Source organism: Gouania willdenowi, chromosome 21 (assembly GCF_900634775.1).
Source record: "Gouania willdenowi chromosome 21, fGouWil2.1, whole genome shotgun sequence".
Taxonomy (NCBI): domain Eukaryota; kingdom Metazoa; phylum Chordata; class Actinopteri; order Blenniiformes; family Gobiesocidae; genus Gouania; species Gouania willdenowi.
Window position 1 is genome coordinate 9,891,903 of NC_041064.1, and position 288,358 is coordinate 10,180,260.

General features: G+C 37.0%; 10 protein-coding genes and 1 pseudogene across 13 annotated transcripts; 5 read left to right on the forward strand and 6 right to left on the reverse strand.

Moving 5' to 3' along the window:
• Positions 1–3,643: 3,643 nt before the first annotated feature.
• ccdc138 (coiled-coil domain containing 138) lies at positions 3,644–21,879 on the reverse strand. Its single transcript, XM_028436117.1, is given in 15 exon segments — positions 3,644–4,128; positions 7,208–7,346; positions 12,417–12,590; positions 14,363–14,573; positions 15,324–15,440; positions 15,518–15,665; positions 16,041–16,160; positions 16,418–16,512; positions 16,780–16,899; positions 17,042–17,179; positions 18,176–18,339; positions 18,578–18,642; positions 18,719–18,827; positions 20,825–20,861; positions 21,714–21,879. Coding segments are annotated over 15 exon segments (1,848 nt in total). The 5' UTR covers positions 21,798–21,879; the 3' UTR covers positions 3,644–4,001.
• Positions 21,880–28,668: 6,789 nt separating this feature from the next.
• LOC114454880 (desmin-like) lies at positions 28,669–34,805 on the forward strand. Its single transcript, XM_028435732.1, has 10 exons — positions 28,669–29,372; positions 30,175–30,235; positions 30,430–30,525; positions 31,179–31,340; positions 31,410–31,535; positions 31,634–31,744; positions 31,850–31,959; positions 32,066–32,118; positions 33,216–33,307; positions 34,200–34,805. Exons 1-10 carry the CDS (start codon positions 28,792–28,794, stop codon positions 34,239–34,241), a joined length of 1,434 nt encoding a protein of 477 aa, XP_028291533.1. The 5' UTR covers positions 28,669–28,791; the 3' UTR covers positions 34,242–34,805.
• A 2,379-nt stretch (positions 34,806–37,184) lies between these two features.
• tmem198aa (transmembrane protein 198aa) lies at positions 37,185–76,136 on the reverse strand. The gene is made up of 7 exons (XM_028435276.1): positions 75,700–76,136; positions 57,060–57,284; positions 52,410–52,648; positions 51,208–51,420; positions 47,625–47,748; positions 40,721–41,031; positions 37,185–39,276 (listed from the first exon to the last, which is right to left on the reverse strand). Exons 2-7 carry the CDS (start codon positions 57,196–57,198, stop codon positions 39,124–39,126), a joined length of 1,179 nt encoding a protein of 392 aa, XP_028291077.1. The 5' UTR covers positions 57,199–57,284; positions 75,700–76,136; the 3' UTR covers positions 37,185–39,123.
• Positions 76,137–79,897: 3,761 nt separating this feature from the next.
• On the forward strand, positions 79,898–102,527 carry bin1a (bridging integrator 1a). 3 transcript variants are annotated; one of them, XM_028435265.1, is made up of 19 exons: positions 79,898–80,217; positions 83,525–83,605; positions 83,689–83,743; positions 83,862–83,956; positions 85,149–85,244; positions 85,340–85,450; positions 85,547–85,639; positions 87,414–87,499; positions 87,584–87,659; positions 87,983–88,038; positions 88,615–88,659; positions 89,911–89,983; positions 90,845–90,970; positions 93,638–93,658; positions 97,129–97,518; positions 97,832–97,918; positions 100,202–100,276; positions 100,447–100,548; positions 101,618–102,527. In XM_028435265.1, exons 1-19 carry the CDS (start codon positions 80,131–80,133, stop codon positions 101,717–101,719), a joined length of 1,857 nt encoding a protein of 618 aa, XP_028291066.1. In that variant the 5' UTR covers positions 79,898–80,130; the 3' UTR covers positions 101,720–102,527. The 3 variants fall into 3 exon arrangements, with proteins under 3 accessions (XP_028291066.1, XP_028291068.1, XP_028291067.1); XM_028435267.1 differs by lacking the exon at positions 97,129–97,518; XM_028435266.1 differs by lacking the exon at positions 88,615–88,659.
• LOC114455750 (uncharacterized) lies at positions 81,232–81,349 on the reverse strand (annotated as a pseudogene).
• A 4,761-nt stretch (positions 102,528–107,288) lies between the features above and the next one.
• On the reverse strand, positions 107,289–115,558 carry LOC114454656 (indian hedgehog B protein-like). The gene is made up of 4 exons (XM_028435273.1): positions 114,709–115,558; positions 112,983–113,140; positions 111,952–112,055; positions 107,289–108,736 (listed from the first exon to the last, which is right to left on the reverse strand). Exons 1-4 carry the CDS (start codon positions 115,009–115,011, stop codon positions 108,033–108,035), a joined length of 1,269 nt encoding a protein of 422 aa, XP_028291074.1. The 5' UTR covers positions 115,012–115,558; the 3' UTR covers positions 107,289–108,032.
• Positions 115,559–144,600: 29,042 nt separating this feature from the next.
• Positions 144,601–156,078, forward strand: LOC114454655 (sorting nexin-4-like). Its single transcript, XM_028435272.1, has 14 exons — positions 144,601–144,734; positions 145,596–145,720; positions 147,649–147,790; positions 148,948–149,097; positions 149,481–149,528; positions 149,665–149,720; positions 150,367–150,439; positions 150,722–150,783; positions 151,941–152,006; positions 152,108–152,197; positions 153,062–153,161; positions 154,022–154,167; positions 154,957–155,071; positions 155,179–156,078. Exons 1-14 carry the CDS (start codon positions 144,648–144,650, stop codon positions 155,224–155,226), a joined length of 1,308 nt encoding a protein of 435 aa, XP_028291073.1. The 5' UTR covers positions 144,601–144,647; the 3' UTR covers positions 155,227–156,078.
• A 2,232-nt stretch (positions 156,079–158,310) lies between these two features.
• LOC114454654 (mucin-1-like) lies at positions 158,311–186,103 on the forward strand. Its single transcript, XM_028435271.1, has 12 exons — positions 158,311–158,576; positions 170,595–170,659; positions 170,757–171,408; positions 172,819–172,892; positions 173,038–173,197; positions 174,317–174,352; positions 177,803–177,898; positions 179,683–179,709; positions 180,879–180,896; positions 182,874–182,990; positions 185,642–185,701; positions 185,821–186,103. Exons 1-12 carry the CDS (start codon positions 158,507–158,509, stop codon positions 185,847–185,849), a joined length of 1,404 nt encoding a protein of 467 aa, XP_028291072.1. The 5' UTR covers positions 158,311–158,506; the 3' UTR covers positions 185,850–186,103.
• Positions 186,104–192,283: 6,180 nt separating this feature from the next.
• arsh (arylsulfatase H) lies at positions 192,284–210,238 on the forward strand. 2 transcript variants are annotated; one of them, XM_028435269.1, is made up of 11 exons: positions 192,284–192,373; positions 195,943–196,095; positions 198,310–198,431; positions 198,622–198,744; positions 202,239–202,432; positions 203,782–204,002; positions 204,706–204,842; positions 207,145–207,282; positions 207,378–207,537; positions 207,649–207,770; positions 209,618–210,233. In XM_028435269.1, exons 1-11 carry the CDS (start codon positions 192,369–192,371, stop codon positions 210,016–210,018), a joined length of 1,776 nt encoding a protein of 591 aa, XP_028291070.1. In that variant the 5' UTR covers positions 192,284–192,368; the 3' UTR covers positions 210,019–210,233. The 2 variants fall into 2 exon arrangements, with proteins under 2 accessions (XP_028291070.1, XP_028291071.1); XM_028435270.1 differs by lacking the exon at positions 192,284–192,373 and having other exon boundaries at positions 195,942–196,079; positions 209,618–210,238.
• Positions 210,239–227,578: 17,340 nt separating this feature from the next.
• On the reverse strand, positions 227,579–233,656 carry LOC114455105 (putative leucine-rich repeat-containing protein DDB_G0290503). Its single transcript, XM_028436125.1, has 3 exons — positions 232,172–233,656; positions 230,925–231,468; positions 227,579–229,791 (listed from the first exon to the last, which is right to left on the reverse strand). The coding sequence occupies exons 1-3, from the start codon at positions 233,654–233,656 to the stop codon at positions 227,579–227,581; spliced, it is 4,242 nt and encodes a 1,413-aa protein (XP_028291926.1).
• A 27,811-nt stretch (positions 233,657–261,467) lies between these two features.
• LOC114454647 (matrix-remodeling-associated protein 5-like) lies at positions 261,468–281,697 on the reverse strand. The gene is made up of 12 exons (XM_028435258.1): positions 281,594–281,697; positions 280,416–280,644; positions 279,847–279,976; positions 273,672–273,910; positions 273,316–273,467; positions 268,208–271,527; positions 267,287–267,428; positions 266,649–266,784; positions 265,375–266,544; positions 265,068–265,272; positions 264,519–264,740; positions 261,468–264,416 (listed from the first exon to the last, which is right to left on the reverse strand). Exons 2-12 carry the CDS (start codon positions 280,604–280,606, stop codon positions 262,278–262,280), a joined length of 8,046 nt encoding a protein of 2,681 aa, XP_028291059.1. The 5' UTR covers positions 280,607–280,644; positions 281,594–281,697; the 3' UTR covers positions 261,468–262,277.
• Between the last annotated feature and the right edge of the window lie 6,661 nt (positions 281,698–288,358).

A 288,358-nucleotide genomic window follows, 5' to 3' on the forward strand; every position in this document is an offset into this window, starting at 1 on the left:
TTTTTTCTTTTCTTCATAGAAACACATTTTTTGGGATTGAATAAAGGCAAAACGATCCTGCCCATAATATGGACAAAATACAAAAAAAGATTTCTTTAACTAAAAAAATTATTTTCAAGCAAATAATAACTTACTTTTTTTTTTATTGAAGTTTTTCCTGATTGAAAATATTATTTTGGGTTAAAGCAACTTTTTTGGATTCAACGCTTTTGACACAATTCTACCTTTAGAAAGAGAAACATTAAATATAAATTATATGTGCAGTCCGCGACTCTCAGATCCCTCTCTCCCCCTCCCTCCCCGCTGCTCTCTTGCCCCGCCTCCAAACTTTCCAAAGTCCCTCCCTCAGAGGAGCTAACAAGCTAACGTTAGTCCGACAACAACATCATAATATTATAACATGCTCTGTTAAAAGCATATTACTGCAGCGCTTCTCTCTCTCAATGTGCACACATCTCAGCAGCAACAACACAGTGTCACTTAGAGCAGCACAAACAGAGGCTGCTGCACGCACGCAAACAGCACATGCACCACAGAGTTCTAGTGTAACAATTGCAAATCAAATAAAATGTAAATCAAGCAGCAGTAATTACCTTGCAAGCCCAAAAGTCGCTAATGCCATCTTCTACTTCTCCAGACCATACACACACTAGTTTGATGTAAAGCTGTCCTTACATAGTGACAGCTTTAGCAAATATGACAAAAGTCACTTTTATAAAAGTTGCAGACTGCACCTTTAAGGTTTCATTTATTCAGGAAATTTTTTTCAGGAAATTTACTTTTCTACTGATCAGTAGATGCCTCTGAGGAAGACATACAGTTGGCCGCCAAAACGTATGAGGAGCTCAATATAAATTTCAAAGTAAATTTCCTGAAAAGTAGTCTGAATAAATGAAACCATAAAATATATATTTTTTTAAAAAGAAACCAAAATTAACTTGCTGGAATTAATTAGAAATTATTTGACATTTGTGTTTCTTTAATCCACCAAGAATTAACTAAAGCTTTTAACTCTTTTTTTGAAATACTTCCTTTGGGACGCTTCCTGTGGTAAAAGGCTGATGATGAGGAAGCAGTAGATGTAACATTACGATCATCACAGAAGGACTTTATTAACGTCGCATCAGCCTTGATGTTTGTAATATATTACGCATCATTTGGATTTGAGACCGTTGTTATAAAACACTTTAGTTTTCAACTGTGAGGAATTTATGGTAAGAAACAACATCCGACAAAAAAGGGGAAGAACTTAAGGAATGAATGTTTCTTAAGGCATCTTTTCTTTAATCGAGATCCAGGATTTGAGGTTTTTTTTTTTTTCATTTCTGTGTCTGTAACAGTCGGTCCAAAAGAAACAAAATGTGTTTATTTATATCTTTCAGATGCAAATTCACATGTGTCTAAGCATTCAGACGAGCCTCTGGAAAAGAAGCCAGTAAACTAACCCGCCTGTTTACGCTGTAACTGCCACTAAAGTGCAGAGAACCCAAACCAAAACCGTTTTCCAGTCATTTTTGTACATTAACAGATCTATTACCTTCACTCTTGGATGTGTTGCGGTGCCTACGTACAACCGCAGAAGTGCCTATAAACCAAAGTGAACTGGTGTAATGCAGCCCTTGTTAAAAGGGCTCAACAGCAGCACATCGATGACTTTTACAAGCTATTTGGAAAAACTGCACAGAAAATAAACAATTTTATTTCATAAAAATATCAAATTTTTAAATTAAATATTCAGGTTTCCAAGGTTAATGAACATGTATTTATTAAAACATTTCTGGGGGGACCTAACTATTGTTTGCAGATGTGAGTCTATAAGTATACACAGTGACTCAAAAATTACTCTCGCTCAGATATTAAAAGCAGGTTGTTGTTTTTTATTTCTGGCATAATGTTTTATTTCAAACATATTTTATTCTTAAAAGCTTTCTTTTAAAGTGTGGTTTGAGCTGCCGTTTCCTATTAAAGATTAATCAATAAAAAAAACGTTTTAATCTCTTTTCATCCAACATGAGGCATTGATTTGTGGCATGAAAGCAGCTTCAAAAGGTCAGCGGTATAACATGCACAAATAAACAGTGCCACTTGTTGAGGAACTTTTCTTACTTTTATATCCTCTCCTTGTGGAATATTTCCTTTTAAGATTAACCCGTTCTTTGCTTTGAGGGAGCAAATCTCAAGTTATTTGTGTGATGGAGTACTCGGGCTTTAAATGTATCTGTGCACAGCTGGAGGAAATTCAATGCAGAAGTTGTTGGAAACCAGAGGGAATCTCAACCTGCAGATGGATAACATGCAAACTACACAAAAAAAAAACCAAAAAAAAAAACAGTCAAATATAAAATAAAAATGATCTCATTGCTAATATTTCCACTAGATTTAATGTCTTCGAGCTGCATTTAAGCTTGCAAATAAATACCATAATAACGAGATTGATATTGTGCATTCAAAAGCACAAGGGTAATATTGTTTATTATTATTTAGTTATTGTCGGAGATAATTTTATTTCAATATGTTTTTCTTATTTTAAAACATCTTCGTATAAGCCAATTTTCTTGTTCTGTTGGCAAATGATTTTGCTTATTTTAAATAAAATATATTATTTAAAAATTAAAAGATCTTGAAGTAAGTAAAATACTTTTACACAAAAACCAACTGGCAAGAAGCAAAAAAAAAAGCATTTATTGCCTTCATTTAAGATATTTCATCTTGTTAAGATTTTACTTTTTCCAAGAAAAAGTGTTCGAAAAAAATAAATAAAAATAATTTGAACACTTAAAATGTGTTTTAGTTATTGATTTTTTTTTTGTCTAGAAATAATTTTTTTTCAATTAAATAATAACTTCCTTTAATAAAAAACAAAACATTGTCAATAGTCATTTAATGCAAAATTTTAAGTGTCAAATATTTGTTTGCAGCGCCTTTTTTATTGAAAAGGTTTTTTTTTTTTTTTTTTTTAATAATAATAATAATAATGCATCAATTTTATGTAGCGCTTTTATAGGAACTCAAAGTCACTTTAAATTAAAAACATTTCTGATTGAAAATAATATTTTGGGTTAAAGCAACTTTTTGGATTGAATATTATGAACATAAATCTAGGTTCAGAAAGAGAAAATTAAATAGAAAATCAATGTGTACTTCATGTTATAAGATAAGTTGACATTTGTGTTTATTTAATCTATCAAGACTTACTGTAACTAAAAATAAACATATTTTTAAACTCTTATTTTGATTAGTTGAATATATATCCCTGATTTTGAAGTAAGTAAAATACTATTACACAAAGACCAACTGGTATGAAGCAAAAACTTATCAAGCAAAAAAAAAAAATGATAAAAAATTTATTCCAACAGTGTTACAGAGTACAGATTAAGTGCATTTAAAACTAAGGCTTGAATTAAAGGTACCATCAGCAGGTTTGTAACTAACCCAAAATTGTTTGTTAAAATTGTTAAAAAAATTGGATTAATCATTTCCAGTCCGCGCTGCCAAGTCAAATCCAAATAGATTTAAGTAATCGCTTCCATCGACTGAAACCAAATATCTCTAACTGAGCTCATTACTTTCATCAGCTCCCTCTCGCTTTGGGACAAATACAAAATTTAATATAAAACATATAGATTTCTGTTTTAATGCACCAACCGAATTCAATGTGTTTTTCCTCTTGTTGTTTATTGCTGTTTCACAGTCTCTGCTTCATTTGGCAGGAAGTATCAAGGAGGTTTTTTTATGTGCACGTAATACATCAGATTAAGTGTGGGGAAGCAAACAATGGAGGTCGCTCATTACAAACAAAACAATAAGAAGCAGTTGTGACGGAGAGAAAAAATTGTCAAAATTAATCACAAGTCGGACGCAGAGAGACTGTGAATGAGCAGATGGTATTTGAGACTGAATGAGATGGGCCTGTGTGCCTTATGTTTAGCTAACATTAAAACTACAGGCAAACGCTTGAAGTAATGAGGTAGAAGTCAGAGGTGTGTGTGTGTGTGTGTGCGTTATGTGAGGTTGTGAAGGATAGACCTCAGGTTGAGGAGCAGAAATGTGTGTTTGGGCTCAGTTTTGTTATGCAGCTCTTGTACCTGCAGACGGACGGACGACTCCTCAAAAAGATGACGGTTCCTCCTGAATGAAAGATAAATAAATACACATCAAACACAGGACAAGATGCCACTTATAGATGTATATGTTATACTGATGTTCAGAGATGTAAACGCTTCTGCATTCTAATCAGTACAATCACAGTATTAAAGGCCTACAATTAGTGAAAAACAAACATAGGGTGATGATACAGTATGTTTTGTTGAGTGACAGAATACTCAGACTTAGAGTTAAAGTGAAAGATCCAAAGCTGTTCCAAATAATGAAGAAGAAAAATGAGTGAAGGAAGCAACAGAGAAGAAAACCAGTTAGGTTCTGTTTTATCCATATTTGAACACACAGCATATGAAAGCAGCAGTATATAATATATACACCTTTACTTAAAATCTAATTAAGCCTTAAAACCACTTTTTTCTGCTGAAAATAAGTTTGGGTATTAAGCAGTGTTGTTGATTGACCAACTCTGGACATTTTCGTTAAAGTATTTAAATTTGGTGTATTTTCTTGTTAAAATGTAAGAGTGACTGCCCTCTATGGGTTGAAATCCGACTATTACAATCAAATTATGCTATTGGATGCAGTTTCTGCCCCTATTCAGACAATAGGTTTATCATCATGACTAATCAAAATCCAAATCTAAACTTGCTCATGTCTTTATGGACCATTTATGCCAGTGGTTCCCAACCTTTTTTTGGATCGTGACCCCATTTTTAGATCAGAAATTTCTGGTGACCCCAAATATTTTCTTCAAGAATTAGTTTTTGATCATGTTTGTTATACTGTGTAACAATAAAAAGTAGCTAGGGTTAGTTCAGAAAGTGACAAGACGCACCAGCTCAGAGGGGTATTCCAGAAAGCAGGTTATGTTTGGGCTCAAATGAGGGAAACTCTGAGTATCCCATTCCTGAAGGCGAGGTAAGTTCTTCTCTGAGTATGTCACCATGGTAACATTCTCCGTGAACTGAACCTGCTCACTGGCAGGTTTTGTCTAAGAAACCCTGGGCTTCTACTTGACTCCGCCCACATAAACACTGCTTCTCAGGGAACACTTTAATTTACCTTGACTCTTCTCTGACACACATTAGTAAAATGGTAAATGGACGTGATTTATATAGCGCTTTATAACCACACTGAAGCAGTCCGGTACTGGGATCGAACCCCCAACCTCTCGATCAGAAGACGACCCTTTACCACCTGAGCCACGGTCACCCTTCATCATTTTTTTTGCAAATGGTAGTTTTCTTTATAACAATGTGGATGCAGAACATTTAGTTGATCTGCACTAGAACGTCTACTGACGTCTTTCGTAAAGTTCCCTGGATACAAACCTGTGGCAAACATAAAGGGAAAAATGGCAATTAATTGGTAATTAATGGTAATTAAATTAATACACTTTTAAGGCCCGACATTGACTTTACATTGTTTTGATGTGTAGTCACCAGCCACCACATATTGAAAGTTACGGTCGCATAGCGTAGGGCCGCGGGATTGAATCCAAGCTCAGTCAAATTTTTTATGATCCAGGCGACTCCAGCGACTACATTACATTAAAGATCAATATAAATGATGCGACATCAAGCAGCCGTCGCCGTCTTTATAGCTACTGTAGCGAAAGGGCTGTACACTTTCCCAACTTACTGGGGCCAAATGAAAGTGGAATACTCCTTGAATACACCTTTTAAATTATAATTACATTTTGAGTGAACTCATCCTTTAGAAACTCCGTAAGTTGAGCATTTAAACCGTAAGTTCAAGTGGAGTGATCAGCCCTCTCAGTGCAGCAGCCCTCCCAGCGATGCAGCCCCGGCTCCACAGACACATTTTTTTCATATAATTCACACTATTTCCCGGTCGTCATGTCACTGGCACAATGAAGTGATGAAGTGACCAAAAAGCGCAACTAATCACAGGCGATTTAAGCGACTCGTAGCTGAAGTGGCGCTCTGTGTGAATGAACCTTTAGAACAGACTCATATTCCATTTCATATTATTTCATCCATCGGGTGGTTGCCATGGTAGTTCATGTGATCTTTGCTCAATTGATGATGGCTTTTTATCGTGCTCGTGCACGTAAGTAACCCAAGGTTTACATACCCAGGATTGACCCACTTCATACCAGCTGTAATGGAATCTGATACCCAGATAAACTCAGAGTTTGTTGAACCTCCTTTCTGGAATACACCTCAGATATTTTATACTGTTTTTATTTTCTTTTTTTTAGTTTTTATCTTTCTCCTTTTCTTTATACTGTATTTCATTTGATTGTGTGTTTTAATTTGAAAATTCATAATTTAAAATATATTTGTTATTTTCAACACATTCAATGCGTCCCCACATGGGGTCATGACCCCAAGGTTGAAAAACACTGCTTTATGAACTGCAGAGACCATTGACAAACTGTTCCCACAAAATTGGGAGCATAAAATGCTCCAAAATGTCCTCTTATGTTTTTACAAATGTGACCTAAATCTTTTAAATGTCCTTATTAGAAGATCTATAACTAACAAAACGCATTGTTTAGCACCATCTTTGTTTTATTAACTTTTAAAAATGGGACTAGTTTACAATTTAAGAACTTGTGTTCCACCATCTTAAAATAACGTGTGTTTTGTTAGGCATATACAGCATCTCCTAAAAAGTACATTTCAAAGGTTTTAGGCCATATTTGTAAAAACAGTGGAGGATCCCTTTAAGAGATAAGCCCCGCCCTGGAAAAACTCCTCCTTAACCATTAAAAATCAAACTTGGCACAAAGATAATCACCATCTAATAAAAACACAATCCATGCAGCTTTACATGTTCCCACCTTATTGAAACTTCTCCTCACCCAATTACTCAATGGTGGTGTACAGTGTACTGGTGTTTATGCCAGTTTCTTTTTCCAGTAAAAAATAGGATGCACCTAAAAAAAAGTCTTCAGTCCACTAACTCACACTGGTCACGCAAACATAATAGGAAGCAAATTCCCATTAATTGTTGAGTAAAATGTCCAGAAATCCAACACAATTAAAACCAGCAATGAATATATCACACTGTAGCTGTTATTGACCAAACCATAACAATGACTCCTATCCAATCAATGTGACTGCATTGTTGTGTTCACCTGATGGTGGAGAGCTTTTGCAGCAGGATGGAGATTTTTTCTAACGGCGACATCTCAAGACGAGGGTCTTTAAGGAGTTTAGAAGCCGTTTGGAAAAACTCCTCGTTGCTGTACGCCTCCAGGAAGAGATTCAAGTATCCTAGAAACACAAACACACGGAGAAGCAAAGAGAAAATTATACGGAGGTTTTTTAAACATGTGTTTTAATGAAAGAAATGAAAAAGCCCTTTTTTGATTAGTAAATAAGTAAGTAATTTAGTTATAAAGTGCTTTTTGCAAATAAAATCACAAAGTGCTGTACAGAGCAGTGGATAAATTGATCGCATATACATCATAGGAGCAGCATCATGGAAGGATAATAAACATTTAAAATCCAGTTAACTGGATTTTAAATGTTTAAAGGTTTAAATGTTTAAATGTTTAAAGGTTTTCTGAAAAGCAAAGTCTTCAACAGTTTTTTAAAAGTCTCCACACAGTTGAGCGCCCTGAGAGACTGGTGCAGGTTATTCCAGAGTCTGGGGGCCACAGCCTGGAACGCCAGGTCTCCTTGACCAACAGCTGCGCCCTGAAATGTAGGTGCACAACAAGTCTGAAATATATTGAGGGGCCTGGCCATGTAATGCTCGGAAAGCACGAACTAAGATTTTGTACTCTATTCGAAACTTAACTGGAAGCCAGTGCAGAGTAGAAAGAATGGGGGTAATGCAGCATGTTCTGGGAGCACCATTTAAAATTCTGGCACCAACATTCTGTATGATCTGGAGTCTGTTTAGGGTCGACTTATTAAAACATGTGAAAACAGAATTATAATAGTCAATGCGTGATGATATAAATACGTGTATGAGCAGTTCGAGATCTGATTTTGATAACAAATGCCTCACTTTAGAGATATTTCTCAGGCCTGTTTGGAAAATTACCTGCAGTACATTCAAGTAGATACAGATGTTGCTCAGAGTAGCTTTGTAGTGACTGTATTTAGGTGAAAGTCCATCGTCACTTTAACTTTAAATCCTCAAAACTAACACCAACCCACACAGATGGAAGCTGTAGAGTTTTTTTTTAACTAATTGCAGCATAAGTTGACCAACTAAAATCCTAAAAGAAACTCAGTCTAAAGTAAACAAACATTTGTTTTTGCTAAAATCCCATTTCAGCTTTTTCAAGCCCTGACTTATTGCCTTAAAGACTGCAGTGGGAAAACAATGCGTGCAGCAGACAGACGGCCCTTTTTTGTTGGCAGGTGCAGCAGATTTAAGACTTAAATCACAGCAGGAGATTGGACAGGTTTAGAAAAGGATCATGTTCAGATAAGAAAGATTGAAATAAAGTGAATCTGACATTAGCTTTGGCGAGTCTACGTCCAGCAATAACATCAACTCTAAACTGACATGACTGGAAATGAGGCTGAAGAACATTTGCATTGCATATTTTTCCTGAACGTTTTTCAAACTGCGGAGCTTTGAAACCCAAACAATGTGACTTTTCCTCTGATGTTTGCTAAGATAAACTGCACAACGCATCTATTAAACACGTGACGCTTCAGTATTTTGACAGTTCAACAGAAGTATACGCTGCTATAAAAGGCTGAAGCTTTTTAACTCGCTGCATCAGACACATTTCTACTGTTTATGGACACTCAGTTTACAAAGTTTGTTTAATTTTTCAAGAGAAAAATATTCAAGATTTTATTTAATTTAATTCAATTTATTCTATCATGGTAAAGTTCACAGATTTTCCACAACAAACTTCATTACATTCACTGACCAGAAAAGAGGGCTAACAGTAAATAAAATATATATATATGACAATTTTAAGGACTGTCACGCCTTACTCTCAACATCACAATAGGAAAACAAAACAACACTATTCACCATGTTCATAATGACTTATACAAACACAAGATATGTCTAAGGCTGTTTTTTTCAACCTTGGAATCATGAGCCCATTTGGGGTCGCCTGGAATTTATTAATGATTATAAATGTATTTGAACTATTTATTTATTCTTCTTTATTATTCTTACAACTGTATTCTGTACTTTCACTTTCTCAAATATAAATCGAGTCAAATATATGATCAAAACGTAATTATTGAATATATAATATATTATAGATATTTGTGATATCAAAATGGGGTCACGATCCAAAAAAGGCTAAATAATACTTAATATTAATTAAAAAAATGTTTATTACTTTACTGCAGTGGTCAGTAAGATGGCCCTAGAGGTGGAAGGTAGAACATTTATACCCTGTGGCCATGTAAACGCTAAATGGGATCGTCCAAAATGTGTGGTCATTGATTCGGGGAGAACATCACTGGTTAGAAAAAAATATTTTTCAATTTTTCAAATATTATTATTATTATTATTATTATGAATTAAAACACAATCTTAAAAAACTGTATTCTATACTTTCACTTTCTCAAATATTGATCTAGTTAAAATAAAATGCAGTTTAAAATATCTAAGACAGCACATCTTGTTACTAATCCTGGCTAATCTGAATTTATAACACAGCAAAACAAACTAAATGTCTTTGGGATCACTACAACTCTGTAACATTAAAATGGGGTCACAACACAAAAAAGGTTGGGAACCACTGGATACTAAGTACCTGTGACTAAAAAGTCACAGGTACTTAAAATAATAATAATAATAATAATAATAATAATAATAATAATAATAATAATAATAATAATAATAATAAAAAAACTGACCAAAAATACAATAATGATTACTAACAACATCATTAAGAACTACAGTCAGAATTTATAAAATTAAAAAATATAAATGTTAGGGATGTCCCAATCCGATATTGATATCGGTCTGATATCAGCCAGACTGCATCTAAAATCTCTGATATATACAGTATTACATTATATTTATTCAATTGTAGAATAATGTAGAAATTATGTTGAAGGTTAAAATGTATGTAACCAATTGATTAATAATAAATGGGTCAGTTTTTCTCATACCTACTGTTGCTGACTATTGTTCTCTGTATGAGTAACATCACCTGATCAAGCCAAAATAAGTGATAAAAGTATGTATGATTTGTGCTGATATCGTATCGGATCAATATCGGCATCGGCTAATAATCAAGGCTGCAATATCGGCATCGTATCGGAAGTGAAAAGTTGTAACGGGACATCCCCAATAAATATAGATTATATGGGTAAAAACAAAGTAAAAAACACACGAGCATTCATTTTCGAGACTCCACATCCCACAATGCAATGTGCAAAACTTTTCGGACAATGCCAAAAAAACAAACTTTTGAGTGGCAATTTCAATGTTTTACATCTGTTTTTTGGGCAAATGACCATTGATTTATTGATCTTTGAGGTATCCACTGTGTCTTTATCTGATAACAATGTTTTTTACCAGCAACTTTAAGTGATGATGATGTGAAAGCATTGGTAAAATCAAAATCCAGGTTTAGAGTTGATTGAATGAAGTTTATAAAAACAGTCCAGTCATGGTATTCCTTTAATCAGAAACATTTCTGAACATTTATATTAACCTCGTTCCCCTCTCCCTCACCACATTCCAACCTCCTCTCATTACGGCTTGTAAAATGCAGTCATTAGTACGTCTCACAGTCCACTTTAAGCGCGCGCACACACACACACGGTCAGCTCAGGCCTTGTTTGCCACTGGCACATGGTGTCTGCTGCATATTAGCACATAGCTATTTAAAATGATATGGCTCATAATCCTGTCAAACTCACCCTGCCGTGGAAACTCAACGCAGCTGCCATCTTCACCATCCACCTCTTTTAAATCTAGTGGCTATGAATAGAGGTGGATGGGAGTTCAAAGGCAATGAAAAACCTGTGAATGTTGGATGTGAGCTCAGACTAGCTACTACCTTTCACATGTGGGTTTTAGATGGAGATGACAGTGAGAGTTACAGCTGGACGAGTCGATATAAATCCAATTAAAGAGGTATAATCTAATCCGGACAGCTTGTAAATCTTGAACAAAGGGGAACGATTGAACTGTGCCACCTCAACAGCACCATTTCACACACATTCATGTTTAATATTCTTCTTAGTTGTTAAAACAAAACTAAAAAGGTCATGAACTAAAATAAATATTCTAAAAGGGAAACGTTCCAAGACTTAAAAAAATATAATTAAAAAACATTTTTTTTCGATAACGTGACTAATTCCTTTAATAAGTATCTAACAAAGTGCTGATATCAAACACTCATCCTTCTCAAAGTTTTGCTGAGATCAAAAAAAGGGAAATCATCCAGTTGGTGAGGTTCAATAAGTCAAAAAGCTTTTTGTTTTTTGTTTTTTAAAAAGCTTTAAAAACCATCTGTGGTTTGCTAAATAGAACTTTTTGAAACCCTTTTTTTGTATGTATTTATTTACCCCTTAGACATGGAAAAAACAGCACACATTTTAGTGTAATCAAATGTATTTCATATTATATATATATATATATATATGGCAAGCCATTTAGGAAATTAAATATATATTTATTTACTGGGAATATATGGAATGAATGAAAATTTTGGATATATGAAAATTTTGAATATATATATATATATATATATATATATATATATATATATATATAAAAGTCTGAATATGTATATGGGAGTTTGAATATATATAAGAAATGTCTGAATATATATATATGGAAGTTTGAATATGTATATAATAAATGTCTGAAAAAAATATAGAAATATAGGAAAAGTTTAAATATATATATATGAAAGTCTGAATATAGTGTATATGAAAAAAGTTTGAATATATATATATATATTCATTTTGATTTTTTTTATTAAAAACTACATATAACTTATATCTAAACATCAAAATAAAATCAAATTTAAAATTGCCTATGAAAAATGAATTAAGTAACATTTATTTTTCAATGTAATCTTTAGTGTCTGAACTGGAGCTGAATTCTTTGAAGCAATAGGAAACACAAAGTGTAAGCCATACAGATAGACATTATAATTAGTCGTGTTATCCCTCAACAGAAACAGCTCTAATCAGCCTGCACAGTAGTGGGGCCATCCTTTGTTAGCAGATAAGTAGAAAATAAGTGCAGGAGAAACGACTCCCAGGCTCACATTGTAAACACCGACTGTAAATCTTAACAATGCTGCTGCGCACGCTGGAACGTCAACCATCCACTGTGGGAAAACCATAATAATAAGCATTAAAAAAAGAAAATAGGACAGGCCTACTTACGGGACTGTTGGGTGAGCTGCATCAGGATGTCCAGAGGTGTTTGTTGGCCTGCACGTGCACGACCAAGTAAAGACAGCAGCACGTGCACATCTCCATACTGGAGGAACAGGCCTCGACTGTCCTCACTCCCCAGCTCAGATCAGAGGCTGATCAGAACTTGAGCCACAACGTCAGCTGTTGAAAAAAAAAAGAAATTTTAATTTAAAAATCAGGAATCTGTTTTGGTTGTTTTTTGTATTGCTTCAGAGCTGGCTTTCATATTAACTGCTGTTGCTTGGACAATAATACATTCAAAAGTTATCAGGAAGTTTTTTTTTCCCCAACCTACTAATTTCTCACTGAATTTAAACAATGTCTAGGTTCCTAAAATACTTTCAAAAGAATGAAATTAATTAAAAGAAGAGATTATACATTTATTTTTTCAGAAACTGGACATTAACCTGTTAAGTTAAAAGTGAATTAACACTAATATCTAGTTGAATGCATATTAAAACCCTAGAGACAGCCCTGGTGCACCTGTGGTTACTCCATACACTGTAATATCTTCTATATGTGAAGCCTTAATTTTTTGACTGGCTGGTTAGCTAACAGTTAGCAATTATGTATGAAGACAAAGCAGATAAGGAGGGTAAAAAAAAACATCTGCCCATTATAACCAATTTGATTTCATGTCACTCCAGAGAAATGAGAAAGAGAAGCTGGGGAGCAGACTGACAGAAAAAGGCTCCGTACACATCCATGAAAGCCGCCCTCGGGCATTAAAAGCAGATGGAAAGTTATTTCAGGGGAGAGTTTTATAAAATATGTCAGGATTTGTCAGCTAAAGCCTTTGAGCACTCTCAGATTTATGGAGTGGATACCAAAGAGTTTTGAGCCCTTTGAGAAAATGTTTTTTTTTACTTTCTCCAATGGGAACCTTAAACTGTCAGTCTTAATGTAAAAAACACTAATTTGTGGATTCATAGCTTCCAGTGTTTAGTGTCGCTGTCGCACACAAACACCTGATAAAACATAGAGGAACCTTTGAAGAGAATTGATTCTGAGGACATTTGAATTGATTAAAACCATACAACAATGACTCAACCTCACTGTAACACAGAATTAGTTTTACTCTATTTTAAGTAACAATTAGAAAACAATTCACGAAACAAAAGAAACAACTAATGAGACCACTACTTATAATAATATTTAAAAAAATACTAAAATAAGAATGCCTAAAAGGCAAGATGGAAAAATTATAACTAAAATTGATTGACAGTTTTTTGTAAAAAAGAAAAAAATCTATCTTCTCATCTGCTGCGTGAAAATCTCTAAATTAACTAAACTGAAATCAGATTAAAACTACAAAGAATTTGCAATACTACAAAAATCAGTAGAATATCAAACTACTAGATTCTTATCAGACGAATACATTTATTGTTGATAAAATAGCAAAAAAAATAGCAAGAGCTGAACAACAATGATCCTTTTTATTTATTTTTTAAATCAACAATGGTGGGCCATTTCAGGATATAAACATAATTCCTATTAATAATAACAGTAATAATTATTATTATTCTTACTATTATGTTGATATATCCTGCCTGGTCCAACCATTGCTAAATAACTGAGTTACGTAGATGGTAAATAAAGGACTGTATTTCTGTTTAATGGTTTATAGATCCAGTGTCTCTATGGTTAATGCATTACTGGTGCCCATGTGTTTTGCACATTGCTTACATCCTGACTGACCTTACCTGATAAAATTAATGAAAAAATGTTGTTTGAGAGCTCCTCTGTGGCAGGCTGATAATTAAAGAACCATATTTTTTGTCCATTCTTGTTAATGTAAAATACAGTAATTTACCTCATTACTGCACAACAACTGGTAGTAACTCTACATTATACATTATGTTGTTTGATTTGATTAAAAAACAAATAAAAATCCTTGCATTTTCTTTTATTACCTTTTGTGATCGTGCACAGAATGATGAGGGATGATAGAATGCGTGTCTCAGGACAAAGGCTCTGATTAAAGGCAGAACTGCTAAAGGCTCTGGGAGCTTCAATGGAGGCCATTGTCACATCAGGACCTTTAAACTGCAGTGACGACGACTGACCAGCAGACTTCAGCATTTCATCTCCTATTCGCCTCAGAGTGGCTGACATCACCACCTGCTGTGGAAACACACAGAAGTGAAGGACGCACTCAAATGAACTGAGCAGCTTTTATCACAGTGGGGGCCAAAAAAATGTGATTATTCCATCCAACGGCCACATTATCAAAATTCACGCCAGCATTCGTAATAACGACTGATCGAATCATTTATACAGGAAAGATATGTGTATTTCTGTTGTCACTTTGTGAGTTTTTTTAAATCTTTTGCATATCTTTGCTGTTTGTGTGTTTTTTGGAGACATTCCTTGTTGTGTTATTTGATTTTGTTGAGTCATTTTGTGTATTTTTGTCATCATTTTGTTTATTTTGGTTGTCCCCTTTGACACCTTGTGCATTTCTGTTGTAACTTTGTGTCGTTTTGGGAGTCATCTTGTATGTTTTTATTGTTGTTTTTTATGTTTTCCTTCTCACATTGTGTGTTTTTTGTTGTTATTTTGTGTGTTTTTTGGAGTAGATTTAGTCTATTTTTGTTGTTTTTTTGCATTTTCGGGGCCATTTTGAGCATGTGTTTTTGTTGTCATTGTGTTTTTGGAGTCATTTTGTGTACATGTGATATCATTTTGTGTGTGTTTTGAGTGATTTCTGTTGTTTTGTGTGTTTGTATGGTGTCATTTTGTGTATTTGTTTTGAGGACCACACAAAGTTAAACCAAGGGCCTCATCTGGTCCCATGCACCACCAGTTGCTACATGAAAAAATGTCACATCAATATCAGGTGATGCTCTTTTGCATTGCATGAAGTGGACTTACGTGTGTGCTGTTCTCCAAGTGTCTCACAGCCCAGTAGGTGAGACGTAGGAGCTTAAGAAGGAGTCACTGGTTTGATGAAGGGGTGTGATGAAGCTGATCTGCCAATAACGGCAACATCTAAAGATGAAAGTCAACATTTTATCCTGATTTATGACAATATTCAAAGATCTGAATAAAATCAACTAACAGGACACCTTAATGAATCTTTCAGTGAGTGAAGCTTCTGAATGCAAACACTAACCAGGAGCTTTCGCTTCATTTTCTGCCACTGATGACAAAATCTGTCCATCGAGCACCCAGTCCAGGAGGAGGCCTAGGAGTCTTTGTGATAGAGGACCTAAACTGGGCTGAAGGAAATATAAAAAACAAACTAAGTCTCTAAATAAATGAGGACAAAATATATTAAATCTACAGAATATACTTAAATAAATAAAAAAATATATCATTTAACTACTCAAGTTATTATTTTCTTTTCTTCTTCCTTTCTTGTATGCTGCTGATCCCGAAAAACAAATTTAATATTTATGGTAACATGGAAATTACAATAAAAAACCTCTAAATTACTCTTTAAGAATCATACACTAAGAGCCAGGAGTGCGAGGGTTTCAGAAGAATATCTTTGAGTTTGTCAAGTGATGATAAAAATGCCTTCTATAAAACATTTAACAATAAATAAATATATTTCACAGACAAGGCGTAAATTCAAAGTGAAAGTACCTTCTCATTGGCTTTTCCAGGAACAGCCCCTTTCTGCTTTTTGCTGGACTGAATAGTCTCTGAACTCTGAACATGGTCCTTCTGACATCCTGGTGATGCTTTGTTGAGCTCTTATTTCCTCTAAAAAGATTAAATACATATTATCATCAATTATAGTAATATTATAATTTTTTTTTTTTTAAATCAATGTCAACAAACTGTCATTTATTTAATACTAAACACATTCTTCAGTAATAATAATAATAGTTGTGTTGTTTGTTATTTTCAATTCAGCGATTACTATTATTATTACTACTGTTATTATTAATATTATCATTGTCGATGAAAAAACACACACACACACACACACACACACACACACACACACACACACAAACTTCTCGGTTAATATTCCCTGGAGGTTCTGGAGTCGTGCCTGCACCCTCTGGAACTGACCCTCCAGCTTCTTCTTCTGCTCACTCATGTCAGTCAACTGTTGATTTACCAAAAAAAATGATAAATGTCCAACTTGTGAAGTCAAAATCAAGTCTGTTATTTTTGCGTTTCACTTCCCTGTAGCTCATGTTTGTACAGCTACAAGCAGAGATTTTCAAAAAAGCCTAAACCAACAAAACAGGTGTCAACCCAGGACTTTACTGTTACCAGAAACTTAAGACAGGAAGGTTAGCTAGCAGCGCCCACTGGTGGACACATTAGCTTACTGCTATGTATGTATAATCAGTGTAACCATTACAATAACCTGTTTCTTCGTGCTGTCGTTCAGCTCTTTGATGCTGTCGAAGCTGGATTTGAGTCTCTTATTCTCTTTGCTTTTCTCCCGCAGTGCAATGCGCAGCTGGATTAGCTGTTGTCGGCGTCTCTGTTGGAAAGAGCTTTACTTAGTAAACACACAAAATCAATCTGACGTTACAATTAATGCAACTTATCTTTGAAGTCACAAGTGCAGACTATACCCTATTTTGTATGACAGAATTGTGACAGTCCATTAAACAGTTTCTGACCTCTTCCTGTGCTGTGAGGTAAGTCTGAACTTCCTCCTCCAGCCCAGCTAACCTTCTCAAAGCCTGCTCCTGTTGCTTTAACCTCTTCTCTTTCTCATACAACTCCTTCTCCCACTGCTGCTGACTCTGTCGTTCCTCCTGTTAGCACGCAACAGACATGTTGAGCTGGCAAACAAGGTTATGAAAGCTCTCTCTTTAAAAAAAAAAGTCATCAGGAACCGGTTTTTCAAAAGTAATGGTTTTTGATTCTGGATAACGGATTGGATCAAACCTTAGAAATGGGTTTTTTCAAAAGAAAAGACAGATTACGTAATTAAATTCGATCACATAATCCAATCTTGGTTTTGATCCAGATTAAACCTTTAGTTTGGGTTTTTCAGAACTTTTTAGAAGGATTTAATATCACTTTCATCCAAAAAAATCTGGATTAAACTAATCCCATCAGACATCAGAAGGGCGGATTCAGCATGGATTTCAGGCCCAAATTGTAATGAGAGTTGTAAAAGTGTATCAAATAATTCTATATTTGGATCATGCAGTATAGCCTACAAGATATACTTATTAAAAAGGCTACTGTGATTACGTAGGCTATAACATATTCAGCATATCAGTATAGACCTACAGCAAAGTAGAAAGAATTTGGCCTCATAAAATAATTCCCCAAATAATTCTGTCACTAATAGATGAACCGCTATATTCATCACACAATTTTTTAGTGATGCATGCAATGATAAAATAAGATAATAAAGCAATGTCATCACTGGTTTTTGAAATCCAAAACAAATCCAAATTAGAAATGCTGTCTACAGTAACTATTGCTTTCCTTGATGCGCGTCCTGTTTGCTGGTTCTGGCAGAATGCAGAAGGTTGGTAAGGGTCTTCAAATGCTTAAGGTGCCCTTCAACAAACAAAGAAAAGCACTGGTTATCCAGATTTGGTGATCCTGAAAAGTTTCTATCCACATAAGATTGATCCAATTCGATGTTGCTTTGAAAAACCGGCTTAAAAGTAAAATGGATTACGTGAACATGGATAGCAAAAAAAAGAGGATTACAAAGTCAGGATACATTTTATCCAGATTAAACCTTTTGAAAAATCAGGCCCAGAGGATACACATTCAATCCATACTCTCACCTGCAGCTGCTCATAAATCATCATCATCTCTTGATAAATATTCGCAAGATTGAAAGAATCTGAGTGACGTGAGCCAAGAGAAGAACGAAGCATTGGTGACTCTCTGCATGTCTCTGTTTCAGGTGAACCAGCACTGCCATACACACAGGACGGCAACGTCACATCTATGGAAAATTAAGTTGTATATATTAATAAATAGAACCAAAGTAACACATTTAAGCCACAATAAGAAGTTTAGTGAATATCACTGAATATCTGGAAATATTATTACAATTTCAAACGACAAACATCAAACAGAGGTTGAAAATCGTAAATGTTTCCAATTTTTTTGCTCAGATATGGTGATAGATGCTCTACTTCAAAGAATACTGTTATGAAAAGCTGCCAGTAATCTTCACACACCTGATTCTGTAAACAGCAGCTGAGAGTCAGCATCCAGGTTCTGCAGAGCTTGATCACAGCCAGATCTTTAAAAAAACAACCTGTTCAGTCAAAATGTTGACAAAATTACAAGCGAGCAGAGCTTTACTGTGGTTTACTCACTGGTCAGAATGGGTGGCTACAGCTTTGAAGAGCTACTTTAAAGAGTCACTGTAACATTTGAACTCTTCACGTGTCGGTTTGGATCGCTGTGGTGTAAAGTGACTTTGACCTGCTGTTAAAAAAAAGCCAAAAGAATATAACTTTACTTAATATCTTGGGTCAATCTCAGGTCACCAGCATGTGAAGCCAAAGTGAAACACTTACACACTTAAGGAAACGCTTACTATTAAGTTTGTATGTTCATGTCGAGGTCACCTAAACTATCCTGGGGTGTTCCGCAGGGCTCAGTCCTAGGGCCAATTTTGTTTTTATTGTACCTTCTCCCTCTTGGACAGATAATTCAGCAGTTCAGTGATGTGTCTTATCACCTGTTCGCAGATGACATGCAACTGCACTGCTCGTTTAAGATCTCCAAAGTCCACAAACTGCCTGTCCCATGTCAAACAGTGGCTGAGTGAGAACAGTCTCCAATTAAACTCAGAGAAAACTGAGACACTCATTGTTGCCCCCGACAGTGTCATCCCTGGTATTAAGCAACACCTGGGAGACCTGAGCGTGTCTTTTTCATTTCCGATATGATACCAATATTGCAGTCTTGATCCAATATCAGCATGACTCATACATCCGTTCTATTTTTAATTTTATTTGTTTTTTTAAATGTTCTCTCTTTTCTTTAATAAAAAATAATAACTTATTTTGTAGTGTGGAATGTTAGAAAAGGCTTGATCAAATGATGCCACTCAAACAAAGAACAATAGTCAACAACAGTAGGTATGAGAAAAACTGACCCATTTATTATTAACCAATTGGTTACATAATCTTTGACCTTCAACCGCATATCTACAATATTCTACAATTGAATGAAAAAATGATAATTTTTTAAAAATTAAATAAAAATTTTAAAAAATCGCAAAATCCGGAAATTTGAATCCGATTGATATCCAATATTGATATCGGATCGGGACACCCCTTGTCAAAACTAGTTTGCGAAACCTCAGAGTTATCTTTGATAAAGACATGTCTCTAGTGCAAACTAAACAACTGTTTCTTTCTACTGCGTAATATCGCCAAGCTGAGACAGATGGTCTCGCAAAAAGAGCTGGAGACTATTGTTCATGCTTTTGTGTCATTTGCGGTTGGACTATTGCAACAGCCTGTTCACCTGCCTAAATAAGAAGAAGCTGACCCGCCAACACTATGTACAAAACTCTGCAGCAAGGCTTCTGACCTGCACCAACAGGAAAGACCATATTACTCCTGTTCTGTAGTCTCTCCATTGGCTTCCTGTTGCCTTCAGTGTGAATTTGAAAATTCTGTTCGTGACTTTCAGGGCGCTTCACGGACAGGCTCCAGATTACGTCACTGATCTGATCCAGCCCTACACTTCAGCTCGGAGTCTGAGGTCCTCAGTCACAAAACCCGAGGAGACAGGACTTTTAAAGCTATTGCGCCCCGTCTCTGGAATTAACTTTCTCTGTCCTTGCGTTCCCTTGACAATGTGGAGACTTTTAAAAAAGCAGCTAAAGACTACCTTTTTTAAACAGGCTTGTGTTTTTTTATTGTTTTAAATTTAATTGTGTTCACTGTAAACCACTTTGTGACATCTGGCTGTGAAAAGCACTATATAAATAAAGTTTACTTACTTACTTATGTATATATAGTATAACGTAAAAAATAATGTAATTTATACAAATAATGAAAAAAATATAGGCAATGTATGCAAGGATATATTATGAGATATTTTGTCCACAAAGCTGATAAGTTAGAAGTAGAACAATGTAAAAATGACAAAAGACCAAGTGTTCAGTTTTTTGTTACCTTAATTATTTGAATCTAATTAATGAGTGGTCGTAATCCAGAGCTGCCCTAAAACAAGCCACGCCGCATGCAGTCATTTACTGTCCCTGATGAGAGAAATAGCTGCACAACATATTGATTATGTGCAGCTATTTTTTTATTTTTAATCATTATTAAAAGTGCCTGTTTGAAATGATTTTTGCTCCATATCACCCAACCCCATATCTGATACCATAGGACCATAGTCTGGTAATCCCTGATTACAATGATGAAAATAAAAGAAGCGTGTGAGGTCTGAGGGACATTCACCTTGGTTGCCATTTGGAGTGTCATCTGATTGTGGAAACTGCAAAAATAAATAAATAGTTAGTGAAGAAGCATAAATGTCAAAAACTAAATATGACAACCTAAATAGATACATATTGATGATTATTGAGACAGTTAAGGCCAGGGGTGTCCCAATTCGATATTGATATCGGTCCGATATCAGCCAGAAAACGAATATCGGATTTTATCGGACTGCATCTAAAATCTCCGATATAGTATATATTGGTTTTTGGATTTACTTTTTAAACATCTTCTATTTAATTTTTAAATTTCATTTATTAAATTATAAAATACTATTATTCTAAAAGGTTAGTTATATGTAATCCATTGGTTTATAATAAATTGGTCTGTTTTTTTTTTTTTTTTTTTTTAAAATAATCAAGCCTTCTCTAAGATTTCACACTACAGAATAAGTAATAAAAGCATGTATGATTCGTGCTGATATCGTATCGGATCAATATCGGTATATCAGCCAATACGCAAGGCTGCAATATAAGTATCGTGGAAAAAGTTGTATTGGGACATCCCTAGGTAAGGCTCTGTGCACCAATACAGTAGATTTAAAATAAATAAATAAATAAAAAAATTAAGATTTGCTTTAAATATATAGACTTTAAAGGCCCATCAGATCATCAAAGAAATAGGCATTTAGGATGAAAATGATGAAATTATTTTTAAGGGACCTAACTGTAAATTTAAAAGTAGACAAACTGTCGCCTACACTTCCATTCCCACACAGGTGTTTTACACGTGTTAAATGATAAGGCTAATTATAATGTTACCATACAGGTAATAAGAAGGAAAGCCTGTACTGTTTGAAGTGGTTGTATTTTTTTTTTTAACTAAAAGCTTAAAGTTGTCAAACTCAAACCTGTCTCTTTTTGTCCAAATACTTCTTTTGTAGTCTTTCTACCGTATCGTTAACGTCGGTGTCTTCTAACTGCTTGTTGTTCATTGTCCAAACAGTGTAAATAAACAGCAGTAAGTCAAAAAAATGAACAAACTTGGGTTGTTTTGGATTTACCGCAGTAGTGACCCGACACTGGCTCGTATATTTACTTCCGCTTAGAGTATTCAAAATAAAAGTTATACCACTGTTTTGAGGAAACCAGTGGTTTGCTTTTTCATTCAAGTGTAACTACCAAGGTTAGTATATTTTAATTCAGTAATTTGTGAAGAGATACGACGAGTGACTTTTACCACAAAGTTGAGCTCAAGGAAATATGTTTTTGTGTTCAAAACATATTTTGAAATCACATTCAGGAAGTGGTTTTTTTGTTTTTGCTTTTTTTCATCTGTCAGTCTTCTTCATTACCTTCTTTGACCACCAGAGGGATGAGCAACTTTTGTTTAGTGTTGATTTCTCTTCTGTTCATCAAAACTATCAGCTATAAAACGTTTTAGAATCTGATTCAATTTATTATGAATCCTACTATATACATCCTACTCCTATAACACCTTTGTCATTTTATACATTTTAAAGATTGGTTCAAATCTGAAATTTCCAAGTAAATTTGGTGGTGATTGAATATTTATGGTTTGCAAGTCAAATTTTTAGAACTTGTTTTTGGGTGAGTGTATCACAACTTAGAACTTGCTCAGGGATAAGAATGCAGGGCCATCTGTCTTTGATTTTATAAATTATAAAATAAAAAAATAAATACAAAATTTGACACTGGTTGAGTGGCATATTTGTAGATGTTTATGCGTGGGTTTTTTAATTCCACTTTTAATTATTTTTTTTATTCAGCCAAATAAAGGAAAAAAACACTGATTTATTAGTGAATACATTTTGATGTATTTATTTTTGTGCATGTTGCATTTTTATGCTTGTTTTGAGTTGTATTGATTTCATTTAAATACAATAAATAAAAAGATTGCACTTTGGAAATCCTAATTTACAGCAAAAATTGCAGTGAAATTTCAGTTCACGATTTCAAGAAAAAGAAGATGTCCCTAAGACAACCAAGACTTTCCATGAATGTTGTTTATCTCAGGGCACACAGGGCAGCTCATTTCTGGTCCTTTGACTTAGATAAGATAACTTTAAAAAAGTATATATGTTGAATTAACAGGTTAGTTTATTTCTTTATTGATCAGATAAAATAGTTACAATGTAAAAGCTGTGTGTGTAAAATGTTTTTGGTTTCTTTCTATGAAGTTTCCCAGTGTTGAATATGAGAAAAAAGCCTATACCAAGTTTTATGGACTTGCTCTGCTATTTTGAGAAATGTAAAAAAAAAAAAAAAAAAAAAAAATAGACACAGAATGATGTTTGACATTAAACTGTCCCAAATTTATAGAAAGAAATCAGGAAAATACAGAGTGAGATATATAGCAGTATGACTTTATACTGGTACACTAATATTAGGTCCTCTGCTGCTCTATTCCAGGCACATTGTGCTGCTGCCGGCTTTTGATAGCCTATCATATCTTCTACAGATAGACCCAGACCTAAAATTAAATTTGGAACATGTCTCATTGAAAACTAGTCTATTAAGATTGTGGTTGCATGTGATTAAAACGATTTGAACACGCACACATAGAGCTGACTCACTGCTGTCCTTTTGCTTTTGTCCTATCCCTTCCTCCTCCTCCTCCTCTTCCTCCTGTTGCTAGTCTTGCACTTTAGCTCCTCTTGTTGGCATGTGTTTATCGCATGTTTGGTTGGTCACCTAGCAACATGCATTCTCTATTTTTGAATGATGAAACCAGCTGAGCCCACCTCCCAATTGGGCATTCTGTAAGTGACATTAAAATCACATTTAAATGGAAAAATGTGCTCAACATTAACTGCATTGAACAAAGTTTGGCCTTAGATCACCTGGACTTGACAAGTGTTGTCTGTGATTGAGTGGATTGAAACCTTCAGAGTGGATTCTGTCCCCTCATGCAATCCCAGATTGATGGTATAATGTTGAAATAAGGCCATGGTCAGTTACGGGGGAGGATTATAAAATATTTTGAGAATAAAAATGAAGAATGAAGTCAAAATGTCGAGAATAAAGTCAAAATATTGAAATTGAAGTTGAAATTTAATGTCAAGGTTAAAGTCAAAAAGAAAAGACAAGTTGAAAGTCGAAATTTTGAGAATAAACGCAAAATACAATATTGTGATAAAAGTCGAAGGTTTCCTAAGTCAAATCTACAGAAGCAGACGAGGGCCATTTCACCATATATGCACATGTGTCAAACTCAACGCCCGTGGGCCAAATCCGGCCCTTTAGAGCTTCCATTTCTGCCCGCAGCAGAAAGCAAAAAAGCCTGAAAAACCCTGAATCACATTGTGTAAATTACCAAATAATCCAATTGTAGATATCTCCAAAATAATACACAAATTCAAAGAAAGTCTGCAATATTAGCAGAGCTCTCATTAGTTACAATAAACTCTCAATTCTTCCAAAGTCCTGCAATTATTATTGGTATTATTATTATTATTTCACAAAATCTCCCCAAATTACATAAAAATTAGCCACAAAATCAAAAATAAATTGAAAGTGAAGATCCTTCAGGGACTGATATTTGCCAATTATTGATTTGATATTATCGGTGCCTTACATATTTTATCATTTATTTAATCCTGGAAGATCAAACCACTCATTTCCTTGCCTAAAATCTGTGGTCCACTTAAGATAAACTGCTGCATATTTGGCCCCTGAACTTTAAATGAGTTTGACACCCCTGATATACAACAACAGTCTCCATTAAAATTGGCCCTAATCTGTTCAATAGCCACAGACGGGACTGAATGATCCACCTCTTCCAAACTTGACATGTATTTCCTTCTGAACAGACTACGTTTTTGGTAATATCTCTTCAAAGTCCTTAAAAAGATTATAACGGTGTGTTCATGAGCTAAAAAAGAAAGAATCACTTTATTAATAAAGCCAGCTTTGAAGTATAGTTTAACACATTCATTGATACACAGCATTTTGTAGAGGGCCACGGTCGGCTGTTTGTTGTCATATGGTGAATTAGCCCTCGTCAGCTTCCATAGATTTGACTTCATTAGCAAACCTTTGACTTTTATCACAATATTGTATTTTGAGTTCATTTTCAAAATCTGGACTTTAATCTCGACATTATATTTCAACTTCATTCCCGAAGTTTCTGCTTTAATCTCGACATTTCGATTTTATTCTTTGCCCAAAATTACTTTCTTCATCAAAATTGGCCCTAATCCACTTCCGTAGTACGTAAATACAGTGTACGATTACTTTTAAAAAGGCAGTTGCTCGCCATACGGTTGCCGTATCAATATACCGACATTCTATCAGTACGCAGCGCCCCTCATTGGCCAGTTTAGGTTGCATGACTAAGACTAAACCTTACCCTAACCCTAAAAATTGTTGCGACATTGGGTCATAACCTAAACCTAACCCTGAACCGAACCCTAAACCTAACCCTAAACTTAAACCTTATCCTAACCCTAACCCTATGACGCTACGTACATGTACTTCGGTAAACTTACCAATAGCACCTGGGGTTGTCGGTACGTCAACCGTACACATAGACACTGTCTTTTAAAAACGGGATTCGATCAGATGTTTTTCCAAGTAACCTAATGTATGATTCACAAGAATCCATAAATCTATTATGAACACCTGGTGTCAGTTACCCTTATCAGATTTCGTTGAGTCTATTTTAGATAATCCACATCTTTAAGGCAAAACAAGGCAGATTTATTTGTCGAGCACATTTTACAACTCGAAGTTCTTCACATGATTAGAAAGACAACAACATTAACTACATATATACAACATTACGGAAATGAGATCAATTACAGTAGATTCCATTCCCGTCACCAAAAATAAAATCATGACTTGGCTGAGCGCGGTTACAGGGCTATGTCCTGATGATATTCTGAGACTTAGTGCACACATGTGTGTGTGTGTGTGATAACTAACTCCCCATCCGTCCTGGGATCGGGGTGCTAATTTGAGTGGGTCTTTTCTAGGCTGTGGGTCAGAGTCTGTTGAGTCTGTGGTTGTTAGGCAACATGTCGGTATGGCTCAGTCTGTGCCCCCGTGTGCCGGTGATGTGGCCTCAGACTGGAAAACACCCGAATCATCATCAGCCTGTCATTTCAGTAGCTAACACAAGTCGCATCGTGCACACATGGGATTGTTTTACACCATGCTATGTGTGGAGAAAGCCCCGGCTTTATTCCTGATGCATGAGTGCAGTTGGAGGGTAAATCCCAAGAATTCATCTTGTTTTAGCAACAATAACCAGCACTGGACAAACAACTATAGATGGTTATGCAGAATTAAACATTTTAATTTTTTTTTTGCTCATACAACTATTCATTAATTAAAAAAATAAATAAATAACTGTATATTAAAATCTTAAACACATCACAATTTCTAAAATACTCAGGCGGCAGGCCCGACTGTTTGTGCCAACAGTACTAACACTGAATACAGCTATTTCTTAAATAATCACACAATCAAATAAATTATCAATGGTAAAAATGAACAAATAAATACTCAAATAAAAATGAAAAACAAATATATTTTTTTCCTTCTTTTCTTTTTCATGCACAGTTTAGTTTAATAGTTTAGTTTACATGAAATTGAAATAGATAAATATACAAAAATGTGTCAGGAGAAGTCAAGAAGCCATCAGGCTTATACAAAATTTCAAGAAATATCTAACAATATTGTCCATTTTTTTGTCACTTTGAAAAAAGCAATCTCATCTTATCATATGTTAAATATAGTCACTTTAGATATTCTATTTCTTCTCTGTGTGACATCTTCACTTCCCTGCTCCCAAGCATCATCAGTAACTCCACAAGTTGAGACAGAGGTGGGTGAAGTAAGAAGAAACAAGAACTAAGCTTGTTTTTTTATTATAGTAGACTATAAAAAATATTTCATATTATTGAGATGAAACTAAAATGTAAAAATGTATGGCTTAAAACTGTGACATAAGCACCCTAATAAGGATTTCCAAGGAGTTTCTCTCAGTAAAACATCAATGACAGCAGACAATCCAGGATCTGTCTGTAAAGACTCGTGCTCAGAATCAGCATCACACTGATCTCGTTTTATATTTTGGCTGCGGCCGAACAGCAATATTCACCGCAATTGCCAAGTTCGTTTTTCATGTACTGAAAGTGAGGACCTCCTTCCTCTGTCCACTGACTCTTTGGGAGAGTGGCTATAAACTAAGAAACTGAAAATCTATTAATAGGGCTGACAGCAGTAGCAGCTGACCCTCTACACACAAACGGATACAAACACACACACACACACAGAAATATGTGTATGACCACACACAGTGACCACCTATAACTATTATACATACACATGCATCATTTTTACTACTTAATACCTAATAAAACAATAATGTATAAACATGATTATCCTAATTTAGCACGAACCTAAGTTGTAACAAAGTTTAATCATCACTAAGACAAACTAGTGTCATTGCTAAGAAACAAAACACCTCAAAATAGTGACGTTAAAGCAGACAATGACCAACGTAGGACAAAACAAGAACGCTTGTATAAACATATGTGCACTACATTAAGAACATGTAAACTCCTCAATCATACAGTGATTCCAGGTCCTTCTGTCACCGCGCACCTCTATTAGCCAACAACAATTTACTTTCTCTTATTTCTAACAACACATGTTAACGACCAAACAGAGCTCTACATTCTTTCACTGTGTAACTGCATATAAACACAGAATCATATTAGAAACTTACACTGAACAGCTACACAAGCTGATTTATTCTTAAGGAAGTACTGTATATGCCATAAATCACGTTGCAGTAAATTCCACCAAAACAGCAAATATCTCACAAACTGCATTGGCATTCAATATTCCCATAATGCATTTTTACAGCCCTCCACTGTGTATGTGTGTGTGTGTGTGTGTGTATGTGTGTGTGTGTGTGTGTGTCCAATGGGGATATCGGATGACAAAATGGAGTGTGTGACCTTCCTTTCAATGGCGCTATCAGTCAAACCCCTGCAGTTTTATATAACCGAGGATAAAAGCATAACTCCACTCTTACTTATTTGGCACCAGTGCAGTAGGACAGTATGTATAGTGTTTAAAAATTCCAATTCCTCAAATATCTTTATCGATATAGCAAAGATTTATGAGCTTGTTTTACATCTCAATTAAGGTGAATACTTTTACAAAACTGATACAATATCATATTAATCTCAATTAGATAGATTCCATTTAAAAATATTTATTGAAATTGAGCTAAAAAAAATTAAAAAAGACACTAAATCAAGCAGTTATTACCAACTTGGTACATCAAGTAATATAAAAGACATTTATGTTTTCAACATCAGTTTCCTAGATCACAGGTCATGCACACAAATGCACAAAATGACTCACTTTCTAATTCAAAGTATGAAAGACACTTGAGGCCGTTTTCCGGCAGCTGAAACCAGAAACCCCAGCAGCTGAGGCTGAGCCGAGCAGTGGCAACAGGCGTGACGTGCCGGTGTGGTAGAAAGAGAATCAAAGGGTTCAAGAAAAGATGAGTGACTGAATGGGGTGAGGGGATGTGTTGGAAAGGCCATTGCTTTGGTCTATGCCCAATGAGAACAAATGTATCAGAAGAGTAGCATAGGGATACCCTCTAAATAAATTAAAAACAAAATATGAATAAAAAAAGGTTCAAATAAGGACAAACAAACAGCGGAAATTTGCTTGTATGAAATGAAAAGAATCTGACTGAAAAAACTGGAGTGAAGGGGAGGTGTGGGGGAGAAGAGATGAGGTGACCTGTGATGAGAGGACAGCAGGGAGGGCTTGGGGGCCAGAGTGGGTGTGGTGACTCTACAAATAGTTGTGCTCTGGCTCTGGCATTTCTTCACTCAGATCTCCTCCCAGTTGTCAAGTGGGACAGTTGGGTCTCAGCAGCTCCATCAACTCCACAAAACCAACCAACCAAGCAACCAACCAACTCCAGCAGCCATGAGCAAATCCTACTCTACTTCGGCCCAGTCTGCCTCCTCTTATCGCCGCACCTTTGGTTCTGGTGTGGGCTCAACCCCTATGTCCTCCATGTTCTCCTCAATGGGAGGAGGTCGTAGCTCCGCTTCCAGTCATTCAGCCACCAGAATCTATGAGGTGAAAAGCTCCGGCCATCCCTCCTATTCCGGCTACAGGGTGTCCTCTGGAGCTGGAGGGGCTGGGTTCGGCTCTTCCTCGGCCGTACGCACCTATTCCGGTGAAAAACTTGACTTTAACTTAGCAGATGCCATGAACCAAGACTTCCTGAACACAAGGACCAACGAGAAAGCCGAGCTTCAGCACCTGAATGATCGCTTCGCCAGCTACATCGAGAAGGTACGCTTCCTGGAGCAGCAGAATGCCGCCTTGACGGTGGAGATCGAGACCCTCAGAGGCCGCGAGGGACCCGGCCGTGTGGCTGAGATGTATGAAGAGGAAATGAGAGAGCTGAGGAAGCAGATCGAAGGGAACACCAACCAGCGTGCCAGAGTGGAGATAGAGAGGGACAACCTGGCTGATGATCTGAACAAACTGAAGCTCAGGTAAGATTGGACAGAAAGGACAGGGCCATTGTGTGCATTTAGTCCTTAGAACGCCAACAAACTGATCAGCATGTTCACTAAAGCCTTCCCCCCATAAAGGAACTTAAAAAGGACCTGATTCTGATCTAGTTGCTCAAAAATAGTGATCAAGTGGCTTGACATACATGAAACCTCAATGGGCGAGTATATCTATTTGCGGCTACATAATATGGGCTTTAAACCCCAAGAGTCACAACTTCCAACGCTCACGCACAAACTCACTCTTCACCACGTGTTCGTCAGTCTTTTCAACTGAACTGTATCCCCAGGCTCTGTGTGAACCTTGCCAATGCACCTGCTGCTTCAACTTGGATGAGAATAGATTCACAATCACCGTCACAAAGCACACACACACACACACACACACACGCTAATTTATCAATTTCCTCAACTACTCAATCATGACTGAAACATCTTCAGTGTCTCAAGCTTCTGCGGAAGATAATTAAAAAAAATCCAGCAGTTTAATTTATAATTATGGTGTCAGCTTCTCCCAAACAACACTTTCTTCAAATTGTCAGCTGCAAACAAACATTTGTTCATGGGTGCAAATTCAGGAAAAGAAAAATCTAAATCTCTTTACTTAGAACGGCTCACTTCATTCATATAAGTTTCCATGTTGGGAGACAGTGAGTGAGGCTAAGTGGTCCCTGATGATAAAGCAATGCTTAGGGTTTTGTAATCAGCTCTATTTAGGCTTATCTCAAGTGTTTTTCTTTGTTTTATTCTCTCCTCTCTCTGTATGTCGGCGCCACACTTCTAGACTGCAAGAAGAAATTCAACAGAAAGAAGAGGCTGAGAACAACCTGTCTGCTTTCAGAGCGGTAAGTTCACACATCCAATCAAATGACTTTTTTTTTTTACCTTTTCACACGCAAATCTCACATTTTAAACTAAAGAAATGACTCTATAAATATTCCTATTCTGACATTAGCACTCTTTGTATTGTCTCTGTTCATAACTTCCTCTTTGTTCCACTGTTTGCACATGTTTTCTGAATTTCGTGCTGTGCTTCCAGGATGTTGACAATGCTACTCTGGCCAGGCTGGACCTGGAGAGACGTATTGAGAGTCTTCAAGAAGAGATTGTCTTCCTCAAGAAGATCCACGAGGAGGTTGGTCATTTGATGGAGTTTTTAGGGCCCCCTTCACTTGCAGTAATACCGCCTGTGCATTCTGTGCATTCAGAATGTGAGCTACTCGGTTTGTGTGTATAGAGTAACAGTATATGCCACACATTAGGGACATTGAACAGCTGTAGGCAAAGCCTTGACACACAGTTGTGCCATAATCCCAACTCGACTGGTGTGTCACACAATACACTAGTAGTAATGTACTAAAAAAAGGTAAGAAAGTAACAAGTAATATAAAAAGGATAAAGTTTCATCCTAAAGCCGTCTCAGATTTTTAAGAAAATTCAAATCTTATTTAGTACAAGCCAACAAAAATAAAAGTGACTCACGTAACCACGGCAAAGTCATTCTTGACATTTCGTCTTCTTCGCCTTAACTTTGACCTATTAAAAATGTAGCCCTGCCGATTGGTTGAAAAGGGCGTGACAGCTGTTGGAAGACTGAAAAAAAAGTGTGTCTATGTGAGTGTGTGTGTGTGAGAACAAATGCAAAGCTATTTTTATCTTTGAGTTAGACAGCTGAGTGCAACCAAAGCTGATGTTAAAGCTTCTTAGTTTTGGGAAGATAAAATGGAACTGGTGACATTTCACTTCTTCAATTCTCAATAGAACACATTTTATTCTGCTTCCTTTCAGGAGATCCGTGAGCTTCAGAGTCAGATGAAGGACACTCAGGTGCAGATCCAGATGGACATGTCCAAGCCTGACCTGACCGCTGCTTTGAGGGACATCCGCGTGCAATACGAAGGCATTGCTGCCAAGAACATCGCAGAGGCTGAGGACTGGTACAAGTCTAAGGTAGGGTGGGAGGTGACCAATAAACACGTACAGATATGATGACTCAAGTCTTATTCCCTCTGTCCTCAGGTGTCTGACCTGAACCAGGCTGTGAACAAGAACAATGATGCTTTGCGTTCAGCCAAGCAGGAGAGCATGGAATACAGACACCAGATCCAGTCCTACACCTGTGAGATCGACTCACTCAAGGGCACTGTGAGTTGATTTATCACTGTTTTCACATTTTTCCTCCATTTTTAAAACATCAAGATGCTTCTTTGGGAATTCCAATCATAATCTCTAAATGTTTGTAGAACGAGTCTCTGCTGCGTCAAATGAGGGACATGGAGGACCGCATGGGCCGCGAGGCCTCTGGTTACCAGGAAAGCATTAGCCGATTGGAGGAGGACATTGCTAAGATGAAGGTGAGCCCTTAATAGTTGTAAAAACCCATTAAATAACATGATCTAGTTATCATTGATAACTTTAATTCGAGTTTGTGCTTTCTCTTCCCAAACATTTGTCCAAAGGATGACATGGCTCGTCATCTGAGGGAATACCAGGACCTACTCAATGTGAAGATGGCCCTTGACATTGAAATTGCCACCTACCGTAAGCTGCTGGAGGGAGAGGAGAGCAGGTCAGTGGACATTGTTCACATGATTTGACAACAAAATCACAGACATGAAGTATCATGTTAAAAACGCTTTGTTGGGGATTCATTGGTGTGTTTCCTTTATTTACAGGATCACCACTGGCGCGCCTGTGCAGTCTGCCTACTCTTCAATTGGATTCAGAGGTAAGGAAGTGTTTACATGGGGGATATGTAACAATGGAAGAATAATATTGTTTGTATACTTGGTTCCTACAGCTTCAGCCAAATAAAATTCAAGACTTTTTATTGCCATTTTAAATTAAATTTAAGACCAACTTCACAGTAAACACATTTGGGGGGAAAAACGCCACATCAATTACATAGGGTTAGGGTAAATTTTTCCAGTGTCTAGCACAGGTGTGCAACTGGCAGCCCCCAAAGTAAACACACAAAAATACACAAAATGACAGTAAAATACACACAAAAAAAACAAAACAAAACAGACTAAAATAATCAAAATCACTCCAAAAACACACAAGATGAAATCTATATTAAAACTACAAATATACGAAAAATTAAAACCATTAAGAAAAATCTTCGTTGGACAGGCAATTTTCGTTGAATTTAATTTTCCCTGTGTTGTTGAAAGTTGCTACAAGCAAGACGCGCATCTGCACAGAGTCCCGCTGCAACCATGTCACTGTTTTGTAGTTGGTTCCACTGTCATGATTGTGTGATGTTACGGAAAATTATGGATTACAATTTATTTGAAATGTGAGACTAATTACAATCATAAAACCCTACTTATTATGTGTTAAAAAGTAAGACTTGAAACATTGATTTCAGACATTTTAATGACAATCAAGGACTTGTTTTTAAATGAATTAATTTAATGCCTTTTAAGACATTTTATGGGTCCGTGGGAACCCTGGTATATGAAGCACCTGCAGTGAGCATTTCTGTCCACCACGTGGAGATATATGACAACTCTGCTTCCTTTAATGACTCTTCAGCCTGACCCAAGTCATATATCAATTCACCCAACAATTCCAATCAATATTGGTTCACCTCTTCAACCATGACATTGATTCTGGCTAATGAACCCCAGTGTTTTACTATGTAGCGATGAAATGAGAACAAAGCCGTATTCTGAGTGCTTGCTTTAATCATTCAAAGCCGATTAACCTTTCAAGCACGCCTAAATAAATGCCAGTGTTGTCAAGACTGAATTATTACAGTAGAGAGGATGAATGTGCATTTGTAAAGAAGTTGGAAACCAACAAGACAGTTTGTTACCACAGAAACCAGTCCTGAGTCCCAGCATCCGCGATCCTCAGAGGTTCACTCCAAGAAGACTGTTCTGATCAAGACCATTGAGACCCGTGATGGAGAGGTTTGACCCTACACACACGTACACACGACACACACATGCACACTCACACGATGTAAATGTGTTATTCTTTACCAACACATTGATTTATCACATTCTTACACAGATGAAGTATTCCTTAAGCCAGAATGCCCAAAGTGTAAGTCCATCAACCTGGAACTTTATCAACCTTTAATCAATCACCTAGGCAACACCATCTCAGGGGGAAACGTGACACTGTCAGGAAAATTAATGTTTCTAATTTCGCGTCAACACGATATTCCATATTTTTTTGTGGCGCCAGACACGACTTTCAAATTCAAATATTTTGATTGGAAGTTTGTTCATGCAATTACAACTTATTAGAACATTTTATTCAGGGTTAGGGTGACGGTATGGGTTGTGGTTAAGGTAAAAACCGCCAATTTGCTCCAAGTAGCTCAACATAAGCACAAAAAATATGAGGAAATCGTGTTGCCACACATTAAAAGTTATATTAAGCAATTTTGGTGACCAGCTCGAGTTTCTCACACACTTCTTAATTATCTATAACTTTTGTATTAATAATGTCCCACAAAAGAAGAATTTTATCTGTAGTCGATCTCAACATGTTGTTAATGTTTTACCCTCACATGTTCAATTTGAACCACCCTGCACGTTTCCTTATAAACAGGTAGCGGTACTGCTCGCGGTAGCGCTGCACATCACACCAATGATACCTTCACTGAAAGTAAAATCCACTAGCATGTGTTTCGGTGTGTTCACTGATGGAGAAGATGATCGATGATCTCACATCACCTTGAAACTCTAAAACCAATATCACATTTGGTTCACGATTTATTTATCTTAAAAAAACAACAACAAAAAAAAAAGACTCTTACTAATTTCTGCCATCTTGTGCTTTTTTTTCCCTCAGGTTGTCAGTGAGTCCACGCAGCACCAGCAAGACATCATGTAAACAAGAAAGACAGCATAACACCACCATATTTTTACAACCTCCACTCTTACAATCGATAAATAAGCTGAGCCTACTGTAAACACTGAATGCTGATCATTCAATCAGCTTTAAACCCACGTGTACATCCACACAAAATGTAACTAAAGCAAGAGAGCATAAACGTGTTGGGAGGGAAAGTACTTTTAGCCTGGTTTTAAATGAAGGGCATTCCAGGAAGTCGACCGGTCTATTTGTGTTTTAATCTGGAGGAGAAAAGCTTCAAGTTTAAAGAGGTGAACGCACATCTGAGAAGTCACGATAAACTAACAAATTGAGTTGCTAATAGTTTAACATTTGTGTAACAATGTGCGACTTGTGTAACCGATTTACTGAAAGAAGAGTGTTGGGTTTGAACTGGAATGATAGCACAAGGGCAAAGATCTACAAAAGAAAGGACCTCAGTGCTGTTGAGCTTTAAGGCATATGCTGGGTGTTTAAATGTCTGTGAATGAGAGTCTTTGGTCTGCTGCTGCTTCTCTGCAACAAAAACAAAAATATCCAATAAAAACATCCATTATCACAACATGTCACTGTGGTGGGACTTTGAAATCGAAAGAATAGGCGTGAAGTTCTGGCTGGGTAATGAGCTTTCCCCTGCACACGCAATGGTTCACAAAACAAGAAATGCAGTTATTTGTGTCTGAAGTCACTGGACTGAAAAAAACATGTTGGTTTAAGGAAAGCCACAAAAGAGATAAATGAGCTGCAAGAGAGAAGGATGAACAAAGATGAGATTGGAATGTAAAAGAAGAAGAAAAGAGTTAAGAGACACACAAAAGGACCAAAAATAGGCAGAGAATTAATTATTCAAACCCACACAGTAAAGCAGCTGCTTTTCTTCTACTTAGTGAAGCCAAACTAACCAAAACCTTTTGTTCTCACCATTTATGTTGAAGGTAAGTCAGTCATTCCAGGTCATGGTGAGATCGGGTGCATGTACCCGTTTAATATTATCAGGGAAAATACACACAATCACAAGCATGCAGTTAAATTCTATTTACCAATGAGTTTTTTTCACTTGACACTCTCACCTGTGGAGGATGCAGGGGATGAGACACTCGCACTTTCATAAAAAACAAAAAGGAATCGCCATCACTTTTTACAGAGGGATTCATTTTTGAAAACGTATTGGTCCAGTTAGATTGATTTGAATGGTGATCAAGCCAAGCACGGCCAGCCATTTGACAAAAGCCGCCATTCTGAAAAGGTAAACAAAGAGTTAACAGCGATGAGTAAAGTGTAAGTAAAGTGACAAAAAATGAGTAAAAGGTGGCAAAAAATGGTTCAAAAAGGGCAGAAACGTGGTAAGAAAAGAGTGAAAAGTGACTTAAATGTACCAAAAGCAGTCAATATTGGTAAAAAAAATTACAAAAAAGAGGAAATTGGTGGCATTTAATGGCAAAATGTAGCTTAAATGAGAAAACTGTGGCAAACAATAGTGAAAAATGGTATGTGGAAGGAAAATAGGCAAAATGTAGGGTAAAAGGAAACAAGTGCTATTTATTGGGGAAAAAGGGAGCTTATTTGGATGAAAATTTTGAAAAAAGTGTCAAAAAGAAGTTGCAGAAATTTACCGAAATTATGAAAAAGGGACATCTATTGGTAAAAAGATGCTAAAATTTGAAAAAAAAACCTAAAAGTACATTTTATGGGAAAAGGGACAAAAATGGGACAAAGGAAGTAGCAAAATGGCCAAAAGTAAAAGGTAAAAAAGGAGTTAAAAAGTTCCCCTTTTGAAGGTTTTCTGGGGGAAAACCTTAAAAGGGGGATTAGACCATCGTGAGACAGGTTAGTTTTACCCTACTGATGATGTGTTGTTGCAATAGTAATCCTGCTCTGGCCAGGCCAGGCCTGGTTGTAATTCAAAGACATAAAGAGACACATGTTGAGTGTCACTGACTTAATAACAGCTTCGTCATGGTTTTAGTAAATTCAGATAAATTAAGTCAAAGATTACCCTATACACCTTTACTTTTAAAATAGCTGCTCCACCCCTGGCTATAGCTACTATGGTATATACTGTACCATGGCTCTTATAACCTGGTGTTATCTGCAGTTGAAGTAGAAAAGAGCAGAAGCTGCTATTTATTAATCAAGGTCAAACCACAACAAAATGGATGTAAATGGCTGAATTAAAGTGTTTCATTCTGTTTCCCATTTGTTCGTATCCAAAAATCCCGGATTTGCTAATTATAAAAAATGTATGACTACTATACTGTATATCATGTTTGGCTTAATAAATTGTGAGTAGAGCTGGGCGTTAAGGACCAAAATTCATGTCTCGATTTTTTTTTTTTTTTTTTTTTTAAATATACGATATAAAGCTCAAAATGATTAACTCAATAAAGTCTTACCAGAGAATCTGAATACAAAATAAGCTATAAAAATAAAAAATCAATATAGACAATATTGTAATTTTCTATATCGCCAAAATAGAAAACGATAGATCTTGAATCGTGATATATTGGCCAGGCCTGGTTGTAATTCAAATCAAGGAAAACGTTGTCATACTTAACTACTTTCAGACTGGTGTAGCTTAGTCTTTTTTTTTTTTTTTTAAGAAAAAAGTGCAATATTAAACAGTAAAAACATTACGACCGATTGAAAATATTCCCATGACCCTCAAGGTGAGAACCTCTGGTCTTGAAGATGACACAACCACTTAACACCATATACTTTAATTTTTGAAACCAACTTTTCAGAATCAAAATGTTAATATTTTTCTGGTCTGATCAGTAGTTAAAGGTAGTAAAAAGCGTCCCAAAATTACACTACACGAGCAGCGCGTTTATAAAATCTACCTCAAAGTGTTCGTTTATTATTTTCCTCATTCTGAAACTGATATGACAAAACAAAACAAGACATTTAGGCTGTTGAACACTTTTTTCTATTTTTTTAATCATACATTAGGTCCATATAAATCCATGCTCAATAATTAATATTAACAACAAAGATCATAACAATGGTAATGATCATAAAGTGACTTGCACAAACTTCGACTGGGTGGTGGGAAAAACTGAAAAATTAAGCCCTCGAGCTTAGACAAGTTCATCTGATGGTTTTCAACATCGCATGTTGAAAACACCAGGACAAGAAATACTGCAAATTCAATCCAGGATCCAGCAAAGTTAAACCAACTGGACATACAGTAGCATCACATTATAACAAGTTTGGTCCATTAGAAAAGAATCAGATGCAACATTTACAATAATGCTCGTGGTGCAAACAGGAAAACTGAGCTGATCATTTGTACAGTTAGAACTATGTACAAGTCAGTATCTACAATTCAAAGTACATTTACGTAGAAAGAGGGCAAACAAAGTAGGAATACAAATAAGCTAAGTGAAAATTTGAAATAGTAAATGGCCAGTTTTAAAAATGCATTAATTTTTTTTTCAAGACCGGTATTAAAAACTCACCAATAGGGAATAATTGAAAATAATAATAACAATAATAACATATACCCAAAACCTAAATATGAATTAAATTAACAGAAACATCCTCAACATGGACAAATTCTGTTGAATTCAAGCACCAAGTTGCCATTTTTTTTTAGCTTTAAAACTTTTAAAGGAGGGATTTCAAACACATTTTTTAAACCCCAAAATAAAGAAATAAATCTAAATACAGAAAAACTACCTTTGTAAACATCTTCTGTTTTGCCATGTTTCGGATAAACGTTGTAAAAAGAAGAAAACACCAAAAGATTTTACACTTAAAACACAGTGTTCCGTACCCGGAAGTAAACATGAGGGGGCGCTGTTTACTGTATCATCTTTTACAGGAGATGATATTTACTTTAATCCTTCATATTCATCCTTAGCTAACACTCCAGTTATTTTACAAAGAGTATCATTCTTCACCAGTTTGACCAGCGTATGTTACAGTAACAGGAGAGACAGACACAAAAAATACAGCATGTTTAACACCAGTCAAATACGACTCCCCCCCCCCCCCCTCCCTGACCAACATTTGGTATGACCCAACACTTACTGGAGGGCACATGCCCACTCACCACGCACGCGCGCACACTTACAAAGACATAATTAGAATCACGTTTTAAAAAATAAAATACAAATCCTTCACTTTTACCCCTTTAATTCAGTCAAAAATGTAGTTTTTAACATTTAATCGATGTCACACATTTGTTTAATGTCCAAATGCAGTATGAAATTGACCGACAATGTCTGGGAAGATTAAAAAAAACAAAACAAATGCATACAAACATCAACGAGACATCATAGCACGTAGACACATTGACAAATAGAAGCACAGCATTACAGACAGGGTTTAGCTGTAAGTAAGAGGAGAGTGGGTTTGTTTCATTTAAAAAAAAAAAATCAGCCCAGCTGTGTAGCAATGAGCTAATATCTGGATTTTTATTCCATCAAATTCAAGAGTTGATCACTTTTGTCTAAAATCAATTGAAAATTCCCTCTGAAACTAATTCCGAGCGCAGTTTCCTTCATAAAAATCACATTTAAAAGGACTAAAATCAGTGTTGCGTGACCACATGAACCAAAACAGCTCATTTTAGATGTCATATCACTAAGGTACAGGTTACAGGTTATATAACAGAGGAGCAGAATGAAGCATCTCTGGCTCCTAAATGTCTGTTCTCGTCTTCACATTCAAAACAGGACCGAAGAGATCACAAATGACAGCTTTTAACAGCCCGAGGAATAGAAAACCAGTGTCACACCACCTTTGGGACATACAGCGTTCCTTCCTGTTGAAGTAAATATGCAGTTGATTAGGTTGGCACTGAAAAGGTTTGGCTTCGTATCCCTATAGCGTTCAAGTTTGAAGTAAACCGTGATTGCGAGGTTTTGTGCTCCCTGCCTCAGATGTGAACCGGGGGTCCAGCTGGAGCCGTGAGTGGCACTTGGGAGCCGCAATCGTAGTCGAGCTCAGCCATTCGAGAGCGACTCATCATTCGACTGTGGGAGTAAGCTCGTCTGTCGGTTTGTCTGTCTCTGAAGCTGCGAATGTAGCTCTGTAAACAAATGGAGAGTGAAAAAAGTTCACGTAAATAAGTGAAACCGACCGTACATCCCAGTTCACAAATCACACATAAAAACTAACAGTTTATTATGAGACAATCTTCAGCATTTGAGTGCAACGTACTGAAGCGAGGTAACATTTAACACATGCTGGGCAGTAGCTTTCAGTAACGAGGACCAGAGCAGCAAACAGTAGGAGCTGCATTTGTTGTGTAAGAAAATTATGCAAAAAAATAATCATTTGGGTCTGACTCGAAGATATCAGTGAGATTCTTTGTTGAATAATTGAAGACTTTGTATGGAAATGTAACCCTGAGTTCAGCTGTACAGCCTCCAATTTTTCATGGTCACGGAAAATGGACAAAAAAAATACTGAATTTACTTCTTAAAATGGAAACGTAAATATTGTTGTTTTTCTTTTTGTAATTTTTTCAAACAAAATATGATGTAAAGTGACTCAATATGACGAAGTTCCCATCCTGAAAAGGAAAAAGCTCTATAACAGAGAATAAACCCTCACCGACAGATTTTAGGACAATGTCACGCATTTAGACGCTATTTTAATTTGTAAAGTGAAGCAAATGGACAAATATCAGGAATCGCACAAAATCCCAAGTGATTTCAGCGCGGGAATTCCGTGTACTTCTAAATCAGAGAAATATGAAATGAATAACAACAGTTATTTTACTTAACTGTATTAAGCATGTATGGCACGATTTCAGGAAATTTGACAACCTGTAAATGACATCTTATTAGGGCATTGTTATTCAACCTTGGGGTCGTGACCCCATGTGGGATTGTCTAGAATTTAAATGGGGTTGCCAGACAAAAAAAAGTTTGTTATTTTTTTAACTATTCTTTTGAAATTGAAAACACAACAGTACTCTATATTTCCACTTTATCAAATATAAATGTAAAATATATTATAAATATATACATATTTAATATAAAACAATGACTAAAATAATGTAAAAAATAAATAATATTAATATAGTAAAGAACATAACATATATATATATATATTTATTTTTTTTTTTTTTAATAGCTAATCCTGGCTACTCTGTTTGTAACACAGTATAACAAACAGGATCAGAAACTCATTCTCGAAGAAAAAAAAAAAAAAACTATAATATATATATATATATATATATATATATATATTATAGTATATATATATATATATACACACTATATTGTAGATATTTGTGATATCAAAATGGGTTCACGCTCAAAAAGAGAAAATATTTCTTAATATGAAATTACTGATATTAAAAATGGACAAAAGGGTAAATTAACACTAAAATGATGCGTACATGGTAAAAAACATAATTGAGGAATTTCTAAAGGGAAAATTGAAACATATAAATCTGTCGTGTAATGTTAAAGTTTATAGGAGGGTAAATATTTAATGTTTGAGAAGAAGCGTTTGTTTCTCACCGGTGACAGCACGTCTCCATCAAAGCGTTTCTTGGGGTTGACCTTGCGGTGGTAGCCGGGTTCAGTCTGAGCCGGAGGAGGAGGAGGGACTTTGGGTGGCTGGGAGCTCTGGGTTTGGTGGTGAGGGTGGGAGGCAGCAGGGTGGTGGTACTGCTGGTGGTGGAGGTGGTGGGTGGAGGCCTTCTGCTTATGGCCGGGCTTCTGGGCCGGTCGCTTCTTCTTCTTCTTGCTCTCCTTCTCTTTTTTCAGCCTCTCTTCCTTCTGCCGGATCCGCATGAGCTGGACTCTGCGCTGCTGTCGGCTCAGGACCACTGGAGAGAAGAGATTAGCGTTGATGTGTGGAAAGAAGACTGGACTGGGAACAATGGAATGGTCAAGCAGGGGGAGCTGAGTATAACAACAAACCAAACAAAACATCGCTGGTTTATGCAAGAATACAAAGTCACTCATGGGGTTTCTTTCAACACAGAAATACAAGCTTGAGGATTTTTTTAATCATATTTGGAAAAAAAGAAAAATCAATGACATTCTCTTGCTCATTTTCTCTATTCTAGTGGTTCCCAAACAAGGGTACAGGAGCACACTGCAGCAGGTTTTTGTGTTGACAAATTCACCACAATCTAACAGTACTATTGATTAATAAAGGACCATATTTTCTTGTAATTTATTGAAACAGGATTAATTTATGCTGTAGAAACCATTTTATCACATTTCTGACAATAGGAGACAATAATTAGCTACATTTGACAAAATACATCGTATTTACTTACTAGTGAAGAACTGATAATCACAACAACTTTTATATGTTGATATATTCCCACATATTTATTTAATTATTTTATCTTGCGTTACGTGCACAGGACAATAAACAATTTTCGTTTTTCAAAGGACCACAACAACATACCTTCTGTAAGTCTTATTTGAGAAAAGCATTTTGTTAGATTGGAAATTAAAGTTGCAATAGACATTTGTGTTTTCACAATTAAAAAAAAAAAAGGTTTGTCAGTGTCTTCTGTATGTTAATGACTGCTTTGTTTAATAAAGTCTGCCAAAATATGTTACTTTGGTCAAGCATTGTCATTGCATATTAAGAAACATTTATAACACAAACATGTAATTCCTATAAAAAAGATATTTACATATTAATTAATTTAATTAAGGACAATATAAAAATGTTCTGAATTTAAAGATTAGTATTATTTAATTAGATAGAATTTGTATATTTAATTTAAATATTTACATCAGTATATTTGACTAATTTAGACAGTTCTCTTATTGATATTTACTCAATATTTTTGTTTCAAACTAGTTAATTTATGTTTGTGCTTGGTTTAAATCTACTCATTTTAAATGGGTAATTCTTAAGGGTCTAATTTGAGTAATATTGACTCAACTTTTAACGTAGTTGAATTTAATTAATAATATTCTGTGCAATCTGTTGCCTCAATGTTTTTGAGTAAATATGGGGTATCTTTTTTTTTTTTTTACAGTGTGGTATTTAAAAAATATATATATATTGTTTTGAAATAGTAGATTAAGCCGTAGTGATTTCTTTCTTCTTTGCTGGTGGAATGGTGTCCGTTGCAGCGTGTTCTTGCTAAGCTTCCTCACATATAGTGAGTGGGTGAGTGTGTTCCTGTTATATTCACATCCTCCCTCAATAAGAGGGGAACAAATGTTAGTCTCACCGTCAAATTATTACCCACATGATTATGGCCCAGTATCTGTTTCATGATCAATATATGAGCTATCAGGAAGTGTGGGTTGCCTGGTGAGATGGAGATCAGGTTCATTGTTGAGTCTTTGTGCTGCTGGACAATGAGGGACCATCTGCTAGAGAAACTGATTAATAATACACACCCCCCCACCCTCTTTATTTTCTTCCACAGCTCAGCTCACATCAGGCCCCTTTGACCACGCACACACACACACGCACACACGCACGCGCACACACAGAGGTTTTTTCTATATTAAATACTGGATCCTGTCAATGTATTGATTAAAAAAGGCCAATGGGACCATCATGTAGTGTCTGTTTGCTCTTTATTTAGCTGATTTTACTCCCTGCTCTACTTGGGTGCCCTGCTTAACCAGTGTGCCCCAGTTTACAACCCTAAACCGGCCCTTCCCCCAGTACACCTGCTCCCTTTTACTGCTCTCCTTCACACTGATCTGCATCCTCTTCTAAAGCCTATAGTTCATGCTTCTGCGTCGACGCTATAGGGATGAAATGGTACCAATTTTTGGCACTTTTGTGTGGTAATAAATGGTAAATAATAAAATATTAAAGGGATCCTCCACTGTTTTTACAAATGTGGCCTAAAACCTTTGAAATGTCCTTACTAGAAGATCTATGTCTAACAAAATGCACCATATTTGTTTTATTAACTTAAAAATGGGACTAGTTTACCGTTTGAGAGCCTGTGTGCCGCCATGTTGAAATGACGTCATTGATGACGGGAATCGCCCCTTTCAGCCCATTGAGTTCTATAAGAGGTGAAGCATTCAGGATCATTTAGCAGCTTTTTCAGTCAAAATGACAACTTGTGCTGCTTTGAGTTCCTCTAAAAATCAGTAGAAGTGAAAAAAAGTCGATGTAAACCTCTTGTTTATCGAAATTTGAGAAACAAAAACCGTGCGCCGAAAAAAATCTGTGACCACAGGGGGCGACAGTCACAGATGTGATGCAAAATAATGCGTTTTGTTAGGCATAGATCTTCTAATAAGGACATTTCAAAGATTTTAGGCCACATTTGTAAAAACAGTGGAGAACCCTTTTGAAAATGTTCCAATGTAGCAAAAATCATGAAACCCCTGAACTACAACTACACAGTGTTGTTCTATTCTCTTTATCTCTATGCCAGAGATCAGGGACCCCCACTGTACCTGAAGGTGGTTAAACACAGACATGAACATTGAAGAACAGTCATGTGGAGACAGGACCATCTATAAGGGGAATAATGAGGCAAAATGATGGTCCATTGTTCTATGAAAAAGAATGAAAAAAAAATGATGAAAACAGGTTTAAATATGGCAAGTTTGGTGTAGTTCCAAAACAAAAGGTAAAAATAAGCAAATATTGGCTCAAACTGTTCTGGCGACCCCGTCCCAGTGTCTCGCGACCCCAAATGGGTTCTCAACCCCAAGGTTGAGAACCACTGGTCTATGACAGGGCTTTATATTGTGAGTATTTGTAAGTTATTTTTTCCACTCTCTAGTCGACGCACAGTTACAAACCAACAAAAAAAAAAAACTCTTCTCTGAATTAAATTCTGTGTCTTCAAAGTGACGCGACAAGAAATAACTGCATAACTACAGTGACATTTAACCCTATCTGCCTTTTATGGTAATCATACGTTCACAGAAGCATTTTCTCCACAATTGTGGCCAATCAATCCTTTCATGTTTGTTTGAAATAATAAACTCTTGTCATTAGAAACCTTTGTGAATCAGGATAAATCATTTTGTGAAGTAAGACCAGGCCACAATATAAGACTGCATCTCAACATACATACTATATTGATTTGCTTTGTTCTTTTCATCAGCGTTGGTTTATGCATTTACTCGGTCCTGTGTTTGGAAAAAGGAAGCACCAATATATTACTGCATATATATATATTTATATCTTTATATAAAATCATTGACTTTTTACTTTGGCTGCAGGATTTCACAGATCTGCTTTTCTACATCAGTCACTTTGCCCTCAGCCTGTGGCAGGAAGTCATGGCAGCCTTCAGTGTAATCCAATTATTTTAAGATATGTGCTGTAGTATGTGTGCATATGTGTGCAAGTGTCTGTGTGTGTGTGTGGGCGGGTGCGACCCACACAAAGATCAAATGTTAGTGCGTTTTTGTGCCAACAAATGACAGCTGTGCATGTTTCAATTTATTGCAATTTTGTGGTGATATAGACATCTTTTCCGCACTTATTGTTCATCCATGTGTGCATGCCCACGCGCTTGTTGTTTCCATCAGAGCAAATAGCTGTTTCCCCCGTTAATATCACGTTAAACATAATATTTGAATTTCCGTGAACATGTGCACTACCTCTTGACAATAAACTGAAACAGCTGCAGTTTTATCATGAATTAATGTCTCATGCAAAATGTCTATTCTGACTAAAGCTCTATGAGCAAAATGTAGATTTACGTATATTTCTGTAATTAAGTATATCATGTACTTCAGCACGTTTTCTCAGATTCATGGGCTTTCATTTGACTTTAATTAGATTCATTCCCTTTGGAGAATATCAAAAAAATCCTGCTTGCTTTTAATTTTTTTTCCACTGACACACACACACACACGCGCACACACACAAAAGCTCTCTGTAACTTTTTGCCTCAGGCACTTCTCTTCACCTTTTGCCTCACAGTTTTAATGAACCTTTCCCAATCTGCCATTGTTCACTAATGAGCTCAAACAAGCATTAGAACGACTGACAAACCCTTCCCCCAAAAGTCCAGCTCGCCAACCACTCAATATTTTACTGCTGGAGCCTCATTTAGCAGGGATTTCAGTAACATCGCTGTAGCACAACAAAAACCATTTACTGTAAAACCGCAAAAAACTGAGAGTGTGTAGTTTAAATTGTACCTAAAGCCTCACATAAAAACACACTGAAAGTTTGACATCATAAAAATGAATGAAACATCTGAGTCGAGTGGCAGCTAACATTAAATTGATACTCTGTTGTATTTTTCAGGGTATTTTTAGCTATATTTAGCCAGAAAATGTAGATTGCGAATCACTTTGAAATGGGAATTATTTGGTTTGAAGGTAAGAACCTGGTTAAAACATAATGTTTTAATGTTTAACAGATTTCTGAAAATAATACAGTAACTAGTAGGGGTGTGCATTGCCTGGCATCTGGCGATATGACATAGGTCACGATACGATACAATATATTGAAGTACTGTATAAGGCAATTATTACGATTTTGTTTTTAATATGTGACTTAAGAAACAACTAATCTGTAAATTTGTACACCTTCATGAGAACATTATATATGAAATATTATATTGGCATATTTTACACTCAAAACATTGCCTGTGGCTTTTAAATTAACTAAGTCAGAGATATATGCCTAGAACAACAAATAAATGCAGAAAGTGAGTACTTTCTTTCTCTCTCGCACTTCTTTGTGCAGTTACAGTGTCTCCTGCAGTGGAAAATACTTTCCTGGTTAAATAAAGGTAAAAATAAATAATAAAAATGAAAAATAATCGATATGAATGTGTTTTGAATTGATCCGAGAATCGCGCAACGTAATATCGCGATGTATCACCGAATCGATTTTTTTTAACACCCCTAGTAACTAGCATGAAGTGTCTACACCAGGGGTCTGCAACCTGCGGCTCTGGAGCCTCATGTGCTTCTTTGACTCTTTTGCAATGGCTCTCTGACGATTTAAAAAAAATAAGAAAATGAATTATTTCCTCCAGAGGGTACTGGTGATTAATGACATTAACTTCAAATAAAATGATGATGAAACAATTGGTTAACCTAAAATAAATAACAAAAAAGACTATTCTGGGAAAAAATACAGACTTTATTTGTGTGGGGAAAGATTTATTTAACTGCTAACATACCGACTTAATATGCATGCTTGATATGTTGTAAGAAATTAGCATGAGTTGGAGTTGATAATGTGTTATCAAATTCAAGTTATTTTTTTTCAAATCCATTAACTCGTAAAATTATTCAATACTATTTTAATTGTATAGAATTTTATACGCTGTATTGTTTTCATGAGAAGGTTTTTTTTTCGGCTACGGAAGGACTTTAATCCAGTCGAGATTAGGCAAAATGGCTCCTTAAAGAGTAAAGGTTGCAGACCCCTGGTCTACACCATAACACACCACACCATAGTTTGTTCATGTCTGATTGCGCTATTGGGGCTGAAGGAAAAAGCGGAATATGGTTTCTACCAACAGCTAGCGTAGTAGGTTAACAGCAACAAAATTAAAGTGAACAAAAATACCATTAAAATCTTTAAATGGACTTATATGCTGACAAGTATTGGGGATGTGCAGGCATTTATATATGCTCGTAAAAACTCAAAAAACTTTCAGATTATGCAATTTATAACATCTAATAATTCATATCAGAATGTTTCCAGGAAAATACAAATGTTTTGTTTTTGTATTGACATAATGGTCCAGGAAATACAGTCCTTAATTTCACTCATAAATGCCAACTATTGTATCCATTTAATCTTTTCCTTTTTTTTTAATGAAATGACCATAATTCACATGGTTGGATTAGCCAAATACATGTATTCTGGCTTTTTTAAATGTTTTATTTTATTCTTACCTATAAACGCTTTTTAATATTGGCAGAAGACAAGGACATGGAACAAAAAGTGTATAATTTAATAAATTCATGAATATCTTGAAGCTTTTCAAGGGACATTATTTCAATGACAGCGTTACACCCTTTTTGGTAAGTAACATAAAAACAAACACTGGCCCCCCAACACCAAAACAATAATTATATTTAAAAAATAATGTAAATGTAAAAATGTCTTCTCGTCCATAATAAACAGTGTTGTGTTGCTTTAATACAGTAAATGCTACCCAAACAGAGCTACTATTGTTGGTTTTGTGTACCTGAATCTGCTTGTTTAAACATCATTGAGTCCATTCTTTTGGTTTCCTTATTTATGGCTGAAATCACATTCCAATGTTAACTTGTTTGTGACACCAAAGTCTATAATAATAATAATAATAATAATAATGCATTGGATTTTATGTAGCGCTTTATCATAGACACTCAAAGCGCTTTACATAATTAAGGTATTATTCTATGTAACCTGCTGTGTCTGCATGCTTTGTGAATTCAGCTTCAGCTTTAGTGTTGATGGAAAAAACTGTGACAGAGGAAACTTTGGACCGACGGTGGTCACCTTCAGTGTGAGAAAATCCTTCAGCGGTGACTTTCCACTGGATCAGGACTCCGAGAAGTGCCAGCACAGGCCAAACCCCCAAGATGACCCACGTGAACCAGCACACCGGCTTCTTTGGCCCCACCTGCATGGATCACAGGTTCATTTTCAGACAAATTATTTTCTATTTATAGAAAATAAGTCTATTTATCAAAAACATGTTAATGAAACAAAGACAGTAGGGTCATTTCAAAAATGGCTCACGTAGTTTGGTCTAAAAAAGGTTCTGAGATTTTTACCAATTGTTCCGTGATTATTCAATAGGCAAACTGTACATTTTTAGTTTGATCTGATGAAAACTTTTTTAGATATGGACAATTAAGTAAGGGGTGTTGATTTTCGTGCATCCTAATTTTTGTTCTATTTTCAGCTTCCAATATCTCAGGTTTAGTAATACAGCTCCACCTCCTCTCTCAGAATACACAAACATATCTGCTATACATCCTGTCTGGTGGACATATCAGTCCCTCAAATTTGGAAAAAAGTCTGTTTTGGTTTGGGGCTGGAACATGTTTGGGTCTTCAGTAAGCAACTTTATATATGTCTCAGCTCCCTGTAATTTAATCAGCTTTGAGCTATGTACATAGACTGTTCATAACACTAATGATTAGTCACATATATACATTGGTTATTGGGTGACAGTCTCTTGAAGTTGGAGAAAAACTTTTTTTAACTAAATTTATTGGCCCATAACTGCATGTGGGAATGTCAGGAAAAAATCAGATCTCTGTTTTAATTTATAGTATAAAAATTACTCTTTCTTGAGATATAAAATCATTTTTCTTTATGCAACGACTTCATTTTTATTTTGGACTTCAACTTTGAGTTGTTTCACCACTCGCTGATATTGAAAATCCTTTACATGAGGTCATTGTAGCTCTGTGTCTTACAATCATTTGTCTATCATGTGGACTTATTGAATAATAATGAAACAATTGGTAAAAATTTCAGATTTTTTAAGACAGAAGTGCGTGAGACGTCCTGAAAATGACTCAGAAATGACATGGAATGACCCAGTACCTATTGAACACAGTAACCTGATCAGGAAATCATTGATAAGTTATCTCTGTTATGATCTCAGTGTTTTATTCTTAATTATATCGCTTTATTCAGTCCTTACCAGTGCTCTTTAGTTCTCTGTGTTTCGTGCTAATCTCCCAGCTCTTGCCTCCGCCTCCTGCTTTATTTTAAACTTTTAGTCTCGTCACATTTTAGTAACCTCGCCTTCGATCTCCCTGCCTTGTTTCATGCGTCACACCAGTGTATCATTATCTTCCCCGTTCATTTCACAGCCCCTCAGCTGCATCCTGGTTCCCCACACTTCACATTTAACGTAAGCGTCTTCACAATGTCAATACTTACTTTTCTGTGACTCACTGTTCTTGTTGTTATCTTTGATAACAACTCAGTTTAGAATAATGTATGAGATTACATTTCTTTATCAGTACACAAACGGACTTCTGTTGTATTGTGTTTAAATGTGTAATTTTAATAATTTAGGTGCAGCACTTGAAGCTTATCTTAAGAATTGTATTGAATTAGTTATTGGTGACATTTCCCTTTTAGCACACAGGGGTGTCAAACTCATTTTAGTTCAGGGGACAAATAGGGTACAGTTTATCTTGAGTGGGCCACTGATTTTAGAGGAAAAATGACAACTGTAATCATTATTGTGCTCTAGTTTGCACTTCCACGTATAAATAAGTAATAAAAATATGTAAGGCATCGATAATATCAAAGGAATAAGGGATACATCAGTCTCTTCACTTCACTTTTACTTATTTTATTTTATGGCCAATTTTTATGTAATTTGGGGAAATTTTGCAGAATAATTTAAAGAAAGGATTTTGGGGAAAAAAAATACTAATTTGAGATGAAAAATGAGTGCCAGCATGGCGAGTCCTGCTAAAATTGCGTAGTTTCATTATATTTGTGTATTATTTTCCGGACATCTAGCTTAGATATTTACAACTGAATTATTTTAATTTGCATAAAACAATCATGTTTCTATGACTTTTTTGCTTTCTGCTGCGGGCCGAATTGGATGCTCTAAAAAGGCCGGATTTGGCCCCTGGGCCTTGAGTTTGACACGTATGAAATTTATGAACCAGTCTATATACTCATTTATTTATTATTTACTAGCAATAAAGGTAATTTTTTAGAGTTGAAACATCTTTGCATTCCTCACCATTAGTAAATACAATAAACAGGGACATAATTGGGTTTACCTTTCATCCTTTTACTGAAAAAACCCTGAGTTTAGAGCTCACAGCAAGTGCTTCAATTAATTTTCAGTTTCTCCACTCTCTATTGCTTCTTTTCTTTTTCTTTTCTATTTCTTTCTGCTGAATCCAGCTCTCCAGGGACCAGTTTTATTTCGTCTCATCCATCTGAGGCTTCCTTTGGTTGATCCTGTCTGTGTCCCTCAGGACAATCACTCACTCAGTCACTGCCATGTGACCTTGTATTTCTCCATCACTGTGTTTTCCCTGCTTTCCTACACATTGGAGCTTTTTGTTTTCCACATGTCAACATTGTTAGTCCTTTTCCTAGTTTAGATATTATTTCTATTCAAAGAGCAGAGATGGGCAACTTTTATCACAGTAAGGGTCCGAAAAATAATTATCTGCTCCATAGGCGACCTTATCAAAATGTATGTCTGCATTAATAATAATGACCAATCTAAAAATTAATACTGGAAAGAATAGTTAATGTTTTGGAGTCCTTGTATGTATTTGTGTAGAGAGTTTTTATTTTTTTCAGAATCATTCTCTATATTTTCCTTGTCATATTGTGTATTTTTGTTGATGTATTGTGTATTTGTTTTTATATTGTGTGTTTTTATAAAAAAATATTTTTGGTAATTTTCTGTCTCTTGTGTATTTTTATAGACTTTTATAGATGATTTTTTTTCCCCATCATTTTGTGCGTTTAGAGAGTGATATTGTGTATTTTTCTTTCAATTTGGGTATTTCTATTGTCATTTTGTTTGTTTGTTTTCATTTTGTGTGTTTTTTTTGGTTATTTTTGTTTGCATTTTGTGTAATTTGCTGTCTTTTTGTGTATTTTTAGGTACTTTAGATGTCCTACATCATTTTCTGTGTTTTTTGGATTCATATTGTGTATTTTTCTGTCATTTTTTTTGTATTTTTGTTTTCATTTAGTGTATTTTTCTGCCATTTTGGGTATTTTTTAGTATATTTCACAAGTACAAGTCATTTTATGTGTGTTTTTGACACTGTTGTTTGGAGTCATTTAGATTATTTCTGTTGCTATTTTGTCTATTTATTTTTTTTTATCATTTTGTGTATTTTTCTCTCATGTGTTTTTGTTCTCTTTTTTACTTAATTCTGTTGTCATTTTGTGCATTTTTCTGTCAAATTCTTTGTGTATTTGTTTTGAGGCTGCATAAAATTCTAGTTTTTGTTTTGGCGGGATCCTTGAAATGTTTCTAAATTTTCTTTGCAGAAACAAAATGAAAGTGGCTGATTTCATACACACGTACAGCACAGTACATAAGGCACTTGTTGTGACTATAGCTTACCTTGAGTCTCTCGTAGATGTAGTGAACCAAAGCGAACAGCTCGATGAAATAATCCACTGTAACTGTAATAATGGCAGAGCCGAACGTAGCCGTGGATAAAGTGACGAAGCAGCGCTGCCACTGAAGAGTGAGAACAGCAAACAGCGTTCCTGATCCGAGGAGGATTCCCAGAGGAACCCACACAGTTTTTGGATGGTAAAACTCCTCCATGACCTGAAATGAGAATTATTCTTGGCTCATTTTTAAATTTCAGCGAAACCAAACCACTCAGAGCTATTTAAATTAAAAATGGAGGACGGCTTTGAAAAAATGATTTGCTGTCATTGGTGATTTTAACCACTCAAAATGTGTTTGTCCCCATCCTCCCTCCCTCCTGTCACCACAAGGCATTTGCTGCACTTCTGTTAGCCCACATTTTATCTTAAGTATCGACTCAAGTGAGCATTTTAGCCCATTCATGATGTCTTCGTGCTCAGACTTTGTATTTATTTGCACTACCAGTCAGTGATGCTGTGTGATACGGTCACGATATAGGTAGATTTACATCCTGATAACAATATATATCCCAATATTTCATCCTTAAAATGACATGAAATGCATGGAAAATTGCCATTCATTATATATTTTATTATATAAAAAAATAATGGTACCTCTTTAAGAATCTTCTCAATGAAGGAAAATTCATGACTTTTGCTACATATACTGATTCGTAAATGTCATCGGGGGGAACAAAAACCAACAATAACGGCCACCGCTATCGTTTTATACCGTACCTGTAGTGAATTTTACTAGCAAATTCCATCAAAGATCATATATGAGAGTAGAGGTTTAAGATAAATTAACATTTCTATTTGTGAGACACGTTTGCAGCTATTTTGACTGGTAGAGTCACATTGGCTCTAGTGACACAGTTTTTAACCAGACTAATTGGTGATACCGGCCACTCCGGGTGACCCAATTTGGCCAAAAAAAGCAACGCTTCACCTGTGATTAGATAAACCTGGTTGATGATGTTTTAGCAACAGAGTGCGATATAAACAAGTCTTATATCGTACGGTAGACGTTTTCATATCGCACTATGGTTAATATTATATCGCACAGCATCACCAGTCTGGGCTATATCAGTCAAAATGTTTAGTCATCATTTTCTTTCATTATTGTCTCATTTAATTCAAAAAAGACAAATAAAGTGGATGAATTACCACCAGTGATGCCACTCCGACCAGTAGACCCAGAAGCAGGCCCACCATAAACAGTCCCACACTGCGAACCAACATGGTCACCAGCCCACACAAGGTCCCAATGCCAAGGCCGATGCCCACAGACGCCTCCACGCTGAGCTGGGTGTCCATCACCCTCTCCTTGTAGCACAACATGAAGATGACCACAGAGCCAAACAGCAGGCCTGTAAGGAATAGCACGGCCTTGAAGCATCGGTAGCCTGGAGAGGAGAGAAGTGACAGAGGAAGCTGTGAGAACATGAAAACAAGAGCCATGTAGCACACATCAGAACCACAACTTTCAATATATAGATGAGCTTGAAGTGGATTATCCATTCGTATTAAAACTAGGGATGTTGTGATAGAACCTTTTCACTTTGGATATGATACCGATAATGTCATCAATCCAATACTTTATAAGCACAAATCATACATACTTTCTTACTTAATTCGTAGAGTGGAATGTTAGAAAAGGCTTGATCGAGTCAGTGAACAACAGTCAGCAACAGTAGGCATGAAAACTGGTCCATTATTTATTAACCAATGGGTTGCATACATTTTAACTTTAAACAAAAGATACAATACATCCAATAAAAAAAGGTTTGTTAAATATGCAATAGTTTAACCTAAAAATAAACATATTCAACAATTCTATAGAATAAATAAAACAAAATTAATCTAAATGAACCCAATAAAATTCTGCACAGCAGTGCTTCCATAAAAGATGCAGGTCGATATAATTTGATAGTGTTTTTTGTTATTTTTGTTGCTGATATAGGACTGATATCTATGATACTCTTGATTATAACCCTTTGCTAGTGCCATGAGTTGTAGACTCGCAGTAGTTTAATCCAGTGGCATCATCTCTTTCCTTTCAAGCAATGTCTGTTTAATTATGTGTAGCAAGCCAAAACAATCTTTTTTTTTCGAATTGCCATTTTTAAGAAAATGGCAATTGCAGCAACAAGGAACCGCTTCTTCCAACTAAGGAAAATATCTACACTCAGGGAAATGGTGCTTCAGAATATTTTGATGCTCATCATTCAAGCTTTTGTGTCTCCATGTTTAGACTATTGAAATAGTTTGTTTTCTTATCTGAACATGAAGGAGCTGCCTCGACTGCAATTAGTGCAAAATTCTGCAGCGGGAATTCTGACCCGTACAAATAGGAGGACTCACATATCCCCTATTCTAAAAGAACGCCATTGGCTGCCAGTGACTTATAGGATACATTTTAAAAATCTGGTTCTAGCGCTCAGAGCCTTGCAGGGTCAGGCTCCTCCTTACATCAGTGATCTGATCCAGCCTTACGCCCCTGCTCAGGCTCTGAGGTCTGTGGATCAGAATCTGCTGATGGTTCCTTGCACTGGTTTTCAGACCAGAGGAGACAGATCCTTCCAGGCTGTTGCTCCCAGGCTCTGGAACGATCTTCTGCTCTCTCTGCTTTCTATTGACTCTGTTGACACCTTCAAAAGCCAACTAAAGATCTTTTTATTTGTTCAAGCATTTAGCTACTCTTGGACTGCTATGATTCTATGTTGTCATGGCCTTTTATACTGTCTGTACTGTTTTTTGCTTTTAAACTGTGTGGTGAAGCACTTTGTGGCTTTTTGTCTGTGAAAGGTGCTATAGAAATCAATGTTTGTTACGGTACTTATATATATATATATATATATAATTTCAAAGAAAATAATTCAGAAAAAACCCCAGCATCCTTTATTGTAGCGTGCACATTTGAACATGTCGCTTATGTCACTTTTTTTATTCAATCGATAAATATCATTATATTGTCATAAGTATTTAAGCCGGCTGAAATGGCCATCCTGTTTCCTTTGTTTCCTTTTGTGCTCTCCTTTCACAACAAACTGCAAAAAATTAGAAGCATAAGCAGGTGAAACCTTCTCAGCCCTTGATTCTGTGCTTCCTGGTAACGTTTAACTTCACAGTCCTCTGTATATTTAGTTTGTGCCTTATGATTTCTGACTGGACTTTGCCTCAAAGGGATCCAGCGTCAGATTGTTATCTTTGCATAATCAGGCGATGCACAGCTCAGGCAAACAATCCTTTTCCATCTCACACCAGGCCCCGTCGTTTAATCCTTCTGCGGTTTCCCAGATAACTCAACGTAAACAATGCACAGAAAGTCCGGGTTTTCTTCACAGCTGCGTGCTCTGCGTATGCCAAAAGGAGTAGAAGTCTGTCACGGAGTAAGTGGAGCATTACCGTTGTATCCGCCGCATGAATATTTGTTTGGTGAGAATGTTGTAAAAAATAAATCAACTTTGCTCTTTCACTGATGGCTACGATCAGTCATGTGTTAATATCACATATTCTTCTCTGATTCTCCCCAATGATTGTCCTATTACTCTCTTCTTGTCAATGCATTTCTAACCATTCCAGTTATATCGTCTCTTCTATGTCTGTAAAGGTTCCCAGTCTTCCAGGTCGTGTCTATTCTCGTAGCTGGACTTAAAAGTTTTGCTTGAAGGCGTCTCACCTCTCATCCAAGAGGCTTCTTCAGTCCTTCTCTTTGAGTTTTGAGCCCAAATGCGTACTGCCCACGCCTGCCCAGCCAATTTCTGGTCCACACACTACGCTGCCTTTTCTTCTTGGCAGTGGCTATCCGTACCATACCAATATACCGACATTCTATCCGTACGCAGTGCCCCTCATTGGCCAGTTTAGGTCACGTGACTAAGACTAAACCCAACCAGAAACCTAAACCTAACCGTGAAAATTGTTGCGATATAGGGTTAGAACTAGGGCTGCTCAATTAATCTAAATTCATTTACGATTTTGATTATTACACCCAACAATAACAAAAATAACAAAACATACTTGATTTTAGTATTTGATGGATGGATTTTATTTATGTTTGAAGAATATATTTTATGTTTTTTGTACAAAAAATGTATAACTTTTTGGTTGACTAATAATCGTTTGAATAATCGTGATTTCAATTATGACTGAAATAATTGTGATTAGAATTTTCTCTATAGTCGAGCAGCCCTGGTTATAACCTAACCTTACCCTAAACCTTGGTAAACGTACCAATAGCACCGGGGACTGTCCGTACGGCAAAATGTATTTTGTGTAATATTTACAATATTTAAGTTTTCAGCCACAGTTTCAAAAAAAAGAATCAATGGAATTAATAAAATTTGCATCAAAGCATTTCTGGTTCTGGATCCAATTCTTTGCAAGAAGGCAAATTTGGCAACAAATGGATACAAGCAATGGTCCACTGATTCGCTGTATTTTTTGTGTTTTGGTGTTCATTGTGTAATGGATGATTGGAAGAGCTCATACACTTGTATTGTTTGAAGGCAACATTTGCTATTGTTGCATATTTTAAATGTTTTGGCACGACTAGAGCGTTTTTGCAAACAAAATGTGTCGTTTCGACCATGAGTGCCACTGTTTAAGCCTGTGTGTTAACTGTTTGGAAAATGTGAAGTTTGAGTTGACGGCTGCATCAAAGCAATCGAGAAAAACTATGATCTGGATCAAAAGAATGAAAAATAACTGAACAGAAACCTTCAGCAAGGAAACAATCTGTCTGATGAGAACCAGATTGAATGTGACACGTTTCTTATCAACGCTTTTGCAGAACAGTGAACACGGCATATGTTGTGAAAACGTGATCAAAGCTAGTCTAAGTAAACACACATAGCTATATATTTCTAATCAAAAGGATTATATGAATATGAAATATGAATATGAAAAGTTTGAAAAAAGCAATGTTCAGCTACAGATTTAGCACCTTTATTAGCTTTGTAAACAGCTTTACCAAGTGCTCTAGTTTGAAGCACGGTCATGTTATAATTATCAAAGGTTAATTATTAAACTGATTAAATTTCCTGAGGAACAGTTGTCTGAATAAATGAAATCTTAACATATTATTCAAAAAGAAGACATAAATAACCTTGCTGGAATTATTACGCGAAAGTCAAGGAAACATCAAAGCGATCAGCAGACGCCTCTAACAAAGACTGGCAGTTGACGGTTGAAAAATGTCAGGAGATCAAAGCAAATTGTCTGAGAACAGTTGTCTGAATAAATGAAGCTTTAATACATGATTTAATGAATAGAGACGGTACAGCAGAACAAGATGATGATGAAAACAAACAAATGTGCTGAAATACTGCAACTATTCTCATTTGAAACAGCTGAATTAATGAATAAAACATGGCACATTATATATGTATATATATATAAGGTGAACATCTGTTTCAGTTACTCTGTGGTTGAAATTATAGACAAAATCCCTCAGTATTGACTCACACAGGCCTAAGAAAACAAAGTGCTGCTGTTGAGTTGTTAGTTACACACCGTAGCAGGCTACTATATAAATAATTTATCCCTTTCTGTGTGTTTTTTTTAACTGAGATTTATACCATCTAAATACTTCAGTGATTTTCTGTCAACAACATGCTTGAAATAAGACATTTTCACACTTGTGAGACAACTTGTTAATTAGCGAGCCCCCGAGGTTGACTCACTAATCTGGTTTCCCTGCTTTTGCTCTGGTTTCTCTCTATAATTGGATACTGAGAATAATTTACATCAGCCGTGAGTTATTTCTCCTTATCTCATCCTTGATGGTTCTCCAGCGTGTAAACTCACACTTACCAAAGAAGCAGTAGATGATTCCGAAGAGGCAACACATGGAGCAGACCACCGAGGGCACGATTTCGTACCTCCTCTCGATCTCCTGGTCGCACCTCAGCCCCACCTCGGCCAGGCCGAACAGTTGGCTGGTGGAAGTCATGATGGCGGTGGGTAGAATGCGAGGGCTGTAGTCGGCGTTGGTGGGTCAGTGAGCCTTACCCATTGGTACGCATCAAGCAGCAGCAGCTGATAGGAGACATTTAAGAAAGATGGAAAAAGGAAGTGAGAGAATAGTTAGGAGCGGCAATAAATGAGGGGAAAAAAGTGGAGGGTAACTATTGATTGTTCACTTTAAGTGCTCAGCTGAGGGTGCTGACAGTGCAGCAGGCAGGCTTTATAAATTTGAAAAAGGAAACATCTCAGCACCCCCCCACTATCACCACTTTCTCTTGGAAGTCCAGTAAAGTGCGAGCATCAACATGTAGCAGACGGGACTTGTGAGTGTTTGGGCGACAGCAAAAGATCTGCTGCACTCACTGAATGGTTTCCAGATAAAAAGCAACAGAGTTCATTTGCATACATTCGCACGTTGAGAAAAATCTGTCGATAGAGCGGAACGAGGCTTCGCCTTTTCTACTGCAAATAACTTGGAAAAAATACAAAAGAAATGTTCTCCTCATAACATCAGCTACACTTTTTAACCGGATTCTTCCCGTCTATACCAAATCATTTTTTTTTAAAGTTGAAAAAGAGCCAACTAGGTTTTTTTTTTTTAATACCACACGTGTCAAACTCAAGGTCTGGGGGCCATATCAAGCCTTTGAGATCATCCAATTCGGCCTGAAGCAGAAAGCAAAAACGTCAGAGAAACCAAACTAATCCAGTTGTAGATAATCTCCTAAATAATACACAAACTCAATTAAACATTTTCAGTGCAGTCATTTTTCATCTCAAATTGTTATAAGTACTCTCAATTTTCCCAAATCCTGTAATTGTCTTCAAATTATTGCACAAAATTGGCCACAAAATCTAAAAAATTTAAAGTCAACATCCTGCAGGGATTGATATCCGTCACTCATTGCTTTGATATTATCCGTGCCATGCATATTCTATCATTTATTTATACTAAAATCTGCAGTCCGCTTATGATAAACACAAAAAAAAGAAAAATAAAGATATACTGCTTTATATTTTGCCCCTGAACTAAAATAAGTTTGACACCCCTTTCAATTATTTTTTTGATTCCTATAACATTACATAAACTAATATAAGTTCACAATATAAGGTTGAACGTGCGTTACTGTAACATTATATAATTCATCAATAAATAAAACTAAATTCATTCACAACACAGTAAAGCACATTTTTAATTTGTCATCTTTTGCAGCTGTCAACACAGATCCACAATTAACTGAACATAAAAGCAGATGGACTTGCTTTGAGAATTCTATTCACATTTCCCCAAACGTGTAGCAGTATGTTTGTGACAGTTAGCCAGATGTACATGTACAGCACAACTACAAATCATGCAAATTTCCCCTCAAAGATTAAATTTAAAGCCTGTCAGTTTAAAATCCCACATTGAATGTCAAGCTTTGCTCATTTGTATCCAATAACATTCAAATTTTACTTTGAGAATTTGGTTTTGATAAGGATTTCTAGCACAAACTGTCATTTATAGCCTCCGCAGAAGAATGGAAAAGTTCACACGTTTAAGTGTGAGGTGACACGGGAACGACGGTGTTTGCTGTTCAGTCGTGACAACATAGAGCCCTGTAGTACACACGCACACGGAAACAAAAAGGACAGTGAGTGATTTTTATTTTTATTTTTTTTGTAACAACACCTCTGGATCCCTGTGCAGTCAAACAAAGCTGTTAAACTGTGACGTACAGTTTGTGATAAACGTATTTACACAGCAGGGGATAGCAAGATTATCGGTATTTTATGTTGTAATTAAAAAAGGCAACCTTTAAGTGGTTTTATTTATTATTATCAGTGTTGAGAACGTTACTTTAAAAAAGGTATTAGTTATAGTTACTCAGTACTTGTTCCAAAAATTAACTGAGTTAGAAATTGAATTACACTATAATAAAAGTAACTCATTACCAAGGAAAGTAACTGTTTGCGTTACTGTTAAAAAAAAAGTTGCTATATGTCAGAGAATTCAGATTTTTTAGATGCGTGTGTCGTTGTGAGGTGCTTCGTTAAATTGGAGTTGGTTACAATGGATGTCGACAAAGTCTTTACTCCTGGATATAATGAACACTTCACACAACTCATTTAAAGTAGTGTTTATATCGCCACTTTAAAAATGCCAACTTTTCATCGGACCGCTCCACGCTCGCCATTTCTGCTGCTTCATCATATCTGCAGTGTGTGTGTGTGTGTGTGTGGCGCGTGTGCTGGCACGTGTGTAAAAACACTGGCTCTGATTGGCAACCATGAAACATGACGCCGCCTTAGCCAATCATAATCACTCACCTTGTTTTTAACCCACCTCCTAACTACAGCTGCGTGCGAAGCCAGGGGTGCTTTCGGATAACAGTTTAATCAATCACCGCATTTAACGTTCAGTAACTTTAATGGCATTGTAACGGCGTTGTAACGGCGTAAAAAGTAATTAGTTAGATTACCACGTTACTGAAAAACAAACGCCGTTACCTAACGTCGTTATTTTAAACGCCGTTATTCCAAACACTGATTATTATAAACTTAAAGGGCAAAAAAATAGTATAAAGAACTACCTTTAAGAGAAGGACTTTAACTGTCCTGCTCTGATCAGTCAGAATCAATAGATGTCAGCAATGGGAGAAGATTTTAATTGGATGTCTTGGCCTGCAAATGTCAGCTGAGTGGAATTCATTATAAGTCGGCTCCTTCAAGGTAGCCTGGTGACATGTGACAAATGGCAGCAAGGTGCCATTTAGTCAGGATTCAGACTGAATCAAACTTTCTGGAAAAAGTTAATTAAAAGTGGTTTCATCCACACAAGAGACTACAAAAGTTTTTACTATCCACTGGAAACCTGAAACGGAATTTTACTAATTGAATTAAAGCTGCTGCCCCCACTAACATTTTAAATAGATAATATCATTGTGTATAATACACCGACTATCATTTACTCCAAAAAGAAAGGGAAAAAAGTTGAAATTACTGCTGAAAGTTTGTTTTTATCTCCACTGTAAACACTCCAGTTGTATTGCATTGTGGGATGTGGAGTCCTGTGAACAGATGCATAGAATCATTTTTACTTCATTCTCACTGTGATTTCTTGATTTTCTTTGCCAGAAAATATCGAGATCCAAGATATAAAGAGATTTCAACTTTGGCGAAATAGAAAATTACAACAATAGGTTTTTATTTCATAGCTTATTTTCTATCAGAACAGCATGAAAATCCCAGTTAGCAGGATTACCGAGTGCGTCCTGGCCCAGACCTTCACCTAAACAAGGCGTGCTACAGAACTCACTCACACGTGCTGTCCCTTATAGGAGAAAAAGCCAAAAGTGGCCCATATCATGCAGTGAATGAATTAATGAATGTGTAGTGAAAAAAAAATCCCAGAATTGTCTTTCTGGTAAGACTTTGAGTTAAAAATATCAAGATTTATATCGTATATCTGCATTTTGGGTAAAACATTGAGATATGAGTTTTGGTCTATTTTGCCCAGCCCAATTCCATACACCGTTCTCCATGACTCCACATCCCACAATGCAATGGGTGGAAAATTTCAACAAGTGTGTTTACAGTGGAGATAAAAACTAATTTTCAAATTGCAACTTTAACTTTAAAAATACAAAACAATAATTATACATAAATATCTAACTTGGCAAACCAAGCCCAACCTTCTATAGTAAATATCTCATCAGAACCTTTAATAAAGCCAATAGAAATTGTTAAACTGGTGGTAAAACTTTCTGTCTTTGATTGTGCGTTTGCTCATCGCATCGGGAGTAAAACAAAGCGTGTTCACAGCAGATTCAGACATTCTTTGACAGAGTGCTGGGTTGCTTAGTTACACAGTGCTTTGCAGCAAACACGCCAAATACTAAACTTAGGACTGCTGACAGCATGACCACCGGGTCACAAAACAGTGATTGTGTCGCACACTAATTGGAAATTCAGTGAATTTGCTGAAAATGAACCAAACAAGGAGAAAAAATTACATTAAAAAAGCAAAACCACCTACAATGCATTTAACCCCATAAGAACATATTTAACATGAATAAGTTCTGTGATATTCTGACATTTTAAACCCTGGGAAGTCACGCTTTTATCTGTTGTGACCTGTGGCCTACGCTGCCATTCCTTACAAACAGTGAAAGATCACATGATGATTAAAGAAGAAACACCTATTAACTATAAACAGTATAAACAGCATACTATATAATAGTGTCACGTTTTGTCTGTTGCTACAACGACTAGCAGCGATACAAGGTCCCAGCTAAAAGAAAAAAAAGTGGGGGCTGGTCTCCATGGGAATGTGCCTGCAAAGAGCCAATCAGTGATGGTTTCTTTGAGGATCCGGGGCAGCAAAGAGCTCTGACCTTTGACCTCATTCAGCTTCAGCTTCTTTATAATTCACAAACGTGAGAGTATCTTGGGAACCAAAAGCTAGATGTACAATAAAACACGAGGACGATGACCTAAAACGACCCGTTCACGTTGAAAGAGCTTTTTCTTTATTTTGCCCAAGGCAGGATCCGATTATTTTGAGTAAAAGCTGGTCTAATGGTGTAAAACAAACGAATTACACCAACATAGAAAGCTGTAGGGACACCAGTGGTCCCATAATAATAAAGTTTTCGATACTTTACTTACCCCTTAACTTCTGTGCAGGGCACCACTAGGAAATCATTGTAAATTTATTAACACTGTTGCTATGTTTTCTGCAAAGGTGGAAGAAGGAGTTTTTCGAGTGGTCAGGATATTATACAACGGAAAATTATGTATAATATATTGGTGATATGCCAACTTACAAATGTTGTATGCCTTAAGCATTTATATTAATGGAATAATATTGAATATCTCTAATAAAGCAAGGAAGTTCTGCATGTGTGTGTGTGTTTGTGGAGCAAATTTCTCCCCGACGTGTTGTCTGTTCAACCTGAAACTTTTTTGACTGCTTGCACATAGGTTGAGTGTGTGCATGCATTATTATGGAATTATTTGGTGACTCCAAAAAAACATACATTATAGAAAAATACACCAAACAAATATGAAAATGAGTAAAAAAAAAACAAAAAAACAAACACATTTATCATGTGCATGTCCCATAGAATTAAAGCAGGGAAATTGCACACGCTATTTTACTTTGCACCTGCAAATAAACCCCTTTATAACACTACAAAGTATGTACACATCTTTGTACATCTGACCTTCAAACACATACTCATTAGGCCATAATTGCTAACTCTACATAAGCACCCACATGGATACATGCTTCCGACGGGCACTGCACTAGTTTAGGTAAATTAAATAAGATTTTAAACACCTTTGATAGGGGAGTAGTTAAATCTTGAAATACATTTGTGTAATACAACGATAATATCGAATAACACACGTCAACATGTTTGTCTCATGCACATGCAGTAAGTAGCACAACGTTGTATAGCCACTGTGAGGCCTAATTCATATCTGTGAAGTTGATGTGTTGACTAAATCAGCAGTTTGAGAAATATTTACAGTTTTTAGCTGAAACAATAGATACTTTTATGCCGGAAAGTACCTACAAACAAGAAAAAAATCAAAATAGAATTAAAAAAAAAAAAAAAAAAAGAAAAGAAAAAAGGAAGAAAAAAAGAGGGAAAAAAAAATTAAAAAAAAAGTGGGGGGAAAAGAAGAAAAAAAACCTACAAATACTTAAAAGATAAATTCTGTAAACCGATGAGATTCAATATAAATGCAACCAATCACATAAATCAATCTATGAATCGATCGCTCTAAGGCTGAATGACAACACTTTGTTAGTTATTTAGGTAAGAAATGTCTTTGGAGTCATTTATATCAGTTTTTAGCCTTCAACTACAAATACTGTATGCCCTCATATGTGGGCTTCGCCATTTTGGAAATTTCAGCCAATCAGCGTTCACATACCGTGTTGTCGTCACGTCAGGTCTACTCTTTGTATTTTTACTCCCATAGAAACTCTACAGTTAGTTACTTAATTCCCTAGATATAATAATGGATGGGAACACCAACACAGTTACCTCTATCTGTAGGGCCCTATAAAATCTGTTTTATTTTTTTCCAAATTCCGTTTTATTTTTTCCCAAATTCCGTTTTTTCCACTTTAATTTTTTAGATTACATTTTTTTAGAAATATATATCATTTTTTAAAGTAAATATTAATTTTTAACTCCACTGCGCTACACGAAAAACGGACAGAGCTTTTACAGGCACAGCAAAGTTAAACGGGCACTGATGGCTCTGTATTTAGGAGTCAGTGATGATTTGCATTATTTTAGAGGGTGTTTGTGGTGGTTTAAGATGAGTTTAATGCAGCCCAGACAAGAGGAGGGTGAGTGGTGCACCTCATAAGCGGTCCCCTGAAACATTTCCCCATAAAAAGAAAACGTTCTTTGCCCCACGGTGAATCACTCGATTCTGTCCGCGATTCCATTAACGCAGATTTTATAGGGCCCTATATCTGTAACGTGCCCCATACCTTCATTTATTACAGTACATTGAAAAGATATGTCATCAACAACATGTTTCTGAATGCAACCAAAAAATAACGCTCTGCTAAGAATGCTGATAGTTTTTCATATCAAAGGAGAGGATTAATATCAGATTATTCAAAAGGTACCAAAAGTCAGAGTAAATGTGAACTTCTTAAACACATTTAAAATACTCAATCTTGCACAAAAAAAAAAAAAAAAATCCCAAAACATTTTATATAAACTGAACTGAACAGGAAAGCTCCACATATCATCCATCAAACTCAACCTTCACAGACTGGCCTTTTCCTCTCCGCTAACACACTGAGAGCCCTGAGGCACACACGGCAACACCCCTGACACAAATCACACTTCACTTGATTTGTTCCGTCATATCCGAGCACGCGTACCCCCGTCAGCATGGCAATAACAGGGACTATGAAGTTAAGTCACATATCAAAAGCGCTGGCACCTTAATAACCCGCCAGTGGTTTGATGTGTTTCCAGTTGGAGATGTTGGGCATCCCTCCCTCTATCACACAGACAGTCTGGGTTCACAGATCAAATGTAAACAATAGAGTTTCTAATATTTGTTTCAACTAGATCTCAAAGCGTTTATCTGACCTCACCTCTGTATTCTCACACAGGAGTATTCAGTATTACAGATTTACAGTTTCTGAATGATCGGTACATGCTTGTCAGATTTTAGAAAAATTGTATTGTCTAAAAACTCCACTTGGCAATAAAACTGATAGTGATTCTGACATTGGTTAAATTTTCTGTTAAGTTGCCAAGAATGTGCAAGATATCACACTGCTGTTCTGTGACCACAGAATGTCCCAAAGTATCTGTATCTTTGTTATATGTAGGATGAAAATAATAAATAAATAGAATTTGGGCATGAAATAAAAAAAAGTGTGGAGATTTTTTTACTAAGTGAAAGACTACGTTTATTAAACTTTTTTTTTTTTTTTGAGGGGTGGAGGTGTGATATTTTAATTACTTTATGCGATATTCGAGGTCCTGTGAGGTGTTACTCAAATGGAAGATCAATAATCAGCAATAATTGAAAATTGAATCAATAAATGTTAGTAATTAAAAAATTGTGTGTAATGGAATCAAAACTTCAATAATTGGAATTGAACCAACCCTAAAATAATCGGGCATAAAAAAGAGAATAACACACCAACTACAGGATGGGATGAATATGTCTTTTGATATCTGAAGAACTTTTTTATGTTAAAAAGTAGGGCTGAACGATTTTGGAAAATAATCTAATTGCAATTTTTTTTCCCTCAACATCACGGTTGCGATTTAATACGCGATTATCTTTTCAAGTGCCTCTTGTCATGCATTTTTGAATGAACACAAGCAATTAATCAATCTGTTTCATAATAAACAATTTCAGATTTATTCAAACTTTAAATAAATATAAAATGAATTCTAAAGCACAGATTACAACAATAAAGCAAACAAAATCTTCACATTTCATGAAACATGTAAAAATGTGGACTGCACTTCTTAAACACTCTCTGAAGTTAACAGGACAGTCTATAAATAAATAAAATAAACAGATATATATATATATATATATATATATACTGACATATATCCAGTCAGTAACATCACACATACTAAAAGTAAGGAAAACTAATATCTGCTTTAACCATTTGAACATTTTTTAGGTAAATCAAACTCACAACAAACTTAAAATAATTTTTTACAAAAAAAAAAATAAAATAAAAAAATGCAGCCTTTGCAATGAGAAAATTGCATTTTATGACATGGCGATAATACCGCAAATGCAATTAATCGTTCAGCCTTACAAACCTTCCATGTTGTTGTAGATAAGGTAAATTAAAATAATGCACCAAACGCTGAAACACAACAAATTATTTCTTCTTAATGACTTGTATAGTCTCAGTCAAGCTTTAACTTAAGGTCGCTTTCTTTACCCAAGAAAAAAATAATACATACAATCGTATAAACAGAATATACAACACAATCTACTAAATCCTGAAAGTAATGTTTCTTTAATAGGGCTGTCCTTCAATTCTGAGACAACCAACTGTAATTGTGCTGCATAAACAAGTAACGCTGTGTCCAGTATTTCAAACTAGTGATAAATAAGAATGTTTGGTTTTATTGGATGAAATGTTTGGTTTTTTTAAACCTTCCTAATACCACTAAACGTATTAGCAACAGATCAAGCAGGCTACCGTGGTGACGAGGTTAACAGGATACTACAGAAAATCACCAGCAAGTGGGAGGAGCAACGCTAAAGAAAGGTCAATAATGGTTAGTAACCATTCCATCACAGGGTAAACCAATATAGGGACACATCAGTCCTACAATTATTCTGAAAACTCTGGAGAAACACTGATGGACACTTATAAGATGGTGTGTTAACTTGGATAAAAGACTTCCACCCTCTGACAGAGACATAGTTAGTAGGAAAACAGAAAAACGTGCAATTATACTTTTATATTTGAATGAGTAAACGAGCACAGCTTCACACCACACAACTGATGAACCATCTAAAAAAAATCCAACATACGTGTTTTAATTATTCCATGTAACATGTTAACTCTAGGTCAACCTCTAGCTTAGAAAGCAGCAGCTCTTCATCTTTACTTCACATTCTTTAAATATTAATGCTTGAACATGTTTTCTATCTTTGTCTGTGCTTTCCTCTTCCTCCTTTTCTTTCTTAGTGTCCTGGTGTTAGAGCTGACAGGCCCTGATCTCTGTGACGACGAGTGACACGAGATTACGTTGTTGGATTTGACGCTGTATTAATAAAGTTGAATTGAACTGATTTGAGGTAGTGTCAGTAATAGGATGACCATACGTCAAGATTTACCCGGACATGTCCACTTTTCACATCCTGTCTGGGGATATTTTACAAATTAATTTCATTGTCCGAGTTCCGCATCTTGGGCGGCGAACACGTTACTTTAAAAGACTGTAACTCCGCTAATATATGTTCTATCTGATGAATTCCACCAGTTTCTGAAAGCTAAAGAGTGGCTCTTTAAAGCCATTATGGTTCATTACGATAATTTTAATGATAGAATCATTAAAGATGCCGCTTTGTTTTGACGAAATCGTCACACACAAGGAAAATAGAAAGAGAGAGAGAGATTAAAAGAGAGCAAATAGCGGTGGATTTAATTAAAAAGGTTATTTATTGAAGTCTATATTTAGTGTTCACTGTTCTACAAGCCTTGAGTTTTGGGTTATAGTTTTAATTTCTAGGAGGTCATGTTTCTCATATTTTTTCAATGATTGAGAGATTTGAAGAAGCTATATATGAGATTTTTCAAGGACAGATGTTAAACTGCATAATAAAGGTGATTGAGTTGAGCCATCAGTTTAAGATTTTTTTTTTAAAGTCTTTGTTTGCTCATGAACAGGAGTATGTCGAGGTCGGCCCAAGTGTGCTCTTCTATGGAAATGAAAATATGGTCACCCTAGTCCCTAGCTGTGTTTCCATTACCCTTGGAAATGCAGAAAATCCAAATAGCGCAAAAAAAAAAAAAAAAAAAAAAAAAAAACTGATAATGGAAACACCTGAATTTAAAAAAAAAAAAAAAAAAAAAAAAAAACACTCAAATATCGCTTTTATGAGGAGGATTTTCAGACATTACAATATTGAAATGTGTCCAAAAGCACTAAGGAAACACTTTTTCCACAAATACACGTCACAGGATGTGACGTACATGGTCACATGACCAATTCTTACTGAGAAAACGGCGCGCGTTATGTGTAGACAGAAGAGGAGACCGGGACATTTCTCAGCATTATACTTATTACTGCCACATTAGATGTGAAACAACAATGGAAAACAGAGTTTTATAAGGAAGTTTGGAGCATCTCTCGTCTTGCAGCGAAGTCTCGAGGGGTGAAATTTTACGGGAGTTACGAGGCACCTGCCCATAACAACCTTAAATGGTTCAAAGTGCAATTATACTTTGACGACATATAGAAATATCGCTTTTATTTTGTAAAACTTTGTAATGGAAACCCAGCTTGTAATCACCAAGCTGCAGAATAACTTCACGTGGGGTCATACTGTACATTCAGCAGGATGCACCTCCGAGTTGTCTAATTTTTATGTAATTTTTAATACTTCACATTTAGTACTTTTAGCTGAAACAAGGGGGGCTCAGGCTCTTCATGCAAGTGCACAAACCAATATATGCATTTGTGAGTTAAGGTAATGTATTGGGTCAAGTTTCTGAAAACCTAATTTTCTAGACATTAGACTTGCAACATTATCCTTCTATCAATGTAAACACATTGGGTTTATTGCGTTGTGTGTACCGGTATATATTAGTGCTAGTGGATGTTTGTCTGCACTTTGCTTTTCCTTCATTTCTCTGAACAAATACAAGCTCATCACTTACTCTTTGGTGCCTAAGCGCTTACACTCACATCCCAGGAGGGAGTAATGCTAAACAGTCCTGATAGTGAGAGCGACGTCATGCTGGTTACCGTCTGCCTCTGACTTACTTCCTGTGTTCTCCTTAATAAGAACCAAGGAGACGATTCATATGCATGAGACAGTATTGCTTATGTAATGGTCAAGAACAGGATGACGGTTTCTTACTGTGTGCGTGCATGTCTGTAAATCTAAAGAAAAACGTAAAGAAAAATTGGACTAAAGTGCCAGTATAGCGTTGCTGCTCCAATTTGAAACACACCAAAGACACACTATAACATAACTGCATTTATAAATGCAACGTAAAACAAAATTACTACCTTTGCATCAACTATATAAAGCAACAGGCTGCCTATTGAAATAATAATAGCTGTTAAAATACAGAGTGTAGAAAAACAACCATCAATCAGTGCTGCTGCTGCGGGTGTTATTTTTTTCTTTTTATTGATACAGGGATGCTCTACAAAGATAATAGCTGTCAGAGATGTATGAAATGACACAATTATCTACAATTATCTACATGGGTGTTATTTAAACCACTATGGAAAAGTTTTTCTTTTGCAGGTTTCAAAGACAGTTGATTGATTTGGTTAACAAGTACTTTGTTGTAAAACTCCAGCAATCCCTCCAACCAGTACAAGATAAGTATGTACAAAAGTGAATTGAATTTAGGAACTAATATTACTATTTTTACGATACACATTCAATATACTATATTCTACACAAAGTTTTATATATACATAATAATGCATTGGATTTCATATAGTGCTTCATCATAGACACTCAAAGCACTTTACAGAATTAAGGCATTTTTCTTTGACTCCACACTTAGTGGTGGTAAGCTACTATTGTAGCCACAGCTGCCCTGGGGCAGACTGACGGAAGCGAGGCTGCCATAGTGCGCCATCGGTACCTTCGACTACCACCAACACTCACTCACACACTATGAGTGAATACTAGGTAATGTGGGTGAAGTGCCTTGCCCAAAGACACAGTGACAGATACCACTGGAGTGACTGTCCCCCACTGTGGCACTCAGTGGTCTCCCCATCCAACTACTAACCAGGCCCAGACCTGCTTAGCCTCCGAGATTGGGAAATGACAGCCTGGTATGTACATGTCATGTACATCTATCTATCTATAAAGCAAGGAATCTGTGTGTGTGTGTGTGTGTGTGTCTCATATCCCTGCGAATAAGGATCAGACTGACCTGAGACTTTCAACATGGCTGCTGCTTGGTTCAAGGGTGTGCAACGTCAGATTTGTTAGGACTGCAATGACACCGTTCATGAATTATTTCATAAAATTGTCTTAAATGCAGCTTTGCAGAACAACTCAATGTTGACAGGTAGTCATGGTAACTCATGTAATATGTACATGCATGTTATTAATAATATACTATTTAATATTTACTACACAAATTTCATAAATGAAATTTTAAGTACAAAATATAGTGTGGCAATATTTTATTCTCTATCACAATATATACATTGTATTATGTTTTTTGAATAATTAATATATTATACCATTTTATACATATTATATTATTGCTGTCCTAGGTAATATGTGTGATCTTCTTTCTTATACTTCTAATGATATATGATTTTAAAAGCTTTTTAAACTGGTTCACGTTGCTGCTTTGTTTTATTTCACCATTTAGGCACTGTTGTTCTGGCATATTGCATGTTGAAATAGTAGTCTTCTTAAATTATATTCCCCTTCTCTCTCTCTTCTCACATTCTGATCCTGAAGTAGTTAGGAGATGAATAATTTTGTATTTATTATATTATTACACCTTAAGCCAGGAGAATAGTGGTACCCAGCAAAGGTATTTCTCTTTCTTTCTGATGTTTAACAATGTGGCTGTATTTTCTCTCCCTATCCAGGGCGTATAATGTCATTTCGCCGCTGGCAGAAGGCAGTCTATCATCTTTTGACACCTTGTCTGAATAAAGTGGCAGAAGATAGATAAAAAGGACAAAATGTCCCGAAAACACGTCAGTGGTGAGATTATAAGCCTTTCTGATCTTCACAAGGGATGAAAAATAATACATTTATAATATATACGATGCATAGATTTATATTATTCAAAGATTAGATGTGACATTTACTGACAGAGCACTGATTGTGCTGAGGATGTAATTACTGAAACCAAGCCAAGGAACCACAATTAGAGTTTTTCTTGTTTTCATACGCTTATCCCAGCATGTGTATTATTGTTGCTTGACTAATTATAGTCAGAATTTTCAATAGCAGTGCTCAGTTCTAAATGATTCCTCTGGTTTCTTTTGTTTTACAAAACAAAAGAAACCTTGGTTCTATTCATTCTTTAACAAATCAATGTGACTTTCAAGTAGTAAAAACAACGCCATATGAAATGACATTAGTAGTAGTATTTTACTCACATTTTACTTTGTGATTTATATATTTTAATATCAATCAAAATGCGGAAGCAATTAACAAAAGGCAAGAGACGAAATGACTTAGTAGTTAGTGTCTAATTTTGTCCTTGTCTTTATACAAGATTCACTTATTCTTTACACACTTCATTCTAAGTTAACATACACAACTTTCCAGACATTGTTGTTCTCTCTATCACTTCTACATTTCTAATTAGAATAAACTTTAAGAACCAGGCATCCACTCAATCAAACGTCAACACAAAACGCAAGGACCGAAAGGTACATCACAATAACTTTGGTATCCTGTCATACATCCATGATGATTTTGTAAATATCAGTACTAATAAAGTACTAGAAATTAGTGATGGACCAACACGTCGGCCGGCAGATGTTATCGGCCGATTTTTGCGTTTTTTACGTGTATCGGCATCGGCCGATGCGGGCTGCTGAGTTCGCCGATCCGCATTATTTACACAGATATCAACTATGTTTTGCATGTTCTTGTTCTACATCACCTGTTTATAATATTTGTTAAATATTTTTTACTTGTTGTCGTTCTACCTCATCTTTGATAATTTCAATAAATGTTCCTTTTTTTAAAAAAATTGAGACTCGTACCATTTGTTATCATCATTGTGTCATTTCTGTGATGTAAATTGAGGAAGTAAAAGTAGTATCCGCTCAAGGATATCGGTAGTCAGTATCGGTCATCGGCTAAGGCTGATGGAAAAAATAAATAAATAAATAAATAAAAATTGGTATTGGCATCAGCCCTAAAAAACAATATTGGTCTATCCTACTAGAAATATATATTAGGGGCACATTTGGGATGTTGAAAACCATGGAATTTAAAAGTGGGTTGAATGATGAAGGTTGGTCACAGCCGTCACACAATGAGGTACAACTCAATGGTTCCTGTTGTAATACCTAATGTGTTTCATTGCCTTTTTAAAAATTGACATCAAACTGTTGTCCTCGGGTTTCCATGGATACGGTTGATGATAATGTAGTGGAAAGAAAAAGGAAAAGTGCTGAAAATTGTCAATCAAACGATTCGAACCTGCATTACAAAAAAAAAAAAGCTAGCGGAACTACAAAGCAAGGATTTTAATGCATTATTAAGCGATACACATTTTTGTTCAACATGGGGTTGAATGATGAAGGTCTTTCCACTGTTACTTTGTGGTGGTAACGGAGTGGAATGGACAACATAAAAGTTGGTCACAGCCATCACTTACTGAGGTACAACTCAACGGTTCCTTTTGTAATACCTAATGTTCTTCCTTGCCTTTTTACTGCCTAAAAATTGACATTAAAAGGTTGTTCTTGGGTTTCCATGGCTACGGTTGATGTGGAAAGGAAAACGAAAAGTGCTGAAATTCGTCAATCGAACCTGCATTGCAAAAAAAAAAAAAAAAATTGCGGAACGAGAAAGCTCAGATTTTTCTGCTTTATTAAGCAAAAACACTTGATATTTCAGTGGGTATTTTTTTTTTCCTGAAAACAATATGTTAAAAAGTATCAGGCACAGACATATTTTTCTCAAAAGTGCCCCTAATGAAAATTTTGCCCATATGTATTTCAATTTTTTTAGTATGATATCAGATCGGGATGGATGACATGTACCACACCAGTATCTACTTTATAGCTGCTAGAATACGTACATCAATATCTTCAGCACAGTCTAGCAGCTGCACTGTAAAAACGATCCACAGTGATTAACAACAAAGCAGGTCCTGGCCCCTGACTGAGTCCAGTACTACGGACGGGGTCATATCGACGGACGGTTGATTTCCTGCTCGCTCGTGTCACACACTCAATGACTGGACGATCGTTAACTGGCTGTCAGAAAGCCTCTCACTTTTGAAAGATGATCTATTGTTGCCACATTGTGTGATCCCAGTTGACCACATCAGAGCATCAATGAAAAACAAAAGGTTGTGCGTGTCAGTGACCTCACGGTAATGGTGGACGTACTGTATTCCAAAGGCAGCGCTGGTTTGTGTGGGTGCTCGTATAGTGTGTGTCTGTGGCCTCAGCATTGATCCTTCTGTAAGCCGTGGTCATTCCTTCTGGTCTGAAGGTGAAGTGACAGCGTTGGCGTAAAGAGGCTTTCATCAGATTACAGCTCATTCTCTGTCTTTCTTCGTCTCCAATTCCAGCATTGTTTATCTCACTGCTGCCATCAACCCTTTGCTTGTTTTCACTTTCTCTGGTGCTCTTGCCAAACTCTAAAACTATTTTAGGATAAAGCATTTGATCTGTCTTCAGTGCCACAAACAGTTTTTGGTCTTTTTCCAATAGTTCCAGAAGGATTATTCAAAACTGTTGAGAAACAAAGCCTAAATATAGAAAATAAACAACAATTACAAGGCCTCCAATATTTTTTGTTTCAAATTTCCCCAAATTCTGTGTTTTTTGGTTTAGATCAGTGGTTCTCAAACTTTTTTGGCCCAAGTACCATTTGCTCTTATTTCGAAATCCAAGTACCCCCTTTGTCGGACTATAACATTTTGCACAGAATCCTATGAAAAAACACCTATAGAGCATAAAGATGGAATGAATGAGTGATAATAACACATTTGAAAGAATCCCATCGTAAATAACTAGAATGAAACAGTATTTAGTGCGTCCTAATAGATTTATTTCTGTTTCTTTATCATTTCTGCTCATCTCTCGCCTGGTGTGGGACCAAGACTGACCTTGTATTTTCAGTTAATTTTCTAATTATTTTTTTAAAAAACCCATATTTTTAATGGTTTTGTTTGATAATTTTCACTCTCTCAAGTACCACCTGTAGTGCGAACGCGTACCCCCATTTGAGAAACACTGGTTTAGAATACCCAATTCCATATAATATCTGCTTTAGTGACTTTCCTTTATTTGATGTTTTTACTAACTGAAATCCCCAAATTTAGGCTAAATCTCGTAAATACTTGTATTTATCAATGCTTCGGAATTCAAAACAGTCCGATCAAACTGCGCTACGGGTCATAGCGTGAGATTTAGCGCGAGTATAAATGAAAAGTCTGTTTGTTTACATCTTCCTAACTGTTTTGTGCTGAAGGCACATATCTTTTATCTCAACCCCGCGGCCTATAAAAGGCCCTTGTCAGTTGTGACTCTCTCTCACTCTTGTTCTGCTTTACCTGCAGGGTACCGTGTGTGTTCGGCTCCACCAGCTGTGAACCAGCCCAGCTGCAATAATCCTGGAGAACTGGTTGCAGTATTTCACCAAGCTGGCTGGGAGACAGAGCTACATGGATTTTATTCTCTTTTGGAGAGCTTGTCACATTTTTGTGTCTTCATGTAGATTAATCCAGTCCACCACAGGTAGAAATTCTCATACCTTTCAGAGTTGAATGGATGTCCTGTTGTTTAAAACTATTATTCCCTCTTAAACTATATATTCCCAAAATGTTGAAAACTAAAATATTGCACAATCCTCCAATGAAAACATAATTCACTTCCAGACTTTTCAGTGACAGATCTTCTCCCTTTGGGCCAAGTCTTAACTCATAAATGTGTTTGGCTCATCTTTGCAATTACATAACTATTAACAGCATTATAAAAGGACCTGTTCAAATAGTTATTTTCAGTTTCCAAAAGTGTGCGTCCGAATCCCGGCGACACATGACACGTGACGTTTCAATGCCATTAGCATCATGCTGACTCTTCACATTTGCCTGATTATCTTATCTGTAATGATGATTGAGCCAATTATTCAATGTGATCGAGCCCTTGTCATTACCGCGACATCAATGAAGAGCAGATTGCACATTAATAAATGTGTTCAAAAATGACTACGCCTGGAGATATGGTAAGTGAATCATTTGATCATCATTTGCCATGTGAAAGACCTTTTCTTTTTCTTTTTTGCTATTAGGATTACATTGCCGATTTACAAGTACTCTGATGAAGGGGCGTCGTTGCCAGGGCTCAGCCCCTACAGGGATGAGTCCGAGAAAACATCTTTAAACACTGGATGCTATAGGCTAAAGTCCAGCTCCAGAGTTGATTCAATAAACTACCACAAGATTATCCGTGGCCACGTGAAACTCAATCAGGAAATGAATTATGAGCTGAAGCAGATCCAATAATCGACAGTTTAAAAAAAAAAAAAATAAGAACTTGTGGGCTGACCTCAGTGCAGAGTAACACCCGTTTACACTGACTGCGGCTTAAGAACTCATTTTACATGTTAGTACCTTATTTTTTCATGTTTTTAACTATAGTGAAAGTTTACAAACCCTTTCTGACTAGATACAGCATTGCCTTTGTGACATTCTATTTTAAATATTGATCAATAATAAAGAAAAAGAACACCTAAAACTGACATTGTAACCACATTTTTGTGTAATTGGAATCATTTTTATTTGCTTTTTTTTTTCAAACTGCTTAACCTCCCTCTGGTAACCAACGGAATATGTAAATATGTGCATTCCCTCTTTGTTCTGCAATGTGTGTCTTTTTTCAAATCCATATGGAAGGCTGCCTATGCACCGACATTTTGATTGTTTTACCTTGAATATTAACAATGTATAGTCAAATCTGGTGTAAATCAATAACACAATGCTGCTTTATACAGTAAATTTATAGAAATGTGTCTGTTTTTGGGGGGAGTTTTTATGTTCTGAGCATCACCATGTGGTAAAAAAGCAAAAACATTGGGATTTTTAACAAAGGAGATAGATAGATAGATAGATAGATAGATAGATAGATAGATAGATAGATGTGAACCCATGTGATGTATTTTTTGGCCCCTGGTGTTTACAAGCTGTCCAATCCAATTTTGCTTGGGGGGGATATCACATTCAGTTATAATGCTTCTACATTATTAATTCCACACATCATGAAGGATTCATTTAGCCTGTCACTGATATGTCACCTTTGGACTTATTATTTATTTATTTTTTTTAAGTGTTTCCTGTCTGCTGCTGTGCTTCAATTTCAAACAAACATCCCCTAAAGCAACGGTTCCAATAAACACAATAGCACAAAAACAATAGAAACAAAGGTGAGACAGTAGTGTGAGATCAAAGGACTCACTGGACAACTCCAAATACATCAAAGGTTTTTAGATTTGGACACAGTGAAGCATTTAATTAGTGATATTAGTGTTGAAAAAAAAAAAAGAAGAAGAAGAAGCTCACCTTATTAATGTAACATATCGCATTGCTCGTCCTTTGTCTTCCTCGTGTCCAAAAGCAGATAATAAATAAAAAGCCCAAGTAAACGTTCGCAGGTCAGGATTGGATCAAAATCTCCTTTCAGAGCCTCAGTTTGAGACCAAAGCCCAAAAGCAACTCCGTATAATTAAACAATAGAACACAAAGCAGGCGAAGACAAAACAAAGCCCAACTACTCTTTCCTCGCTTCCACTCTCCGTATGAATTCTTCTTCTTCTCCTCCTTAATGATGCGCAGCTGTCCGCCAGCACCTCATCTCATATTTAGCGCCGATAATGGACCTCGGTGATGGGGAAGCACAAACGCAGCCTTGCGGTTTTTCTTTCTTCTTTTATTCCATGTTTACATCATGCAGTCCAATTATGTAGCTTTAAAGCGCCAGTATGTGGCTTCCTTTGTGCTCTCTCTCTCTCTCTCTCTCTCTCTCTCTCTCTCTCTCTCTCTCTCTCTCTCTCTCTCTCTCTCTCTCTCTCTCTCTCTCTCTCTGAAACAGGGCTGAACCATTCCGCTGCTAAGGAGGGGGGGGATCAAAGCTTTACATGTCAGGATGTGAGAACCAATGGATTTGGTGATTCGTGGCAAATGTCGCTTTAGGGATAAAGACGTGGGCAGAAAAGTATGGAGGACCAAACCTACCAAAATTAAAACTTAATGAATAAATAAATGAACACGAAAAAAAGAAGAACATTTGAAAATTAAATACAAATATATATATATATAACTGGGGAAAAAATACAAAAGTTAAAATATTAATACAAATATAAATACATAATTAAATAAGAAAAATTTCAAACATTTAAATAAATATTTTTATTTTTGTTTTGGTTTATTCTTACATTTATTCTTTCATTCTTTTTTTTTTTTAATTTTGGCAGGTCCACAGAAAAGACGATATAAAGCGATTTAAATAATAATAATAATAATAATAATAATAATAATAATAATAATAATAATAATAATAATAATAATAACATCATCTGGGATTCTTAAAAGTAAAAGCCTAGAATTATTTTATTTTTTATTATTGCAAGACAAACATTACAAGTAGAAACACAAAACTATAGAAAGGTTCCAATAATTCTACTCACGAGCTCACGTGGCAAACTCAAGACCCCGGGGCCCTAATATATATTCCCCACCCAAAATCTGTGGCTCTTAAGACCTCAAAATGTTTGTATATATCCCATCTTTGGCCCATAAACTAAAATAAAATTGACACCCATGCACTAGCTTGCTTACATCCTTTACTAGTGTGCTACACTGATGATGTTTACCTCTGAAACTTAGTGAGGTAAAGTATCAAGCTTATTCACCATCATTTTAACTAATCAAATTAAACTGAGTTTTTTATTTTTCACACCCGTTTCATATTGAAAATCTCAGTAATAATATCAGCTGTAGACCAAATTTGCTTCAACATTTCAACTCCCTTGTGCAACTATGCTATTTACCCCTTGGATATTTTTTAAGCTCAATATTGTCTTATCAGCAGCTGCAAACACTGATCCATAGTGTAATGTACTGTCCTTTGTGTAATGAAACAATGCAGTGCTCCGTAATGCTGAGCAAACAAACTTTTTTTTTTCCCCACAACTCAGTGATTTCTAAACTGCAGTTATAGATTTCCCTATAGAACTTATAAGCATTCTCAGTCAGAGTGACTCTGTTATGACATAGAAAGCTATGAACAATGTGGCTCCATCATACACACATTGATTTACACAGAAGGCTACTGTGAAGCTGTAAATGCCCTCGCAGCATAAGCTGCTATAGATGTACCTGGAGCCAGAATGAACATTCTGACAGATTATTGTTTTTTTTTTTTTTTTTTTTTGTATCGAGCTTTGGGCTGTGAACAAGTCATCTGAATGCATCTGACTCCTAAATGATCGCTGGTGACCCAACTTTTAAAAGCATCTGGGCAATATAAACATTCAAGATATATTGAGTTTTCTGCATTGGCAATATTGGAAATTACAATATTGCCTGTATCAATACATATACATTTTTAAGCTTATTTTGTATCAAATACTCATTTTGCTTTTGCTACTTCTCAGACCAACATGAAAAACAGAGTTAGATGGATTTGCTGAGTGCGTCCTAACCCAGACCTTCCCCTCAACAAGCCGCACTACAGAACTCACTCACACATGCTGTCCCTTATAGGAGAAAAGGCCCAAAGATGTACATAGTGCAGCTGTTTGTTAGTAAATGAGCCTGTGTGGCATTTTGCATGAGCAAATTTGACCCAGAATTGTCTTTCTGCATAGTAAGACTTTATTTCAATTAAAAAATTTTGCCATTTTGGGAAAAAACATCAAGATATAAATTTTGGTCATGTATCGCCTAGCCCTGGTACATCTGCAATATTTTGTAGTGGGCTCTGTCTTTTTAATTGTATTGCTTTTGAATCCTCTTTTCCATCGTGAAGCACAGTGTAACCCTGCTTTATAAAACTATTTTGCAACTAAATGTAAATAAAACATCAAAATAACACCATAAGAGGGAAAAATCCACACTAAAGTTTCATTCCCCATTTGACATTCAACTGAAAATACATATTTCACTGATTACATTCAACAACTTTCCCTCAACGGTTGAGTTGAAATACTGTAATTATTAAAGGTCACGCTACTGCATAATCCCTGCACATGCATCAGCCTCCGCACTAAACCATAGTCCAAATCACGTGCCGGCAGAATTTCTCATAAGCATGAGATTATGCAACAGCAGATATCATTACAACCAGATCAATGAGCAATGGCCTAATCTGTCAATAGGAGGCTATTGTTATTGTTCTGCTATTGAAAGGCTGCACAGACACATTGTTAGTTCAGGACCGTGGAGAGCTCCCAGTCAGTGTCCTAACAAAACCTGTGTCAATAACATGTCCTCTGCTCTGATCTCATGGATCCTTCTCAACTGTTAGGTCCCATGTCATTACATGTTTTATAGGAGCAAGATCATAACAAGAAAAATATGCACATCTGGGCTACGAGGATAAATCAACTGTATAACTGTGTGTGATGCAGTGAGAGCAGCTTGTGTTGAGGACAAACTGATCCATGCAGAGAATCAGAGCAGCGACATTTTACATTTTAATCAAACCAACAAAGATGTTCTGAAAAAAATCCAACCTCTGCGTGTTTTAAACTCAGAATATGTCAACACCAGCACAACACGTGCATGTAGAGGAGTGAACGACTACCGCCCCCTGCTGGGCACATATAAACTGCTTTGTTTGACACATAGACGTCAAAACAGGTACAGCCCCTTAAATTATATGACGCATAGTAGAAAAAAAAAAAACTATGATGCATAGTAGACTCCATTGAAAAAAAAAACCTGAATGTCTATGCTGACAGAAAAATACAAAGTATATAAAAAAGGATCAAATGATTGATGTCAAAAAACTTTATTAATCCCAGATGGTAAATTACTTTGTTACAGAACATCAAGAAATATTACAAATGAATAGAAGAAACACCAAACAAAGTAAAGAATAAAAGAAAACGCACGAAAAAGTATTTTATTTTAAAAGACTGCTTATTAAATAAGGATTAATAACAGTACAAATGTACAAATATGATACAGATATATATTCCTTAGGTGTTGCTGAGTGTGCAAGTGGCAGACTATGAATCATGCCAAATGATTCATAACTGAAATGCATTTCATCTATAGTTATTATTATTAACATTTGTATTTTAGATTTTCATCATTATTGACTCTCTGAATTATATTTTTAATCCATATATTTTAGTTACTTTGCTGCATCTTGGTATTATTTATATCTAACCAGGCTCTGCACTTGTTATGTAACATTATTATGTCTCACAGAGAGGCTGAGTTTAACCATAATGCCATGCGTTTCTAAAGAAATGCATTAATGTCACCGTTGAAAAGGTCGGACGATAATAATAATAATAATAATAATAATAATAATAATAATAATAATAATAATAATAATAATAATACTTAATTAATTAAAAAGGTGAAATTTGCCCATAAGGTAATAATTCTCCAAATAAAATACTGCTAAATATTTACAAGATGCATTTGATAGAGGGTGAATATGTATTGGACATAGATTTAATAAAACAGGGGGTTATTTAGTCCTACTGGTTTCTCTGGAGGCGCACCAGTACCAGAATGAGTGTCTGCGCCTTTAAGAGCTCTCTCAGCATCCTCCTCCTCTGAGCTCAGTATCAGGATCACCATCCAACACACACTCTACTCATCATCCTTTTTAACGACCAACAACAGCCTTTACACGTTCACCGTCATTCATTCTCCTCTGGATATTAATGCATCTGCCTCCATCGGTGCCGTAGCGGCTCCTACTGCTTCCATTCCCTCCAAATCCGCATCCAGAGGCTGGTCTAACGCTACAAGATGGCTGAGTTGAATTTGGGGAAAGGGTTGACTGCTGGGAAAGTGGCCAGCAACGTTCAGAAAAAACTAACCAGAGCCCAGGAGAAGGTGAGGATTATTATTATTATTTTTTTTTAACGCGTTGATGTGACAGAAATGAAACGGTTTCCACCAATCCTAGGCCCGTGTGTTCGCTGCAGCATCATCATCATCATCATCATCATCATCATCATCATCATCATCATCATCCACCGAGGCGCAATGTCGCATCACGACACGTTAATAAGATCAGGGATGTTGTGCGTGTGCGCGCGTGTGTGTGTGTGCATGGACTCTTTCTAGCACTACGTGATCATCATCTCGTGTCATACTGTAGAGGAGACGTGCACACTGATGATGATGATGATGATGAAGGGTCTGTATGTGCAGCTCGTTGTGATGATGATGACATTAGCATCATACACACCTCCTCTCAGCCAGAGCCACCACAAGGGTAAACAAGCATGGCTCAATATCTGTAAGTGCTTCATATAAAGGCCTAGTAGTGTAACTACATGTATGAGACACAGGGGGCGCTGTTTGCACCTCAGGATGCATTAGAATAATAATTTTAAAAAATGACAATTTAACAATTTAACAACACTGTAGGCTAAGGCTACTACTACTAAGGCTACTACTCTGTTGTTTCCCTGTGAGAAACAATAATTAGGGGTGTCCAGATCCGATATTGATATCGAATATTGGTCCGATATGAGCCAGAAAACGAATATCAGATTTTATTGGACTATATCTAAAATCTCCGATATAAGCGCTGTGATATTTTAGTGAAGACAATAATAATAATAATGCATCAGTTTTATATAGCGCTTTATCATAGACACTCAAAGTCGCTTTTACAGAATGAAGGCATTATTCTTTCACTCCACACTTAGTGGTGGTAAGCTACTATTGTAGCCACAGCTGCCCTGGGGCAGACTGACAAAAGCGAGGCTGCCATAGTGCGCCATCGGCCCCTCCGACCACCACCAACACTCACTCACACACTACATTCATACTAGGCAATGTAGGTGAAGTGCCTTGCCCAAGGACACAATGACAGATACCACTGGGGTGACTGCCACCCCACTGTGGCACCTGGAATTCTCAGTGGTCTCCCATCCAACTACTAACCAGGCCCAGATGTGCTTAGCTTCCGAGATCTAACGGGATCGGGCAATGACAGGCTGGTGTGGCCACAAAACCAATGATCACATTGTTTTGGACACAGAGTGAACTCTTAACTTTGAGTAGTGGACAATATTATGTTGTTTTTGTCCCCGCCCTCAGTTGTTCCCACCATATACTGACAGTAAAAAAATAACTGAAGTGAACATGAATTGTTTGCACTTTAAAAGTATAATTTGTTTTCATTGGATTTATTTTGGTTAGTTTTCAGGGTCTTGTAATTGTAGAATAGTGTAGATATTATGTTGACAGTTAAAATGTATGTAACCAATAATAAATGGGTGAGTTTTTCTCATACCTACTGTTGCTGATTATTGTTCTCTGTTTGAGTGACATCAGTTGATCAAACCTTTTCTAACATTCCACACTACAAAACAAGTGATGAAAGTTTGTATGATCCGTGCTGATATCGCGTCGGATCGATTGCGGCATCGGCCAATACTCAAGGCTGCTATGTCGGTAACTGTATCGGAAGTGATACAGTATTAGAGATAAAATATTATCTCTAATAATAATATTCCTACATAAGACTTGAACGTCTTACATCAGAGCAGACAACTCAGTTTAGTTCAGGAGCCAAAGACGGAGCAGTTGGAACGAAAGTAAAATGAGCAATTTTAACATTATTGTGGCCTAGTTTGCAGTGCACTTCCACCTATAGAGGGTTTTCACCTACGTCACGTTCTGGCCATATTGGAGGCACTCGGAGGTGAACACTGCGATGGATAAATGTCCGAAACCACAAAAAAAGCTCCTCAAAATGCGACTTGGTCTGCAGGAAAGGGCACAATATTAGGAAAAGTTACTCTTTATTGGTGGTAGGGCTGGGTATCACCAAGTACCTCACGGTACGATACTGTCACCATAATTTTGCCCACTATAACGATAATATCACAATACAGCGATGCTGTGCCAATCAATATATTGCAAGAGATTTAATCCACGATATCTGTGTCACTGAAGAAATGCAGAATTTATTGACTGCACTCAATCCATTTCACGGGAAGTACAAAACATTGTCAATTAATTTCACATGAATGACACAGCCAAGTAAAACAAAGTATGTTCTGCACAGTGTTATTTGTGATTTTTAACATTTTATGTGACACTAAGACAGAGAAAGACATACAGCCAGGCACAGTGTACATAAAGATACAGTACAAAGTCCAGATTTCATTGTAAACACAAATACCTGGATAAAACAAGAACACAAAACCGTTACACAAAACAACAAAATACACAATACTAACAATGAGGCTATTTACATCATTAAAATATCCACAATTTAGCCACAAAAAATGAAATACAGTCAGGGTCATCTAAAGTTTTAGGTACTCTAAAATAGGTTTCTACGTGCTGCAAAATATATGTAGGTTCCCTGACATTTCATATCTAAGTTTTTCAATTTTTCTTTTTCAAGTACATCTCTTTGCAATAACCATATCATAAGCAAAAGTTGTACAGAATTTTTTATCCTTATTTTCCAATGCAATAGAGATGCCCAAAAAGGCAGATTCAGGGTCCGGCTCCAGATTCATTTTAAATATAGGGGAATACACACACACACGCACACGCACACGCACACACACACACACACATGCACACACACACACGCACACACACACGCACACACACACACACCCACACACAATGTAAATTTGTAAATATCCACTCCTCAGCTATTGTCTCATTGTACTGTGTATGTACTGCATTATCTCTGTGTATCATGTATATAAGGGATGTCCCGATATTGCAGCCTTGAGTATTAGCCAATACCGATAACGGCCAATACTCAAGGCTGCAATATCGTTACATTATCGGAAGTGAAAAAGTTGTATCGGGACATCCCTAGCCTGATTGAAGCTTACTTTGTGGAGTGTGCGTGTTTTCTTCTTGCTTTTGCTGCACTTTAAGTTGCTGTGTCCATGTGTTATAAATACAAATAAAGCACATTACCTTATTGGTGTTGTCCAGGTACTCAGGCCTTTTCCTACTGTCCAAAAACATGTACGTTAGCTTGATTAAAGCGTATGCTATCTGTATCTGGGATCGACTGGCATCCTGTCACGTACTGTATGTATACTGGGACAGGAACCAGCAGACTGTACAGAATAAAAGGGTCAGGGATGCTTATTAATAACGTATTGATTGTGTTTATACACTAATGGTTTATTATGTGTTTAACGTGCAGGTTTTACAGAAGCTTGGTAAAGCAGACGAGACCAAAGATGTCGCCTTTGAGGAGGGAGTCATCAACTTCAACAAACAATATGTGAGAACACTTTACTTTGTCTTACACCAGGCTGCATTCACGAGTGCACATGGTACGAGATTGTTGTGTTTGGTTTTTCCCAGACTGAGGGCAGTAAGCTTCAGAGAGACCTACGGGCGTACCTAGAGGCAGTGAAAGGTGATGATGCACACACAAACACACAAACCATCGATTAGGCTAATCATGTAATGTATGTCAAGATGAATATTTTAACTCATGTAATCCTATATACAGTATGGTATGTGCTTCCCTTTAGCCATGCATGAATCCTCCAAGAACGTGCAAGCGTGTCTGGCTGACATGTATGAACCAGACTGGGACGGACACGATGAGGTGGAGTCAATTGTCGAGGTCAGTATCATTTAAGTTAAAAAATAGAAATCAGATTTTGTTTTTTGTAGCAATTGTTCCATGTGGCACACTGTAAAATTTTAGTTTGATCGAATGAATACTTTTTGAGATATGGACAGTTTAGTGAGGCGGGGTATGAGTCAATTTTTGCGCTTCCTTATTTTTTTCCATTTTCAGTTTCCAATATTTCAGGAACTACATCACATAGGAAAGTGAAACTTTTGGTAAAGTAATACAGAGCTACCTACTCTCTCAGAATATACACAAATATCTGCTATACATCATATCTGGTGGACATGCCAGCTCCTCAAATTTAGAAAAAATGTCTGTCGTGGTTTGGGGCTTCAGTAAACAACTTTACGTATGTCTCAGCTCCCTGTAATTTGATCAGCTTTTAGCTATGTACATAGATTGTTCACATAACTAATGATTAGTCAGATATATGCATTGGTTCTTGGGTGACAGTCTCTTAAAATCCTAAAAAACACTTTTTTTTTAAACTATTTTTATTGGCCCATAACTGACTAAAAATTACTCTATCATTGGACATAAAACAATTTTTCTTCAATTTTATTTTGGATGCCAACTTTGGGTTATTTCACAACTAAAAAATATTAAAAATCCTTTACATGAGGTCATTGTAGCTTGCCTCTGTGTCTTATAATCATTCATTTTTTAATTTGTTTTTTCACTAGTTACATAAAAATGTTAAAAACAAAACAAAACAAAAAACCATTGTATCAGAAAAAGATTAAAAAAAATTAAAAATAAATAAATATTATGAACACATTTCTTATGTTCTACATTTTCTCTGATAGAAGTATATGGTAGTTTTTTTGAAGAATTGGTAAATTGGTAAAAAATAATTTAAGCATTATATAATTTAATAAGTGTTGGAGATGTCCTGAAAATTTGTTGTATTACTTTTGGGGATTTTTAACCATTGTTGCAATAATTTATCAACCTTTTCATTAAGACTGTACAGTTATGCAAGGTCACATTTTTCTTCAATAAATAACTGCATTTGCTAAAAGAGACTCAGTTTAATAATTTAGCTTTAAACTATAAGTAACTTTATTTTTTTTCTTTACATCCTCTGTTGAATGAATAGATTAGCTGCAGATAACTTGAAATAATGATGTATTTGTGTAACATTTTTCTTTTATTATGTGTATTCTCATGTGTACGGCAGGACTGTGACGTGCTGTGGACTGATTACCATCAGAAGTTGGTTGATCACGCTCTCATTTCCATGGATACATACCTGGGACAGTTTCCTGATATCAAGGTAATCATGTATGTTGCTTATGCTAATGGCTATCGCGTAATGAATGCTAGTGAAAGATAATATTCACTAATAGTGACCTATTTGCGTTTCTTCAGGCTCGTATTGCTAAGAGGGACAGGAAGCTGGTGGATTACGACAGTGCCAGACATAACTACTCTGCTACGCATAAGACCAAGAAAAAGGATGGCGGTATTAAGATTACCAAGGTGGAATAAAATCACTGATAGCTTGTCAATAATCACTTGAATTCAGAGTTATAACTCTTTGAAATGTGATTTTTTTTTTTTCTCTATTTTTTGCAGCCGGCCTCTTTGTTAGAGAGAGCGGCCCCTGGTTGGGCTCAGGGGATTCTGTCTGCACACAGCGTGGCTCAGAGCAGTCTATCCAGGAGCCAGGTACACACCGAACCCACAACACCTACACAACAATCTTTGAGAAAAAAAAGATTTATTTTTTTTAAATCTGCACCTGCTGGGTAAGAAAAAATTCTGTTGTGTTTATATAAAAAAAAAAAAACTGGCAGCTGTGGTTACCAGAATAAAATCTGTAAAATATACAGTACAAATGTAAACAACTGTAAAGAACAATTTGTACGTTTTACATCATAAAACTGTACTGATTCACCAAAAATACCCCATAAAAAACATCAAAAAACATTTTAGAAAGAATATACATGCATTGGTACGAATTCCTTCAGTAAAATGTACATGCAGTTAATGCATATTTTAGATAAAATCCTCATATAATTTACATTCAGATGCTGTTTGTTGTACATTGAATCAATCTAAACTTCACAAGTTGCTCTGTAAAGTTGTTTATATTTGTAGATAGATGCTTTATTCATATCTAAGAGAAATTCCTGAAATTGTAGTATGATATAATAAAATAAAATAAAATAAAATAAAATGAAATGAAATGAAATGAAATGAAATGAAATGAAATGAAATAAAATAAAATAAAATAAAATAAAATAAAATAAAATAAAATAAAATAAAATAAAATAAAATAAAATAAAATACACCTTTATTGATCCCCAGAGGGGAAATTCACATTTACAGCAACATAATATAAGAGCAGAGTAAGTGTATGAACAAAAATAAATACTAACATAGGATAATAGTGTGAGTAGTGCTGTATATTTTACTGATTTATTCTGGTGAAATACATGTATTACATCCAAAAGTTGTTCCCATCCAGTACTGATGCCAGTGTGTCCCCAAAACACTGCCAAAGTGACATTTTTGACATTTATAAAGATTGAAAGTTGTAAAAAAAAAAAGAAAAAAAAGTCGACTGGCTTCCATGGAGACACACAACACAAAAATGGCATCTAGCGAATCCTGATCTGTATAATTAATTATAATGACGTAAAAACAATTTTTAAAGAGACTTTTCTGCTTTGGCGCCATCTTTGCATTGTTCTATGGGACTCCAAATCCCACAATGCAAGGCACGAAACTCTTCCCAACTCTATCTCACATCGCCATTCTGCATCAAACTGTTGTTTTATGGTCGATTAGATCAGAGGTTACCAACCAGGGGTACGTGTACCCTTAGGGGTACTTCAACACACCTCATGGGGTACACAGAAACATTTGTCATATTATTTTTCTAAAATTATGAGACAAATTTATGCTCGCTCACACATTTTCCTTATCTAACGATAATACACTGTGGCGCAACTATTTAAAATACATAAAAAAAGAAGATCAACACCTAAAGTGGTCAAAACATTAGAAAAATATGAGTGAAGCTTTCAGACCAGCTTTCTGAGACAAATTAACAAAATAAAGGGGTACTCGCCTTAAGACAGGAAAGATAAGGGGTACATTGTAACAAAAAAGGTTGGGAGACACTAGATTAGATTGCAAACTTTTAAACTACCTTTAACGTTTGCTTTTAAGTAAATCCCTATCAGAGGATTTATGAGAACAACTTTTGAATTGACACACAGATACAGTTTAAAAATGTTAGTTACAGTATGTACAGTATGTGGTTAAGCAGCTTTACGGATTCCCAGCTTTAAAATACAACATTTTCCATAACAATAATAACCTTTCCTTAGGCCTTCCTGGTGTTTTGTAGCTCTAATGTTTTTATTTATACTCAGTCATACTGGTGTAGTGTTCCAGTATAATACAGTGTAACACTAAACTATGTGTATTTTAGGCTGAGGAGGAGCTGGAAAGAGCCCAAAAGGTTTTTGAAGAGATAAATATTGACTTGCAAGAAGAGTTACCGTCACTTTGGAACAGGTTTGTATATGTAAAAAAATTATGATACATTGCACCATATTTGTGCTGTTGTGTGATGCGATATCCTCTAAATTGTTCTTCCAGTCGTGTTGGGTTTTATGTCAGCACCTTCCAGAGCTTGGCTGGGTTTGAAGAGAAGTTTCACAAGGAAATGAGTCGGGTGAGATATTCTATTTGTTCTGCTCAGTGTTGATGATGATTAGAAACCAATCAGTGAGAGAGAAAATGCTGAAAACGACAGAAACAGTGACTAGCTCCTAAATCTGAACCGCCGAATGTAGCTACATTTCTCTCCTGTATAATTTAACTACACGTATCTGAATATACAAACAAATACAGTTTGTAAAAGGGGATAACTAAGAAAAATTATAAAAATGAAAGCAAATTTTAATTCTAGTTGATTTTATTATGTAAAAATGCGTATTAATATTCTTAAAATCTGTGTTAAAGACAGATTGTAATGTTTTGCTCATGTCTCCATAGCTGGACCAGGATCTGTATGATGTCTTAGTGAAACTGGAGGGAGCAGACACAAGCAGGTTAGTGAGCACCTAACCAATCACTGAAATAACTGTGTGTTTGATCAGTTCAACCATTGTAGCATCAGTAGTGAAGAAACAAGTCGAAATAATATTTCTGTAAATTCAATTTTAATTATTTAAAAAAAATGCAAAAATAAATCCCCCTTTTTTTTTTTTACATAAATTCAACAAACTTTTTGTTAATAGTTTTAATAACATAACGATCCTCCTTGTTTATTGATAAATAAAATGTGTGCAAACATGAATCTTCATCACATGAGATGAAGGTGCTTCATTTTGTTTATTGCATTTTATATGGATTTGATGTTCATTCTTACTGTAAAGAATGCTGTAATTTAACTAATAAATGTAGAGGAGGCTTTACTTTTAGTAACACCACTATTAGAAAGCCCCATAAAAAGCTGTGGAAGGCTGTTGTGGGCCCCGCATGCACAGATTATACTATTCTGGTAGTTATTAAATATCAAAATATTTAAAATATTTACCAGATAATCTACATAATTCAACCTGCAAAAACAAATTGAAATAAGATTAAATGGCAAACATTAACTTGAAGACATCCCTGAATTTCAGAAAGACAGGTAACCATGGGCCCCATTCGTCTGGAGCAAACAGGAGGTAACTGACAGCAACTGTGTTCTAACCATCAGTCTGTCTGTCCCACTGACCTGTTACTGTCTGTCCAGCTGTTGTCTGTCTGTCAGTCAGTCAGTCTGCAGGCTTGGAAGGTTCCAGAGGTGCTTGGTTTTTGTCACCGACGCCTTGTCACTGTCAGATTGCAGAGTTTGCTCTCAGAGCTGCAGATGTTCACGAGTAGAGCAAACCTGCGTCTGATGCTGCACTGAGACTGTTTATAACTCTACGCTAACAGCACATGTCAGCATTTTACACATGAGGTGTGAAAAACGAAAGGAAAGCAGTGTGTGAGAAGCATCTGGCTTTTTTGATTCTGGCTACATTGGGTTTTCATGTTAGATCTCTTAGGTATGGACAGTATTATTCAACAATTTTTTTTTTTTTAAAGGTGAAATAATAGGAAATGGAAGATGAGTGAGAACAGTTGTTTTTATTTTATTTTATTTTGACATTTTTTTAATTTATAGTATATTTACTTTATTTTATTTACTGTATTTAATGTATTAAACTTTTTTATTTATTTGTTTTTTGAGTGAGAACAGTTGAAAAAATAGTTTTGTGATCGTTTTTATTTTGGTTCCAGAATTTATTTTAATTCTAATTGAGGAGAGATTAATTTAAAAAAAAATTAAGCTTTACAATGATTAATGCTTTGCATTCATGAACAATGTTTTCCTTCTGTCTTTACAGAGAAGACCTCTTAATGGCTCATTTAATATCATGTCTCGCCCTTTTACATCAAGTTGTCCAAATCCAACAGATTATCAACTTGTTAGATATAAAGTTATCTATTACATAAATAATAATTGACATTAAGTAGGAACCCATCATTCATTTAAATTAACGCTATGCGTGTGACTGTGACTGATGTCTATAGTTATGCCCGTTGCAGCATCAGTTGCAGGTGCTCTTTAAACTCTGAGTATTTACAGATCTGGGGCTTTGGATATCACTGCTCGCTTGTGCCGATGGAGTCATGCACACGCCTGTTTCCATTATATCAATGTCTCTGCATGCAGCTCTTGCAATAATAACAAACTCTTGCTTGGATTCTTGTAGGATATGCATGTAGGATCATTTTTTTTAAGCTACCTTGAACTTTTGGAGCACTTTTAGAAGGATAAGGATTTTATAGTGAGATGAGCTTTTACCATCTTCAATACTGTGTCTCTTTAATCTGATTGTTTCCCTTTCTCCATCTTCCATGTTTTGTCTCTCCCTTCATTCCCTCAGTGTTGTTAAAGAGGCCTCTAATCACACTCTCAGACCAGGAGGACCACCTCCAATCCCCAAATCTCCATCTAAGGTAAAAGAACAAAGCAAACTGATACATACACTCACTTTTTTTTTTTTTTAGCTGTAATGTTGTATCTACATATAGGGCCTGTACTACAAAGCTGGATTTCCTCTTATCGCGATACATTCTGTGATTTATTCAGTGTGTGCTGTACTACGATGCTGGTTAAGGTCTTGCTGGGCTAATTCAATAAATAAGTCATTCATTATTTCATTTATTCATACATACGTGCAGCGACAGTGACAGTGTCAGCATCAGCAGGAACATACTACAGTGAAACAGTGTGCTCATATCCCAGTGTGTGTGTTATAAACTGAGGAGGACTACCTGAATAGAAACACGTCTGTGCTGCAATAAAGTGAAACTGATTAGAGCGCTGTCCGTTCATCATCCCATGGATTAATATTGTATAATCTCACGCTTTTATTCATTAACAGTGTCGGCAGCTTCCTGTCTGTGTTCCTTCCTCCCTGCTTTTTCTGTAGCAACAGTGTTGTTTTTGGTCTGAATTATGGATTTAATTCTTCATATTTTTAAAGAATTATTCCTTAATTGTGACGTAAATTGCATATACACAGTTGCAATCTCCACCCCTGTCACAGGAGCGCACACTGAAATCACCTCGCTTAAGTGAACATATTTATATCCAGCTTTGTAGTACAGGTCCACTGTGAAGCCATCGTCATGGCAACAGTTATGCTAGATTATGCTTTTTGGTCAATTCTGTAATTTCTATATAGACTTGTGACAAAGGAAGTGCAACATTTATTTGGGAAACTTCTTTGTGTAACACAAATTTAACAGTTCATGCTCATTGTTCAAATTCCCAACATTAAAGTAATTGTGAATGTGTTAAATGTTAACTCCTAGCTAAGACCAGCAGTGCCTCCACCACCTAAGGTGACCCCGTCTAAGGAGTTGAAAACTGAAAACATCATTGGCATGTTTAACGCAGCATCAGCAACGCCTGATATCAGCGTCACCTCCCCTACAGAGGTCAGTACCCAGCTGGGATAGCACCACCACCCTTAACCCTTGACCCTCCCTCACAGGTTACACCCCGTAACTATTCCTATTGCTAGCTTAGCGTTTCATCCCACATGGGTTACAGCCCCTCCTGTTCATATTGTTGTCAGTTTGACAGTCGTGCAGTGAGCAGCCTTTTGGACATGGACCTGGAAACGTTCACCAAAGCCTCTGCGGCCACACAGGTGGATGGTTCATGGCATGAATGGAAACACTGCAGAGAGCTCGTTCTGTCAGATACTGTATTATGAGGTTTGATGTTCTATTCAGATAGATTTTAACGTCCAGTCACAGTTGTTTGGATTTAAATATGCTCAAATGAGTGTGATAAAAGAGAATATAACATTAAACCTCTTAAAGGGATCCTCCACTGTTTTTACATATGTGGCCTAAAACCTTTGAAATGTCCTTATTAGAAGAACTATGCTTAACAAAATGCATTATTTGACATCATATTCACTTTATTAACTTTTAAAACATAAAGGCAACCAAGATTCACTGCTGCTCATTAGAATCAGCAGTGAATCCACTGCTGCATTGAGCAGCAGTACTTTAGGATTTATTTACATGCAACACGGATGGCGTCTACGAAATAGCAGAGCGGGAACTGTCGCCCCCTGTGGCCACAGATTTCTTTGGGTCACGGTTTTAATTTATCATCTCTCAGGAAACAAAAGAGGTTTACATCAAATGTTTTAACTTTTACTGATTTTTAGAGCAACCTAAAGCAGCTTAAATTGTCATGTTGACTGAAAAAGCTGCTAAATGATCCTGAATGCTTCACCTCCTATAGAACTCAATGGGTGTAAAAGGCTTATCACTTCACCAATGACGTCATTTCAACGGCGCACAGGTTAAAGTAGTCCCAGTTTTAGGGATGTAACGATTAATCGGAAGGCAGTTAAAAATCGATTCATAGGTATCACGTTCGCATCGAGACTCTGAAAACATTTTTAAACAGCAGAGGGTGCTATATATTTATCCTTCTCTTGTTTAAAAGTGTTAGCGGCAGGCGGAATCTGCTACTACTTTCTTTCTGGCCACCTTCTACTCTTAAACATGTTCATAAATGATTCCTTACCCCTTTAGAACCGAAAGAATATCTGTAATATTACGTGAATATCTGTAAGAGTCACGTTTTTCTATTAGTTCTGTCTGCTAGCGCATAGCATCTCTTCTTCACTGCAAGAATTTCTACATGCCAACCGACCACTGAGGTACCAGCGCCCTCTGCTGGTCCAAACAAATATCTGACGTAAATTGAAATGACTGTTTTTTTTTTAAAAGTCCAATTGTTAAGGCACAAAATACATTTGCTGTTGCACTTTTAAAAAGGAAACGAACTATTATGCAGTTTTGCATTGTTTCCTACAGAACCAGAGATTAAATTAATAAGCTTCTTCTTCATTTGTATTATTTCTTTATTTATTTCATTCAAGATTTATTTTTAGTTAAATTGCATTGTTTTGAATAGTTTATCAAGGAATTCTTTTGACAATTAAAAATAAAAGGAATATTTTTCAGTCATTTGTGTACAGTCCCATTTTGTAAAATAAATCATCAGAGAATCGTATCGTGAACCCAGTATTGTGAATCGAATCGTATCGAGAGTTGAGTGAATCGTTCCATCCCTACCCAGTTTTAAAAGTTAATAAAAACGAATATGGTGCAAATGAATGCGTTTTGTTAGGTATAGATCTTCAAATAAGGACATTTCTAAGGTTTTAGGCCACATTTGTAAAAACAATGGAGGATCCCTATAAAGCTTGGCATATATACCGTAGGATGCTGCCTGCTCTGCAACTTTCTAATGTCCCAAACAACAGGAGGATGATGATGGCATGAGGATATCTTGACTTTTCTTTCTGCTTCAGCACCTCAGATCACTCATGGCATGAGCTGCAGACTTTAAACCTGCTCTGTTCTTTTTCCTTCCTCTGCAGGACTCAGTGTTAGTGTTTGACCTGACCCGCTTTATTAGTTGATATTAACAAAATATTCTTTTTCTTATAATGCTTTAGCTTCAATGTGTTTTACACACTTTAGCCCATTCTATAATAATAATAATAATAATAATAATAATAATAATAATAATAGCAACACAATCAGCACTTTCATGAATTAAGCTCACTGTATTTGAAGTTTTTGCTTTAACAGTGCTAGAAAATACATATATAATTATACATAATTATACATAATATAATATTTGTATACGTACGGTATTTGAATAACTGCATTAATGTTTTATATTTTTGTATTTCCTTAAAGTTTTACATCAACCTGCCAAGGGACTAGAGATAAAACTTAGCCATCGGCTACACTCTCAAAAGAAAAAAAAATAGAAACTTTGTAGGAATTTTGAATTTGCTATTTATAAAACTAAGAAGGTATTTGAAGATAAATAGAAATAAATAAGGCACAGATTATGAAAATAAATAAGTGTAATAGATGTATAAACTAATAATAGTATAAGTAATGTTAGTTGATGAAGATAAAGACTTACCTTAATAATGCTTGTAGTCATGTTCTGAAAAGAACAAAGGTTATAAACTGAAATGTATTTCATTTTAATGATTGCGTTAGATGCATTTTTTATTTATTTGTTTTCTTAAAACTGATCATTGTTTTTCCTCACAGCCTGCAAACTGGGACTCATGGGTAAGTGTATCATTGACACTGTAAACAGCATTAATTCAGAAAATGATGTTCCTAATTATTTTCTAGTCAGCACAATCACCATCTTTATCAGCATAATGTTACATAAACCAAACTCCATTATTGACGTTGTTATCTCTTTGTCCAAGCTCCAGTCTCATTATGCATTCTGTTGTTCTTGCTGCTCGTATTGTTTGCTTGTAGTTTTTTTCCCCAAGAACTGTTGCACGTGTGTGTCCCAAATCTGTTTGTGTGTTGTCATCATGTGTGTAGTACTTCATGTGATAACAGCACTAAAAAAAAAAGTGTACGCACCACACAAATGGGGTTGGGAACAAGCTTGAGTCAATTCAGTTTGCATTTCACATTTTACACTGCAGTGTGTGTAAAGATTTGGTTTGAAGGAAAAACTTAAAAGCAATAAAGGCTTTAGTAGTGAAGAACAATTACTGTGTCATTCTAAGCCAATGACAGCCGCATTTCAAAGTAATGTGATTTTTTTTTTTTTTATGATACCCATTTTATTCCTTATCTACTGGATAATCTATTTTCTATCTATAAAAAAATACCATATGATAAATAATCTGAATTAGTAATAAATGAAAACATTAATTGTCTGTTTTAGATTGGATGAATTTTGTACTTTTTTAATCCCACAATGGAGGAAACTATCTTATTAATAAATACATAATAAATACAATGGCCCGAGTTTATCAATCATGAGGAAATAGGACCTCATTCATGCTTTTATATGTAAATAGTACCTTAAACGTTCATAAATGTGCTTCAGTAATCGGTAATGTGATGAATCATAGGTGAAATTGGCTGAAGGCATAATAAACACGACAAGGGATCCCTGTTGTAAAGCTGTTCTCAGAGCACACAGGGGGGCAGACTTCACCTGCTCGGTAGCTGATCCTCTTTCACACAGCGTTCAAATGCGCTTCACTAATTCCAGTTTTCACACCGCCAAAAAGCAGATTTTTGTTTGGCTCCACCTCAGATGTGAGGATGCCAATTTTATTCTTGACCTCAGTGGGAGGGGCCTCCGAAACAGGAGGGCGTAACAAGGTAATGACGATCGAATTCAGCTGCCAGATTTATCAACACCCGATCATTTGTACGCTGGAATTGGTCAGAAACTAATGTTTCACACACGATGGTCTTGTCTTACGACCAAATGTGCACTCAGATTTACACTCGTTTTCACGCAAGTTTGATGAATGAGGGCCTATGTGTGGTAAGTGGAGGTTTTGAATTAAATATATAATATTAGACGTGATAAGAACAGTTTTTTTTTAACTTATTGACATGTAACATGAAAGCCTTGTAAACAGTTGATCATTGGACATCATGTCATTAAATTAAGATAATTAATTAGGTTAATGATCGACCTTATCTTCTAATCACACACACTGTAGTGTCCAATGAGAATTTTGCATCTGAATGATTCTCTTTCCTTTCTGTTTCTTTCTCGTATCCCTGTGTGTTCACATGTGGAAGTGGAAGAACATAATGTAAATATACTACATGATCTTTTTGTACCTCATGTGACACACAGGGATCAGCTCTGGTTCTGAAAGTGGAAGTTGTTCTTTGGTTCCCTGTGGATTGTGTGGTAGTTAGAGTTTCAGTTTTGGGGGGAACTTAACAAGGCCTTGCTTGCAGCTTTGGGCTTTGGATCATTGACTGACCTTTTTTGTTCATCCCCGTCGCTGTAAGAGAGAGACCTGTCCTCACAGCCATGGAGTCCTGCCGTTAAACCTGGAGACATAGCAGCAATGGCTCAGTAAGAAAGACAACTCTGCTCTTACAAAGCGTCCGTCCTTTTTCTCCATCTGAACATATTGGTGGGATTATAGACAATGCTTGCTAACTCTGCTGCGCAGAAGATTCAACATCTATCTTCTGATGGGAAAAAAGCTCAGTTTCTTTTTGTTTCTGCCCCCTTTTTAACCTCATCTGTGTTTTGGTTTGGTCTGAAGCTTTCCTACAAAGGTTAATAGCTTCACATCAATTTCCTTGGGTTCTTATGATGATTCTGATGGTGAGGCTGATGATTTGCTGACATCTGCTCCCCCCCCCCCCTTTTTTTTTCATGGTTCTATTTACATTTTGGATTGCAAAACTGCTTTAATTTCTTCCGACAACCCCACCCTTTTTTGTCAAAGTACTCGCCTCTCTAACATTTTGTTTAACAAAAAAAAACTATCATTATGGAGCACCAAACCAAATAAAAATCTAACTTTATTTGATTTGGTTTGATTTTAAAGTGTATTTATTTACTTAGTTCTCTATTTTAGGATTTTACATTATTTAATTATTATAGTTTTGTTTTTTTTTATTTAGACCTTAATTAATCATAATTAAAAATAAATATTAGCCTTTCTAATATTTTATTTTGTATGTAACAATGAAAAAACAAAACAAATTTTATATAGCACCAAACCAAATAAAATATTACTTTATTTGATTTGGTTTGATTTTAAAGTGTATTTATTTTCTGATTTTATATATATATTTTTTTATTTTATCCTTCTCTTATTGTTTTTTTTTTTTTTTCAAAATTTAGACCTTAAATAATAAAATAATACTAACCTTTCTAATTTATACAATTAAAAAATACAAAAACAAAAAACAATCGTGATGAGGCTTTTTTTAATATTTTTTTTTTTATTATTCTTTTATTATTATAATCAAAATTTAGGGTAACACTTTAGTTTAGGGAACATCTGTTAACCATTAATTAGTTTGGCTATTGGCATTAGTAACATATTGGCTCTTAATTTGTAATTATTAAGTACTTATTAATGCCTTATTATACACTTAATGGCTATCTCACAGTCCAAAGAGGGTTAGGTTCGGACTAGGATTAGGGTTCGGGTTTGGGTTACCCTTAATCTTAACCCTAATCCTAGCCCTAGCATGTTAACATTGTAATTCATATACAACAACTTCCTTACTTAATATCAATAAGTAATACTTCTGAGGTTATTGAGGGAAAACTCTTAGTTAATGGCTTACTGGATGTATATTAAGGCCATGCAGAATAAGGCATTAATAAGTACTTAATAATGACTAATTTAGAGTCAATATGATACAAATATGCATGCTAATAAGCAACTAATTAATGGTGTGTTACCAAACAAACAATACAATAAGTTATAAAAACAGGTTAGTAACACATACAATAATAAAATACTGAAATAATGCAATGTATTATAGTGCACAGTGCTTATGTGCAAAAAAAAAAAAAAAAAAAATACACCACACATATTTCTATACTTTTATTTTATTATAGTCTAGGATAAATTTACCTTACTAAAAACTTTATTATCCCCGTGCTGGAAAGAACTTTCTATTCCCTTTAATATCCCATCCTTTTATTTCTCCAATTCTCCTCTTTTTAATGCCATTGGATAAGATATTTTACATGACCTCTGATTCCTCCAAACTTGACCCTTGCCCTCCAGCATGAGGACAGTGATGCCCAGCAAGAGAACACCGTGCACCACTATGACCCAGTGACTGCTGCGACAGAAGCCTGGGGTGACGATGGTTCCCAGCCCGTCCGCTATGACCCAATAGCAGCTGCTGCAGACGGGTGGGGGGACGATGGCTCCAAGCCAGTCGCCTACGACCCCGTGGCTGCAGCTCAAGAGGATTGGGGGGATGATGACGAGAGCCAGCCAGTGGGTGACGACGGCGTGGCTGAAGAAGAGCAGGAGAGCTGGGGTGATGACATGAACCAACCAATCACAGCAGAGGAGGAGGAGCTTGCAGATGCTGAAACGCCTGCAGAAGATGAGGCGAAGGAGGAAGCCCCCCCACCTGCCAGTGTGTTGGATAATGACGAGGGTCAGGTAACAAAGGAGATAAATAGAGAGATGCATCTGGATGAAAATGAGATGCATCAACTCTAGAGATGAAGGTTTGAGAAAGGAGAAATGGACACATGTACAGTATTAGGATTGAACTGCCTCTGCTAATATGAAATAAATGTGTTTTCCGTGCTACAGTGATTTATCATTGCCATTTAACTGAGGAATTACTCTGTGCACACCCAGGCTTGCCTATATGTGCGTCATTGTCTTGTCTCACCACGTGCTCTCTCTCTCTCTCTCTCAGTCATTATGGAACGTTTCATCAAACTAATTCATCCGTCTCTGCTTTCAGGGTGAATCGGCAGCAGCTGCTTCACCAGAAGAAGAAGCAGAAGAAAAAGAAGAAGTAGAAGAAAAAACAGCAGCAACAGAGGAGGAGGTGAGTGGAGTGGAAAAACATCACGTGTGTGGCATCACATGTAGATGGTATGGTTTTTATTTAGACAGGGACAGTGTACAATTTTACATTGACCAAAAGGAAAGATGCATTGGAACACGTTATAGCAAAAATCCTCATTTCCACCTGTCGTCCATGGGCAGGTGGATGTTACAGTATAAAAACTGATTTTAAATGTCGATCGAGCATGTGACCATGGATTTATACATTTTAACATCATCATTAACATACCGTATTTTTCGGACTATAAGGCGCACTTAAAATGGTCAGTGCGCCTTATAATCAGGTGCGACTTATGTATGAAATTAATATGTCAAAATGTTTTAGTACAACTTTGGTAAACTATGAAGCTGCACCACTTGATGGATTTTTGGCGCTTCAGGGCTACCGTAGTCAGACGCCTCGTGGAGTGATATGTACCTGTACTGTGCTTCAACATACTGAACTGAAAAAGTGAGTGTAATGTTCTATATTTTATGTTAAACCTTAACAATGTTGAGAATTATTGTTAATGAGTTGAATAAAGTTTGACTTATCTTACTATTTTGTTTCACTTAATGAGCCTTAATAATAATAATAATAATAATAATAATAATAATAACAAACTGGAGGGCCTTATAGTCCCGTGCGCCTTATGTATGAAAATAGACCCGGTCAGACCCATTCATTGATAGTGCGCCTTATAGTCCAAAAAATACGGTATATTTATTTTAAATAAGTTTGAAACATTATAAAATTTTCCACCAATCCTTTCTCCACGTGAACGGCCACTCCCTCATGACGTTGTTACCGATCACGAGTGCTCATAAGTTTGATTCTCTAGAAGCCCTTTTTTAGTTGAATGAGCAAATGCTTTAAATGTAGTACGTGCAATAATCTCTGTTGGCAGTGTGTGGCACTGACCCATAGCAATTACAGAGAAGGCAGATTTAGCAAAAGCAGTTTTATATTTTGGGATTGTCCTCTAGAAGTAGAGCGAGTAGTTTGAGACTAAATCTGGTGTTGTGCGTTACTAATACCTCAGTTCTGGTCATTTTGTCTCTATATATATTCTTTTTTTTGTATACATGCAGGTGGATTTATTTAGGAAGTAGATACAAACAGCTGTGAGGTGAACCATTTGTCAAGGTGTGGACCCAAATGCAGAGAGAGATGGAGGCGGAATGCAGGAGCAGCGTTCTTGGAACCACTCCATCTTTATTCCAAACTCAAAAAAAAAAACCCTAAAAACCAAAAGGGCAGCACAAAAAAAACCCAGGGAACAAACGCAGCAGGACACAAGGAGAGTAGACGATACACAACGATTCAGCAAACATTCAGTGTTCAAGCACTCAGCTAAATAGTGGAGGAGGCCTGATTGGGAATGGGCCACACCTGGGTGGAAACATGAGGGAGCTAATCAGTCACAAACCAAGCACACAGACATCACTCAGAGGTAGGGGTGGGGAACCTCTGGCGAACCTCACGATACGATACGTGATACAAAGCTCACGATAACGATTATCTCACGATATGATGATACTGTGATTATTGATATATTGGTCAGAAATCAATCTACAACAATCTATGACATAACAAGAAAAAAAAAAGATTAAGTGAAAAAATGCAATTTTTATTTTATATCTCTGAAAGGCAATAAATTGAAAAAAGTGTCCTATGAACAGTGACACTATTTTAGTGCAACATTTCTGTAAACAAGTGTCAACATACCAATGTGAATGAATAAGTATCTCCATTAGTGCTTTCTGTAAACAAAAAATAGGGTTTTTCTCACCAGTGACACCATTATATTTCAATATTCCAGTAAACAATATATTGGTTCCTTCAACAAACAGTGACAACATTTATATGAAAATGTACCTGCACATTTTAGTGAAAAAGCAAAAAAGGTTTTGGAAAAAAAATTCCAAAAAAAAATTGATACTTAGCGGGAGCATATCGATAGTCGAACGTGCGGAAAAATATCACGATATATCGCTGTATCGAGATATTGTCACACTCCTACTCACGGGTGGAGCCACAAGCAGGAATACCTGAAACCCAATTACAAAAAAAAAAAAAAAAATTGAAAAAAAAAATCGATACTTAGCGGGAGCATATCGATAATCGATTGTGCGGAAAAGTTTTGCGATATATCGCCGTATTGAGATATTGTCACACTCCTACAGAATAACTGAGAGGACCACAAGGGCTGAATAACAACAAAACTAAACAGAACCTGACACTATTTTTGTATGTTTATTTTGTGTTTGTTTTTTCTTCCAGCCACCGGTCGTAGCAGAAGAATATGCAGAAGTAGCAGTAGAGGAGGCAGAGATGCCCCCCGGCTTCATGTTTAAGGTAACACAGAATAAATAATAATATTTCAACTATGAATCAGATCAACATGCCTTCTTTTTGTCCGCACTAATAAAATAAGGTTTTACATTTTAGTAGATAAGAGCATTTGCAGCACTTCATGCCAACCTGTTCTTTATCATTTACATGTTTTTTTTTTTGGAATTCAATAGCTCCAGGTGATGCACGACTATGCTGCCAATGACACGGATGAACTGGAGATGAAGGCTGGAGACATAGTGCTGGTAATCCCCTTTGACAACCCAGAAGAACAGGTACACACACACACACACACACAGCTAAGTCGAATTACAACTGACAGAAACATACATTAACTGTTGCAAACACGTCACACACACACACACTACAATCCTAATGCTAAATGCTACATGGCTAACAGGCCGTGATTAGCGGAGAAACAGAGGTAGCAGATGAATCTGTGTACCATTCGTTATGTAACAAAAACATGAAAAACGCTCATTATTTGATATTTGTTTCCAAGACCAAAATGAAAAAATGGAAAACGCCTTGTTTTTCAAATCCAACCTCTTTTGCTTCGGTACAGAAAACGGAAAACGAACACCTTTATTCGTTTTCTCCATTACCGATTTGCCAAAGTACGTGATACGGAAGCGTACTCTCATCCGACGCTAATGGCTATGCTAACGGCAGTTCAGCATGACAAGATCGCTGCTTCCAACTGTGCATCCGAAACATGTCCTTTTCGCTTTAGCTGGTGTTGGGCACAGAACCTCCTCACGGACATTTCGGAGGATTTAGAGACTCCTAAGTGTTGCAGAGCTAAAGATATCGCTTCACTTCCGGGTCTCGTACGTTGTCAAATCGGTAATGGAGAAAACGAATAAAGGTGTTCGTTTTCCATCTTTCGTTTTCTGTACAGAAGCAGAAGAGCTTGAATTTGAAAAACAAGGCGTTTTCCGCTTTTTTCATCTTGGTTTTGGAAACAAATATCAAAAAATGAGTGTTTTTTTTTTTTTCGTTTTTCATGTTTTTGTTACATAATGAAAAACGAATGAACAAATGATAGACGGATTCAGATGTGTCGATAATACGGGTTAAAATATCTCACTTAGTGTTACGGTTCATCTAGTGATTGTGTTATCTTGTGACTGAAAATGAATGTATACACATTTAACACTGTAACAAACTATTTTGTCCAATTACGCCCATAATACCATTAAAAGTCTTTTGTGTTGTGGTTCATCTCGTCATTATGCTATCCTGTGACTGAACATCTGAAGTGTGTTCAAATGTGAACAGGTGCACAACTGTCACTTCTGAAGATCCTGAAATCAATCCACCACTTGTGTTGTTTTGCTGCAGGACGACGGCTGGCTCATGGGAATCATTGAGTCCGAGTGGCAGAAAAACAAGGAAAATCCCACCAAAGGAGTATTTCCAGAAAACTTCACCCAGAGGCTGTGAATTTTCCCTCCGGTTTCCCCTCTTCATGTGTCCCTCCTCTTGCCTTTCGTCCTCTTTTTCTCCCTCTAGTCCTGATACTGTATCTTTACAAGGACTTTGGCCATAAAAGCAGAGCTGTCCCCCAGCCCTGACTGAAACCATGCATCTCTAGAAGGTCTGCTGCTCTGTGCTAAGCATTGATCTAGGCCTTGATCTGGATTCCTGTTCATAGCGACGGTTGTAGCCATTTCACAGGTTTTGGCTTGTTTTAGCACAGAAGCTTGGATGGTCACTTCTCCAATTTCTGCAACTGAAGTTAATTCACTCAGATGTATTATTGATCAACGGACATCACTGAAGCAAAGATGATATCCCAGATATTTTAACCTGGTGTAGAGAAATTGGTCTAAGCTTATTCTAGTACAAGTGTCCCTAAAGAAATAGCCTGACACTTCTTGAGGTCAGAATAATTGTTTTGTTAGTAAAAAATATACATAGGTAAAATATATAGTTTACCCTTTGGAAAAGCAACACTTAATCAAAATGACCCTTCATCACACATGAGTCTTTAACTGAATCAGCTGAGCAGTTTGTATCAAAGATTCTGAATTCAAAGCCTTTTCAACACGATTCATTCAGTTGTTTGATTAAAAGAAAAATAAATGTCCCTGTCGTGATAGTTTAGGGAAAAATTTTCATTAAATTAGCTTGTTGTTGAAACGTTAATATTAAGATACAATTTAATGCAGTGTTTTTCAACCTTGGGGTCGTGACCCCATATGGGGTCACTTGAAATTTAAACGGGGGGTCACCTGAAATGTCTAGTAAAAAAAATACGTATTGAAAATACATTTTAAAAATGTTTAATTAATATTTTTCAAATTAAAACACAATCTTAAGCAACTGTATTCTATATTTTCAATTTCTCAAATATAAATATAGTTCAAATAAAATTCAGCTTAAAGAAAAGAAAGAGAAAAAGGAAGAAAAATAATAAATAAATAAAATACAGTATTAAAAAAAAAGAAATAAAGAACCAATGTGAAACAGATTGGTCTAAAGCAGTGTTTTTCAACCTTAGGGTCATTACCCCATATGGGGTCGCCTGAATTGTCTATGAATTCATTAAAAAATATTATAATTACTGATTAAAAATACGTTGTAAAATATTTAAATATTATTCTTTTTCAAATTAAAACACAACTCACAATCTTAAACTGTATTCTGTACTTTGACTTTTTCAAATATAAATTTAGTTCCAATAAAATACAGTTTAAAGAAAAAGGAAGAAAAATAAATAGATAAAATACAGTATTAAAAAAATGTCTGAGCTAGCACTTATTATTACTTTGTGCACTAATCCTGGCCACTATGTATTTGTTACATAGTATAACAAACATGATCAAAAACGATTTATAGAGGAAAAATAAATAAATTGTGACCCCAAAATGGGGTCACAATCCAAAAAAGGTTGGGAACCACTGATTTAATGGTCATCAGACCAACTTTCATCAAAAGCAAAGTCTGGAACTTTGACATATATTTTTTTTAATTTTTTTTGGTTTAAACTTCAGTTGTGTGGGATGCTTTTATTTTGAAGAGTACTGTAACTCCAAATATGCATTACCCTTCCAAAAAAAGCAATGCGACATACTCCATCAGGGAGGTGCTGCAACTACTGGATGGGTTCTATCGCCTTCAGACACACGTCTCCACCCTAACGCTAATCAAACATTTACCTGAGCCTGACGCGGTCATTTAACAAAAACAAATTAAAAAAAAAACATTTCCCTCTGTTTGCACGGATGAGACTCAAATGCAGAAGTTTCGCGACATGCACCGAGAGCAACTTCTTTTATTTTTGTATGCTGCCAAGCAATGAATACACACAGCATAATATGTCAAGATCATTGCCAACTGAGAAGCGTTTTGTACTTCTGTAGAGTTTACAGCTCCTAGCTTAGCTCACCAACATGTAGGTTATAGGTAAAAACCAACTCACAATCAGTCATTCATCACGTCACTGATTCAAAAGAGACTCAAACGTCTTATAATGTTAACTATGTGTGTGTGTGTGTGTGTGTGTGCGCGTGTGTTTTGAAAGTTGTTTGAGAAACATAGATAAATCTATAGGCAGCCATTAATGGATGATACTACCGCCACCTTACCAGGAAGTGATCAGGCGTCGAGTCTATTTTCCACTGGTTTGTATTATGGCTCCAGGCGTTATTGTGCAAATTGTTGTGTATAAGTGTAATTTTTGCCAAGCTGTGATGATGACAGATGCATATTCTATAAAGACATTCATATCTGTATGTGAGTTTACCGTGTGCATGCTGCCCCCCCCCCCCCATGTGTTATTGTGTGAACTGAACACCCATGAGTTACGACAGTGATACTTGGGGCACATTTGAGGCAGTTGAAACATGTATTTATTTATTTATTTTTTCTCTTTTTTTTAAGATACTGTTTTGTTATTGTCAGGAAAAGGCAGGAGGTGACCGATTATTACGTTTTGTGTCATTTCTCACTGGGTTTTTCAATCAACGTTGCCTCAAAAATGTTTGCTGGGTATCGTGGTCCAATATGAAAGTCAAATTACACGGAGACTGGTCACATCTAGATACAGTTCAACCCACCAGACTCAGGTGAATAGGTCTACAGTGTATTTACAAAAAAAGGATGAGCATGTATCAGATATGAGAACAACCTCTGCATATTTGGATCTTTTACTCACCTTCACATTTTGTTTGTGAGTCGTACACATAAAGTCTCACCTGAGTCTGGTTGTTATTTCATCTGTACGGCTCAGTCTCCTGTGATGAGCTATTAGTTTAAACAAAAAAGCCTTTTCTTCCTGTACCTATCTGACCAATATTAAAGATTACATAGAATCTAATCCTCTGTGCTTCTTTTTTGTCATTAAAAAATAATTACTGTTAGTATATGGATGTAACAACGACCCAAAATGCAAAAATACTTCAATTGTTTTATTTATTTATATATATATATATATATATATATATATATATATATATATATATATATATATATATACGTATATTAAGAAAATTAATAAACTGCAAATTGTGTAATAACTGGTCATAAATGTACCAAAAGTGCTGAGCCCGAAATGTAACTAAAATATGTATTAAAAACCCAAAATGTTACAACTGGTCAATAATGCTCAAAACGTAACATTTTTGGTACATTATTACATTATGGGGCAGGAAAAATATTATAGTGTACTAATTTTACAATATACATACATAATACATATTATATTCATAATATATCAGCAATGATAAATTAATAATATAATAATAAATAACAAGATGCTGAGCCCAAAACATAACTTTTTGTTACATTTTCGGTAAGTTATTACATTATGGGGCAGGCAAAATATTATAATGTACTAATTTTATACATTAATATTAATATATATTATATTAATAATATAACAACAATGATAAATGAATAATATAATAATAAAAAACAAGATGCTTCTCTGAGGGACACACACATATATTTTACGGATACTCATTTGTGTATCATACTACACGCTACTTTAATCCATAAATCATTGACTCACTCTATAAAGTAATAAAATTATTATACTATTAGGGCAATATTTTGCCTGTCCCATAATGTAATAATGAACCCAAAATGTAACAAGTTGTTACATTTGTTACATTACAAATTGTTGTTACATTTTGGGCAAAAAGTTGTTGCGTTTTGAGCTCAGCAACTTGTTACATTATTGACCAGTTGTAACATGTTTGGTTTAATAAATTTATCAGCATTTTCGTTACATTATTAACCAGTTATTACATTTTGGGTTTTATTAGATTTTTTTTTTTCATATAACAAATCGGGTTGTTGTTACAAATCTGGCTCTAATAATTACCCATAGTTTGGAATATTTGAGGAAATTGTTAAATATGGATTTACAATAGCGTTAATAATTGTTTCTATCACTTTGATAATTATTCAGCTGTTTTTAAGGAAAGAAAAAGACATTTCTCAGATGTTCTATTGCTTTCCTTATCCCTACTGTGCAGCAGAGGGCGCTGTGTTCAATGACAAAGTCTATAGTGGGAAAAAAGGATTGTCTGCCCCATTAGGAAGAAAGAGGAGGTTTTTTTGCTGAGTGTTGCTGTCCATGGTGCTGAAACCACACAGCTGTGCCCACCCTGTAACCACAGGAGCTCATACTGTAGCTACTCAGGCTCATCACTCTTATGGTTTTATTCATATTCCAATATGTTGCACGTACGTGTGAGCCTGAAAGCCTCATGACTAACAAAGACAGTAAAAAAACAAACAAAAACAAAAAAAAAAACGGATTTTTACAAACAAGAACTTTTTATATTTCAAATACATATTTCATCGACAGCTGACATTTACATTATCTTTTTTTTTAAAAAATAGATCTTTAAATAGTCTCTCCAACAGAAGCGCAATATACAAATATTCGACAAAGACAGTCGTGTAAAAAAACAGAACATTGCTAACAGCACGACGGGTTTGGCTTTGGCGACATGAGAGCTAAACATAATAACATTTTAATTTGGTTTATAATAAGGTTAAGTGTTGTTTTACAGCCGTGCAAAGAAAGTCGTTCTGTCTTGGAGTAAAAAAAAAAACATTGTATCAAATGTGATGCATAGCAGTTAAATAATACAGTAGTTGAATACAGCCTGAGAGTCATGTATACTTTACCTATAATGCTAACTTGCATTTAATGACATGCGAATGGACAAAAAAAAAACAATGATGTTAAATAAAACACTTGATTATGTAAAAATAACTCCATAAATAATAAGTTTTGCTGAAATTCATCAGGGGTGGGTGTTTTTAACCTTGTTAAGCACTTTCAGCTGCATTTTTATTTTATTTATTCATTTTTTTTTGTATGAAAAGCGCTTTATAAATAAAACAAAGTGTTAATAATAAAGTATTGCTTGATCAGTAGGAAACCTAATGCCACAAACAGAGCAGTTTTTTTTTTTTTCTTTTTAAATAGTATGCATGTTTGTTTTCTAGTATACAGTGTTGGCTCTAAACACTTTACTGCACCAATGTTTCTGAAGGTTTTTATCTTCATTTCCCTTGTAAAAACTCACTGCACTATAAATACTTATATACATAAACTCCATATATTCTTAATGTCTGTCATTTTTTTTTTTATTTCAACATTTTTCATTGTGTCTGAACTGGTCTTTATTATTCCTACGAGGATAAATTACTAAACAAGGAGTGATGCATCCTTTAATATATTTATGGATACTGATGTATGTTGTCTGATAATACATTATAAAAACAAAAATCAGTGTCTCATATAAAAATTAAAAATAAACAATTGTGTAATCATTTGCCCCACTTCCTAAATATAGGATGCAACTTCCTGTGTAATAAATACGTAAAATAAAATGAAAGAAATAATTGGCCTACGTCATGGGGGTGTCAAACTCATTTTAGTTCAGGGGCCAAATACGAACCAGTTTGATCTCAAGTGGGCCACAGGTTAAAGGTGGGGGGGAAAAAAATAAAACTTTTAACATCATTGTTCCCTCGTTTTTAATATCAGTTCAATTCACTTAAAAAATATATTGATTTTGTTACCATTTTTTGAGTAAATTAGAGGAATTTTGTGGAATTGTAAGATTTGTGTAAAAAAATTGAGAATTCTTTCCAAGATTTTCAATTAAAAAGACGACATTAATGTGATATAAACACAGGAAAAATACAAGCCCCTAAAAACATTGTGGAGTTTAATTAAATTGGTGAATTTGAGATATCTACAACTGGGTTATTTGATCATTTTTAACATAATTCATTTTTACTTTCTCATGCGGGCTGAAAAGGATGCCTTAAAGGACCGGATTTGGCCCCCCGGGCCTTGAGTTTGACACATGTGGCCTAAGTGCTACACACACAGAACAAAAAACTTCTCCCTTTAGCCTTTCACAATAAGAGCCCATAAAAGAGCATATACCCACACTTGAATGTATTCTGTTTGTGTGTATAACATAAAGATGACTTAACATTTGTATTTCCTAAATTATCTTAGATAGAATTTTCCACTATTTAATTGCTACCTTATATCACACAGGAAGTTTTTCCCACATTATTTATCCTTCGACTCTGCATGCGAAAGAAAAAAAAAAAGTTTGTTCAGATGCAAAATAAAAAATATATATATTTACACTACAAAATCAGTTGTTGGAGTAGTCCTTGGCTTCTTTTCTTCTGAATGCAAAGGCTATTGTGCTTTGTTGATCCTGTAACCAAATCTCTAAACCCAGTTTCTTTGGTTCGGATGTGCAGTATATTATTGTTCAACGCCCCACGGGTGGAAGGCTCCTGCATCCAGTAGCGTTTTCCCCAGCCTCTGTAGAAGCCGAGGGTACCAGTGCAGCCCGTCATCTGGCACTTCCAAAGGTCCCAGTACACTGTAGAACAGCCTCAGTGGGGCCAGAAACCAGTGAGACAAAAGGTGACTGTCCACTGCAGCATAACAGGACGCTAGCACGCTGTTCACCACTATGGACCCGTGCTGGGTGAGTGGGGCGTACAGCCCAGTGGCGATCCGCTGCTCTACAGAAGTCACCATAGAGAGTCTTGCATGAGACCCCACCGTCCCAGATGAGGTCAGAATGCATTCTCCTGGCTGGACCTCACTGGCAAAAACTGTCCTGAGAGCAGCCGCCCAGTAAGGCCATGTGGATAAAAAGCCTGGCTCCTGAACTGGTCCACCAATGCAGTCTGTGGCAAAGATCAAGTGAGCAGCCGTGAGTGTGATATTAGCTCCTCCGTTAGTTTTGATGACGTAAAAGATTTTTGAGACATTGGGCTGGTGGTCCAAAAATGTTACAACGGGGCTGAAGAGGAGAGGACCGCTGCCGTCTGATGATGAGGAAGATAAGACCCGGTCACCAGGGAGGAGGTCGCGCATCGGCTTAGTCGAGCCGCCTTCAAGGAGAACCTGAGCTTCACCAGGGAAACAACCTCCAGTTTTGGCTGCCACAGAATGTTCTGGAAGGGAGAGAAGGAGCAACAATATGATGGAATTATCATGTATTCAGTGACACTTTGACTTATCCTTCTACAGCAGGGGTGTCTAACTCTTTTTAGTTCAGGGGCCAAATACCGACCAGTTTAACCTCAATTGGGCCACAGATTATAGACAGTAAATCAAGCAATTTTATCATTCTCGTGAATCCACGTATAATAATATTTAAAGCAGTGGTACCCAACTTTTTTTGGTTCCTGACCCCATTTTTGATATATCACAAATAGTTGACTCTTCCGCACCACTTCCATCTTCCCACCCTGACTCCCTCTTCCCTGTTCCCTTCCCCCTCACCTAAGTGTAACACTGCCTTCTCTTTTTATATTCTCCCTCTAATAAAATGTTTTTTATCCTTCCTTAGGGAGGGCTGGTGATGGTCACAAATAATGCAATGAAATAAATTAATTAATTCAATTGCGATAATAAAACATGCATTGCTGTCGCCAAAACATTGCACTACATATTTAGTGTTGACCTTTGATAGCATGTGCAGACAAGGTACAAAAAAAAAAATTTCTGGTGACAACAAAACATTTTCGGCGCTTATAAACCCTTTCCACCACTTTTCCCACCTAATGTTACATATGTTGACCCATTATTGTAACATTGTAACATACTTTTAACCTCTTTTCACCATATTTAATGCTTATTTTTGAAAATCTAACCACGTTCATGATTTGTCTTGCCAGTTATTTGCCAGTTTAAACTAAATGTTCCAAAATTAACACTGAATCCTTTTTACCACTTTTTCACCACTCTAAAATGCAACTTTTAACCAATTTCTGTGGTTTTTAAAATCCCATTTCACCACCTATTCCACCATTTTTGGTCACTTTTAACCCATTTTATTTTATTTAAAACAAGGATTTACATCTTTAATATGACTATATACTATGGCCCAAAAAATAATTTCCTAATAACTTCCTGAATAACAGTGGATATTATTCAGATAAATTCAGATAGGTACAATGGGGGTCCCTGGTCTTTGGCACCTTTATTTTGTGGGTCGCGGCCTGAAAAGGTTGAGAACCACTATTGTACAGTATGAATCATTGGTAATGAAAGAAGAACGAGAGTAAAAAACATTAAAAAGACATTAGAAGATGAAATTACTCTTCAGGGTTGAGCAATATTCTAGGTCACGGAGTGATCATTGACAGTGGCTCAGTAGAAAAAAAAAAGGTTACCGCTGTGGATCATAGAGAGTCATTAGCAAGTGTATATTATTTCAAGCCTTGGATTTAAAGCTTTGTTTCTTTAAACTGGTTATCCATCAGTCTATTCATTCATTTATTTATCTATCTATTTATTCATTCATTTGGTTTCCCTAGCTACCTACTTGGTTTAATGTGTTTTTAGCTCTACTGGAGCATGATACAATCCATTCCTCACATTGTTTAACTACACTAAGGCTACCGCTCTGACGACGGTGACCACGTTTGGTCTGTGCATTTACGTTACTTTGAGGTTAAATCCTCACAGCACCCAGAAACAGTGTCAAAAGTACTGAAAAAATGTGGACGTGATCTTGCTGGAGCATATCTGACTTGGTTGGCCCTTTAAGATGCAGTGAGATGAGGTGGCAAGAAGGAGTAGTCAGCGAGAGCTAATGGATAACTAGCTGATTGTATCACCACAGTCTGAGCACGGCCTGGGGTCAGAGAGACAGGAAAGTACACAGACAACTTAGACTTGGTTCTTTATATTATTGTTTGGATTACACCAGAGTTTTGGGTTTCAAACTGGATCAGATGTCCACTCTCGATTGCTTGAAAGCTGGGCTAGAATAGAAGAAAATAGAATTTGCTAACTGATTGAAACGGAAAAGATTTCAGCCGTAATGTGCTTGAATGTTTATGTGGGAGGGTTGTCTTAAGTAAGACTTAAGGCAGCCAAATATTTGTCCAAGGTGTGTGTGTGTCTGACCTGAATGTGATAAGGCTTTGATAAGAGATCTAAGAGAAACCCACCAAAAAGGACAAGCAATGGCAAAAACAAAGAGAGAGTTAATCATCTCTACAGTCTACTAGCCTCAGCAAGACTGCTCCAGCACAGTTTGGCATCAAATGACTGGCGGTACCAGACATGAGTAAATGGATTTTTAAAATGTCTCAAAAGAGAGCGCAGCTGAAGGTGGAATGCTGTCAACCATTGTTTGCATAAAGGCAGCTCTGACAAAGCACGCCTGTGGAATGTAAGTTAATATTAACCATAAAAAACTAGCAAATATGCTTTAGGTTTATCACAGAATTTCCAAAAAAGTGGAGCAAGGTGTCGAGTTTGAAACCCCAAATGGAGGTGAATGTGTATAATCTTAGTATCACTGAGATATTTTTGACTCATTTTGCCCCAATCAGGATTTAAGTAGCGATTGTAAATAGTAGTTTAATATAGGTTATTATTAAAATGTTATGGTTTCATTTATTCAGACAAACAATTTTCAGGGAATTCCCTTTGATCTCCTGACATGTTTCGACTGACAACTGCCAGTATTCTTCAGAAGCGTCTGCTGCTCGCTTTGATGTTTCCTTAGCTTCCGCGTAATAATTGTTCCAGCAATAATTCCATTAATTCTGAAGACGACTGGCAGCTGACAGTCAAAACATGTCAGAAGATCAAAGTCAATTTCCTGAAATGCTGGACTTATTACGCGGAAGTCAAGTAAACATCAAAGCAGTCAGCGGACGCCTCTGAAAAAGACTGGAAGTTGACAGTCGCAACATGTCAGGAGATCAAAGTAAATTTTCTGAAATGCTGGAATTATCACGCGGAAGTCACGGAAACAACAAAGCAATCAACAGACGCCTCTGAAGAAACATGTCAGGAGATCAAAGTAAATTTCCTGGAAAAACAATTGTCAGAAATGAAACCTTAACACATTATTGAAAAAAAGAAGACAAACTTGCTGGAATTATATAGTTTATTAGCCCACCACAGAGCCTATTTACATATTAAGTGAGACTAAAGCACAGAGCACAGGTGCACTTTTTGCTTTGATTGGCTCCCAATAGGCCACACAGAAAAACACCGTCAAAGACCATTAGTGACTCACCAACAATAGGCCCATATAAACCTCATTAGTGACAATCACAGCTGTCTACAAATCACAATTCAGGCTCGAGCAGACCACACACACACACACAGACACACACTTCTGGGTCTTACATTCATCTCTTACCTGATTTGACGCTACAGTGAATGTGTGCTTTGGACTCGTAGTAAACCCAGTCAAAACCAGCTTCGACGGCCAAACGAGCCAACATTGCGTACTTATTTCTGTCCCTGAACAGAGGAAAAACAGGCCAGAAATTTAGGCACTGGATGCATAAACTTTATTTATTATTCCAGGAGGCGCTACAATAGAACAGGATAGGAGTGACAAAAAAAAAAGAGCGAAGGTATCATCAATAACAATTCAAATAAATCCATGCTGCGTGTGTCCAAGCACGTTTAACACCTAAAGTCCAGATTGTTTGGAGAGTACGAGTGGAACATGTGCCATGCTTTATCAATCCCTGCACGATCACCACTTTAAATTTATTTTTTTGATTTTGTGGCCAATTTATATGTAATTTGTAGAGATTTTGTTGAACAATTTGAGGGAAATTGCAGGATCTTTTAAGAATTTAGAGTTATTTTAAAAATTTCAGGTTAAAAGTGACTGCTATCATGTAATATAACCATGAGGAAAATGTGAATTTAATTTAATTTGTGTATTAATTTGGAGACATCGAGCTGAGATATTTTTCAACTGAAATAGTTGGTAATTTACACAATGATTCTTGGTTTCTCTGACTTTTTTGCTTTTCGCTTTTTTTGGTGCGAGCGTGCTCTTATTGTGAAAGGCGAGAAGCTAAAATGGGTGTTTAATACGATACGATAGATGATAATGGATTCACGATAACCAACTGATATTTTTATATTTTATTTACTTTTTTTTTTTTTAACTTCAGCCAACGCAGTAGAGTAAAACGATAGTAGAGATTTTTTGCAAACTTCAGGTTAAAAAAAAAACTCCAAAACAAAAAAATAAATAAAAAAATTACAACAACCAGGCAGGCACTTCTATTTGTCTTTAACTCTGGACACACTTACATATGGGCTTGACATTTTCAACTCGATACAATATCTTGTCTCGTGATATATCGTGCCAGCTTGACTATTTAACTCAATGAAATCTGTTTATCAGCCAAGAATTAGCAGCCATACCTGTCTGATGTGGTAATATCGACAGCTCGTCCCTCGTAGTGCAGCGAGTCCTCTGAGTGATGACCATCCTCATCCCAGCCCTCAGTCACCCTCAGCTTCACATCAGGCCACATGTTCATCACCGAGATGGCAAGAGAATTTAGCTTGTCCTTACAACGCTAAGAAAGGTATACATAGAGAGAGAGAGAGAAAAGGTATGTAAATTAATTAATTCATATATTATCCATTATGGATACATATACATGAATAAGATTACATTGCAGACAATGTCAAGGAGGTAAAATTTAAAATTAAATTTAAAAATTAAAAAAGAGGCTTAAACAGGAGCAAATGGGTGACAAAAAAAATTACAATCTGCCCAATTATAAAACTGAAAAAAACTTAAAGGGTAAAATTATTCACAAACATGCTTAAAATGTACAAAAAAAAATGGTAGAAAATGACATTTTTAATCAAAGAACATAAGGTTTTGACTGTGTTTGTATTTAATGTAATGTTAAGTATCAAAAATAGGCTGACCGTGGAAATAATTCTATGTAAATCGTTTAAACTTAACTATCTAAACTAAAGCTATAAAACAATTAATGGTGAATAACCAGTTGGTCCATTTGTCTTGTAAGATGACTTTGCTTGGTTTCAAAATGATTAAATTAGGATAAATGTGAAGTATGTTTATTCAGATCCCTATTAGTTGAAGCATAAGCTATAAGCTATTCTTCCTGGGGTCTACAGATTACATAATGACAATACAATTTATACAATGAAAATAATAATCACATAACCCCCCCAAAAAACAGACATATCAACAACTCAAACTAAATCAGTAACAACAGACATAAATGCTCCAAAGTATTAGTAGAATTTGTGTTTGGCACTAAAGTTTCTTAATAAATATTATTTCTTTATTAATTTTTTTCTTTTAAGTATAAAGATCATGTTGTTTAATGTCATTTGGTAATGTATTCCACTGATGCATGTGACTTTTGTTTGAATATATTCTGTTAACAGTGACTTAAAAGAAAAAAAAAAGAAAAAAGAGATCCAATATTGGTGACATTGTAACTACAGAAAATTAAGATATTTTTTTATTTAATTGATAAAGCAAAAACTAACAAAACCTGTGTTTGCATTTCAAAGTAATGTTAAGGATCAAAAAGACGGTGGAAATATTCCTAAAGGTCATATAAACTAAAGCTATAAACCAAATAATGGTGAATAACATTTGTCTGTTTCAAAACGACCACTAGGATAAATGTAAAGATACCCACATTTGAATGTGACTTTTGTTCAAACACTATTCTGTTAAAAGTGACTTTAAAAAATAAATAAATAAAAGAAAATAAAAAGAGGTCTAATATTGGTGACATCATACAGAATGTTAAGACTTTTTTGTTTAATTGAAAAATCAAAACCTCTAGCCAGTCTGTGCCCTAAGCAAACACAAACAAAACAAAAAACACTAACTTTTAACATTTATTCAGTGTGTAAAATGAGTGATCAGAGCAAAGCAACAGTTTTCAGTCAGTATCAGGTGATGAAATCCTGAGGTGAAAATGAGGCCAAATCATTCAAATCAATGAGGTTTGAGTCCAACCAGACTATTGGAATTCCCTTTGCTTTCATTCTCTCTCTTTGATCGCTGCAGTGCTCAGTCAGGATCTTTATGACTTAGAAATACTTTTATTCCCTTGGGGTGACCGGATGTGGACCAGCTTCACCCACCTACCTGGGTCATGAGTCGGTCAGCGCCCGTGTCCTCTTCATCTTTGAAGATGATGTCTGTGTTGTAGTTGGGGGTGAGCTCCTTAAAGCGCTCCGAGTTGCGGGTGATCTTCCCCTCGGGCCTCCCGCTGGCCCCCAGCGTCTTCTCCGCCACGTTGGGGCTGAACTGCTTGTACGCCAGCGGGACCAGCTTTTTGGGGAGCCGCCTCCTGCCGTACCCCCTCCCCGGCCCGCAGCCCTCCGATGCAGGCAGGTGGAGGTAGAGGAGGAGGACCAAGGTGGTGGTGAGGAGGAAGGAGACCTGCATCGCCCCGGGGCGGAAGGAGGACTCTCCCTTAGGGGGGAGAGAGTTGTCTTTACTGCGCCCTCGGTGGTTCAATCCCCGGCTTCATCGTCCGCGACAGCTGCGACGACTCGTCCGAAGGATGTGGACCAGTGAAGACACCGGGCACCATCAGGATATCAACAAGTGTGAAGCTTTCCCCCCTAAAGCCTGGAGCTCACAGCGCCTCACAGCACCAGCAGTAAGTGAACAGGCTGTAAAGGCCGAGCATTTAAACAAACAGGTTCAAAGTCGATTCACTGGCTGAGAGAGAGAGAGAGAGAGAGTTAAAGAGAGAGTGCGGTTCTCCACGTCCAAGTTGCAGCCAGTGTTGTGGTTGGTTTGTGTCCTCCTCTCCTCTGATGGAGCTGTCACACAGTCAGCCACCGGCGGTGCCGTAGATCCAGGCTGGTCCCGCTCCTCATGCGGAGCTACAGCTTTCAGTTTGAATTGGAGGGATCTAAGTGATCCACAATGATGTGTTGCCACTTCAGACCGCACCCTGCTGCCAGTCCTGCCCTCCTCTCCTCTCTCTCCCTGTGCTGTGCTGTGCTCTGCTCTGCCACCCAGGCCACCCCACCACCGCCCCTCCCTGCCGGGCACAGGGCACATGCACAGACACAGTCCTGACTAACTAACTTAGTCACTCCAATTCTCTTTTGACCTCCTTTTGCAAACTTTCTTTAATGGGTTTTTTGGTAAGTTGATTAAAAGATTGCTTAGCCCAGTGCTTTTCAACCGTGAACCCATGTGGGGTTATGGGCTGAGATTTGTGCCACTGGTATTGAATTTAAAAGTAACAACTTCTTCTTGGCAGTGGCTATCCGTACGGGTGCCGTATCAATATACCGACATTCTATCCGTACGCCCCTTTTTGGCCAGTTTAGGTCACATGACAGGTCAGTCATTGGCCAGTTTAGGTTGCGTGACTAAAACTAAACCTTACCGTAAACCTAACCCTAACCCCTAAAAATTGTTGCAATATTGGGTTATAACCTAACCCTAACCTAAACCCAACCCTAATCCTAACCCTAGATGCTACGTACTTGTACTTCGGTAACCGTACCAATAGCACCGGAGGTTGTCCTTACGGCAAACGTACAAATAGACACAAACTTTATTTAATGGGTTATTTGCTAGGTTGATTTAAAGATTGCTTAGCCCAGTGCTTTTCAACCGTAGGGACGTGAACCCATGTGGGGTTATGGGCTGAGATTTGTGCCACTGGTATTGAATTTGAAAGTGACAACTTGAAATTGAATTTACTGTTTTGAAACTGAATTTGAAACTTCAAAATGGTCATTTTTCCTGTTGAAAAATGATTTATCTTTGTACATTACAAAAACATATATATATTTCTGCTTCTCACAATCAGATTCACCGCACGCAATTCAACTTTACTACATGGAGACACACTTCTGGTCGAGGAGGTTGAGCAGTCAATCACTGATTAATGGAACTCCTTTATGTGAGAGCGTAATATTCCAATAAAAAAAGATCCAAAGTTTGGAAAGTCTACATTTTTTTTTGACGTATACCTAACTTTAAAATCAATATCATAATCCAACAGTAATCCAACATTGGAGTACAACCAAAATCCATTGTCTATTTAACTTAAAAGGTTGACCTCAAGTTTACGTACAAAATCCAATGTCCAAGGTTTAGGGCTGACGTCCAGCCAACGTACAGGTTTAACGTAAAACCAATTTTCAAATCTTATGTTTATTTGTTTGTGTTTTAGCAAAAGTACATCAAAAGTATTCAACAGATTGATAGACCTTACACCATGGAAGATTCCAGTAAATTTTGGTGCGGATCCCAATTAATTTACTGATTCTGGATTAGTTTGAAAGATGAACAAAATCCCAATCTTATTGGTGACATTTCCAAAATTCACATCTCGGTTTGTAATTGACTGATCTTTATGAATTTTTTACTAAGTTATGTCGGGTTGGTTTCTGAATTACCCCACCAAGTTTCATCCCGATCAGGTACAGGTTGTGCTTTAAATCACAAGTTTTCGAATAATACATACCGGTACATACACATTTGGAACTACTATATTGTTATTAATGCGATTAGAAATTTCTTACAATCCTTTATAGTGTGAATGGTCAGAAAGTTTCGGTTTCCAACTGAAAACTTTTAGCTGTGAGGCACCATTCAAGCGACATTTCTTTCACCACACCAACAACTGTAAATATTAAGCTTCCAGTTATCACTTCTGACGGATAAATAAAAACACATGTCTAGTCTTTAGTCCCCCTGATGTCTTTCTGTGCCCCCGTATGACTGACAAACATCACCAGGGAAGGAGAGGCTTCCAAACCCAGCCCCTAAATGCGTTCTTTAAAAATATTTGCTAAAAGAAATCTCTGTTTTTCTTTTGAATGAATAAAAACTGTATGAGCGTGAGTGGAATCCCACAATTTAGGTTTTTATTATTTGTCAGCGTAAACATCATAGAGTATTTGAGGCATGGCAGTGCTGCAAGTCTCAGAATCTAACAAGAAAGGCAAAGAGTGATAGTTCCACAGTGCAAACATCTATCTATAGCTGTGTTTACTCTCAGCTTAAATAGAGACTTTACCAACACTTGTGTTGATTCATTACCCACTTCCATGTAATTGAGAAAAAGCAAGAAAATTTGTCAAGTTTATGGAGACATCAGGAGATTTAACAAACTGTATTCAGCCTTTGTGAGGTCGCTGACCCCCTGCAGTAAAACAACTCAAAGCTGCACCATTAGATCATATTTGCAGACGACTGTGTCCTTTGACATGGTACAACTTGGCTAAAAAGTTAGATATCTCAATAAAATTTGCTCATGAAGTAAAAAGGTTCTGTTGTGGTAGGAGATTATGTGTCTACCCTAATGTTTTCTTAAAGTACAAGTTGTTTTAGTCACCAAGATACTAGACAACATGAATTGAATGTGACAATAACTTCAGAATTGGCAAACTTATTAAAGGATAAGTCTTAATCCAGTTTGAAGTTTCAGATCTCACAAAGAGCATCTAGATCACACGTTAAATTTGGGGTCTGGGTGCCAAATCCGGCACTTCTGAGCAAAGAATTCGGCTCGCAGGAGAAAGTAAATATGACAGAGAAAAGAAATTATTGTGCTTATATTACATGATGGCAGTCATTTTTAATGTTAAACTGTTAAAAAGAACCTAAAAATTCTAACAAAACCTTGAAATTTTCCTCAAATTATTACATACCATTTTCCTTCATTAGATATAAAATAAAGACACTGTTGGGACTGATATCTGTCACTTATTGCTTGGATATTGTTGGTTTCTTATATATTTTGTATTTTATGTATACGTAGATGTGCAAACTAGGCACAATTAGGTTGAAATTGTTGTTGTTGTTTTCCCACAATAAATATGTGGCCCTCTTGAGATCAAACTGCTCCGTCTTCGGCCCCTGAACTGAAATGAGTTTGACCTCTGATCTAGAACGGAACGGGATAACAAGAAAATAAAGTAATAAACTTTAACAAAATCAAAGTATTGTAAAAATTTGCAACCCAGAAGGCTAATGTTGGATACATAGGGTGAATGTTTATGTTGGGTTTTTATTAGCCATGCGCTAATGTACAAGCAGATCCTGGGTTCAAGCTTAGGTCCTTTCTGTGTGGAGATTGCATGTTCTCACCCTCATCCTTATGTGTGTGTCTGTTTTTTTTTTTTTTTTTTTTTTTTTTTTTTTTAATCTTCCATCGCACAGAAAACTTGTGTTAGTCCAATTGGAGGTACTTGATTGCCCGAGTGAATGAGAGGGTGAGTAGTTGCCCCTTGTGATGGACTGACACCCCCCGTTGTCTAGACATAAAAGATCAGAAGATAAAGAAATATTTTATCATTTATCATTTAAAGTAAAAGTACATACACTTTATGCCCAAGTAAACCTGATCTGACCATTTATTTGCACAGTATTTGGAGTTTTTAATTGTATTTTCCTCATTTGGCTCATCATGGTAACAAGGTTTTATGTGCTGTTGAATCTCAGCTAACATGTATCTCCCCCTCTCCCCTAAAGCATCTGTTTTCCGGTAACTATCAAAATTCTTTGGGTGTGCATGCTTGCGTGCGTGCGTGTGTGTGTATCTCATCTCTTCTTTTGAAGATCATAAATACAGGCGTGGCTATAGTTAGACCACTGCCTATTCAGTGTGGCTGTCGACAATGCCTCAGAAGTGGTCGCATTCTCCCATCCATCCGTCCGTCTATCCATCCCTCCCGCCATCAATCTATCTTTAAGTTCCTCTTGGCCTTCAAAAAAGTACCCCAGTGCCTTTTAAAGCTGACAACAATCTGATCAGATCAAACCAAAAGTCGATTGCGACACACACAACCTCAAAATCTTCTTTCTTTTGTTTCCATTCATCAACCTGTCAGTTTTTGCGTCATCCTTCCTCAACACTACAACAATTGTTTGCATACTGTAAGTATGCATGCACATATGGATCACAAAAATACACATTCAGACACACAGTATATGTAATAACCCTCCTATTATCCTTGGAGTCAAATTGACCCCATTTAATGTTTATCATTAAAAAAATAATAGTTGATTTTTTTGCTTCATATTTCGTGACTTTTCCTAATTTGATTGATACGATTGAATATTTATACAATTATCATGATGATATTTTTTAATGTGCTGAACACACGCATTGGTGTTCCTCTGGGGTCACTTTGACCCCTAATTGTTGTAGCTGTGTAACACTCGTTTATCTGTGTGTAACCCATCCCCACAATCTGCACGCTCTCTTTCTCTCTTGAAAATGCCCTCGAGGCAAAGGTTTACTGTCAATGCGGTTTTGAAACAGCTCTTTCACAGTGAAAGTGATGTAGAGGAGAATGTGTCTGAGACAGACGATTGTGTTGAGGAGGACCCTGATTTTGAGGCATTATCATCTGAGGATATTGAAAATGTTGAACCTTCAGCAGACACAATCCATTCCAAAAATTAAAAGATAATAAGGTCCCTTTCCCCACTTCAACAGCAGGGTAGACCTAACGAATGTGCACCCCAAATTAGAAACGATTACACTAAAACTCTAAAAAGGAAAGTTTGACCTGATGGTGGCACTGCAGGAAAGGTCATATGAAAACAAAAAATGAAAAAAAAGGGGGGGGGGGGGGGGGGGGGGGGAGAAAAAAAGGAAAAGGAAAAGAGAGAGAGAAAGAAAAAAGAAAGGTCATATCATCACCACAACCAATAAAGTTCATACTCTTGTGGTCATTCATGTTGTCAGTATATTTGAGAAGATTTGGATGAAAACCATTCAAGGTTATTTCATTCTAATTTAAAATTTTGGCCTGATGGTGGCGCTAGAGAACAGGTCAATGTTTCATTATCAAGGGGTTATTTATGTATTTGTTGAATACATAAATTGAAAAAGTGCCTGTCACAAAAACTTGGTCAGCAATTTTCTGAAAACCACTTTTTTTGAGGCAAATATCCCTGGGGTCAGATTGACCCCAATGGCAAAATGTGTTATAATAAATATATAAATGTGTAGTAATATTTGAGGATAATAGGAGGGTTAAGCGACAATGTGTGCGTGCTTTCATAAACTCACTCTCTCAAACACACATGCTCAATGATGCATGTTCTCACAGACCAGGCCATGGCAGCTGACAAACCCAACAAGCACCAGGCCCTTTGCTCATTGATGTTTGTTAAAGTTATTAATTTTCTCTTGTGAAATAAGAGGCTTCGATGGCAGGACACAAGGAGATGAGTGCCAGCTTGAAAAAACCTTCATTTCTTTTATCTTCTGACACTGAGGTTCTGCGTCCACAGCCTTTCTACATGGGCATCAGGGTAACCAACGCGTACCCAGGGCCCTAACCAACAAAGGGTCGAGCAGTTCATACTCAAATTGATACAGATAAAGAAAAAAATGGAGATAAATAGATGTAGATGGAAACGATGTGAGAAATAATTAGAGGAACACAGAAATAATGAGAGACAAATGTCCAAAAAAAGGAAGGGTAAATATTGGTCAATGTGGACATGGGGGAAATACAGGGAGAATTATGTGAATGTGGAAGTTGAAAAAAAAAGAAAAGGAAATTGGGTTGAATGAGTACGACAACAAACTGTCTGGCACATTAGCTAGTAAACAAGTGACTTTGGGTTGTTTTTCAGTCTGTGGAAGCTCGCGTGTTTGTGGCTTGTGGTGGATTGCTGTAATGGGGGTTAAAGTACGTTATGCTCAAGGTAACAACAGCTGGTGGCTAAAACCACCATTCCTTTTCCTTTTTCTCCTCCTCCCGCTGCTCCTTGAAACTTTCAAACATCCACCCTCGGCCCACAGTAAACACCTAACTTTGTCTTTATGCACGAGGCTAAGACCCAAACGGGCCTGTCTTACCTATTTTAGCCGTGATCTTGCTAAACGGCTCTTTTCACAACCTCTTTTCTTTTTTTGGCAGGAAGGGTTTTTCTGGTCAGCACAAGCAATTTAAGAGCTACGTTAAAGCTAACATGGCAAGCAACAAAAACCACTTTGGCCTGATTTGTCCATCAATGGTAGAGAGTAGCAACAGTACGTATTCCACTGAATGCCACGGGCCTCATTTATAACCATAAGTGATGGGAATTCCGGCTCCTTTTAGAGAGCCTGTTCTTTCGGCTCCCAAAGGGCTCTTTAGATTTTTTTGTTGCTTAAAATAATTTACAATTGTTTATCTATTTAGATGTGACAGTGTGTATTAATGAACATTATATACAATGTATACATGTAAATATGCCAGCGTTAGCAATTATGCTAATTTTCATCCATTAAAAGTGCAAACATGATTAAACAATACATATCTACATGTACAGGCATTGGATTATTACCCACAATAAAGTAAATTTTTGCCCAAAATGAATTACTAATGTAAAACGAACATGCAATGTTTTTTTTTTTTAATTATTATTATTTACAGGTCTTTATGTATATTTAATAAATATCCTTTTATTCACTCTACATCTACATGTGTCAGACCTTCAGAGCATCTGATTGGGCCCGCAGGATAAAGTAAAAATGACAGAAAACATGAACTGTTGTAAATTACCAAATATTTCAGTTGTAAATTGTTTTTGAAAGAATCCAAAATTTTACCAAAATCCTGCACTTTTTCCTCAAATTATTTCTCACAATCTCCCCAAAATAAAAAAAATGGTCAAAAAAATAACAAATAAAAAATAAATCAAAGGACATTTAAGTATCTGTCACTTATTGCCAAGATATTGTTGATGCCTACTTCATTCTTTATGTCTAATTAATAATTGGAAGTGCAAACTTCGGCACAAATGTTTGTTTTCCCACCTAATACCTGTGATCGAACTGGTCCTTATTTGGCCCTTGAATTAAAAGGAGTTTGACACCCCTGCTCTGCATAGTGCTAAATAAATATACTAATCTATTTACAATTGCATTTTTAACTATTTAAAACTTTTTTTAACTAAACAATTTTAAAGTGGAACAACACGGAATAGGAAAATAGGTTATTGATAAACAGCAGTTTATCACCCTTTGAACATTTTGACGACGTGGCAAAATATGTATACGTACATTTAATGTCTTCAAATATTAAAGTTATAGATCATTAATACCCAAGCCTGCTGTGATATAAATGTTTTTTTTTTAGTTATAGCTTTTTCTTCACCTCTGCCACATTTTGATTTTGATGCCACTGCATCATGTGACCATCAAATTAATCATATACATTCCTCTATCATTCACCAGCACCCATACTTGGTTCTGGAATTCCCTTCCTTTCCCTTGTCTTTTCTGCCACGATGAGCATACAATGCCACTGGTCTGCAGGGTAATAAAAATTTAAATAAATATATATATTCACAAGGTCCCTTGCAATGACCATTTGTTGTAGAATGTGGGTGCATCGAGGGCGATATATGAAGTGAATTCACTTGTGCAAACCTCAGGTTGGATTGTATTTATAACAAGTTTGGAAGAACTACAGCCGGGCACGTGGAACGTCTCCGCGCCAAATAGCACGTACCGTGTTTCCCAGAATTCAGTCAAATGACTCGGTTCCACTGAGTAAAAAAAGGTCTCAGAGAGGCTCTTGACATCTGCTCATAGAATGTCCATGTCAAATTACAGCCCGATTCAATGACCATTAATGGAGGAGTTGTTATTTGAAAAATGGGGTCCCCTGGTGCCCCAGTGGCACATACTGAGTAATAGGCCCCATTCATATATTGGTATGTATCAATGATTGGGTACCACCAACTGTCACAATATTTGACTCACAAATAAATGAGAAAATGACTTAAATGGAAATTGCTGAAAAAGGGGGGTGGGCCCCTAATCAATATGTGTTCCCATAAATTTGGACATTACCAGAAATGGGGCTCCAAACGTCTCATCATATTCATACATAGAGTATTCATACCAAACTGCATTCCAATCTAACGAGAACGGAGGAGTAGCCCCTGGCGCCCCCGTGACACGTACAGGGTAATGGGTCCTATTTATATATTGGTATGTGCCAATGATTCAGTACCACCAATCGTCGTAGTATTTGACTCGCAAATAAATGAGAAATCAACTTTCCTTTTTTTTCTTTTAGGGCACTTTGGCGCACCCCTGGTCCCCAAATCGAAATGCCGGCTTTGAGCGTCGATGCGTACACATCCATAGATTATACCAAATTTCAGCCCGATCCCTTCACGAAACAGAGGAGTAGTGATTTTAACTAGTGTACACAACAACAACAAGAACAAGAAGAAGAACAAAGTGAGTGGCATTTTGAGTTTGGTGGCCCGGCCTAAAAATACTTGCAGGTGTGCATACTCACGTTTGAAAAAATTCGGAATATTTCTTTTCTGATTTTCGGTGAATGTATTGCTTTTTAAATGAGGCTCCAAGGTCAGTGCAGCATGTTTGTCTGGGTGCAGGCTGAAGGGAAATAAAGGCAGCATTATATAAAAGTCAAGAACAGGCTAAATGTGTCTTGGAGTTAGCGAGCTATGCTAGCCACCACATGGCTAAAGCAAACAAAGCTGCCCATGGGACTGAACTAGCTTACCCTGTGACATTGGAAGGCATGCATGATAGGAAGTTATACACACGTTAAAACGTGTTTTCTCTTACAATAATTCATGAATCACAGCTACAGTATGTGCAAAAGTTCAGTTAGAAAAATGTATGATTAATTTACAAAGTATTTTGCGCTATGATGTTCAATTTCCAAATAGTAGGGAAGCCAAATGCCACATCCCACATTTCCCACATCTTTTCCTGTAAAAGGATGGAGGTGTTTATATAATGTAGTGTTTACTTAGGCACAAATATTATGGAGAATTGATTCCCTTTTACAATCGGAGCTGGTTGTTGACACACCTTTCAATTGGCAAAAGCGAAATCTATTTTTTTTGCGTTCAACTGCCAGTCGCTATTCTTCTTCTCACTCTTTTGCTTTTGGATGATTTTGTTTCTTTATTGCAAGAGGACGGATTCACCAAAAATAAGGCTTGAGGTCTGGGTGGGGATCATGCAATGAAAACTCTCTGAAAGAAAAAGAAATGATGACGAGGCCTTTGAAGCAGGTGTATTAAGTGTCCTAATAACACGTCTCGTACATTAGTAATGCCAACAATAATGCGCACTCTTCCCTATGTCAAATGAGGCTATTTTTCTCCTACTTCTCTCCCCCTCTCCCCCCCCCCCCCCCCCCCCTCCTCTCTCTCCCTCCTCCTGACTATGTGCCACAACTGTGGGCTCTGTGGTGATGTTACTCTGCTCAGAATGGATTCACCAGCTCAAAAACGTCCTTATTATATTTATATTTTACTACGCCACTAAAAAACCGTGCCAGCTGCTCTGGAGAACTTTGGCCAGAAAAAAAAAAAGAAGGAGAAAAAGCAGAAAGGAGGAGGGCCATTGAAAGAAAGAGGAAGGGAAAAATGAGATGGAAAAAAAAAATGCTATAAAGGCAAACAACAAACATAATTAAAGTAGGTGCAAAGTCATGGAAACAAAAAGATGTAGGCCTATGTTACAGCGTGTAATAAAAGGGTAAGAAAGTCCAAGAGAGGAGTCATGCGGGCACTGGGAAATAGACTTTGACAATAAGATTACACTTGGTACTTAAAGGTAAACAGTGAAATGGGCTAACAATCCATCCATCAGTGTTTTTCTGAAGACAAGCCACTCTTGCAGACATAGTCACCACCAGTGTACAAATGCACCCAAATCTGTTAGCTGCACATGCTGTGGAATTAGGGGAAAAACTGTGAATATTAAAGATCATAGGGATGCACCGAAATGAAAATTTGAGGCCGAAGCGAATAAAAAATAAACGCTTGGCCGAATACCGAATATCGAATGCGGTTGTTAAGTTTTTCACAATTTTTTTTAATAGTGCATAAATAGCCTAAAATACATTTTTAGACATGTTTTTTAAAGAAAGTAAATGTTTATTGAATATTCTGACATTTTTTAGATATTCCAGTAGCCTTTGCTTTTCAAAAAAGCACAACAAAGTTTTTCATTTATTTCAGCCCTTCAAAAAAAACAAAAAAAGCATTCCAAAAAAAAACCTTAAGTGCATTAAAGGGGAGGTATGATGAAAAAGTCAAAGTTGAAAAAGTTCTGGTTCCTCCCTCCCTTGTTATTCCACATTTTGTAAAAACAAAGTCAGCTCCAAACGGGCGAGTTGGATTTTGCCCACGTTGGTATGTGACGTCACCTAACACGCCTCCTAGAATGTGAGCTCCTCCCTCTCCAACTATCCAACAGCTAAAACAACACTGCGGTTTAATCTGGAATATATATTATACTTAATTGCCATAAATGTAAATGCAAACTGCACCACTGGACGCCTTAACTGCACAACTTTTTCTGCTGCCGATCGTGTTGGGAGTCACTGCTTGGAGCCACGGACCCATGGTTTACACATATCAGCTATTAGCACTCCATGCTAATGCTACACTTGTCTATGCAGCGAGACCTGACAATGCTTGTGAACTGAGGAGTAAACAATGAGGATGTTTACGGATTCGTGGCTCACAGCGCTGACCCCGTTTGCGGAATTGGACCGCTTTCAACTTTTAAGCGGTGACGGACGACAGCGGTAAGCGGAGAGTCTGGCTGTGTTTGTGTGACGAAAGGAAGAGCTGCTGCTGCTCTGCCCCTGCAGCAACGCACACACACTTTTCCGACCCAAATCACTGCAAGTTGTTTAATTGCGTCATTGCGTCACACGCTACTATTTGGCCTTGCTTTTAACTCACTAAACCAAAGGCCGAAAGTGGCTTTTTTTGCAATATTTGGCCGAATATCTTCGGCCACCAAATATTCGGTGCATCGCTAAAAGATCATTTATAAAAACTTACGTATAGGATTTAAACTAAAAGTGTAACCAAATCTAAAAATGTAAATATTCTTGGGCAAGGCTCAAAGTTCCACACATTTGTAGTGGAGAAAAAGATCACAGAGTGAAAGGTATTGTGAAAAACAGGCGGAAAATTCAAGGACATAGGATACTGTGTATTTACCAGTTTAATTTCTAAGGTTGTGTTTGAAATTTGCACACTCCATACTACATACAAACTCAATGAGTATATACTGTCTACTATATAATATAAGTATGATTAGGGTGATGACTGATGGTGAGCGTTCCCACAGAAGTATACTTCGAAGTTTCCCAAGATACATTTCAAACCTACAACAAAAACCTGCAGCACACTGAGGCTAAATATCTCAGTTGATTCTCCACCTTTGAAAGTTCTGAAATGATTTTAGGTGAGAAATTGACCAAGTAGAATATCAACATGTGGTCATTTGACCTATAAAACTCACGTATACTTATTTCATGCCGACATTTCGGAGATTTTCAGAGACCCGCCATTGTGCTACTGACAAAACTTCCGGTTAACTTCAAAACAAGAGTCCTATTTACAAAAGTGTTAAAAACTAAAAGACTAGAAGAGATGCTTTTGTTTTGAAAGGGGGATGTTTCACTTTTAGCTTGAAGCCGGTACCACCTACTGAGTTTGTAACCGCACTGAGATTGTCAAAATTAACCAACCACACTGTAATGATTGACAGATAGTTTAGGCATAAAAAGGAAAATTGTCTCTAAATACACATGATGTACCACTTAACTGTCATAGTGGCAATAATAAGTACAAATTAAGAAGCAATTTGTTAGTGAATGGATGTCCTCAAAGCTTCGACAATCTCTGGGAATACCATTAACTTGAATGGGATTTTTATTAGGCCGGACTACCGGACTCACTTTGTTCTTCTTCTTGTTGTATACACTAGTTAAAATTGCTACTCCTCTGTTATTCGTGAACGGATCGGCTGAAATTTGGTAGGTATAATCTATGGATGTGTACGCAATTGACGCTCAGAGCCCGATTTTCGATTTGGGGCCCCAAAGAAAAAAAAAAAAGAAAGTCAATTTTTAATTTTTTTCCGAGTCAAATATTACGACTTGTTGGTGGAATCATTGGCACATACCAATATATAAATGGGGCCCATTACCCCGTACGTGTCACGGGGGCGCCAGGGGGACTTTTTCAAATGACTACCCCTCCGTTAGTTCTCGTGAGATCAGAATGCAGTTTGACATGATAATTTTCAAATTTATGGGAATGTAGTCGTGTGATATATTGTTTTAAAGATAATTCAACGTAGATTACGATTATGCCTCCCACATATTGATTAGGGGCCCCCATCCCCCATGTTTTAGGCAATTTCCATTAAAGTTGTTTTGTCATTTATTAGTGAGTGAAATATTGCGACAGTTGGTGTTACCAAATCATTGACACATACCAATATATGGATAGGGACCATTACTCCATATGTGCCACGGGGACGCCAGGGGGCTCCTGGGGGCCCCATTCTTCTAATGACTACTCCTCCGTTGTGCTCGTTGAATTGGACTGTAATTTGAAATGGACATTCTATTCTTTTCCGGTAATTTTTAAATTTATCGTAACATAGTCGTGTAATATATCGTTTCATAGGCAATTCAATGTAGATTGCGATGTTACGTTGCACAGTTTCATTTGTTTTACTCAGTGGAATGGAGTCATTTGACTGACTTCTCTGGAAGGTGGTACGTGCTATTTGGCGTGGAGATGGCCCGGCCGTAGTTCATCAGAACTTGTTTTAGGGGACTTGCCTTCATACAGATTTGAAATTGAGAGAATCTCTGGGAATCCTTTGGATTCAGCATGATATGTTATTATAGTAGGGGATTTTGATTTTTGATCATGTGATTTTTAGCAATTAGGTGTAAAAAGCAGTTGAAATTACCTATACTTGCGATGTGCTGTCCCGAACTTCATATCTAGGAGGAGCTCAAAGAAGAGCTGCTGCTCCTCATTGAGATGTTTCACTTTGATCCAAAACACTCACTACTAAAAATGGTTGATCTGAAAAAATCTAAATCCAAGAGTTTTCCATATAGCACCTACAAGTTTATAAAGTGTCAACACATGGTAACAGTAAGAACTTAAGATCAGCACGAGTTTGCTAATTAAAACCACACGACAAACACATTCAATCTCTATATGTTAGATAATTTATCATTACTTCCTTGTATCTGATCTCTAAATATCGGGATCATAGACCATCTAATGGATAACAGCTCCAAAAAAAAGCCTCAGGACTGAATACTTGAACATCTGTAACCGTCAACAGCAACATGCTATTCTGGAGAGAAAACACATTTCCAGTGGTTTCCTTTGAAGTAACGTTTAACTTGTGTCCTAGGTCCTGTTTTCAACTCTTGATGCACTGTTGACAACGTTCTATTAGTTGCTTCAAAAAACATACTAAAACACATGTCAAAAAATAAACCTAATATACTGAAGATTAGGAGTTGTTGGTTTAGTTTTTTTAGAATCCTTCAAAATAAGACTTTTTCAATTTTTCAAAGTAAGAAGTTTTTTTCCTGCTTGTATAATCTCTAATCCAGAGGTTCCCAACCTTTTTTGGGTCTTGACATTTTTTTTTCTAGAATTAGTTTTTAATTAAAGTGTTTTACAAATGCAAAGTTGTCAGGATTAGTGACTAGATGCACCACCTCAGATATATTTATTTGAGAGAGTTTAAAAAGTAAAAAAATATATATAATGATAAGCATTTTTTTTTCCCAATCAGAGCTTGAATATAAGAAAGAACAAAGGGTTTTTTCTTTGTAGTCCTTTGTGCTTTCTTTTAGTCATTAGACATGTTGTGTGTTTTTAAATTCAATTTGTCTATTTTTTGTGTGTGTTTTGTTATATTTTGTGTATTTTTTTGTCGTGTTGTGTGTCTTGGAAGTCCTTTTGTATATGATATTGTTTTTGGAGTCATTTTGTGTGGTTGCTTAGTGCCTTTGTTGTTATTTTGTGTGTTTTAAATTCATTTTGTCTATTTTCTTGCCAATATAGCAAATTTGTGTGGCTTTTTTGTGTGTCTTTTGAGTCATCATGTGTGTTTTAGTTAATATTTTTTGTGTTATTTTGTGCAATTTCGTTGGTAATTTGTGTGTCTTGGAAGTCCATTTGTATATGATGGTTTTTGTTGTGTTTTTTGTGGTTGTTTAGTCTGGTAATTTTGTGTGTTTCATGAATAATTTTTTCTATTTCTTTTAAATCTTTTTGTGATTTTGTTATTTTTTGTACTTTTGTTGACATTTTATGCATTTTGCTGTCGTTTTATGTAATACGTTGGACTTCACAGAACTTCCTACTTCATGAATTACAATTTTGTTTTGGGGGGGCTGGACAAAATTAGACCGCAGGCCACGTTTGGCCCCCTGGCCGCACGTTGCTTATGTCTGAATTAATGAATGACTGAAAGGTGAAATAAAAAAATGCAAATGGTGTTGGGAATTAGAGTTAATTTGAATTAAAAAAAAAAAAAAAAAAAAGAGTAACAGGGATAGGAGCAGAAGAGTAGCAGGAGAAATTGAAGAAATTGGATGTCTATGAAGGCTGGTACTGATCAGTAGCTCTTTTTTCTGATGCGGCTGCCAGCTTCCAGCCCACTGATTGGTCAACTGCCTAACTCGGAACATGCGTTCCCACAAGTCCCTCAGCACCACTTCAATCCCACCACACTGGTTAACCACTCTGTGGCTCAAAACAGTGCCTGCTGGCATGGGCAACATATCAATAAATTCATTACACATTTATACTTAAATATTTATATTGCAGCAGTGAGTTTTCCAAAGATGGTGATATTTTTAGTGTACGTGTCTGTGTGTGTGTGTGTGTGTTTGTGTGTGTGTTTATGTGGGTATTTATTTATAGTGTGGAGTCACACTGTAGCCCTGTGCTGCGGTGAGACAGATGACTGGGGTGGGTGGGGGGGGGCGGATATGGGATTTTGAGAAGGGTCGGGGTTGGAAAATATAAAGCTACAGAACAAGTAAGAGAGACTGATTGACAAGCATTTAACAGAGAAAGAAGGAAGGAAGTACTGAAAGAAATGAGGGGAATAAAATCAAAAACAGTAAAGGAAACACAAAAAAAACCACCACCTGTCAGTCAGTAATGTCATTCCTCTGTGGATATATATATATACAGATGTGTAAGGCTTTTGAAAAAGTATTAATTCACAGAAAATCCCACCCAAATAAATAAACGAGGGAAATTACATGACGTTTTATTGTTGAACTGTTTATTGTATGAGGACATTTCAATTGAGAGGCCTTCTTTGGAAAGTTCACCATTGTTTGCACAGTTACAATGCTTTTTATAAAGCCTTTTCAAACCAGTAGCGCGAGACTATACGTGCTCTGCAGGACATGGAAAAATAGGGTGAAAAGGCCACAGAGGTTAAGCTTGTAACTCTTTATATAAATATGGTTTATTGTGCTTTAATGCAGTTTATGCTCTTAAATTTGGCTGCTTCTTTAAATTGGAGTTTGCCTCATTTTACTTTGCGATGTACCTTAACTAATCTCAGATTAGCAGAATTTCAACATTTCCATTAAACTTCTGATAAGACCCACAGGATATTTAGGAGATGTTGCAATTACAAACAAATATGAAGTGAAAACGTGGATGAAACCAAAACAAGTGAAGCAGACAGGGAAACACCAATATTTGTATAAAGAAAGCGTAAAGAAAGGGAAAACTTTACATCAACATTAAATATCTAGAACTCTGGCCCATTGGCTTGTGTTTGACCTGGTGAAGCCAATCAGCTCTTAATACGGGAAGAAACCATTCAAGAGCCTGAGGGGGAGGCTTGTATTTAATCTAATCTCAAATAATGTTGTCTTGTTTTTAGTCATACAGATCTCTTGTGTCATTATGTGAAAAAAAAAAATATCTAAGTAAAGAAATGCTTCATTCATGTGCATATGACAATACCTGAGGGAAACTAGACTAAGGCTAAATGCAAACAATGGCAGAAAGGAAAAACCCCCGAATATAAACGCAACAGTACATTTGACAATAAACTCTTTGCATCTTGTATAAAAAACAATTTTCATGAAGACATTTCAAAAAGCCTAGATGTAAAAGGCCAGGCATCGGATCCATGCTAAAAGTGTTGAAAATCGAAAAATGAGCTGCACCAAAAAATATACCTATATTTAAAAAAAACATGCACACGCACACCTGAATAATAATAATAATAATAATAATACATTTATTTGTATTGCACTTTACATATGAAAACACATCTTAAAGTGCTACAGGGAAATAAAAACACCAAACATATAAAATCAGTAAAGACAGCATGTAGAAACAGTAAAAACAGCAAGAAACATATTAAGAAAATGCGATTCAAAAGAGGTGGGTTTTTAGATTGTTTTTTAAAGCCTCAATAGACTGTGGTACCCTCAGGTCTTTGGGGAGGGCATTCCACAGCAACCGTCTGAAAGGCCCTATCTCCCATAGTGCGGAGATTTGTTTTGGGGCATGGAGTTGGTGACTGTCAGAGGAGCGAAGATGTCGAGTTGGTTTGTGAAAGCGTTTTTCCCTTAATGAATCACAACTCACTAACTCGGGCTCCACTTCCCTTGCGTTGAGACAACCAGGTGAACCAGTTTCTTCCAAAGCTGGCGGTCCCATGCCAGCAGATCTGCGTCCTCCCCGGCAACTCCGTGTTGTCTGAGGTCGCCTGCGGTGATGTGGACCTATCGTGCGCGGGCTTTGCCTCGTGGCCGTCTCCAACATGCTGCCTTTGGGTCAAACTAAAGAATGGCTTTCGTTGGATGGTCAGGAGTTAGGCGGAGGACATGGCCAAACCAGCGGGTGTGTCACTGCGCAGCCAAGCAAGATGCTCTAGGCTGACACGTGGGGCTCTTAGCACTTTGTTGGAGGACCACCTGATGTTTTCGATGGTTCTGAGGGCCCGACTACCAAAACCATCTATTCTTGCAGCCAGAGTCTTGTTCAAGGGCCATGTCTAATGAATCACAATCCAGTCTAAAATGTCCACAGGTGAATTCACTTCATATCCTGCCTTTGACACACCCATACCCAAATGCATTTTACACTTGATCATGGTGGAAAAGAACATTTCAGAACAAAGTAGAGCCAAAAAAATGGCCAAAAAAAGCATATTACATATTGGTAGTTACAAATAATGAACATTACTAATAAATGAAAAGCAATGTCGGGACAACATGTCATCACTGCAGTGCTGTAAATAGTTTGGGTGAAGATGAAGGGCAAGTGTATTAGTATTACCAATCGACAAAATATATGCACTTACAGAATTACAGTACTTTTTTGCATGACTTTACCTTAAATTACAATCCTTTAAAAGACATTTGTGGGTGGCTGTGACTCCGATTTTATATTTTATTCCTATTATTCTCACGTTTTTCTCCATACTGATCATTTTAAATGAAATGATTTTTGTGCAGTTTAAAGTTCATTAGATATAGTCGTGATGGAGGAATTATCTAAACCATGCAGGGTAGTGGCTTTTCAGCACTATAAATGTAAAATCATGCTCTCTCCATGGTTTGTTAGCTTTGTGTCCTGTTATGTTCTCTCCTTCCTGTCCACTAATACCAACCACTCCAGGCAGAGGGCCACCACTGCTGAGTCTGATTCTGCTACGGAGGTTTTTTTCTCCATTATTTCTCGTACAGAAATGGTAATGACTCTTTGTAAATACAATGAGAACATTAAAATAAATTAAAATATATTTTTTTGTTTGAATTAATAAAGAAGTTTTGATTCATAAATCAATGTAAATTAAAAAAAATAGAAAGCTATACAATGTTTCAAAGGTTTTATTATTTAAAACAAATAGAACATTCGGTAACACTTTTCTTGAAGTTTTATACATAAAGGCTGACATTACGCTGTAATTATTATGACATGAAACCTGTCATTAGCATTAATAAGGTGTCATGAATGCTGTCATGAAGTGTTATATGTTACCCTAACCCATATGTGTCAAACTCTTGGCCCAGGGGTCAAATCTGACGCTTTGGAGCATCCAATTTGGCCGGCAGAAAGTAAAATAGTCAGAGAAAACATGAATCGTTGTGTAAATGAAACTCAACACTCCTGGTGCTTATATCGCATGATTGCAGTCATTTTTTGTTAAACAGTTTTTCTAAATTCCTACAAAATGGGAGAGCTCAAACTGCTCCGTTTTTGGCCCCCAAACTAAAATGAGTTTGACACCCCTGCCCTAACCCCTAACCCCACTACATCCCTCCACCTAACCCAAAAAATGCCAACATAGCTCCAAAGGTGTCATAATTTAGCAAACAACACTTAATGAAAACCCTCATGACAATAATATTCATGCTAATGACAGCGTAATGTCATGTATAAAAATTAAAGTAAAGTGTTACCGAAAAATCTTTCCTTTACAGTAACGGAATTTCAAAATCCTTTTTCCTTTTTTCAAAAAAAGTTGCTTTCAAAAGTGAAATGGAAATAATTTTAATAATGCGCATTTGAAAAGTCACTCAAAATGATTTCAATAGAAAAACATATGTCCCATGTTATCTCGACTGGAAAGACACGTTGAATATTTGAATGTAAAAACTCTGCTCATACTTTTGGCCAAAGTCAATATGTTCAGATGGACGAGACCAGTGGGTGAAAGAAGCCACACACTGACACAGATGGAGAAATCAGAGCCTCTGCTGACGAGAAACGGCCCTGACTCAGTCAAAGTCAACAACTCTGCTGCTTACATGAGCGGCTATCATTTCCATCGTTTCAACTTAAAATACTTTGATGGCCCAAAAAGCTTTCATTAGTCCGAAGCCACAAAGGTTTTACTGGTCTAAGAGGGGGCTAGGCCCAGTCACAGCTTCACATCATCATCACATCAGTATATATTCCCTTCAAAGACACTGTATAACATTTTAAGTCAAAGGTTTTTGCTTAAAGGAAGAATCTCGAATCAACAGGCAAACATGAATGTTGATTTTGGGATATGCAGAAGATGATTTTTTGATATATTTCTAGACTTAAAGAGGGCCGCTATGAATAAGAGGGCTGTCGGGTGGGATGACAGAGGTTGGCAACTGACCACATGCGACTTGCAGGCACCAGTCAAATATACACAGACTTAATTAAGTCTTGGGATGAAAAAAAAACGATAGAAGATGCTGGTGAAATGCTTTTTGAAATAGACACTATTATTCCCAGTCTGTGCAGTAAGTGGACTGGTGTTAATGTTTAAAGGAAGAAAATATGGTTGTCGATAAATGATTCGTTCAATATCACTATATGTGTAATAAATGAGCTGAATAAAAAGTATTTTTTTTTTGATGATGTTTGCATGGGGTGGAGGGATGACTGTGTTGGGGTTTCAAACCAGCAGCCTCTAATCCTGACACGCTGCTTCTACCAATTACAAGAGCTTCAAACGAGCTTCAAACATGGACGATGGGAGGAAAAAACATGACCAGGGAGACCAGACTAGTGCAGGGGCGTATTTAGCAGCATAAAGGCAGACTGTAATTACATATATGGCCAACAGACAGATTTAATGACTTTTTCCTCCTGCTTCTGATTGACGAGGCAGAAAGAGAGATAGGCGGGGGTGGGTTAGTGGTGGTTGGGGGTGATGGAGATATAAGAATCACATCACTCCTGTTTGTTAATATGGCAATGAGAATCAATCCTCTGTCTAATCAGGTAACTTTTGACTAATTCAATGGTAATGCAGGTTAGGAGGTTAATGCTGCAAACAGAAAGACTTTATCAGTGTTACTTTAAAAACCACAGAATTCAGCTGTAGAACTCATCCATCCCTAACTATCCCTCTATTTCTAAACACAAATGTGAACAATCACGCACAGTTATTTCAGGAACTCAAATAAGACAGAGATAAGATTGATCTTGTGATGAGATGTACCACAATTCAAACTGGGCTTGCGGCGACCACAGAAACGAGCATACCAACCTTCTGGGCTTGTAACGGCCAGAGAACCAAGTATGCCAACCACACGTACTAAGCAGACAATATTCTATGCCCTAATTTTGCTCTGCGCCACTAACTCAAACATTTAATAACAAAACTAAAGCAATGAAACCATCATTATTTTAGGATACAAGGTAAGTAAGCCTTTAAAGAGAAAACATATGCCACCATGTGAGGCATCTTTTATCAAAATCAGATCTGGAACTGGTCATACACGCATTTATATCATCTCGTATTGACTACTGTAATTCTGTTTTTACTTGTTTTAATGAGTCGACCCTAAACAGACTCCAGATCGTTCAGAACGCTGCTGCCAGACTTTTAACTGGTGCTTCTAGAACATCCCACATCACCCCCATTCTTGCTACTCTGCACTGGCTTCCAGTTAAGTTTCGCATAGAATATAAAATTTTAGTTCTCACGTTCCGAGCATTACATGGTCAGGCCCCTAAATATATCAAGGACTTGTTGTGCCCCTACTCATCAGGGCGATGCCTTCGGTCTTAAGGTCAGGGTCTCCTAAAGACCCCAAAAACTACATTTAAAACCAGAGGAGACCTGGCGTTCCAGGCTGTAGCTCCCAGACTCTGGAATAACCTGCACCAGTCTCTCAGGGAGCTCAACTGTGTGGAGACTTTTAAAAAACTGCTGAAGACTTCACTTTACAGAAAAGCTTTTAGTTAACTGGATTTTAATTTTTATTCATCCTTTAATGTTGCTGTTCTTATGATATTTATGCACTCTTGTTTTATTATTCTATTGTGTTGCACTTGTACTCTTACCACAACTCTGTACAGCACTTTGTGATTTTATCTGCAAAAAGCGCTTTATAAATAAACTACTTACTTACTTACTTACTTACCATATTATAAACCACATATGGCCAAAGTATGTCCCAGACAAAATTCTGATGTCCTATCAGCTAGCTAAGGGTTCATTACATTACAGCACAGTGAAGGTGTCTTTAGATCAGTGGTTCTCAACCTTTTTGGGATCCTGGACCCCCTGTATAATTTTGATCGTTCCTGAGGATATATAAATCCAATACATTATTGTTATTTTTTATAAAATTCTTTCTTTAATTTGTTAATTGTGATTAATTATTTACAAGAAATAACGCATTTCATCACAGTTTGCTTCATAAACAGCACGGAACTGTTTGTCATTGCACGTTTTTTCTGGTACGACAATTACACTGATGCACATGTTACATCAGAACTCGGCTAAAGGCTACCAAGACCTTTTTCAGGAAGTAGCACCTCCTGGTGCCGAGTCACTTCCTGTTTTTGTGGGTCGAAGGGAAAGTGGCTCTTGTTTTTTCAAGAACGTTGCTCAACGTGCCACCTTTTTTGTTCGTGAACGAACCACTAGCTACACTAGATGGTGGTGTATACACACTGGTGCTGTATCACGTCCCGCAAATGTAATAATGGTTATATTTGACTAAAATGATCTTATATGACAAATATATACAATTTACCATGACAAGTGTATACAAATTACCATCTTAGATATTTGCCTGTTGGTGGATGTGCCACAATCGCAGTAGCAGCTTCAGCCTGGCTAACTTGCTGTGAGAGGACAAGCTGCTGTTTTTGAGCCGACTCCATTTTGGTGGTGCAATAAAATTATTCCAGGGAAAGAGAGATGGAACAGCTGCACTTTTAAGGCGGCTGATGGTGGATCCGCTGACAAAATCCTCCTGAATGAAGTACCGGCTGCATACAAATGTACTCCCTCGCTTCATACAGAATTCCGGACCCTCATCTCTCCTAACTGCTTGAATCCACTGCCTCCTTTGGTCCGGGTCCGTGACAGGTATGGCTGTTTTCTTACCCCGCAAGAGCAACCAGGAACAGAATAAAAACAACCACGTCGAGACTGAGCTATTTTTGTCACTGTCTAGCGCTAAAGCTATAGCCACAGGAAGTTGTTGCGCACTACTACCTGTTTAAAATGCGGAAGTGTGAAAAAGGTCTAGTGGGGCCAATGGTAGGAAATTTGTACTTCAAGAAACGACCTGACGGTAGCCTTGATAAAAGTGTGGTTCTGTGAGAACTGTGCAAAAAAGAGTTTGCATACCACCAAAGCAATTCAACCCTCCGGTACCATCTCAATGCAAAGCAACAATAGATAAACACTGTGATTCCAGACCAGAGGTACATCACCAAATATAACCAGGGAGTTCAGATCGATGCTTAAAGTGCTGAAGGACATCATATTAACAACAACTAACGATTGAATAGCACAGTGCCTAATTGCTGCACATTTGACTGTTATTAAATAGTTTAAATATATGAATTGTACAATGCCCTGTTGCACTTTGCATGCAGTTTCAGCTGTATGCAAGCATACAATGTATATATATATATATATATATATATATATACACATATATAGTGTATGTACACATAGGTACCAAAGGTCATTTTGAAATCAAAGCCGTGTTCATAAAGTTTCCCATGTTTGTTGTTGATCGCGTGCAACCCTTGTTTACTCCCTTGCTAGTATCTTACATCATTACAACCACAGCAACATAATAACAACGTGCACTGCAGGCACACAAAAACAGACACACACACACACACACATGTGTACGTGCACACAAACACACACATATCCTTCCCATCCTTTCATCGCACACCACACTCGCACTTCCTGTAAAGCCTGGGCTCCGTAACGATAAGTCAGATTTCACAACATCTCATGGCATCCCTGTTTCCGGTGAGTTGCCACTTTTGTCGAAGACTCTTTGTATCACACGCTACATATATTTCTCAGTGTGCAGAGCCCAACATTCCCCATTCATAAAATAACTCACCAGCCTCAGATTCCTCCACTTAAATGCCGGTAAATCTTCTCTCCAAAAGCTGGAACCACATCCTGCTATAAAAGATATGACTCTGCTACACACAGTCACTGCGTGTGATATGGGGCAGCAGATGAAATGTAACAAAAATATATCGACAGGAAAATACAAAGAACTTATAGAGGGAGACAGGACATTTTGCGTCGCGTTTTTTTAATTCCTCAAATCGTGTAAGAGCATCATGTTATAACTCAGCTAATAGACCCAGACTTTATAATATAGTGTTAAAAATCTTAGCGTTAAAGTATTTAGCTAAGTTTGCGTGGAGTGTTTTCTTGTAAACTTGGAACGCCATGCCAGGGCAGTGTCCCCACATCATGCACACACTCTTTCTCTCATACTCACTTACATACATCTTTCTCCCATGCAGATGTTTTGTCCGCCGCTGCCTTCCCAGAAACCCACAAGTGAGCGTATTTTCCCGCCACAGGGTCGTGGAGCAGAACCGCCGAAGACGACCGCTGCTCTTCGACATAAAACAAAACACCAGGGGGAAAAAAATGTACAGAAAAGTTTCTCAAAAAAGGGAAGCAAGGGAAAAAGCAAAGGATTTTTCTAATCCATCCTTTATTGAGGTGGCTAGTTTTCAGCAGCACAACCTTTTTTATGTGTGAGAAGGCTGGCCTGTAATTTGGGAAGCCACGGAGACCAGAGGGACTTGTAATAAAACGAGAGTCTATTCTGGGATGCTCTGTAATAATGGATGCCACTATCCACTCCTCTTGTTATGGATGGATGGATAAATGGATAGATGGATGAGTGGATTGGTGGATGAATGGATGGATGGATGAAGGAAGTGGGCGGGTGTAAGTAGACAGGATTGTTGTATAAAATGAAGATCCTGAATGATGAATAAAGGAAAAGACTAACAACAGTGAAAGAACAAAGCACAATGATAATATTACGTAATATATAATATGTTAAGGTTTCATTTATTCAGACTAACAGTTTCTCAGAAAATCTACTTTGATCTCCTGACATTTTTCGACTGACAACTGCCTGTCTTCGTCAGAAGCTTCTGCTGATCCCTTTGATGTTTTCTTTGAAGTTTCCTTGACTTCCACTTAGTATTTCCAGCCAAATTCTTTTTGAATAATATGTAATGGTTTCATTTATTCAGACTACTTTTCCTGAGGAAATCCACTTTGATTTCCTGACATGTTTCGACTGACAACTGCCAGTTTTCGTTAGAGGCATCTGCTGATCGCTTTGATGTTTTCTTTGAAGTTTCCTTGACTTCCACTCAGTAATTCCAGCAAGATTCTTTTTGAATAACATGTAGTGGTTTAATTCTATTCAGAAAACTGTTCCTGAGGAAATCCACTTTGATCTCCTGACATGTTTCGACTGACAACTGCCAGTTTTTGTCAGAGGCATCTGCTAATCGCTTTGATGAAGACAAAAATAATCTTGCTGATAATATTACGTCGTTCTCCTCTCCACACGTTCACTCATCCAACTTTTAAAATGTGCTTACTGGTTCTCATCAATACCTGGCATGACTTCTAAGGGCACATGATGGACCCTTAACGCAGTTACAAGTCCATGTGGTTGAATATCTGCATCCAGACACCTTTCCATAATCTCCACGCCATGTTAACAGTCAGCCATTATGCCATAGGCCATAATTAGGAAATCACTTTGGTATATACATCCTGTCATTAGAAGTGTCTATTGCTATTGCATTGTAATTACATTTTAGTAGGTTGTCATTACACCATTTAGAAGCTGTCCTCTTACCTCAATCTCCTCCTTAATTGGTTATGTTGGTCTGTCCCACCCCCTCAGGTCCACCCACCTCTTTGACGGAACATTCCAGTGGTCTGAAATCCTTTTAAGCTGAAGAGTGTAACAACTGAGTCTAATATGCCACAAAATGAAATATATAAAGGAAGAAAAAAAGAAAAAGGAATGAGAGAGGGAAATAAATTGGAAAAAGGACAGAAGTTGGTAAGCAGCATAAAAAAGGGAGCGGGAGAGGACATGAAAGAAGGGAAATGGGTGAAAAACACAGTTTCTTATTGCATGACAGGTTCCCTCACTTGCCAACCAAGGCTTGTCCTTTAATACCCAGAGGCCTTTATGTGGCTTCTCAACGATTGCACATCGGGGCAAAGCTGACCACGTTCCTGCCAGGCTGCTTATTATACTGCATTGCTCACACTCTGCATATGTGTTTGCGTGTGTGTCTTTGACATGGAGTGCCAAGGTACAGCAAAAAAGCATGGGCATCCTAAAAGTTATACTGCTTAACCTTTCAGTGAGACCTGTATGCCTCAATTTGTCAACACACGGGTGGTGATGAATGCATCACACCTGCACTGGGGTTTGTTTCAGCTCATAAAGGCTGAAAAGCACAAAAAAGGCTATACACATCAAATTTGTACTTTAATTTCAGACAAGCAGCTTTTAACCTGACTATTTGTAGTTCATCTAACCACTGCTAATGGGAACAATACAATTAAAAAAGGAGAAAAAATATAAATAAGTCTTATTTCTGTATTGATAGCAACAAATGTTTGATTCCAATTCTTGTTTGTATGTAGATATTTATATTAACAAAACCTACATGCTCAACAACATTTTGCAATAGGAATGTCTTTAATGTAATCAAAGGTATTGAATGCATGTTTTGCCTTAATTTGAACACAAAATATTAATACATTACACTTCAGTCTGCTCTTCAGTCTTAACTTGTTCAGTGTTTTTGGGAGTGCTGCAGTTTATCCGGTTGGCATTGCAAGCCCTGAACACATTAGTCAATCAATACAAAAAGGATCCACCTTCATTTTTAATTAATGAGAAGAAAATTGCATTAGAATTTTGCCAAAACATTGTATGAATTTATGAAATCGGGTTTTAATTTGTTGAACGAAGCTAAAGCAACCAAGAACATCTAGAAGAAAAAAAAGACTTTTATACAAAATGTAACAATTTATCAAACATAATTATTACTTAAATTATGTTTATAATCTGTCTACACTATATGACTTTTATGGATGGATGGATGAATGAATGGTAAATAGATTATGATGAAAATTTACTCATGAAACAATATGTACATTTTCCAACCCAGTCAGATTTAATGGGACAAGCTCCTATTTTGGTTTTATGCTTCCCTCTGCTGTTCAGATGTTGAACATCATTAGAGAACTCTGCTTTTTTTTTTTTTTTTTTAATCCTGACAAGTCATAGTCTAAACAGCAGTCTCATATGATATTTTGACCACTAGAAAATGTACATGCATTTGGAAGCTTTAACTGTGGTTGGATGACAAATACTTTATTTGCAGAGCTTTGTTAGTTATAAATATAAATATAATTGATCAACATCCCCTGCAAGATTGGTTGGTATTATAACTCACAACCTTTTCCTAAATGTCCTAAATCTGAGAAATTAGATGTATAGATAAGAACATATTATCACATCAGAATATAAAATTACTAACCATCTTAAACGGTTTCTAAGAAAAGCTGTCCCCTTTGAAGATACAGAGTAAATTAATCGGAAAAAGGGAAATAACTCTGGAAAAAATAATTGTGGGCTTCTCGTTGTTTAACTCCATCAAGATATTGATACCCTGAAGCCACACACCAAATTTGGTTATCGTATCTTAAACGGTTTCTGAAGAAAGCTGTCCCCTTTGACGATACCTTGAACAGAGTAAAGAAAACAGAAAAAGGGCAATAACCTCGGAAAAAATAATTGCGCACTTCTCATTTTCGAACTCCATCAAGGTATTGATACCCTGAAGCCACACACTAAATTTGGTTATCGTATCTTAAACAGTTTCTGAGAAAAGCTATCCCTTTGAAGATACCTTGAACACATTGAAAAAAAAAACGGAAAATAGGAAATAACTCCGGAAAAAATTATTGCGCGCTTCTCATTTTCGTTCTCCATCAAGTTATTGATACCCTGAAGCCACACATCGAATTTGGTCATTGTATCTTAAACGGTTTCTGAGAAAAGCTGTCCTTTTTTTAAGATACCTCAAACAGAGTGAAAACATCGGAATAAGGGCAATAACTCCAGAAAAATAATTGCGGGCTTCTCATTTTCTATCGCCATCAAGATATTGATACCCTGAAGCTACACACCGAATTTGGTTATTGTAACGGTTTCTGAGAAAAGCTGTCCCCTTTGAAGATTCCTCAAACAGAGTAAAAAAAAAACGGAAAAAAGGCAATAACTCGGAAAACATAATTGGGCGCTTCTCATTTTTGAACTCCATCAAGGTATTGATACCCCGAAGCCACACACCGATTTTGGTTGTTGTATCTTAAACGGTTTCTTAGAAAAGATGTCCCCTTTAACACGGACGGACGGACGGACGGACGGACAGACGGACGGAGCTCAAACCTATATTCCCTTTCGCACTTTGTGGCGGGGGATAATAATATTGTCAGGAGATCTTAAGCTGCCAAATGGTCCAATTACAGTGAGTTAAATAAGGTCGGCGTGCATGCTTGTAGTGCGTGCCACGTGAACGGACAGGAAGGAAGTGCTGTTGCTGGTTTGAGGTCTGTGGCTGGAAAGAATGGAAAGTATGCTGTTGCTGAGACAAAAAGCTGGTCAGAACACAAGCTTTGGGTTTTCCGGACATGATGCAGCCTAAGACCACATCCCATCATCCACACGTCCATCTATGTCAGGTGCATCAGTAACTGCTGATGTCACCAAACAAATCTGCATTTCACTTTCAGCATCCTCCTCTTTTACACCTACCTCACTTCCCACGAACTTACACACCTCACGGATGCCCAGTGGTATCTGAATAAAATGCCTCCTTACTATGCTGCCCCACCCTTCTCTTTAAACTGTACAACAGTGTGACCACAGGAACTAAAAGGCCGTGTTTCTGCACCGTTTACTAGCTTGAGGTTTACCGCATCCCTCTCATTTAGACCTGTCCACGACCATTCACAAAAAAATGAGAGAGAAACGAAATAATATCACCACAGCAAGAAAATTCATTATGTATGTGACACCTTCAATTTCATTTACTTTTCTTTTTTACATTTCAATAGTTTAGAACCAAAATAAAGTAAAAATGTAAGACACCGACAAATATTTATCCAAGCAATAAGTGACAGATATCAGTCCCTGCAGGATCTTCACCTAAATGTACTTGATTTGGGAAAATAGCAATATTGAGAGATATTTCAATAAATGAGATTTGCCATCATGTGATATAAGCATGTTCATTTTTTTCTGTCTCCTATTTTTACTTTCTCCAGCGGGCCAATATGGATGCTCTCAAGGGCCGGAAACGGCCCCCGGGCCTTGAGTTTGGCACAGGTGGTCGAGAAGCAATTGTTAAATTGCGTCACATGTACAAGTCAGCGATCAGAATTTAGATCAGTGGTCCCCAAGCTTTTTTACATTGTGACCCCATTTTGATATCACAAGTTTCTGGTGATACCAAAGATTTTTTTCTTCTATAATTAGATTTTGATCATGTTTGTTACACTGTTTGACAAATACATCGTAGTGATGGTTCGTCTTTTCTTTAAACTGCATTTTATTTGAACTATATTTATATTTGAGAAAGTGAAAGTATAGAATACAGTTATTTAAGACTGTGTTGTGTTTTAGTTTGAAAAAGAATATAAAAGCAAATAATTTAATATGTATTTTTTAATCAGTATTTTTATTTATTTACTAATTACGAGACATATCAGGGGATCTCATTTCAATTTCAAGCGACATCATATTTCTTTTCTTGTATGCTGCTGACCCCGAGAAACAAATTTCATTTTTATGGAAACATGAAAATGACAATAAAAAAACCTTGAACCTTTAGACCAAGCTGTTTCAACTTTTTATTTTTATTTTTTTTCAAAAGAAGGGTTCATTGAATGGAATACAGATGTTTTTTTATTTATTTATTTTTTAGAATGACTAAAATGCCTAATTAAGAGAAAATTATTATTATTATTATTATTATTATTATTATTATTATTATTATTTTCCCCGTAGCTTCAGTCGAACTTGAAAATTGCTCTTTTCGACCAGCAGATGTCAGCATTGCTATATGAAGTTGTTGAAGATCTACCAAACAAACCAGTGTCACTCCCTAATTTTTTCACGGAACGGATCCTTTCAGATCCTTTCAACGCATGCGCTATCGCTAATGAGTGACACTACGAGCAGATTATATTTTTAAAATATATATATTTTAGTCTTTCACTTTCGAAAAAGTCACGTGGTTAAATTAATAAATAGATTTATGAATAATAATAATAATAATAATAATAATAAATAAATTGATGTTGTGGACTTCAGACCACTACGCATGCGCATACCGTTGGGTCAGGTGTGGCAGGTCGTTCTACGTCAGCATCAGTAATAATGGCCGACTCTGGGTGCAGTGAAGATGTGGCTGTGATCGGCAACACCGACATCACTTCAGAGGAGTCAGACAGCATCAATAACACGGTCTTTCATTTGGTTTATTCCTGTCACGTTCGACAAGCCCAGAGAGCTTTTGTTATTAGCCCTAAGCTTACTTAGTAAACTTTAGCTTATGTTAGCTCGCCGGTTACGTTCCAACTGGTGACCATGTCATCTGGTGACCTATTTCCGACTGTTTTCCGGTTGCAGATATTAACAGCAGTAGTTAACAATTTTACCGTATTTTAACCAAGAAAAACAAACAAATATCGATATGTAATTCTTTTTATTTTATTTTATTGTCTAGACAGCAAACATATGGAGACAGCCTTTGACATTTTTCTGTTTTAATAATAGTGAAATCAATACGGAAACTACTGACACGGTCGGAAGTTAGTCGCCTGTTAGAATTGTTACCAGATGAACCAGAACACCAGTTAGCGAGCATAATTGGTAAAGTTTTGTTTACTCAGAGTTCCTTTGGTCTAATAACCAAATAATTACCAAAGGAGAGCATCATCAAAAAGTGACTTGATGTGTGTATATGTATTATAAAGATAAAATGAAAAGGATGTAAGTTTAATCCAGTCATAAAGGTGTGATGTCTTGTGATCTTCACATGCCTGTCACTGCTTAGACAGACGCCCTGCCATCTGTTGCTCTCATTTCTTTATTTCTTTGCTGAACATTTCCATATAAATAACCAGTGTTGGGCAAGTTACTTTCAAAATGTAATACATTACATGTCAGTAGTTGCTGTCACTTTAGTAACGCGTTACTCCCAACTCTGTAAATAATACATACTGTCTGGCTCTGAGTGCCCATTATCTTTGTCTCCATGTCTCTTAAACCACAGAGCTCACCAACTAATGTTGTACATTTTCCCTTTCTGACTGCTGTGGGTAGATGGCAGAGAGTCAGACGGATCTGCTGAGAAAAATGGAGATAAATGTGGCAGAGGCAGAAAAAAGGACGGGGAAAAACACCGTCAACATGCAAGAAACCTACACTGTCTACCTCATAGAAACACGGTATGTTATATATCTCTACCCCAGCCTTCCTATCACTGGAGTGGATTTCCATATGGAAAAAAACAAACAAACAGGCAACAGAATTGAAGTAGTTTTTTGTTCGTACCCAGTTAATGTCACTGCATTGTGAGATTGATATTTTTCTAGAGTTTCAGATACAGGTGTTATATTTGGCAAATAAAACAAGGGTGTGCATTTGGCCTTTTACAATAAAGGAAATACAATTATATGAAATCTACTGCTAACATTATTGAACCTATGCTTCCTTAAATTGTGGTTTAATCATTTGCTTTAGTTGTTTTCTAGCTGCTCATCTGAATTTGTTTAAAATATCCACCTTCACTATAAGGAACTAAAGTCCAGAGGTGAAAGTAATGGATTACATGTACTCACGTTACTCTAATTGAGTTGAGTTTTATAGGCACTTTAACATTTTTTGAGTATATTTGTAAATCATTCATTTTACTTGTACTTAAGAAGTAAAGTAATTCGGTGCATTCCTACACCCAACAGTTACTGAGTAAATAATTTTTTTTGTTTTCAAATGATCAGCGGAAATTATGAAACTACAAAATAAATGAAATGACCAGACACCAATCCAATGCATCACATCATAGCCGACCAATCAGATTAAATGTAACATACGGCGCTAAAACAGCATTGAATGCCTATTATTTTCTCAGTTTTAGAGAAAATAAATGTAGCTATACTTAGAGCCTGGTCATTTTTTAATCTTGAATTGATTTCATTGGTGACATTTTAATTAAAAATTATTGTAAATTTTGACACACCTTTTATTTTATACAGATGCCTTTGTGGAAAATAAATTAAGTTCCAATTTTGCAAGATTTATTACCAAAAATAAACGTCGGGTGTAAAATTAACTTGTAACTTTTACTTTGAATGCTACTTAATTAAGCTACTTTTTACTTGTATTTAATGTATGACTTAGTTGTACTACATATTTGGCAATATGGGAAAACAATTATCACTTTTTTTGTGTAAAATCACGATCACAATTTTATGAAGTTGTTTTCAAGTTATTTACCAGTAAACAAATCAATTCACCTACTTAAAATCATTGCCCGAAATAGAAAAAAGGGATAAAAGATGATTTAAGTCAGGGTACTTTTAAAACATTTTAAAAAATGTATGTAAGCAATTTATGAAAGTCATCCAAGTTTTTTTTAACTTTGTTTAGCTAAAGTGGTGTAGCATTAGCAACACTTGCTACATAACAAGGCACCATATCAGTTCAATGATTTCCATTTGTTTTTGAGGTAACACACTCATATTTTATATTTTGATAGCGCTATGAGATGACCTTTGTTGTAATTTGGGCTGTATTAATAAAGATTGATTGATTGAGGTTAATGATTAAAATGAATAAAAAAAAGATAAAACTACTGTTTTGGTTACATTAGGCCTGGGTGATATGGAGCAATATTAATATCTCAATATTTTTCCTCAAAATGGCGATAGGTTACACAAACTCCATTTACTTATATTTTTCCAATACAGTTTTACAAGAAAAACAATAATTAGTCAAAGTCAGTGGATAAAAATGCCACAAAGACCCTTTTATTAATCACTAGCAGCACAATATCAACATTTTGTCACTTTTGACTTTTACCTTCATTAAGGCTGAAATGTGTGATTAAATTCTGTAGTGTTCTTTAACCACAATAAGGATGTTGTCCCTTTAAGAAAGTCAGCTTAAATTGTTACAAAAGAGAAACCCGCGCTGTTTGCTCAAACGTCTCTCAGAGCTTTCAACACTCAGAACTGATGTCTGCCATTATTATTATTCCTCTTCCTTAAACAAGTTCCTAAAATAAATGACATTCTGCTTATTTATTAAAAACCTGTGTCTTTTCACCTGTGGGAAACTTTTACACAGTTGTTTGTTCTCTTGCCTTTATTTGCAGAGCGGTTGAGGCTGTGACAGAGGGAGGATTACCGCCCGCACCCGACAGCCTGTGGAGACGTTACAGTGAGTTCGAGCTGCTCAGAACGTACCTGTTGGTCACCTACCCCTACATCGTTGTTCCTCCGTTGCCAGAGAAAAGGGTGAGTCATCTTCACAATGCGATAGAATTAGAGGATTAAGTTAGAATTAGGCTGAAGGAAGAAAAAAAATGGTGCTGATCCCATTTGATGTTTTGTTGGGTAAAATGAAGTGGTTTGACGTGGTTGAGAGTGAAGACAGACCAGTGTTAGCAGCTTTTCACAGATATAGATTTTTGTGGTACGCATGATGTGAGCCTTACTTGGGGGGGGGGGGGGGGGGGGGGATCTTGAGACTAGAGCAATACACAGGCAAGACGGCTGAAGTGCAAACATTAAAGTTTGACTTTGATCTTAAACACAGAAACCATGTTAGAGAGAAGTGGAATGAATCTGTCTATGATTGGTTCTTTGGTTCTTCTTTTTTTTTTTTTTTTTAACAAATGAACAGTGTGCTTAATTTGTTTTACTGATTTAAAACCAAAATGAGAATACAGAAGACTAATAAACAAACCAGATAACCGGCATTTTTTTTATGTTTTAAAACTAAAATGAGGAAATGGCGAAAACTTTGTTTGGAAATTCTTAGATCAGAACTACATTTTAATATATTAGGGTTTCATTAATTCAGACAACTTTTTTCAGGAAATGTACTTTGATCATTCGACATGTTTTGACTGCCAGTCTGCGGTAACGCTATCTGTGCTTCAAAATTTTTTATTTTTTTTTCTGTTTAAACTGTTATTTCTGTCTTGTCTTTATATAAGGATGTTAAAATAATTTAAATAACAATATATACAGAAACACAAAGCAAATGCTAAAAAAAATGACGAAGACAACATTGCATATTGTATATTATTAGCACAAATTACACTTATATTTAATAATATATAAAGTCAAAACTATGGAAAATATAAATTTTCATGATTTAAAACGAAGTTGTAGCCTTTATAAAATTATTTGATAGATAAATGATTTCAAATGATAGGCAAGGCAAATGTATTTATACAGCACATTTCAATGTCCCTGTTAAATGAATGAATAAATGAATGAGAGCGATGTAAGGGGAAATCATTGATCCATCAACTTTTCTTTTGTTTACCTGCTGCAGACACTTATTGGACAGTAAAGTCTGAGTTTGATCGTCTGCTTTTTTAATTAAAAATACTCACTTCGTTCTTTTATCACTTGCTCTGTTTCTTATTTTCTTTATCCTACAGGCTGAGTTTGTGTGGCACAAGCTTTCAGCGGACAACCTCGACCCAGACTTTGTCGAGCGGCGAAGAGTTGGCCTTGAAAACTTCCTGCTGCGTGTGGCATCACATCCTGTCCTTTCCTCTGACAAGATTTTCTTTTTTTTTCTCACAGAGGTTCGCTAACTTGGCATAACACATTTTAAACAAATATTTCTATTGTTGCATTTACTTGTACGACAGTTTGATGCACATTTATCAGACTTGTCAGATAATGTTTGATATTCTTCTCTGTTTTGTGGCGTTTTGTGTATTTTTATCCCTCGCCAGTAAGTGGAAAAGGGGGATATAGGTTTGAGCTTCGTTCATCCGTCCTTGCATCCGTCCATCCGAGTTAAAGGGGATAGCTTTTCTTAGAAACTGTTTAAGATAGGATAACCAAATTTGGTGTGTGGCAATTATTTCTTCCGGAGTCATTGCCCTTATACCATTTTTTTGGTTGTGAGTTATAATGAGAACCAATCTGGTGGGGGGATGTTGATGATTGTCTTCATGTTTAGGAAAAAAATTGGCGAGAGGAAGTTCTGGAAACGGGTTTTCAAGACAAGGTACTGTTGTGTTTCTGTTTTCTGCCTCACTTTATTCTCATATTTTGGTTCTAATTATTTCACAAAAATGTTCTCTTGCTTCAGAATTTTTTTCTCTTTTGTTGGATGTCGTTAGTAAAATAGTTTTTTTTTTTAGGCCGACTCTCGACTCAAATCTTTAAGTGCCATGTACAGAGTAAAGAACCCTGACAAGTAAGTGTTGACTAAGCTTGTTTACACGTGTTATATGTTGGAATTTTTTTTTAACATATTCGAAAAGTAATCAGATTTTGTGTAAGGTAGGGTTGTCACAATATTAGAATTTTCAACTCGATTCTGATACTCACGGAAAATATTTGGTAAAAAAATCAACCCAACATTTGAATTGAAATAATTTCATTAACAAGAAAGATGCAACAACAAAAAAAACTCTCTTTTTATTGCAACATGAACAAATTAATAGAACCACTGGTTAAAAAAAAAAAAAATAAATAAATATATATATATATATATATATATATATATATATATAAAAAATAAAATTAAAACAAATAATAGAGTTGTACAAAAAGAAACTATAAAAAGTTTCAGGTAATCTGAGGTAGTGTAAAAAAAAAATAAACAACAATTAGAACAATATTTTAAACAATAACATTTTTGTATCAATACTTTTTAAAATGTTGATATTTTTGACAACCCTGGTGTATGGATTGTTCAATCTACACTGAGCTAAGGGATTGTTAGCTCTAAAAACAAGTATGAATGCAATGTTTTCAGCAACAAAATACTGAGTTACTAAACAAATGTTTGGACAAAAAACTGCTGAGACATAATGTGGTCACATGTTGGTGCGCTGCAGGCGATTCACAGCACTGAAGCAGTACAGCGATGAACTGAACACCGTCATCTCTCAGTTACTCCGAGTGCGAGCGGTGAGTTTTGTGTGTGTGTGTGTGTGTGTGTGTGTGTGTGTGTGTGTGTGTGTGTGTGTGTGTGTGTGTGTGTGTGTGTGTGTGTGTGTGTGTGTGTGTGTGTGTGTGTGTGTGTGTGGATTGGTCAATGGTCTTCCTTTTAACATGACTGTGTTTTTCTTCTTCTCTTTCTTCTTCAAGAAAAGCAGATCTCAGAAACCCTGCTGTACATCTTAATATGTATTTAACTTTTTGCACATTTAATAAAACGGTTTAATAGTTGTTTGTTTGCTGTCATTGTAGCGAGTAGCAGACAGACTGTATGGTGTTTACAAAGTCCATGGGAACTACGGCAGAGTTTTCAGGTGGGCGCAAAGTTTTATTTCTAAATCCCAATGGTAGAAATAACAGAAGTAATGGTAAATAAAGTAAATAAAACTCGGTTTGTGTGTTGTAGTATATTTAATACTTTATTTTTTTCTTTTTTTACTCGTTTTAGTGCAGATTTTTGGCACTCAATTAACAAAGATTTCCACGTTTGGTACAGTAATTACGTCCATTAAAGAAACAAAACAAAAACAACAATGAAAAAACAGCAGAATCAAGGATAAACCAAAAAAAGTAACAGTGGGAATAATGGTAACAATAATTGATTTGGCGATATTACGTAGCACGATTCTTGGATCGATTGAAAATGCATCCATATTGATTTTTTTTTTCATTTAAATTATTTATCTTTACCCAGGAAACCAGGAAAGTCTTTTCCACTGCAGGGACATGTAACTGCTCAAAGAAGCTGAATCCTGGGCATGTTGACCAGCTTGTGGTTTTTCAATAAAATCTAAAAAGAAAGTACGAACTTTCTGCATTTATTTGTTGTTCTAGGCATATACCTCAGTTAAGTTGCACTAAAGTCAAAGTTGGTTAAAAAGCCACAGGCAGATTGTATGTTATTTTTTATTTTAAGCTGTTGGCACATGGCATGTTAAAGCCAATGGTTTGAGTGTTAAATATGCCAATAAAATATATTATTTACATAATGTTCTCATGGAGGTGTACACATTTACAGATTAGTTGTTTCTTAAGTCATATATAAAGAAAATTGCAATAATCACCTTATGCTTTAATATCGGGATATATCGTATTGTATCGCCAGATGCCAGGCAATAAACAACCCTACTGGATACCCATATTAAATATCTTACATGTGCTTCATTCCAATTAAAAATTCAAGGATGGATTGATGAATTGAAATTATTTAATTTATTATTATTATTATTATTATTATTATTATTATTATTATTATTATTATTATTATTATTATTATTATTATTATCATTGGTCCTGTTTGTCAGTTCCGGCAAAGCAAGTCATTGTTAGAAAATAATTGTATTGATAAGATGCTCACAGAGGAAAATGTTGTGATTTACATTTGTTTATATTGAAAAATGTTTGGATCTTCACTTAATTAACGAGACAAGAATCAGTTGTGTAACATCAGGTTGTATGTGCATGTCTGCAGTGAGTGGAGCGCAATAGAGAATGAAATGGGAGACGGACTGCAGAGCGCCGGCCACCACATGGACACGTAAGCACTTTACAGTGTTTTTCCATAGCACACACTCAGACTTGATGTTGTATGGGTTTCTGCTGCGTTGTGCTGCTGATAATGTATGTGTGTGTGCTTAGGTATGCTGCATCAATAGATGATATACTGGAAGAGGAGGAGCACTATGCAGACCAGCTGAAAGAGTACCTGTTTTACACTGATGCTGTTAGGTATGTCCATAAAAAAAATTATACATATAATCAATCCTATATGGTCTAAGGGGCATTGATAACTTCAATTTGACACACAGAGAGATGATTGGATGGGTTGGTGGGTTACTAAGGCTTTTGAATTAACTTTGTTCATGTCTGATCACGCTCTGTGGCAGAAAGTAGCATAGCAAGCTAGCAGCAGCTTGGTTACTGTAAAGAAATGACGGGAAAAAAAAACAAATCTTTCAGGAAATGTACTTTGATCTCCTGACATGTTTTGACTGTCAACTGCCAGTCTTCTTCAAAGATCCCGATTTACTGAAAAATTGGCCGAATAAATGAAGCTTTAACATATTAGTCAAAAAGAAGACAATATGAATTTGCTGGAATTTTTACGCAAAAGTCAAGGACACATCAAAGCGATCAGCAGACACCTCTGAAGAAGACTGGCAGTTGACAGTCTAAACATGTCAGGAGATCAAAGTTAATTTCGTAAGGAACAGTTTTTACCAGGCTTAACATATTATTCAAAAAGAGGACAAACAGAATCTTCCTGGAAATACTATGCGGAAGTCAAGGAAACTTCAAAGGAAACATCAAAGTGACCCAGCAGACGCCTCTGACGAAGACTGGCAGTTGTCATTCAAAGCAACCTCACATTATGAGTTGTACTTACTTGTGGATTATTCCCAGTAAATAGTACTTTAATATAAAAAAAAGCAACCTATAAAGTTTTGAAACTTGGAAAATACACTACTATTGCATTTAACACATCATTAGAGGGGTGAAACTAAACTTATGAACTTGTAATTTATTTACAAGTTTGGCCCATTATTTAGAGTAAAAATAATGCTGAACTTTAATGGTTTCCTTTGTGCTCAGGTCTGTGTGTCGGAAGCACGACTTAATCCAGTATGAGTTGGAAATGGTTGCTCAGGATCTCGCCAGTAAGAAACAGCAGAAAGAGGAACTATCAACTGGGGTAACACACTGTTAATTAATAATCACACACCAGTGTTCATTTTAAGTTAACATTTAGTCATCAGTTACAGCTAAATTAAATCATTGAAGCAACTATTTTCAAATATTATTCCTATCCAACTGAGATTACTGCTGATTAGCTTATTTACATCACGTCCCGCCCCTTTTCACTTCTTCTTTAGTCCAATTTTTAGTCATCCTGTTTCGGTTTGCATGAAGTCTTTGTTTAGTTTTGAGAAAAGAAAAACATAGCGTGAACAAAATATAGCACCTTAATCTTACAAATCCAATTGTAGATCAAAGTGCTCCACAGAAATGTGTTTATGTGATTGACAAAAGTAAAAAATGATAAATAAAGAAAAGGTTTAGAGACTAATGCACACAAGTAATTTTAATAGATTTATTAAAAAGATGATAAAATGAGAAAGATACAGAAATAAAAACAAAGCAAACAGGATATTTGTTTTAAATATAAAACATTAAAATTAGCATAAAAATCAAGAACCCCTAAAAACTATAAAAATCATAAAGCACACATAAAAGCCAGACAGAATAAATAGCTGCGTTTAAAAATCGTGATACTCTTGGCCCCTCTCAGATCCCCCAAAATTTAATAAATAAATGTCCGTATTTATTAGTTAATGAAATTTTAATTTGAATCTTCCACACTATTTTATTATCTCCGTTCTTGTACACCTAAGGAACCTACCCATTGCTAAACATACACATCACAAAGACGCAGCACAATAAAACTGACGTTAATGAAACAGTACATGGGAACATTTTGCGTGTGTTTTTTTAAGGGGTGGAATTGTAATTTATATTCTTGATTCATGTTTGTGTTTCTGTGTGTGTTTGCAGACGGTGCGAATCTTCTCTCTAAAGGGAATGACCAGTAAGTTGTTTGGCCAAGAAAGCCCAGAGCAGAAGGAGAGCAGGTTAGCAGCGTTGGAACAGAGCATCCAGGAAGGAGAGGCTGCTGTCAAGGACAAAGTCAGCGAGTGCCAGTAAGACCAGCAGTACGGTGTAGATCTTAGGATATCCTCAGGTGTCAGGTATCAGGAAAACCTGTCATTTATCAAACCAAACAGACTCATGTAAAATCTCTGTCAAATGAAACAGCCTCACTTGTCAAACCAAACGGTGTCAAATGAAATGGCCTCAGGCTTCAAAATAAAAGCCATCAGACTCGACTGCCTGAGGCCGTAAAACACAACATGGTGTTTTATTTTGAAGGAACCGGATGTAAACCTGACGAAGTAAGTTTAAAAGTAGTTCTTTCCTTTTATTCTTAAGTTAAGATATATCAACGTATTGTTTGATTAATAAATACATAGTTAGATTAAATTAATATATCAAGGCCTTATAAAATAAATAGAAAATAACAGCTTTTAACTGCTCTCGTATCTCGCACATATTGATGTCATGTTTATTTCCAATTCCTTCAACGTGCAACGTCATGTTGTGTTTTACTTAATGAAGTGGTTATATTTCAGGCCATTTAGTCTGAAGACTTTTATTTTGAAGCCTGAGACTATTTTATCAGATGGCGTATGGTTTGACAAGTGACGCTGTTTCATTTGATGAAGGTTTTGCTGTGACATAAGTCCGTTTGTTGGGCAAATTAGTCTGTTTGAGTTTTTCCTGACTCTGAGAACTGAGGATGTCCTAAAGTCTACACGGTACAGCAGCCCCTGATTAGTCCAAACATAGAAGTCATGGAGTACGCTTTTTTTTTTTTTTTTAAATACCCCTGTCTGTCCATGTGATTGTAATTGTTTGCGTTGCACCCTCAGAGACTTTGTGCGAGCAGCGTGGGACGACGTCGAGCGCTTTAAGGAGCAGAAGGACAGAGACCTACGTGAAGCTCTGATCAGCTACGCCATCATGCAGATCAGCATGTGTAAAAAGGTGCGTTCGCTATTTGTTTGCACATGTTCTTTTGTTTTTGTTGATACATTTATTTATTTTATTTTTTTATGTCCTAATTTTTTCATTCTCGAACGCTTTTTTTTTAGGGAATCCAGGTGTGGTCCAACGCAAAGGAGTGTTTCAACAAAATGTGAGCTGCCTCCATTCTGAGCAAAAAAAAAAAAAAAACTGAGAGAAATCTTGGATTTCAAAGTCTGGGATCGGATGAGAAGGATTATCAGAGTGCCTGATTTCTTAAATTTGCAAATTTAAGGATGCGTCTACAAAATGAAACCAGTGCTAATGATTTATAATTGATGCAACACACATACTATCACATATTCTCCTTAAAATACATAAATACTGGACTATATAGATTTGAAGCGTGTTTATCCTTGCTGATGAATAGACTGTATGAGGACCAGAACGATGATGATTTTGAACTTGTTTTTGTGCCAAAGGCAGAAGAAATCTATGACTCCATGTTTTCAGGAAGGTCTGACTCCAGTGTGTCTGCTGCGTTTACTTCTTTGAATCATCTTTGTTCTACAATGAGACACACACTCATCCATAGTGATGTTCTTTCTTTTATTTTTGTGTTATCTGCTTTCCTGCTTCACACACAGCCTTAATACATGCAGTGATTTGGTTTATCGCAGTAGACAAAGACAAAAAGCTCTGCCCTCCGCCAAAGTGCCTCGTTTTAATACCAAGCACATTATTCAGACCCTGAGCTTCAAACACATCAGAATGATGTTGAATGGATTCAAACGTGACCAAATGTTTGATGTGCTTTATGTAATTCACACACGCAGTCATTTCCCTTTAGGAGAACAAGCCCTGAACGAAAGCGGGTCGGACGTCTGAATGTGCTGTTTGAGATTAACTAACTTTATCCATTTCAGAAAAAAAAGCTATTTTATTGTACTAAAACACTCAAATGTATGTTTTTTTTTTTTAATGTGTATAAATACACAACTGTGCACTAATAAACAATATTCATTAAATGGGTTTGGATTCAGTTTTATATTAAATGTTTAAACAGATAATTGTGCTTTTTTTTTAGTGACGTTTGTTTGAATTCGAGGTTAATGACGAAAAGTATGCATGTGCAAAATCTAAAGGTCGTGTTGAAATGAGTGTGTGGTTAACACATGGCTCACCCCTATGTTTCAGTTTCTGCTCTTTCCTCTGTGAGATGAAAGGAAAATCGAATGGGTGTGTGTGTGTGTGTGTACATGTTAATATAGACGTTTTTAATACAGAAAACCATTCTGATGTATTAAAAAAAATACAATTAAAATGCTTTACTTAACTATGATGATAAATTCCTTAAGATTTGCTTTATCTGACTAAAATGTGTGAGGCAGTCAAAGTGACACATAATTTATATATAAAGATCTATATGGGGGATCTGAGAGTATCACGATTTTTAAACTCAAACTAAAAGCCAATTTATTCAGTCTGGCTTTTATGTAGTGCTTTATGTTTTTTTTTTTCTGTTTCTTAACATTTAATGTTTTTATGCTCATTTTAGTGTTTTATATTTTAAAAATTGTTCCCTTCTCTGCTTTATTTTATTTTTTAAATATCTGACTCTTATTTTGTCATCTTTTTTAAAAATTATTTTATTATATGTGTATTAGTCTCTAAACATTTTGTTTAATGTTTTTTTTTTACTTTTGTCAATCATGTTAACAAATTTCTGCAAAGCACTTTGATCTACAATTGAATTTGTAAGAAAGGTGCTATATGAATAAAGTTTGATTAATTGATATATTTTTCATTGTTATTTTTTACCTTTCATTGCTCTCATTTCCAATGCACTCCTTCACCTTTTTCCCTCATATTATTCGTAACAATGTAATCCAGAAACATAAAAACTACAACACCATTTTAATGTCATTAATTTCTGTTTCATATTTAGTTAATTTAAATGTGAAAGTCTGGATATTATTTATTTAGTTTTATGACATTACATTTTTGACCTTGTGATTGTTACTGAATGTCGCCGCCTGGCGGTAATTAAATATAATGGCGTTTGGCAAAAAAAAAAAAGGTCACCCCCCCCCCCCCCCCCCCCCAAAAAAAAAAAAAAAAAAAAAATGAAGCAAAGGAAAATGGACTTATTTAGTTATGCATGAGCTCATTGTGGTTTTCTGCTTTAGAAACCTAGCATTAATATAACATTAGAAGCTGAGGCTGGAGTTGACATCTGAACATTTCATTCAGTGAAACCTAATATTTAAATAATTCCTTTGTAAATGATAGACTTTTTAATGGTGGGAGTGCAGACAGCCGTGAAGCTCAAACCATAGCAGTTTAAAGTATGTCTGGGTCATAGTGGAGAGATGGTGCTCTTATTATTAAAGGCAGTGGACAGATGTTGTCAGCACTGGAAGAAGGTCAGGGTCACTATGTGTGTGTGTGTGTGTGTGTGTGTGGGAAGAGGGACAAAAACATGGCAAGAAAAAAAATGTAAAGTGACTAAAATGTGCCTAAAGTACCAAGAGTGGGCAAAAAAAAAAAAAAAAAAGGAACCAGGTGGTTTGTAATGGAAAAGGGAAGCTTGAATGGGCCAAATGTGGCAAACAATGGTGAAAAAGGGCAAAAATCTGGAACAAAAACAGGCAAAAAAGAGGTATTTATTGGTATTTGTAGCTCATTTGGATGAAAATTGGCCCTAAGAAATTCAAGAATGAACAAAAAAATAGGATAAAAGGGATATTTATTCGCATAAGGAAGCTAAAATATTGAAAAAGTGTCAGAACTCTATACATATGTATTAAAAAAAGGGGGTTAAAAAGTTCCCTCTTTTCTGGGGGAATAATAATTAAAATTCAAACATAAAGAGCCACTTGTTGAGCATCACTGACTTAATAACAGCTTCTACATGATGATTATATTTTGTCCCAGTCAATGTGGGAATGAATTAAATTAATAAATGAGGGGAAACAGCATCTATTTAGGCTGGAGGGGGAGAAACTGTGATTAAATGTGCAAAATGTGGGTATTAGTCATATGTTTCGCGTGACAGCGCATTGATGAGTAAAGGTTGATCAGTTTAAAAAAAAAAAAAACACCAAAGAAGAAGAAGAAGAAGAAGAAGAAGAAGAAGAAGAAGAAGAAGAAGAAGAAGAAGAAGAAGAAGAAGAAGAAGAAGAAGAAGAAGAAGAAGAAGAAGAAGAAGAACCTCCTCATAAATCAAACCACCCCTGAGGCCACGCCCCCTTCAATAAAGCCGGACCTCTCTCTCTTCATCACCACATTGGGAACGTCACGTTCAGCCTCAGAGAGACAAGCACGAGCCCCACCCGCACCTGAGACCTCCCGGTACCCGTCACTTCTTCACTCCTTCACTCCTTCACCTTCACGGGCAAGAAACGGCAGCGCGAGCCCCGGGTTTGAACCCCTCCGTCAGAACACCGTGTTCTCATGATGATGATGTCATACCTGTGGATCCTGCTCATAGGTAGCCTGTTGGCTGCACACACCAATGCACAAGGTAAGGATCTATCTATCTATCTATCTATCTATCTATCTATCTATCTATCTATCTATCTATCTATCTATCTATCTATGTCTAGAGCTGGGCAATATATCGAGTTTTTTGTTGTGGCAACATAGAAAATGACAATATCACCTATTATAGCTTATTTTGTATTGAAATACTCGTTTTAGGAGTCACTACCTTTGCTACTTCTCAGAATGGCATGAAAACTAGATTTCAGGGAGAATTTTAACCAAGACCTTCCCCTAAAAAAAAAAAAAAGGCCACAATACAGAACTCACTCACACGTGCTGTCCCTTAGAGGAGAAAATGCCAAAAGTGGCACATATTGTGTTGTATTGTGCATCAACAAATAGTTTTTCTGGTAAGACTTTATTTGAAATAAAAAATATCGAGGTTTGTATCGTAAATTGTCATTTTGAGAAAAAATGTAGAAATATGAGTTTTGGTGCATTTTGCCCAGCCCTATCTATCTATCTATCTATCTATCTATCTATCTATCTATCTATCTATCTATCTATCTATCTATTCGTTTATTAATCCATTTCATTCATTGTTTCATTGAGTTAAATGATCCATATCTGGACTGTATTTCATGTCTTCTGGGAGTGGCAGCACAGATATCATCAGAGAAATAGGTGTGTCATGTAATACTGCCGCATCTTTTATTTTTCATGGATTTTAGGTCATTAGGGTGTGGTGGTGATCCCTTTTGTTTTTTCTTTACAAAAGTAAATCCGAGTCACCTTCTGCTTCTAATATAGGGGTTTTCCCCTCCTATAATAAAAGCAATGAATCGATGCTCGCCTTGTCCTGTATCTTTCCCCCTCTTTCTACAGCTAACCCATGGGCCTCTACCTCTGACTTTCCCCTCCAGGCCCATCATGCATGCAATGATTCCAGATTGTTTCAAAGGGAATATAAAAAATCAAAAAAAAAAAATCAAAGGAAGCACATAAAGTGAAGAAAGTTGGGGGCGAGTAGAAAGTATTGGAAAAGGATTAAAGGGAAACGCTGGGAGCTGACTGAGAGGGAAAACATGGAGAGATGATCCTAATGAGCATTGTGCAAACACTTCTCTGCTGGGTCACTTTTTTATGATCACTGGAGAGGAAGCAGCAGCAGCAGCACCCTCCTCCTCCTCCTCTACCTCAGCGTGCACGATCACAGACAAAGAGAGACAGACAGACATGTGCTTATCTACCCCCCCCACCCCCCATCCCTCTCATTGTTTGCTGTTAAACGTCCAGCTCTTTGTCAGTGGGGATGGATGCAGGAAATCTGACTCACAGGGATATTCAACTGGAGGCCCGCGGGCCACATGCGGCCCAGCTCATGGTCCATCAAAATTGTTGATTAGAAAGAAAACATTTATTACCTCCTTGGCAGAGGTATCTCACGCCATGGAAGATTCAATTAAAATTTAAAGGGGATCAATATACTGATTGTTTGCGATTTTTCCTGAAAAAATAAGGATGCCTATACATTTTGTATCGTTATTAATGATGATGGAATGATAAATATGGATAACTGGTTAAAAAAAAAAGGATATTTGGAGTTTGGTGGAGGTGTGCGTTGAGTGTTTTTCTTTGTTAATTTCATCAACCGGAATAGATTTTTATCTTAAAAAAAGGGATGACTCAGCACTTTTCACTATACTGTAAGTTAGTTTGAGGGAGTTTGTGGCCCAGGTCGTTGTCCATCAAAATAATTGAGCAGAAAGAAAACATTTATTACCAGTACCTGATTAGCGGAGGTAATAAATGTTTGTTTGTTTTTCACCACCATTTGTTCGTTTGTCTGTTAGCAGGATCACGTCCATAACTCTTTTTGACAACATTTTTATCAAAGACAGACATTACGCCATAGTTGATTCGATTTGATGTTAGAGGAGATCAATGAACTGATTCTGGATCAGTTTAAAAAAAAAAAAAAAAGTGTTAAGTTTATGTCAATATGTTTAATCAGACAACTGTTCTTCAGGAAATTTACTTTGATCTCCCGACATGTTTCGACTGTCAACTGCCAGTCTTCTTCAGAAGTGTCTACTAGTCATGAAACCTTTTTATATTAATAAAAGAAGAAACCGAAAAGAACATCAAAGCCATCAGCAGACGCCTCTGAAAAAGACTGACAGTAGACAGTCGAAATATGTCGGGAGATCAAAGTCAATTCCCTGAAGAACAGTTTTCTAAATAAATGAAACCCTAACATATTATATCTCTCATCATTGGTGAAATAAAATATATATATATATCTTGTTTCCTAATTAACCGATCTTTATGAGATTTGGCTCAGTTACGTTGGTTATAATGGTTTCTCAATTACCACTGCGAGTTTCATCCGGATCGGATCTAGATTGCTCATTTTACTGCAATTTTTCCAGAAAATGGGGATGCCCATACTTTTTGGATCGTTAATGGTTATAGAAATTTCTTCAAGATAACTGTGGATATGTGGCAAAAAGGCGTTTGGCGGAGGTTTGCGCTCTCTGACTGCTCTTGTATGTTAATTTGAACAACCTGAATAGGTTTTTATCTTTAAAACAGTGATGAGTCAGCACTTTTCACTACACACACACACACACACACACACACACACACACACACTGTATGTGAGTTTAGCCTGCAGGCACAAATGATCTTTCACCTATGTTGCAACCAACGTTAAAGTAAAATGTCAGAAAAGCTCTTTAACATTTACCTTTTTGAGATTTTAGCCACGATGAACAGATCTCTCTCCATTTTGCTTGATGAAATCTTTTCTTTTTTCTTAACAGTGTGATACTGATGGCAGCTGAATACAAAGTGCGTTTATTTGCACTTTGATGTTGCTTAATGGTCGTGGAAACGTGTAGCAAATGTTGCTGAATCGCCCTGTTGTAAAAGATGGAGCGCTAGGTCAGAGGTACACACGTAGATCATTCATATAGAGGTGAGGGATGTAGAGTATCAGTAACTAGATCCAGCTCCAGCTGTAGACTACACCCAATGACCCGACTTGTTTCAGCTCCTTCTTTCCCCCCGGGGCCCTGATGTATGTACGAGGACACACATGTGTGGGTGTGTGCTGTAATGTACAGAGCATGTGGGAGTACGGGCGTGCTTCATTAACATCAGTGTGCGTGTGTTTGTGTGTGTGTGTGTGTGTGTGTGTGCATAGGTCAGCTCCAGCACACGTGTGTGTCTTTAAAGGAAAGAGGAGAATTAGCTGTGTAATGTGTACCAAATGTGTGTGTGCAGGCTTGTCTGTGTTTACACGTTCACTGCCAACACATTAATCATGGTTTTGGTGAATAGGTAAAACCCTCACACACACATTCTCACCCCCATAGGGGCATTGATGTGACGTGCATGTTGTTGTGCAATAGTAATGTACCATAAAGTACAATGAGCTGTCACACATGCACAAACTGTTTCTGGGTCTACTGTTACGAGAAAAGGATTTTGTTCCACACATTATTAGTCATTCCCACACATTAGAGCAATTAAACGATTTAAAGTGATAGTTAGCGATGCTGCTTCAGTTTAAAGCCAGAGGGATGAAGAAGAGTTTGAGCCCTATTGTCCACAGTACGTATCTTTACTCTGCGTGCCTGGAAATTCCAGTTTCCTCTTCCTGTCCCGGGGTGTATCCCACTATGTGCCCAATGTGAGCTTCAACAGGCTCCAGCAGACCCCCGACATCCCTGTAGAGCAGGGTCAGGGAGGCGTGAACTCATTTCAGTTCAATGGACACAGTTTAATCTAGAAAAGTGCAATTCTTTTTAGGAATGAAGTCCAAATGTCACACATTTTTAGTCCTTTGATTTGGGCCATTTTGGATGTTCTGATGACCAGTTTTGGCCCTTGAGCCTAGAGTTGGACATTTATACTGTCGTACAGACTGGGTTAAGTGTGCACAGATGATGAATGTAAACATAAATAATCAAATTAAGATGTGTTTTTTACTTCATTCCTGTGTTAAACTTGAGATGGGTGACATTTAGTGTCAATATTCACCATAAAATGTAATATCTTCATAGGAATCAATGACATATATGATTTTTCATGACAAATAATACATATAATTGGCATTATCAGACAAAGTTTGTACAGAGTCCATCACAATTACTCCATTTATTGACTTTTCGGGTTAAAATATAAAGATATGAAGGATTTGCTTTTTAGTCAACATAACTTTCACTTGAGTGACAGACAGGTAAAGAGGATACTTTGAATTCATTACCATTGTGGGGCTCCGTTTTGTGAGATCTCTCAAAAGTTCAATTTATTTTTGTTTCTCTTTTCCTTGCTTGTCCGTTTAGGAGCTCCGTTTGCATGAATAATATACTGTAAATAGAAATAGAAATACTTTTAAATTTCATACAAGACTACAAATCACGTAGGATTTCATGTCAAATATTTGAACACATTTTGAGTCATTTTAAAGATGTTTTTAATATAGCTGTTGTGGCCAGACAGTCGTACCATATTTTTTTTTACACTTTAAATAACAGAATAAGTTACAGATAAGTAATGTTTTTTTTCTTTTGAAAATTCAAAGTGAGTGCATAAACTGTAGTTACTTTAAAAAGGTACATTTTATGCATTTAAACCTCTTTTTAACTGAAAGAAATGCAGTCAGACAGAGCATTTAGAGCGTCAATACGGCACTTTTTTCCATTACTAAAGTTGAAGAATCTTTCTTATTTGGCACAGATGATGTTTATTTTAACATTAAAAGTAGCCATAACCTGTTATTTCCATGGTGATGTATATAATGTGACCAAAAATGAGGTTGAGGGAAGGGGCTTTATGTATATTATGTATAAATATCTGAAATCAGAAATGTTGTAGGCATATTGGTGGACAATATCGGTATGTCGGATATCGGCAAAATGCTAATACCAAACATCCCTTTAAAAGAAGAATTGGTTAGCATTGATGTCACTCAGTACAAAAATTGTGATTAATTAACTTGTTTTTCTTTGTGTTTTAAACCTGGGACCAAATTTTCTTAGACCATGCTAACGAGCATTTGCTAACAATGTGAGTAGTTCTTCAGTTAAAATGATGTAACAGCATCCCTACTCCATCTACCCTTTGTTTCACAATCTGAAATTTGAAATCATTTCCTGGTAATCGTGTTGTTTCATTGGAATCATACCTTAAGTTTTATTTTAAGTTTCATTCACGTGCCAAACTCGGTGTTTACACTTCTCGTAAGTAACCAACGTGATGATGTTTGCTGAAGGTGTTTCTCTCACCCACTGCACAAAGTTAATAGATTATTAGGACGCCTAATTGTCTCATTGTCTGTTACGTTTTTTTAACTAGTGGATACAGAAGCCAAGGTATAAAGTTGCGTCTTCTTTTGATCTTGACTACTGTTGTAAACTCGGTTCCAACATCTGTTGGTTTTTGTGGACGCAGCAGCATGTTGATGCATGCAGGGACCTACTTACACAAAGCAGATGCTTGAATTAGTTAAGCGCTCTCAGGGATATCAAAATCTATCCGAGGAGGAAAAAAAAACATCTTTTTTATTTTTTTTATTTCCTGCTATCCGGACATTCTGAGAGAACGTCTCGATGTCCCGCCCTCAACAGCTCTACTTCCTCCCCTGCCTCTACCAATTTACCAGAAGCTACGCCTCTACACAGTTATTGTTAGAGCGCCTTAACTTTTGATTAAAACATGTTTATTACCTGTCGCCAAATCCTTTTAAAAGCAGCAAGTCCCCCCACCTTTGAAAAAAGCAGCCCCAAGATCATTCCTGTTGCGGTCACAAAGACGTTTATCCACAAGCTTCGTAGCCGGACTTTTCTTTTGTCTTTTGATAAAAAGGAGCATATTTTAACTTTATCAAGCCTTAGCGTATGAGTGACATATTTTTTTTTTCCTTCTTATATCAGAGCACAATATGCGTTATTATCAGAGGTGTGGACTCAAGTTATATAACATGGACTTGGACTTTAGACTCGACTAAGGACGTGAAACTCGACTTAAACTTGAAAACAAATGACTCGTGACTTAACTCAGACTTGAGCCTATTGACTCGGGAAGACTAGACTTCCTACCTTTCCATGACAAATTTTTTTATATAATGTAATTATTATGACAGAGCAATGAGTCTGGACTTTTATTGACACGTCCACCCTTAAATAAACCTACAGCCAATCAGGAAGCAGCTTAAAACCTCAAGCTAGGCTGAGACGTGCGCACACTAGCAGTAAAAAATGATTCCAAGAGTGATATCCTTTGGATTATACCATGATGAATAGTTAATTTGGAAAAAGTAAACCTCGTTATATTTCCCAGTATGATTATTGTTTGTTTCGTTAACATAGGAACTGTGAAGAAAATGTTCAAATCTAAAAAGATGTTGGTTTGATTTGCTTATAAAAGCGTTATATCAGATTATATCACTATTATTTGACAAATATGTACTTTAAGTAATTCATTGTTAATATCAGTTGAATATTCTTGCTGTGTAAAATGGCACCAGATGTGGTACATTATGTACTCGTGACTTGTTGAGACTTGAGGACTTTTGACTTGAATAGACTTGACTGGACACTAACTACATTCATTTATTTATCTGAATAATATCCACTGTTATCCAGTAAGTTAATTATTATTTGCACAATAATATATAGTCATCATAAAGATAGCTTTAATCAGAAAAAAATGGGTTAAAAGTGAAGAAAAATGGTTGTAAAAGTGGTCAAATAGGATTTTAAAAAAAAAACACAGAAATTGGTTCAAAGTTGCAAATTAGAGTGGCCAAAAACAGACAGAAAAAGTGGTAAAAAAAAAAAAGGTTCAAAGTGTCAATATTAAAAGTGCCAGAAAAAAGTAGCAAATAATGGGCATTACAAATGATGAATGTGGGTGAATTGGCTAAAATTTTGCATGAAATATGGTGAAAAGAGGTTAAAAGTGACAATAATGGGTCAACATATGCGACATTAGGTGGGAAAAGTGGTAAAAAGGGTTTATAGCTGCTAAAACTTGTCTTGAAAGTGGAAAAAAATGTGCGGAAAAGACATTGAAATTTGATGAAGTGGCAAAAATGGGAGTAATGTAGAAAACTTGGATTAAAAAGAGTAAAAATATGGCAAGAAAAAGTGATGAAAATAGGATAAAATATGGCAAGTTTGGTGTAGGTGCAGAAAAACGGTAAAAATAAGCAAAAAAGGGCTTAAAATGTTCAAACAATATTCTTAGTTTCTTAAAGGCATCTCGCGACTCCACTTTCAGTGTCTTGCTAGACCCAAATGGGGTTCTGACCCCGAGGTTGGGAACCCCTGTCATAACCAAGTAAATGTCTCCCACTGAGTGTAATGGTGAAATTGAAGAAGACATTTCAGTTTGTATGTTAAGCCCAATGGGTATTCAAAGTAGAGTTGGCAGACTTAATTTCCATTAAATCCACTTTAGGGTAAAATCCTTGGAAGAATGTGAAAGCAAAAAATGGCACAAAAAAATCTCACTTTTTCCACTTGTGTATTGTGATTACAAATAAACGGATAATTAAATAACCCTTGTTAATACGTGAGCTAAGAGATGCTGGCAGGCAGATTTCACTAGCTTCGCTCAGAGCCAGTAAGTGTTTCCATTATTGGTACAGCTTTGGAAGAAAAAGTACAACATGGCTTATAGTTCCATACTTTTTTTTCCCACATGTGTAAACAGGTTTGACTGCAAAAAGTTTTCTCTGGGGGGGAGTGGGACTTTGTTACAGTTTAGCACTGTTGTGGTGAGGTCTTGTACTGTAGCGTGCAGCCAGAGAAGAAGAGATGAGTCACCACCAGCCTGAAGGGACTGGGAGCAGGAAGGCCGAGAGAGGCTGGTATAGACAGAGAGAGAGAGAGAGAGAGAGAGAGAGAGAAGGGCAACAACTGATCTCACTGTTGCTGTAACGCAAAACAGGACACACTACAGCATATGTGTCAAACTCATGGCTTGCTGGCCAAATCTGGCCCTTTGGAGCATCCAATTCGGTCCACAGGAGAAAGTAAAAATGACAGAGAAATTATGAATTATTGTTTAAATGATACTGAACAATATTTCTTCTTGTTGTGTACACTAGTGCTCAGAGCCCGAATTTTGATTTGGGGCCCCATTTATTTGTTTGATCAAATATTACGACTGTTGGTGGTCCCGAATCATTGGCACATACCAATATATAAATAGAGCCTATTACCCCATATGTGTTACGGGGGTGTCAGGGGGCCCCCGGGGGCCCCATTTTTCAAATGACTACTCCTCCGTTAGTTCTTGTTAGATCACACTGCAGTTTGGTATGAATACTCTATGAATTAATATGATGAGACGCTCGGAGCTCTTTTTTTTTTTTTTTTAAATGGGGCTCAGGGGCCCACCCCCTTTTTTTGGCAATTTCCAATGTTATGGGAACATAGTCATGTGATATATTGTTTCAAAGGCAATTCAAAGTAAATTACCATTTTACGTCGCACAATTTCATTTGTTTTACTCTGTCGAACCGAGTCATTTCACTAAATTCTCAGGAACAGGTCCGGCCGTAGTTCATCAGAACTCGTTAATGTTAAACAGTGGGAAAAAAAAACCCTGTGAATTCCTTCAAAATTCTTTAATTTTCCTCAAGTTATTACATTATATTTCTCTTAATTTAAAAGAAATTGGTCACAAAATCTAGGAAATTTAAAGTAAAGACCCTGTTGGGACTGTTATCTATCGCTTACTGCTTGGATATTGTCGGTTTCTTACATATTTTGTTTTTTATGTATGTGTAGAAGTGCACACTATTACTCGCTTTTTGACAAAAACATCCAGTTTGCTTATATCGCATGTTTGCAGTTATTTTTAATGTTGAACTGTTGAAAAAACTAAAAATTCTTACAAAATCCTTACATTTTCCTTAAATTGTTGCATAACATTTCTCTTAATTTAATAGAAATTGGCCACAAAATATTGAAAATTTAAAGTGAAGATCCTGTTGGGGCTGGTGATGTCTATCACTTATTACACATTTGTCAAACTCAAGGCCCGGGGGCCAAATCCGGCCTTTTAGAGGATCCAATTTGGCCCACAGAAGGAAGTTAAAAATGGCAGAGAAAACATTGATTATTGTGTAAATGACCAAAAAATCCAGTTGTGGATATCTCAAATTCTCCAATTTATTTTGAGGGGATTGCATTTTTCCTTTGTCTACTGTATGTCACATGAATGCAGTCATTTTTTATTGAAAATTGTGAAAAGAAAATAACTTTTTCCATAAACAATTGCCCAAAAGTCCTCTAAATTACACAAAAATTGGTAACAAAATTAATGATTTTTTAAGTGAATTGAACTGATATTGAAAAATAGGGCACAATGATGTTGAAATTGGTCTTTTTTTTTCCCCACTAGAATCTGTGGCTTACTTGAGATCAAACTGGTCCCTATTTGGCCCCTGAAAAATGAGGTTGATACCCTTGATTTATTGCCTGGATAATGTCGGTTTATTACATGTTTAGTATTTTATGTTTAGGTAGAAGTGCAAACTATGGCACAATAATGTTGAAATGACTAATTTTTCTGCATAAAATCTGTGGCCCACTTAAGATCAAACAGCTCTGTATTTGGCCCCTGAACTTAAATGAGTTTGACGCACTACAAAGTGTGAGAGTGAATGCAAATACATGGCTACACTGAAAAGTCACATGGGTGTTAACATGAGGCTGTTTGTATGTTTAGACTAGGAGAAGTGGGGGTGGAGAGGGGGGGGTCATTTTATGGGTGTGTGTGTACCTGCATGTGTGTGTGTGTGCATGAAGTGGGTATGTTTAAAAGAGACGTATACGTTAAAGAGGAAGTGGCAAAGTGAGAGATGGGAATAGAACAGAATGTTCTATGGAGGCGCAACGCACACATGCACGCACACATGCACGCACACATTATGGTTATATAAAAATTTACTCAGACATGTTCTTAAACACACACATGCCAACAGTTATGCATACACATTAACTTAGATCCTGGCCTGATTAAGTAACAATAGTGTTTTCAGAGGCACCTAATGGGAACTTTAGTACAGACTGACTGTAAAGGCATTAGATTGACTCTGTCTGTCTGCACTGGAGAAATGCATTACCTGCTTCCATAATTATCGATTGCCAGAAGAAACAAGAAAGGAAATATATACAATTGATTTGCACATTTCCGCCTTTTATTTTACTTCGCTGGCTTTCATGTTAATCATTATAAACTTTTTTTAGTTGGGGTTCTAATTAAACCCTAAAGTGATGCAGTGGCATTCAATGGGCAAAATAGTGAGTGACGGACACAAAGAGATCTTGTTGTGCATGAATGCATGTTTAATGTATTTGAAGCACAGTTTGCGTGTGCGTGTGTGTGCAACGGAATCAGGATGTCACCAGCCCTTTTTTGTGTTGGAAGATTTATGACATGGTGGAAACACTTCAAATATGTTCATGCTGCTCTCCCTTCAGGCTTCGCTGTCTCTGATACCATCTGACTTGGCAGGTCTCAGTAATCTTAGATTAAAAATTCAAAACGGCTTTGTTTAACCGTACAAATGCCATAACAACAAGTTTAAGTGAAACACTTTTGCAAAGAGGTGAATTTTGTTAACATTCTTCCAAATTTAAATTGTCATGTTAGTATGTTGTTAGGGCAAGGGCCTTTTGCGGTCTGCAAGTAGTTTAGTTCCTTCACTTATTTAAATCAAGGACTAATGTTGTGTGTAGGAGCTTTTGATGGGTTAAATTGCAGAGGACAAATTTCAATATATATGTGTAACAACATATATACATGAAAAATAAATTTAATTAATAATTAATTAATTAAATTTTTATTTATTTTTGATAATGATAGAATTTTAAGTAAAAATTTTTGGCAAAGACGTACATTTTGTTACCATTCTTCCAAATTGAAAATGTCATGTTAGTATGTTTTTAGTGTTAGGGCATTCAAATGGTTTGCAAATGGTCTGAAAATAGGCTTCATTATTTATAAAATATATAAGCTAAAAACTTAATTTAACAGCCAGTAATATTAGTAGAAATAAAAAATGCATGCGTGAATGCATCTTCAAAGGATGTTCAGATTGTGTATTACGTACAGCTGTAACAGACAGACAGGGCAAGCAAAAAGTAGTTCTCACAGTTAAGTATGATGGAAGACAGAGTGACAACTGTCAACACTTTAAATTGTTCCCACAATCATCTTCACATGACACGATTGTAATGACCCCTCAGCCGCAGGAGTCGGCGTCTCCTCCTCCGAAAATGGATGGGCGGAAGATAGAAATGAACGAAATAGAAAAACAGAAGTTGAACACATCAACAGCTAATATTTGTTTTGGTTAGTTATATCCATAGAATATTTGTATAAAATTCACTATTGATGTATGTGTCAAGTTCATCAGTAATTATAACTGTTGAATTTGAATGTTGGCACTTGATGCCATTTGGTCTTATGACATCAAGTGCCAACATTCAAATTTAACAGTTATAACAGGATGAAAATATAAAAGGGGCCTAGAATAGATCCCTGAGGAACAGCGCACTCTATTGTGAATATGTATTGGATAAACCTGATGCTTTTTTAGGCAGAGGTGTTCTGAGTTCCAGCGAGATTCATTTTGTCTTTTTTTTTAACAGTATGTTAAGTTACAAGGTTTTTCAGGAAATTTTTAATCTCCTGACATGTTTCAACTGTCAACTGCCAGTCTTCGTAAGAGGAGTTTTGCTGATCACCTTTGATGGTTCCTTTGACGTTTAACTTGACTTCCATGTCATAGTTCCAGCAAGATTCATTTTGTCTGCTTTTTGAAAGGTATGTTAAGTTGAGGTTTTGTTTATTCAGATGGTTTTTCAGGATTTTTTTTTATCCCCAGACACGTCATGTTGCAGTGATAAACCTGTCAGGAGATAAAGGCATTTCTGATGAGGTGTTCTTTTCTATGCCATTATTTCAATGTGACCTTTTGAAGTCAGTTTAGTAAATATTCAATAACTTTCTTTCTTCTTCGACATTGCAGATGATGCAACTTTAGCCGAGGAGGTGGCAACAGAAACCACCACAGATACTGAACCAGACATTAAGGTTAGAAAAAGAAACTTGTTTTTGCTTTGTTGCCTTTGAATGAAGTAGATTGTATTGTACCCAAAGCCCTTCTTATACGTACATGTGCCAAATACAGGAAGACCCATCAGCACCAAGTGACCCCGCTACTAGCACAGGGGAAGAAGAAGATCCAAGCAATCCTACGGATGACGATGGAGTTCTTGTAGCTTCTGCAGTTGAAGAAACTGATCCTCCAGCTGTGGAAGAAACAGATTCTCCAACAGACGCAGGGGCAGATCTTCCCACAGAGGGACAAACTGATTCTCCAGCAGAGGTTGAAACAGAGCCTGCTGCAGTTGGACAGACTGATCCTCCAACAGAGGCTGGAGCTGATCTACCAATAGAAGAAAAGACAGAGGGAGGGACTGACCTGGTAGCAGAGGTAGAGACAGATCCTCCAACAGAGGGACAGACGGACCTTCCAACAGAAGAAAAGACTGATCCTCCAACAGAGACTGAGACAGATCCACCAACGGACGGAGGGGCTGATACTTCAACAGAGAAGGAAACAGATCCTCCAACAGAGGGAGGACCCAATCCTCCATTAGATAGCGATGCAGCACCAGAGATTCCTACAGGTGGAGATACCGATGTTACAACTGTCTTGACTGACGCTTCCTCCGTTGGAGCAGTAGAAACTCCTACAGATGTGGTTTCTGTAGACGGAAATGCAGCATCAGCAACTTCCACAGGAGACACCGACACTGAAGAGGCAACATCAACATCAGGTGATCAATAGAGATGGAGATCCATGCACATGACACCAATCATGTCTATTTCTTTAGCATAATTTACTTCCCATTACTGTCATTGTGAAACCTGTGCTATAACTTCCTATTTGATAGAATAAGAAGCATTTAGATAAATATCAGTGATACCTGCACAGGTAGGTCTAAGGTTCTGGATTAGATAGTATGGACAGATTGAGTACGCAAGAAATATCCAAATGTATGCTATATCGGGACTTTTTTTTAACCGTGTACTCAACCACCCCATGATGCATTGAAAGCGGAACGTAAATTATTTCTTGGACCAGCTTCAAGCTAAAAGTCAAACATTCCCTTTCCAAAATCTCTTCTCATCCCCCATTAGTCTTTAACTCTTTTGTAAATGAGGCTGTTGTTTTGAAGTTAACAGGAAGTCTTGTCAGTAGCACAATGGAGGGCCTCCAAAAATCTCTGAAATGTCTGCATGAAATGTGTGAGTTGCATGGATCAAATGACCACATGTTGATATTCTACTTGGTCACTTTCGCTGAAAATGTTTTCAGAACTTTCAAAGGTTGCGAATCAATTACGATGTTTAGTCTCAGTGTGCATCCGTTTTTTGCCGTTGCAGATTCAAAATGCATCTTGGGAAAACTTGGAAATATACTTCAATGGGAACAGTCATCTTCCTAAGCATACTAATAATATATTTTAGACAGTATATACTCATTGAGTGTGTAGTACGTTAGTATGCAATTTCGAACACATCTAGCGTGCATAAAACCTCATAGAAACATCAAAGGACAAAAAACGTGGTAAAGTCAATAAATCAATAAATCGAAGGTCGTTTGAAAAAGAAAAGATGTAAAAGGCTGAAATTGCCACTCGAAAGTTTGTTTTGATATCCACTGTAAACACTCTCTTATTGACATTATTGGGAACATTTTCACAGGATTTGGAGTTCTGGAGTATATAGACAAATGCACAGAAGGGATTTTTTTTCCTTCACTCTCTTGTGTTTCTTTGCCAGACAAGGAAGACATAGTTTCACTTCATACATTTTTGATTTGTTATCATCTCACTCTACAAGACATTCAGTTTCGTCCGTTTTGATCTTTCCCTATAAACCCAAAAATAAACATCCGTCATTGTTATGCCGCAACTTTCAGTGTGTTGGAAAGTCACTTTTGGTGACGTTTTTGTGGTCAAACACATTAAATCACAGTAAGAATAAAATAAAAACACTTCCATGCATTCGTCTTAGGGACTCCATATCCCACAATGCAATGTGCTGAACTTTTCTGCTTGATATGATAGAATATTTTAGTCTTCAACAGCTTTAAATAAGCATCAAAAGTAATTGTCCATTAAACTCAACTCTGCTTTGTGTTGTTTGTTCTTCTTTCCATTCACTGTTCCCTCCATGTCCAGCTTTGGTCCCGGGGGCTGGAGATACAGAGGAGAATCCCACCTCAGGTGCTAATACAACGGCTGCCAAAGATGAGGTCAGAGCCAGTCTCATCAACATAGTAGTCAGGATGTGTGTAAACAAATAAATAATGTAACCAAAGCTCAGTGATGCTTAGATTGTTTTCCTCCTATAATAAGATCACATGCTTTATGCATCAAATAGTATTCCTTTTTGCACAGAGCGGAGCAGATGATAAGTCCTCACCAGCAACAGATGTTGAACCCAGTAAGGAGGAAGAACCCACAGATCCAGCAGCTAATGAAGACACGTCCAAATCAGCCACTGAAGAAATTGTCAAAGCAGAAACTCAACCAAAAGTAGACGCTGAAGTTTCAACGTGTAAGAAAACATTTCTGTCTGTTTGCTGTATTTCACAAAATAATGTAACATTAGTAGAGGGATTGGCACTAAATATTATCCTAGTTGTGATATATTATATCCAGATAAAAAAGTAATACACATGAAATAATAATCTCAATCTCAAACAAGTTGAACTTCTTTTGCCATTACTGTAAATATACAAATTTGAACTGCTTAGTTTAGATGTTTATAGCATAGTGTAAGCTGGATAGTAAAGACATCTTCTGTATTGTGCAGTTCAGGTCTGGCAACTTACTGTCTGCCCGAGGCTTAAGTGCACATCATGTTAAGAATAGTTGCTGAGAGACAAAGTCATGCTTGATGATCTCACGTCTTTGGCATGTGTGTCCTTTACGAGGAAAAGAAAAGTGCACAAAAATTTGAAACATTTTGACATTTGTTTGGAGATGTGTATATATATATATATATATTTAATATAATATGGATATATGTAATTTATAAGGTGTTATACAAATGTACTATATACGGTATTTATATAGATATTTAATTAGTGTATATATGTACAGTATATATCTATATATACTAGAGCTGGGTGACATGGACCAAAACTGATATCTCTATTCTTTTTTCTCAAAATGGCAATATACAATATTAATCTCAATATTTTTTACTAAAATATAAAATAAAAATATGTTGTTATAGGTGAGATTGTAATTTTCTAGATCACCAAAATAGAAATCTCGATATATCCAGAATCTCGATACATTGCCCAGGTCTAACATATACATACAGTAATATATATTTATAAAGACATTTATGTAGTATACAAAGGTGCAATATATATTTATATTTGTGTATATATAATATTAGCAATGATATAAAATGAGATAAACGCAAGAGTTAAAAAGTGGTAGGTATATATAAAAAAGTATATACTTCGCCCATACTCTTTTTTTTCAAACTTTTGTGTGATTTGTTGATTTTTAAAGAAAATATTTTTTTTTATACATGTTTGAGATATAGTTAAATCATTCATTCATTCATTCATTCATTCATTCATTCATTCATTCATTCATTCATGTGATGCAGCAATTCAGTGACCCATAATTGACTATTCTCTATTTCTTCTTTTAACAGCTGATATGGCAGTTATTGTACCGGGAGTGAAAACAGGTAAGCACACACACACACAAACACACATGCTTGCACACACGTGTAGAAGCAGTGTCTGAATGTATTGCACACAAATAACCAACAACTACACAAACACAAATACAACCACATGAGATTCAAACACTCACACTAAATAATATCATAAAGTAAAAAAGGTTTCATACTATAATCTGTGGGATGGGATCAGATGGAACAGCTGATTAGATGCTATATTAGGTCAGTCCACATTTAAACAGCTAAAGTAATATAGAATGGAGAAGTGAACAGGGTCAGCTCACTCACATGCTACAACTTAATCAAACTATTAAAGGTTTAGAGTGTGTTACGCCCCAAAAATTGAACTAAAACACATCTGTTATTAATAAGGACATTTAACGGGACAAAGCGTTGTGTATATATCTTTTGACATTTGCCCCTCCATCATTAACATCAGGCCTTATAGCTGTCATTTAGTTATGTAAAGTATGTAAAATGTCTATATTCTTGTTATATTTAACTCAACTAAACTTAATACATTTTACAGTTTTTTGAAAATCTCATACAAGGGTTATGTCACGTTTGTCACAAAATAATAATTGCGGAATGGATCAGCTGATGAAAATGCCTCCCTTTGACCCCAGGAATACAAATGTTGACAGTTTTGTGTGTTTTTTTAGTTTTAAGAGAAATACATACATGTCGTGCCTTTCTTGTGCGAGGTGTCACGTATCATTTGTTCTACCACTCCCTTTCTGAATAAATCTATGGGAAACAGATGTGCCTTTAAGTTTCTGTGGCAAAATAACAGCTCCCTGTGGGATTGATTGGATTTCAATTAGTGAGAAACTCCCAAATGACCTCATATAGATTTTTTTCCTCCTGGATAAAGGGTCATCCTTTATGTTTTCTAACCTCACCTTAGGGTGGTATGTTTTCTTTGTTAACACTTCTTTCTCCAACCAGAATTCTTGCACTCTCCATCTAAGCTTCACCCTTAATTAAGTATTTCCTCTCATAAGCGTCCTTGTTTGTCTTTACACTTTATAAAGCCGGAAATTCTTCTTTCCGTCACTGGAGAATAGCACTCGAATGTTTAGTTTATCTCTGCGCCTTAAGGAGGAATGCTCTTTGGTAAGGAGAGAAGAGAGTTTGTGTTGTTAAAAACACAAAGATTGTTTATAGCCTATCAAAATGCGACCCCAGAGATAATTTTTTTCTTGAATTAATTTTTTTAAATATGTTTATTATACTGTGTGTGCCAGGATTAGTGCACACAGTGACAATATGCGCAAAGTTTGTCTTTCACCTTGTCCGCACATGCTGTTGAAGGTCAACACTACATGTAGTGGAGTCTTTTTTGTGACAGCTATTCATGGTTTATTATTGAAATTAGATAAATTGATTTATTTCATTGCAAAATTATGTGAGGAGGAGGGAACAGGGAAGAGGGAGTCAGGGTAGGACAATGGAAGGGGTGCGGAAGTGTCAACTATTTAAAAAAAACAAAAAGATGCACCTCATATATTTTTAAACTGTATTTTATTTGAATTAGATCTATACTTGATAGAATACAGTTGTTTGATGCTGAGTATGTGATGTGTTAATTTTAAAATGAATAATAATAAAATAAAGTAACATTTTAACCAGTCATTTTTTTATTTTTTTATTTTTAACCAAAAAAAATACTTTTTTTTTTTTTTTTTTTTTTTTTTTTTAACTTTAGACATTTCTGGTGACCCCATTTTAATTCCAGGTGACCTCACGCAAGGTTGAAAAACGCTGTATTAGTTGCATCACAACATGCAGGAAATGATATTTTCATTACAGGCTCAACCAGTGCTTCTCAAACCTTTTCTGTTGCACATTTGAAGAAGGAATTATTATCAGACCTCTAGTAGGGGTGTGCATTGCCATGAATCTGACGATATGATATACGATTCACGATTTGCATGTCACAATACGATATATCCCGACACTAAACAATCCGGTGATATATCACAATATCAATAATTGAAAATGTCCCTATTACAAGTAAAATAAAGCTATAAAATACAATTTATTTCATTTTTTTTTAAACTTGCGAGAGAAAAGTAAATGGTAACTAACTGTAATTCAAGTACAAATATCACAAACAAGTGGTATGTTTATCAAACTGTCAATTTTTTTTTTTTTTAAAAAAAGAGGAATTTTTGCTTCTACAACAGATTCTGATTCTTAAATTATTTATGTATATATACAGTATATATATAAAATAACAACATAATTTATAAAAGTGGCTAGTATGTTTTATGGAATTAAAACTCAATCAACTTCCAAATTAAAATGCATAGAGGAGTGAGGTAGTTTAACAAGGTCTGATGTGGTTCACTGACACCTAGTGACCGGGCGTTTACGTGCTATGCATATGTTAGCGCAATTAAAAAAAAATTCGTTAAAAAAACACGATTAAAAAAAAATCTTTTCAAGAAAAATTGATTTGGACCTTTTTTGGATTGATACGATAACTGCGCGTTGAAATATTGCGATATATCTCTGAATCGCTTTTCTACCTTTCACCCTTACCCCCATCGCTACGAAATAAGTCAAAAATGTAACCCCTTGTTAAAAAATGCGACTGTCCTTATCAAAAATCATGAAAATAACATTGATTGTGCCATGACATATTTTAGAACAGTACTAATAATGTAAGCCAAAACATTTTTTAGGGAGCGTGCCCCACAGTTTGAGAACCGCTGGGCTCAATGCACTTTTCAGAATTTTATTTAAAAAATTAAATAATCATTAACCTGCTTGGTTACACTTTCAGTCTGTGGCAAAAATAAACTTTTCTCATATAATAGTTTTAATTATTTGCCTTACAGACGTCTCCGTTGAAATAAACTTGTTTTGCAGCTACAGGTATCTACTCGGCACTTTATGGTAACTAATCTTATTTTCTGAATTCTGCGTTGGGTCAAGAAGGAAAAACAGGTCATGGCATAATTTTGCCTGAGAGCTATTAGTAATAAATTACCACACCCTAAACCAGCCTCTGAGTCAGCCCTGCTGTGAAGTCGACTGGGTTTTTCCACAAGGAGAATTGATTACAGCGAAAGATAAAGTTTTTTTTTTTGTTTTTTGTTTTTTTTCATGGAAAGTATTGTGAGGGAGTGCCACTCACATGAGGTCAGTGGCACTAGAGTTTTGATCTGTTAGTGTTTTGTTTCCTACAGGATGGGCCATTCACAAGGGGCCATTATAGACTATAGAGCTAAAGAGGGCCCTGAGGAGGCCTGATAACTTTAACCAGTTCAACATGGGGACAGTGCTGTATAGTCCTATACAGACTAGTGTGTGTGTGTGTGTTTGGGGTGCACATCTGGATGATATTCCTTAAGGGTGGGAAATTTCCAAGACAGATGAGAAAAAAACAAAAAAACTGGCATTCCCTCCACCCGTGACATTAAATCATTTGAACTTTTATTCTGACAGAGCTCGGGTTTAACTTGGAAGATGCTCTGGATGCGGGGCCTGCAGCGGTCGACCCTCCACAACCAGGAGGAAAGAGCCGCAGTATGGGATCCGATGGTTGGTGTCTTATCATATCTATCCAAAGTCAACGTCTTTATCATGTCAAATAAGCGTGAGCCATGATGTGTGAAGAGATGCAGGTGTGTACGTGTGCTGCTGTTACTACACAGTGGTTTGAATCAATGCAGTTAAATGAGAGAATAACAGGAAGTTGTTGTTGACAAAGAGAATCGAATAGATCATAGCTTAACAGGAAGGAGAAGTTTACACAACAGTTATAATATAATTATAAAAATACATTTAGAAATAATATTTACCATCAATCTTTATTGCAGACTCTTAGTCCAGAATTGAAAAAAGATAAAGAAAAGAAAAAGAAAAGCACACAACAAACATTATTAATAATAATAATCATCATAATTAAAAAAAGATAATAATAAAAATAATAATAGTAATAATAATGATGGTGATAATAAATTAATGAATTAATAAATTGATAAGTTAACAAATTAATAAAAAGTACAAATTAATGACTTTATTATTGAGTCTCGATTCGACTACAAACCGATTTTCGATTATTAATGATTGTCGATACCATTTTTTATTATTATCAGTCAGCTGCTGAACTATTTGACTTCTCTTTTGAGTAACACCTCACAGCATCTTCAATATTGTATATAGCGTAATTTAAATATTGAAATTTGGAGGACTCGCCTAGTTTGTAATATGATTTGAAAAATAAAAATAATTGAGCTTTGGAAATTTAAAACTCCATTCATAATCATCAATAATATCATGATTAATTCCAACATGAGAGACATTAAGTATTTATTTATTTTTGACCAGCTGTCCGCGACCCACCCTGCACTGGTCCGCGACCCACTTTTGGGTCTGGACCCACCAGCTGAGAATCACTGCGCTAATCACATTCAATATATAAATAAATAAATAGGATTAAAAAAGTGCAAAGAAGCAATTCATCGTTGATCATGATTCAGAATAAAAACAGTATGAATCATAAATGAAATAGCATCAGGATAAACAGTTTTCCTTATTATTCTTTTAAAAGGTTATTTCTCTCTTGTTGAACTTATGTTTGGTCATGTGTAGAAGTATCAAACCTACACCATGATACAGTATAATGCTTTAATGTCTGATTTGTACTTTATGACAGTTTGTAGCAGCATATAGACAGAAATCTACGTAGTGAGAAACTGCTGTTTGACATTACTGCTATGAAAGGACAATGAATTGACTCATTTTGCACAAATGTAGTCATTTAGCCACAAGGCAAGCTAACAGCAAAGCAGGAACAGGAGATTTTGCTGAGGGAGCCTCTCCCAGCATTCATTCACCCCTCAGCGCCTGTGTGAAAGCTGATTCATCTGGGATAATCATTATATTTGTGGGCTTTTCTTTAAAACCGTGTTATTAGCTTTGTCAAGTCTAAGCAGGCAGAGTCGCCTGTGATCTACCCGGCGTTTACAGACAGGCAGTTCAAAAGGCGAGTATAGAGCCATGGATTTGTATGTAGATCAGATAGAGAGATCAGTCATATTTTATTGCTGTGAAGCACACAGAGTGGATGCTTCATGCAGAGTCATGTGTGTGCGTGCGTGCGTATGTGTGTGTGCGTGCATGTTCTGAGACCGGTTGAGACAGAAACCGTAGAACGTTGGATGCCCCTGAGGTATTAACTACCACAAAGAAAATGTATCTCGCATTTCCTTTTCGTTTCCCCTGTGACGTGTCAGTCACAATGCTTCATACGACACATTAAACACAATAACACAATAACACCAGTGCTCAGATTAATTTTCCTCCTTCTCCTTCTTGTTTAGGTGGGATAGTTGGTGCATCCGGAGGCGGTAAGGATGTTTTTTTTTTTCATTTGAATAAAGTTTTGCTGCCAAATATTCACTGTATTCGCCTAAAAACGTGATGTTTCTCAAGTTTAACATTTTGTTACGAAAGTCAAAGTCACTCCCACACTGTAGCCGTGACTTACAGAGAATGCAAACAGGACACAAGAGTTTCTTTTCTATTGTTTGAATTGATTTTACACAAACAGCTCTAAAGCTCCTAATAGAGTAAATATGTTTTTTTCATTTGTAGCTGGGCAATAAGACTCACTATTTTATTAATATTTGCAAATTAGATTTTCAGCCATGTTAGAGTCCAATATGTAACAACGACCCGATATGTAACAAGCCCCGAAATATTATAAAAAAAATGTACAGTAATAAAATGCGAAAAGTCAAAATGTAAAAACTGGTCAATGATGATGTAACAAGATGCTGAGCCTAAAAAAAGACTTTTTGCCTTTTTTTTATATATATTTATATATATGAAGGTTAAAAAAATGTGACCAAAAATGTTTCCCCAGGGCTCTTCAAAAGGCTTTAATAATAATAATAATAATAATAATAATAATAATAATGAAAAAAAAAAAAAAGTAAATGATAATAATATTAATATCTTTATTTTTATAGAGCGCTTTTCAAAAAAACTTTACAATGAAAGTACAGGTGATAAAAGAAAAGAGCACATGTAATAATGAAAGTTTTAAGAGCCATTGTAACAATAAAAGTCACATGATGAGTAGTTTTAGCAGTTAAAAGCAAGTCGGAATGGATGGGTTTTGAGGCTTGATTTGAAAGATTTACACCGTATAAATACACACGCGCACACACTTTTATGTATGATACTACTCTCTACATTAGCTCTTTATTTTATAAATCACTGACTCAGTTTATGATGTAATAATGTAATAACAAAAGGTTTTTAAATATTGAACAAATAAGTTATTAACCAGTTGTAACATTTTGGGTTTTATAAAAAAATAAAATAATTAGATTTGAGACTCAACACTTTTGTTACATTATTGACCAGTTTTTACATTTCGGGTTTTATTAGATTTATTATGATAACAATTCAGGTCATTGTTACTGTTGATATTAATGACATATTACTCAGTTATTACTGTTCGTTATACCTACAGTATTTAACTATTCCTTTTTTCTCTGTTCACTAACAGAAAAGCCTCAAGGCAAAGGTGAGTTTGTCTCTTTGCTTTCCGCCTATTTTTTTGTGTCATGCAAACACTGTGACAGGTGTGCTGTTGCTTCATAACCTTTACAAGCCCACTGTCGCTTACTCTGAAGCAAGAGTTATTTCACAGTTCCACAAAGGGCTCAGGGGTAAAGATGAACTTCTTTGCATAATTTATAGAATCGCTGAGATTTCCATGTCCTGAAATATGATCTGAAAATCTGAAACGGAGCAGAATTAAACATGCAGTACAGGTATTTGACGAAAAGGAAACATGAGTTTTAATGAAAGTCATTGGGGGCATCTGTTTTCAGGAATATTCCATATCGCAGCTTCTGAGTATCGACAAAAGTCACGCATTCGTTACACCCAAAACTGTGAATTTCCATGTGTGCACACATGCATGTTCCTGCGTGCCTGCATGTGTCTCCACCCACCTTCCCTCTGTGACTCATCCCATTTGGCCCTAATTAATCACCTCGTAATTTCACTGACTCATTAATTTCTTAATTTATGTGTGTGTTCCCTGGCTTGTGTGTGATCGATCAGCACATGGGCTTTATTGTCGTTTGTTCAGGTGTGCTTTGCTTTTTACTCTTTGTATCCCGACAGCTGTGACTGTGCATTACCATCCCTTTCCCTATTCAGCATATCCTGCAAATATTGACTTTTATATGCACTTAAACTCTGCAAATAGCTAGTGCTGGTAATACTCCTATGCAGAAGAATGAATAAAGTCTTACTGGCAATGCAAGTAAAGTGGTTTAGTGTTACACTACCCTGCTAAAGCAAGGATATGTCTGTTCAGATGTGTGATTATTGTTTGAACAGGCAAAAAAAATTAAAGTTTTTTGGTGTTTACATCAAAATCATGCCCTTAGTTGGCTCTAGGGGTGTAAAGAGTACTGCTATATCCTCCTCAAGTAGAAGTACTGTTATTACTTGATTTAAATTGTACTCAAGTACAAGTACGTATGTAAGATGCATAAAATATCTTGCATAATTGGAACTTAATTTCCTTAGTTTTCCACAAAGGCATCTGTATAAAATAAAAGGTTTGTCAAAATGTACAATTATTTTTTAAATAACGCCAATAAATTCAATTCAAAATAAAAAATAAATAAAATATCAGGCTCTAAGTATAGTTACAGTTATGAACTGAGAAAATAGCCAGCATTCAACAATTTATTGTGGTTGGTTATGGAGGTAGATTTGTGTCTTTATTATTCAATAAAAAAAAAAAATATTTTCAATCAAAGAAAAAAAGTGTTTAAATGCAATTATTTGGGCATCAAATTTTTTTTGCACTTGAACACTTTTTTTTTGATTGAAAGAATTTATTTTTGATTGAAAAGTATTTTTTTTTTTTTGATTGAATAAAAAAGACACAAATCCACCTCCATAGTTGGTTGAATATGATGTGATGCATTTGATTGTTTTGTAGTATTTTTTGTAGTTTCACAATGTCCGTTGATCGTTTCAAAACAAAAACTACTAAATTACTCAGTAACAGTTGGGTGTAGAAACGTAACAAATTACTTTACTTCTTTAAAAATGTACTAAAGTACAAGTAAAACTACTGATCTAGAAGTATACTCAAAAAAGTACAAGTCAAAAGCAACTAAATTACAGTAACTTGAGTACTTGTAATCCATTACTTTAACCTCTGGCTGCATCAAACCTGAGCAAATGATTGTTGCCACAGCAACGAGCTGCTCGCAGGTGCAGAAAAATTTCCTTGGCTGCCTTTCAGAGTCTAAATTATAGGCTAGATGGATGAAACATGATCAGAAAATGCTGGAACAATCTGACGCTGCTCTCGCTCTCCCTCGCTCTCCCTCGCTTTCTTGCTCTCAAATTACTCACAAGATATTAAGCATGTTTTTCACTCCTTTTGTAAGGAGTAACCTGTTCTACCTGGCTGGAGCTGATCGCGATAGCTGACCTTCTGCTGCCTTTTTTCTCCTGTTTTTAATCACAGAGGGCGGATCTGGTGCCTTAGCAGGAATCCTTTCTGCCATTGTTTTGACTGCAGTGGGAGCCGTCAGTGGATACATCCTTTATCAGAAGAAGAAACTGTGCTTCAAAAACAGACAGGGTAACTAACTACATCACATGAGTGTTGCCTTCAAAACTAAAAACAGGGATTTAATAAAAGTAAAATACCAAAATAAAGGTGCCAGAGACCGTGGACCCCCAATGTACCTGAAGGTGGTTGAACACAGACATGAACATTTTAGAACAGCCAAGTGGAGACAGGACCATGTATAAGGGGGGATGAAGGGCAGAGCTTTTTGGGGTCCATCCATGAAGTCAGCAAAATTATGATCCATTGTTCTATGAATCTGTGAAAACCACATGTATTTATTTATCTGAATAATATCCACTGTTATTATTATTTACAAAGATGTAAATCCTCGTTTTAATCAGAAATAAAAAAAATTGGGTTAAAAGTGACCAAAAATGGTGGGAAAAGTAGTGAAATGGGGTTTTAAAAACCACAGAAATTGGTTAAAAGTTATAAATTAGAGTGAAGAAAAAACAGAGAGAAAAAGTGTTAAAAAAGGGTTGAAAGTGTCAATTTTGGAACTATTAGTTCAAACTGGCAAATAATGGGCATGACACATTGTGAATGGGGTTAAATTGGCAAAAAAATAAGAAAAAAAGGTTAAAAGTGACAATAATAGGTCAACATATGTGACATTAGGTGGCAAAAGTGATGGAAAGGGTTTGTAAGTGCAAAACATTTTTTGAAATTGGGCAAAAATGTGCAGAAAAGGCATTGAAATTTGATGGAGGAGTGGCAGAAATGTGAGTAATGTAGCAAAAATGCATCAAAAGGAGTAAGAATTTGGCGGGAAAAAGTGATGAAAATAGTTGGTGTAGCTTCAGAAAAAGGGTAAAAAAATAAGTGTAAAATATTCTTGGTTTCTTAGAGTTATCTAGCGACCCTCTCACAGTGTCTGGCGACCCCAAGGTTGAGAACCTTTAGACTAGAAATCAACTCAAAGGTTTTCCACACGCTCGTTTATGAAACAGTAAATAGACGTCAAGCTGGTTTTGTGTTTGGTGTCGGGTTCAGCTCCCGCATCAGTAAACGTTTTGGTCTCAACTTCAGCCTGTATGACTTGTTTAGATCTAAACACTGGGAAACTAGCATAAAAAAAACCCAACGTCAAAGACACAGACGTCATCCCCCATGAGAGCTTTGGCTCCTATAGAAGTTAATGACATAAGCAGGAAGGAAAACCACTACATTCCTCCTTTGGCTCCTATTTCAGTCTTTATTCAGGCTGCCAGGAGTTTTAACGCTTCCTTGGATCTTAGTGTAAGACATGTCCAGAGTGCACTTGTTAAAAAAAAAATTAAAGGGACTTAAAAGCCCCCGGGTCCTCAAGGTCAGGAGCTCTGTATGAAACTTAGCAAACTCAGCTTTATCTCTCAGTCATCTCACACACATCCTGCATCCTGAAACTGCCAACTCAGCAGAGTTTTCATTTACAGTCAACAGGAACAATAAGACATTCAGCCAAGGAAACGTTCTGAGGGAACATTGTGGACATTTGATATCAAACAGAACATGAGAACAAGTTAAAGGGATCCTCCACTGTTATTACACATGTGGCCAAAAAAATTGGAAATGTACTTACTAGAAGATCTATTCCTAACAAGCATTATTAGCATTTCACCATCTCCCACCCAAAATGACTTCTATACAAAGGTTTTGTGCATCTACAACAGTCCGTGATTTACTCATTAACTTCAGCCACCGGAGCGTGTCAGCGCACTGTTTAAGGGAGAGTAAAGGTCCCAGAGGAGAGCTCTTCTTCTCTGCTTCATTGTCTACTACCAAACCGCAGAGTTGGAACTGTCGTTCATAGATAATTTTTCGGGTCACAACTGTTTTTATCCTCTTTACGTAAACAAAAGAGGCTTACATCAACATCTTTAACTTTTCCTGATTATTTAGAGCAGGGGTTCGCAACTGGTGTCACCCTGGGACCCACATTTTTCCACTGTAATTAAATTGCGACCCACTTTTTAAAAAAAAAAGAATTCAACCAACCGAATTTAGTTTTTCAAACACACACATATATAATCTTTTTTTAAAACATAACTACATATTTTCCTGTGCAACATGCATTTCACAGCATGCCTGTCAAAAGAAAATTTTATTTCAAAATAAAAGACAAGTCCAACATAAGAGACAATAAGTATTTATTTATTTTTGACCAGCTGTCGGCAACCCACCCACTACAGGTCCATGACTCACTTTTGTGTCCCGACCCACGAGTTGAGAATCGCTGCTTTAGAGCAACCACAAGCAGCACAAATCGACATTTTGACCGAAAAAAGCTGCTCAGTCTTCTAAAAAGAAGGCTGAATGTTTCACTACAGAAGAAAACAATGAGATTTTTACAGACAAATGGGGCTTGGAATGTCATGAATCACATGATTTCAAGACGGTGGAACACAGGTTCTAAAACGGTAAAGTAGTCCCATTTTTAGAGGTTAATAAAACAAATATGGTGCAAAATAATTTGTGTTGTTGGGCATAAATCCTCTAATAAGGACATTTCAAAGGTTTTAGGCCACATTTGTAAAAACAGTGGAGGATCCCTTTAAGAATCCTAGTCTGACTTCTCGACTATTACAGATAAAAGGTTTTTTTTTTCCTAATTTGTTTCTGTTTTTCTTTGTAATGCATGTTTTCCTAATTATTTCTTTGTCTTTTTATTTTGTAATCAGAAGCAGATCCTGAGGCAGCACACAAAGCCAACGCAGCTGAGGCTCAGTCGGATCCTCAGGGTAAAACACACACACACACACAGAAACACACACACACACCTCTACATGCTAATACATGATATTTAGTTGAGTACACTGTGTTGTTGTAATTATTAAACTGTTTTCTTTCTGTTTTCCAGTTCTCAACACATTGTTGAACTCCTCCTAAAACCAGCAATGATCACCTGACTGCCTGGACCAACAGAATTCAAGCAAAGTGGCAATCTCACTGTTAGCCTCTACCTACGGTGGAGCTAAGTTACTGTGAGGCCCCTGAGTAGGGCTGTGTGTGTGTGTGTGTGTGTGTGTGTGTGTGTGTGTTTGTGTGTGTGTGTGTGTGTGTACATATGTGGAAACGAAGACTTGGACAAAGATCAATTAAATGTGTGTGAACTTTAGGGTTTTTGGATGATCCCAACAAAGTCAAAACCTTCAGTGAAACTTGTACTTCAGAGTAGACATAGGCAACCGGTGACCCGGGGGCCACATGTGGCCCTCAGTGTTATTTTAGATGGCCCATAAAGAAAAAAGCAGAAAATGAGGCAGAAATGTACAAAACAGCAAAAAATACACAAAATTACTCAAAAAAACATACAAAATTTTCCAAAAAAAATTGCACAAATGGTGAACAAAATAATAAAAATGTACTCCAAAAACACAAATATACACAAATTACTTTTTTTATTTTTTGTTTTTCTTTATCTTTACTTTTTTTTTTAAATTCACAAAATTACTTTTCTTTATTTTTTATTTTTTTCTATACACAAAAATACTTTTCTTGTTTTATTTCTTTTTTTAATACACAAACTTACTTTTATTTGTTTCTTATTTTAGTTTTTTTTTCATTTTTGGTTATTATTTTTTTACTATACAGAATCACTTTTCTTTATTTATTTCTTATTTTTAATTTTTTTATACACAAACCTACTCGCACAACGTACAAAACCAACAAACACAAAAACACACAAAGTGAGAGAAAAATATACCAAATAACAACTAAAACACAAACCCTTTGTTCTTTCCTGTATCGATTCTCTTTGATCATTATTCTAAATGCTGACACAAGTGTTTAATTTGACTCTTCGTTCAGAAAATTACACTTTGCCCGCTGTGATAAAAGTTGCCGATCCCTGCTTCAGACCAAATCCCAGCTTTATCCACAGTAGAATATATCTATCACATCTTAGATGAAAATCAAAAATAAAAAGGCACAAGTACAGATCTACATTTTCATTTCTATGTGTATGTAACAGTGTGCTCAGCTGTTGCCATTTGACGTTGTTGTTGTCGTTGTTGTTGTTGTTTGACTTCAGATGAATTATGAGTGCTGTTTCTTTCCTTTTTTTTTTGTTTGTTGCTTTTTGCTGTCTGTCCTCATTTGAACCACACGTGATTTAAATGATCCACTGGCACAAAGTCAGATGTTAAAGAGAGAACGACAACAACAGGAAGTGTTAACATTAACTATTGCTAATTCTTTAGTTTTGACTTGGGGACAGTTGTGGAGAAGTGTTGTAGGAACGCTGTTAAATGGTCAAGTCTGTGTTTAGCAGGCCGACGATGTCACTGAAAGTGTGTTATGTTTTTATTAAGCTGGTAAAGGGTCTTTATATTAAATCCTGGTATTTGAGTGTAACTTAGTCACGTTGATTATGTAAAAATAAAAATACAAATTAGATTATTACCATGTTTTGTACTGACTGATTTAAGGCAAACGTATGGATTTGACAAAAAAAGGAGTTTTTGTCTGAAGTGTAGCTGTGAATGAATAACCCTGTGACAAAGACATGTGGTTCAACAGCTCCTGTAGTGATGTGTTCTGATGTGTCAGTTATGGTTGTGATGCTGTATTGTTTTCTCTCTCTAGTGCCTTTCACTGATACAGCTTGGCTTGCTCATTCTGCAGACACACAACGATGCTAACGACAAAAACACCCAAAATCACAAACAAGGAACCTAATCTCACTCTTCATTTAACAATTCTTACTCCTGTGTAGGGTTGAGCATTGAGTATCGATCGTTCCCGGGACTAATTTTTTCCATTCTCCCCGAATCGCTAAAATTTTTAAATTTAATTTCCTACTTTTGCCAAACACCAACAAAGAAGAATCCACCGAAAGTGTTTGCGTTACTGTGCAACCATGAACAGTGTGCGGCAGAAGTGTTTCTGATTTGATCCTGTACCTGCTGCTAATCAGGACTGGGTTGTACAAGTTGTTCCTTATTATACGTTTGATATTCGGCAACCAGGTTTGCACATCATTGGGAGCACAGTAACATCATGTTAAGGTGAGGTTTCGTTTATTCAGACCCCCCATGACCCTGAAAAGGAGCAAGTGGGTTGGAAAATGGATGGGTGGAAGATAGATATGAACAAAATAGAAAAACAGAAGTTGAACACATCAAAAGCCAATGTTTGTTTTGGTTAGTTATATCCATAGAATATTTGTATGAAATTCACTATTGATGTACAGTATGGTGCAAATTGCTGGTGACAAAATTATCAGTAATTATAACTGTTAAATTTGAATGGTGGCACTTGATGTCATTAGACCAAATGAAATATAAAAGGGACCTAGAATAGATCCCTGAGGGACACCACACTCTATTGTGAATATGTATTGGATAAACCTGATGCTTTTTTTAGGCAGAGGTGTTCTTAGTTCCCACGAGGTTCATTTTGTCTTCTTTTTGAATAGTATGTTAAGTTACAAGGTTTTTCAGAAGATGTTTATAAGCTCTATTGTTCGGCTTTGATTCTTCCTTTGAAGTTTCACTTGACTTCCATGTAATAGTTCCAGCTCAGTAATACCGGTATTGTTGGTTTTGTCTGTTCCTCAGCGTATGTCTGTAAAGTCGAGCAAGCCAGTTGCTTTTAGCGTTTGCGTCTCCACTTTACGAGCACAACTCAGCTGTGATTTTTTTATATGAATACTACGGTAAATACCTGTGGCGACACAGATAGTCATCAGTCAACTATTTTGCTGTGGTATTTTGTGATGGTTATTATTGTGAAATGCTTCAGAAGTGGCGCTACTGCTTTGTTTTACCACTGTAGCACAACGAAAAAAAATACTATACAAACTTCTGAATGTCTTTTTTGTTTGGTTGCCTTGAAGCTTCGTACTTTGCCGTGCTACCTTTAAACCTTTTTAATAATAGAGGGTAATATAGGGGGTGCAATGCATACTCGTGCTGTGGTTGTTGTTTAAAGCTTCTATAGCTGCGTTACCGGACAGAGACTGTTGCTAACAGCCTAGCCTCATGTTGAGAAATGTTAATGTCTTTGATGTCACATAAGAGTTGGTTTTTAATCTACAAATAAATTGTTTAGCTGGACACAGGGTCAAAGCTCTCATCTGAACGCCTTCTTTTCCTGTTCTGTGTTTGACGATAGATGAGTTCCAAAACCAAAGGGAAACAGTGTGTATGACATGAAGCGCTGATGCACAAAAGCACCCACAAAGTAAAAAGTACAAGCCTTCAGAAGCAGCCATTAATTGTGCCTTTATATTTCACTACAAAAATACTTCGTTAAATGCAGTATTCTGATCGGATGTTAAAGGGAAACACATGTGAAAGACTTACGCGTGATGGCCTCCAAAACTAGAATGTAAACGCACCAATCACAGAGCTATTTGGCTGCGACAATGCGCACTTCCCACTTATACCAGTCTTGCCTTACACATATACAATCCCTTTTTGAAGAGATTTCGAAAGAAAACAAAATAAAAACATGTCATCATGAGAAAGAGAAATGGAACAAGCAGAGCACTTTCCTATCCTGCATTCATCTTGATGTATTAAACAGAGTTGGACAAGTCATTTTTTGATTTCAAGTTGTGAGACTTCTCCTGTTTTATTTAAATATTCAGTGTTTTTGATTTGATTTGATTTGTGTAGGAACTATCTTCCATTTTTTTTGTCATCTGGCACTTGTGTTCTTCAGGAGTTGTGTAAATAATGTTTGATGAGTCAAATAAACCATTTTTTGTGGGAGATCACTTGGTTTGGTGTCTGTTTTTTTTTTTTTTTTTAAATCTTTCCAGCACAAATGATGATTTCACCAATTTGTTGTCAGACTTAAAAACATTATGAAAACGATTAAATGGATTACGAATCTATCCATCTTTTCTTCCAGTCTTATTAAAAACAATATTTCAAACAATTATACACACGAATCATCAAACCTGCATCTGAATGCAACCAAAGACAAAGAGTGTCTTTTCCTCTGTAGCATTTTTGATGCACAAGTAGTGAAAAGCTAAAGCTAGAAGCGCCTGAGCCAAAAACAAAGAGGCAACATAGGACCTGAAATGCATGACATTTATTGGAGAAAATGCAACTTGCAGAAGTTTAATGATTTATGTTGACAGGTTTATAATAACAATAATGATCTAGACCTCAGAAGAGCAACAAATACACATTGCCTGTGCATGTGTGCACACTTATTTTCAATTCACCGATCTATAGCGCAGTATAATGCAGGTGAATTAAGAAAAGATGATGAATTTATGTTGGGTGTGGGATACATATGTATGTGTATATACGTATATATGCATATGTGTGTATCCATAAAATGAAGAGTCCGTCCTTAAGACTGCTCTACTGTAAAGTGTCTTGAGATACCATTGGTTATGATTTGGCGCTATACAAATAAAGATTGATTGATTGATTGATTGAAAAGAATAAAAGAATGTTTTCTGTTTAAAACCATAAAACTTGGCTGTAGAGTGACTCATGAAAATGCCAGAGGTAAACAATGCATTCAGGGAACTGGTGCTGTCCAAAAATATTTAAAAGATTCCTACCTTGCAATTAAATTTGATATGGTTAATGTTTCAGGGTGTGAAAACTAGTCATTAACTGCTGTGTAAAGGTGAGTCAACGTCTGACAAAAACACGAATCAGTTAGTCAGACATGATATAAACTAAATTTAAATTTTTTTTTTTTTTTTTTTTACAGCAGAACAAATGTAAAAAAAAATTCTGAATTCTGAGAATGAACTCAAGATGTGGGGATGAAAATCCACAATGATTTGATTAAGGATGCAGTAATTCTAAAGAGGGATTAGAGGAAACCAGGCTTGATTTGTTAGTGTGAGGTGTGGCGTTTGCATGTTCTTACTGTGTTTAATGTGGGTTCTTCTCAAAGTATAAAAACATGCGATAGCAGGTTATTTAAAGTCTCTTAATTGCACAGAAAACAAAATGTCAGTACAAAAATACAGATTAAACATTTGAATTCTACAATTATATCTTCTTTGATGTAAGATAAACACCAGAATTATACTGCAAATGTAAATATTTGATACAATTTTATTTTTCTTCAAAATATAGGACAAACAAATATTTATGTTACTAAATCATTACAGAGGAAGATATAGCACTCAATGATAAAAATATGGTTTTGTCTTCAGGAAATGTAATATGGTGGCATTAATGTGCAATACAGATATAGCAACGAAAATGTTAAATGGAATACAGATATCTCCATTTTCTGTGCATTAGAGCAAACTACAAAAACTAAGAGAAAAAAACAAATTGTTACTGTATATATAGGGCAGGCTGTTATTGACTTTTCTATTGAATATTGACTTTGTTGTTGGGCGGGTTGTTATCTAATGTTCTGTTCCTCTTTATTCTAACAGGTGGGAATAACACCTGATAATGACTCACTCACTGTTGGAACAAACTGTGCTGGGCAGGTTTGCAACAGGATCAGAAATGATTAATGGAATGGAAAACTGGCAACCCTGGGGCCACAAGCGGCCCTCGATCTATATTTGTGTGGCCCCCAAAGTAAATGCACCAAACAAATTAAGAAAATACACAAAATGACTCCAAAAAACAAATAAAACTACAGAAAAATCTGAAAAATGACAACAAAATTACTGAAAGCTATAGATTATTACAAGAAACTACAGTATTACAGAAAACTATGCAAAATGACAACAAAACAAATACACAAAAGGATAACAAAAAATTTACACCAAAGAAAATACACAAAATTGAAAAAAAAAAAAAAAACACAACTAAAAATGACACCAAAAAAACACACCCACAACAAAATAAATCCACAAAACGACTCAAGAAGACACATAAACTGACAAAACGACAAAATAACTCACAAAAGGACAACATAAACAAGGCTAGGAAATCTATACAAAAAGACAACAAAAATACACAAAAAGATAACATAAAATATGCAAAATGGAAACAAAAACACAAAAACAAACAATGACAAACAAACAAAAAAATCCACAAATGACAAAAAACACAACAAATGACAACAAAAAAAATACAAAAAATAAATAAATACAAAATGTCAACAAGAACAGGCAAAATGACATAATACACACAATTATAACAAAAACACACAAACTATTGGTTATTCTGTGCATTAATGTTCATGTTGGTTTATTATTCTATAATTCTGACATGAATGTTAATAATGTAGCCCCCCAAATCAGGTAAAATCACATTTTTGTGGCCCCCACTGTGGTAGAATTTGCACCCCTCTCTGCTTTACCGTGACAGCACAGCGGTGATACATCAAGCAACATGTGGAGGCGCTCTTACACCATACACTACGGTAAACACTCGCCTGTGAGAGCAGGGGAATCAACCAATCAGAGCAGAGCAGGAACACAGTGTGAGCTGACTAACTCTACTGGCTTATGGTTCAATGAGGTGAGTCCCAGTTACTAATTATGTCTAAATTAAGCAAACATGGGCGTTAAGTCCACGGTGATATTCAAACATGACTTTAAAAAGAATTACATGAGATTAATACGTGACATGTGTCTGTCTGTACTTGTGCACAGTAATTATTACTAATGTAACTTAATTCAGTTAAAGCAATCATTACCACGCGACCCTGCGATTCATCACAGCTGCTGTGCAATCATTTTGATTAATGCAGTGATACTGAACCTTATTACTTTGCTCTGTTTACCTGCATGGCACTTTTGGGGAAGTATATATATATATATATATATATATATAATTTGCCATTACTGTGTGACATCAGTCAGAATTGCTTGGTACGCAGTGTTATAGCCTAAATGGAAAGGCAGGAAGTCCATTTAGAGTTCTATTAACATGGACAGGAAATGGGCCATTTTGTATTGTGGAATGTTCTGCATTCAAGATGCCCAAGTATTTTATAAAAGGCAGTGGCTATCAATACGTAACACATATTCCTATACTGGCATTCTATCCGTACGCAACTCCCCTCTTTGCCTCATTGGCCAGTTTTGGTAATGTGATAGGTGCACCACGTGACCTTACTGGCCAATGAGACGCTACACACTTGTACTTTTGTTTGTATTAATATGTCAACTACGTAACAGACTAACTAACATTAGCCGTAACTGATGTTACAGACTAATTAATCCTAACGCAACCGTAACCCAAATCGACATTACAGACTAACTAACCGTAACCCTAACCTACGTTATGGACTAACTAACCCTAACCTACATTATGGAATAACTAACCGTAACCCAAACCTACGTTATGGACTAACTAACCCTAACAATAACCTACGTAACTAACCCTAACCATAACCCTAACCTACATTATGGAATAACTAACCGTAACCCTAACCTACGTTATGGACTAATTAACCCTAACCTACGTTACAGACTAACTAACCCTAACCATCACCCTAACCTACATTATGGACTAGGGATGTAACGATTCACTCAACTCCCGATACGATTCGATTCACGATACTGGGTTCACGATACGATTCTCTCACGATTTATTTTACAAAATGAGACTGTAGACAAACGATGATTGAAAATTAGTCCTTTATTTTTTAGGGGGGAAAAAAACTAGAAAATACTGTACTATTTTCCTTTTATTTTTCATTGTCAAAAGAATCCCTTGATAGTCTATTCAAAATAATGCAATTTAACTAAAAATAAATCTTGAATTAAATAAATAAAGGGATAATACAAATGAAGAAGAAGCTTATTAATTTAAATTCTGGTTCTATAATAAACAATGCAAAACTGCATAATAGTTCTTTTTCTTTTCAAAAGTGCAACTGAAAATGTATTTTGTGCCATAACAATTGGACTTTAAAAAAAAAAAAAAACGTCATTGCCCTGTATTTACGTCAGATATTTCTTTGGACCAGCAGAGGGCGCTGGTAACCCAGTGGTCGGTTGGCATGCAGCTAATCGAGCAGTGAAGAAGAGATGCTATGCTAGCAAACAGATCTAATAGAATAATGTGACTTTTACAGATATTCATGTAATATTGCAGATATTCTTTCGGTGCTAAAGGGGTAAGGAATCATTTATTAACATATTTAAGAGTAGAAGGCGGCCAGAAAGAAAGTATTAGCAGACTCCGCCTGCCGCCTACACTTGTGGATAGCTGGTTAAAAAAAGTACTGCGATTCAATTTTCAGAAGATCGATATCAATCGTAATACCTATGAATCAATTTTTAACTGCCTTACGATTAATCGTTACATCCCTATTATGGACTAACTTACCGTAACCCTAACCTACGTTATGGACTAATTAACCCTAACCTACGTTACAGACTAACTAACCCTAACCGTAACCCTAACCTACGTTATGGACTAATTAACCCCAACCCTAACCTACGTTACAGACTAACTAACCCTAACCGTAACCCTAACCTACGTTATGGACTAATTAACCCTAACCTACGTTACAGACTAACTAACCCTAACCGTAACCCTAACCTACGTTATGGACTAATTAACCCCAACCCTAACCTACGTTACAGACTAACTAACCCTAACCGTAACCCTAACCTACATTATGGACTAACTGTAACCCTAACCTATGTTATGGACTAATTAACCCTAACCCACGTTGCAGACTAACTAACCCTAACCGTAACCCTAACCTACATTATGGACTAACTAACTGTAACCCTAACCTACGTTATGGACTAATTAACCTTAACCCTAACCTACGTTACAGACTAACTAACCCTAACCGTAACCCTAACCTACATTATGGACTAACTAACCGTAACCCTAACCTCCGTTACCTTCGTATGGATAGAATGCCATTATATAGATACGTATTACGTACTAGGAGATATTTCCTTTATTGAAATACTTTCATGAAAGTATAATTCTATAAGCATTTTTTACTTCAATAAAGTTTAGTTACTTGATCAATAATTTATTTATTCAGTTTATTTCTGACATGGTTGCATTCACAGAAGTTTTATTTTTTTTCTGTTTTGTTTTGTACATGTCGAAAAAGGAGATGAGAGAAGCAGTTTGCTTATCTAGGTCCCGTCCCCTGTTTAAAACACAGAAAATTTACGTCAAAGCTTGTCTCTCTGGTCAAACAGTCTTTGGTTCTTCTGAGCACACTTAAAATATTTTTTTTTGTCCTTTTTTATGTAGGATTCATTCTCATCTGTAGTCAATGTTGTCTTTTTTTTATTCCTCCTCCTCTCCATCGTTGTTCGTGTCGTCCTTCTTCCCTGCAGATTTCATTCCCAGCCGTTGTTTGCTTGTTTTGTCTCTGCATCAAGGCTATTCCAGCTGGAGATAGCTCTATTGACAGTGCTGCATTTTCCAATGTTAGATTTAACTCGTTCTTGTATAAACACATTACTATGTCTTAGTTCATAAGCAGTTTGTTTGTATATGAAACGTTTTTGTATTTGATATGGGAGTGTTTTAAGAGATGCCCTAAATGCTAGAGTTTGTGTGTTATAGTGTATTATTTCTTGCAGTTTTAGGTATTTGGCCTTTTCAAATAGTTCATTTGTGTGTGCGTTGTGTGGTGCTTTATATAGAATTCTAAGTGCTTTTTTTTTAAGTTTAAATTAAGGTTCAAGATACGTTTTGTAGGTGTTTCCCCAGATTTCTGAGTAGTAATTTAAATGTGACTCAATAAGGGTCTTTTGGCAACGTTGTTTTTAACTACTTGTATGTGCTTTTTCCAGGTCAGTTTCTCATCTATCCACACTCCTAGTGCTCTATATTCTTTTACTTGTTCGATTATATCCGTGTCTAGTTTCAGTATAATGGTTTCTTTTATTTTTTTATTTCCAAAACTGATGAATTTTGTTTTGCTGACGTTTAGGGCTAGTTTATTTACATTGTGCCATGTTTGGATTTTTGATAGATCCTCATTCGTCGTTTAATCATAATCATAACATTGCTATTTTATTACTTTTATTATTTCATTATGAACTGAAGGACTGCTTTTTGTTTTATCACATTTATCCTTGTCACACTTTTCCTTTAAGGTGCACCATGTTGGGACTACTTCTGTGGCTGCAGCTAACAGCTGGAAGTCCTTCCTCTGAGACTGAAGGGAGCAAGAAGCCCAACTTTGTCCTGATTATGGTGGACGACCTGGGGATCGGTGATATAGGCTGTTATGGTAATGACACTATTAGGTCAGTTTTATTTATTATTTTAAACTGCTTCTGAATGATTGGATATTAAGCATTTATGGAGAAAATCTTTCGCACTCATTAGAGATCAACGATCAATAAATTAGCTCTTAATATCTCTAAAACAAATAGCATTGCATTTGGAACAAATGATAAGTTACTGAAGGAACCCAAACTGAAATTACATATAAATGATGTGGCTGTAGAACAAGTACTAGGGGTGAGTATTGGCAAGGATGTGCAATACGTGGGTCACGATACGATATTGTCGTGATATATCGCAATATTCTACCCAGTTAATATCAAAATTAAACGTAGAGATGAACAATCAAGTTGCCGTATATGTTCATTAGAAGATATTGATCATTCAGAGGACAAATTGAGTCAAAACTATATGCTTCAAAACATCCTATTTATTATTTATTATTAGTGTTTTTGCACATTTTCACTGAAAAAAAGAAAATGCAGTGTTACACACTGTCATTAAGGATAAAGCACGCCGAGTCACTGACAATGCACAAAAATAAGAAAAAAATAATTTATCCGATTGTATCAGTTTAAACACTGATCTGAACACATTGAAAGCATTGTAACCACAACTGAAATATTGCACAAATACACAAAAATATTGATAAAATAAAAAAGATTGATTTTTTAAATAAAATTGAATTAAAATCGGCACCCAAAAAAATCGCGATATATCGTGAAATCAATTTTTTTTTTTAGTTTTATGTGATCTATAAATGTATATGTATAATGGCAGATACCTGTAAATGTATAATGATATATTGTAAATGTATATTGCTAAATAACCAATCATCTGATTGTTAATTAGAACTAGGTCCAACTGTGTGAATGTTGGTTTTTTTTTTGTTTTGTAAATTGTTTCAGTTATTGTTTGTTTGCTTTGTTGTGTGATGTGTTATATTTAATTGTGTACTGCACTAATGACACAAGCCAAAGCTAATGGAGATCCAAATAAACAGATCAAACTGTTATTGGTCTCACATTATCTTTATTAAACGATCAGAATAACTCTCAATGCAGCTTTATCATTTTGTGAAACCCTCAGTATCACATGTTGTGTGTTTAGTGGTTGTTTCTTTTTGTTTTCTTTTCTAAGATGTTTGTGCAGTTAACACTTTTAACTGAGCCGCCCTAATTAATTAACTAATTCATTTATGTGCTTGTTTAACACAAAAATAAGTGCCTTAAAACAGTATTTTTAAAATCAACTTTTAAGCCAATACAAACACATATTTTGGCTACACTTAAACAGATTATATTGACATTGTTCAGGCCAGTGGTTCTCATTCTTTTCAGCCCGTGACCCCCAAAATAAAGGTGCCAGAGACAGCGGACCCCCACTGTATATGAAGGTGGTTGAACATTGAAGAACAGTCAAGAAAATGATGGTCCATTGTTCTATGAATCTTTGATAATCACATTTATTCATTTATCTGAATAATATCCACTGTTATCCAGGACGTTTAATATTATTTGCAGCCTAGTCTTCTTAAAGATGGAAGTCCTTGGTTTAATTAGAAATGGTGGAAAAGATGGTGAAATGGGGTTTTAAAAACCACAGAAGTTGCCAAAAACAAACAGAAAAAGTGGTAAAAAGGGTTCAAAGTGTCAATTTTGGAACAATAAATAGGAACAATTAGTTTAAACAAATAATGGGTGCGACAAATCATGAATGTTGTTAAATTGTTAAAAATGAGCATCAATTATGGTGAAAAGAGGTTAAGTTGACAATGATGCCTCAACATATGCAACAATAGGTGGAAAATGTGGTGGAAAGGGTTTATAAGTGCTAAAAATGTCTTGAAAGTGGAAAAAATGTGCAGAAAAGGCATTGAAATTAGATGTATAAGTTGCAGAAATGTGAGTAATTTAGCAAAAATGCATTAAAAGGAGCAAAAAATGGCAAGAAAAAGTTATGAAAATAGGTTGAAATATGGCAAGTTTAGTGTAGTTGTAAAAAAAAAATGCTAAAACTAAGCAAAAATGGGCTCAAATCATTAAAGAAAATATTCTGTTTTTTGAAGGCATCTGGCAACCCCCCTCCAGTGTCTCACAACCCCAAATAGGGTCCTGACCCCAAGGTTGAGAACCCCTGGTTCAGGCAAAAAACATTACATGGATGATAATTTGTCTAGTATGAGTTTATCTATTATTATATTTTCACTTTTTTATCCTCTATTGTCACTGTAGGACCCCTAACATTGACAGACTTGCCTCAGAGGGAGTGAAGCTGACTCAGCATATTTCAGCCGCTCCTCTTTGCACCCCAAGCCGAGCTGCTTTCATGACGGGTCGCTATGCAATACGCTCAGGTAACAGACTTACCTGGCTGACTAAGCACAAAATCAGTCCATGATGTGACAGGACTTGTGTATCTTTGTGTATGTGTGTGTGTCTGTTTCTGTTTGTGTGTGTGTGTCTCTTTGTGCGTGTGTGTGTGTGTTTCGGTTTGTGTGTGTGTGTGTGTGTCTGTTTGTGTGTGTGTGCGTGCGTGTTGAGCAGGAATGGTTAGCACAGGACGTGTCCAGGTGCTGCTGTTTCTTGGAGGTTCGGGGGGTCTTCCACCCAATGAGACCACCTTTGCAAAGAGGCTGCAACAACAAGGGTACACCACCGGCCTTGTAGGTGAGGTCTTTTACAGCACAGGTGTCAAACTCATGGCCCGGGGGCCAAATCTGACCCTTTGGAGTATCCAATTCGACCCGCAAGAGAAAGTAAGAATTCCAGAGAAAACATGAATCATTGTGTATAGGGATGTCCCGATACAACTTTTTCATTTTCGATATGATACCGATATTGCATGAATCATACATACTTTTTTTTTTCTCTCTTTTCTTTAATAAAAAAATAATACTCACTTGTTTTGTAGTGTGGAATGTTAGAAAAGGCTTGATGTCACTCAAACAGAGAACAATAGTCAGCAGTAGGTATGAGAAAAACGGACCCATTTATTATTAAAGGCACACCGTGGACTTTTTGACCTAAAGAGTTGATCCATATGAGTTGTTTTAAATGATTCCTCAGCCAATATACTATATATATATATATATATATATATATTGACAGTATCAATGCTCCGAGTGTGACTTCCCTCTTTAAATACCGATTATGTAAGTTTGGAGGAGACGGACAGTCTTTGGCCAGGTCATGTGATCTGGAGAATGCCTGGAGAACATTTCACTTTACGGCAGACATGTGACCACAGGCTCAGATATATATATATAGTTCCCACGTGACGTCACAACATACGGCATTTCCCGACCCGGCGCCATTGCTGTTGACAGCTGAAACGAGTTAGCCTCTGTTTACAGCCAAAAGAACACAATATGGTTGTTTTGTGTTGGTTAATGATGCAATAGTCACAGCGAAAGTTCAGTTAAATGTGGATTCTTTAGTAAGGGAAGTCAGTGAGTCAGATCCGTAACTTTGGGATAAGGATTGGTTCCCAGGGCTGGGGTGCTGGGGTGTTTCTTATATATTTTGTATTTTATGTATATACAAAGAAGTGCAAACTATGGCACAATAATGTTGAAATTGCTATTTTTCCCGCATAAAATTTGTGGTCCAGTTAAGATTAAACTGCTCCGTATTTGGCCCCTGAACTAAAATGAGTTTGACGCCCCTGATTTACTGGAAGACGTTTTTTTTCTTTAAGTGTTTTAAGTGTGATGACTCAGTGGCTGTATTTGTAAGCAGCAGTGTAAAAAGATTAAAGGAGGTTTCAGTGAGTCACTCTGCAGTCATATGGTATGACGGTGTGAAACTGTGGCAGCACTGGAGTGTTTACATATGGCATTTGTGTGTAAAATTACAATTGTGGATCTGCCCCGACTTGACTTAATACTTTTCAATTGTGCAAGGTTTGGAAAAGAAAAACGGTAATTTTGCCGTAAGCATTTTCACGCTTTTACAAGCTTCAACAGCACATGCAGGGTACGTTTGCTGCTCCGCTGCATATTTAAGAGACTCATTGTCCAAAAATGTGCATCAGCAAAAAAGGGAGTCTCTAAAGAGTAAAAGCCTGAATGTAATGTCATTATTGTCTTCTTATTAGGGCTGGGCAATATAGTGAGATTGAAGATATATTGAGTTTTCTATTTTGGTGATATAGAAAATTACAATATCGCCTATGTGGATATATGTTTATATTTTACGGCTTATTTTGTATGAAAACACTGGTTTTAGGAGTAACTGCTTTTACTACTTCTCAGACAGCATTAAAAGCATCGTTAGATGGATTTCTGAGTGCAGACCTTCATCTAAACAAGCCACACTACAGAACTCACTCACATGTGCTGTCCCTTATTGGAGAAAAAGTCAAAAGTGGCACATATTGTGCAGCTGTTTGTTAATAAATGTCCCAGTCCCATTGTGTATGGTTTTCCTCCTTTTGTGTATTTTGTTGTCATATGTATTTTTGTTTTTCTTTTGTGTATTTTGTATGTATGTTATGTTGTTGTTTATTCTCCCATTGTCTTTTTTCTCCTTTTGTGTATTTTTGTTGTCCTATTAAAGGGGACATATCATGCTAAATCCACTTTTTTAGCCCTTAAATGCATTTTGTTGTATATTTAGAGTGCTTAGAAGTACAGAAAAAATCTAATTAGTCTCTTCAGGTGCTCCGTAGATATCTTTATATTCTGTTTTGCTCATATTTTTCAATCTGTTTCGATTTTTCTATTCTCTGTTACGTTTTTTGAACTATTACATCACAGTATTTGCAGCGGAACTGCCAAATTAGTACATCAACTCCAGGTCCAACACTTCGAGCAATCCGCCATTTTTATTTCTCGCTTTTATTTTGTAGTCCAAGCTCAAGGATGCCGAAGTTACGAGAGGATAAGTCAAAATGTTGGGTTGTTGGATGTAGAAACCCACACGCTTCATTACACCGTCTCCCAGCATCAGAACCTTTTCGAAGTGCCTGGTTGAGTTTTATTTTTCACGGAAATGTACCCACATCTGTGGGTAAGGTTATTTTTGTGTGCGCGCAGCACTTCAATGATGACTGCTTCTGCAACCTCCGCCAGTATAAAGAAGGATTTGCCGAAAGACTTCGTCTGATTGAGGGTTCAATTCCTTCTATCTTTGGAGATGACGAACAGAGCACTTTGGTAAGCAGTAAATAACGCTAAAAAGTGTGATGAGACGTCCCTGTCATTGTTTTGTTAGCATTAGCAGTTGCACCGTCTTCAGACTTCATATGTTAGCGCTGTGTGCTCGTTTTAGATCCTTGATGATATGGCCTACGTGATTTAATTTAAGTCTAAAGTTTTCATTAGTCATTTCATTTTGCCATTTTTGTCTTTGAAAAGACTGTATTAAAATGCATTTCGTGAAGTTAGCTTGGCGCTAGCGTTAGCTCGGTGCTTGTGTTAGCTCACTTGTTAGGGTTCTACAGGTTCATCATCTTCATTTTCATCTCGCTCCGCTGGGTCAGACTCTGGCTCGAACATGTAAAGCTGGATGGACATGTCTTCCGTTGTTGACATTTTATAAATAAACTCTGAATAAAAAGTTTATGCGCCGCTACATAGCCGTATCTCTTCTATCAAACTACAAAAATGGCCGAGCAGGGTGGAGTTGAACCGAGTGTCACCTGAAGAGGGGGCGGGGTATGGAGTGTCTCATTTGCATTTAAAGAGACCGCACCAAAACGAGTCGCTCTCAGAAACACATCAGAAAAGGGGTAGAAAAGGGGTCTGTGGAGCTATAATAATGAGGAATTCAGACCCAAGCATTGCAGTTCCGCTTTATATAGACCACAACTGTATGATTTATATGTAGAAAGGAAGGATTTAAAACCATGATATGTCCCCTTTAAATATTTGTGTTGTTTTTTTGTGTTTTTGTGTATTTTTATTGTCATATTGTGCATTCACTTTTGGAGCCACTAGTTGCCCATGTTTGATACACGCACAAGTAATTATTATTATTTTTTACCAATCTTAATGCACCATGATGTTATTTTAACCTATGTGGGATATTTTCCATCAGCAAATTTAACCCAGAATTGTTGAGATTTATAAATCGCTATTTGGAGGAATATATATTGAAATATGAATTTTGGTCCATATCGCCCAGCTCTACTTCTTATATTTCTCACTGGATTCCTGCAGGAAAATGGCACTTGGGTGTGAGCTGTGAACACAGAGAGGATCACTGTCATCATCCGAACCATCATGGCTTCACTTACTTCTACGGTCTTCCCTTCACTCTCTTCAACGACTGTGTGCCTGGAATGGGCAGCGACGTGCTGGTTGACATCCAGCACGCACTCCGGAATGTGACCATTGTGTTCTGGATCACACTGGTAAAGAAAACAATCCTAGGACTTTAAGAAATGATTAACAGAAACCAATCAGAGCTGTTCTTCTATTGCCAGATGATTTTGATCATTAGGAGCTTGGTAAACAAAAAGATTGCTGTGCTGCTTTCCCCTCAAAACAAACTAAGCGATGTGTAATCACATAGACTTTTAGCAAAAACAGGACAAAAGCTACAATTGTGTAACTCGGTCTCATCTGCCAGGTTTGATTTTTTTCGGAGGATGTGCCATGATGAAATAGAAGACTGGGCCGATGGTGGGTACCTGTAGAACAGATGGGATGAAGCTGTGCCACTAATGGGATAATCAAAAAGACCTGAATACATTACACATTGAAAATATCTGCAAATAAAATAATAAACTGTGCTACAAGAGAATGGACAGACAGAAAATGATTTAGGTGCCAAATAACTTGTACTTTAATACCTAATGCCATCTTGTGGCTGTATCATGAAACTGCAAATCCAGCCCAACCAATGCTACAAGTTCTTTTTTCCTCATCCTTGTCCCATAAATTATATCACATTCACTTTTAGAGGGGATGCTTTAAACTTTGAGGTGTGAGGCGTTACAACAGTATTTTTGAAACTTGGGTTTTTGGCCCCATATGGGGTCACTTGAAATGTATAGTAATTATATCTTTTATTTTTTATTGTTAATCTAAAAATATGTTCCATTGACATTTAGAGGGGAAACTTTAAACTTTAAGGTGTGAGGTGTCATAACACTGTTTTTCAACCTTGGCGTGGGGACCCCAAATGGGGTCACCTGAAATGTCTAGTAATTATGTTTTTTCTATTTAATAATATTAATCTAATATATATTACATTAACATTTAGAGGAAATGCTTTAAACTTTAATGTGTGAGGTGTCAACACTGTATTTCAACCTTGGGGTCGTGACTCTACGCGTGGTCGCCTGGAGTCCAAATGAGGTCATCTGAAATTTCTAGTAATTATATATTTTTATTTTTATTATTATTAATATTTTTCAAATTAAAACACCACATCATTTCAAACTATATTCTAAACTTTCACTTTCTCAAATATAAATCTATACATTCAGTATGAAAATATCCGAGTTTGCGCATTTTGTTACTTTGTGCGCTAACCCTGGCTACTCGTAACACACTGTGTAACAAACATGATCAAAAATGAATTCTAGATAGAAAGTGAAAAGGGTCTGGGATCGCCATAAATTTGTGGGTCATGACCCAAAAAAGGTTGGGAACCACTGCGTTACAAGCAGTATTTAATCTGTGAACAAAACTCTGAAAAACAAAGTAGATTGGGAGAGGAAAAATGATCTCTAAGTGGCCCTGTTTGTGTTTCCAGGTGTGGATCTGGGTGTCTGGCATTTTTGAAGTGCGCCCATGTCTCGTGGTGCTGCTTTTCTCACTGAGCATCCTAGCAACCAGCGTGTGGTATGTGCCCTTTAAGCTCCTGCCAATGTGGAACTGCATCATCATGCGGAACCAGAAAGTAATTGAACAGCCAATGACAGTGGAGACATTGCCACAGAGATTGCTGGGAGAGGCAGACAATTTTATAAGGAGGTAAGAATGCCAACGTGTGTTAGAAATGTAAATAGAAAGTGGAATAAAATGCATTAACCCTCACAGAGACGCATGGTGTGCTTCCATACAAATAGGTCTACGTGAGATCATTTAGATCAATATTACAGTGTTTGGCAGTGGTTCTCGACCTTTTTTGGATGCAACTTTTTTTTTTAAATCATGTTTGTTACAAATGCAGAGTAGTAAGGATTAGTGCACAACATGCACCAGCTCAGATATTTTTATACTGCATTTTATTTAAACTAGATTAGTATAGAATGCAATTGTTTGAGATTATATGTGGTGTTTTAATTTGAAAAACAATAATGTTTATTTAAGCTCTGAGCTTTCTGCCTCTTCCTGCGCTGACTATTTCTGTGATATTTTGTATTGTTTTTATAATTGTGCAAAAGAGATAAATAAAAAAATAATTAATTAATACAATTTAAAAATATAAAAGATAAATTTTGAATCAGTAATATTTTTCTTTTATTATTACTCGACATTTCAGGTGACCCCATTTTGTTTCCAGGTAAGCCCGCACGACCCCAAGGTTAAAAACACTGGTGTATGGGAAAGGAGCACCTCAAATCCAGTCATAATATACATTAAACAGATACAAAGTCCAGGATTTTATTTTACCAAAAAAATGTAAAATCACGCAAACATTTTGTTTTAATAATTCATTGTATTTTTTTTTCAGGAATGCTGATGGTCCATTCCTCCTCTTATTCTCACTGGCTCACATTCACACACCACTCTTCAAAACACCAGCCTTTGCTGGGAAAAGTCGCCATGGTTGCTATGGTGATAACCTTGAAGAAGTTGACTGGATCGTTGGTGAGCGTGGGTGGGATGCTGATGTGTTCAGCATGGAGAAAATTGTTAATTTTTAGCAGGTTTTTGGTTCAGCTCTAACATAATTCATATGGCAATAGGACTATATATATATTTATGGAATTAGTCATTTTAAAAGCTTCTAAACAGCACTACTACAGCAACTGGTTTAAGACTTCCTGAGCTCTATTGGGTTTTTAGTAAGAGACTGGAAAGTGAAACATTTTGGGGAAAGCCAGAAGCAAGAGAGCTTATTTTTATTACTTTTTTTTTTCCTATTTCAGAAATGTATCAGGAATTCTCATTGCAAAAAGTTAAATTTTGGCCATGTGAGTGTCTCCTGTGCACTGATACAAAATGGTTAGACTTTATGAATTTGTGGTTTGGAGCAGTCCCTCTTCATTGTCCCTTTGGTTCGTGCACTGTGGGCGATGTCCTTAAAGTGTTTTTCAGTATGAATTTCAAATGGTTCTAAAATGATCTTCCAAAAAACTCCATACAACCCAGCATTATCGAGTCAATCATTCTCTGTTTCACTCATAATTCTTTGTAGACAGTGTTTCTTGGATTTCACCAATCAAGCCGGTGTCACGGTCTGAGTTTACCTCCGTACTCTAACAATCTCAGTACGTGACTGCTACATACTGAGATGTACCCATGCCTGAATTGCCATGTGCAATATCATACAGATTGCTGTACTGATTTTAAAAAATCAGTCGACCATCGCTAAAAAAAATTGACCATCGATAAAAAATCAGTCGACCATCGATAAAAAAAAATCGACCAAAAGAAATATGACTATCATGATCAGATTGCTAATTTATATGAATACAACAGCTTATTATTGTAAAGTTGCATTAGGTTAAATGTTATTTATTGCAATGTATATTATAATTATGTTTTTTGGAAAAATAAATAATTCCTTTTCATATTGAGTTTTATTATAATCATGTTTTTTTGGAGAATAAACTATGCCTATTCATATTGACATTGCTGCATGAAACACTATTATTTTACTCAAGTTGTTGACTGAGTTTGTCTCTCACTCAGCACGGCGGAAGTAGCAAAACTCACAGCGGAACTAGCAAAAATTCATTTTCCGGGAGTGCGCATGCTCATAATCGATCTTAATGGGGTGAACTCAGTCTGTGACACCGGAGTTGTGATGTTGAGAAGCTCTTGTGACTAACATGACCCACTTATTATTCAGTCAAACTGATGCTGTATTCACACAAAGCTGTGTGCTAATATATGATAGCCTTTAGTACATGTGTCAAACTCAAGCCCCGGGGGCCAAATCCAGCCCTTCAGAGCTTCCGATTCGGCCCTCAGGAGAAAGTGAAAACGACAGAGAAAACATGAAGCAGTTATAAACTTTTGCTTGCCTCGGCCATGACCAGGAGTTGAACAGGTGTAAAAATACTAGCAAAAACCTTAGCCCAATGAGTATATCAGAGCCTGTGGTCACGTGACCTGGCCAAAAGACGGTTCGTCTCTCCAAACTTGCGCAGGCGGTATTTTAAGAGGGAAGCCCTGCTCGGAGCATTGATACTGTCAAGCGCTGTATATTGGCCTGAGAAACCATTTAAAATAACTCATATTGGTCAACTCTTTAGGTCACAAAGTCCACAGTGTGCCTTTAAATAAAGTATAATAATAACACAAATGCAGAACATACACAACAGAACATGGGGTGTTTTACACTACAGTATATGAAAAAGATGAAAACGGGGGTTGCACAATGCATATTTTACAAATTAAGCAATTACAAAAATGAGCAATCTAAGTGGAATATATTACAAAAAACTACATTTTTGGACAATGAATCTTTTAAATCAGAATTTGTTGTAGAAGAAAAAGTTCAACTTTTATGAAAATTATATATGGTTATAACATACCACTTGTTTTTTGAATTGGCACTTGATTTACAGTTAGTTACCATTTACTTGTTCTTGCAAGTTTAAAAAGAATGAAATAAATTGTATTTCATCCCATTATTGATATTGCAGTGTACCGGTATATCGTATTGTTTAGTATCGGGATATATCTGAAGAAATTGTATTGTGACATGCAAATCATGAATCGTATCATCAGACTCATGGCAATGAGTCTGATGATACCCCTAGAATCTACTAGAAGTAGCTGCATTTGTCGCCTATACAGTATCAGGTACTGTAACAACTCTTTTTGAGTTAAAGGAATGTAATTGATTCAACATCTTTCTGGGAGATAATCTTTGTAAACAGAACATGAGATCAGCTTCTTGTTTATAATCAGTTCGAAATCATCTCACCGTGACTTTTAGGTAAAATCACAGAAACGGTGGATTCTCTGGGACTGGCCAACAACACTCTGATGTACTTCACCTCAGACCACGGGGGACACTTAGAGGATTCAGACTCTCTGATTGGTCAGAAAGGTGGCTGGAACGGAATCTACAAAGGTGAACCTGACTACTGCTGCTACTTAATAGTGATGTTTGAACAGAATGTGGAATGGCTCGCTTTGTTTCCTTATTTCTTCTTTTTTAATGTGTAGGTGGGAAGGCTATGGGCGGCTGGGAGGGCGGAATCAGAGTTCCAGGTATATTTCGTTGGCCTGGACGTCTGACGGCAGGAAGAGTCGTGGATGAACCCACGAGCCTCATGGATCTATACCCAACACTTAAATATTTAGCTGAGGACACAGAACCAGACAGGTTCTATGCTCACCACACCTCATACACTATTTATATCAACCCCTAACTAAAGAATGTATTGCTAATATGATTTAAATTACAACTTGAGTGACGTCTTCTGTTCTCTCCCAGACTCTTAGATGGACATAACCTGATGCCTTTGTTGGAGGGCAGTGCTGAGCACTCACAGCATGAGTTCATGTTCCACTACTGTGGTATTTACCTCAACGCAGTGCGATGGCACCCACCAGGAAGTAAGCTCTCACTAGCAGTTAGTTAGTTGATCTCAGTAAGGTCTGAATGTAGCAGTGAATGAATTGAAATTCATCCGTTAGCAGATGGCAGTAGGTTTTCTGTTCTTATTAGGAGTCAAAAGAACTAGTAAGATGTCAGCACAGTGGTGTAGTGGTTAGCATAACAAGAAGGTCTTGGGTTCAAGCCCAAGGTTGGACACTTCATGTTCTCCCCTTGCTCGCATGCTTTTTTCTCCTCATACTCTGGTTTCCTCCCATCATCAAAAATCATGTATGTTAGGTTAATGCCTTTGTGGTATGGGGGAGACCTGTAGGCAGCGGACCCCTCAGCCCCCTCAATGTCTGCCAGATTACGGTGTGGCCTCCTCAGTTGGCCTGAGCGTTGTCCTCCATGTTGAGACTTTTATTTCTCCTTCTCTCTTAGTTTTTACACTCGGCCTGTGTGTGTAGAGTGGTGTAGGTCTTTTGATGCAATACTCACCAACCATTCTCACACCAAAACATTGGTACTAATGGGGGGATTCCAGGTAATGAAAAAAAACTCCAGTCAGTCGATTAATGGCAAAAAAACTGAGTTTTTGAGGATTTTGAATAAAAACGTTATCATGGACTGATTTTAGAGAAGGAAAGGTGGACCATTGATACCTTGCTGTAAGGTGACATTCACTCAGGGCTCTTGATTAGTGGCAACATTTTTATCTTTGTGTTTGTCACAGAAACTACTACGTAATAAAATTCTATGCATAAACGTGAGTAATCATATTTAATAATGTTTTATTCCCCTACCGGTATTATAAATGTAATGGATGAACCATTTCCAACTGTAAATTCACTGAAGTGCTTTGCTTGGTCACAATAAATCAATGTAAAATAATTTTTGTGACAGTTAATATTTTGAGGATTTTTTAAATGTCAGGCCGAGGGTTTTCAAGTGCGGGCACCTTATGTTATGTTTTCCTCTTTCTTCATTGTTTCCCCCCCTCTTCTCTCAGTGTTATTATAATATCTATTTTGTTCCTTTCCACCATGTATTTGTCTATTTTTAACACACTTCCTGTATTATCATGTATGAGATTTGTGAATACTGTTTATGGTAGCATGTCAGCATTTTTTTCCTCTTCTTTCCTGTAATTGTCTTTGTGTTGTATGTGGCATAAAAAGAAAGAAAAAGTTTAATTGCCTTAGTGAATGTGAGTAGTTGTCGGTCTGTTTGTGTTTTCCCTTCGATGGACTGGCACCATGTTCAGAGTGTACCCCCCGCTTGAGGAGAGCTGTAGATGAATACGTGTCAGAAGATGAACTAGCAAAAAATATGGATTCACAATATAAAGGTTTTTTTTGTGACAATATAAAAAATTAAATCAGCACCCAAGTATTGTGATGAAATCATACCTGGACAAAAAATACATGTAAAAGTGATGAAAAGGAAAACTACAAACAAGACTTGGAACCATCCATGCAGGATTGTTTTTCAAAACGTTAATGTGGCAGGATTAATACTGGTTGGACAAAGTCTTTAGGTAATAAGATAAAATACCTTAAAGGTTGTTTGTGTTGATACAAATTGTACAAAAGCACTTCAGGACTATTGTTACTGTTGAAATTAGGATTCCATTAGAAGATGTGTTAATTGTTAATGAGAAGGAAAATGTTCTTACCAAACATTACACACAGTGATTGTTAAGTCAGCTCTACTTTACATTCCCACTTCCATTTAATTATCTCCTTAAACTACAAGCGTTTATGTGGTATTAGTTTATTTACCGTTTCTGTTCTAGAGGTAGTTTTGTGTGCATCAGTACATTTCCTACGCTGGTGTATTTTATGAACCTTTCTCATCTCTGCAGGTGATTCCATCTACAAAGTACATTATTTTACACCCAATTTCTCCCCCCCTGGGGCGGGTGGATGTTATGACACTAAAGTATGCCTTTGCCACGGAGAGTTTGTGACACACCACGACCCGCCGCTGCTGTTTGACCTTCACCATGACCCCTCAGAGTCCCGCCCCCTGACTCCAAACACTGAGCCGAGGTTCTCAGAAATCCTCCGACAGACTGCTAACGCTGTATTGAGACATAAAAGCTCCTTTGCCAACAAACAGCGTTTTGATGGTGATGATGGTTCACACACTAGCACAGCTTATGGAGCGCCAGTCCAAATGACATGGGACAGGATTCTGTGGAGACCCTGGCTTCAACCCTGCTGTGGAACATTTCCGTTCTGTTGGTGCAAAGAAAAAATGTGATTTAAAGATTTGTATGTTTGATTACATTTACAGAAATGTAATTCAAAACATGCTGGCACTAGTGCTACTTTTTTGAGGAGTAACACAATGTCAAAATAATGAAGTGACCATTACCAAATGAAAGAAAATGTGACTTAGATAGTGATGCTCAGAGTTCACTTTCATTTTAAATATTCTTGTTAATTTTTAAACTGTTAAATGTTTTCTGTTGCACTTTTTAATCATGTAAAGCACACTGAATTGCCGTGTGTATGAAATGTGCTATACAAATAAATGTGCCTTGAGTGAACATAAGTGAATCCATTTGTGCATTAAATAATGTTATATTTGTATAACAATACTGTGTTGTAGAGATCTCATTCACTTCAAGTTACTTTTTAATTTTCAGTGTCTGGTTTCTGTCTCTTTCTGATTAATGTATGTCTGATGACACGTTTGCCAGGGTGCCAATGAGGGTGACTGCCACTAGGGGGCAAAGTTGGGCTACATTGGGCAGGGGATTGTTTAAAGCGGGAAAAATAAATATATAAAATATAATTCTTTTATCTTTGATAGTGTTTGTGTGGTGGTGGTTGTGCTGGAAAGATGTAACGGACAAAAACCCAATCTTTTATTAGTATAATTAACAAAATCCTTCATGTTGGAATATATAATTATGCACATTTTATGGCATGCATTTTATTACAAGTAGGTTAGACATTAGATAGGTAGGAAAAAAATGTGTTTTTTCTGCTTAGGATATATTACACCTCCCACTGATGATCCAATCAGGACTAATTTGTTTAATCTCTAATTAGCTCCAATAAGCAGTTTCTAATACTTCATCAGTATTGCTCCAATCTCCTCATGCCCACCCACTTCCCCCTGTACTGGATTATGTACAGTATATTCTCACCTGTCTGTCACACTTTATACAATTGAGATCCCTTTTGATCTCACAGATTCACTTTTGCTCCATTATCATCCCATTTATTAAGATCAGAGAGCAAAAGTTAAGCTGGTGAACGCCAGGCAAGATGGCTGACCTACTTTGAGTCCCATGGCTCTTTGGATCTTTGCTGCTACTTAAAAAAAAAAAAAAAAAAGACTTTAAAGACTGCGTGAACTTCTTCATTCTCATTGTCATCACCACTCATTATCATCATCAACCCTGGCTCCCTCCAGCAGCGGCTGACTGTCAGAACTTCAAATGTTGAAGCCCCAGCCTATAATTGCTTCTCTCTGTTTCCTCTTCCTCCATTCACTTGAAGGGCTTCTTCATTTGCGCCTCTTTTTTTTTTGGTCATTTCTGTCTCCTCCTCCTCCTCCTCCTCTTTATCACAGCAATTGCACTTTTATCTGCAAGGGAAGAGATGAATTTCATCATTATTATCATCCTATAAGCAATTGTCACAATCCCAGTCATAGTATTTACTCCTCCAGCAGAGGCTGTAGGGACACATTGACTAGTCAGCAAGTTTGTTATAGTGTTCACTCCATTATGTTTCCAATAGTAAATCATGCAGTTGACCATAAATAACGACGTCTGGCTCTAGCTCAGAGTTAATGATAGCTGGTGGAATGAATCGTTACTGGCAGCTGCATCATGTCACTCACAAACGTGTGCACACATCTCCTCATGAAAACATGTTTTTGTGTAGACGGGCGTAAACGCTCACACGCCTACAGTATATCATCTCGCGTTGAGCACATTACTAGCTTTCTGTAAAGGTCAGTGTTTTACGGAATGTCGTAAAGTATTTTTAGACGCACAAAAGCACATCTTGGCGTAAGAATTTGGCGATTTCATTGTAGCTTAACCAAGATAGAGAAATCTATATTACTGATAGCTATACGTAATAGGGTCATTCCATGTCATTTCACAAATGGAAATAGCCCACACACTTTGGTCTCAAACAATTCAGAAATCTTTACCAATTGTTTCTTCATTATTCAATAGGCAATTTTCATTTTGACAGGATGAATACTTTTTGAGATATGAACAATTTAGTGAGTGGGGTATGTGTCGATTTTCCTGCTTCCTTATTTTACTTCCATTTTCAGCTTCCAATATTCCAGGAACTACATCACATATAAAACTGTAATTTGGTGAAGTAATACAGCTCCACCTACTCTCTCAGTATATACAAAGATATCTGCTTTACATCCTATCTAGTGGACATATCGGCCCCTCAAAATTGGACAAAAGTTTGTTGGGGTTTGGGCCATGAACATGTTTGGGCCTTCAGTAAACAACTTAGTATATATGCATCAGCTCCCTCTAATTTGATCATCTTTCAGCTATGTACATAGACTGTTCAAATCACTAATAATTAGTCAGATATACAGTATGTATTGGTTACAGTCTCTTGAAATCCAAAAAATGTACTTTTTAAAAATGTTTTTTTTTTTACTATTTTCATTGGCCCGTAACTGCATGTGGAAATGTAAGAAAAAATCTGATCTCTGTTAAAAATGTAGAGTATAAAGATGACTCTTTCTTAGGCTATAAAACAAAGAAACTTTGGGTTATTTCACCACTCGCGATATTGAAAATCCTTTACATGAGGTTTTTCTAGCTTGTCTGTGTATCTTATAATCATTTGTTGTTTATTAGTTATTAGGTTAAAAAAAAATCTGAATCTTTTGAGACTGGAGTGCATGGGATGTCTTGAAAATATGTTGAAATGACATGGAATGACCCAATATACAATAGTATGTGTACAGTCCTTGCTTTTTTTTTTGTTATGCTTATGCTAAGTAGACCTTGAACCATGCAGAGTTTAAAGGCAAACCTTTGAATTCCATAACACAAGCCCTGGCGATGTTTGTAAGTGTTTAGTATTTACTCTTTGCATGATGAAAACATTAGGATGCAGATCCAGTTTCATATATACGCACACAAACATGCTGCTATCAGCTAAAAAGTCACGCTTTTGGCAGGATTAGGTGATTGACGATTGCATACTAATGCTTGGCGCTAAAAGTAATGGCCAATTTCCAGTGTTTGCGCTAAACAAAATAAATCCCTGCACAAGTGATTTAACACACACTGGCTGTAAACTGTGTAAAATGAGGAAAAATAACCACATATGGTGGCTGATGTTGACATATGATGGGATTGTCACACACTTCAGGGCTGCTTGCAAAATTTGGATCATCACAAGTGTCAAATGGAGTATGTGTGACTTTGCAAAGGGGAAATCTAACAGGGAGGGCATTTGGGTTTTAGAATGCAAGACAAGCAAATAGTTCCTGTGCGTTTTGCATCTTAGATGACTGTCATTTTTCAGCTTTAAAAAGTTGAGACTTTTTCTCCTCTGCACAATGGGTTGGTCTGTCCCACCATTCATCCTTAACAAAATAAACATCTAATCTAATTTTTTAAAGTTGTATGATTTGCTTTAAATAGTTTGCAGGCAGTAAGTTGCCTATTGATCTTATATTTTCAAAGTAAAAAAGAAAAAAAGTCCATATTTCCAATAACAAAACTGAAAACATCTTTTAAATTAGGATTCACTGTTTTATTTTAACTTGAAAGCTGTGTTTATCAAATATATTTCTTTCAAGATGAAATGAGTTAGTGGGATACACCGGCAGGCATATTTTTATTAGAAACAACAGAAATGGAATATAACTTTCTAGTACATGTTTGTATCTGTATATAACCATGTGTATGTATTTATTACTACGACTTTATTCATGTATTTATTCATTTTACACTATTAATTTCCTATGCAACTTTTTTATATACTTAGTGTTTCTCTGTTTTTGTTGGCCCAGCATTCTAAGACCTTGTGGGATAATGAGTGCGTTACATTAGAAATGCAGCGCTCCAGCGTCTAACTAAGGCAACACAGTCCCTCAGAGGTAAAACCCAACATGTCCTTATAATGAAAGATTTGAACATTAAAAAAAAAAAAAAAAAAGTGTTGCAACGATTTTTAATGACTTTCTCTAATTGCTCCACACGAACCTCCACATCTGAGTTTCTCAGAAATGGACAGATCATTATCCGAGCGAGCTGAATGCTGAGGTTACACACTCCGAGACGCTGAGCACTTATCTAATACATAACCTTAGTTGGAACTGGTTAGATAGTCAACCTATGTTACCATGGCAACTTAGGGTACTGCCCTAAAAAGTTCAAGCTCATTTTTCTTTCATTTGAGATAGAAGTTCATGTAAAACAGCATGTTCTATGTCATTGGTAAAAATGTGTACACATGAAAAATCAATCTAAATTTTAAATCTAAATGTTAAATGTAATTTAAACGTTAAATTTACACCAAAATGTAAAATCTAAAAGTTAAATCTGAATCTAAATGTTAAATCTATATGTAAATGTCAATTCTAAATCTAAGTGTTAAATGTAAATCTAAATGTTGAATCTAAATATAAATGCGAAATCTAAATATAAGTGTTAAATCGGTCACCAAGTGTAAAACTAAATGTTTAGAAATGACGCCTGTCCATCACGAGGCCCCGCTCACACCACCAACTGTGGCTCAGTGAGTGAGGAGAGGGGAAGAGCGAGACATCACTCCAAACTGATGGACTCGATAGCGTGGTAATGACTGGTGTACTGACTGCACATCAGCTGAGGAAATGTGCAGACAACTGCCCTCAGACAGTTTAACAGATGTAGATCCACTGAGAGTATGACATGCTGTATGTAAACTCACTTTTTCCAGTGATGAAGACACAGAGGATGCAGGAAACAAATAATGCATTGGCTTTTATCATAGACACTCAAAGCGCTTTACAGAATTAAGGCATTATTTTTTCACTCCACACTTAGTGGTGGTAAGCTACTATTGCAGCCACAGCTGCCTTTGGGCAGACTGATGGAAGCAAGGCTGCCATAGTTTGCCATCGGTCCCTTTGACCATCCTTAGTAGGGAGGTCCAGACTTCCCTTTCCGCTGCTACTAGATTTAGATTTGAAATTTAGAACATTTAACATTTAGATTTAACTTTTATATTTAGATTTATTTTTCATGTTTACACATTTTTAACAATGATATAGAACATTCTGTTTTACATGAAGTTACATGAAGAAAAATACGCTAAATGTGATGAAAGTGAGCTAAATATTCAAAATATGTTAACAATTTGCTATATATTTGTTGTTGACCGAGTTTTTGCTTTTGGCACCTTATACAAACTCCCTCACAGCGCTGAGTTACTTTAACAAATACTGAAATACAATTTACCAACATGGACCAGCTTCCAAACCTTCAATCTTCACATATTTCACCCTTGCCTTCACTCTCATTTAATTCCTCTCCCCAAGTTTCTTCCTTCAATGCGTCAACTTTAAAGACAAAACTCCTCTGGCTCCCTGATGTACTTTGCCCGCTAACAGCTGCCATGTAAAGTGATGATCAGTATTCTTCATGTCTGCTGTCACCGTTTATGAACGATCATTCTTGTATGGACTTGTAGTCCATCTCTTAATGCTCTAAAAGGTTTTTTTTGGCATCTTTGAATCGCTGTGCATTCTCAATCAGACAGATGTCTCCACTCTGTAGCATTATTCCAGGCTTTTTATGCAAAAGGCAAAACAAAGACATTAAACTCAAACCTAAAGAGACCTAAAAAAACCAAAAACAAAACACATGGTTAGAAAGGAATAAAAAACCCTTGGACCTTTTACAGTGCTACTTTTTTCCTCCCTGTGTTCCACCTCTTATCGTAACTAAGAAACTCTCTCTGACCAAATGTATTCCAAACTGACCCAAACAACCATCTTCTTCTCATGTTTATGAACACGTACACACAAGTAGAGTGAGTTGGTTTGGCGTGGGAATGAAAATAATGATCAATTTCTATACATAAAGCTGAAAAAGGAATCTGTGAGGTTGCACACTAGCCATAACTGCTGCTGCTGCAGAGTTTTGTAGAAACCTCAGCTGACTTCTGTGGTAAAGCCATTTCAGGTCGTTACAGTCTTGCAATCTCTGTTGTTTTATGTCCCATTGTACATTTTCATATTTGCCTTGTGTGCCTTGTATTAGATGTTTTTGGGGGAATGGATACAACATTAAACACAGACGAATGCATTAAAGAAGCAGCAGGAGAGTTGACTTTTCACACTTCTTTTATGTAGGATGTTATAAACATCACATAAACACTCCAAAGTAAAACAATGAAACTGGTGAAATTCTTTAAAGCCAACTGGAATTACTTGGAGTTTTCCCTTAAGACGTTCCATCTTTGATCCCAGAGGCTTCCTTTGTTTTGAATGGACCAGCTGGGATTTGGGGATTTATACTGGTGGAGAGCTTTTTTTGACTCCTGTAGTGTTGTTGGGGCGAGGCTTCCTTTGAAATGTTAATGAGTCGGTAACACATACTTGCCTTTGATGCATGACAAGTCCAGTCCATGACCTGAACATCGAGATTCTGTATAGATATTGATCACAATGGATGGCTAGAGCAAAGCAGCAATTAACCTAAATAAAAAAAACAACAACACTTCTGCATTAGGAAACTCCCAATAACATAAGATGTAAAGAACCGGCAGACAATAGAGGATAATACATTTGTTTTTGAGGCTTTAGGCTTGTTTATACTTTTAGCGCAAGTGTGGCTTTTGTGCACCTACCTTATGTATACAAATTGTGTGTTCTCAGCAAGGCTGACCATGAATTGTTACCATGTGTGATGGCCTCTGGGGATTGAAGCCTTGTCTATGCAGTGGAATACATACAACACACATGCACGCACGCACGTGTGCACACAGATACAGTGACTTTAACCGACCCTAAGCCTTTCTCAATCCCTGCACGTCTGCTCTGGTATCTAAATGCAGATCTCTTTCTGATCCCTGAGACTTGCTGGGAGGAGCGGGACTGCACCAGATGGGTAGTGTGCATCATGTGTGTTTAGCAGTGCTGTACTGTGTGGGTTTAAGCAGAAGTGAAAATAACAGATTACAAGTACTCACGTTGCTGTAATTGAGTTGCTTTTATGGGTATTTGTACTTATTTGATGATATTTGTAAATCAGTCATTTTACTTGTACTTAAGTATGTTTTAAAAGAAATAAAGTAATTCATTACATTTCTACACCCAACCATTACTGAGTGAATAGTTTTTTGTTTTAAAATGATCAACATACATTGTGAAACTACAAAAAAATGAAATTTTTTGTGTGCATGTGTGTTTAGCGGCGCTGTGCAGTGTGGATTTAAGTGTGTCGCATGTTGTGTACCATATGTTCAAAATGATGTCTTTCGGTGGTCAAAGCTCCAGGATAGGAACAGTCGGAGTGCAATGTCAGCACACAAGGACACACACACACACACACACACACACACACACACACACACACACACACACAATGCTGTAATTACTGTAGGTGTGGTTTGATAGAGCGCTGATAGCTGAATAACCGTAACATGTTTGTATCTACACACACACACACACACACACACACACACACACACACACACACACACACACACACACACACACACACACACTGTGCTACAAACTCACTTCCTGTACACTGGCCTCTTAAAATGACAGAATTAGGCTCCAACACTCTCGTCTGTTTTTAGAGCACGAGCTTTAGTTATTTGCTGTTTGTAGTCGAAGCACGTGTCGGCGCAAAAAAAAAAAAAGGAAAACTGCAGCAAAATATGTAATTACACCCAGTTAGTAGGTTGTGTCAGGGTGGTGTGTATAATTCACAACGATTACAGGTTTTTAAAGGGCGACTGGCTTCTACATCTGACACCTTCATCCAATTACTCTCACACTACTCTGTGTTTCTGTCCGTGGTGGAGCATTGACAATTATGGCCCTCGTATGTTTCCTCATCATGTTGGCTTTGTTGAAGCATGTCACTCCTTCTATACTAACTAAATAATTCGTTTTCAATTTGAATGTAAAAATAAATTCCTTTTATTCTATAAACTGCAAATTAACATCAATCTTGTTTTTCGGAAATACCTGAATTGTTATGAACATAGGCGTCAGTTTAGAGGGGGATGGGGGGATGTCTGTCTCCCACTTTTTTTTTTTTTTTAACCAAGGGACATTTTGTCTCCACCACACACACAATCATGTGTCGACCATTTAATCCTGTTTATTTAAGTAGTATAGAAAATTCCTATGCTCCTGAAGACACCACCCAGACTTTCAAAACCCTGGAAGCGCCCCTGGGTGTGATTGATATAAAAGTGTCGGGCCAGCTCTCAAGGGGTTTTTATTCAAGACGTACAGTAACAGTCACTTAACACATGAAATAAGCACCACAGACACATTTTAAAGTAGCTATATCTAAAGTAAACCAATTATAGTCATTTTCCCAAACACTTTTCAACAAGTAACTTTTGCTAATAGTAATGGTCCCCCCCCACTTTTCAAAACAAACTGACGCCCTTGGTCATGAAGGCAGCATTAGTGGAGAAGATACTTTTGACCACTTTGCATGTGAACACAAGGAATATTTGTGTACGAGGAACATCAGCAGATGTTCAGAAAACACCGTTAATTACACAGACTCAGCAGTAAACGACTTGCTAAAGCTTAAAGCTGCTGGGACGATAGTTTGATGTATTTTTAGTGAAAGCCTCAGAAATCAATAAATCAAAGAAGTAAAAGGTTGAAATTCCCGCTCGAAAGTTTGACTTTTTGACATCATCGGAAAAGTTTCACGCATTGCATTATGGGATGTGGAGTCCCGCAGACGGCTGCGTAGGAGTGTTTTTACTTCTTTCTTATCGTCATTTCTTGTGTTTGTGCAAAAAAAACTCTGCCAAAGTGACTTGCGAGCACATTTCTGGTGTTGTCATGGACGGAAAGTTAACGATGGTGGATTTTTATGTTGGAGCTTACATAGAAAGATCCCAATCCGGCCGAAATTCAATATCTCGCGGAGTGAGGTGAAGAAAAATGGTGTCAGTCATTGTCCTCCTTGACTGGTGAAAAACTCAAAAAAAATCATGGTAAGAATGAAGTATAAACACGTATATGCATTCGCCTACGGGACTCCACATCCCACAATTCAATGTGCCAAACCTTTCCAACAATGCGGTGGAGATGGAATTAAATTTTCTAGCAGCAATTTCAACCTTTTACATCTTTTTTTAAATTTATTTATTGATCTATGAGGCCTGTCTTTATCTGAGAGAAAATATTGCTCTTCTTCTTATTTTTTCTTGATAATTGCAATAGAAAATATTGTTGTATCCAGCAACTTTAGGCACCTGGAACCAGGACTGTCCCAGACATCTATAGAAAAGTATTTTCTTCCATAAAATCTGAAGAAGAAAAAAAGCATTGAAGATAAAACACTAAATAACTTTTTGAAAATGCTTTGCAGTTTTTGTTGCGTAGAATGTTAAGAAAAGCCATAAACCACACAAACAACGCTACACACTGACAAAGCTTCCGTAACACAAACAGGGATGACTGTAGCTGTACCTCAGTTTGACAGGAGATGTGTTAAATCATCAAGACTAGTATCTTATAATTAAACTCACTAAGGAATCATTCAGCAGCCATTTCTAATATTTGTATGATTTACACCCAATACTATTTTAAAAAATGGACATCCTTTTTGACCACACACTCCTGCTATTACTCATCCTGTCAGGGTCCAGGCCAGCGAGGAGCCGCAGCAGGAAAGAAGAGCATGAATGAATAATGGAAATGTAGAGTGATTGTCAGTGGAATGGGGGATGACGCTAAAGTGTGATGAAAATGAATGGTAGTAAGTATAAAGGATGGAGAAGGGGCTAAAAAAAAAAAGTGAAAAGTGCTTGGGGTGTGACCACTATTTAGAAGCCGGTTTGACAAATTCAGCAAAAACATCTGCTTTAAATCAAAGACAGAGTTGAGAGGATAATAAACAGCAGTGGTATTGATACAGATATTGAAATAAACCAATGTGATTGGAAAGCAGGAAATGCAAAAACTTTAGAGTTTATGTTTCTAAGCAAACCTCATGAGTCTACATCTGAGGTGTGGTGTTATAAGATAATGCAGTGTTTACTTTGTGCCAAAACCAAACATAAACTCCTGATGATAAAATCACTTCTGCAGTAAATTAAAAACAGTAGAAACAGTCCAACACTTAACTTTTTGACGCCACCTCCTGCCTTCTACACCTGCCAAGTCCTTCTCTTCTCTGACAGATGATGCTGTCAAACCTGGGTGAGATCATTAAGTCACTAAAAATTGATGGCTGTTTATCGGTGGGAGGGTTTGTGATGCTGTCTCTCATACAGATTAATGGATGTGCACCATCCAAGTTCTTAGTTTGCATGTTCTCCTACGGTGTAGAGGTTTTCTGCAGGTATGCACAATTAAAAAGCATCGCTAATACGCCTTTTTGCAACCAATGCTCGCATTTCTCATTGCATCGATGATTTTGGTGAAACTAAAATGCTACTGAAGTGCTCTGCACATTGAATGTGTGTCTTTGTGTGTTACATTTGCATCATGAATGAATGAATACAAGGGTGTTAAACTCATTTTAGTTCAGGGGCAAAATACGGAGCACTTCATTTGAAGTGGGCTGCAGATTTTAGGCCTGAAAATTAGTAATTTTATCATTATTGTGCTCTAGATTGCATTTCCACGTATAAATAAATGATGACATACTTGCGGCACTGATAATATTAAAGCAATATGTGACATTTCAGTCCCTGCAGGATCTTCACTTTCAATTTATTTGATTTTGTGGTCAGTTTTTATGTAATTTGAGGAAAGTTTGGAAGAAAAAAAAATAGACTTCTTTTAATAATTTGAAATTAAAAATGACTTCCATCATGTGATATCAGCATGGGGGGAAATGTAAGCCCAGCTAATATTGTGGATATTAATTAATATGTGTATTAATTGGGAGACATCTACAACTGAATTAGTTGGTAATTTACGCAATGATTCATGGATTCTGTGACTTTTTTTTATTTCTGCTGCAGGCCTAATTGGATTCTCTAAAGGTCCAGATTTGGCCCCCGGGCCTTGAGTTTGACACGTATGAATTAATATGTGCATTGATTTTGCATTTTGGTTATTGTGACTTTTTATTGCATTTAGATGATAATTATTTGGGTAAAATCAATCTACTTCTTCAACTTTGGAAATATTCAAATGATACATTTGGATACTTTGTTTTTAATGTGGATTTACTGTTTTAGCATATTGTTTAAACAGATTAAATATATGCTCACTTACTTGTAGCTGTGATGATTTAATGTGCTGGTTGTGCACATAGAGAGGAAATAGACTTATAACTTAAGAGATAAATAATGTACTAAGAACAGGTCACCATGAAGGAGAAAGAGACCCACATGAGTGATTGAAGGAGTCAGAAGAGAAGGCATTCTTCTTGAGAGATGTCTGAGGACTGATAGAAGGATTTGTCATCGCTGGAGAGATGAGCAGAGGAGAATGAGTTAACCGAAGGATGAAAAAGTAAAGAATTGAGTCAAGGAGTTTGAGGAAAGACATAAAGAGGGATGAAGAGTAGTTCAGAGGGCATAATAATGACAAAATGACAAGATGATCGAAGCATTGGTCATGTTTACCCATAGGAAAGGGACAGCGAGAAAGATACTGAGGAGTCCGCGGGCAGAGAGGTGACAGCCCACTGAGGGGTCACTCTGTTTACGGGAGAAGGAGAGATTGAGGAATATTGATGTGAAGAGGAAGAGAGAGATGAAGAGAGACAGCTCGAGATGGAGAGAGGGCCGCTGGCTCAGAAAGAAAAGAAAGGGTAGGGAAGGAGAGGAGAGGAGTGATGGGAGCCTGAGAGGGAGAGAGCCGTCACAGACAGAAAAGATGAAGGAAGGAAAGAGACGAGTAAAAAGGGAAAAGAAAGGGAGAGAGAGAATCCTAAATTCAATAAGCACGTGCTGTGCACAGCACTGCTGCATTGCTCTGATGTTTTAGGATGGATGATGGAAACCTGAGGTATTCATGATGCAAACATGATGTTTTCCTACTGTATGTATAGAGTCCACACGGGAGCAAAAGAGGCTGCAAACATAAGATGGTGTTATTTTTTACAAATGCATTAAAAAAGTTACAACACCCGAAAACTGGACTATCCAGAGAAAGCATAACAAATATATCAATATACAGCATATTGATAATGCAAGGTGTGGTCACATTTACTGTTACTCTCCTAACAGCTGGGATTCATTTCCCTTTTGTACCTCGCACCAGGATTACCTCGCAACTTTGGCACCAACATCAACACAAATAGGAGATTAAGTATTAGCCGGAAGAAGTCTGACTGCAAACTATTAACTGACACCTGTGTGGGGCTTATTTCTACACTCTTACACGGTTTTAAGCTATTAAATGTAAACCATGAAATATTTAATGTGAAACTATTTGAGACTTAAATATAGAAATGTCAATATATATTTATATCATGTAGAATGAATGTAAAAATGTGTTTTGAAATTGATTTGATTGAATGGTTAAGTCATAGGGAATGTGGTGGGTCTGACCCCCAAAAATCATCAGCTGATCAGGTTTTAAATCCCTCAATTGAAATAAGTTGGTTTGCAAGAACAGATGACAGAAAAAAGGTGAAAATACACTTGAATAAGATGTTTTTGATCAAAACTAAAGGTAGAACGATATATTGCGCGACTAGATGGCGAGTGGCATTGCAGTATCACTGTTACAATTTAAAAAAAGATAAAATGACACAATCTGCGACACACCAGAATGTTCTGGTTTGTTTTTATTTTTGTATATTCTTATTGAGTTGAAACGGTCATACCCAGACTACGTAAGCATGTCCAGAGCTAAAATGAAATTAAAGCATAATTATTTTTCCAACTGCGTTTTTTTACTTTGAACTTTTTTCTTTCCAAAAGTATCCAACTTTCATTGTCCATTGTGTCATTATCGCAAGCCCAAGTCATTAACTCAGTGTATCGTCTCAGCCCTAATCAAAATGTATGATTATTATACGGTAATTAAAAAATCGGATGCTGGTTCGTGGACCATTTGGTGAAAAGAAAGTTTAAAAAATTTATTTGCGTTTTATTTCCAGGTGTTTTATTTTGAAAACATTCCATTTTCATTGCACTTCGCTTCTCAGCTTGATGCGCCGCATCTTGATGACTTGATGGAAGCACACACAAAACCTAAGGGTATTACCCGCAAACACACACACGCGGTTAGACACATGGAAACACACACACACACACACAGACGCATACACACAACAGAGTGGTGAAAGAACAACTCAGCATCCAGGATCTTACAGCTGGAACATTCCCTTTAACCAAACTGAAGAGCCTTTAAATTGAAGAAACATCTAATTAGAAATGTTGTCGTATTATTGGCTTTGCAACACAGCAAAACGCTAATAAAATAAAACAATCTGAGTCTGAGACTCATAAACATTTTGAGATTCCTATTGTTCTTCAGTCAATATTTACTCTTCTAGTTCAGATCTATGAGTAATCTGTATTGATGTATTCATATAATAAAAGGTATAACTTGTTCTCTCGCTCTATTGTTTTAAAGTGTGTTTATTTCTCCAGTTCTCAGAGAGAATAATAACACTTTTCAACAAAGCCATTGAATTTAAATGGTTTGAGAAAAGCTCATTTGAATTGGTGAGGAAAGGAAATGTGTAAGAGCAGAGTTCCTCCTTGCAGAGTCAAAGTGAGTGATGAAAAGGAAGGAACCAGTTCCATTTAATGGTTTATCCAGGTTGTTCTGTGGTAATGAGGTAGGTTGAGGCAGCAGCTTGGAATAAGTGAAAGGAGATAAATGGTATGAGAGGGCGGAGTGGGAAGATTGATCAAGAAATTGAGTTAAAGGTGGAAATAAAGGATGTAGTGACGGGGGGGGGGGGGGGGGGGGGGGGGGGAAGCGGAAAAGGGAAATAAGAAGGGAATAGAAATGAAGACAGGGAGGAGATGAAGTCATGCCGTTGTTGTCATTAACAGAGTATGTAGGTCATGGCTCTGTCTGTCTTCACGCAATTAAAGCTTGAAACACACCTGCTTCACGCCCATGGGAAGCACTCTCCCAGGGAAAAGCCGCAGTGGATTATTTAATGTGGATTGACAAGTTAGAACCACAAATGTGATTGTTTACTTTTCGCACAGATAATGCAGTATTATGTATACAGTACAGAATTTCTTATTTTGTAATCTAATTCAATCAAAATTATCTCTGCTATGGAGGTCATTTTTTTCCAGGGATTTATTCGTTTGTATTTTTTTTTGCCTGATAGCAGTAATACGTTAAAAACACTGAACAAGTTTTGACCATTTTTTTTAACCAAAGATAGACCTTAAGCCATGGGAGATTCCATTAGATGTTGAATGGTATCCTGATTTATATAATCAGCTTGTAAAATCCCTATCTCTCATCATTGGTGAAGTTTCACAGATGATTAAAGTCATTGTCAGGTAACCAGTCTCATCTGGATCAGATCCGGATCACTGATCTAGATATCTTCCAACATCTGGCAAACAGGATATTTGTCACTTGGCAGAGGTTTTCACTGTCTTAGTGCTCTTGTTCTTTTAAATGCATCAATAGATTTCTGCTCTTCCATCAGTTCAACACTCTTCTCTCCTTGAATTGCTGTTTGTTTCCTTCTTTGAAATTAAAGAAAGCTGTTGACAGTACCAGACTGAAAGCACGGCGGATTATGGAGTTTAACACAATTGGTTAGACACCTGTGTCTCTCCTGATTCGGGGTCGCGAGACACTGGAAGAATATTTTTTGAACAATTTATTTTATTTTTCTGCAACTGCACCAAATTTGCCCTATTTTAACCTATTTTCATCGCTTTTCTTGCAATTTTTTCTCCTTTTAATGTATTTTTGCTTCACTACTCCCATTTCTCCATCAAATTTAATTGCCTTTTTTGCACATTTTTTTTTTTATCACTTTCAAGACATTTTTGGCACTTTTAAACCCTTTCCACCACTTTTCCTACCTAATGTTGCATATGTTGATTCATTATTGTCACTGTTAACCACTTTTCATCATAAATCATGCTTATTTTTTGCCAATTTAACCACATTCATGATTTGTCATGCCCATTATTTGCCAGTTTAAACTAATTGTTCCTACTTTTTAAATTACACTACTCCCTCCCCCCATTTATGACACTTTAAACCATTTTTACCACTTTTTCTGTCTGTTTTTGGACACTCTAATTTGCAACATTTAACCAATTTCTGTGGTTTTTAAAAACCCATTTCACCACCTTTTCCACCATTTTTGCTCACTTTTAACCTATTTTATTTCTGATTAAAACAAGAATTTGCATCTTTAAGCTGTCTATATACTATGGTGCAAATTATAATAAACTTTCTTGATACCAGTGGATATTAGTCAGATAAATACACTACCGGTCAAAAGTTTTAGAACACCCTAATTTTTCCAGTTATTTATTGCAATTGAAGTTGTGCAAGTCCATTACATAGCTTGAAATAGTACAAAGGTAAGTACTGAACAGCCATAGGTAAAAAAAAAAAAAAGTTTGGTTACCCAAAACTGAAAAATAATGTACATTTCAGAATTATACAAATAGGCCTTTTTCAGGAACACAAAGTGAGTTAACAATTTAAATCTGTTCTGCAGCAATGAAGGTTGAATCAGCCTTGAAAGCTGGTGCTATTAATTCCTACAGGTGTTCCAACTTCCAAGCATCAGGTGAACAGTATTGTTCATGGATTCCATCAATTCTTTTTCGACTCAAATTGCTTATTTATTCTATGCTTTCATTTCAGAGTGCAATGACACAATAAACTGAATAATTTTCAGTCAATAACTGGTGAAAGTGTGGTGTTTTAAAACTTTTGACAGGTAGTGTAAATAAATATGGTTATCACAGATTCATTTTACTGACTTTATGGATGGGCCCCAAAAAGCTCTGCCCTTTATTCCCCCTTGTCTCCACATGACTGTTCTTCAATGTTTGTGTTTGACCACCTTCAGGTATAGTGGGGGTCCCCGGTCTCTGGAACCTTTATTTTGGGGGTTGCGTGTTGAAAAGGTTGAGAACCACTGCTATAAAGGATGTGCAGTTGTAAAACAGGAATACACTTAGGATAAACAATCAGACAATAATGGCTTTTGAATATTTTCTGCTGCTACTCTCGCCAATAACCAATTGTTTTTATTAAGTGCCTGCAAATATTAGCTTAAGTCAGGATTCTCCACAGGTCAAAGTGAGTTTCCTGTTTTTTGCGAAAGTAGCTAGAGTCACGCATCACTCCAGGGTTTAACAAATCTCTATTCACCAACTTAGAGGAAGACTTTTTCCAGCTGGCCAATGTATCCTACTCACCGGAGGGCTGATTAAAAGGTAATGAATGTGATTTACGTCACCTGTGAGTGGTTATTATGGTATGGTTCCTTGAGCTGTGCACCTGCATTTTTCTTCTTGGGAAAACATTGTAAATAGCTTTCAAACTAACTGTAAATAACGTATCTGACACAGAATGTCCAACTGAGCGAGCCAATGAAGATTTCATATTTCTATTTATTTACAAATCTTCAGAAATGGATGAAAGTCAACAAACATTTTGTTTGCTACACCAATAGAGCAGGTTTTACATTTTTAATGTCTAATCACACAATCCTGATATACAAAATCCTCAAGTTTGTCGTACATTGTACAAAGGCTAAGCTGGAAAACACTCGCCTTGTGTAATCTACATAAAGGATTTAACACACGAGACATTTATTACTCATACATAATGGCCATATAATGAGAAAAGCTATATAAAAAAAACAACTTAATCACTCCAAACCTCACCCCTGATGTCACTTGAGGTTAAATCAGTTGAACAATAGAAAATGTGGGAGCCTTTGGATGCTGCTGTTATTATGCATTGTTGTTTATTCAATATATTTTATTACTTTATTACTTTTACTTACTTTTCTTTTATCGCTGATGTGGTTCGTTTGTGTTTATGATGTTATGATAGAGGAATGCTCATTTCTGTTGCTCCCTGGGGAAAGAGAGGGGTTTTCGAGGTGACTAATTTGGATTCAGTTTGACATTGCGGCTGACTGATGTGTTTAATTTATTCCTCATTTGACATTCAAATGTTGGAGAGTAGTGGTTGTGCGTAGCAACGAGGATAAGTGATTGAGATCAGTGGATTGAAACATCCACAGGTTTTGTTAGGGGTCAAACATGGGTTGAACTTCTCGCCCTCTGGTTTTGAAGAAAAGCTTTTTCATGATTTTTTAGTTTAGAGAGTCTTTTAAGTCACTAATTAAACACGGGTTTCAGTTAGTCACATTTTAGTTTTTTAGTTTTGTTAAAGTTCAAATTTAGTCTAGGGAAATCAGTTATTTAGTAGATTTGGCAAAGTGATGTTTGCTAAGGTAGTAAAAACTCTATTGGATTTTTCACAAGCTGTTTATTTTCAGGTTCAAGGTTCTTCATTTGTCATTGCAGTGTATTTCCATACAAAAAAACCTAAAGTGTTTCTCTCAGGCATTTGATGCTCTCAAACAACGGTCATACAATAGGTCCAGACATGACATCAGACATTGTACCGACAAACAACATTAAAAAACTGTTCCAAAAAAGGAAGAAAAGAGAGGGAAAAATGATTAAATGTTGTGTTTCTTCTTGGGGACCTTCAACCAGCACTTGAACCGTTTCCATCCAGATTTCTTTTTAGAAGCTGTCTTCTCCTGAGTTGTCGCAGTCATCATGTGGTTGGACCGCTCCAGTGTTTTCTCTTCTTTATCCAGAGCAGGCTGTAGTTGTATCAGCTTTTTTTGGAACGTGCTCTCATTATGGCAGTGAGCTTCCTCTATGACCTCCTTGTCCACCACCTGTTGGTTGCATTGATCCATCTTGCTTTTTAAGTTTTTCTCCATCTTTTTGAGAGCGACTTCCAATTGTGAAATAGTCTCTAGATGTTCATCTATGATACGATCCTTCTGTTTTAATTTATCATTTAGGTCTTGAAGGATGCGGTTGGTTTCCTTTTCCCTGATAACCACATTTTTTTGCTCTTCTTCCAACTGGTTTCTATGCTCTTCTTCCATTTCCAGATTTTTGGCATTAAGTTTTTTCTTTGCTTCCTCCAGGTCGGTTTGTAGTTGTATCAGCTTCTTTTGGAACATGCTCTCATTATAGCAGTGAGCTTCCTCTATTACCTCATTCTCCTCCACCAGTTGGTTGCATTGTTCCATCTTGCTTTTTAAGTTATTCTCCATCTTTTTGAGAGCGACCTCCATTTCTGAAATAGTCTCTAGATGTTCATCTATGATATGATCCTTCTGTTTTAATTTATCATTTAGGTCTTGAAGGATGCGGTTGGTTTCCTTTTCCCTGATAACCACATTTTTTTGCTCTTCTTCCAACTGGTTTCTATGCTCTTCTTCCATTTCCAGATTTTTGGCATTAAGTTTTTTCTTTGCTTCCTCCAGGTCGGTTTGTAGTTGTATCAGCTTCTTTTGGAACATGCTCTCATTATAGCAGTGAGCTTCCTCTATTACCTCATTCTCCTCCACCAGTTGGTTGCATTGTTCCATCTTGCTTTTTAAGTTATTCTCCATCTTTTTGAGAGCGACCTCCATTTCTGAAATAGTCTCTAGATGTTCATCTATGATACGATCCTTCTGTTTTAATTCATCATTTAGGTCTTGAAGGATGCGGTTGGTTCCCTTTTCCCTGATAACCATATTTTTTTGCTCTTCTTCCAACTGGTTTCTATGCTCTTCTTCCATTTCCAGATTTTTGGCATGAAGTTTTTTTTTTGCTTCCTCCAGGTCGGTTTGTAGTTGTATTAGCTTTTTTTGGAAGGTGCTCTCATTATGGTAGTGAGCTTCCTTTATTACCTCCTTCTCCACCACCAGTTGGTTGCATTGTTCCATCTTGCTTTTTAAGTTATTCTCCATCTTTTTGAGAGCGACCTCCATTTCTGAAATAGCCTCTAGATGTTCATCTATGATACGATCCTTCTGTTTTAATTCATCATTTAGGTCTTGAAGGATGCGGTTGGTTTCCTTTTCCCTGATAATCATCTTTTTTCGCTCTCTTTCCAACTGGTTTCTATGTTCTTCTTCCATTTCCAGATTTTTGGCGTGAAGTTTTTTCTTTGCTTCATCCAGGTCGGTCTGTAGTTGTATTAGCTTTTTTTGGAAGGTGCTCTCATTATGGTAGTGAGCTTCCTTTATTACCTCCTTCTCCTCCACCAGTTGGTTGCATTGGTCCATCTTGCTTTTTAAGTTATTTTCAATCTTTTTGAGAGTGACCTCCATTTCTGAAATAGTCTCTTGTTGTTCATCAATGATACAATCCTTCTGTTTTAATTCATCATTTAGGTCTTGAAGGATGCGGTTGGTTTCCTTTTCCCTGATTACCATGTTTTTTTGTTCTTCTTCCAACTGGTTTCTATGCTCTTCTTCCATTTCCAGATTTTTGGCATGAAATTTTTTTTTTGCTTCCTCCAGGTCAGTTTGTAGTTGTATCAGCTTTTTTTGGAAGGTGCTCTCATTATGGTAGTGAGCTTCCTTTATTTCCTCCTTCTCCTCCACCAGTTGGTTGCATTGGTCCATCTTGCTTTTTAAGTTATCCTCCATCTTTTTGTGAGCGACCTCCATTTCTGAAATAGTCTCTTGTTGTTCATCAATGATACAATCCTTCTGTTTTAATTCATCATTTAGGTCTTGAAGGATGCGGTTGGTTTCCTTTTCCCTGATTACCATGTTTTTTTGCTCTTCTTCCAACTGGTTTCTATGGTCTTCTTTCATTTTTGAAAGAGCTAGTTTAAGAAAGAAGACTTCCTTTTCTTTTGGTTCGAGACGAAAAGCTGGAAAAATTGTTTTTTTAGATTGCTTTACAGATTGGATACACTCTGGCTTAGCTGGGTATAGCTGGTGACTATTAAAGTTAGCAGTAGCTGTTGTCTGTGGTTTTCTCTCCATTTCTCTCAATGATCAGATGCAAAACTAGTGAATCGTTCCAAGAAAAGCTAGTTTCTCAAGGTGTAGAATTCTGTGTGGCAAGAAAACAATATAAGATCAAAGTGAAAGCAAATGGAAGAGAACATTGCTTTCATGCTATTGTTTGCCTGTTGCCTTTCATCTTTAGTTGTCATGGTTTTAGAACCCAGTGCAAGTCTCTGAATGCTGATTGGCTGTTAGCAAACACAATTCAAATTATGAATAATAATATTACATTTGTTTTAAATAGCACTTTTCAAGAAACTCTAAGTCACTTTATACATTAAAAAACAATGAAACAGATAAATAAAAAATAAAATGTATCCAAATTAGTGACATATATTTCTAACTAGTTTTGGGGCCATTTTAATGGTTTACTAAAATTCTGGAGAATTTTGAATCAGTATAATTAATAGTAAAATTATAAAATAATAAATAGTAAAAACACTGGCTCTGATTGGCTACCATGGAACATGACGCCACCTTAGCCAATCATAATCGCTCACCTTGTTTTTAACCCACCTCCTCACTACAGCTGAGTATGAAACCAGGGTTGCTTTTAGATCAGTTTATTCAATCAATGCATGTAACACACTGCATTTAACGTTCAGTAACGATAACGGCGTTGCAATGGCGTAAAAAGTAATTAGTTAGATTACCCCATTACTGAAAAACAAACGCTGTTACCTAACGCCGTTATTTTAAACGCCGTTATTCCAAACACTGGTCACATTTTAGTCTTTTAGTTTTGTTTAATAATAATAAATATAATAATACATTTTATTTAAAAGCGCCTTTCAGAACACCCAAGGACACTGTACAGGGCAGTCATTAAAATAAACACAATAAAAACAGCAGAATAAAACAGATAAAAACAAGTACAATGGAATAAAACAGGGTACAGCGTTGGTGTGGTGAATGTGTGACTAGATGCAGAAGGAATGTCTGAAGAGGTGAGTTTTGAGTTGTGATTTGAAGAGTGGGAGGGAGTCTATGGTACAGAGGTTAGTGGGGAGCGAATTCCAGAGCTGGGGGGCACAGTAGCTGAATGCTCTGTGCCCCATGGTGATGAGTTTGGCCGGAGGTACAGAGAGTTGGAGAGTGGAGGAAGAGAGGAGTGTGCGGGCAGGGGTGGCGATGTGGAGGAGGTCAGATATGTACGGAGGGGCCAGGTTATGAAGTGCTTTGAAGGTAATGAGGAGTATTTTGAAGTTGATCCTTTGTTTTATGGGAAGCCAGTGAAGTTGTTGTAGGACGGGGGTGATGTGGTGAGTGGAGGGGGTCCGTGTGATGATTCGTGCTGCAGAGTTCTGGAGGAGCTGCAGTTTCTGGAGGGATTTGTTGGGGAGGCCGAAGAGAAGTGAATTGCAATAATCAATGCGGGAGGTGACGAGGCTGTGGACAAGGATGGCGGTGGTGTGGGGGGTGAGAAAGGGGCGGAGACGAGAAATGTTCCGCAGGTGAAAATAGGCGGACCGGGTGATGTTGTTAATGTGTGAGTGGAAGGAAAGTGTACTGTCGAGGATGACACCCAGACTCTTAACCTGAGGGGAAGGAAGGAGAGAGGAGTTGTTGAAGGAAATATGGAAACTGTTGGATTTTGAGAGAGTGGATGAGGTACCTACAAGGAGGACTTCTGGAAATTTAGTCCAGGGAAATCAGTTATTTAGTAGATTTGGCAAAGTGATGTTTGCTAAGGTAGTAAAAACTCTATTGTAAGCACATATACCATTAACTATGTGTCATTCAAACTAAGAATTTGCCACATTACTCTTGAATAAAAAAAGTATCTAAGGTCACAAAAAGTTGAATACAAATTTACATTTTTCACAAGCTGTTTATTTTCAGGTTCAAGGTTCTTCATTTGTCATTGCAGTGTATTTCCATACAAAAAAACCTAAAGTGTTTCTCTCAGGCATTTGATGCTCTCAAACAACGGTCATACAATAGGTCCAGACATGACATCAGACATTGTACCGACAAACAACATTAAAAAACTGTTCCAAAAAAGGAAGAAAAGAGAGGGAAAAATGATTAAATGTTGTGTTTCTTCTTGGGGACCTTCAACCAGCACTTGAACCGTTTCCATCCAGATTTCTTTTTAGAAGCTGTCTTCTCCTGAGTTGTCGCAGTCATCATGTGGTTGGACCGCTCCAGTGTTTTCTCTTCTTTATCCAGAGCAGGCTGTAGTTGTATCAGCTTTTTTTGGAACGTGCTCTCATTATGGCAGTGAGCTTCCTCTATTACCTCCTTGTCCACCACCTGTTGGTAGCATTGATCCATCTTGCTTTTTAAGTTTTTCTCCATCTTTTTGAGAGCGACTTCCAATTGTGAAATAGTCTCTAGATGTTCATCTATGATATGATCCTTCTGTTTTAATTTATCATTTAGGTCTTGAAGGATGCGGTTGGTTTCCTTTTCCCTGATAACCACATTTTTTTGCTCTTCTTCCAACTGGTTTCTATGCTCTTCTTCCATTTCCAGATTTTTGGCATGAAGTTTTTTCTTTGCTTCCTTCAGGTCGGTCTGTAGTTGTATCATTTTTTTTGGGAATGTGCTCTTATAATGACAGTGAGCTTTCTTTGTCATTTCCTTCTCCTCTACCAGTTGGTTGCATTGGTCCATCTTGCTTTTTAAGTTATCCTCCATCTTTTTGTGAGCGACCTCCATTTCTGAAATAGTCTCTTGTTGTTCATCAATGATACAATCCTTCTGTTTTAATTCATCATTTAGGTCTTGAAGGATGCGGTTGGTTTCCTTTTCCCTGATAACCATGTTTTTTCGCTCTCTTTCCAACTGGTTTCTATGCTCTTCTTCCATTTCCAGATTTTTGGCGTGAAGTTTTTTCTTTGCTTCATCCAGGTCGGTCTGTAGTTGTATCATTTTTTTTGGGAATGTGCTCTTATAATGACAGTGAGCTTTCTTTAATATTTCCTTCTCCTCTACCAGTTGGTTGCATTGGTCCATATTGCTTTTTAAGTTATTTTCATTCTTTTTGAGAGCGACCTCCATCTCTGAAATAGTCTCTAGATGTTCATCTATGATACGATCCTTCTGTTTTAATTCATCATTTAGGTCTTGAAGGATGCGGTTGGTTTCCTTTTCCCTGATAACCATGTTTTTTCGCTCTTCTTCCAACTGGTTTCTATGCTCTTCCATTTCCAGATTTTTGGTGTGAAGTTTTTTCTCCACTTCATCCCGGTCGGTCTGTAGTTGTATCAGCTTTTGTTGGAATGTACTGTCATTATGGTAGTGAGCTTTCTCTATCTTTTCGAGAGCAGCCCCCATTTCTGAAATAGTTTCTAGATGTTCTTTTATGAGACGTTTCTTCTGTTTTAATTCATCATTTGGGTCTTGAAGGATGCGGTTGGTTTCCTTTTCCCTGATAACCATTTTTTTTCGCTCTCTTTCCAACTGGTTTCTATGTTCTTCTTCCATTTCCAGATTTTTGGCGTGAAGTTTTTTCTTTGCTTCATCCAGGTCGGTCTGTTGTATCATTTTTTTTGGGAATGTGCTCTTATTATGACAGTGAGCTTTCTTTGTCATTTCCTTCTCCTCTACCAGTTGGTTGCATTGGTCCATCTTGCTTTTTAAGTTATCCTCCATCTTTTTGTGAGCGACCTCCATTTCTGAAATAGTCTCTTGTTGTTCATCAATGATACAATCCTTCTGTTTTAATTCATCATTTAGGTCTTGAAGGATGCGGTTGGTTTCCTTTTCCCTGATTACCATGTTTTTTCGCTCTTCTTCCAACTGGTTTCTATGGTCTTCTTTCATTTTTGAAAGAGCTAGTTTAAGAAAGAAGACTTCCTTTTCTTTTGGTTCGAGATGAAAAGCTGGAAAAATTGTTTTTTTAGATTGCTTTACAGATTGGATACACTCTGGCTTAGCTGGGTATAGCTGGTGACTATTAAAGTTAGCAGTAACTTTTGTCTGTGGTTTTCTCTCCATTTCTCTCAATGATCAGATGCAAAACTAGTGAATCGTTCCAAAAAAAAGCTAGTTTCTCAAGGTGTAGAATTCTGTGTGGCAAGAAAACAATATAAGATCAAATTGAAAGCAAATGGAAGAGAACATTGCTTTCATGCTATTGTTTTAGAACCCAGTGCAAGTCTCTGAATGCTGATTGGCTGTTAGCAAACACAATTCAAATTATGAATAATAATATTACATTTGTTTAATATAGCACTTTTCAAGAAACTCTAAGACACTTTATACATTAAAACACAATGAACTAGATAAATAAAAAATAAAACGTATCTAAATTAGTGACATATATTTCTAACTAGTTTTGGGGCCATTTTAATGGTTTTCTAAAATTCTGGAGAATTTTGAATCAGTATAATAAATAGTAAAATTATAAAATAATAAGCCACTGTAAGCAGTAAAGTGCCAGTGTTTGATCTAAAATGCCCTGTATATGATTGTCCATTGAGTATCCTTGTGTTCATTTTTGTATATTAGATTATTATTATTATTATTATTATTATTATTATTATTATTATTATTATTATTATTATTACTAGTACAGTGCCCGTCGGAAGTATGCATTCATGTGGGAGCATAAGGGGTATAATTGTGTATTTTTGTATCTTTCTGTTGTGTTTTTGTGCATTTTTTGTATAATTATAGTTTTTTGTTGCATTTGTAGTGTGATTCTGGAGTCATTTTGAATCTTTTTTTAGTGTAGTTTTTTGTATTTCTGTTGTGTTTTGTGTTTTTTGTTTAAATATTTAGTTTTGTGTATTTTGAGTCATTTTCATATTTTTGTTGTTTGGTGTGTGTTTGCGGGGGAATCCATTCTAAATTCATGCGCACCAGTCCATCCACGTGTACCTGCCTAACTTTCACTAAACTTCTCTATTGTCAGTAGTTAGGTGTAGTGGCAGGTGTGTCGTGAGAGAAGCTGCAGTAATCAGGTGACCTTCACTAAGTAACATGTAAACACTTAGATCTGACTCAGAGCGAAACACTACAGTCAATACCACCCTATAGACGGGTGTCGTGACACAGACTATAACCGGACTAAATGGTGGTCCGTTATTCACTCAACACTCACATACCTGCATGCATGTCACGTAGACGGTGATCGATAGTGAAGCCCACCTGATCTATGTGTGTGTGTGTGTGCGTGTGAGAGACAGACTCTACCTGAGACTCTAATCTCCTCCGTTGGTTCTCACACACACGCGCCGCGAAAAACTGTGCAGCTTTCAACACAGCAGCCATTGCCGTCAATAACTTCCGAGTGAGCTCTGTCCAGTCTAAATAGCGAAAGGTCAAACTAACGTGAAAATAAACGTTTTGAAACATTATCACCAAATAAGGAACAGTAAAAAGTATGTTTCCTCAAAAGAGAAGTCCATGGGAGCGCACTACCATGCTACTGACGTGTGTCGTGACACAGACTGTAACCGGACTAAATGGTGGTCCGTTATACAACTTCCGGATGAGGTTCGTCCGGTGTAAATAGCGTTAGGTCAAACTAACATGAAAATAAACGTTTCAAAATGCCATCACCAAATAAAGAACAGTAAAATAAAGTATTTTTCCTCAAAAGAGAAAAGAGAAGTCCACGGGAGCTCACGCACGCACCGGAAATCAGGTGTGCTGTGAAATAGATATAGATGGTGCGCTAGCGCCCCCCTCGCACCCTGAGGTCAAAAGTTGAATAGGTTTCATTTCGGGGCCGTCCAGAAGTGAAATAAAATTAAAATAAATATTTTGAAATGACCAAATTACTCCAAAATAACAGATACACACACTTGGGGTATTTGGAACCCGTTGACCAAGTTTCAGGTCGAACTCGCACCGCGTAGGGGAGATATTTGCTCCACACGCACGCACACACACACAGACCTCCCTTGCTTTTATAGGTAGATTAGCAGAGCAGGGCTGCAGACAGGAGCTGTGACACTTGCTTTTAAAAGAAGAAAAAAAAACACCATACACCTACTTCTGCCACTTCCTGTTAAAACATCACAACCTGAGTTCATTTTTAATTTAATATACTCTAATTACATCTACAGCAGGCCTCCAGGATATACCGGACAAAATAAAGAGAAATACAATTAGAAGTCGTCTATTTATTGTCCCAAATAATGGTTTTTAATGTATCCTGTGGATGTCTATCCTAAACATTACAGGTTTTGCTGCAGACAGGAAGTTGGCAAACTTGCTAACCCCACATTGTTCATTTCATAAATATCTTTAAAAATGTTATTAGGAAACACAAGACAAGCTCTCTTTTGAGAGACTAAACACAATTACAAAGAATATGAATCAGTGAAACATAATCTTATAATAAAAGCTACAATCATAACAACCACTGATTGTCTTCGTACAATTACTGTCTCTTTTTGCTGTAGGTCATGTGTCATCTTTCCCCTTCCACATTTATGTGTTAAATCTTATTATCTGCAAGTGTAATTAAATATTTCTCCAATAATTCTCACAGCAGGTGTTGCCTAATCTTCCTCGTAGTTTTTCTCTGACTCACGTTTGGCAGGAAGTGTTTGTTGCTCTCTTCTCCAGTGGCTTAAACTCTCAGACAGACATCATGTCACACCTCTGAGCACCAGTGGGTTATGTCAGCACAGGTGTTCCTTCCATTAGGATAAATCACACCAGTTCTAGCGGGTAACAATCTGATATAATCCAATGTCAACACAACACACATTTAGAGCGATACACACAACCCATCACATGAATGCACTTTAGCTTAGATCAGCGGTGTCAAACTTATTGTTGCTCAGGGGCCAAATCCAGTGCAGTTTGAGTTCAAGTGGGCAGCAGTATTAGTTAGAAATTTTAACATGCCCTAGTTTTCACTTCCACGTATAACTGATATACAGTTAGGTAGGCACTGACGATATTCATGCAACAATTTACTGATTTCAGTCATTAGATCAACACTTTCAAAATCCTTGATTTTGTGAGAATTTTTTGTAATTTAGAAGAGATTTGTGGGAAAATGCTGGAAGTTATGTCCACAATTTATACTAAAATAAGACTGCAGTTGTGTGATATACGCATAAAACAAAATGACAATGTTTGCCTCTGCATTGCATTGTGACTAAACGCCTCTGCAAACATTGTCATTTTCCTAAATTTGTGTAATTGAAGGGACAAAGATAGCGACAACTTAAATCTTTGGTAATTAAAGCAATAATTCATGTGCTCTCTTTCATTTTTACTTTTTTCCTAAACGACTGGATTTGGCCCTCGGGCCTTGAGTTTGACACGTGGTTTAGATGATCGGTCTAAAGCTGAAAAAAAAACTGTATTACTAGATTGTGTAATACATTTTGGATACACATGTTATTCTTTTATGTGGGTGTCCCCATTTTGGAGATTTCAGCCACTCACTGTTCACATATCGTGGGCGTAATGTCAAAGTTTATGGTTGAAATTGCTTTTCAATTTATTTTTTTTATCGTTTGGCAACTTAATTTCTTAGACAGTCATAGGAACATTATATGGTTGACAGATTTGAACGTTGCACTACCCAGGAAAAATAAATCAGGCATTCAAAATTCTGGTGGGTGCAGGATTTTGATGCCACTATCAGCTATCTTACTACAGATTTATGGATATCTTCCAGCTGATCAAGAAAGACACCTTTAGGTCTACGCTACCATGGGAACCATCAGATGTCTTTAACCTCATCACACCAGTTGGAATTACTAATAGAGCACTGATCCTTGAGTAATCAGTTTGTCAAAGAGGTAGACCTCCAAGTGTGTGTTTTAATGGCTTTTTATTGCTTATGGAGCTGATGAATTGTCTATCATCCCTACCAGTAAAGTTTACACAAAGCAGTGTGATTGGTGCATGTGTTAATGGGCAGAGAGAATCAGGGAGAGACTCCGTGGGCGATTAATCACAGATGTATTGCATTGTGACTAAACGCACCCTTTTTTACATGTTCTTGAGAACAAATTACTGACGTTAAAACATAGGTGTTATTTTTTATCCTGACTTGTCCTTTAACTTTCATATTAAACAAATCTCAAGGACAGCCTTCTTCCACCTCTGTAATATCTCTAAAATCAGGAATATCTTGGCCCAGAGTGATGCTGAAAAACTAATCCATGCATTTGTTACATCTAGACTAGATTATTGTAACTCCCTACTGTCAGGCTATCCTAGTAACTCACTAAAAAGTCTCCACTTAATCCAGAATGCTGCAGCAAGAATACTAACAAGTACAAACAGGAGAAAGCTCATTTCTCCAGTATTGGCTTCCCTCCATTGGCTTCTGTGAAATCTAGAAAAGAGTTTAAAATCTTCTTCTTAGCATACACAGCTCTACATGATCATGCTTCTGTATATCTAAAAGGCCTGTTAGTGCAGAACACTCCGCTCTCAGTTTGCTGGTCTTCTGGAAGTTCCTAAAGTGTCTAGAAGTAGAACAGGAGGCAGAGCGTTCAGCTACCAGGCTCCTCGCCTTTCGAACCAGCTCCCAGTCTTAGTACGGGAGGCTGCTACTCTCTCCACTTTTAAGGCGAAACTCAAAACCTACTTATTTGCTAAAGTGTATACTATATAATAACGTTAACCTAACCACTAGGAACAAAGCCCTAAACCTAAAAAAAAAAGCACAATCCACCATCTACACATAGCTCTAATGGGCTGCAATGGGTGAAGTCCAGTCAAACAAGGTTGTGCCGGGTTGTAGCCAACCCCCCCACTTCTGAACCTCGTTACATATATACCCATCACACTGCTTTACACCATTTACACTGATGTCCCATACTCATTCTCATTCCACTCGCACATAGTTTAGCATCAGGTGTTTCTATACTGGCAGACCTGCTAATACTGTATCATGTTTTTCTACAGTCTGCCTTCTCCTCGCCCTTCTCTCTCTTTTCTGTTTCAGATGTCTTGAAGCTGGAGTGGACAGTTCCTGATCAATGGTTTACAGCTCAACTAGTCTGGAACACTCTGATGTTCTATCTCTCTATCCTGTTCTGTTTTTCTTCCTGTCTTCTGTCAGTTAGAAGGGAGTTTTTTCTTCCCACTGTCACTTATGCTTGTTCATGTGGATTTATTGTTTTTTTTTTTTCCTTTTTTTATTACGAATTTCATGTTGATAGTGCTTTGAGATGGCCTTTGTTGTAATTAACACTTTATAAATAAAGTTGAGTTGAATTGAAATTAAAGAGAGATCCACCAGCAGTCTGGAGCCGTCTGACTTTGTGACACTAGCTGCGTTTCCATTATCCTTGGAAATGTGCAAAATCTAAATAGCGCAATAAAAATTGGTATTGGAAACACTTGAATTAAAAAAAATTAAATAAAACTCAAATATTGCTAAAATGTTTTTACGCTTTCATAAGTCATCCATTTCAATATTGAAATGTATCGCAAAAGTGACCACTTCTCTTCCAGAAAACATGGCGCGGTACATGTGGACAGAAGAGGAGACCGATACATTTCTTAGCATATACTGCCACATTAGACATGAAACAACAAAGGAATGCGGAGTGTTATAAGAAGGTTTTCAGCTTCCGTCTTTCTGCAGCAAAGTCTCGCGGGATGAGATTTCACGGGACATTTAGAAATATTGCTTTTATTTTGCGAAAATCTGAAATGGGAACCTTGCTACTGCTGCAGAGGAGCGACAAGGCTATGCTAAAACTAGACTGTATTTATAACTGGACAATAAAGCCACCAAACTATTGTGAAAGAGCAGACGAACGATGTGCTGTAATATCTGGAAACAAAATAGTACCACCAAATCCATTCAATCCTGCAGGATTTGTTGTAGAGACACAATGGATTGTTAGGCACATCTCATGGACGTCTGATTGGACTGTGTTCAGGGTCAATGTCTCAAACTTTTTGTACACTACAATAACCATTTCCTTGCATCGTGGCTGGGCAAATGATCCATTGTTACCTAATATTTACCAGGGGTGCCCAAGTGTGATCCTGGAAAGCGCCTACCGTGCTTTTTCTAGATGCTCCCCTGATCCACCACAGCTGATTCTAAACGGAATCTCGTTATCAGGATTTCTGTAGAGCTGCATGACGACCACCATCCTAATATTGAGGTGTGTTTGAGCAGGGAGACATCTGAAACATGCAGAATAGCAGCTCTGCACGTCTGGATTTAGGCACATCTGTACCAGAGGAACATGCTGGTTTTCCTGGTGCTGTGTCCTTGGCAAAATAAATGCACCGAGTATTAGAATAAGCTTTTTTTCCCAGTCTTTTTAAATGTCAGTAACTCCATCACTGGCTCTGACCTCTCATGACTCCTTGATAATGCCAATTCACCCATTTTATTTCTTTGCACCATCGCTAACAGATACTAAACATACACACTAGGTTGTTTATCTGACCTATTTCAGACCCGGTTCTGCGTGTCAATGGTTTCAGCTCCTGTCACAACAAAATTAAAGACAAGCTATTATTTTCTGCAGGTGCAGTGATAATAAAATAACAACATTCATCTCTTTAACTGAATCCCAATGTTGTGGCCGATCTGTGTATCATAAGGTTTTAATGTGCTTTTACTCTTTAGGAATGCTTAGGATTTCCAACTGGCTCTTTACTTTACTCTGTTTGTCAATGCACAAATCATCACACAACATGAGTTGCATGAATAACTTAGTATGATTAGGGATTCATTTCCTTTATTTTTATGTTTTCCCCTTGAAAAAATTGGCTCCCCATGTTGTGTAATAAAAAGAGTTTTCTTTTAACAGGGTTCAGTTGCCATTAAAATAAACTGTTAAAACGCTTAAAAAACCACTGTTAAACCATTCTTTTGTTATTATCATTATATACCCTGTAAAGCCTATCCTATAACCAAAGTCATATTTTTGTTGTGAAGGTTTTTCATAGCAATGAGGCTCCTTTCGTCTCTCTAAAGGTTATATGTTGACTTCTGCTCATGGGCCAGATGTTGAGATCAGTGTGAATGCACATCCCCAGGCTAAAATGTTCATTTTTTAATTTCCTTGACTTCAAACGTTTAGGAAAAGTTAAATCAATGCTGCATATGATACCATACTCAGCAGCAGCCAGTGAATGTAAATCAGTCAGCTCAATAAAGTTGGCAGAATGCTTTGAATTGGAGGCGATTGCTTTAGAGCGACGGATCCTCTCCTCTTCCAAGTCTTCTTTGGACCTTTCTTTCCTTTCATACCTTCTCAGTTACACTTTTTTTCTTCTATTGTCTTATTTGTCTCTCATTTATTGTCTCATTTAAAAGCTCTTTGTCATGAAAAGCCCTTTATTGTATCAGATAGTTTCTCTCAATTTTTTTTTGCATTTTTTCATCTGTTTCTAATCTCCTATGGCTATTAACATAAATACTTTTGTTCTTGTTATCATCTGCAAGAAACTGAATGTGATGTGACAACCATGCCTAAAGCCTAACCAGAACCTCCAAATGATTGAATAAGTGCATCAATGGTAAAGTCTGGCTGAAAAATTCAATTAGCTGCTGATACATATTTAGGAGATTAGCTCTGATAACAGTGGTTGACTGCAAGCCTTTTTTTTTATATATATATTTTTTTTAATAAACTCTCCCTGCATGTGCTCCATGACTTGCTTCACTCCCTGCCTCACTGGCCGTGGTTACAGGATGTTTTTTTTAAAATTCTGAATTAATTATTCCGAATTAAAGTGTTCTGCTTCGCGTTTACATGGAAATAGTAATTTCGAATTGAGGTTTACATGGAAAACCGGTTTATTCAGCTTTATTCAATTCTACTAAGGTCTGAGATAAAAAACACAACAAACCTTTTCGGCCACAACATAGAAGACCACATAATAACAACTGTATTCACTTTTATTTTGATTGTAGTTTTAAAGCAGCAGCTCGACAATATCATACGGTTTCACTTTCATTTGCTGAGCAGGAGAAGAAGTTAGAAAACCGTACTTTGGCCAATCAAAGCCAGCGGTTAGTGCAACAGCTGTTCTGCCTCCACTCTACAGAACGATGAGTGAAAAATGACCTTTATAATGATCGGCGTGTCATTAGTGACTCTGTGGGTCTGGTGCTTCATGCCCCAATAAAGCCTGTTTCGTTTGCCGATGTCCATGTGTAATAAGTCAGTGAGAATGTCCACATGTTTATGTATCCGTCCATCTACTCTTTTCAATATATCCTTGTCTTCTAAGGCTCTTATTAAATAAATAGTCTCGATTTGAGTCCGGGCTGCCATCTGCCGTCTTGGATTATGTCGTCAGTCGAGCATGCACAGAAGCCCCAGAATTAACTTAAAGTGGAATTAAGCGTTTACATGATCTAGAAATTATTTAATTCTGAATTAAAATCGGAGTATTTATTTACGTCAGTTTAAAGAGGATTTAACTTTTATTTGAATAAAAGGGGAATTAAAGATGTTAATGTGGCCACTGTCTCCTGTTGTAGGCTATAGCTTACATTGGAGCTAAGGGTGTCTGTGGTTAGATTGTGATTTTTGGTTACAAAAAGTTCAACGGGCACACAAGGGGAAGCAGTGAAGTGAAGGTTGATGTGAGGTCAGAATGTTTTGGTCATTGGATTTTTTGTTCAGGATATATATATATATATATATAACATTAAATGAGTGGTTATGTCATTTAAATTTTTAAATTCCTGAAAATTAACATTTTTAGATAATGTAAAAAAATATTATTTTGAATTTAACTGTTAATTGTTTTAAATATATTCACGTGACTCAGGGTAGCGTTTACTTGACGTCGTATGTTGTGCACGAGATGAGAGACGTGATCATTTCTGATGGTTATTTCACACATTCCTCAGGTCACTAATCATCACTATCATCCCGTGGCCTTTCACAATTTTTGTGTTTCACACAACTATTGGCTCTGTCACACACATCACTTTGCCTGTGCACACATGCATGAACACACACACACACTAGAGCCACCCACCAGTCTTTGCGTTGAGTCACACACCCTCAGGTCCACTGACTCCCCAGTTTCTTCTCTGATGGCATCGCCTGCCATCCTTGTGGACCAACCATGCGCATACTTATGTGTGATTACTCTCCATATGCACATGGCAAGAGAGGCACCAAATGAGTGTGCTTTGCTGTGCATTAATGACCAGCATTGTTAAATAAGTAAAGAAATGGATAAAGTCAGCAATAAAGATGCATGCAGTACAGTGGTCAGAACGTCTAATCTGCATTCATGAAAATTTGAAATATTCACAAGGGCCTGTTCTCAGCTTCACACTACGCATCATCTCTCTAAAGATTGTGGCCACATAGCAACATGTTTGAGATATTTGAGATACACCAATTGACGCAATTCCCCTATGACATTTATGTCTGAGAGACATTTGTACACAAAGCTTCACTTCAGTTCTTCCTTTATTTTATTTTTTGGTTCAACACAAACTATTTATTAACGTGTCCTCCAGTTGGCGGCGGCCAATCCCACCAGTGTAAACAGGTTGTGACATATCTGAACTTTAAATCAGTGTGTCACATGTCACCCGTGGGCACAGAGAGCTGTTTACTGTGAAGTGAAAGCAAGGCACTCAATGAACAACAAGCAGCAAGGGTTTTCTACATGTCTCTGACCATGACAGGATCTTATATTTATACTTCTGTGGATTTTTGATTGAATTTAAAATGACATGACTTTGAAGCATAAATTGAAGAAAGAACAATCTAATAATTAATACACAAATACAGCAAAGCCAATAACTACACTGCAACCTTTTAAAAGGCTGTGAGATAGTTTGTTCCAGGCCATTAAACATAATTTCAGGGGAGTTTCTAATTTGAAACCTGAAGTTTCCATGTGACAACTTTCTGTCACTTCATGCAAACACAAACCAAGCCAAAAGGCACTATATTCCCCTGCCCACATTCATACCATCATTTTGAAAACTCCAAGAATCCTTCATTTGCACCCACTTGTAGGTTAAACATATTACTTTGTAAAGCTTTATCATAAAGAGATACTCAAACTTTTATATGTAACCTTTACTAGTAGGCAGTGTTGTACTCAAGACCTCACTGTACGAGACCAAAACCTGCCCTGGACCACAATGCATCGGGACCAAGACAAAACAAAGACCTTTGGGAGTCAAAACTGAGTCAAGACACACAAGACAAAAGTTTTCTAAGGAGGCAGAATAATCAGTGAGCTAATGCTAAATGTTTTATTTCAAATTACAGCTTTAATTAAGCAGGAACAGTTCCAAGTGCTTCTCCTTATCATCACATTAATGAAGTTGAAGAATAGCAGATCAGTGCTGGTTTCGACTGGTCTTGATGGGAAATCTCCAGTCTGAAATCGAGACAAGATCAAGTAAAATATGCTCTCAATTCCTAAACAGGTGCAGGTGCAAGACCAAGACCAGTCTGGAGACCAAGACTGTTCTTGAGTACTACAACACTACTAGTAGGTATGAGAGGCATGTAAAAGGAGCAGCGTTTGCAATAAAAAACACTCTAAACTCACACTTGTCGAGGTGTACAAGACAGAGTGATGTAGTGATTACTTAAAGTTCTGCAATCACGCAGCTCCAACTGCTTTTGAGAGATGAAAGACATCCAATGGTTCCAGTTGTAGCATAGACTTACCCATTTAAAGGTGTCTTCATTGTTCAGCTGGAAGGCATGCATGAATCTGCAATAAGATGAATGATAGTAAAAGTCTAATTTTCTCATATCCTGGTAAGTGCAATGCTAAAATCTGTCCACCATAATGTTCCTGGTCTTCTTATGAATAACTTCATATCATCTAAGTAACTGGATGGCACGTAACTAAGCACTAAAACATTCCATAAAAATGCTGATTCAAAGACATTTCTTCTTACACAAATTTGTAACAAAGTTTTATCATTAAGCTTTAGGGCTATTATCTCAAGTGGATTAATGTGATGGGTTGCTTTTTACTTAGAAAAATGCAATAGAGTTAAACAAATTATATATGAATAAGTTTACTTGGCCAGGGAATAGTCATGAAATGCCTCAAGTAGATTACTCTTATGATCAATATACAGAAGGACTGAAGCAGAAACAGATACAGGATGCTGGAACAGTATTTACTGTACTTTTCAGCTAATCTTTGTGCTGACAGGAGAATCAGTTCAATGACTCTGACTTTAGTACACGTTGTAAAATGGTCCAAAAAACCAGTAGACATATTATTATGTCCTTTTTGTAACACTGAATTGGCATTCACTGCCTTTCTACCTCGTCAAATCAATGCTTTCTCCTTTTTTTCACGTTACCTCTTTTATTTAGCCCTCCACTCTGATTTGCATTCCAATAGAAGAGGTTATACTAGCAGGAGTTTGTTTTTGTCTCTCAGAGGAGACGAGTATAATCACAGTCTGTGCTTTTGCAACGCCTGCTCAGACTTTATTGTGTTTTAGGAAATCTAATTTTTCACAGCTGTACTGCCATAGTTTGTTTAAATGAGCAGAAGCTGCTCAGATGTGCTTCAACATAATGATATAAAGTTCATTTAGGAGTGGATTATAAAACAGCACTATGAGGTGTGTGAGATAGAGAGTGTATGCAACTAATAAAAACACCATTATCTGTGGTGCGTGTCAACAAGACAGACTATTAAAAAGACAAAGTTAACTGCTGAATAAGAAAAATGTGGTCTTTAACTATTTCTCTTTAAGTTTTTAACCACCTTTCAGAGGTGTACACCTTACACTCACATTAGCATACATGTTCAACTTGGTGAAACGTAGCACACCTTTCCAAATCTTTGACAAAACCATTGTTTTGAAGTTAACCAGATGTTTTGTCAGCATCACAATGGCGGGTCTCCGAAAATCTCAGAAAAGTCGTCATTAAATTAGTTTCTACGAGTTTTATGGATCAAATGACCACATGTTGATATTTTACTTGGTCACTTCCTAACTTAAAATGCTTTCAGGTCTTTCAAAGATGGAGAATCAACGGAAATATTTAACCTCAATGTTTTTGTCGTATAATTGAATCGCATCACGGGAAACCTGGAAGTATACTTCACTGAGAACAGTCATCATCCTAACCATACTTATAGTATATAGTAGACAGTATATACTCATTGAGTTTGTAGTGTATAGTACGGAATGTGTCATTTCGAACATAGCCACCTTAAGTTAACGTGTTTATAACCAGTTTCGTAGTACAGCTGCTCCAGGATTGAGAAAGTTTGCTTCGGTGAAGCCCACTATTGGAGCGATATCCCGGTATTACAGTCTGAGTTTACCTCGTACTGAGATCGATTATGAGCATGCGCACCGGAAACTACATTTTTGCTAGTTCCGCTGTGAGTTTTGCTACTTCTGTCATGCTGAGATTGAAAATTCAATTTCAAAGCATTGTGTTTATATAAAAAAATATTTGTTTTATTATTTATTCTATGCAGTTTTTTTACTATCACATGTATTGTGTTTGCACAATAAAAGGTTTTATAATTCATTCTATGCAGTTTTTTATTATTACATGTGTTCTGTTAAAAAATAAAGCACATGTTGGAAGATCCTTTTAAGAATGTATTCTTCCTTTCACTAACTTCCCATGGCAAGCTCAGTATAGCAATCTGAGTGACAATCTCAGTCAACGACTTGAGTAAGTAATAGTGTCTCATGCAGCTAATCTCAATACGAATAGGAATAGTTTATTCTAAAAAAAATAAAAAATAAATTATAAAAAATGATTATAATAAAACTCAATACAAAAAAGAATAATTTATTTTCCAAAAAAACATGAATATAATATACATTGCAATAAATAACAGTTAACCTAATGTAACGTTACAATAACAAGCTGTTGTATTCATATAAATCTGATCATTACAATATTTTTTTTTTTTAATCATTGGTCGATTTTTTATTGATGGTCGACTGATGTGATGTTTTAAGCATTTCTTAAAACCAGTACAACAATCTCTGTGCATGACTACTCCAGCACGGGTACATCTCAGTACGTAGCGGTCACATGCTGAGATTGTAAGAGAATCTCAGTACGGAGGTAAACTCAGACCGTGACACTGGATATAATTATCCAGCTTGGTAGTAGTCGCCCTCTGTGTCCAGACACTCAGCTGAACATTGAGGGAGCTAATCAGGGGAAGCACACCTGGGTGCAACAACACAAAAGAGCCTAATCACTTAGAACACAAACACCTGACACTCCTGGGAGAGAGGACACAACACAAGGACACGTGTGCAAGAGTGAACAAGATTCAGAAATACTATGCATGATAATAAACCAGATGTATGAATAAATAATAAACCAATGTATGAATGTTCATCTGCTTTATTGAAAAACTTGCTGAACTGTCCAGATTATATATGCAATTCACAGTGTTTATCAAAGTTATTTGATTTGCAGATAGATACCAACTTGAACCCAACATCTCGTCTGGTCAGACTTAATGTTTGATCCTCATTACTTTACCTCTGGGTTGATGTCTAACTAAAAGTTGCTCTTCTATGTGCTGTGATATAAGGCCTTTGTAAATGATTGTGGGTTGAAACGCATTGATTGATGGTCTACTGTGTGCTAATGCTAATCTACATTTTAAGCTTTTGGTAAAATCTATTTAGGACATACCTTGTAACTGCTTGTAACCAGATGTTCTGAACCTCTTCACATTGATATCACTGCTCTGCCCCTGCAATCTGAAGTCATTTCTCACCCATAATTCTCTATATATAATAGTCTGATCTCATTCTGTGCGTTGGGAAGGTTAAAAAAGAGACAAGGCTCAGGATTCATTGTTCCTGCCATCCACCAGTAAAATGGGACAGTAGCACCTCTGTGATTCCAGTCTCCTGTGTGTGTTAATATAGCTCTCTGACACTAACCAGCTCTCCTCTGGTGTCCTTTACTTCTCCCCCACCCACATTTCCCTTTTATCTTTATCCTGCTTTGTTTTCCTCACAGGTTTTCTTTCCTTTGGCCCCTCACTTGTTTTTTTTTTTGTTTTTTTTAATAGTCTGGCTTATCCAGCCTGACTTTTAGTTTTTGACACACACATGCATATACACACACACACACACACACACACACACACACACACACACACACACACACACACACACACACACACACACACACACACACACACAATGTGAGATAGAGCAGAGAGAGAAAGACAGAGACACTTACAAAAACATCAAATTCAATGGGTGCAGAAATATTTCCCTAATGAGGTTTGAAAACTCAAGTCTAGCTCTCCTTCTCTCTCCTTCTCTCTCTCTCTCTCTCTCTCACACACACACACACACACACACACACACACACACACACACACACAGCTTATGATAACGTCTGTCTTTTCCAATTAGATGCTTTTTATCCAGCCCGTGTTTTTCTCAATTCTTTCACTTTTTCCACTTCCGTCTGCCTTGTCCATCTCCTCTACTGTGAAATTGCTTCTCTCCATTCACTCGTATTCATTCTCTCGCTCTCTCCAAGGCCTGCTATCAGCCTCTAACCTGCCTGTGACACTAAACAGATGTCTCCTCCTCCACAGTTTTTTTTTCTTTATTGTCTGTCACTGACATTCTTATCCTGGACTTCACTGTTTTTTTTCCAAGTCTGGTTTCTTGTTTCTCATTCCCTCAATTTGATCAATTACCCTATTTGATTTTGATGGGAGAGCATCTGTGGTCTAATGTTTTCCAGAGGGCTAAGAGCTCTGACAGTGTTTAACATTGTCAGTAGCGTTGATACCTTATTTATAGTGGTTGTTGTGGTTTGAGAATAGCTGATTGAGCAACCGACTATTGTGCGCACTTAATACTTGTGTTCTCATGGCACAGGAGAAAAAACAAATACTTGATGCTGATTGTTACAATCCCTCATCTCCATTGCAAATGGCCAAAACCCATAATGCTTTTATTACCCCAACCAAGCAGGTAATAGTTTCACCGGCGTTTATTTATTGGTTTGTTTGTCTGTTACCAGGATTACATGAAAAGTAGCAAACGGTTCTTAACAAAAATGTAACCAAAGATAGAGCTTACGTGGTGCAAGATTCCTCACTAAACCGGATCATTATACTGACTCTAGATCAGTTTTAACAATCAGAAAATACCTATCTCTCATCATTAGCAAAATTTCAAAAATGTGTATCTCAGTGTGTAATTGACTGATCTTAAAATATACAATTTGCCTCGGTTATGTTGGCTCTGTTCTTCAATTACCCCATTGAGTTTCATTCAGCTCTGATCCGGATTGCACATATTAGCGCACGTTTAAAAAAAAAAAATTGGGGTGCCCATACTTTGCCATATTTGGGGACATACTGTATCATCAATTAAGGGGATATAAATTTCTTCCAAGCCTTTAAAGTGTGAATGATCATGGTACCATGACCAGGATCACTGATCCAGATAACTGCCAATATCTGACAAAGATTGATTTGGTGTTTGTTGGAGGTTTGCATTCTGAGTGCTTTTGTTAATTAAGATTGTTTATTTGTGTTCATAATTAGTTTTCTCTCTAGTTTAGTTGTCTATAGATTTCTTCCTGTTAAAAGAGTTTTTTCTCCCCACTGTAGCTGATGAATGTTCGTGCATCGCGGAATATAACAAGGTCGCATTGATAAAGGTCTATGGGTCAGATAAGAGCCAAAGTCATATTTACCTGTTTGCTGTTGTGACGCGCTGCCTTGTTTCCGTGCACAGTTACGCATTCACTTTGATTTTTCGCATTTCAAAAGAATCATACATAAACTCAGATTTATTAGAAACTCCGGATATCAGCTTTAATAATTTTATATTTTGATAGCGCTCAAGATGACTATGTTGTAATTTTCACTATATAAAAAAAGTTGAATTAAATTGAATTATTTGTCTATATTCTGATGGATGTCTGTAATGCTTCCTGACTTTACTGTATTCATTGCTGTGCATTCAGGACTACAAACTCCTCCTCTTCCTGCTTCTGAACTACATCTCCCATGTGATCAGGAGTGGTGTAGCAAAGCTGGGACTGAGTACCTGTATTATATAAGCCTGTTCATTGTACCTCTGCTGTTTGTTACCCTGATGGAGGTCCTCTGACTGAAAACTTGACAATTAAATGTTTTACTTGCATTCATCCAAGTGTGCAGATCTCTTGGCATATTTAGGTCGTAAGTGCAGTGATTCTACTTCTGTTAATTATGATTATTAAAATATTATTGTTCTCTTTGGGATTTTTTTCCCCTCAAACCCAGAGTTATTTGTCAACTTATAGTCAAATTGAACCCTAATGGTTAACAGTGGTCATATATCTCATCTCATAGTTAATTGATGCACTTCCTTATAGAATTCTTTCCACGTTTCTTATCGTCTACTCAAATTTTCCGTCCTTTATCACCGAAGGCAAGCTCACCTGCTGCAGCCTCATTATATCTGCCACCTGATGAGCATGTGCCGGTGTTTAAGAGCAGCTGTGTGTCTTTATTTGCTGTGTTGAGTGCTTAGTGCTCAGTATGAGGTCTACTTATCATTCCTAAAAAGGGTCATCTCCGTGCTGCTCCACAATTATCTATGGTGGAGAATGCTTAGCAGTTTGATTGTCTGTGCGCGCACGCTGCACACATGGATGTATTTGTAGCTTTCACTGTAAGCAAGATGAAGATGTTTAAGCGCAACATTTTCCATTTTTAAGTCATCGGTTCTCTAACCGTGAATCAACCCAAAAAATCCGTTGCTGTCTGGTTTCTACGAGAAGTCCCACGTAAATAAAACAAAAAATCATATCTCTCTGGATTTGTGCTTTTACCTTCCCATGTCCCAATGTGACTCTGCATCAACTCAATCTGGTGCAAGTTATACGTTTCCCCCGCCCCTGTTAGATCACTTTCCTTTGCAAAATTCCTTCATTAATCACAAATGGTCTTATCTGTTTCATTTGATTTAGGGTCATAGCTCAAAAACCTCCATCGTGTTGGGATTTTCTTGAATCTATACGTGGTTATAACACAACAAAGGCCACACGTGTCAAACTCAGGGCCCAGGGGCCAAATCCGGCCCCTTAGAGCATCCAATTCAACCCAGAGAAACCATGAATCATTGTGTGAATTACCAACAAGCTAGATATCTCCAAAATTATACACAAATTCAATCAAACTCCACAATATTAGTAGGGCTTACATTTTCCCTATGCTTATATCACATGATTGCAGTCATTTTAATCTCAAATTGTTAAAAGAACTTGATTTTTCCAAAATTCTTGAATTTTATTCAAATTATTCTACAAAGTGCCCCCAAATTACATAAAAATGGGTCACACAATCAAATAAACTGGAAGTAAAGATCCTGCAGGGAATGAAATGTCTGTCACTTACTGCTTTGATATCATCAGTGCGGTATATATTTGATCATTTATTTATACATGGAAGTGCAAACTAGAGCACAATAATGATTAAATTACTCATTTTCTTGCCTAAAATCTTTGGCCCACTTAAGATGAACTGCTTCGTATTTGGACTGAATTAAAATGAGTTTGACACCTCTGACATAGGCCCTATTTCCACACAAAATGAGGCCTAAACGATGCAGCATGTCATTAGCGTTTGTTAGTACAGTGCACACATCGTCAAACTCACGAAGTGCCAGTGCAGGTGGTGAAGTAACACTTTTTTTTTTCTGGGCTATGGTTAGTTTGGCAATGTGCAAGTGGCTCAAAATCTCTTTGTCTTCCACCTGCCATGATGTGGTTTAGAGCAGAAAATCAAAGCAGAAAGCTATTAGAAGAGGCCTCTGTGAGGCACATCTGCCAGCCTGCAGGGACACACACCTACACACACCTACACACCTACACACACACACACACACACCTACAAGCACACACACACACACACCTATTATCGCGTAACACCTGCCTAAAGTTGTCTTCCAGTATGCCACACATTTTCCTACTCCCTTTAGACCAAATGTGCTCCAAACCATGTACACTGTTAAAACAACAATATGAAAGCAGTGAAGTGTGAGAGGTCATCGCAAACAGCAGATCAGCTTTCTTGTTTGGATTTTGTGTATTTTATTTGTACACTCTTTGCCAGTACAATATCTTCTCCACCTTTGCAGAAAGAACACTGCTTTCAGGGTAAAGAGGGGAATGCATCAGACTGGGAAACTGGGAAAACACCATTTCTGCATGTTAAGCAAGCACGATGGGACCAACCATGCAATGAATAATGAATCAGTCAGCTTCCTCTACTCTGACAAACTGCAGAAAGAAGAGGAATCAATACTAAACGTGTCCCTCTGCAGAGCTGCAGTGTTAAGGTAAAGGGTATTTTACGCTTGAACTGTACATGCCTATCTTATCATTTTTGGTTGCATTTCCAGTTGGGGTTGCACAGTAATGTTGACATCTGGTGTAAAACACTGCTCAAGTCCATGGAAAAAGTTGCAATAACTTTCGGTAGCAATAAATTAAAAGCCTGAAAACACATGTTCTACAAGTTTTTCTTTGGTATGTATCTTTTCAGGTGTATTTTGTTAAAGCTGCTGGACATTTTTCTTTTTTTTCATCAGATAAAGACATAGTGTAGCCCTCATAGATCAATAAATCAAATACCATTTTCTGACATAAAGATGTTAAAGGTTGAAATTGCAGCTTGGTCTCCACTGTAAAACTCTCTTATTGACTTTGCCAGAAAACTTTTGATCATCGCATTGTGTGATGTAGAGTCCCGTAGATGTATGCATAGTAGTCTTTTTGCTTCATTCTTAGTGGGGTCTATTCTCCCACGTGCGTAAGTCAGAAAAGCAGCGCAGTGGTAATGTTTTTGGCTGCGCGTTATTCTCCCACTGTACTTAAGTCAGTCACTGCCTGCCTTCATCCCATTAACGGGTGGAACGGCCCTAAAATGTGGGCGTTCCCATTCAAATCTGGCCTTGCGACAATTCTCACATCTGCTTAAGTTCTTTTCCTCTTACGTGCTTCTGAACCTGGAATAAGTTCAGCGCCCCGATAAGGTGAAACATTATATTGCACTAGAAGTTTGGACTCATACAAGTTACAATTTAAACCACACGGACTCATAATATTGCAGAAGAGACTCCCAGAAAGAATCTATCCAAACTGACACTATCACGCTGTCACGGGGTTCAATATGTTCACATTTAACAGTTATAGATGGGACAAAATGTGTTATTTCATTAAATTTTGTCTGTGCCGTGCAGAGACGCTGCTGCTCGATTAATTAAAACTCTGACAGACCTCAGACTTCTGTCCACGTTGGTCACAGCGATGTCCAACTATTCTCATACTGTGTTAAACGTAAAGCCACAGTTTCATCCACTACAGAGTAAATGATAAGTGAAGCTGTCATATGCGGAGGTTGGTGAAATGCGCATGAGCCGATGGATACCAGAAACGGTTCTCCCACACATTTAAATGAGGCTCAGCTAACTGCTCACATCAGCTCCATAAGGCATTAAACAATTTATATTTAAAACTGCGTATTATGTAGTAAGCCAATGGTTCTGTTTCACTGCAAATATCTCTGTCTCCTCTGGATTAAAGCAGAATGCTCTGCTGGGGTTATTTCCTCAAATCTGCAGCACATCACACTCAGTCACGCTTTAGAGCAGGTACCGGATTGATAACAGATGATGATGGTGCGCTGATCATTCCTGAATGCAGGAATGGGAGAAGTTAATAAAATCAGGCTTTCCACACAAACGTTAATCTGTTGTTAGTCTGAGGGGAAAAAAGGAGAGACTTTAACTGTGGTTCGGACAGAAGAATGCGGTCGTCCCTCACACTGCAAAAATCTGATCAATAATCTGATCAAATCAACTTGTTACATTGTTTATCAACGATGGCGTTTCAAATTAAAAATGCGCTTTATCATTTACACGGAGTTCAATGACATTTATAAGTGTTGGGAAAACTCCATGTGCCATGATTTCTAGACAGCCCCAAAAAAATGACATCATGGCCCAGTCCACCTCCTTTGCTTCAAACTGCCTTCATTGATAGACTACGCGCTTTTGGTCTACTTATGCGAGGTGGGCGTGTCAGGAGCCTGGACCGGAGAATATGCGCAGGAGAGAAGCGCGTAACTGCAGACGAGCAAAAAAGCGCTTAAGTTCAGACGGGAGAATTTTGTGTTTGCCCCAAAAATTCTGCCAAAGTGATTTCCCAACACTATTTTCAGGGACTAAAAGTTGCAGAAAAACAATGGTGGGTGTTTATTTTGGGGCTTACGTGGAAAGATCCGAGTTTGAATTCTGACTGTCTCATGGAGTGAGGTGATATCAAAAGGAATACCGGGAACAAACTAGAACAAAAATGCGGTCAAGCGAATCATTGTCCTCCTTGTCTGTCGAAAAACCACAAGAAATCAAGGAGAGAATGAGTTGAAAACACTTCTATGCAACTTTTTTTGTTATTAGTGTTTACAGCGGAGATCAAGACAAACTTTCGAGGAGCATTTTTAACATTTTTTTTTTTTTGTTGCAGAAAATTATTTTGTTAAAACATTGTAAGGTGAAATGAAGAGTTTTCGTCATTAATTTATAATGAGAAGCTGGTAAATTAACCAAAAAAGGGATTTATGGATAGGGGGTGAGATTAAATAAATGTTTTTCTTCCCACTCCTTTTTTTTGGAAATGTAAACTGAATTGCAAAATTGTGTTGAGAACCTTTTTGTTTTTGTTTTCTTTGTTTCTTATATTCAGTTTATATGTTTAAAATAAAAATAATCTGATTAAAAAATGATCATCTCCATCAGGTTTAACGTTTAACAAATCATGTTCAATTTCTTTTGCAGAAATTAAAGATCTATTTGACAATGTATTCATGTAGTAGGCACATTTTCCCACGGTGTCAGATTATCATCAATACTAATTTTAAATAAAGTTGAATAAAAATGATTTTCTCGTGAAAAAAAAAAAAAAAATGCTACTTTGAAGTCACTGTCCTGGTGCTAATGTGTTGTAACATCCAATGTCCTGCTGTGATCCCAGTTTCCATCCCAGTAAAAGTAGGCCAGCCAGTCAGGCCATTAGTCAGCCCATTCCTCCTGACAATGGAGACTCCCTGACGATGACAGCACCAGTAACAGCTGACCATGACATGCTCACTGGTTTCACAGGGAAGTCCTGGACTCACTGACACATGTGAAAAATATTCACATACACTGTTAAACAGTTCATGCACACTCAAACACAGCCAACTTTTATGACAGAAAAGTTAGTTTGTCATCCCCCCCGTGAATCAGTTCTGGTTTTTGTTAGCTTTTTTTTTGCAGCCTTTAGTAAACTAAATAACCTGGAGAAAAGGGTGGTGCCCAAATATTTCACACAATATTTTAAAATAAAGAATGACAAAAAGTTATAATACTGCAGAAAATGGCTTGAAAACACTTAGAATCACAAATAAAAACTGTTTTAAATATAAAAACTTTTCTTTTTAACAGTCTTTTACTTAATTATACACTCAATTAACGTGTATTCTTTCTTTCGTCTTTGTTAAACGTTTTTATTCTTTTATTTGTGATTTTTATTTGTTTTTTTCTTAAGTAGTTGTAACAAAAGCAATTTACCCCTGGGATTAATAAAGGAATTCTGATTCTGATGATTATTATTATTGTTTTTTTTTTGTTTCTTTTTACTGTATGTCATCCATATTACACACTGGGCATAAGTGAGCTGTTAACCTGGATTTTAAAAAAACTAAATGATTCCACCCCACCCAACTCAAATTTCTGGATTAAAATATAGAAGAAATATGTTGATGGATCATAATAAGGTGCAAGAAAACTATACACAAGCTCATGTTGAGTAACAATTGACAGCCTCAGAGTGCGTGTGTGTGTTTATTCTCGTCCACCGTCTGCCTTCTTATGCAGCCTTTTGTGTAACAGGTTGTGTGAAATATGACTAAAGAGTGTATACTCTATCTGAAGTTAACTGCTGTTTTACACCTCCTCCCACACACTTCACATTTGTTTCTCTTCTCCCTCACTCACTGACACACTGCTGTCTTCATGTAGATATGATACCTGAGTCACGCTGAAAGACAAACAACTGCTAGATTATAAATGATGAATACATCACATACAGTTTGTTCTCTAATCATATGAAAAATAAACCATACATGTATCTGATACCGTAAGGTTAAGATGTAATGCACACGACTTTTCCAAAGCATGAAAACTGTTCCAATATTAGCTATTATTGTGAAATGAAATAATTCATAAAACTAAGTCAGTTTGATTCATTTCTAACCAGTGCCATTTACATCACTGTTGTCCATGTAACAAGGAAAAATTGAGACAAAACAATTGAGAAAAAGCACATTTTCTACATTACTGAGCATAAAGGAAAGAAAGACATCACAAAGTCAAGGGTGAGAAAATCAATCTGATGTGAAGAGATTCCACGTTCAATACATAGTTCCCACATGACGTCACAGGATACCATTTGTATTGGCACGCTGTGAGCAGCTGAAACAAGTTAAACCACGATTAAACAACAAAAGAAGAAGAAGAAGAAGCTGGAACGAGTTCATTTCGTGATTAAAAAAGTGAAAGTGGTCGTCTCCTGCTGGGTCAGTGGATGTTCAAATCGTGCTGGAGGTTCAGTTAAATTTGGATTTTACAGTATACCCGTCATTAGACTTCATGAATGTGAGAAGTCTAAGTTTTTGTCAGAACAACGACGGAGGTTATGGCTGGCGAGGATAAACAGGAAAGATGCTCCCTCAAAACAAGCAAGAATTTGCTCAGAGCACTTTGTGTCAGGTGTGTAACTTATGTGTTGACAGACGTAATTTACTCAGATTGATTGTGTGATTGTACGCCGCCAGTGATTTCCAGGCTTGAGACTGCTCACATGTGTGAAAACTCCTAGCCAATACCAGATAATGGTACACATGATAATACTGTATCTGAGGCAAAGCTGCGTAATCAGTGCTCAGTGCTTCCTTTGTTGGCGCATATGGATCCATGCTATTAATGACTGAAATTTTCACGTCGTACCTCTCTCTATCTTGTGTTAAAGTCTTTAAAGGGCCCATGTTAAGCTAAAGTAACCTTTCCGTGCTTTAAACATCATAAAAGTGCTATTAGGGCTTCATACACATGGTCAAAGTGTTTTTATCATTGATTCCCTCAATCGTTAGTAAGAGGGTGATTTGCTCCTTTCACACTGCAGGGTGAGCCCAAACAACTCGCTCCAATTTGATGACGCGTTCCCACTTTGATGATGAATTTGATGCGGCACTGAGCTGGATAAGCCGCGCCTCCAAGAAGCTCTCTGCCGTGATTGACATGTAAACAGACACACCTACGAAGGTGAGCATTTCAGCGTCCTTCGTGCAGTGCTATGTATGTATTTTTTTTACAGTCTATGTATGTACCGGCAAACGCCCCGCCCACACGCTCTGTCTCGTGTTTACAAAACAGCATGAGCTCGACTACGGAGTGGGTGGGAGGAGGGCGGTCCGTCTTCTGACCCTACGTCAGGAGTAAGTCAGTGTTTTGTCTATAGACACACCCACTCATGAATATGCATAAGTAGGCCGCAAATCAGCCTGTTTGTGTAGAGTTCCTCAGAAAGTGACTTTTTAGAGGCTAAAACTCTGGAAAACAGGCGACTTTGGGAAAATAAACCTCAAATACTATGTTTTTGGGGTTCTTAGAACAAATGGAGATGGGTGAAAAATAGCATGATATGGGCCATTAATTATAATCTCTGTCACTTTGTCTCTTCATGATTTTAGTAACATTACAAACAGGATGAAGTATTCGAAATTTGTGAGTAAAACTTTGTAAACATAGCAGCTTGTCAAGTATAGTAACAACAATAAAACATCAACAATTATCGCAGTTTTCCTTTTATTTCTTGAAATATGCAACCGGAATTCTAACCAAACTTGGTTATATTGATTTATTTAACGTAAGAGACCTTCAGTGATATAAATCAAGGTATTTGGAGAACTTTGGAACACTTCATAAAAAAAAAAAATATCAAAAATATTGAAAACTTTAGCAGATTTTACAGAAACATCAGATCGTTTTTGTTTTCACTCATCTCCGAATGACCTTCCATCCCTATTTAAAGGAGTGTTTAGACATTTGGCTGCTTGATCATCATCTCTATGTCGTCTTCTCTCTCCTGGTCACTCAGTATGTCAGATGTATCTTCAATTTTATTTATTTTGCTCTTTGCTGTTTTTGATTTTGATCATTAAATGGAATTCAATCTGAAACGACTCCTGCCTCCTCCACTCTCTGAATCTGGGTCTTCCTTGGAGATACTCTGAGTCCCCAAACATCACAATATGGCAATTGTCAAAATCAAAAGACAGAATAGAAGTGCGAGATGGGGGATGAAAGCCCTCGGTAACAGATGACTATCCATGTCCATCTTTTCTCTGTGACTCAGACGTGAATGCTGGGTGGAACGTGACATGTGTCTAGTTGACGTGCCAAAAATCAGCTGGCGTGACAAATATTTGATGACACTATTGATGTAGAGATGAACAATGTGAGCAGATGTACTGTGTTTTATACAGTACTGTACTCAATGTTCAGTGGGATGAGCTCCTATGTAGAGTACATAGAAGTTGCATTTGTCATATGGATTTTATTTGTCTTTGATCTGTGTGGAATGTGCAGTTTTCACATTTATTTTGAAATGTTAAATATTGTTCACCAAGAATTTGTATTGATTATCCATTTTTCTTCCGTCGGTCATTAACTTCTACACCGTTTGTCAGATTTTGACAAATAAACTATCAAAAGATTTACAGTGTGCTTGTAGTTTCATAATTCGTAAATTTTAAAACTTTTAAGTTATTACATTTTTTTGTGAAACTGCATTGATTTTTCTGCTCTGATCGCATTTTTAGAGTGGACAGCTCGTTAATTCAATTCAATTCAACTTTATTTATATAGCACAAATTACAACAAAGTCATCTTGGTGCTCTTAACAAAATACAAAGTCCATAGTAAGCTAGAATGGAGCTGCTCTAGTTTTTACCTTAAAATCTTTGCAAACAAACTACCAACCATTCAACCGTTAGCATGTTCAGCTAACAGGTTCTACCATTTTCAACTATTTTCAACCTTATTGCTAATGTTCAGCAATTGCTAGGTTAATGTTCAGCTAATGCTAGGTTAATGCTATTGCTTGGTTAATGCTAAGTTAGTGCTAATGCTAGGATAATGCTATTGCTCGGTGAATGCTAATGCTAGGTTAATTTAAATGCTAGATCAATGATCATGCTAGGCTAATGCTATTGCTCGATTAATGTTAATGCTAACTAATTCTAATACTAGTTAATGTCAACGCTAGCTAATGGTAATGCTAGCTAATGCTAAGCATTCGTCTAACATTCATTTTAATGCTAGAGTAATGTTAATGCTAGGCTAATTCTATTGCTCGGTTAATGTTAATGCTAGTTATTACTAATGCTAGATAATGCTATTGTTAATACTTATGTTAGATAATGCTAATGCTAAACTAATGCAGTGTGAAGCGGGCCAGCACCTGCATCCTCACAAATTCTAGTTAAACATGTATTGAAAAAATGTTTTTCTAGAATCGTGCTTTACACATTTAAGATGAGGTGGAAGAATGCTTCCAATAAATGTTATGGCCTCTTCCATACATATTGGTATAATACCTTTTATTTTTGCAGTTTAGCAGTGTTTAGTTGTGAGTAAAACACATGTATAATAAAAACGCCTCAAGGATTTTTATTCATTATGTTTGTGCGTTTGCAGCTGCATTAAAAAGGAGATTAAGTGCTAAATGGGTCGAGAAACACGGAATTTTCAAAGCAGACCCGGGACAATTGGTGGATTTTCTCCAAGACTGTAAAGAAGGTAATGCAAAACATACGAGACATTGACAGAAAACAACTGATCTCATCAAAAGTGGGAAAGAAACTCTTTTCTAATGCACTGACTGGAAATTCTATTTCCCTGTGGACGCTCAAAACTAAACTGTAGAAAAACATACAGATGTATGCTTAATAAGATTAAACCATTCAACTGTACTGGAAAATTTGGTTTAATATTCCATTTTTAATGTAGGAAAATTTACATTTATCATCTGATGTTAAATGAAATGTTTACCCGGTGCTCTGAACATCTAAGTGAAAAAATAAGTTTGATAATGCATCTGGAATCTTTTACAGATTGGACTTGAATTAGGTCGAAAACACAAATGTAGAAAACAATATCAAGATCTATAAAATGCTAGGAAAGTGCCCCAGGCGAGCCGATTGATCAGTGAACGGTGTCTAATCAAGCAAATCACAGAGAATAATCTGGATGAGTCATCGCGTTTGCTTGTACTCTAATTTGCACTGTGCTGCAAAAGCCAAATCCTGCATGTTTATTTGATAAAAGTACCAAGAAAACTTGCTACACATTCCAAAAGAAATACATGTATCTGTTGTTCATATATTTCATCAACAGTTTGGTATTAATCTGAGATGTGAAACAGCTATTGGGCAGAGGCGAAAGTAATGATTGACATGTATTCACGTTACTGTAATTGAGTTGTTTTTATGGGTACTTGTACTTTTTTTGTATATTTCTAAATCAGTCATTCTACCTGTACTTAAGGTAAAAAGTTAAATAATTTGTTACATTTCTACATCCAACCGTTACTGAGTAAATTTATAATTTTTTGTTTTAAAATGATCAACACCCATTGTGAAATTACAAAAAATGAAATGACCAGACAACAATCAAATGCATCACATTATAACCGACCAACCAGATTAAACGTAATGCACCATGCCAAAACAGCATTAAATGATGGTTATTTCAGCATGAGAACTTTATTTTGAATTGAATTTATTGGTGTTATTTTATAAACATTTTTTAAATTGTACATTTTGACATACCTTTTATTTTTTACAGATGTCTTTGTGGAAGAAGAAGAAAAAAAATAGTTTCATTTGTGCAAGATCTCTTCCTTTTTAAGTTTAATTGAACTACTTTATTTTTTTACTTGTACTGGTGTATTTTATGTATGACTTGTATTTATACTTGAGTACAGTACTTCTACTTGTGCAGAATATAGCAGTGCTCTTTACACCTCAGAAACCTTGATTTTTAGAAACAAAAATCAACAATTAAATGATTTCTTGTGTATTTTTGTCATCCATTCATGCATAATTTATCTGCATCATTGTCAACATAACAAAAATACATTTCCCCCATCACAATTTGTTTTAACTCTGCAGTCACTTTGGCAACGACCAACATCCTTCACCAGGACTGAACAGAATAAGGTGTGAGATCATTGTTGGTGTGGCTGCTTTGGCTTTTACTTCATTTTCCATCTTTATGATGTCATCAACATGTGTCTCAGTCACAGTTGAGCCCAAATTTCCTAGTTTGACAGCTGCATGAAGGATAAAGAGGTTTTTATTCTCATAATACTGAGGGGGTAAAGTTTCCTTATATAACATGTTTTAAATTCAAAATAACACAAACATACAACACACACACGCACACACAATGAGTAATCACTTTTAATTCTGATCCACTGCAAAAACCCAACACTAGAAAAAATATATGACATATTTATTACTTCACAGATTTGACAACAAACAACAACTGATACTATTTAACACAGTCTTTACAAGACCAATAATTTAGGAACAAAGATCATGGAAAAGGACAAAATATAAACATACATGTAGCTTTTGTGCACGATTTTGGGTGAAGCTTTGGAATACACACATCAGTACAATCTTTCCAATCAGGACCTATCTGAAGCATAATGTTAGTGACTTTTTGTTGGATCATATATGCTTTGTACATATTTATATAGGTTTCGGGTTAATAATCCTTTGTAAATTTTGTGCAATTTCTCTTAATATTTAATTAAAAATATAAAAACAAGTCAATGTAAATAACAATGTAGAGTAAATTGCATTGTTGGCCATCATCAGCCATAATGTTCAGATTTATGTCAAGATTAGAATATTTATTAAAATACGCTTGTTTGGAAGTTTGTTCCTTCAGTAGGAAAAAAAATAAATACTTTTTACATTTGGCTCAGTAGTTTTACTTCTATAAAACCACTACTGTTTAGTTAAAGTTGTAACAATGTAGCCAAATATTAAGACATGAATGTGTGATTGTATGGTTGCATTTTTAGCACCACTTCCCAAAAAACAGGAATATTTAGTTTTAAGGAAATACAAAATGTATCATGAGCAAATCCCTCAAGTCCTGATTTCAAAAAACAAATTCATGGGACATAGTGTGTGTTTTAGTCATTCTGAGATGACACAATGTCTTCTGCACCGAGCTCTGCAGTTCCTTTGGGCTTGACGCCTACTACAAAAACAGATCTTTTGCCAGTTCAAAAGACTGGCGGAGTCTCTTTTTGTGTGTGTGCCATGTTTCAGTGTTTTCTTCCTGTTACATAACATGCAGGTAGGTTGCCTTGGTGTCCACTCCAATCACATTTTTGGCCGTGCATCTGTAAAATCCTGTGTCTCTCCCTGTCGGGTTCTGTATCACTAGGGAACCCTGAGGACTGAGATAGCGGTTCCCATAAATACGAGGCTGACCCATCACCTTCAGTTGGGTCAAGTCTGGAGTTTCCCATGTAACCGTTGCCCTAGGTGTTGCTATAGTCAGGCAAGGCAGCTCCACAGCAAAGCCGGGGCGTGTGTAGGTCACAGGGGAAGGGCCTGTTGTGATGCGTGGAGGATAGGCGATGACGATGACAGGAACCGTGATGACAGAAACCGAGGTGGAGTCGAATGAGGTGAATCTGCATGTGTAGCTGCCTCGGTCGAACACTGAAGCCTGATGAACTAACAGTGTTCCATCTTCCTGGACTGTGTAATGGCCTGGGTGACCTGCCTCGCCCCTGGACAGAACCTTGCCTCCGGGCATGGTCCAGGAAAGGGAACCTTTGGTGTTTCCAGAGCAAGGCAGGTGAAGGGTCTCTCCATTTATTATGCTCACCAGTGGAGCTGTGCGGGTAACCGTTGGCTGTAGGACGGGCTTGGTTAAAGGTGGTGGGGCAACGGGGCGAGATTGTGTCGGCACACTTGGATTTTTTTGCAACGGCTTCTCAGTAACCGTTATTCTTGAATGAAAGTTTACAGGAGACGCTGGTTTTGATTGAATTGAAGAATCTCCATTAGCTAACTTAGACCCTGGTAATTGGACCTCGGCGTGTCTTTCTAAAACCTCCAACTCGACTCGTATCATCACCTCATCCCTCTCACGTTTCGCTACACAAACCAAAGTCCCCGCATCACTTGCTCTCACACCTCTCAGTTCCAAGGAGCCATTTCGAAAAACAGTGAAACGGCTGCCATAGTAAGGAGCGGGCAACATGCCATTACCGGGCAAAAACCACGCCAGACGAGAAGGAGCGGGAGTTCTGGCACGGCATGGCAGCAGAACAGCTTGGCCTTTGACAGCTTGCTGCTTTACTGTTGTCACCACATCTACGCCAGTGTTATTACTTGAACTATCTCCATTTCTTACAGCAGTATTGGTACTTCCTTGATTACTGCCTCCAATAACACCATTCCCTCTGAATTTACTTGTACGGCCACTATTGGACACACTTGTGCTAAATCCTCCACTATTGGACACACTTGTACTAAATCCTCCACTATTGGACACACTTGTACTAAATCCTCCACTACTGGACACACTTGTACTAGATCCTCCACTAGTGGACACACTTGTACTAAATCCTCCACTATTGGACACACTTGTACTAGATCCTCCACCTTGTCCTGCTGGGACCTGATTACTATTAGTCCTAGTTGTCCAACCAACAGCATATTCTTTGACTCGGTTGTGAGTGTTAGTTCCATTACTAACATTCCCCACACTAGCCTGTTCATTTCTATTCACTCCAGTCTTATCTGCTTTAAAGCCTATATTTTGTGCCCTGCTAACCCCAACATTGATTACACTGTTTCCTGCATGTATTGGTATTCGACTCACAGGCCGGTTTAACCCATCTTGAACATCACCCCATAAAACATAATTGGAGCCACTAATCAATGAATTAACACTTTTGTTTGGTAAAGAGTTTCTAATATGGCTGTTATTGCTACTTTTGCTGTTATTGTTAATTAAATGGTCTGTGACTACTTTTGTAAATCCATTTGGAATAACATTAGCAGGGTTGACGTTACCAGATGTAGGATCATTGTTTGAACTCTCTTCATCCCACCTCTCTTGCCCTCTCTGTCTGGAGTCGTCCACCTCCAGTCTCACCACAAGCATCCTCTCCCCCGCCGAGTTGCTTGCTCTGCATGTGTAGTTCCCTGTGTCAATGTTTTGAACAGTACGTAGCTCCAGGATGCCCCCAGGAACCACAACAATCCTTTGGAAGTAATAGCTAGATTTCGAGCTGTAAGGGATAACTCTGTTGGCTGGAGAAAACCATGTCACTGTTGGGACTGGATCTCCAATGGCCTGGCAGGCAATTTTAGCGGTTGCACCCAGGGGTACTTTGATGACACGATAGCTTTTAGAATCAGTGAAGGATGGTGAAGATGTCCTCATAACCTTTACTTTCACCTTCAAACAATAAAAAAAAAAAATACATATATATATATATATATATATATTAATATTTTTGCTTTGCTTGTGTTAAAAATTTCTAAATAGATTTGTTTATACCTTCATGGAGTCTTGACCCCCTTGATTCTCAGCGTAACATGTATACTCTCCTTCCTCTCCCATCCCCACGGCTGGCAGCAGTAATGTTCCATTGTCAAATACAGTTAGCCGTCGTGCTCGTCCTTTTCTGTCTTCCCCGTGCAGCACACTGTTTACTGTGGTTCCATCTGGTAGGCTCCAATGAACTTCTGGGTCAGGTTGTCCTGATGCCTGACAGTCCACCTGCAGAGGATCATTGTCCCAACAAAGCCAGCATTGCAAATTGAGAAAACTACTGATCCGGAAAATGTGTTCTGAAATAAGTATAAATACCTGACGTGATGTAACTACATAACATAGTTTAGTAACAGATTGATTTGTCCAAAAAAAGTACAAGCAACACTGGTAAGATATAGTAAAGAATTTACTATATATAAATGTACAAATAATACTTAATAATCAGCTTTTTAGTCGAAGTACCTGTAGTGAACAGAATCTAACAACATAATTTATCTCCTTTAAGATCACTTGTTTTTTTTTTATTTTGACTGTTTCTGTTTTTTATCTTACCTTCAAGGGTTTGCCATATGACACCATCTGATCTGGTTGTTTTGGCTCAATCTTGGCAGGTTTGGTTTCCACACTGATTCGCAGAAGCCGATAATCATCTGAGACCTTGTTGCGTGCAATACAGAGGTAATCCCCAGCATCCTTTTCTGTCACTTTGTGAATTGTCAGAGTGCCATTAGGAAGCACTTTCATCCGATGGTCAAAACTTTAAGATGTAGACACAGAAGTGCAAAATAAATAATTAAAAGTTTGGCAGAAAACAACATCATAAGAGCTTAAGAAAACAAACCCCACAATTTTATCGTACCTTAAGTGCATGTTCACAAGCTTCTTGTTTGGGGTCCTCCAGATAATAATGGGGGTTGGTTTGCCAGTTACAGAGCAGTGAAGATCTAAATTGCTCCCATAGTGCACAATAGAAACTGAAGGCGATGAAGAGATAATAATGGCCTTAGTAAAAGGGGAAATAGGCAAGGGTCGCACAGGTGTGGGTCTTCTATCAGCTGGGAAAGGAGGAGGAGCTGTTGTGTTATGTGTATTGATTGACACTTTGGTGTTGTTTGTTGGTAAAGTGGAGCCTGAGGAAGGATTTGTTCTTTTAAAGTTGGTGAAGAGTGCGGGGGTGGCAGTGACTGTTTTGTTGACCTTAGGAGATGAGGAACTGGGTTGAATAGGGCGAGGAAAGGATGGGGAAGAGCTTGAAATTAAGGTTTTGGATTTATCAGGAGTAAAAAGAGGGGAGAATTTAACTGAGCCGATTGGACTTGAGATATTTAAAGCTCTGTCTCTGTTGACTGATATTGAAGGAGATTGACTTTTATTTTTTAAAGTTTCTGGTCCTTTGTGTCCGCCTCTCTCTGCTTCTAAGTCTTTGATTTCTACTTTCACCGTCCTCTTATTAGCCCCTACAGCATTAGTCGCTGCACACTCATATGTTCCTCTGTCTTTGGGCCCAACTTTACGAATGTGAAGTGTCCCATTGGGCAAGACAAAGAGGTTGCCATGGAGAAACTGTGATGGACGCACAGTGGTCCCATCAGGGATTTTCCAACGTAGAGCTGGTGGTGGGGCACCTCTGGCAGAGCAGTGAGCGTAAAATGGCATCCCTAGAGATAACAACAACTGCTGCTCCTTTGGTTGTTGTAGCACTGGGGGCAATGAGGAGACGTGGATGCGCACAGAAGAACTGGCAGCGCCTGCCACGTTGGATGCCACACAGCGATACACTCCACGATCAGTTGGTAAAGTAACTGCAATATTAAGAGTTCCATTTGTGTGCATGTGAATTCGATTGGTGGTGGAAGTCTTGGAGGTCAGGACAGAGCGATCAGGTAGCACCCAGGAAAGGAGAGGGGCGGGGACTCCATCAGCCTGGCATTCCAGCCTAACCTCTCCGCCCTGATGAATGGTGAACTCTCTGTAACTGGGAAGCTGCATACGAGGGGGGCGTGTCCAGACTTCGAGGGTTGTAAGTAACCTATCACAAGGCAGAAGAAGACATGGATCAGATATTTCAAATCAACAAAGTCACACAGGTGATATCCAGATTTAGTATAGCCCGGAAATTACTGTACTTCCCACCTGTCACGGCCCATAAAGCTTTGTGCACTGCAGATATAGGTGCCTCTGTCCTGCTGCTGAATGTTGTGGATAACAAGGGTTCCATTTGGCAAGACCTCAAAATGTTGAGCCCTGGAGTGGACTGACATTACAGCTCCTGAGAAAGAGATGAGGGCCAAAGATGGCAAAATAAAAAAAAAAATTAAAAAAAAAGAGATGATGAGAGAGAAAAAGGCAAAGGGTAGACGGGGTGAGCAAAAACAGAGACAAATTGGGCAAGAAAGTTGAAGAGAGTGCAAGATGCAGAGACTTGTGGAAGAACAAGGGCTGCCCGAATGGCACCGCATGAAGCAGAGTCAGTGATGCAGTGCACAAAATGTTCCATTACTTAGTTGCAATTTTTCCCAAGTGGGAAGCTACAGAAAAGCCTATTGTGAGAATGCCAGTGTGTGATGTTTGGTGTTAAATGTTTTATTTCCTCTGAGAGAAATGTGGTTGTATTCATTCTGTACACATGAAGCTTAAATTAATTTTTCTTAGGCAACAGTCACCTCAGACTGTGAGAACAAACTCTCATGTATTCTCATTAAAGGCTCTGTAAATACATTTGTAAATAGAAATTACAAATACTTATAACTGTGCAGATGAACTGCTCATACCTGTTGCAACTTTGGTCCATGTAATTGAAGGCTTTGGCTCTCCTTCAGCCTCACAGGACAGCCTGGCAGTGCTATCTGCTGGGAATGAAATGGTCCTGATGTGGGGGTCTGCAATCTGTGGTCTGGATCTCACAACGGGGGCCTGTATATAAGATGTTGAAATAGTTTTTATGCTGGAAATACGCATTGGGTATGTGTTTCACATTATCACATTACTAAAATGTGGCTAGAGGTATTGTAATAAGTTCGTCAAATCAAAGGTAGCTTAAAACAATAGCAGCTGAAAAGCAACAAAAGAAGATCACTCATCATTACTACAATATATTCAACAAGTAATCTGCACCAAAACACAACCAAATCTGATTTAATTAAACTTAACAAACAAACAGAATGTAGCTGACGAAGTAATGAAATACATCAGACAGAATTTAAACTCATACAACATGAAAATGTGTAATTTTATGATGTATTCATTTATGTCAATCTAAAATATCTACAGTCATGTGTTCATTGTTTTATCTTAACTAAAATATCATCATTATGATTGAAAACTGACTCATGAGAAGTGACTCATCGATAGTGAACCTAAAATGAATAAACCGTGGCTTATTAGAAATCCTTTGGGATGAGGCTGATGGTGTAGCATATGGTTTCCATATGTTTTTGCTGCATGCATTTTTGGGATCATCATTTTCCACAAAAAAATAAAAAATAGTTTGTTAGCTGCAAAATGCATTTGCTGGTTGTCTGACTATCTTGGAAAGGGAGAAAACAAACAAGCTTTGCATGCATAAAACAAACTTTACACATTTAAAGAGGAAACTGTGTACTGAACTTGGCAGTGTTGTAAATGAATCCATCTGCTTTGAAATCCAAACTAGAAAAAAAAAAAATGAGGAGTGAGAGTTGAATCAGACTCACCACGGGAGTGACAGGGATTGATGAGAAAGGCGGCCAGCTGGATCTGCTGCGATGTGAATCTGGAATCCAATTAGCCCCGGGATTCTTCCAGTCCAGGGGAGGTCGACTTTGGTTTGAAACCCCAGAAACAATCCCCTTTCTGGGATCAGCTGGGCTTGTTCTTGGCCCATCTTTGAAGGATCCACTGGTGTTTGTTTGTGTTGTGGCTGTTGTACTGCTTGTTGTAGCTTCAGTTATTATACTTGTGTGAGTTTTGTCTGAAACAGTAGTCCCTTTAGTAGTAGCTCTGGTAATAGAAGTTGTAGGGGTTTTAGTTGTGATCCTAAATTCATGGTTTTTAGGACTTGAAGAGAAGGTGGTTACGGAAGAAGAGGATATGTCAAAAGGGATTGTGGTAGTAGTTGTTGTAGGACTATGATTTAAAATATTGCTAAATGGTGGATTGGAAATAGTAGTTAATTTATTGACAGCTGTAGTTATAGGACTAATAGTCATTTGAGGCGTGTTGTCAGAAGTAGCTAAAGTAGTACTTCTAATGTCATCAGCGTCACTGGCAGCAGGAGAAGTCATTATTTCTGCAGTAGCGGGGGCAGAAGCAATGACAGATTGAGTATTTGAAGAGTGGGAGTCATATGGCACATCCAAGAAACTCCTCTGGATTTCTTCACTGTGTGTAGCCCAGGGTCTAGCAACATGTTTGCCGGAAATTGTTTGTGTTTCTGTGTGTGTCTGTATGCCATGTGTAACTGTCCCTGAATGTGTAGCTTGCACATGTGTTTCTGAACTCACACTAAGAGAGCCAGTGGGTTCTGGAGTGTTGAAATTAGTAAATTCTTCAGTATCTAGTTTCTTGCCTGATTGAGTCATTGTGCCTACATGTGGGTCTATGTTTGTATGCGAGGGAAAGAAAGGTGACGAGGACGAGACAGATTTTGAAATGATTCGAAGAGTGTCAGAAACAGTGAGAGACTTTTCACTATTTGCAGAGGGGTGTGTACGGCTTTTTGGTGCCAACGAAATAGTTGGAACTACCAACCTATTCATTTGATATGTGGTGGTGTCAGGGGTCACATTTTGTGACCTTGGGTTCAAAGGGTTAGGAAGAGGTTGGGGCGAGGGCAAAGGCCGGCCCCTGGGCCTGTTTATAATTCGTCTCCTCTGTCCAATCTTCCGGCGAGAGTTCCAAGGGTTTTGGGGTCGGGAGTTTGGAACCAAGTTAGGAAATAGTCCTTGTCGAGGATTTGAAGGTTGACTTTCAGGTGCAGTGGTTTTTCCTTGCTGGACTTCATCTGTTTCTGGAGAAATTTCATTTGTTGCTGATGGTAATGTATGCTCTTTCTGTATTACTGGGTTTGCTGTTGAGTCTGTTCCTGAATTTATCTTAGTGCTCGTTAGTATGATTTCTTCCTTTTCTTTATTGATTTCTATTGCCTCTGACTTCTCTTTTACCATCTGTATGTTTGTTTTAGCTTTTGCTGTTGTTTTTCTTTGGGGGTGAACTGGTTGAATAGGCTGTAGCTCTTCCTCCTTTAGAGCAATATTATCAACAATTGATCCCTCGGGTGTTGTTTCCACCACCGAATAGTAAGATCTATCCTCTGCCATATCACCATTTTTCTCAGGTTCTCTGTCTCCTGCTTTCACTGGTTCAGCAGTCGTTGTTGTTGTTGTTGATGTTGTTATTGATTGACCATAAGGAGTTGGCGCTGTTTTTTGACGTATCTTAGCTAATATATCCGCCCATTTCTGAGGGTCAATTCTATTTCTTTGATCAAATCTGATTCTCCTCTGCTCAGTAGAAACAGGTCCTCCTACCCTTCTCGGGAGGCCTTCTCTACCTGGAAAACGCCTTTGTGGGTTTCCAGCTGAAAAACGTCTGTTAGAGTTTCGTTGAAAGTGGGGACTTCTATTGCCAACAACATTTCGCTCCACTTCCTCTTTCTCTTCAGTGCCGGATCCTTCATCCCCCTGATGAAACAAAGGGGCTCGTATCTTTGTTGACCGGCCAGCTGCTGACTGCGGCCCTCTGGGATATGAAGACCTCAGAGGAGGAAACTGTTCTGAAGTTAGGATGAGCTGTAAGGATAAAGAGTCACTACCGTATTGGTTTATTGCAATGCAGCGGTAATGACCAGCATCCCTAAATGAAGGGCTTGGTAAAAAGAGTGTCCCATTTGAGTCAATTGTGAGTCCACCTGAGACAGCTACTCCATGACGTATCACATTTCCATCTGGTAGAATCCAATTTTTGTCAGGTTCTGGTGAACCCGAAGCTTTACAAGGCAGCGAGAGCTGCTGCCCAACTGGTCCCTTTACTGGAAGTCCTAGCTTCTCTCCTGACAGTGGAACTGAGGAGTCTTCCACTGCAAGTCGTACTGGAAGGACATCCATATCTCCCCCAGCCCAGGCAACACAATAGTAAATCCCAGAGTCTGAGAGCTGTAGTTTGTTCAGATGTAATCCTAAGGCCGAGGCCCGGAACCCACTTTCTTGGTTGGAGGATGTGAGTCTTGATCCATCTGGGAGAAACCACTGTACTTTTGGGTTACCAGAACTGAGAATTGGGCAAGGCAGCTCAACCTTACTACCCGATATGGCTGCCATTGTTGTTGTTGTATGATTGGTTAAAATTATAACCCAAGGGGGAGGGGCAGATGTCGACGTCTGTATAATTGGGTCTGGACTTGTAGAAATGCTTGTTGAGTAGATGAGGTAAACCTTGTTGCCATTTGACTCGGCTCTGTTTAGCTGAATGCTAATGGATGGCTGTAATAACCACTGTGGGGTGACCTTAACATAAGCTTTGACTCCAGTGTGATAATATCCCTCTGCTTCTGTTCTCTGCCTGTAGCGGTAAGCCGACTCTGGGGCTTTACTTAGCATGATCTCCCTCTCGAGGCGAACAGCAGTCTCACTGTAATAAGCCAGAATCCTCCATAGTTTCTCATAGCTTTGTCTCTCAACAGGGCATTCCAAAGTGAGTAACACAGTGAGGGTAAGAGGAGACAAGAAGGCCTGGGTGAGTTCTGGAGGAGGGGCAATATCCCGAGAGCTGATAGAGTGAGTGACGTTGCAACTCAAGCTGACACTGTTCCCTTGCTCATCAGAAAAACCTATAGAGGCACTGCCTAAGGGCTCTCTGAAGGTCTCTTTTGATTGGATTTCACTGAGTTCATTCTCTGGGATTGTTTCTTTTCCAGGGAGCAAGGTTACAGGTGAAGTGCACAATAAGGAAGGATGCTCAAGCACACCCTGTCCTTGAAGTGAACTGGGCGATGCACAAACTGGACATTGTAGACCACCAGGACATTTTAATAACCCTGTGTGAAAATAGTAAACAAAAAGAGAATGAAAGTCAGGTTCCTTAAAAAAGTGACAATTTGCTGGATTGTTGGCAGTTCAGCAACACAAAGCCGTTTACACAAAAATATTAAATTAGGCTCATCCATTAGTCATGCCATGTTACTATTCATCAGATTTATCACAATTTAGACCTTTAAGTAATTATGTATGATTTTTTCATCTACTAATAAATCAGAAATGGTCATTAGGCTTTTGTCACATAGCATTTATTATACAATATTTCAGCTGTCAAACATCAGCGCTGTCATCAGAGACCTGTTCTGGCTAGTCGAGGTGAGCGCATCAATTACACAAAATCTTTCCAATCTTCTTTAACTCACTGAAAACCAGCCTAAGATGCATGCTGAGTTGCTACAATGTGCACAAGTTGGAAACGTGCTTGCTGTCTGTGCTAATAGTGACGTAAAAATGTGTAAAGCTCAGGCATGTTTGTTAAAACCAGCTTTCCATTGGCTAAAGTAGCAAATACATCCCTACATGTAATTTATATGTATGCTATACTGAACTTTCAGAGAATATGTTTTCATGCACAAGTTTAGAAATTCTTAATATATAAAAAAAAAGAAAAAAAAACACAGGTTCCCAATTCTCCCTATTCTCCCTTTGTATAGTCCAAAAGGTGATCGGGAACAGCTGATCAGCTGTCATTTTTTGCCAATTTTAGTGTTTGGTGTCATTACATATTGACCAGTATATAGTCTCTTAGTCCTCCACATAGCAGTGTCCTCCAAAAGGCAAATCAGAAAGAATGGGTTTCTAATTACCTCAACCAAGGAGGTAACTTTTTCAGTGGCGTTTATTTATTACAAAAGTACCAAACAATTTTTGATTTTTTTTTTTAACCAAAAACGAACCTTACTTAAGCCATGGCAGATTCAATTCCATTTTGGAAGGGATCCTGATCAATATACCGATCCTGACTTTCAAAAATTTAAAAATCCCTTTTCAAATATTCACATCTCCCTTCATAATTGACCAATATTTGTGAAATTTGAGGAACCAACTTGACATAACTGAGTCAGTCACCCCATTGAGTTAAATCCAGATTCGAACCAGATTAGTTCTAGTAGGGAATAAAAATTGAAAAAAAAAAATATTTTTTTTTATCACATAACCCTAAAAACTAGCATTTTTATCTGTCATTAGCATGAACAAGGTGTCATGAAGGCTGTCAATAAGTGTTGTTTGCTAAATTATGACACCTTTGGAGCTATGTTGGCATTTTTTGGGTTAGGTGGAGGGATCTCATGGGTTTAGGGTAATGAATGACACTTATTAACAGCCTTCATGACACCTTATTCAGGCTAATGACAGGTGTCATGTCATAATAATGACAGCGTACTGTCAGCCTTTATGTATAAAACTTCAAGTAAAGTGTTACCAAAAATTCTTATAAGCCTTTAAAGTTCATGGTTCACTGATCGATCATAACTGTGAACACCAAAGAGACTATGTGGCGGAGGTTTGCGCTCTCTGAATACTCTTGTTTGTATTGTGCATGTCCCAAATTCCTCTGGCCACACCTTAAATGATGAAGACTTTGGCTCGTCCCTGTGCTTTGACATAAGTTCCCATTTTCATTATACTGAAGATAAATTACTGTTGAAACAGTTTTCTTAATATGATCCTTGAATCTTTATTTTTATTTATTTATTTATTTTTTTACATCTTTCTATTTGATCAACTGGTTAACTGGCACAGCACCATAAGATAATTAATCTGACCATGTCAGAAATACATCTTACCTGGATGAGCCAGACTCCACTCTGAGAGCCAGTTCATTCTACAGTCACAGTTCCATGGATTAGACTGCAGCACAATGGTTTCCAGCAGAGGGGCTGTTGATAAAATATCTTTGGGTATGGATGTGAGGCTGTTGTTGGAGAGGTCCAAATTTCTAAAGAAAAAAAATGTAGATAATAGGTGTTTGTTTAGAGGTCTATTATCTACATACTGTTTCTTCAGTTTAAGCATTACTGTTTGAGATTTAAATGGTAACAAATTCCTTATACAACCTCACAGTCAAAATCCCAAGATGGTTAACTTTGCCTTAAAAACTGTACCTTCCTGTACATTTTATGCTGAAGCTGCAGAAGCCCACCTGAGTGTGGAGAAGTAATAGGTATTCAGCAGGGACAGTGTGCACAGACTGTGGGGGTGTAGCTGATGCAGTCTGTTCCCTTGCAGACGAAGCAGCCTCAGTCTGGGCAGCTGGAGCAGAGCCCGAGGGTGGATGTGCTGGAGAAGGTTGTGATCCAAGTACAGACGTTGCAGCGAGTTCAGGCCAGAAAAGGTCAGAGATGAGATCTCTCTCAGCTTGTTATAGCTAAGCTTCAGTATCTGTGGGGGTGGAGGGAATGAATTGAGCAGAAGAAATGAAGGATTACAAGAGCAGACATCAAGGCTGATTAAAAACAAGTCTGAGCTCCTATCATATGTCTGGCCATTGACGCCACATGCTTATAAAATAAAATATATGTATTACAAAGGATATAGGGCTTAGGGCTGCATTGAGCTAGAAGAGAAAAATGCTGTACTTCTATGAAAAAGTTTATTATCAACTCTTTCTCCCAATCAGATTTAAAGAAATCTCTGGTCAGCCAAGTAAACAAGTCTGAATCCGTTAGCACTATAAAGATTGGGCTTTGGGTTTTCTTTTAAGAGTTCCTTTCAAAGATGCACCTCAGCTGGAGGAGTTCCAAGTGCTGACAGATCAAGCATGTAAAGACGTCAGCAGAAAGAAATATAGATTATATTGTCACAGAGGAGCTAATAGATCAGCACCTCTTTGCAAGATGAAGGGAACAATTGCTTGTTGAGTAACAGCACTTCCCGGTAGACTGCCAACACTGCCCCTGAGGTCGCTGCTAAAGTAGTGCACGTGTTTCCTCTCACAGAGCAGTGGAAAAATATAGCAGTTCTTACACCTTTAGTTGAGTTCGACCCAAACTAAGAAATGTGGTCAAATATGAACAGCAAATAAGCATTAACTTGTTGTGACATCAGGCACATCCTGATTTGACGTAATGCTTCTTTCATGGATTTGTTTTTTTTTTTTACTTATTTCATTTTTAAAAGTTTGACTCCAGGTTTTTCAAAGACTGTTCACTGTTCTCTCTTTGCACATATTCCTTTTGATTAATGGGATAAAACTAAAATTTCAAATCTGTGTCCTTCAAGACTTTCATCTCTCAATAGTGGGAGATTGAAGAATTATCTCAAATACCGACAAGTGAGCACTAGTGGTTGGTTTGATAAATCTTGGTAAGCACACTTTTACGAGGCAAATTAGCTTTTGGAGGAAACATAGTGAATACAAGAATATGATTAGAATAATATTATTTAGACCAGCAAAACAGCTCATCCACATGTTACAAAATAATATTGTGACTTATTTCAACTACTGATTTGTTTTTGTGATTATTTATTCATTTTTATTTTTTTTAACGTAAGATACACAAACATAATTTAAGGAGTATATTAGCTTTCACAAGACTATCATTTTAATGATGGTTTTATGAGCATTCAAACCATTTTCACCAAGAACATATGCATTGGCTGCATAAACTCTCAACAAGTGGATCTGATTTAGATCAAATTGCAAAATCTCAACTGTAAGTTCAACCATCACGTCAATACATCCTAATAATAATAATAATGGCTTGGACTTATGTAGCTCTTTTTTCGAGGAAACTCAAAGTGCGTGCAGAAACCAATATTAATTCACACCAGTAACTCACATCAGTCATACCAGTGATAGTAAGCTACATTGTAGCCACAGCTGCGCTGGGGCATACTGACATAAGTCGTTTCAGTGTATTTCCATACAAAAGCAACAAAATAATGCTCCGCTATTTGATGCACACAACAGTCAAATAATACAGGTAGGTCCGGACATGACATTAGTGTACAGTGTACGGACAAACAACGTTAAAAAACATTTTTTTAAACTGTAGCAGCCAGATCATGTTTGTATACTGTATGTGTGACAGCTGATAATAAATAAATCAGTATAATAAATATTACGACTGTGGCGCCTCTGTAGAATGTGGACATGATGGGAGGTGGTGTGTTCACTTTCCTCAGTCTCCGCAAGAAGTGGAGGCACTGCCAGGCCTTCTTGGTGATGGCTGTGGTGTTGGTGGACCAGGTCAGATCATCAGTGATGTGCACTCCCAGAAATTTGATGCTGCTGACTTTCTTCACAGTAGCATCACTAATGGTCAGTGGGGAGTGTTCACTGTGTGTTTTCTGAAGTCAATAACCATCTCCTTGGTATTCTCTACATTTAAGGAGAGGTTATTGGCTGTGCACCATGTGGCCAGTTGACCCATTTCCTCTCTGTAGCGCCTCTCATCGTTGTTGGTGATGAGTCCCAACATGGTTGTATCTGCATCTGCAAACTTTATGATGTGGTTGGAGTTGGATGTGGTTGTGCAGTCATGTGTCAGCAGGGTGAACAGAAGCAGACTAAGCACACAGCCCTGGCGAAAGCCGGTGCTCAGTGTGATGGTGTCTGAGGTCCTGTTGCCTGACTTTCAGGGCCCTTCATGGCCAGGCGCCTGAATACATTGAGGGTCTGATCCAGCCCTATGTTTCAAACAGAAGCTTGAGGTCTTCTTCTCAAAACCTGCTGATGGTCCCCCGCACCCGCTTTAAAACACGAGGTGATCACTCTTTTAAGGCGGTAGCTCCTCGTCTCTGGAATGCTCTTCCACACACTCTGCGGATGCTGGACTCTGTGGATGTTTTTAAAAGTCATCTAAAGACTCACTTTTTTATGGAGGCTTTCTTGACACACTCCTGTTTGTGAATGGACTCTTTTATACATTGTAGCATCATTATAGTGGACTTTTATAAGCATTGTGCCCTTTTTAAACTGTAAATTGTGAAGCACTTTGTGACCCTGGTCTGAAAAAAGCGCTATATAAATAAACTTTACTTACTTACTTACTTATTCTGACTGTCTGTAGTCTTTTAATAAGGAAATCCAAAATCCAGTTGCAGAGTGGAGCGTTAAAGCCCAGCTTTTGCAGCTTGTTGATCAGCTGTTGGGGGATGATGGTATTGAAGGCGGAGCTGAAGTCTATAAACAGCATCCTGACGTAGGTGTCCTTGTTGTCCAGGTGGGTGAGGACCAGGTGCAGTGCATGCAAGATTGCATCAGTAGATCGGTTGGCCCTGTATGCAAATTGATGAGGGTCCAGGGTGGGGGGGATGATTGCCCTGAAGTGTTGCATGACCAGCCTTTCAAAGCACTTCATTATGGTTGGCGTCTGTGCAATGGGGTGGTAGTGGTTAAGGCAGGATACCAGGGATTTCATTGGTATGGGTACTACAGTGGCAGACTTAAGGCTGATGTATGGATGTGTTAAAAATGTATGTCATGACATCTTTGAGGAGCTGCTCTGCACAGTCCTTGTGTGTGCGTCTAGGGAGGTTATCGGGTCCGGCCACTCTACGGAGGTTGATTTTGGACAGGGTCCTCTTCACCGTGATTGGGGTGAGACACAAAACCTCCACATTGGGTTGTGGAGTAACTCTGCTTGCAGATGTGGTGTCATGGCCTCAAAGTGAGCATAGAAATGAATCAGCTGGTTTGGGAGGGAGGGGTCACTGTCATAGACAGGTGGCGGTGCTTTGTAGTCCGTGATGGCCTGGAGTTCCTGCCACAGGCGTTGTGTTTCTCTGTGGTCCATGAAGTGACCATTTTCCTTAAGTGTATACTGGCGTTTGGCTCTCTTGATTCCATGTGACAGGTTGGCTCTGGCTGTTCTGAGAGCTGTGTGGTCTCCCACTCTGTAGGCAGCATGCCTGGCCTTCAGCGGAGAGCGGACCACCTCTTTCATCCATGGCTTCTGGTTGGAGCGCACAGTTATTGTCTTTGTGAATGTTACATCATCAGTGCATTTATTGATGTCGTCCATAACAGAGTCTGTGTGTTCTTGTAAGTGAATGTGACGATTATGGGTAGCAGCCTTCCTGAACATACTCCATACTGTGGCCTCAAAGCAGTCCTATAGTGCAGAGATGCTCCCCTCAGGCCACACTCTAATCTGCTTATTCACTGGTTTGACCAGTTTCACCCGAGGTCTATATGCAGGCGTTAGCATGACTGAGATGTGGTTTGATGAATCAAGATAGGTATGGGGAGATGCCTTCTATGCATGCTTTGAACTAGTATACCCCTTGTCCAGTGTGTTGTTTCCCCTGATGGCAAATTTTTTGTGTTGGTAAAACCTTGGCAGGACTGATTTAAGATCTCCCAAAATCTCCCAAAATGATTAAAAATGCATCAGGGTGGGTTGTTTGTTGTTTGCTAATGGTGTAAGTCAGAGAGTGCCTCTTTAGCATTAACATTTGGAGGAATGTACACAGTCACTATGGAGGTGCTCGTAAATTATCTGGGCAGAAAGTATGGCTGACACTTCAGAAACATGGTCTCTAACAGTGCTGTGCATTGCTTGCAGACTTCCACCGCATCCTGGCACCATGCTTTGTTTACAGAGATGCACAAGCCGCCACCGCGGGTCTTACGGAGAGTGATGTTCTGTCCACTCTGTGGAAGAACCCGTCCAGGTTGACGCCGGTATCCATGATGTTTGAGTTCAGCCATGTCTCGGTGAAAACATACACACAGAAGTCCCTCATTTCTCGCTGTCTTCTGCAGTCTCAGGTAATCCATTTTGTTATTCAGGAAGTGTACATTCGCTAATAAGATAGACGGTATAACCGGCAGATGGGGGCTAGCCCTTAGCCTAGCCTGGATGCCACCATGCCTGCCACGTTTGTGTCCTCTTGTACACCGTTTTCGGTGCGACCTAACGGCGTCTATAAGTAGCAACCTGAGTGACTGTAGTTCCTTGATTGGAACGCTTGTATTACCGGCGGTTAATGATCTCCTGACGTTTAGTAGGAACTGCTAGTCGTACACAGATCTGGTGTAGTTTCGCACAAATCTACAGTTTAAACAAGCATTCAAACAAGAACTGAGAGAGGTCATTGCGACTGTGTGCGCCGCCATGGCAACCACCCGGAAGTGCACCACCAACATTCATGCACAATTCATACCCCATTCATACAAGGCAATGTGGGTAAAGTGCCTTGCCCAAGATCACAACAACAATGACTCTGATAGAGCAGGATACCAACCCCCAACCTTTTGGTTATTGGACAACCCACTCTACCACGAAGCCACATATTCAATTTTTGCAACTTCCTCTAGCTCATTGTAGTAGATGAAGCTGTGCAGTTTTCTGAATGTGGACATTATTAATTGTAGGGTGTGTATTTCAAAGTGATGTTCAAATATTATAATGTTCTGGCCTACTCATCCAGTCCGGTGAGGACAGTGTTGCCTTTCTTTTCATCTGAACAATGTCTCTAAACTCCTCCTCTTGTTTCACATCTATTTGTCCACAATTGTCCCAACTAGTATAGAGCCAAATTACCAAGTATAACAGCTGATCAACTGCTTAGTTTAGATCATATTTGAACATGAATCATTTTACCAATTTGCATGGTTTAACAACAATGTGAGCCGGAGTAAGCCCAAACATGTGATGAAATACAAAGAGCGAGAGAAGATAAATCACGGATTAGCTTTGCACTTAAATTATGGTGGATCTAAAATGCAATTTTTAACAAACCATGAAACTCACGCTGAGTTTCATTTTTTCACACACAAATTCTAAACCATTTTAGGACCACTATGTTTTAGGGCCTCATCCTTTAATTTAAGCAGGCACAGGTTAACAGACACCTCTAAGGACGGGTAGCTATGGTGTCTTACTAACTCTACTTGTTCCTTTGGGATTCTCCTGAACCTTTTAAGGCACATGTGTCAAACTCAAGGCCCGGGGGCCAAATATGGCCCTTCAGAGCATCTAATTCAGCCCGCAGGAGGAAGTGAAAATAACAGAGAAAACATGAATCGTTGTGTATATTACCACATAATTCATTTGTAAATTGTTGTTGAAAGAACACTGAACTTTTATTATTAATTATTCCACAAAATCTCCCCAAATTAAATAAAAATTGGTCAAATAATAATCAAAGGACATTTAAGTATCTGTCACTTATACCTTCCATACTGTCTGTCTAAATAATAGCTGGAATTGCAAACGTGGGCATAAAAATGTTGAAATTGTTTGCTTTTCCCGCCTAAAACCTGCGGCCCACTAGTGATCGAACTGGTCCGTATTTGGCCCCTGAACTAAAATGAGTTTGACATTCCTGCTTTAAGATATGAAGTTTGTGTATGGCTATTTATTTACCTGTAGTGACTTCATATCCCTGAACACAGCATCTGGTACATGATGGAGGTTGTTGCTGTGAAGCATCAGAAGCTCCACCTTCTTCAATCCAAGCAGAGATTTGTCATGAAGTCTGTTGATGCTGTTAAACCTGTGGGAGATCACAGCACAATGCAGATTATTCATCTATTTGTTTTCAATTTTTCCAATTTTAAAACAGCTTTATGGGCACAAGAAACAAATTGCCATATATATATATATATATATATAAATAAATGTAGTGTATTGACATACGCTATCTGTCATTAGCATGAATAAGGTGTCAAGAAGGCTGTCATTAAATGTTGAACGTTACCCTAACCCACTAGATCCTTCCACCTAGCCCAAAAAAGGCCAACATAGCTCCAAAGGTATCATAATTTAGTTAACAACTGCCTTCATGACACCTTATTCATGCTAATGACAGGTAATGACAGCATAATGTCTGCCTTACGTAAAAAACTTCAAGTAAAGTGTTACCACAAGTTGTGATTGTGTAATTGTGTGTGTAAAGGTGTATGCATCCATAGTAAATAAGTGAGTTTCCATACCCTAGGTTTATTCTCCGTGTGTGTGCAGGGAGACCAGCTGGTATAGTGAGCAGGGAGCGGAAGGTGCAGTGGACCTCACTGGTCTGGTAGCAGTTACAGCTTCTGGGGCAGGAGTGGCCCCCAGGCAGCAGCAGTAGCAGCAGCAGCAGCAGGAGAGCCGGCAGTGACACACACACACCCTTCACGCACATCTTCTCACACAAGAATAGAAGCTGCTTGGAGGTTATCACTGAAAAAGAGGAGCCAGCAAATCAAGATTACATGCAGAGAAGCTAATAATGACCTGTGCTCCAGCCATGGGATGATAAGGACACTCAAGTACAGACACGCAGGGAAACTTTTTTCTTTCATAATCATATCTGTATCCTTACACTAAAGCACGTGTCAAACTCCTGGCCCGGGGACCAAATCCGGTTCTTTAGAGCATCCAATTCGACAAAAATGACGGAGAAAACATGAATTATTGTGTAAATTACCTAAAAATCGAGTTGCAGATATCTTCAATTCACCAATTTGATGAAACTCCACAATATTTTTAGGGGCTTGCATTTTTTCCTTTGTTTATATCACATGAATGTAGTCATTTTTAATTGCAAATTGTGAAAACAACTCTCAATTTTTCCACCAATCTTGCAATTTCTCACAAACAATCGCACAAAAGTCAACAGTAACAAATTCAAGTTTTTTTAAGTGAATTGAACTGATATTGAAAACTAGGGCTCAATGATGTTAAAATTTCATTTTTCTCCCCACCTATAATCTGTGGCCCACTTGAGATCAAACTGGTCTGTATTTGCCCTCTGAACTAAAATGAGTTTGACACCCCTGACTTATTGCTTGGATATTGTCAGTTTCTTATATATTTAGTATTCTATGTATACGTAGAAGTGCAAACTATAGCACAATAATGTTGAAATTACTTCTTTTCCTGCAAAAAATCTATTTGGCCCCTGAACTAAAATGAGTTTGATGCCCCTGCATTAAAGTCAAATAATAAACATATTCCTGTTGTTTCTCCCACAATCTGTGCCTTATGAATAATAAATAAACATCTGATATCTTAAAGGTGCAGCTGAGAGACTGTATAAAGTTTATTCTAAGGTGAATTGCGTTCCACAACAACATTAAAGCAGAAATAGGTCAAATGTATTTCCAGGTCAACTTTGATAAGCCCCTACCTTGACACCTTCAGGTCCTCAGAGGTAAGTTTGGCATTTTGCGCATCAAGTACTGATTTAAATCCGTTTGTTGGGGAATGAAATGCACAGTTATTCAATTATTCACCCATCTGGTTGAATAATAGTAATTTTAAAAAAAATCTGTCATCAAATCTGCCACTGAGCAGAGAGAGGAGGAAACCCCAGAGAAGAAGCAGCAGCAGCAGCAGTGCGTTTCCAAACTCCTGAAAGTGAACCAAAGTTTGTGCGCATGCAGATATGAGCGCTGCGGCTGCGCGGCAGGAGGAGTGTTTGCAGATGCGTCTGAGGGAGAGGGTGTGTGTGGGACTGTTGGAGATAGTGTGTGGGGCACACAGTGTGTGTATTTGAGCCTGCATGGGAAAAGAGGACAGCACTGATCCCAAGCAGGAGCAGAACTGTGTCCAAGGAGGAGCTTCAGCTTCCTTCACTGCAGTGTGATGTCCTCATTATTTCATCCATTAAGTTCCTCTCTTAAACTCTTGTTGTCCTGATAGCTTTTATTAGGCTATATAACTACATACCCCATCTGTTTTCTAACGTAGGGAGGGCTGCTGGCTCAAATGTTTAATATCCTACCATTACACTGTCCAACTTTACTGTTTGAAGTCAAACAAAGTCATTTGAAAGCCTTAGGAAAAAAAAAGTTCTATATCAAAATGTACTGTCACCAAACAATATTAAAACAGGGAATCAAAAATAATAAGTATGGCACAGATATTTATCAAATTTGCCAACCCAGATTAAAAATACATATTTTGCACATTTTATTTGTATTTATTTATTTGCATTTTGTTTTTGTTATTTTACTTTTTGGTTTTGTTTTTATTTTTAATTTAATTTGTATTTAATTTAATTTGCATTTATTTTTGTTTCTTTATAGAAACGTAAGGATCGTGTGTTATATATTTTCCTCTTGAACCCTCCTCGTGTCATTAAATCATATAGAATACCTAAAATAACTTTAAGGGACATGACCTCTGTGTTCACTGCATGGTCCTATGTAGTAATTTTAAGGAAGAACCGTCAACCATTAACTGTTTCCATTCGCACGAGTCTAAGAAGTAATAGTATATTTATGGCGAGTAAGACAATAAATCACAAGCTAAAAACACACACAATTCTCTTTTTTCAATTAGATTGGTATTGACCACATTTATTTTGAAAACCAATTGAAATATGGGTTACACCAACTGACATGGATGGTTGCGTCTGTTGCGTGATCTCAGTTTCTTTGGGATGCCATGATGGTCACTCCTCCTTCTGACAGTTTTAAACAAAGTGAGAGCAAAAATAGTCTGACGTCCCACAGCTGTTGTCTCATAACCAGCTCAGCCCTGTGTGTGTGCGTGTGTGTGTGTGTGTGTGTGTTTTTGCGACAGAGGTTGGTTTTTTTTCTTGAGGTTGTTTCATATAAGTTAGATTTTCCTAATGTGTCCTTTGTCTCTCCTTTTATTTGTTCAACTATTTCAACATAATAACTTCAACAAAAAACTCTTGTGTTTTCACTTTGTCTCCATTTGCACCATATTGAAAGATTCATCTTGAATTACTGCTAAGATGACCACAGGTCATAGCGGGGGCTACCACACCCTCGGTCAGGGGTCAGCAACCTTTACAAAGAGCCACTTAGGCCCCGCCCATCACATGGACAGGTGGCTGAGAGCCACTGATCAACTTGTTACGTGTAATTTATTATGGGTGGTAAAAAACAAATCGATTACCGATTAATCAAGATTTTATTATTGACGATTATGAATCGATTCATAAATTTCAAAAAACTGTTTACTTTTTTAAAATTGTAATATAAAGCAGGCTAGTCCTCTTAATTTGAATATCTAATTACACTCAAAATAAGTCAAATAATACAGCAGCTGACTGATGTTAAATGAAAGCTCAATAATCCACTATAATCAAAAATGTAATCATATGTTATCTAATCAAGATCCGATAATCGGAATTGAATCAAATTTGGAAATTGGACTGATTAATCATTCCCATAATTTATGTTTGTTATTTTTGAATGATGTGAAACAGTTTGTGCTGTAGGGAATTTTTACCATAAAACACGAGAAAGAGATTCAGTGTTTTCTTTCTAAATGTTGACCATTTCAGACCACCACGCTTCTGTTTCTGAGCCAAGTGTGGCTGAAAAGTGGGGGCTGCAGGGTTGGAGGTGCCATGGGGGGGACTTATAATGAGGCTCAAAATGAACAGCCTCCTCGTCTGTAACCATGAAGCGGCGGGGGTGACCCACTGGTAGGACCAAGGATATGAGATGGGAGGAGTGGGCCACGTTCACCACCATCTGAATTCAAACACTACTTGAGGCATTTGTTGCAGGTTTACTTTGTAATCATGAGATGATGAATAATGAGTAAGTTTTACTTTGTGAACAACTTTATCAATGTTTTAACAACTTTCCTCAGCACTCTGGAGTGCAGACGCTGCTGTGTGCTCATCTTGATTGGTGTTACAGAGGGGGCGGAGCTTCACTTTTGCCTAACACTGCCAAAGATCTCATGATAATGTAAAATGAACATGTTTACTTATTGTACATCTTTTGATATGTGGCAAAGAAGTATTCTCTTTTAGTGCTGAGGTTTGTTTTTTTTGATGACCTACTTGATGGTCAGAGGGCCATGGTGATTGGTCACTGAGCCATCAGGGCGGGGCTAATGATCCATTAGTGCAAATGTGTCAAACTCACAGCCCATGGATCAAATCCGACCCTTTGACTTTGGAGCATTCTGTAAATGAAACTCAACAACATTTACAGGGGCTCACAGTTTTCCCAGTGCTTATATCACACAATTGCAATTATTTTAATTGTTAAATGGTTGAAACAACTCAAAATTCTTGCACAATCTTTAAATTTTCCTAAAATTATGACATAGTTCCCTTAATTAAATAGAAATTGGTCACAAAATCTCGGAAATTTAAAGTGAAGATCCTGTTGGGACTGATATCTATCACTTATTGTTTAAATATGGTTGTCTTTTTTCATATTTAGTATTTTATGAATATGTAGAAGTGTAAACTAGGGCACAACAATGTTGAAATTACTGCTCTGTATTTGGTCCCTGAACTAAAATGAGATTGACGCCCCTGCACTGGTGGCTCTGGAGCCAATCCCTAAAACTAAGTGATGTGACTTATTGCGTTACAGCAAAAGGATCATTTAGAGCTTCTGTCAAACTAAAAGACCCTTTTTTTTTTACAAATCTTGTTTTACATTCATTGTTTTATCAGGAGAAAAAACCTCATTAGCTTTAAAAATCTTTTTTTTTTTAAGGTCAAAACAGAAAGAAATGCATGTATAGTAGTTACATGACAACTAAAACAAACAGGAAAATATGGGTATTTTTTGTCTCCAATCCCCCTTAGCTTTTCTCTGCTTCTCCCTGTATATCAGGGGCTGGTTAGAGTCTCAGTCATTACTAGTTTATAACCCTTTTTTTTGCATGCAGCTTCGGACAGAAAAGTTCCCATGACGCAAGAATCCCCTGTGCTTGAAATATGGCTATGAAACCACATTTAGGTCATTACCACACTCTTGCTGTAATTGCTCTGCAAAAAGTAAATCCTATTCAGTGAGAAAACTGGAATCAAATAAAGGTGTGGATTTGTCAGGTTTTTGGTTGGCATATTTATGTCAGTATTAATTTTTTTTTAGCTGTGTGTTAAAAATATACCCTGTAAAAACAATACATAAATAAATGATCACATAGATAAATAATCAAATAAATAAATAAGTTGTCCGACATTTCAAAGATTGACTTGGAATAATTGAGATTTTTCAGAGAAAAAATATGATTCTTTACAATGTATGGTTTAATCATTTAGATAATACATTGTTGCCTTTTACACACCCAGCTTTCCTGCTGGTCATGGGATTCAAACCAGCAACCTTCTAGTCAAAAAATGTTCCTCTAACAATTAGATCTACCTGCCATTATGGTGGCAATGTCTATAATGGGAAAACATCTGAGTTTATTGGGTTTTTACTTTTCTTGTTTTCAATGAATTACACATGTCTCCTTTGATCAAGTCAAGATGTTATACTGTATTACTGTAAAGAGGCATTAGTCTCTATATTTCAGTGCCGCCAGTCCGACTCTCCCACTGAGATTTGCAAACAGTACATGCGGACCATTCCCCTCCCATCCCCCAATCACTGTTCCATCTATTTTGCCCCATGGTGCAAACTTTAACAGAATGGTAAAATAATTTTTTTGTTGTTCCGGTTTGTTAGTTGTTCGATTGGACATATTGGGGGCTTGTCCGGAACAACAACTTGCGTCAAAACATGCCAATCATCCTGAGCAGAAAATAACTGCCATTTACCCAGAAGCTCGTCGTGGTTTAAAAAGTATCAGATGGGCTACTTTTCAGCTTCATTCTCTGACACAAGAACATCAAAAGGATCAGAGAGAGTCCAAGAACATGTGGCACAGCTACCATCTGCTCACAAAACCTATGGACCATGCATTGGTTCCTGTTGCTGGAATCTCTTAATATAAAGATTGGACATGTGAAGGGCATGAATAATTATCTGGCCAACAAACGGTGTCTAGTTTATGTTCTCCTAGGCAGAAAAGCAGAAACCCAAAGAAGAGGTTCTCATCAATGGGTCAAAGTCAGCGCTTAACAGTGCACATGCAGAGACTTCTGCCTTCTCCATTTTTTTTTTTATTTCACAACATTCAACAATGAAGCAGTCCTTTTGTTGGTTTTAAATCCCTGTTTTGTGCCGGTTGCTGGGTCTCCAGAGAGCTGTAGGGGGCCACGAACATATATAGCTGATGAGGTTGTTTTTTTTTGTTCTGTTTGTTGGTTGTTGATGGGTTGTTGTACCTGAGTTAAGGAAGTGTCTGCATTTAGGTTGGATTTTTGGATTTTAATTAGGTTACTTGGTAGTCCTATTGTTGTTAAGGCAGCGGAGGCAGATATCTTGCAGTTCAGGCTGGTCTTTGTCTTCCTTCCTCCTTTTGTTCATTTTGGCAGACACCTGCATCCCATTTTTTACATTTGACTTCATTTGTTAAACCTAATTAAAATTAAATCTGTGCTGTTTTCAATTCAAATTGGCGTTCTTGTTTTTATGTCATTTGCCTGTCTATGGGGGATTTATTTTCACCGAGCTCCGACGCCGTAACAAGTGCACTCGCTGTTTTGGGTTTTTTTTTTTTACCCTGGGGTTTAATGCAATCTAGGTCGAGTACTGGAGAGCTGACTCATGTTTTCACAAAGTAAACAAGTCTTTGGAGATGGGACCAGCTGGTGTGTACATCCTTTCCCCCCAAAATAAAAGTATTACATATTCTTTTTGATCTTGCTTTAAAGTTAGGGTTGAAAATCCTTTCATTCTAATAATTTATGTTCCTGGTCTCATTTGTGAGTTATGAAAATGTAATTGCATTGAGTGTTTGCGCGTGTCTTGTTTGTTGGGTGTTATTTTAGTCTTATTACAAACTTTAATCACTTCTTCCTTCGCTCTACAGAAGTTAAAGATGAATTGACTGGAAAATATCATCACAAATCAGTTTTTCAAAATGAGACTAAGTGAGGGATCACATGGGGCGAGAATCCAAGAGCTATCCTCGGAAAAACCCTTTGCCTCTGATTACATCCTTTATGACCCTGTGGCACTGAGCAAGGTGATTAATGCTGGGTGGTTGCAGAAACAGGATGTCAAGCACAAAAAGGGATTGTCTAAGGGAAAATAAGTTGCAGTCTTTCTGCTGAGTACAAAAACATTTTTATTGTGTCCTACTATGTTCAAATAGTTTGGAATATTTACAATGGTAATATTGTATTGATTGCCAAGAGGAAACAATCAATGTCTGGACGTTTAAGGGCCGGATATAGCTTACTCCCTTGTGATGTGACATTACAGCCTTGATCCTCTTTGGGAGCCTAAAGGCAAAATGTGGCACCAGTACAGAGGACCCTTTGGTCTATTATGGATTTGAGACTTCAGCACTTTATGGGGTCAAGGCATGTCTGGCCAAATGAGAGCCTGCAGTGGCAAGGCACAGAGTTGTCTGGTGACAAGGTTTTAAACTAGCCGTCAAGCATAAATACTCACTGCAAAGTGGTCATGGCCTTGGACTGCTACATGGTGGACGGACACAGGTCAGAGGAAATAGAAAAAAGGGGTTCAGAAGGAGAAATCAGAGGGAAATGTAGATAAGAGCATTGATCAGATAAGGGAGTCAAGATGGCAGAAAGAAAAACGGGATACAGCTACTGATCTTGATCTGCTCCAAGTTTTTCCAAAGTGTTGATAAGCTCTGGGAACAATGTGTTGGTGGGGTCCAACAAGGAGGGGTTGGCTGTGCAGTGATCCTGGAGGCATGTTGTCTGGTGGCCCGCGGCCCTTTACACATGCACTTTAAAACCAGCATGAGACAAAGTGTGACCCCGAAAACCTGTGCAACAGACTACAGAAAAAAACTTGCTTTGAGTTCCTCCTGTTCTTTCTCACAATACCACATTTCTACACTTCCTCTCTACACACACACAAGGACAGCCTGTTGTTACAAACAACTCAAATTATTGCTGCTCTAACTGTGTTTTAAAGCACAAATTGGACTCAGATGAAGGATTAATTCTTTTCCACTCTTAACAATGAATGAATAAATCATTAGTTTCTAATATCGGTGTCATGCACAAAGACATGTTCACTAAGAAACCATGATGCCATAATTAACGAATAAAGAAGCCAGCCAGAAATCTAGGTTA

Coding starts and splice junctions, on each gene's coding strand:
- tmem198aa (XM_028435276.1), bottom strand. CDS start 57,198: ATGACTTCCACCAGCCAACTGTTCGGCCTGGCCGAGGTGGGGCTGAGG. Junction 52,649..57,059: donor AATCATCTACTGCTTCTTTG/GTAAGTGTGAGT, acceptor TCTCCTCTCCAG/GCTACCGATGCTTCAAGGCC. Junction 39,277..40,720: donor ATGGAGACGTGCTGTCACCG/GTGAGAAACAAA, acceptor ATTTGTTTACAG/AGCTACATTCGCAGCTTCAG.
- LOC114454654 (XM_028435271.1), top strand. CDS start 158,507: ATGATGATGATGTCATACCTGTGGATCCTGCTCATAGGTAGCCTGTTG. Junction 158,577..170,594: donor TGCACACACCAATGCACAAG/GTAAGGATCTAT, acceptor TCGACATTGCAG/ATGATGCAACTTTAGCCGAG. Junction 170,660..170,756: donor ATACTGAACCAGACATTAAG/GTTAGAAAAAGA, acceptor TGCCAAATACAG/GAAGACCCATCAGCACCAAG.
- LOC114454880 (XM_028435732.1), top strand. CDS start 28,792: ATGAGCAAATCCTACTCTACTTCGGCCCAGTCTGCCTCCTCTTATCGC. Junction 29,373..30,174: donor CTGAACAAACTGAAGCTCAG/GTAAGATTGGAC, acceptor CCACACTTCTAG/ACTGCAAGAAGAAATTCAAC. Junction 31,341..31,409: donor AGGACTGGTACAAGTCTAAG/GTAGGGTGGGAG, acceptor CTCTGTCCTCAG/GTGTCTGACCTGAACCAGGC.
- arsh (XM_028435269.1), top strand. Junction 198,745..202,238: donor GTACACCACCGGCCTTGTAG/GTGAGGTCTTTT, acceptor GGATTCCTGCAG/GAAAATGGCACTTGGGTGTG. Junction 207,771..209,617: donor GCGATGGCACCCACCAGGAA/GTAAGCTCTCAC, acceptor TCATCTCTGCAG/GTGATTCCATCTACAAAGTA.
- LOC114454655 (XM_028435272.1), top strand. CDS start 144,648: ATGGCCGACTCTGGGTGCAGTGAAGATGTGGCTGTGATCGGCAACACC. Junction 149,529..149,664: donor AAACGGGTTTTCAAGACAAG/GTACTGTTGTGT, acceptor TTTTTTTTTTAG/GCCGACTCTCGACTCAAATC. Junction 154,168..154,956: donor GACAAAGTCAGCGAGTGCCA/GTAAGACCAGCA, acceptor TTGCACCCTCAG/AGACTTTGTGCGAGCAGCGT.
- LOC114455105 (XM_028436125.1), bottom strand. CDS start 233,656: ATGGTAATCAGGGAAAAGGAAACCAACCGCATCCTTCAAGACCTAAAT. Junction 231,469..232,171: donor AACAGGTGGTGGACAAGGAG/GTAATAGAGGAA, acceptor CCTTCCCCTCAG/GTTAAGAGTCTGGGTGTCAT. Junction 229,792..230,924: donor TTCGCTCCCCACTAACCTCT/GTACCATAGACT, acceptor CAATTTTTCCAG/CTTTTCGTCTCGAACCAAAA.
- LOC114454647 (XM_028435258.1), bottom strand. CDS start 280,606: ATGTGCGTGAAGGGTGTGTGTGTGTCACTGCCGGCTCTCCTGCTGCTG. Junction 265,273..265,374: donor CTTGTGAACATGCACTTAAG/GTACGATAAAAT, acceptor TACATCTTAAAG/TTTTGACCATCGGATGAAAG. Junction 264,417..264,518: donor GGGGTCAAGACTCCATGAAG/GTATAAACAAAT, acceptor TATTGTTTGAAG/GTGAAAGTAAAGGTTATGAG.
- LOC114454656 (XM_028435273.1), bottom strand. CDS start 115,011: ATGCAGGTCTCCTTCCTCCTCACCACCACCTTGGTCCTCCTCCTCTAC. Junction 112,056..112,982: donor GATATTACCACATCAGACAG/GTATGGCTGCTA, acceptor TCCTCTGTTCAG/GGACAGAAATAAGTACGCAA. Junction 108,737..111,951: donor TCACTGTAGCGTCAAATCAG/GTAAGAGATGAA, acceptor TCTCCCTTCCAG/AACATTCTGTGGCAGCCAAA.
- bin1a (XM_028435265.1), top strand. CDS start 80,131: ATGGCTGAGTTGAATTTGGGGAAAGGGTTGACTGCTGGGAAAGTGGCC. Junction 87,500..87,583: donor TTACCGTCACTTTGGAACAG/GTTTGTATATGT, acceptor TTGTTCTTCCAG/TCGTGTTGGGTTTTATGTCA. Junction 97,519..97,831: donor TGGATAATGACGAGGGTCAG/GTAACAAAGGAG, acceptor CTCTGCTTTCAG/GGTGAATCGGCAGCAGCTGC.